Genomic DNA, 274,284 nt, shown 5'->3' with positions numbered 1-274,284 from the left:
GGACAGATACCAAGAAAAGTAGAAGTCCTCTGGAATTTTATGTGAGATCAGAACAGGGTTGATCATGATATTAGGGCTAGGAACATCTGTAGGAATCTGACTATTTCTGTAATAAAAGACCATAAAACTATAAACCATGCAATTATGAAGTTAGTTGTGAGCATTCTGACCCAGTAAGAGTAGAACAGAAGACAACCAGAACTGCAAAGTATTGTGGTAATATTAGATCAAGCTGCATGTAATGCAAATCACCAAAATAGTTTGGGGATGAGTACACCAACATTATCAAATTGGAACGTTCCATACTGTCTGCAATGTCCTACCCATTGTAGACAAATGATTTCCGGATACTAATCTTAAGGACATATGTATGTCAGGTGTTTTTGTCGAAGGATGTATCAGCCCTTGATAGGAAGACCTGTAACTATAGCTGCAGAATACATAACTACATTAAAAACATACAGACTCTGGTGTGGACTGAATTCATTTCTGTGGCACAAGAAAAGTCACATTGACACAGTTTTGAAGGAAGTGGGCAGCATGGCTGAACATGCCACAGCAACTCTGGCAGCCTAATAGCAGCCAAAAACTTTTTTTGACTGGGCATGTCTATATAGAGAATTCATCCAAAGAAATGGCAAGCTGCCAGAATTTGACAGTGTATGTTAACACAGAAAATGTTCTGCATATTTCTTCTGAAGGAACCTGGGCATGCCTATGGGGTCTTTAGTCCCATGGTAATATGCCTATCACAAAATGAATTATGGAAGATATCTGCTACCAAACTATGCACATAGACTCCAGGAGACATTTCAAATCTCATGTAATAAGACTACACTAAACAAACTGACCTGGATGGCCCAGGGTAGCCTGATCTTGCAGGTTAAACAGGGTCAGTCCTGGTTAGTATTTAGATGGGAGACCACCAAGGTTGTTGTGACACAGAGGCAGGCAACAGCAAACCAATTCTACGTCCCTTGCCTTGAAAACTGGTGACTTAACATCACTTTCCACCAGCACCACCAGGACATAATGCTTTTATAGGGTCCATAAGGACATAAGAAGAACCCTGCTGAATTGTACCAGTGACCCATCTAGTTCAGAAACCTGTTTCACCCAATAGCTGAGCAGCTGCCCTGGTGGCCAAGAAATACAATCTGAAGGCCAAGGTCGTCTCCTGATGTTCCCTCCTTGTACTGGGTTTTCAGAGGCTTATTGTCTTTGGATATGGAATTTTCATTTAGTCATCGTGGCTAGTATCTATGGATAGACCCTATCTATGAATCTGTCTAATTCCACAATTTACTCATTAAGAAAGGAACAGAAAAGCATTTCCTTTTGTCTGCGCTAAATCTATTACCCATCAACTTAATTTTATTCTAATCCTAGTTTTACAGGAGTTTCTAATTCTGTGAGAGGGAGAAAAAGTTCATTCCATCAGTTGTCTTCACCATCCATAATTTATACACCTGAATCACATCTCTTAGTTTAAAAAAAACAAAAACGGAAAAGCTCCAGACTCTTTAGCCTTTTCTCATAGGAAAGGTGCTCCAATCCCCTTTATCTGTCTGGGTTGCCCTCCTCTGTACTTTTTCCAGCTCTGCAATCTCTCTCTCTTTTTGCCTATGAGGATGCACCATAGATCTGTACAGGGGCTTTTTAAATTCCTATTGATTTCCTGGTCTGGTGAGCATGTTTTGCTGTCTGGACAGGTGTGAGAAAAGCAGGACAATTCTCCCCATGCATCTGTGGCTGCGGCTTCCCTTTGTAGGTAGGTAAAAGGACATCTGTTGTGCTGGGCTCCATCCCTGCCTGGGCCCATAAAACGGGTTTGCTGTGAGACCCTTGGTGGTGGGGAGGAGAATGCTGGGCTCTGCCCATGAGCTCCACCCAAGTACCAGAATGCTTGATTTCACAAGTTGGCAACTTTAGTAGATTTTCCTGAATAAAGCTTATGAGTGCACTGCACTTAATCACTTGACTACTTCACCACAAGCAGAAAGAAAGACTTAAATCTTACCTTCAAACTATTAACCCTCCAGATGACCCAGTTATATTAGTCCCCAGTGGGCCCCCACCCATTAATACAGGACTGTGCAACACCAGCTCCTATTCACTGTACAGTTTCAATCTGCCAGCATGCAGTAGTGGTTGAAAGTGTCCGTCTAGTATCTAGAAGACCCAGGTTCAGATCCCCACTCACACCATAGATGCTTGCTGGGTGACCTTGGCCAGTCATATTCTCTCAGCCTAACCTAACTCGCAGTGTTCTCTGTGAGGATAAAATGGAGGAGAGGAGAATGATGTAAGTAGCTTTGTGTCTCCACTGGGGTGAAAGGCAGGATATAAATGAATAAAGTAAATCCGCTATTTTCCATCTCAGGCGGGTGAGGCAGTTGGTTCCCTTCTTCGAGCACTGTGACCTAGCAACTGTGATCCATGCAACTGTCACCTCGAGATTGGACTACTGTAATGTCCTCTACATGGGGCTGCCCTTGTCTCGAATCTGGAAACTGCAGCTATTGCAGAATGTGGCGGCTAGGCTGCTATTGGGGCTCCCCAAGTGGGAGCACATGCAGCCAAGGCTGCAGGAACTGCACTGGCTGCCAATAGTATACCGGATTCGCTACAAGGTGCTGCCTTTAAAACCCTATATGGCCGAGGACCTGCTTACCTTAGGGACCGTCTCACCCCACATGTTCCCCAGAGGGTACTTTGATCTGGGACACAACATCTATTAGTGATCCCCAGGCCGAGGGAGGCAAGATTAAAGTCAACTCTAGAGAGAGCCTTCTCGATCGCTGCCCCTTTCTGGTGGAATCAGTTGCTGGAAGAAGTTAGGGCCTTGTGGTACCTCACCCAGTTCCACAAGGCCTGTAAAATGACACTATTCTGGCTGGCCTTTAATCTGGAATGACTGATATGGGAGTAGGGAATGATATATCCTGAATGCCATTTGAAATGTAATAGTGTCAACCGATATTTGCACCAGAATATTTTTAACTGTTTTAATGTTTTTAATAATGTAATGTCATCTGTTCTGTTTTACATGTTGTGAGCTGTCCTGAGCCTGCTCTGGTGGGGAGGGTGGGATATAAATCCAATTAATCTAAATTTAAATAACTTTCTGCAATTATATGCACACTAGTTTAGGAGTAAAACTGCAAGCAGTATTATTCACTTCTGAATTAGCATGCTTGGTAATGGGCTGCTAATTGACAAACTGCAAGAGCCTTGTAGACTCTAACACTTACATTTAATTGTTTACTTCAGTTACAGTCTGGCTTTGTCTGGTGTGCTCTGGATGGATTGGCCATTAGACACAGAAAAGTCCCAGCAGGGTGGGAATGATATAAAATAACCAGGCAATGTATGTCACTGTCTTTATCCCTTCATTGCGGATTGCAAAAGGGATCAAACCCATTACACTTCATGATCTCCAGCCGTCATATGGGAGCTGAGACTGACAGCAGCTCCTTAATAGAGGCTACTAAACTGCCACAATGTTTATCTTTATTGGCAATGTACATCACAGTTCTGCATCAGCATAATTGCAGAAATAAATTGTACTTCATGACAGGTCAAGCAATTAACTACATACTTGTCAACAGTATTGATTTTGACAGGAGCTTTCACTGTTAATCTGTTTTGTGCATTTCTGTAGTATACATCAGTGGCCCCGTGGCGCAGAGTGGTAAAGCAGCAGTACTGCAGTAGTGGTCTGAACTCTCTGCTCACGACCTGAGTTTGATTCTGGTGGAAGCTGGATTCAAGTAGCTGGCCCAAGGTTGACTCAACCTTCCATTCTCCCGAGGTTGGTAAAATGAGTGTCCAGCTTGCTGGGGGGGAAGTGTAAAAGCCTGCGGAAGGCAATGGCAAACCACCCTGTAAAAAGTCTGCCGTGAAAACGTTGTGAAACCAACGTCACCCCAGAGTCAGAAACGACTGGTGCTTGCACAGGGGACCTTTCCTTTTCCCTTCATAGTATACATCAGGAAATATAATAGTACCTAACTTACTGTGCCAGTTACATAGTGTATTTGTTTGTTTACCAGTCTCAGTGAAATAATATGTGGCACATATTTTCATTTGTTTTGGCCACTAAGCAAGAAGTAGGTCACTAAAGATCAATGTGGATATCATCTATATTTACATTTGTAATATCAGATCTCCCTCCTGTTGACAATCTGCTATGACTCATATAGTATTTCCTTCATTACATCGCTCGAGGAAACAGCGGCACACCACCTAGGTTATGATCAATGAAGACTGTAAAACAAGACGAGAACAATTAGGGTTGCCAATCCCCAGGTGGGGGCAGGGGATCCCCTGGTTTGGAGGCCCTCCCCCCGCTTCAGGGTCATCAGAAAGCGGGGGGAGGGTAGGGAAATGTCTGCTGGGAACTCTTATTCCCTATGGAGATTTATTCCCATAGAAAATAATGGAGAATTGATCCACGGGTATCTGGGGCTCTGGGGGGGCTGTTTTTGGGGGTAGAGGCACCAGATTTTCATTTCAGCATCTAGTGCCTCTCCACAAAACATCCCTCAAGTTTCAAAACGATTGGACCAGGGGGTCCAATTCTGTGAGCCCCAAAAGGTGCCCCTATCCTTCATTATTTCCTATGGAAGGAAGGCATTGAAAAGGTGTGATGTCCCTTTATATGTGATGGCCAGAACTCCCTTTGGAGTTCCATTATGCTTGTCACCCCCTTGATCTTGGTTCCACCCCCAAAGTCTCCTGGCTCCACCCCCAAAGTCCCCAAATATTTCTTAAATTGGACTTGGCAACCCTAAGAACAATGGAAGCCTGCAAATATCTGGCTTAAGAAAATGCAATGCAGGTTACTAATGAACTTCTAATAGAATTCAGCCGCTATCATTTTGTAAAACAACCCGAGTTTTTAACAAAAGTTTAAAACGCTGCCTCTTTGTTTTAGGCTTCCAGTAAGAGAAACCACACAAAGACAGCTCAGTTTGCAACAATCATATGTCAAACTCCTCTCCGTCATAATTTTACTTCATTCTTTTCCAGAGCATACACGCTTACCCCTCTAAACAGAATAAAATGGAGATTCCCAAATCAAAGCTGAAGACAGGAAGTGTGTGCGCGTCGCGCTACTCTATTTCTCTCTATGGTTAAGAGGTCGCACGTGCTTGTTACAGGAAAAAAGCCGCAGGAGTGCTGCCTTCTTTTCTCCGCCGTCTCATTTCCTCCGCGGGAAAAGGAAAGGCTGGTTTTTGCATAATGTTGCGCCTAATTTCCTATGTGAGCTGTAGGGGGCGCTGTTCGAAAACCTTTATCGCTTGATTCTCGCCGGCGCCGCTCTCTGTACGCAAGCGTGTAGTTGGGTGCGCGTTTGGCGCGCAGTGGCGGCCACCGTAGCCCGCTTAGTGCCGCCTTTCCGCCCCACCCTCCACTCCGCTTCTCTTTTGGGTTCGCTGGCAGACTCCTTCGGTTTCCCCCCTTTCCGTCCCAGTCGGCGCGACACTGACTAGAGGGCTAGGCGGGATGTCGGGAGCGGGGCCGGGCCCCGTGGCTCAGGGGCTGAAGGAGGCGCTGGTGGAGACCCTGAACGGGATTCTGTGCCCGGTGCAGGGGGTGCGTGCCGCCGCTGAGGAGCAGGTGAAGGTGCTGGAGGTGACTGAGGGTGAGTGTGGGAGAGCCTCTGCTGGAGTCTTTTGTGCCCTGGATATTGGCCTCCTGCATTTCAAGTCTCTCTAGATGAGGCAAAAAAGCCGGGTTGGAGTTATTCTTCATCGCCCAGCCCCTTCTCGGTAAGGGAGATGTGGATTTAAACGAGCAGGACGCCGGCTCCGTATTCCTTTCAGAGGTTCAGGACGGGTTCCACCCCCATCCCCCCTGCCAATGATCCCCAGGCTAACTTTCCTTTCCAGGTCGTGCTGGCCTCTCAAGAGATACTGGCACAAACTGGATCCTTGTCCATAACTGCAGTTCTTGTTCTTCCACCCACCTTGTACGGTTTGACACTTGGACTGTGCAGTTCCTGATTCCTTGAGTTGAGGGTTCCTTTTGGTGATACAGGATGCTGAGCCTTTGCTGTCCTGCTGATAGCTTCCTGGTAAAATGCCACAAAGAGTTTCCAAGTGAGAAAAGAAGAATAGCACAGTTGAAATGGGAGAAGGGCAGTGTTTGAGCTCACCGTAGAAAATTTGTTAATTCTGGGTGGGTTGTGTATCCCTGTAAGTTAATAGGAAAAGTTGATAAGGGTGGTCTCTAGTAAGATGGTAAAATACAAATAATGGAACCAAATGAAATTTAGCGTTTAAGTTTATATTGCAGTGTTTTCAAATGGTGGATCTTGCTCCTTACTTGTTAAAGTGAGCTTCCTGTTGAATCAGAAATCTAAAGTTCTGTTCAGCGCTTGTATTAGAATTGAATGTATACATGCTCATGAAGAATATTCCTTTACATATTACAAATGGGGAGGACCTACCTGTTTACGTACTTTTAAGTTAATATGTTGCATAGTTTAAGTTAATATGTTGAAGAGTGGTGATGTCAGTAAATCCAAATTTTTAAATCAGACCTGAAAATGCAGGCTTTTCCCTACATAAGCAGGGAGTATAGATTTCTTATGATCTCACAATGATAGTTTATGAGTAGTTCTGCCCACACGACACCATGATGCAATTGTGTAATGCAAGTAGAAGGGCTATGTCAAAAAGGTTGATCTGTCCAGTACGTTTTTATTCCATGCTTCCTCCAAGGCACTTGGATCTCTGATTCTCCCTTCCCTATTTTATTCTAACAGCAACATACAGTCTTCAGCTACCATGTATGTCTTCAGTCTGCTGATCTGTACCATTAGTTGCCTACTCTGGCTGACTCTGGGTCACGGTCTTTCATGTTACCAACTACCTGATCCTTTTAACTGAAGATGCCAGGGATTGAACCTGGGATCTTCTGCATGCAAAACAGATACTGTACTACTGAGAATGACTGACTGACTCAAGGTCACCTAGGAAGCTTCATGGAAAAGTGGAAATTTAAACCAGGATCGCCCAAATCTTTGTCCAGCTTTCACTTTGCCGCTACACTGTTCTGTCATAGCCTTCACCTCACTTCATGTCATGACTAGCATAGCGTTTCTGTGATGCTGTGGTACTTATTTCAGGGGAAGGCCCAATATTTCTTTTTATGTGTTGTACTTTTTCTGTCTTTGGTTAGTTTTTAGCACATTAAGGGGACTTTTCTTTTGACATCTAGCCATCTGCTTTGAGGCCTCTGCTCAGATGCCTTTTCTTATGGGACTGTTGTCTCTTGCTCATTTTCTCTGGAAATACAAAGATACAGCTTCACTAAGGATTTGCTCAGAAAGGCAGAAGTGTTAATCTTTTTGTGTTTGGTTGGCTGCTTTTTTGAGAATTCCAGCAGCTATGCATAAAGAAACCACATGGACTCCTGGGAAGGGCTCATTGACTTTGTGAAAAGGTTATTTAAGGATAACATTAGGCCCTTCACATAGGAATAAGCAGGGCCTTTTTTGAACAGGAACTCACAGGAATGCAGTTCCGGCTGGCTTGGCATTGGGGGTGTGGCATTATATGCAAATGAGTCCCTGCTGGGCTTTCTCTACAACAAAACCCTATGTGAAACAATGGTGCCATCGGGGGTGTGGCCTAACAAGCAAATGAGTTCCTGCTGGGGTTTTTCCTACCAAAAAAGCCCTGGGAATAAGTGTTTAAGGACTCTAAAGTAATATAAATAAATAATGTAATAAAGTAATCTTAATAATTTAAATAAGTAATTTAAATAATGAAAAGCAATATATGTTTTCTTTGTAACTTAAATTACTTCAAATGTTATTCTCACTGTGTTTTTTGCCTAGGAAAGCATTTCAAGCTTTCTGAAGAAATCTGTAATTAAGATAGACCTCCCTCTCAAACCTTTTTCTGATAGTGGTGCTTTCAGCCTACAAGATGTTAGAATGGAAATGGGTCTGTCTGTCTGTCTGCAAGGGCCTCTGTTTTAAAGCCTGGTTATACTCAGAACTGATTTAATTCTAGTACCAAGCTCTCTTAGAAGAGCCTTGGGAATATATCCAACCAGGGAAGAATGTTCAACCATCGTTTGTTTTATTTCTTCCTCTTGCAGTAGGGGAGAGTCCTGCACATTAATCAGGTAGCTCAATCAGGTATTGTTCTGGCATGCTAGTCACTAGACCAGAGGTGTCGAACTCATTTGTCATGAGGGCTAGACCTGATGCAAATGAGACCTTGTTGGGCCAGGCGATGTGTGTAATAAAATGTCATGCCAGGTAGCAGAGGTATAAATTTTATAAAGGACACAAACACAATTAAATATTTTTTAAAAACTTAAAATAAAACATGCTTACAACATTAGCACTTGTTGGTCTTAATGGTGCTTTCTTTGTATCTCTCCCATGCAATCGAGGGAACTGGGTGAAGGAAACTTAAGGCTCTTTCCTTCCTTCTCCAGGGGACCAGGAGGGGGAGGATCCTCAGCCAACAGGAGGAAGAGAGGCTTGGCTCAATAGCTCTGCTGTGCGATTGAGCAAGCCTGGCAAAGCAAGCTGATGCAGAAGGAAGCAAGAGAGAGGGAGAAGGAAGCAGGCAGTGCCAGTTGCTTGGGGGCCTGATAGGAGCCCTCTGGGGGCCTGATTTGGCCCTCAGGCCACACGTTTGATACCGCTGCACTAGACCTTCTGTGTCCTAAAACATAATCAGCTTCATTTGTGTGTAACATCAGTAACTCAGTAGAGGAATATTGTATAATGTCTACATGGGCTTCAACCTGTGCATTACAAAAAAATTGCATTACCACAGTCAATCTAACCTTTGTCTGGAGTGTATTGCTGCAGATAGTACAATCAGACTAGACATCAGCCTTCCAACCCAACTTGGGAAATTCTACTTTTGAACATTCCATACTAAACTGCCCTGCCTCTCAGAGTGAGAAAAGAGAATGAAAGTTCCTTCTAGGCTGAGGAAGGGAAGACACTGTTTAAAGGCCAATAATTTCTGGAGGTCTGCAGTAGAAGAGAGAGATTTTAGTCCAGTAGCGCCACAGAGACCAATGAGATTTCCAGTCAAAGCTCCGTTCATCAGATGTGAGCATAAATAAAGATCCCTTTGCCCTTATATCCCAGTCAGAAGGTGGAAGGGGTGTTGGAAAGAAAGGAGTCACTTTAATCTTCCAGGACATTCCATTGCCAACCTAAGTGTGGCAGTCCTCAAACAGAGAGGCTTTACAGGGAGATTATGAATTGAGATTGCTGAGTTAATTCACGAAAGCAAAACAATGAAACCCACCTTTCCCCCACACACACACTGAATAGGGGCATAGGATTATTATCTCACTACAGATGCTGATTTTCTGCCCCTAAGCACTTCTTGCCTGCTGTATGTACTTGCATTGTACTTTTGCATCCTGATTCTCTTTTTCAGCACCCCTCTCATCTTCTGAGATAGTAGAACTCAGGGATTTCCATTCCTACGAATCTAATGAAAGGAGCTTTGACTCTCAAAAGGTTATACTGTGGAAAACTTATCAATCTCTGAGGTGCTGCTGGACTTAAAATTTCCCTATCTTAAGGGGGAGAATCCTTAATTGGTTGATTTCTTAAGGTTTTATTAATTAATTTCTTATATGTTGTTACTTGCAGCTTCCTTCACTGTTCATTCTTCAAATAGCGATTGTTTTCTGGTACAGTCAGGAGGTAGATAATTTTTAATCCATGGCTTTGGGAAGTACTAAACTCAGGGACAGGGTATTTCCCACTGGTGAAGACAGGAGACTGATAATCATGTCCTGCCTCCTTGACTAAATGGTGGGAATCACCCATTCTAAGATGTCTTCTTTTCTTCAGAGTAGAAGGAATATCCAACTCCTCTTTCTCCTGATGGTATTATCTCTTAGTATAGTTCATATGGCAACAGTGAGCTTTTTCTGTTGTAGGTCCTTCTGGGATGGCCTACCAGGATGATTGTGGAGGGATCCTTTGGCTGCTGCATTTAGGACGAAGTGTAAGACAGTTTTATTCCAGAGGGCATTTGGTGGAAGTAAACAATTTTGGCAGTTTGGCTTGTTATTAACTGTATATAGATGTTAATGATGCTTTTATGTCCTTGCTGCTGTTGCTGCTTTGTTAGTCATCTAGAGTCTGAGCAGATAAGGCGGGATATAAATATTCCAAATAAAATAAAATTAGGATAAATTTGTTATACACATAGCACAAACACCCTCAACTACAGAAGCAACATTTCTGACTGATCCAGTGTGGCTAAGCCATGTAGATTCTCCAAGCTTCAGGGTGAACTGTTCAGACCATAAGAAGCTGATTGCTGCTCAGAGGATCAGAGAGCAGTACTCCTGTTAAATAATAACTGAGGTTTGCTCATTGTAGGAGTGGCTACTTGAGGAGCTTGGGGACACATCACCTTTCCAGTTTTAGTAGCAAGGCCAAGCTGTGTTCCATGAGGTAATGTTCCATGAGGTCACTATGAAGTACTCTGATCAAACTAGCTTTTACTTTGCTGCTCAAAGCTCTGTGATCTGATTTTTGTTGTGGGTTGTATATTATTTGTATTCTTTGGTTGACTGTACAAAGTTGTGTTATACTGAAACTGAAAATGCAGGTGGATTGACACTAGTTTACCCCTGAAGATAACCACATTTTTTTCCTAATCTAAGGCTCATAGTTACACTGTAATCATCATCAAGTATAATTCTCCTGGCGTGGTGGCAAATCTGACCATCCTGATTCATTGGGGCTCAGTGGGACTGTACAGTACAAGCCTTTGGTCTGTCAAATTATCAATCAAAGAGTACTTGTGTGCCACTGGTTGAGTCCACTCCTCCCTCCCGCCTGAGTGGCTGTTGCCAGCCAGCAAAGCTGATTCTGTCAGTAAAACAACCAACCTTAGTTCTGGCAGTTACTGTGGGAACACATTATTGGCCCATCACACATCGGTCACCATCTCTGCCCTTCCTTTGGCTGACCCTTGCCCCTGCCTCCTGCAGGCCCAGGAATGTTGAATACACTATCACAAGCAGTCTTACCTCAGAGACAGCCACATCTTTAGCTCTTCTCTGTCAGCTGCCCTCAGAAAGGGCTGCAGAGCTCCTGCGGTCTCACAAAAGGCCCACAGACGGCCTCTCAGTGCACGCAGCCTGCGAAGGCCGCTGTAATAGCCAGGGAGTTAGGCACTGCTTCATAGGGCATGACTGTCTCACCTTTACTGTCTTTCATTCCCTCCTCCCTTCAGCCTTGCCCAGGATGGTTGCCTGAGAAGGAGATAGGGAAGCCTCACAGGGTAGTTGTTCAGATCAAAAGCGAGGAGAGGAATGAGGTGAATGATGTAAGCTGCTTTGCCCTGTCTTGTGAAGAAAGACTGTCCCTTTCCTATTTAGTGACTGCAGGGTTGCCAATTTCAGGTTAGGAAATTCCAGATGGCAGAGATCACTTCTCCTTGAGGTGGTGGTGTGGGAATTAATGCCTTCACATGGATGGGTGGGAAGACAGCAAAGCTGGGGGGGGGGGGCTCGCCCAGAGGCTATTTGTGGTACCTTTTCAGGTTGGTGAGAAATTCCTAAATTTCAGGCCTCTGAGGGAGAAACCACTGTTGCCAATCTCCAGGTGAGGGCTGGAGGTCACTCAGAATTACAACTGCTATCCAGATAGCAGATATCAGCTCCCCTTGAGGTGGGGGGAGGAATGAATGTCTTCACTTGGGTGGGCTGAAAGACAGCAAGGGTGAGGAAGCACTCATCCAGAGGCCTTTAGTGGTACCTTTCCAGGTTGGTAGGAAATTCTTGGAGATTCTGTGGTGGAATTTGAGGAGGGCATAAAAGTTAGGGCTTCAGAGTAGAGTCTGCCAGACACAGGTTCTTGCTGTGGAAGCTGACTGGGTGATTTTGGACCAGTCACAGACTTCAAGCCTAATCTGCCTCACAGGGTTGTTGTTCAGATCACATGGGTGGAGAGAAGAATTATGTGAACTGCTTTGGTCTCCCCCCTACTGTGAAAAAGAGTGTCATTTTCCTATGTACAGGCTGCAGGGAGGGGGAAGAATGGAAACCTTAAGTCAGAGGGGCAGATACAGGGAAGGAGGTTGCCTGAAGTCAGAGGAGCAGATAAAGGGTTAGGAAATTCCTGGAGATTTAAGGAGTGGGGCCTAGAGAAGGTGGGGTGTGAGGTGGGATAGGACCTCAGACAAGAACAATGCCATTTCCTCCTGGGGAACCACTGGAGATCACTCAGATTTACAATTGCTCTCCAGATGGCAGAGATAGCTCTCCTTGAGGTGGGGGGGGAGTCAGTGCCTTCACTTGGGTGGGTGGGTGGGTGGTGGGCACTCGCCCAGAGCCTCTTTCTAGAGCCCACTGTATTTTTCTTCGCAATGGGCCTTACTCCTAGTAGTTGAATAAAATAGGAGTCCAGAGACATTTTTAAGCTTTTGCGACTCAGAGCTCAACCCATCAGATGCACAAGAGTGTAATTCCATTAAGGTGAAGGGAAGGGTCTCAGAGAAAGAGGCTGCTTCAAAACAGGATCCTGTTCAAAGAATAATCAATTAGGGTGTGAGACACACCCAGCTGTTAGACAAAATTTTAAACTAGGTTGGGGGATAAAATGAGATAAGAAGATACAATATGAATTTACAGAGATATAACTGAAGTGACTAACGTATGTAAGGGATGAAATATACCTGTCCTGAGGTAAGTATTTGAGATCCCTGTTAGTTTCTGGAGGGGCTTGAATTGTCTTAAATTTTGTTCCCCTTCATCTTGAATTTATAATACTCTATAGGTGCTAATATCTGCATATCCTACCCCTTACATATGCTAACTTCAGTTGTGCATCTGTATATCCCTACTGTAACTTCATCCTCCACAAGGTTCTACATTTGCCTATCTAACAAGAGTCCGGAGAAGGGTGGATTTGATTTAAATCAAATTGATTTAAATCACGTTTTAAATCACCAGTCAGCAAGACTCGATTTAAATCATGGTTTTCTACATAAAGGCTCATTCTTGCTGACCTTAATATTTACGACCCAGATGAAGGTTTCATTTTAGCTTAATAACTTTTCAGGTTAGTTTTAGATATGTCAAAAAATTAATGATTGATTATTTACTGCTTGAAATCCATAATTATGAAATCAGTTCAAGGTGAGCTATCTCCAGTTGCATCTCCCCTTTTCCTGCTCTATCCCCAGATCTTAGAAATTTCCTAACCTGGTTTTGTGAACCTTTCTCCTTCCCACCTAACAACCAACCTACCTTTATCTGACCCTCTGTCTTCAGCTTTCCCTCCTCCCCTGCAGCAGTCTGTACCCAGAAAAACTGTGGCCAGTTGTGTGATGCCAGCCATTGGAACAGGCCCACTTCCATTGTGGGGAACAGGGATGGGCACAAACTGGGAAAATAGAGGTTTGTTTTGGCTTGCGGTTTGTGACCCCACCAGCCTCCCCAGTTACTGAACTGATTCTTTTAATGGGGTTCTTGACTAGGTGAACTCATCGTTTGGACCTCACTTTCACACAATGCACCTTGCCCAAGCCTTTTAAAGGGACCATATAAATATAGTTTGCTATTCCTGTTTAGTCTTTGCATCTGTTAAAACATCTTGATTATGTTATATATTAATTTGCTGTTCATCATCATCATCATCATCACATTTTATTTGTATCCCGCCCTCCCCGCCGAAGCAGGCTCAGGGCGGCTAACAGCAAAAATTCAATACATACATTGTATAATATAACATTTTAATTTACAATTAATTAAAATCCATTAAAATTCTAAAAACAATAAAATTAATATTTTTGTGCTATTACCCGGATGGCAAGTTTTATTCAGCAGTTCTACTCAGTGAAGGCCATTCAAAACAGGATGGTCTCGCAGGCCCTGCGGAACTGTTCAAAGTCCCGCAGGGCCCGCATCTCTTCTGGAAGCTGATTCCACAGCTGTGGAGCCATGACAGAGAAAGCCCGAGTACGAGTACTCTGGAGTTTTGCCTCTTTTGGCCCGGGGATAGTCAGCAGGTCATACTGCAAGCGTTTTAAGCATTTAAAAAGATAGTGTTTGTCTGCGTCCTTTATAAAGTTTATATCTCTGCTACCTCACATTACATTTTATGACATACATGACCTGACCCCACAAAGTCTCATTTGTGTCAGATCTGGCCCTCTCTGTCTATATGTATGGACTGTTAACTTCCATTTCAATGTATCTGAGGAAGTGTGCATGCACACAAAAGCTCATACCTTGGATAAAACTTTGTTGGTCTTAAAGGTACTACTGGACTCAAACTTTGTTCTTCAGACCAACACAGTTGCCCACCTGGACACACTTTCTTTATTGTAGAACAGGGGTGGCCAAACTTGTTTAACATAAGAGCCACATAGAATAAACGTCAGATGTTTGAGAGCCGCAAGACATGAAGTCAGATGTTTGAGGGGAGGGAGGAAAATAGATGCAGGAGGGGGAAGTAAAAAAAAAGCAACTTTAACTTTAAATTCATTTTCCAAGCCTGCTGGCAGGGTGATTGGAGCTTCAAGAGCCACACAATATGTGTGAAACAACCGGGCAAATGTCCCCATCTTCAAGAAGGGGAAAAAAGACGATCCGGGTAACTACCGACCCATCAGCTTGACATCTATACCTGGAAACGCTTTAAAACAAATCATCAAACAGTCAGTCCTGGAACATTTAGAAAGAATGGATGTGATTACTAAGAGCCAGCATGGTTTTCTCAAGAACAAGTCATGTCAGACTAACCTGATCTCTTTTTTTGAGAAAGTGACTACCTTGCTGGATCAGGGGAATGCTGTAGACATCGTTTATCTTGATTTCAGTAAGGCTTTTGATAAAGTTCCACATACTATCCTTGTTGACAAGTTGGTAAAATGTGGTTTGGATCCTGTTACCGTTAGGTAGATCTGTAACTGGTTGTCAGATCGCACCCAAAGAGTGCTTGTGAATGTTTCCTTATCCTCTTGGAGAGGAGTGACAAGTGGAGCGCCTCAAGGATCTGTCCTGGGACTTGTTTTGTTCAACATCTTTATCAATGATTTGGATGAAGGAATAGAGGGAATGCTTATTAAATTTGCAGATGATACTAAATTGGGAGGGGTTGCAAACACAGAAGAAGACAGAAACAGGACAGGCTGGAAATCTGGGCTAAAACCAATAAAATGAATTTTAATGGATAAATGTAAAGTTCTGCATTTAGGTAGGAAAAATCCAATGCATGGTTATAGGATGGGGGAGACTTGTCTTAGCAGTAGTATGTGCGAAAAGGATCTAGGGGTCTTAGTGGATCATACGCTGAACATGAGTCAACAGTGTGATGAGGTGGCTAAAAAAGGCAAATGCAATTTTGGGCTGTATCAACAGAAGTATAGTGTCCAGATCACGTGATGTGATGGTATCACTTTACTCTGCTCTGGTAAGACCTCACCTGGAGTATTGTGTTCAGTTTTGGGCACCACATTTTAAGAAGGATATAGACAAGCTAGAACGAATCCAGAGGAGGGTGATGAAGATGGTGAGGGGTCTGGAGACCAAGTCCTATGAGGAAAGGTTGAAGGAGCTGGGAATGTTTAGTCTGGAGAGGAGGTGGCTGAGAGGTGATATGATCACCATCTTCAAGTACTTGAAGGGCTGTCATATAGAGGATGGTGTGGAGTTGTTTTCTGTGGCCCCAGAAGGTAGGAGCAGAACCATTGGGTTGAAATTAAATCAAGAGTTTCCGGCTTAACATTAGGAAAAACTTCCTGACAGAGCGATTCCTCAGTGGAACAGGCTTCCTCGGGAAGTGGTGGGGTCTGCTTCCTTGGAGGTTTTTAAACAGAGGCTAGATGGCCATCTGACAGCAATGAAGATCCTGTGAATTTAGCGGGAAGTGTTTGTAAATTTCCTGCATTGTGCAGGGGGTTGAACTAGATGACCCTAGAGGTCCCTTCCAACTCTATGATTCTATGACTCTATGATTCTAACCACATGTGGCTCCCAAGCTGCAGTATGGCCACCACTGTTGTAGAAGTTCATTGCTTTTACTATGATAACACGATTGTTTGACCTTAGCAGTAAATTATTTTATTAGAGTCATTTTGTATATAATATATATTTAGATGTGTACCTAAGACAGTTTAAGTATAGGTTAAGATGTCTTAACAGTGACTGTCAAATTTGTATCATACCAGTGTGGATGTGGCTGCTGTTTTCTGTTCAAAAGCACCTGTAGCATCCAACCCAATGCACATGCAATGGCAAGCCCAAAGTGCCTACCATATAATCTGTGACACTTTTATTTTTATTGTTGTTGGAAAGGAAAGAAGTTCAAGGATACTGTTGGTTTGTTTAAAGAGGCCCAAGGTATAGAAGGTTGTTCTTAATGTCATAGCTATGCAGTTATTATGGGCTGTATCCTATACCAGGTACAGTGAAAGCTGGTGTGGTCCATTAGTTAAATGCTGTCCTTATCTATGCATGGTGGTAAGATACTATGATATAACTTGGGAAAGAGAAAGTCACAAGTAATTTCATGCTCTACTTCTTTGTGAAGATAGTGGCATTCATTGATTAAATATATTTGTTTTATGTTGCTTTTGATTATTAATGGTGTCTTGTTTTGTTTTTGTTTTTTGTAAAGATTTTGGTGGTTATTTTCCAACAAGTCACTAATATAACCATATATAATGAATATTGGTTTTGGATATATTTTTTGCATTTTATAACTACCTTAAGTATTTTTTATTCAGAATATATAGTGACCTGTCATCAGTGCTGGAAATATTGTTGAATATCATGTTTTACTTGCTTCCTACTATAAAGCTTACTTAGGACATCATAATCCTCTACTAGACTTGTGTGCATATGCTGAATAAGTGTGTTTCAAAGTAAAGATTGGCTTGTAGACTAGCTAATATGACAGTCTGCTTGCAGGAGGAGATGGTCAAGGGAGATAGATTTATCTGTTATTAAGAACTGTGAACTGTACTGCCCTCATAGGTATCTATTATTTCATAATCTAGGGTTATATCTACTGTCACATAATAATTCCATTAAATTGGAAGCTGACAAAGAGATATTGCTTTCTTATTCTTACCTGAGGTTTTCTGGATCTTTTCCAGTATAACCTAGACATTGTTCTTCTGCGAAGGGGGAGCCCTCGGGGGATCAAGACTCAGCCCTGAGCATGTGGTGTTTACTGAGCCTTGCTGATGGAGCCTGCATTCAAATAAAGGCCAGTTGTGCAGTTTGTTCAGATTTTTTAACTAATGGTCTTGGCTATGATTCCACAAATGGCTTGTGTTTTTTAAACTAATGGTCTTGACTTTGATTCCACGAGTAGCTTGAGATAACTAAACTATGTGCCAGTTTTAACTTTCTAGATATTTTATAATGAGCGGAACTTTAATGTTGCTTGGTATGATCCTGCTCCTGCAAGGAATATTGTCACATCATACATCAGAAGCATTTGAAGAAAGAAAATCAAAACTTTTAAGTTGTATTCTTTATATTGTACATTAGTAGCTTTTTATACTGTGTGCTCCATTTATTGTATTTCTAATGAAATGAAGTAGACAGGTTCATGAGAAGAATATAAATATGGGTTTAGCTGGCAAGACGATTCACATTTTTACTGATTGCACTAGCTGACTGTTCAGTTCCATTATTGAGACAAATGGGTAAATGTATAAGATTTTTGAATAATAATTTGAAATTTGGCTCATATTTTTGAGCTAAAATTATTCAGTTATACCACCTATTGAATTAAAGCTATATATGTATTTAGTATATAAAATAATATCAGCCTGATTAACAGATAACTCCTATGAATTATGTGTAATTACTATATAGATTAAATTGAAAATGCTTGAAAAATTAGTCATTTCCAGCTCCACTGAGCTATCTGTGAACTGCTAATGGTGTGTATGAATCCCCAGCTGTTCCTGTAAGATGTCTTGTAAGTTACACTTTATTCCTGTGACATCTGCTACATCATGTGGCTTTAGTAAAGGGCAACCCCCAAAAGTCAGTTGTCTCACTGAGCTCACTGAGTTTAAAATTTTTTTGGTTATCTCCACATTTTATAGCACATTTGGTTGCTGCATGTACATATGACTGGGAACTCTGATTGGAGTTCCAGAGACATATGTAGATGGTTCAGGTGACATGTGATTGTTTACATCTTACACATTTGCTGAGGTTTCATGTAGCATCAATGTAGCTGTCAGATTTGCTGAATAAAGTGTGGTGCTTCTCTTGGTCCTGATAAGGGCACATAGCTGTTTATGGAGCACCATAGTCTACCTGTTGCAGCTTCGTTTCACCCTGAATGAGAATCAGAAACCTAATTTATTTGCACAGAACTGGAATTATATACCAGTTTCTTCTTGTTCTCTTGTAACTTTTAGTGAACTGTTGGAGAAAAGATGGGAACAGAGAGTCATAATTCCTTAGAGAATTCCTTCAACTGTGTGTGGTGTTCACATGATTGGACTATATATATTGAGCAAGCAACTAATACTCGGCAGCTCCAGACTGATAAAACTACAGTTCTTGTTTCTTCTTTATCTCCCATGTCTTAGAATGGGCAGTAAAATATTGTGTTAAAGCTATTTTTTCAAATAAGATTTAAAGAACTGTTGAAAAGTACCCTTCATCCCTACCCAATTTATGTTTGGCTTAGCAATACCCAAAAAAAGGCTTGAATTGTTTTTGCGCCTTTGTAAGAAGATTGCTACTTCTTTGCTTTAGAACTCCCAATAATGCCTCTACATTCAACATTACTATATGGTCAAGTATGAGAGGACAGCACTGTCAAGAAGTTAGTCTTGTCTGATTGTAGATTGCCTTGTGGCATAAGGATGAGAACTCTCTCCAAAATATGAAGGACCCAAATCATTGGGCTTTAAATTGGCAGTTTGAATTATGTTGAACACTCTACAAAACTAATGTGAACACTGGAACATTAGTATGTGCTTGCAATAGCTTGTAAAGTGGGCTACACGTTCTGTGCTTCAGAACTGTTTTCAGAGCAACTCTGCATAGATGTTGTAAAATAATCAAGCCTCAATGCTATGAAGTCATGAACAACAGTTGTTAGTTCTGAATTGTATGGTAATATAGGACCTTGCTTCTCTGGGTATGCATTTGGGACAGTAGGGAAAGGTGAACTGTTAACACTGAGGGAATGGAAACGTTTAACAGACCATGTCGGCTATCGTTATATCAGCATAGTTTTGAGATATCTTACCTGATTCTGTTCTCTTGCTGTAAGAAAGCACTAAGTGCGAACAAATAACTCAAAGCCTGGATCAAATGAAAAGGATTGTTTAGGGCATTAGTGCACTGGTAGCATACCATTCTAGACTTTGCCCAGTGAATTCAGGTGCAAATTAAACAGAGAGTTACCAAGACAGACTTGTGGGACTTCAAAAGGTATGTTAAGTTGTATCTTCATTTTGCAGAACTGAGTACAATTTTAAGGACACAGAGGTGTTTTTACTAATTTAGGAGGCTGTGAACCATGAGAAAGCATTTTCCATTCAAATTTAACTGTGTATTCCTTTTAACACATTCTGTTCACCTCTTTGTAGCTTGTTGCATGCTCCCTTCCGTCTCTGCACTGCCCTGGCTTTTTTGGCATTCCTTTCTTTTATACTCCCTTTTGCTCTATCCCTGGTCTACAAATTTATCTGCACCTCATCTTTACCCCCTTTTTCTCCCTATGCCCAAAAGCAATTTTTCTCTCTCTACTTCCATCTTGAGTAGAGAGATGACGAAACTAACATCTTATTTGAGAGACAGATCAGTTATGAAATTTGAGGAGAGATGGAATGTGTATTTGTGTGAAAAGAAGCAAGAGATAAATTAGAATGAGAAGTAGTTTAAAATTTTGTATATAAATGTACTTCAATGAAGAATGAGAAATAGTTTTAAATATTCAGTGTTGAATATGAAACCTATCCTAACAAAATTATTTTATTTATGTAATAAAGGGGGTGTTGAGGAGAAAACATTTTCCATTTTTTGTTTATGATGTATATAAAACTATTACCTACCAATATATAATTGCTTTTTACTTTCTGTATCTGTCTTTTAAAAACTATATTTAAAAAAGAAGAGCCCTGCTAGATCAGACCAGTGGTCCATCTAGTCCAGCAGGATGGACAAAAGAAAATACTCCTTTATACAGCAATGTGGAATTTGCTACCAGAGGACATAGTGATGGGTACAAGCATCACTATAAAAGGGAATCAGGCAGATTCATGGAGGATAGATCTGTCAGTGGCTACGAGTTGTGATGACTTAAGGGAACTTCCACATTCAGAGGCAGTCCACCTCTGAAGACCAGAGCCAGGATGCAACATCAAGGGAAGGCCTCTGCCTCTATGCCCTGTTGTTGGGCCTCCAGAGGACCTGGTTGTCCACAGTATGCGACAGGATACTGGACTAGATGGACCACTGGTCTGACCAAGCAGGGCTCTTAAATTCTTATGCTTAGCCTGCCATTGACAGTCCCAGTTCTTACAATTTGCAAATGGTTGCACATATGCCACAGTCATGTGGTATGGATAATATAATTTGCAATTCATCAATGAAAAATGACTAGGATAAATCATATATTATTGAAAATAATATACTTTGCCCACATTTTTCACATTTTACAAAGTTGCAACTTCTCTAGGCTTATTAAGTCTCTTGTAACACAATTGTAATACTTCTTTTTTTTTAATCCAAAAACTTTTTATTGAGCTTAATAAAAACATACAAATAAAGCAATCAATGACTGTATCTGCAATCATTCTTTGTGTATAAGCATAGCATACCAGCAGAAAAAAATATATATATACACAAAATACAGACAAAACAACAAAAACACAATATATATATACACACACACACACACATATATATTCACACACACATACATAATTGGCAGCTGAATTAAAAAATAAGTACTCTGTCCATATATTAAAATTGTAATACTTCTTGAGGAGTAATGAATTTCTTTGGCTCAATACTTGTTGATTTGTTATAATACAGGTTAGAATCGAATATAATATAATACACTAAGCCATATAATCCTGTGAATCTTAGCTTCAGAAGGCTTGTAGTTGTTAAAGCACTTTACAAGTTAAGTTGTTAGTATATTACAATTAGTTGGCCCTTGACAAATAGCTATTATGTGTTTGATTACAAACCTTGACGTGAACCAGCTTTCAACGGAAACTTGATATCTGTCTTTGTAACATGAATTGCTGTTGTTAATGGTTTTTGCACTTGGTGCTGTTGATCACACTTCCTCATTTGCCACTATTATAGGTTTCATGCCACTGACAACACTTAAATATAAAAGTTGCCATGGCAAACTTTCTAAATCTGATAAGCATGTAGTAAGCACTGCAGAAAATACTATCTACCCATTTACTCAGTGCTAATTTAAAATGGAAGAGCCTCATGGCGCAAAGCGGTAAGCTTGCAGTATTGCAGACCAAACTCTGCTCACAACCTGAGTCCAATTCCAGAGGAAGCTGGGTTTAGGTAGCTGGCTCAAGGTTGACTCAGCCTTCCATCTTTCTGTGGTCAGTAAAATGAGTACCCAGCTTGCTGTGGGTAACATGAAGATGACTGGGGAAAGCAATGGCAAACCACCCGTAAAAAAAAGTCTGCTGTGAAAACATTATGATGTGACGTCACCCCAGAGTCGGAAACGACTGGTGCTTGCACAGGGGACTACTTTTCCCTTTTTTATTTAAAATGCAGGAAGTTAGAGATATAACATTTCTGGATTTTTTTGTGCATGGAGGGGACAGAAATGTTGGGCAGGACTGAAATATATGCAATGGTTATTGTTTTATCCAACCTAAACTAATTTTACTGCTTTTAACAGGTTGACTCAGCCTTCCATCCTTCCGAGGTTGGTAAAATGAGTACCCAGCTTGCTGGGGGGAAACTGTAGATGACTGGGGAAGGCAACGGCAACCCACCTCGTAAAAAGTCTGCCGTGAAAACATTGTGAAAGCAACGTCACCCCAGAGTCGAAAATGACTGGTGCTTGCACAGGGGACTACTTTTTTTTTAACAACATAAAATTCATCACTCACAACTTACTTAGCATATAAAATTGCAATATTTGACATATTTATGGAATTTAAAAGTTAAAAATGCCCTAATTTTATTCAAGCAAAATAGCAAACATACCCAGTACTTGAGAGGAAACTGCAAGCTGATACACCCTATGTTGTCTTAGTTCATGTACCTTAATTTTTGCTATCTGGTTAGAGAGAGCTAAGTTCTCAGTGAAACTTCCAGTTTTCGTCTGTGGCTTTGTTGCAGTTTCAGCCTCACCTTCTACTGATCTCCTCCCGCCCCTTTTGCATTGTGAGTTACTCCACTCCTCTCTAAGTTTGTACCACTGAAGTATTGTATGAAGCTTAGGTCTGAAGTACTCTGGAAATATCTCTTAGAAGATATGCAGAAACCTGCGTCTTATGCAGTAGCAAAATTTTGTACCATAGTTATTAGAAAGTGGAAATGTTTGGAATTATTGAATAGCTTTTTAGTGTTCTGAGTTTTATGGATGTAAGATGGCCTTTAAGAGATGTTTTAACCTTATGTTGGACTTTGACCGTAATAAATACTGACTGACTGACTTCCCCCCCTGCAAGGTAGGGCAATAAACTACTTTTTACCCAATCTGTGGGCAAATGTTTCACAGTGGTTTGAGGGAGAAGTGATTAGGTCAACCACATCAGACCAAAGAGACAACAGAATGCATGCAACTGTTGAGAAGCACTGAAAGCCCTGCATACTCGCCCCTATCTTTCTAGGACAAGGGTGGCCAAACGGAGGCTCGAGAGCCACATGTGGCTCTTTCACACACATTGTGTGGCTCTTGAAGCCCCCACTGCCCTGTCAGTTACTGAAGGAGGATAGGGAAATGGCTGAGAAGCTAAATGAATTTTTTGCCTCCGTCTTCACTGTGGAAGACGAGAACATTTTGCCCGCCCCAGAACCACTAATTTTGGAAGGGGTGTTGAAAGACCTGAGTCATATTGAGGTGACAAAAGAGGAGGTCCTACAACTGATAGACAAATTAAAAACTAATAAGTCACCGGGTCCGGATGGCATACATCCGAGAGTTCTGAAAGAACTCAAAGTTGAACTTGTGGATCTTCTAACAAAAACCTGTAATCTTTCATTGAAATCTGCCTCCGTTCCTGAGGACTGGAAGGTAGCAAATGTCACCCCCATCTTTAAAAAGGGTTCCAGAGGAGATCCGGGAAATTACAGGCCAGTCAGTCTGACTTCAATACCGGGAAAGTTGGTAGAAACCATTATCAAGGACAGAATGAGTAGGCACATTGATGAACACGGGTTATTGAGGAAGACTCAGCATGGGTTCTGCAAGGGAAGATCTTGCCTCACTAACCTGTTACATTTCTTTGAGGGAGTGAACAAACATGTGGACAAAGGAGACCCGATAGATGTTGTTTACCTTGACTTCCAGAAAGCTTTTGATAAAGTTCCTCATCAAAGGCTCCTTAGAAAGCTTGAGAGTCATGGAGTAAAAGGACAGGTCCTCTTGTGGATCAAAAACTGGCTGAGTAATAGGAAGCAGAGAGTGAGTATAAATGGGCAGTCTTCGCAGTGGAGGACGGTAAGCAGTGGGGTGCCGCAGGGCTCGGTACTGGGTCCCATGCTCTTTAACTTGTTCATAAATGATTTAGAGTTGGGAGTGAGCAGTGAAGTGGCCAAGTTTGCGGATGACACTAAATTGTTCAGGGTGGTGTGAGAACCAGAGAGGATTGTGAGGAACTCCAAAGGGATCTGTTGAGGCTGGGTGAGTGGGCGTCAACGTGGCAGATGCGGTTCAATGTGGCCAAGTGCAAAGTAATGCACATTGGGGCCAAGAATCCCAGCTACAAATACAAGTTGATGGGGTGTGAACTGGCAGAGACTGACCAAGAGAGAGATCTTGGGGTCGTGGTAGATAACTCACTGAAAATGTCAAGACAGTGTGCTTTTGCAATAAAAAAGGCCAACGCCATGCTGGGAATTATTAGGAAGGGAATTGAAAACAAATCAGCCAGTATCATAATGCCCCTGTATAAATCGATGGTGCGGTCTCATTTGGAGTACTGTGTGCAGTTCTGGTCGCCGCACCTCAAAAAGGATATTATAGCATTGGAGAAAGTCCAGAGCAGGGCAACTAGAATGATTAAAGGGCTGGAGCACTTTCCCTATGAAGAAAGGTTGAAACGCTTGGGACTCTTTAGCTTGGAGAAACGTCAACTGCGGGGTGACATGATAGAGGTTTACAAGATAATGCATGGGATGGAGAAAGTAGAGAAAGAAGTACTTTTCTTCCTTTCTCACAATACAAGAACTCATGGGCATTCGATGAAATTGCTGAGCAGACAGGTTAAAACGGATAAAAGGAAGTATTTCTTCACCCAAAGGGTGATTAACATGTGGAATTCACTGCCACAGGAGGTGGCGGTGGCCACAAGTATAGCCACCTTCAAGAGGGGTTTAGATAAAAATATGGAGCACAGGTCCATCAGTGGCTATTAGCCACAGTGTGTGTGTATGTATAAAATTTTTTGCCACTGTGTGACACAGAGTGTTGGACTGGATGGGCCGTTGGCCTGATCCAACATGGCTTCTCTTATGTTCTTATGTCAGCTGACTTGGAGAAAGCATTTGTCTCTTTAAATCAATTCGCCAAGCCAGATAGTGACTTGGAGAATGCATTTAAAGTTAAAGTTGCTTTCTTTCCACCTCTCCCTCCCCTTCCTTCCTTCCTTCCTTCCTTCCTTCCTTCCTTCCTTCCTTCCTTCCTTCCTTCCTTCCTTCCTTCCTTCCTTCCTTCCTTCCTTCCTTCCTTCCTTCCTTCCTTCCTTCCTTCCTTCCTCCCTCCCTCCCTCCCTCCCTCCCTCCCTCCCTCCCTCCTAGCTCTTGAACATCCGATGTTCATGTTTTGTGGCTCTCAAATGTCTGACATTCATGTGTTGTGACTCTCAAACATCTGATGTTTATTCTATGTGGCTCTTATGTTAAGCAAGTTTGGCCATCCCTGGCCTACACAGTGAAAGTCTGTTTGTGCCTGAAAGTATTAAAGAAAATTCAAACCACACCCTGAAGTTATAACTAGCTTAAATTTATGTGCCTTAGCCAGGTTTCTCCTTTGATTAACTGGAGATCTGTGCTGCTGATCTGTTCGTTGAAACCAGCCTGTAAATAAATAAATCTGTGTTTATGTACAAATCCTGCCTCGATCTCCATATTCTACATGTGCTCTACAAAATGTACCTCACTACAGCAAAGCCATTTCTGTATACTTGCTACCTTAAGAATACCCAGTAACTGAGGAGAAGGTTTATCATCTAAAACAAACCTGGTTCCCCAGAATCAAAGGAGGGCTGCATGAGTCCCCTAGGTTGCTATAAAAGGCCTATCACAGTGACCATTTTGGTCAATCTTCAGAAGCCCTGCTTCAGGTGGCTCATCCATTTGAGGTTAGATAGGTGGCAACTTGACAGGGTATGCTCATTACCAGAGAAAGCCCTAACAATCGGGTCAAAGGGTCTTCTTAGTCATGACACTATGGAACTCTTCCGCAGGAAGATTCATTTGTCTTCCTCTATCTCTCTGTTCTGCCAGTGGGTAAAGACTATTTTTGTTTTGTTTGGCATTCTCTCACTCAGTAGCCCTCCTCCCTGTTTGTGTGTGTTCTGTGCAGGACTTTTTTTTTACAGAAATTCCTTTGCATGTTACACCCCCTACTGTAGCCATTCCTCCAAGAGCTTACAGGGCTCTTCTTACAGGGCCTATTGTAAGCTCCTGGAAGATTGGCTACATCAGGGGGGTGTAGCCTAATATGCAAAGGAGTTCCTGCTACAAAAAAAGCCCTGGTTTTGTGTGTTTATATTTTATGTTTGTATTGTTTTATTTAATTGTTTTAAATATTTATATATATATATTAAATACCCTTAAATGTCTTAAATGTTTTAATGCTTGCTACCTTAGAGGATCCTGAACAGGGTGGAAAGGTGGTATAGAAATTTTTTTTGGGGGGGGGGATTGGGAATTACTAGCACTGGAAGGATGAGCAGTAGAATCTGATATTTTCATCCTATGTGCACTTTCATTTAGTAGTATCTTCAAAATATTTTATAATTGCATCCATGATGTCTAAGTGTATCAATTGCTAAATTTGTTAATTTCTTGCCTTCCCAATTGTTTTGTTGAAATATCTAACACTTTAAATATATTAATAGCTTTTATTTAACTCTCCTTATGCGTTATTTCTTCTGTCATCTTGATGAACTGAACATATAGCTGGAGCTGACTGATTTGATCCATTTCAGTTTACTGATTCCCAAGATGTCGATGTTCAGTCTTGCCATCTCTTATTTGACCACATTCAGTTTACCTTGATTCATAGATCCTGCATTTCATGTTCTAATGCAATATTGTTCTTTGCAGCATCAGACTGTTCCTTCACTATCAAACACATCCACAGCTGAGCGTCCTTTCAGCTTTGGCCCAGCCGCTTCATTCTTTCTGTGGTTACTTGTACTTGCCCTCTGCTCTTCTCCAGTAGCATATGGGGCACCTTCTGATCTGAGGAGCTCATCTTTTAGCCTTTTGTTACTGTCCATGGGGTTTTCTTGGCAAGTTCCTTCTCCAGTGGATTGCATTTTGTCTGGGATCTCAGCTGTGGTCTGTCCATCTTGGGTGGCAGCAATCCATGGGAGAGATTGGGAATACACTGTGCACTAAATTGTCACTTTTTGTCTGTGTTCATTGTGATCTTTTATACTGGTTTCCGTATTATCGGTTTGTTGTCTTTTTTTTCTTTCAGAATTTGGTGTTCACTTGGCAGAACTGACTGTAGATCCTCAAGGAGCACTAGCCATTCGTCAGGTGACTCTTTTTCAACTGAAGTGACAGGAGGAGTTAATATAATGCTTGAGTTACAATGTAGTCTCCTTACAAAGGCTAGTAAGTGACTTTAGTGGAGAGACTGTACACTCTTGAAATACAAGCTTTCCCTCCCTCCTTTCATAATTTTAATGAGGCTAGGTTGTTGCTACAAGCCAGCAGATATCCCGGCACTGTAAAACTTAAGATACTCTTCAGTCATTTGCTGTAGTACAGTAGAACAAATCTTTGTTGTTTTTTATTCCTATAATTAAAGCATTTGACAGCAACATGACAATAATGGAAGCTATTAGTGACACTTCTTAACTCAATGGTAAGCTTCTGTTTTTGAGAAGATGGTAAAAGCTTAACTCAGTAGACTGGTTTTGGTTTGTTTAGGCAAGAAAAGCAAGAAACTCCTAGCCCCCCTCCATGCTAGAGATAACATCCATTAAATTTTCAGAAGTTGCTTCTGCGTTTGCATGTTTCAATAACTTTAAGAGTTTTGTTCATCATATAGTCCAGTGATCTCCACACTTTTTCAGCCTTCAGGCACCTTTAGAATTCTGACACAGTATGGTGGGTGCAGCCACAAAATGCCTGTCATACAAGGCAGAGCCAGCCACAAAATGGCTGCTGCAGCTTACCTCAGTCACACAGTGAAGATCCTGGTGCTATGTGGGCAGTTACTGCTAAAGCAGCATGTTTAAAAATCTGCACAGCCAGTCAGAAGTCTTGCTGGACAAAAGCCCTCTGGCCCTGCCAACTTTCTAAAAATACTTGGTGACCACCAGGAAGGGTGTCAGCAGGGGCTATGGCACCCACAGGTGCACATTGGGGACCTCTGATATAACCTATTAAGAACTAAAACTAAATGGATGCTTGGAATTAATCATGAATTTGAGCACCATTTACATCTTTCTTATTTCTGTCCACAGCTGTCATCTGTGATTTTGAAACAATATGTAGAAACCCACTGGTGTTCCCAGTCAGACAAGTTTAGACCTCCTGAGACTACAGAAAGGGTAAATCTTTTAATACTTGATTTCATGCTGTCTCAGTTTAGAAGCCTCTTTTTATATGCTTGTTTTTCCAGGTAAACTGTATTCAAATGAACAGGCTTGGATCCAGACTTTGTTTTCTGATCATGGAAATGCTTTCCATCAGTGGAGGAATGAGTGGCAATTTTTGCTGATTTCCCCCTCCTATGTCAGACCCTAACATTCCTCTGAGTGCTTTTCTTGGAAATCCCCTGACATCTGGGTAGGTGGATTTGTGCATTGGGCAAAGGATGGCAAAGCTCTGCTTCTCTAAATTCTGTTTGCGCAATATTGGATCCAAGCCGTAGTATTTTCTATGTTTGGGCCGTCGGGGGCCGGGGGGGGAAATCCCCCTGCCAGCTTTTGGCGGTGTCCCGCTGAGGCCGGCGGACAGGGTCAAAAGCCTGGGGGTGCTGCTGGAGCCGTCCCTAAATATGGAGGCCCAGATAGCGACCACTGCCAAGTCCGCGTTTTTTCATCTTAGACGGGCAAGGCAGTTGGCCCGACGACCTAGCAACAGTGATCCATGCTACGGTCACCTCAAGGTTGGATTACTGCAATGCCCTCTACATGGGGCTGCCCCTGTGCCAGACCCGGAAACTGCAGCTGGTGCAGAATGCCGCGGCCTGGCTGTTATTGGGCCTCCCAAGATGGGGGCACATTCGGCCGGGTCTTCGGGCTCTGCACTGGCTTCCAATAATATACCGAGTCCGGTACAAGGTGCTGGTCATTACCTTTAAAGCCCTATATGGCCTGGGACCTGCCTACCTGAGGGACCGTCTCTCCCCACACGTTCCCCAGAGAGTACTGAGGTCTGGGACTCAAAATCTTCTCACCATCCCCGGGCCCAAGGAAGTGCGCCTTAAAATAACTAGGGACAGGGCCTTTTCCACAACGGCCCCTATGTGGTGGAACCAGCTACTGGAAGAGGTGAGGGCCCTGCGGGATCTTACTCAGTTCCGCAGGGCCTGTAAGACGACCCTCTTCCGGTTAGCCTACGCCTGACTAGACAAATGTAGCTTTCTAGATCTTAGATCTTTGTGATTATACTGCACAGTTTTAATGTAAAATGTAAAATTTTAAGGTTTTTAGGTTTTAAAGGTTTGAATTTAAATGTATTAATTTGTTCCGATTTTATTGTTTTATTATTTGTTGTAAGCCGCCCTGAGCCACTTGTGGGAAGGGCGGGATATAAGTTACGGAATAAATAAAAATAAATAAAATAAATAAATAGGTTTTTGCTTTTTGGCATTTACAAGTATACAGCTAGAGATGCCAGCATTTGCAAATAGAGTAATGTAATAATATTCAGAAGTGTTTCTTACTAAAAATGTCTTTATCCGCAGGCAAAAGCTGCTATTAGGGAACTGCTTCCCAATGGATTGAGAGAATCAATTAGCAAAGTGCGCTCAAGTGTTGCCTATGCAGTTTCAGCAATAGCTCATTGGGATTGGCCTGAAGCTTGGCCTGAACTCTTCAATCTGTTGATGGAAATGTTGGTTAGTGGGGATCTAAATGCAGTGCATGGAGCTATGCGAGTCCTTACAGGTGTGTATATAGTACAGTCTTTACTAATCAGTTTTGATTTAACATGAGCTTGACTATGGGCTTCCATTTGCGGGGGGGGGGGGGAGGATTTGACACTCACTGCTTGTTCTTTTCTCTCCCTTAAAAGCTCATGGTGAAGTTTCCAATGTAGAAATAATTTCAGGGTCTTCATTCCTACACTTATACAAGATTATGGAATCTTCACAGTGGTGTAATAATTTGGATATAGCGATGAATGAGGTCACAGTTCATTTTAATAAATCTGCCACAAGTGGTTTACTTTAACCATTTCCATTTCAGATGTTATAACCTAAGATTATTGTGTGTTTTAATCATGGGTTTGTTTTTGACAGTGGGTGTGCAGATATATGACTGTTGTGTTCATAATGCTAAATAAAATATGTTTAGCTGAGACAGAAATGAGCCTGAATTTTATTCTGGAAAATTTTTGCCTTCATAGGACCAGATACTAGTCTGATTTGTTCAGATAATTTAAAAACAAGATCAGATTGACTAGGAAAGCAATCCTAAACAGGTCTACTCAGAATCTACGCAGGTCTATTCCATGGGACTTACTCCCTGGAAAGTGTTGTTAGGGTTGTCCTGTAAATTCCTGCAGGGTTAGAATCTCAAATGAAACATTGCTGTCTACAGTACCTCTTTCCTGAAAACTCCCTTGATTTCTTGTGCCTCTTTGGGGTGAGATGAGGGCATTAACCATACTGGACACTTTTGAGGTGGGAGTAGTATATGCTGGTAAGAGACAGTGTAGAAGGTAACTAGCAACTGATGACTGTGTTCATATTCTCCACATTAATAGATTTTGTGTTATTCACCATGATATCTACAATATTGTTAGTTTGTCAAGTCTCAACCAGGTAAACAGAGTTTGGGGTGTTGATTAAAGTGATGATTTCACTGCTGACATACATAGCTGGGCCAGTCATTGCCTTTGAATGACTTCTGTATTAGATATAGGCCCAGATTTTCACTGAAGATGCAAGCTTGTATTTGGGTTGTATCACCAGTATGCAAGTAAAGATGCACTTGACTGAATTTTCCTTGCACATAAAAAAACTAGATGTCAGGGAAAAGGGTTCTCTGCATACTTGGAATTACTTTATACAGAAGATTTAATCTTGAGAGGCTCTGTCTGTAAGCTGAAGTGGTACAATTTATATACAAGTTTGTCTGCTTTGAGAGGACTGGACTTTTTGATGCATATAATTCTGAGGGAAAATTGAATTTTTCTCTGTGTCCATTTGTAAATGTGTGTGCGCCATCTGAATGTGGGGAACAGTGTGGAATTTAGGTGCTACCCATGAATTATCTCCACAAAATATGTTATAATTCTGTGGTCATAACAGAGTTATTTAGACTGTTGTTGTTTCCTAGAGTTCACTCGGGAGGTGACAGACACACAGATGCCCCTTGTTGCTCCTGTTATTCTTCCTGAAATGTACAAGATTTTTACGATGGCAGAGGTATGGGGGGCAGCAGGGATTGCATTCAGTTTGTCAGTAATAAAATAAATCTGCGTTGGAGGAACCTGTCCTACCAGATATCAGTATAATTAAGTACTACTGTGCTCTTGCATTGCTTTTAGTTTATATTCGTCACTGAAAACAATGGGGAGCAGATACAATGAAACATGTTTTTCAGTAACTTTGCAAATGTTAGAACATTTCAAGTAGAATTAAGAATGTGCTTTGAGAATCCATTATGAAAGTATGTGCCTAGACTAGGAGCACCATTATGAAAATATATCAAGGTCTGTCTTTTGATGACATTGTTTACCATTTTCCTCTGTGCCTGCTAGTTCAGGACACACTTCATGTTTATGGAATTTGCTGCATGGGCAGCTCAATCCAGACATAAGTGGCGGCTGGCTGTGGCGTAGCTACCGTGCTGCTAGTAGACTTCCTGAGGACTTTGGCACATTGGAGCATGGGGAGGGGAGAGGCGTAGCTTGCCCTGAGGGAGACGGTCGCCATGGCAACGCCGCTGGCGTATGCATACAAGGGAGGCGGAGGCAGCCGGAGGGGAGGGCCAGCCCACCCCCCCATTAGCCAGTCCTGGCGCATGTGCCATGGCTCATGAAAGGGATGGGGAAAGGTGACCCCAGAGAGGCTGATAGCCATCCCCAACCTGCCCCCCAACAGAGAACGGAGCCAATGATGGGCAGACCATCAAAGGCAAAGGAGAGATGTCCCACCAACACGGGGAGGGAACAGGAGTGAGGCTGGCAATGCGCGCATGAGAAGCCTAGCTTGGTGGCAAGGCAGGGATGGGGATGGGGGTGAGACAGGCCTGCACGGGACCATGGAGAAGCTGTCAATCCCCTCACACCGTCCCGCTGTTTCCCAGGGAACATGTAGCAGATGCCAAGCAGGAGAGACAACTGAGGGCACAGCTCAGACTTTATTTTTCTGGAACAGAGTGCAACAGTCTCCCTGATATGTGCTGGAAAGTCTTGCTGTAGGCAGGGCTCCATTCAGAGTGGCGGGCAGAAACAGCTGAGGGAGTGGGGGGAGGCAGTGGAGCGAAACACACGGAAGCCTCTGTGTTGGAGTCCCATCTGCGGAACGGAGACAGAGATCAAGAGCACCTGCGGGGGCAGCGGCTGGAAGAGTCAAAGATACTATCAAAGCAACTGCATAGTGCAAAACCCGTCACCAAAGTGCCTGCCTGTCCCTGACTCTAAGTCTGTATGGCCGGGAGCTCACCGGCAGAACTTCCCGCCATGCGAACCTATCCCTAACAACTGAGTTGTGCAAGGCAGAGCAGAAGTATTTCTGGGGGGGGGGGGCGCAATTGGGCTCCGGGGAGGGGGCTCACCAGGCAGAGGCATGAGGGGATTGGTGAGACAATCACACTACTCCTTAAGGGGTTTGCGAGCTTCCGCAGCGGCGGAAGCAACCTTTATTTTTGGTTTCAACAAGTGCCTATGGGACACGCTGCTATTTTTGCCGGCATGACGTTGCGTCACTCGGGGGGGGACGTGTCATGGGCCAAACTGCTCAGAAAGCTGCCTAAGCCTGGCCACGCCCCCAACTCCACCCCCTCCTCCACCTGAACACCGCGCTCCGCCTCACTTCTCCCCGTACTTGGGCACAGCCCTCAGACTCTGCTGCTCTTGGGCGGAGTGGCGCTCAGGCAGCCCCCCGCCCATGTAACCCCTCCACTGTGGCGGCGCCGGTCAACGGAGGTGCACACCCTTCCTGCGCCCACATAGCGGCTCGTCTGCTCCCAAAAGACTTTTCGCCTCCCCTCTCCGGATTGTGCTGTAAATCAGATTGTAAGGTGCAATAAAGCTCCTTTTTTGGTTGGCTAACATGATTACTTCTCTGGAATCCATACATTTCTTTTGTGTTCTATGTCTTAAACATTAAAATACTGGTATCCTGAAACAGAAGTAATTGGGTTGATTTAGATTATCTATGCAGAGGAAAACTTGGCTTTCCTTTTTACACAGACTTGTGGAATCATTGCGCAGGGGAAAGTAGTAATGGAGGTGGCAGCTGTTGAGAACAGAAGAACAAATACCAACCTTTGTCATCTTTTAACAAGATATCTCTTACTAGGTCTATGGTATTCGTACGAGGTCACGTGCTGTGGAAATCTTTACAACGTGTGCCCATATGATCTGTAACATGGAGGAGCTGGAAAAGGTATATTGTACCATAGATTTTCTATCTGTAAGTTGCGATTGTTGTGCTGGTATCTTACTATGAGTTATACTTACTTTTGATTTATAGCAATTGACAAGGAAACAGTCTGAGCTGGCCCTGTTTTCCATGCTGATCATAGTTCTCTTAGAATCCTGCTTGAGAGCATTGGTACCCGGGGAGGCTGACTAAAACACACCAACTGATACATCATTAGAGGGCTGTGTCTGTGGGAGGGGGAAGCCAGTTCACTAAAGGGGTTGTAGAAACCAGCTGATTCCCTTTAAGGTGCAGGTGAGAAAATTGATCTGAATTAGCAGATGCATGGCTTCTTAGACATTTCTACTAATGTTTACAAGTTGCTACATCTGCAGCTCCAAGTACAATCTTTTTTTTTATTCTGGTAGGGAGCAGCTAAAGTTCTGATTTTCCCCGTGGTGCAACAGTTTACTGAAGCCTTTGTTCAGGCCTTGCAGATGCCTGATGGCCCTACATCAGACAGTGGACTTAAAATGGAGGTTTTAAAGGTAAGTATAAGAGTACAACACCATATTAGTATGTAAAGATATGTTGTTTTCTGGTAGGTAGCAAAAAGAGAGATCTTAATCATAATATTTGTCTACATGTCTCACATTTCCCCCCATAGCAGCTACTCATTCTGATATTACAGTATCTTCCAGGGAGAGAACTGCTGGTAATAACATGCAGATACCTTTGATTTGGCTGAAACAGAATACAGCCCCAGAGACTTTGAAGAAAGTATCTTCTTTCAGAGCCCATTAATAAAAGAAAAAAAACCCTCTTTGGGGATCAAAAATAGTCCTTTCACAAAATTATATTAGTCTGGAAATGGTATGTATGCTTTGTAACAGATTACTCAGGGACATTTTATTGCATGGTAAATGATCTATGATGAATTCAGAGAGTTCAAGGCTAGAAGACCAAGTGCGAACCTAAAAGAGCTTTTGTATATCCTTCAAGATCAAACTCTCATGAATTAAAGGTTTTTTAAATTTAAATATCAGTCTTTTCAGTATAGTTCTCAAAGGTAAATGATGTTTCAGCTTCTAGTTGTAGTATAAATAAGTGTATAGATCATGTGTTTGTGCAGATGCCTTTAATCAGCAATATTGTCTTTGATACTCACTGGGTACTGTGGTAGTCTTCCATTTTGCAGAAGAAAAAATATTAATGTATCAGTACTTAAGTGAAAATGATGCATTTTGTGAAAACGTTAAATAACCCTAAAGGTATATGTATTTTCCCTTTCCAGGCAGTGACAGCCTTAGTGAAGAATTACCCAAGACACATGATTTCTTCCATGCAGCAGATTCTTCCCATTGTTTGGAATACCCTCACAGAAAGTGCAGCATTATATCCTTTTTTAAAACATCTGAAATTTTAATTAATGTTAACATTTTTAACAATACATGTCAATGTTAACATCAAAAATAATAATTTTGCACTTTTTTGTTAATGACAAAAAACAAAAAATCCTTAGAACACAAAGTCCAAGTACTTTTTTGGTACCTTACAATAATCATTTGGATTTGACGTAATATATTCAAAGAATGGGAACCATTTTTCAACAAAATCAACCTTTCTTGTTGAAGTTTCAGCACTTATAATTTGCATTGCTAATTTGTCCATTACAGCAATGTCCTAAACATTTAAAAACAACTGATGTAAAGTGGGTATTTTTGCATTATTTCCTTTTTATAGCATTTGAATAACAGTTCTCTCCTACAAAGAACTATTACTGTGGAGTAGCTATTACTCCATGGCACTGATAATCCCACTGAATCATTATAATTGAATCAAGAACATCAGAATAATCAGGAACGCAGATCTTGGTTTTAATGATTGTAAACTGTATGATTGATCTTATTGTGTAATTTGTTTTTAATGTTTTATGTGGTTTAATTTGCTGTTGCTAGCCACCCTGAGCCTGTCAAGGTAGGCCGGGATATACATCTGATAAAATAAATAAATACTTACAGCAGGAAAAAGCAAAAGCAATAGAAGTGCAGTTTCTAACACCTTAAAACAGATATTGGAGAGGGACAGTGGCTCAGTGGTAGAGCATCTGCTTGGTAAGCAGAAGGTCCCAGGTTCCCAGCATCACCAATTTATTTTATTTATTTATTATTTATTACTTTACATTTATATCCCACCCTCTCCGCAAGCGGACTCAGGGCGGCTTACAATATCATAAAAACAATCAATTCCATAAAACATATAAAACCATAATACACTTATCAGTTTAAAACTATTTGCGCTGTCTCAATCCAGTCTGGCGGTATTGGGTTCTGACTATGATCGCCAGCTTCTGTAGGATGTCCGGTGGCAGCCCATTTTCAATCAACCAGAAAAGCCTGTCTAAACAGTTTGGTCTTACAGGCCCTGCGGAACGCCGCCAAATCCCGCAGGACCCTTATAGCTTCTGGGAGGGTGTTCCAAAGTTCTGGTGCTGCCACTGAAAAAGCCCTAGATCTTGTTGCGCATAGCCTGGCTTCTTTTGGGCCAGGGGCAGACAACCAACTAAAAAGGATCCAGGCAAGTAGGTGTGAAAGACCTCAGCTTGAGACTAGGGGTGTGGAAAAAAAAATTGAAAATAATCGGATTCGGAAATATACAGGGCCAAAATATTCGGAATACTGTATACCGTATTTCCGAATACCAGTAATCAGAATAGCCATATATACTGGAGATATATGGCTATTTCCGAATATATGGCCCCATTATACCCTATGGGCCATTGAAATCAATGGCAAAGTAGGGTATATTGGAAGCCGCTTGGAGGGGAGGGGGTTTGAGGGAGAGCCCCAAATTTACAGGGGACCTGCAGGGGTCTCCCCTACGAACCCCCCAAGTCCCAAAAAGATTGGGCCAGGGGTTCCTATTCCAGAGGCACCCTAAGAGGGTGCCCCTATCCCACCATTATACCCCATGGGCCATTGAAATCAATGGCAACATAGGGCATAATCAGAGGCTACTGGGGGGTAGGGGTTTTGAGAGAGAGCCCCCAAAACTGCAGAGAACCCGCAGGGGACTCTACAAAACCCCCAAGTCCCAAAAAGATTGGGCCAGGGGGTCCCTGTCTTTGGGCTCCCCAAGAGGCCCATTGCCACCAATGCCGGGGAAAGCCCAATTAGCCACTACCTCCACTATAATTGCTGTGGGGAAAGTGGCTCTGGCCAGAGGGGGGTTTGAGGGAGAAGCCCCAAAACTGCAGGGCAGCTTCAGGGGACTCCCCCACATGCAACCCCCTGGCCCACGAAGACTGTACCCAACTGTGGGCACCCCAAAAGGAACACTGTTCCCAATGGTGAGAAAAAACCAATTAGAGCCACTTCCCCCACTGTAAAGTCAAAGTTTATTAAAAACAGTCATAAGACCAGCATACAAAATAATATAAGATAATACAGTATAAGAACATGACAATAGACAGTTACAGCCATAATTCCTAAAATTCTGGACCGAACTAATCCTTCACTAATAACTTACAGTACGATCTACGCTTTTTAATTACCAGATAACAATACCTAGCAACCTTGCATGAGACTGATTTATAATTGTCAGCCAATAAAAACTTCATCACTTGTTCCTTGGCATATTTACAATAATTTGCCAGTGGTTTAAAATGTGAGAGAAGGGGTATCAGCAGCTGCTGTCTCTCTTCGTCATACATAGGACAATGAAGAAATATATGGGCAGCTGACTCCACCTGATTCAACGCACAAAAACAAAACCTCTGATGCATGGGAGTCCGGGTATATCTACCAAAAAGGACTGCTGATGGGAGCGCATCGAAACGGGCTCTAGTAAATGCCCATCTATAATTAGGATTTTTTATAAATCCAAAATAAGATGCAGATCTTAGGCTTGGTCCCAGTTTCAGTTTCTTGTAATAACAAGGTAGGGCTGCATAATCGTTTTGTGCTTCAATATCCTTAAATCTTTGAGAAATCAAACTCCTTGCATACTTCTGCCCTCCCTCTAATAAATTTTCGGGATCTAACCTAATTGTGTTTATCAACTACTCGGGATCTAACCTAATTGTGTTTATCAACTACTCTGAGACCATTGGGGATAAGGAGCTGATGTCAAAAAATCAGAGCTAAGCCCCAACGGATTCAGATGAGTTCTAAACAAATAGTTACACCTCTGAATCCAGACACGGTACCTTTCTAGAAACAGAAAATATACCAGGTAGGTGGAAAATCAACTGGTGTTCCAAGCTGAATGATAAATTTCTATTATGGACAAAGTCTGATATAGGGAGAGTTATTCATAGAAATTTATCTTCACTGATGGTGGAGGAGGGCTCTAACCATGAGGACTCTATTCTTCCCCCTCTATTGTGGGAAAAGTGGCCCTGGGGAGCAGGGGGTTTTGAGGAGAGCCCCCCAAACTGCTGTGCAGCTTCAGGGCCCTGTCCCACACAAAACCCACAAGGCCAAAAAAAAAATTGAACCAGGGGGTCCAATTCCTGGGGCACCCAAAGCCAAACTTAACTTCACACTAGAGAATCTCTATAGGACCCAAATGCACTACATCTGTCTATCTACTCTATGAACCCTGCTGGCCTGGAACTAATATAAACCCAGTTGCCAACGTCACTGCTACACAAAACACTGGCTGCAGCAAACCCAGATGCCAGCTCTCCAGCCCTGCCCCAAACAACGCGGGGAGAGCTGGCCAAGCACAACAGGCATGCTGGTTCGGGGTCTCTCACCCAGATGCCAGCTTCCCTGCCACAGAACGCGCAATCTACAGATGCCAGCTCTCCAGCCCTGCCCCAAACAACACAACTCTCAAACAAGAGAAGTGGTGGATCACACCTAGCTCCACATCATTCTGTATCTGACACAAAGCAAGAAGCATTTAGACGTATCTTGTGTGATGGATGGTTGGCTGGTCCAGGCTCTTTTGCGTTACGCAGGGTGCACCACGAGGAGGCGAACCAGAGTTGCACCCCAAATGAGGAAGATCACTGGGAGGGTCTCAGATTGTGTGAGAGGAAGGGAACCATTCCTTCTCTCTCAGCTCAGCAGCAACACACCAGCTATCACTGTCCCATTAGAGGGATCTCAGCATTGGTATGGCTGCTGGCTGCTGTCATCATCACTGGCACCTCCCTCTTCCTTCTTCCTTCCCCTGAAAAAAAAACTGGGTTATCCTGGCTGGGCCTGTGGGTGCTGTCGGTTACAGTTGGGGGCTGCAATGGCCCTTTCAGTATTATTAGGCATGTATGGATGGGGACTGAGAAAATTTGGATTGCTTTGCAGATTTTAAATCAGCATTCACTTTTGGTTTGGGGATGGATGAGGGGTGGGGGGGAGGGTGCACTGCCAATCAATTTGTGAGTGAGTTTTTGGGCTGTCTTTGGACTCTAGTCTATGTTTAATGAGAAAGCGTTTTACAACCACCTTCCAAGCGCGGGCCAAGAGAGGATGCAGGGACAAGTAGGTGCTCCATTCACTCTCAAAGTCTACTTTCGGGGAGTCAAACAGAGGCAAGTTGACCTTCAGGAAGACCAACGGCTCAACTGTCCAGGGTTGCAGGCGCTTGCAATGTGGGCAATGTTGCCCATATGCAAAAAGATGCACTCGCTCTGCACATTCGTCAGTGGGCATGAGAGGAACGCCTTGGCCACGGAGGAGAGGGCCAACCAGACCCCCTCCTTTGCGACCCAGTAGTCCAAAGGAGACGTTTCCTGCGACTTGTTGGGCTCCAGAAGATAGTCCCTCACCATCGCAGCACCCGTCTCCGCTCTCAGGGGCCTACTGCTCCCAGAGGGGCCAACGAGCCGCCCGATGAGTGTCATCTCGGCACTCTTCTTGGTGTGAGTCTGGTTGGAAACACTGCCTAGCTGGGGAGGTTGGGGATGAACAGCAATGGAAGTGGCAGATGAGCTACTTCCACCCCCCTCCTCCTCAGCTACCGGCACTGAGCCCGCCCTGACTCTGCAGCGCTCGACCTTCTGGGAGAGCTCGATCGCTGGCGAGACGTGGCCTGCTTGGCGATCGTGCCCTTAAGGCATGGGTCTAACATGGTCACCATCATGTAGACCTTATCCTGAGTGAAAGTCTGAAAGCAGGCCTCAAGCCCTTCCTGCAGCCTAACAACCAGGGCGTGCACCGCTGGAAGAACATCTGCACAGCCTTGAGCTGGCACTAGAAATGAGGCTAGGTCCTCACGGGCCATGTGGACCATGGGGACGACCAGTGCAATGCTTGCCGTGTCAGACAAGAACATTTTTGTGTGGGTCTTGAAGGGCCCAAGAACTTCCACAGTCTGAGAAATGACCACCCAATCCTCTTGGGTGAGACGGTTCTCTTCAGAGACAAAGGCATCCAGGGCTGCTCTCTGCTCCACCATGCGCTCCAGCGTGTGCTGACATCACCAATCAGGCGGTGCCCTGGCACGCCTGTCAGTGTCTGTTTCTTACGCAGCAGATACGAGTCCATATTGCTGTGTGAGAAGTGACCCGTGATGTGCCGACACTTCTGGAGCAGAAGTCGGTACTCATGGTTCGCGGCTAGATACCGATGATCCTGGCTTTTCGTCTGGCCCAATGCGTCCTTAACCACAAGGTGGAGAAGGTGGGCCATGCAAGGAAGGCATTTTAGGCCCTGACGCTGGACAGCCGCCGTGCTGTTGGAGCCACCGTCAGTCACCACAAAGCCTGTGGCGACGTCCCTGCTGCCTACCCAGCCCTCTAACTGCTGTGAGAGGATGGCTCCAAGAGTGTCCGCCGTGTGTGGTGCATCAACTTCTTCGGTGTACAGCAGGGCCCAGTGATAGCCGGCCTGGTGGCTCTGACCCTGCCTGTCGCTACTGCCACCCCCACCCTGCAGCTCACTGGGTTGCCACCAATGCGCAGTCAGGGAGAGATACCCCTCGAACGCATGTTGGGAGCTCCAGATATCTGAGGTGAAATGAACAGTCCCCCCGGCAGCATGGGACAAATGCTCCTTCACCAAAGATCTGGTCGCCCTGAAAACAAATGGCACAGTGGTCCTGCTAATGGTGGTTCTAGCAGGAACTTTGTACCAGGGCGCCAGGTACTCGAGCAACCCTAGTACCCCAGGATTCTCAACCACTGAAAATGGAAGCCCATGGGCGACTGACCTGGCAAGGTTCCAGGCGATCACCCTCCTGCCATACCTGATTCCCCCTCTTGGCACACAGGTGCCACCCCCACCAGACATCTCAGGCAGAGATGCCTGGCGTCCCTGCCCTGTCACGGAAGTCTCCTGGAGAGCTCTGGAGGTAGTTGCAGTGGGACGGACCTCCTGGCTGGGTGGTGTTGGCCGCTTGGGCACTTCAGCACCAGCCTGCTTTTTCCCCTTAAGAAGCACCGCCTGGTGGTGCTTCCACAGGTGGTTCTGCATCCCTCCCGGAGTCAGGTGGGCAGGGTCCCGCCCACGACTGATCTGGGCCCTGCACAGCTGGCACTACGCATAGCATGGATCCTCTGTAAGTCAGAAATGCTTCCAGACTTCAGAGGTGTACAGATGCCCAAGCTGACTGGCAGCTTGGGTGTCTGGAGCCACCTCCTTTGAGGTGCTCGGGGCAGACACATTGTGTCTCGGTGGCAGGAGGGGCTGGCCGCCGGGGGGAAGTGGGCAGAGAGGGAGGCACCTTATGTGTCTCCATTTCTTTCCCCTCCACCCCATGCGGCCTCCCCTCCTGGCCATCCCCTGAAGGACTGCTGGTGCCCAAAGGAACTGAAGAAGGGGGCTGGTCCTCCTCAACCAGCTTCTCCTCCAGCTCCTGCACAACACTCTGCATCCTCCTCGGTGTGATTGTTTTGGACAGAAAACTGACCCCAAAGCTCATCTCCAAGGAAGGCTGCTCTTGCTGCCCCTCCTACGGCTGCTGAGGCCGAGCGACATCAGCTGGAGGAGAGACTGCCCGAGCAGCAAACCCCTGCTCAGTGCCAGCACCTAATGGCACCTCTGCTGGGGGCGCCCCAGCAGCAGCCTCGATAATTTTAATAAAAATTTCTTCAAATATATTAGAAGCAGGAAACCAGCCAAGGAGGCAGTGGGGCCCTTGGATGACCAAGGGGTAAAAGGATTACTGAAGGAGGATAGGGAAATGGCTGAGAAGCTGAATGCATTTTTTGCCTCCATCTTCACTGTGGAAGATGAGAAGTGTTTGCCCGCTCCAGAACCACTAATTTTGGAAGGGGTGTTGAAAGGCCTGAGTCAGATTGAGGTGACAAGAGAGGAGGTCCTACAACTGGTAGATGAATTAAAAACTAATAAGTCACCAGGTCCGGATGGCATACATCCACTTGTGGATGTTCTGACAAAAATCTCTTTGCCACCTATTGACCATTTAATTGGTTTCCAAGATTTGGAAAATACAACAATTTTAGATTTGTCATAGTTCAAAAGGAGCTTATTGTGGTTAAGGAAAGTGATACAACGGGCAAGCAAGCGTTTTAATCCAATTCTGGAACTATATAGTAAAACTGTATCGTCCGCATATAAAAGTAAGGGAACAAATCTGGCACCGAGTTTGGGACTATGATGATCGATATCTGACAAAAAGGGAGCAAGGTCATTAAGAAAGAGGTTAAACAGAAAAGGGGCCAACACACAGCCTTGTTTAACCCCTTTGTTTAACGTGATTTTTGACGTAAAATTGCCTGATGAAGAGCATTTGACCTGACAAAAGTTAGTATATAATTATTTAATAAGTATGAGAAGTCTTTTATCAATACTTGTTTGTTCAAGTTTAGCCCAAAGCAGGTCCCTGTCAATTGAATCAAATGCTCCCTTTAAGTCTAAAAAGGCTACATACAATTTCATCTTTTTCCTAATAGTGTATTTGGAAATTAGATGAGACAAGGTATTACAATGATCAAGAGTAGTTTTGCCTTTACAAAATCCCAGTTGTTCCGGACCAAGAATTTTTTCTCGTGTCATCCCCTCTTAAAGCTGGCTATGCTTGTAACTGCCACCACCTCCTGTGGCAGTGAATGCCACATGTTAATCACCCTTTGGGTGAAGAAGTACTTCCTTTTATCTGTTTTAACCTGACTGCTCAGCAATTTCATTGAATGCCCACGAGTTCTTGTATTGTAAGAAAGGGAGAAAAGGACTTATTTCTCTACTTTCTCCATCCCATTCATAATCTTGTAAACCTCTATCATGTCACCCCGCAGGCGACGTTTCTCCAAGCTAAAGAGCCCCAAGTGTTTTAACCTTTTTTTATAGGGAAAGTATTCCAAACCTTTAATCATTCTAGTTGCCCTTTTCTGCACTTTTTCCAATGCCTTTTTGAGGTGCGGTGACCAGAATTGTGCACAGTATTCCAAATGAGACGACACCATCGATTTATACAGGGGCATTATGATACTGTCTGATTTGTTTTCATTTCCCTTCCTAATAATTCCCAGCATGGCGTTGGCCTTTTTTATTGCAATCTCACACTGTCTTGACATTTTCAATGAGTTTTCTACCACGACCTCAAGATCTCTCTCTTGGTCAGTCTCTGCCAGTTCACAACCCATCAACTTGTATTTGTAGCTGGGATTCTTGGCCCCAATGTGCATTACTTTGCACTTGGCCACATTGAACCACATCTGCCACGTTGACGCCCACTCACCCAGCCTCAACAGATCCCTTTGGAGTGCCTCACAATCCTCTCTGGTTCTCACCACCCTGAACAATTTAGCGTCATCTGCAAACTTGGCCACTTCACTGCTTACTCCCAACTCCAGATCATTAATGAACAAGTTAAAGAGCATGGGACCCAGTACTGAGCCCTGCGGCACCCCACTGCTTACGGTCCTTCACTGTGAAGACTGCCCATTTATACTCACTCTCTGCTTCCTATTCATTAGCCAGTTTTTGATCCACAAGAGGACCTGTCCTTTTACTCCATCACTCTCGAGTTTACTAAGGAGCCTTTGATGAGGAACTTTATCAAAAGCTTTCTGGAAGTCAAGATAAACAACAGAAGAGAAAAGGAACAACAGCAGCACAACACAGCATCAACAAATCAAACACAGAATCCTTTTAAAACAGTAAAAAACAGATACCCAAGTAAACAAAAGAACAACCATGTTACTGATGGCTGGGGGGTTAGCCCAGCTATCAGCTACACAACAGCCCTGCAAAGCATGTATTTGCAATGCATTTTGCAAATGCATGCTTTGGATTGGCTGCTGGGGCTCCTCTTCCCCTCCCCCTTCCTCCCTGATCCCAAGGAGGCTATGGGAGAGGCGGGAAAAGGCTTCCAAAGGCGGGAAAGGAGGCAAGCAGCTTCCCTGAGGCTGCAGCAGCTCCTTTCCTGCCTTTTCTATGGACTTCCGAATACTTCCAAATATTGATTTGAAAGTATACGGGAGCTGTATACAGCTCCCGTATAATGCCTGTAAATTGAATTTGAAAGTATACGACGCCGTATACTTCCGAATCAAGGGGTATTCGGAGGTCTATTCGGTTCGGCTGAACCGAATGCACACCCCTACTTGAGACCCTGGAGAGCTGCTGCCAGTCTGAGTAGACAATACTGACTTTGATGGACTGAGGGTCTGATTCAATATAAGGCAGCTTCATATGTTCATATTCCTCTCAGCTAAAATATTTGAGGCTGGGGGGAAAAATGTTGTATGGCTTTTCTGCATAATACAGACTGTAGTCAGAATGCAGGTAACACTGTAGACATGCACAAAGTATTTCCACATGGTCAGTGTTTGCTAACTTTCTTTGCTGGCTGCAGCCCCTCATGTATTATGAATGCTACCCTGAAGGTTCCCTTAACTTTGAGAGATTGGTGTCAGGAGAGGAAGCATGTGTGTGTTCAGTATCCATGCATTTAAATAGCAATGACTGCATCAACTAATTTGTTTCTGAAACAAACTGCAGTTAGCCAGGTGCCTGTATCTTGACATCTTGGCAAACTAGAACTTGTTTTAAGGTTTCCCCAAATTAGGAAGCCTTAGATTTTACTTCACATGTGAGGGAGGGAGAGTCTGGAGAGAGCACATGAGCCTGCCAACAACCTTCATTCACATGCATCAGTCAAATAGAGGTTGAAGCCAGTCTGTGTATTTCATTGGAAGAAGAAGAATTGCAGATTTATACCCCGCCCTTCTCTCTGAATCAGAGACTCAGAGTGGCTTACAATCTCCCATGTCTTCTCCCCTCACAACAGACACCCTGTGAGATGGGTGGGGCTGAGAGGACTCTCACAGCAGCTGCCCTTTCAAGGACAACCTCTGCCAGTGCTATGGCTGACCCAAGGCCATTCCAGCAGATGCAAGTGGAGGAGTGGGGAATCAAATCTGGTTCTCCCAGATAAGAGTCCGCAAACTTAACCACTACACCAAACTGGCTCTCTCTGGACCAACATAATTACAAAAATGATAGACAAGTTTGAAAACTATACATTCTTCAGGCATAGGTATTCCAAGAATATAATGAAAGTACAAGAATATAATGGAAGTTCTTATAAGTTTAAGTATTTGATTGCAGGGATAAAATTTCAGTTATTTGAGCAAAGGCAACAAGATGATGGTGCGATGTAAAGAATGTAGAGTTACAAACTCATCTACCTTTTTTGTGAATAGACCTAGTCACTGTTTACCCTGGTATCCAAGTATAATGTATTCCGAAATGGAAATGGCATTATCTTCTTCGTGGTCTCTGTGCATCACACTGATGGGAGTAAGCGCCAGCGCCGATCTCGATCGGTAAACTTCAAAGCTGCGGATTTCCACGCCACCGCCCCAGTGCGCATGCCCAGCAGCTCCCACTGCGCATGCCCACTGGGACGGCAGCGGACATCCCGCCAGTTCTCTTCTGACCGCCGCGCTGATCGGTTGATCGCTATGGTCGGTGAACTTCGTTATTTCCTTTTCGGATATAGCTAGTGTAGTATAGTTAGTTGTATATAGTTATTATGGTTGTTAGTATAGTTAGTGTTAGTTTTTCGTAGCTGCGAGAGAGCGGGATTGTTTTTTCCGCCCTTCGGGGGGGACCCTCTCTCTCTCTTCTTTGCGCCCGCCATTCTGATTTCCTCGCATGGAAAGACGGTGGGGGTTTTTTCGTCACTGCTCCTCATGTGGGAGTAAAATTGCCCCACCAGACGGACACTCGCTGTGCCTACTGTGTTTGGGAGAGTGGCACTGGCCTGATTCCTGCGCGCATTGTGCCAAGTTCTCGCGGCAGACAAGAAAGAACAGGGCGGCATGACTTGCAGCGGTGCTGATGGAACGCGCACTTTCCCCGTGCGCCGAACAGGCCGAATCCTCGACAGGTCAGGCGGACTAGTCGACACCGAAGCCGATCAATACTGATCACCCTACTACCGACGTCGATCACCCTCGGAAGTGTTCGGGCTCGGCGGTGGCTTCGGAATCCTCATTGCCAGCTAAGAGGCATAAGGAGGATAAAGGGGTGCCTTCGGAGAAGGGGAAGAAGCACAAGAAGTCTGAGAAGCTGAGACGCAGTCAGTCGGCAACTCAGTCATCCCCTGCATCCCCGTCGGATCTGTCCGCGCCGGTCGTCCCGCCACTGAAGCTCTTCGCCTCGCCAGCCCTCAGGCAGAGCCCTCAACTGGCATCGATGTCGACCCATTTAGTCATTTCCGACTCGGACTCGGAGATCGAGCCAGCACAATGCATCGGCACCGAAGCAAGCCCGCGGGATCAGATGACTCCATGGGCTCGAAGCCCCTCCATTCGGCGCCGAGACCAGCATCGGGATCGATCCTCCAGCAGCCGTTCTCCTCGTTACCGGGAGGGCGATCACTCGCCTCGCCTCTCTGCTGCACAGATCCCCTGGGACCAGAGGCAGTGGCAATATTTATATGGGGCCTACCCAATGCAACCTTCCTTCCCGTGGCTCCCGCAACGGCAGAAGGACTGGGATCAGGCCTCCGAAACATCCTATCGGACGCAACGACGTGCTCCGTCAGCTTCGGTATCTAAGCCTCCAGAGGAAGAACGGGCGACTCGCCAGAGGGAGCCCGAACAACACACCCCTTTGGTGAAGGCTGCCGCTGCGTCGCAGAGGTCTCCAGGATTACGGCATCCGTCGGAGTTGTCTGATTCCCCGGGGTCATCACCAAGGTCGTTTGACAGTTCCTCGCCAGATAGAGAGGCGTCTTCCCGTGGTGAACCTTCTCCCCCGGTGAAGACCTCGGAGGAGCAGCATATCTCACCCTCGGAAGACCTCAAGTCTTACGGAGACCTTATTAAAAGGATGGCCCAGACACTCTCACTACCCACAGTCCAACCTCAACCAGTAGTGACAGATACAGTTTTTGATATCGTCCAACAGGACACGTCCACAGCTGTAGCCCTGCCCCTCACGAATGTGATGCTGCAGACTGCCAAGTCCTCCTGGGACAAGCCAGTGTCCACGCCTGTCTCCTCCCACAGGCTGGACCATATGTACAGGATTCAAGAAGCCTCGGCGGAGTTCCTGTACGTTCATCCCAAACCTAACTCTGTAGTAGTATCGTCTTCTTCTAAGGCGAAGAAAACGCACTCCACACCACCTGATAAGGAGGGCAGAAAGCTGGATGCCATGCGCAGGAGGCTGTATTCTGCTGGTTCCCTGGGCGTTAAGATAGCGAACTATGCAGCTTGCTATGGCAGGTACCAGTACGCGCTCTGGGACCAAGTATTGACCATCTTGGGGTCCCTTCCGGAGCAAAGCCGGGCTGCCCTAAAGAAACTCCAAAGGGAGGGTATGACTTTGGCAAAACAGCAGTTGAATTCTGCAAAGCACTCCAGAGACACGTGTGCGAAGGCTTTGACAACTGCCATATCTTTGAGGAGACACTCCTGGCTGAGATCTACGGCGCTTCAACCGGACACGCAGGCGTACGTGGAGGATCTCCCGTTTGACGGCATGGGCCTGTTCAGTTCAACCACGGACTCGGTCCTCCAGGAGCTAGATAAAAGCATTAAGACCTCGAGAAACTTGGGGGTCTCCGGGCCGCGCACTCAGACCAAGCGACAGTGGCCCAAAACTTGGCAGAAGAAGCCCTTCTTTAAGTCTCCAGACAGACAGTGGCATGCAAAGCCGGCATCGTTCACCAGGCCTCCTTACCAAGCCAAGCCGAAATATTCCCCGCCTTCCACCCAGACTCCTCGTCAGAAGGATGTGAAGCAGCACAAGCAGGGCCTTTGACTTCCTTCTAGCAAGCAGCCCAGGGGACCCGGAACTTATCCGCCTCTCCAAGTTCTTCCCTGCCTGGTCCCGTATTACTTCGGACCTCTGGGTTTTATCCATAATCTGGCTGGGTTATGGCATAGAATTTTGCCACCCCCCTCCTATCCCAAGGTTTGTCTCCACCGCACCATCGCAGACCCTCCGGGATGAGGTTCAGTCACTCCTTCTCAAGCAGGCTATCGAACCGGTTCCCAGGAACCATAGGGCCCTGGGTTTTTATTCCCGTTATTTTGCGGTCCCCAAGCGGGATGGGGGCCTGCGGCCCATTATGGACCTGAGGGCCTTGAACGTCTTCGTGAGGTGCGACAAGTTCAGAATGACCTCGCTCCCCTACATTCTTCCTCTTCTAGGGCGAGGGGATTGGATGGCGACACTAGATCTGAAAGACGCTTACTTTCACATCTCCATCCATCCCCAACATCGGAAGTTCCTGCGTTTCACAGTGGGAGACGACCACTTCCAATACTGTGCCCTGCCGTTTGGGTTATGCACAGCCCCGAGGGTATTCACCAAGACCATGGTGGTCATTGCCGCCCACCTGCGGCTGCAAGGAATAACACTCTTCCCGTACATAGACAATTGGCTGCTGGTGGCAGAGTCGAGGGAGGAGCTGTTGCGGCACATCACCATCACCTTGGCTTTGGTGAAAGAATTGGGGCTTCAGATCAACGAGAAAAAGTCCCATCTTCATCCCTCCCAGCGGGTACAGCTTATCGGGGCGATCATAGATACGCAAGTCTGCAGGGCATTTCTTCCTCCAGACCGGGCAGACACCATAGTCCAGATGGTTTCTTCCCTCCAGCGGAACCCGAACGTTCCCGCCCGATGGCTGCAGCGTCTTCTGGGGCTCATGGCGGCGACGACCTCCGTTCTCACCTTTGCGAGGCTGCACATGTGACCCCTGCAGCTCTGGTTTCTCAGGAGCTTCAGGTGCAACATCAAGCCGCCTTCCCGGCTACTGATGGTGCCGGCGGAGGTGCTGTCGTCCCTCGCTTGGTGGGGGCAGAAGCATTGCCTGGTAGAGGGAGCACCTTCCACAGACCGGAGCCGGATCTCACGCTCACCACGGACGCTTCCCTTTGGGGCTGGGGGGCCCATATGGGGGGCCTGTGTGTGGGAGACGGCTGGCCCAGTCATCATGCACACCAGCATATAAACTTTCTAGAGTTACTGGCCATCTTCCATGCCATCCGCTCGTTCCAACCCCTGTTGGAAGGCAGGTCAGTCACAGTGCTGACGGACAATACCACTGCAATGGCGTACATCAACAGGCAGGGGGGGACGGTGTCCCGCAGACTTTGTCACCTAGCCATATTGATTTGGGAGATATGCAGGTCTCTGGGAGTTTTCCTGCTGGCAACCCACCTGCCGGGGGACTGGAATGTGCAGGCAGACTTCCTCAGTTGAGGGGGTGCCCTACTCCACGAGTGGGAGCTCAGTTGGGAGTTCCTGCGGCCGGTCTTCCTGAGCTGGGGGACCCCGGAACTGGACATTTTTGCCACAAGGCACAACGCGAAGTGCACTCTGTTCTGCGGCAGGGGGGGCTCGGATCCCTTGGCCCTGGGGGACGGTCTCCTGGTACCATGGAGGTACCACTCGGTGTATCTTTTTCCCCCCATACCACTCCTTACCAAGATGGTGCAGAAGCTCCTGAGGGAACGACCGCGGGAAGTTCTGGTGACGCCGTGGTGGCCGCGGCAACACTGGTTCCCCCTGGTCTTGCGCCTGTCCAACGGGATTTACCACCAGTTTCCTCAGGTCCCGAACCTCCTGTTCTCCCATCAAGGGCGGGTCTTGCACCACGACGTCCCTCACCTACGCCTAACTGCGTGGCGCCTGGGGCTTCCCGAATCTCGGATAGGGCCCAGTTAGTTATGCTGAACTGTAGGAAGTCCTCTAGGAGGAGGTCATATGCATCCAAGTGGGCCAAATTTGCCGAATTTGCAGCGGATCGTTCTGCAGAGCCCAAAACAGCGGGCTTGTCCGTAATATTTGACTTTATGCTTGCCTTGTTGGACAAGGGCCTGGCACCGTCTTCGGTGCGGGTTTTCTTAGCCGCCATTTCATCAGAACACGTGCAGATAGATGGCCACTCACCCTTCACTCACCCTAACATTAAGAGGTTCCTCGAGGGTATGGCACGGCTGTACCCGGCGGTACGGGCGCCTGCTCCAGCTTGGGATCTCCCGTTGGTCCTGAAGGCATTGTCGGGTAGGCCGTTTGAGCCAATGGCTACTTTCTCGGCTCAGCTCCTGGCGTGGAAGACGGCCTTCCTAGTGGCGATCACCTCTGCCAGATGGGTGGGGGAGCTGGCAGCGCTTAGGTGCGATTCCCCTTACCTAATTTTCTCCGCTGAGGGGGTGATGCTACGACCTGACATCACTTTTTTGCCCAAGGTGGTCTCACCGTTTCACCTCAACACAGACATATATCTGCCAGTCTATTTTCCCTCTCCGGCTAATTACTCTGAACACCGCCTTCATGCCCTGGATGTAAAGAGGGCGCTCTCCTTTTACTTGCATCGTACTGGTCCTTTGAGGAAGGACTCGAGACTATTTGTGTCGTTTGCTGCGTCCTCTCTGGGGCAGCGCATCACTTCGCAACGCTTGTCGAAATGGATTACAGGGACTATCCGCCTGTGCTACCTCCTTCGGAAGACGCCTCTCCCCGGTCCGCTGCAGGCCCACTCGACAAGGGCGGTGGCGACCTCAGAGACGTTCATGAAGGGAGTTCCCCTGCAGGACATCTGTAGGGCTGCCACGTGGTCCTCAGCACACACCTTCGTGGCGCACTATGCGCTGGACCTGCGGCGCAGACAAGCTTCTTCTGTGGGCCGGGCCGTGTTGCAGTCGGTTTCTTCTTGATGGACCGTCGCACCCTCCGCCAGGTAGGCCTTGAGCTTGTTAATCTCCCATCAGTGTGATGCACAGAGACCACGAAGAAGATAAACAGGTTTCCTACCTGTAACTGATGATCTTCAAGTGGTCATCTGTGCATTCACACTCCCCGCCTGCCTTCCCTGCTGCGAATGGTCCCTCTAAGGGGCTACCGCGGCGGCCAGAAGGAACTGGCGGGATGTTTGCTGCCGTCCCAGTGGGCATGCGCAGTGGGGGCTGCTGGGCATGCGCACTGGGGCGGTGGCGCGGAAATCCACAGCTTTGAAGTTTACCGATCGAGATCGGCGCTGGCGCCTACTCCCATCAGTGTGAATGCACAGATGACCACTCGAAGATCATCAGTTACAGGTAGGAAACCTGTTTTTTTTTTCAGTGTTGAAGAATAAAAATGTAATTACCTTTCGTTTGAATTGCTGCATTTAGATGTTTAATTAAATAAAAAAGTGCAGGGGCCTGGCTTATGACAGGGTTGCTTGTGTAGCTGGCTCCTCCTTCCCTCTCACTTTACACAGAGTGTCATTCAAGAATGGTGGTTGAAGGCTGCGATCAGCATGATGTAGCCAGGGTTACTTTTCTATCCACTAAGTGGGGTCCTAAGTCAAGATGAAACCCTGGTTAAGAACCTTGACTCGTGTTTGGAAAATTAACCCTGGTTAATCAGTTTGCCTGCATTGGTATGTTAGTGGGTAAAGAGAGTTAATCTCAAACTACTATCCTTTCATCACAATAAAGGAAGAGGGAATAACTAGGCTTGCACCTGGGCCTAGCATTTGTACACGTCTTATTTAACCATTGTTCAAATTTGATGTCTTAGTGCAACCTAATATCACCTTTAGAGTCTGCACTGCCTGTTGATATACAAAGACCTCCGTGTCATATTTTGATATGTTAGTGGGTCCTTGTAACTTATTTACAGAACATGGAGTATGTTTGCAAGCAGCAAAATCAAATGTACATATCCTTGTAAGATGAGTAATTAGACAGTCTTGAGAATTTATAGCACTTGTGGATTGGTTGTTCCTATGGGTATTACTGCACTATTAGTTTTGTCTCTTAGTTCAGAGGCCTTCTTTATGATTTAACTGGATTCTGGTAGTGTCTTTTCTGTTAAATGGTTTGTGATTTTCTTCTTATCTTCACTGAAATGTTTAAATTAAATCTCTGTGATCTGTGAGTATGTTGATAAAATGTATTTCCTTAACTTGTTTTTATACCTACGTGAGAACAGAAGTAAATTACACAGAAGAAGTAGAGGACCCAGTGGATTCTGATGGTAGGAAACAATCCTGTTGTTTTTTAGTCACTGCTGTAGGTGGGACTGAAAATTTATGTACACAAGCGCTTGAAAACTAATAGCATATGGCTCACTAAAGAGAGTCCTATTGTTTTTAGTTATTGCTTATAGGTGTGACCGAAAATATATGTAAGCAAGAAAACTAATATCATATGGCTCACTATGGGGGAAATAACATGGAAAGCATGGAATGAGACTATTACAGGATTCAGTGTTATTTTTTGAAATAAGGGAACCATTTGACAAATTCAAGGATTTTCCCTTTAACCAAATTATATGTTCCTTTTAAAGGAACATATAAGTTCCTTTTCATTTAAATGTTGTGGTTAAAACAGCAACAAAAATCTTCTTGTTATAGAATACTTTGCAAAATTTGAAATCTGCTTTTTTCATGTGGGGGACTAGTTTTTGCTTTCAATTTCACTTGCATAAGAAAAATAACAGAGCAGTTGTCATTCAGTACTCGAAAATAACTATTTTAAGACTTTGATTTTCTTTTTTTCTAAATTTAGGTGAAGTGTTGGGCTTTGAAAACCTAGTATTCAGCATATTTGAGTTTGTTCATGCACTGTTAGAAAACCCCAGGTTTAAAAGCACAGTAAAAAAAGCTTTGCCAGAGCTAATATATTACATCATTCTCTATATGCAGATCACAGAGGAGCAGGTAAGTGAATTTTTTATGTGCACATTTGCATTTTTTAAACTTCAACTATACATATTGAGTTTAGAAGTTGTTCTTGAAAACTTCAGCTCCATGATGACTTAATCAGTTCTTTTGATTGTCTCCTGTGATTTTATAGCACGTATGGTGACTATCTAGATAAAGAGAGCATGCAGAAAATTGACGTTAAAATACATGTCTTTCTAAGAAATATTTCTAATTGGAATGGTATGCGATACTATGAGAGGAGGGTCGCTAGCTCTGGCTGTCACCTTTCAACCTTCTATTTGATATACATTTGTGGTCCATATCATCTGCATCACCAAAGGATAACAATTCAGTTAATATTTCAGTAATTCAGAACAGCTTGATGGGTGAAAAAATGTGTTCTGTGCATGCAATCCTAAGGACAAATCCCCTCACTGTTTGTACTCAGAACAAAAAAAATACCCTGGTTTCATATAGAATTGGTAAATTCTGTCACAAAGGAAAACAAAATGGGACAAGATTATAGAATAGAACAAGTGATGAAAGATGAATCTACTATAAGCAATATTAATCAAAATAGCCTCAAATACCAGTGGGATTTCACCTGAAATATGATTGTTTAATTCTGTGTAGCAGTAGAATACTGCATTGTAGACTAGCTGGCAAGCAGGGCTGTCTTTAAAAGCTGTTTTTAAAACAATAGTTTTGTGAATCAGGAATACATAGGTTGATCTTAGTATCTGTGTCCTTGATCAGCAGCTGTTTTTCTGTGGGCCATATTGAGATTTTAGAAATCCAGGTTCCTGCACCTCAAAGAGATATATTGTTCCTACATTACCCATAAACAGAAGCATGGACATTAGTAATGATGGGGAAACCACTGGCAAGTGGGAAATCTTCCAGCCAGCATTGTCTGGTTTTACAGTGGGCTGGGACAAATTTTGACAACAGTGGAGAAGCAGAATTTTCCTTTCTCTAGATCACTCTGTATTTTCCAGAAATTATTCAGATGACAATGCACACATTGGGTTCAAACAGCAGTCTGGGGGATCTGGCATGATTGTTTTTTTAATAGCAAATCTCCCTTCTGAAAATTCTTACACCAGCAGCTCCCTGAGTGCTTTTGAATTAGGTTTGTATAATGGGGAAACAGAAGCTTCTAGGAAGAACATAAGCTGTGTATACACCCTTCGTATACAGTAATATATAAACATTTTCTCCTATTGAAATATATTGTGGGAAAAACAAAATTGGAACTCTTCTGTACTTGGCTGTTCTTTGGTTTAGTTTCCTTTAGTAGTCCAGGCTGGATAGAGGATTTCTTACAAGTTATTGATCTATTGTGATTTCATTACTTTTCAGATAAAAGTCTGGAGTGCAAACCCACAACAATTTGTTGAGGACGAAGATGATGATACATTTTCTTATACTGTTAGAATTGCTGCACAGGATTTATTGTTGGTAAGGGAAAATGCAGTGTTTGAATCTAAATTTAAATCAGTATTTGAATCTAATACTAAATCAGTGTTTGAATCTAAGTTTAAATCAGTATTTTAGCACCTATTTTATCTATTTTAAATAATTTATTATGTAATTGATTATATTTAAAACTGTTTACATTGTTTTACTTGAATCATGGAATTCCATGTCTGTGAGCCGCCCTGAGCCTGCCTTTGGCGGGAGAGGGCGGGATACAAAAATAAATTTATTATTATTATTATTATTTTTATTATTATTATTATTATTATTAAATACTAATAGTGAAAGGTATCTGTCTTTTACACATAGCTTGCCCAAATTACAGTACTTTCAGTCATTGTATATGTATTTTCCTCTTGAGAACCAGTGTAACATAGTGGTTAGAATGTCAGACTGAAATCGCATCCATGTAGAGGTGCAAAAGCGTGCCTTACAGCAAGTGGGTATGTGAGTGAGAAGGAATGGCTTTTGCACGCCCTTTCTCTCTCAGTGCTGCCATCCATTCCTTCTGTGTCTGCACAAAAGCATACATATAACAATGATTATGCTGAGCCTGCTTTAGCCCAGCACACCCCCATGTACACTTTCACTTTTACTTTCCTTGCCAAGCCACACTGGAATGCTTAGCTGGGAAAGGGGGGGAAAGTTCTTTAAAAGGCCTGGGTGGGAGGCAGTGATGCAAGGCACCACTCTCTCACTTTGAAAGCAGAGCTTAGCACTGCCCCCTCCATGTAGTGACTGCAGGTGAAATGTCCAGATAGATGCTCCATCCCAGCAGGCGCAGGGTTCATATCCTCACTTTGACATGGAACTTACTGGAAAAAACAGAAATTTAGGGGGAAATTGAAATATATGCAGTATTTAATTTTAATTTTCTGCGTAACCTAAACTGATTTAACATCATAGATTGCATAATTTATGAATTAGTTACCATATAAAATAGTCCTATTTGGCATGTTTATGGAAATTAAAAGGTAAAGGTAGTGCAAGCACCAGTCGTTTCTGACTCTGGGGTGACGCGTTCACAACGTTTTCATAGCAGACTTTTTACGGAGTGGTTTGCCATTGCTTTCCCCAGTCATCTACACTTTCCCCCAGCAAGCTGGGTACTCATTTTACCAACCTCGGAAGGATGGAAGGCTGAGTCAGCCTTGAGCCAGCTACCTGAACCCAGCTTCCGCAGGGATCAAACTCAGGTCATGAGCAGAGAGTTTGGACTGCAGTACTGCAGCTTTACCACTCTGTGCTGCAGGGCTGCTTTATGGAAATTAGTATAAAAGTCTTCATTTTCCTTAAGAAAATTGCAAATCTTAAGACTGGGCATTAAGACTTGTTGAGTTGCAGGGGAATATTAGGTACTTTGGAGGTTTTTAAAGGAATGGTGTCAGGGCAGGAATGTTGCAGATTTTACCATGAATGTGTTCAACAGCCAAACTTAGCATGTTCAAAGGTGTAACTGAGATGTGAGCTGATCACACAGCCTCTTCTGTTCATTCTGAACAGCTGTGAATGCTTGCTGAAAAGGTTTGCATCAAGTTTTTGCAAAATTGTGCATGTGCAAAGCTGTTACTGATTCAAACTGATCAGTAGCAATTAGCATCACTGAGAAGAAGTTACTAACATTGAAGGGTAGGACTTTATCAAAACACATTTATGATTAATTTATATGACTTGTTACTGATTAATTTATATGACTTTAACCAATTGCCTGCTGAGTGAGCAGTTGCACACAAAGGAATAGGAGGGTAGTAGAACTCAATTGGGCTTTTGAGAATGTGCATGTGAAAAAATCCAGCTGTTTTCTACTGCATGGTTAGGAAGGAATACAAGGAAGCAGCTTGCTGAACAGCCATGATGAGGTCAACAAGCAGCTGAGCAATTTTAAAGAAATCAGCTCCCATTTATGACTGGCAAATCAGGATTTAAGTGAAACAAAACATGTGTTAGAGTATCCCTATTAAGGGATCATGAAGGCATGGGGAGGAGAAATCAGCAGGTCCAGCCCACCCAATAGGCAGACGTAGGTGATTGCCTAGCTTGGTGTTGGATGGCAAGTTGATAACCCTGAACAATCCCTCTGGCCCTGCTGTCCCCCATGAAGGAGGGATGGAGGACAGAGAAACTGCCACCATCAGACTCCCCACCTCAGTTCCTAGGGTAAAGACTGGCAATGGCTGCTTTTCCCTGCCTTGGTCCAGTCACACTGGCTTACAGTAAAGCTGGGTCCAGACTAGCATGGGCACAAACTGAACCATGAATTGCAATTTTTGTACAAATCAGGCCAATTTGTGGATTGTTTTAAACTGCTTTTGAACATGGTGCTTCGTTTGTTTCATCTTTGTAGTTTGTTTTCCCAGACAGCCTGGCACTGATTCAGTCAATTGCTAGGTAGGCAGTGCTGGGGGTGGACTTCCGGGAGCCCTCGAAATACCTATAGCAGTTGTCCATAGCTTGATTGGCAACGCCAGTTCTCATCATTTTACTGTTCTCTTGCAAGCAACAGCCACTAAATTGGGATGGGGAGACTCTGAGTGTAATGTTGTACATTTGTTTTACTAGGCATTACTGAAAGGATGTGGGTCAGCTGTGGCAGCCATATGTGCCCTGCAGTGTCTAAGTAGCCCTTATCTGAAATGCAATGGAAGACTTCTATGATTCTCTTCTGATTTATGGCCAGATTTTCTGTGCTCTGGAGTTGGATGTTATGTAATTTCTAACCTGAATTATTTGTAATATAGGATTATATGAAGGGTTTTTTTGTCTTGTCTGAAAATTCCAGCTATTGTTATACTTCTATCTAGGCTGTGGCAGCTGATTTTCAGAATGAGAGTGCAACAGCTTTGGCTGCAGCAGCTACAAGACACTTGCAGGAAGCTGAGCAAGCTAAAAACAGTGGCAGTGAGCATTGGTAAGACATTTACAACAAAAATAACAACAATGTATACCATGAATAATACCTTAGCAGGTATCAGTTTCTTTCTACTGCTGATCTATCAGATTAGAAATGACATGTAGAATTATTCATGTAGTGATTGCACCCCTTACTTCAAGTGATCAAGAATAGCTAAAGAAACTTCCCATTCTGCAGCCTGTAATAAATAGTTTATTTTTTGAACGTCTTGTGCTTAAGTATTTGTTTATTTAGTCATTTTGCCCTTTGTTTATTTAGTCATTATTTAGTCATTTTGCCCTTTCCCAAGAATGGGCTCAGGGCAGATAACATTTTAAAATAATTTAAAAGTTAAAAGCAAATAAAACAAACAGTATAATACACAATAACTTGTATAATACACAAGTTATAAACCACATTGTAGATGGTGGCATGGTTAAATATGCTTACAACAAGCTAAGGTATGTGACTATAGTTAAATAAATGATGGTAATGCAGCAGAGATGGTGTCGTAGCATAGAGGCCAGTTGATGGAGTATATATAGCAATTATGAGCGATATGCGGTCAGAAATTAAAATTACCTACTAATTTCTATTACCATTTTTTATACTTTAGATTAGGAGTGTCAAACATGCGGCCTGGGGGCCAAATCAGGCCCCCGGAGGGCTTCTATCAGGCTCCCAAGCAACTGGCAAAGCTTCCTTTGCCCAGTTCCCTGGATCCCATAGGAGAGATACAAAGAAAGCCCCTTTAAGACCACAAGAGTGGTAATATTTTAAGCATGTTTTAAGTTTAAAAAAAAACTTTGTGTTTGTCCGTGTTCTTTATAAAGTTTTTATCTCTGCTACCTGGCATTACATTTTATGACATACATAGCCCAGCCCAACAAGGCCTCAGTTGTGACAGATGCAGCCCTCAGAACAAATCCATTTGACACCCATGCTGTAGAGCCTAGCCTCCTTGTCCTCTGAAAGCCAGAAAAGAGTGTTATTGGAAGGTGGTGATAAAGCATCTGGGTAGATGAACAAGCTGTTGATAACATTAGTTATGTTAAAGAGTTTCATAATAGATTGTATTCAGATGTCAGAAAAAAGCACACTTTGTGATGTGAATGATCCTAGGACCTTTGGATTTTATGAAATCTTCATACTAAACAATCACACCTGAGTTTGGGCATATTAAGAAATTGAGCTTTCTTTCTTGCTGACAAACTGTGATCCTAATCCAGTGTTTCATCTTAAATCTGTTGCTAAAATAGAGAATGGTATATGTAAGACAGGACAGAGTACTTCATTTGCATAAAAATCATTTGTTTTCAGATATTACATGTAGCTAAAAATTGCCTTGTCTACATATTTATTGCATCATAGCATTAGATTATATTTGCAGAAGTGAGAGACTAATGCTGTTTGGGATGGGGTCAAAGAACAGTTTCATTTAGAAAAACACACGGTGCTCTACAAATCTCTCCAGAGAACTTCTGTACCCTTTCTTATCAGTTAAGCCATAGAACTTAAATTTTACTCTCTGCATGGTATAAATATAATCATGTGTCTTTTAAGAGGAACACAGGCTATAGAAAGGAAGCAGTCCTCATAGTGGCATAGGCCACAAATGTCCGGGAGTCAAGACTGCCATAAAATCAGAACTTTCACACAAACTGAATAGTGCACTTCCAATGTATTTTGCAACTGGATTTTACTGTGTGAAATGGCAAAATCCACTTGCAGACCATTGGTAGAATGCATTGGAAGTGGATTGAAAGTGCAGTATCCGGCATGGTCTCGAGACCAAGTCCTATGAGGAAAGGTTGAAGGAGTTGGGTATGTTTAGCCTGGAGAGGAGACGACTGAGAGGTGATATGATCATGGTCTTCAAGTACTTGAAGGGCTGTCATATAGGGGTGGTGCAGAGTTGTTTTCTGTTGCCCCAGGAGATTGAACTAGAACCAGCAGGTTGAAATTAAGTCAAAAGAGTTTCTGGCTAAACATTAGGGAGAACTTCCTGACAGCAGGCTTCCTTAGGAAGTGATGGGCTCTCCTTCTTCAGAGGATTTTAAACAAAAGCTAGATGGCCATCTGACAGCAATGCTGATTTTGTGATCTTAGGCAGATCATGAGAAGGAGAGGAGGGGGAGGTACTTGCGATTTTCCTGAATTGTGCAAGGGGTTGGATTACATAACTAGATGATGCTTCTAGAGAGAGTATAGTGCGGTGAGGTAAGGAGTAGGGGTGTGCATTCGGTTCAGCCGAATCGAATAGACCCCTGAAAAACAGCTGATTTGGCTGTTTTAAAGCAGTATGGGGCCTAATCAGATTCTCTGATCTGATTTGGGAGCCGTATACTGCAGTTATGAATTGCCGCCAGCCATTCGGTCCCATTATACTCTATGAGCCATTGAAATCAATGGCAAAATAGGGTATAATTAAGTGCAGCTGGGGGGCAGAAGGTTTGAGATAGAGGCTCCATGTTTTCTGGGAAGCTTCAGTGGACTCTCTCCTACAGAACCCCCAAGTTTCAAAAAGATTGGACCAAGGGGTCCAATTCTGTGGGCACCCAAAGAGGGTGCCCCTATCTTTCCATTATTCCCTATGGGCCATTGAAGTCAATGGCAAAATAGGGTATAATGAAGTGTGACTGGGGGGGGCAGGGGTTTGAAGTAGAGGCCTCAATTTTGCAGGGAATCTGCAAGGGCCTCTCCCCTACATAGCCCCCAAGTTTCAAAAAGATTGGACCAGGGGTTCCCATTCTAGGGGCACCCAGAAAGGCCCATTTCCCCCAATGGTGTGGAGGGGGCGGGAAGCAGTCAGTTTTCCCACTAATAACAGTGGGAAAACTGATTCTGGGGAGCAGAGGGTTTGAGGGAGAGCCCCCAGATCTGCAGAGGCCTCTCCCCCACAGGCAGTGCCATGTCCCTGAGCAGAACCAGTGCCACCATGCTACTGCCATTGGCACAAACAGCACATTAGATCAAACTAGAGAATCCCTCTCATTAAAAAATTGGGGTGCAGCTCTCTGCAAGGACTGCTGCACAGAACCACTGCAGTGAATGCACTACCACCATCCAGCAAAGATGGAGCATGAACTTCCTGCATGTCAAACATCTGTCCACTGAACCACAGCCCCACAGAAGAAATGCCTGTGTTATTCCAGTGTTTGGTTGAGATGACATTCACTAGAGATATATTTGCCACATGCAGTGGCTTTCCAAACCCCAGTCTTTAATTTCCTATGTTAGCATAGTCATTTTCCCCATAGGGCTGTCACTGGGAAGGATGGGGCAGGGTAAACAGCAAACTCCTGAATAGGGGTGTGCAAAAGAAAAAAATTCGGAAAAATTTGGATTTGGGGCTAAAAAATACGGGAGGCCCTATATCTTATAATAGTAGATTCAGCAGCCAAATCTAATTCGGGAGATATGCGGCTATTCCCGAATATACGGCCCCATTATACTCTACGGGCCATTGAAATCTTAAGCTTGTAAGCGGTAAGATGCCAGAAGTACGGCTTTTCGTAAGTTCTCTCTCCTGCTTTAATTTGAAGCATACAATACTTCATATTTGCAGATATTTATCTTTTGTGTTAACGCAACTGGAAGTGAATGAAATAAGTAAATTTTGAAACCAGACCTTTTGCTGATTTATTGCAGGTGGAAGATACATGAAGCTTGCATGCTGGCTTTAGGTTCTGTCAAATCCCTTATCACAGATAGTGTGAAGAATGGCAGCATACACTTTGACATGCATGGATTCCTAACAAATGTTGTTCTTGCAGACCTCAACTTGTCAGGTACCTAATTTCCTGCTTTACTGATCAGTGCCCAGGAAATAAATAACAGAAATTCAAGAGCTTTCCAGAGGTGGGGAGGGGACCATATAGGAATCTTTATTTATACTCATGACCATATAGTGGTTGAGCATTTTCTGAATGTATGGAATAAAATATGCAGTAAACATTTAGTACCTGCATTAAGAACTGTAATAAATGTCAGTTGTTGGGAAGAAAGCTGGTTGGTTAAATATAAACACTTTTAAGGGAAGATAAAGTAATAGCTTTTGAAGAGGTTGAAATTTGTAGTAAGCCATGGCTCTGTGGTAGGGCATCTGTTTTGCATGCAGGAAGTCCCAAGTTCAATCCTTGGCATCTCCAGCTCTCAATAATCAGGTAGTAGGTGACATGAAAGACCTCAGGTTAAGACTCTGGAGAGCTGCTGCCAGTCTGGATAGATAATACTGACGTTGATGGACCAATGGCTTGATTCAGTGAAAGGCAGCTTCATGTATTCAAATCACAATCTTGCAGTATTTACAACTTAAAATCTTCTTGGTATCTACCTTACAGAAGAGTAGGTTACTCAAAGAACTTATAAATTTGGAAAGGGTTTTGGTTAAAGATGGAAGTTATTTGCTTTTATTATGTTTTATTAGATATAGAATAATAAAATGGTAACAGTTTTGTCAAAAAACACTGGTTGCATGTATTCCAGAGGTTTGTGCTTTTTCATCCATGTGACAAATGGTTGTTTTGTATATGAAAACTACTGGTAGATTGTTTTTTTCAATTGGTTTACCCCACCTCCCCCAAGACAGAATGGTTAACCAAAATAAAAGATTTTTATATTTTATTTAAACTCTTGGAATTATGGCAGTTAGCACCTTCAGAGAGGGAGATACAGTGGCTTGCATCCCTCCCTTCATTCCCCCCCCCCCCAATTTTCCTGTATCTCACAACTCCTTGTGTTCTTCACATAGAAGCTATTGCCACTTCTGGAAGTATTAGACCTCTCCTCCCTTCTGAGCCAGTTGAGAAACAAAGAAGGCCTATAAAAGCTATAGAAGAATACTAGCTACCAAGCTGTCTTATGCAACCATTGTTCCCTTCCCTCTCCCTGCCCAGAGGGAAGAGACTTTCAAAGTACAGTCCATAATTAGTCTTTTACCTGCCATGGATGGTTTCAAGGGAGCAGTCTGCAAATCCAAATGCCTAAATAGTGAAGCAGCTTTCATGTTCTCTGTATCTCTTTCAATTTTATGTTGGGCCATATAGTTTAATAGTATTTCTGAGACAGGAACTGCAGTAATAGCAGCTCATTTTCCCCCTCAGTGTCACCTTTTCTGCTTGGTCGTGCTCTTTGGGCTGCCAGTCGTTTTACAGTTGCAATGTCTCCAGAGCTCATCCAGCAGTTTCTGCAAGCCACAGTTAGTGGTCTTCATGAAACCCAGCCCCCTTCTGTGCGGATTTCTGCTGTAAGGGCTATTTGGGGGTAAGTACACTGGAAAATAGATTGTGAGCCAATATGAAGGAATGTGTAATCATCAGACAGTTCTCTGGTAAAACAGAAAAAGTAAAGTTTGAGTTGAATAAATATTGAATGCTTACTATCTTACTGACTGTTGAAATTTCCTTTTTTTCTAGTTACTGTGACCAGCTAAAGATCTCTGAGAGCACGCATGTCTTGCAGCCGTTCCTTCCCAGTATCCTAGATGGACTAATCCACTTAGCAGCTCAGTTCAGTTCAGAGGTCCTCAACCTTGTGATGGAAACACTTTGCATTGTCTGTACAGTAGATCCAGCTTTTACAGCAAGTGTAGAAAACAAGATTTGTCCCTTCACCATTGCCATCTTCCTCAAGTATAGTAATGGTATGTGCACAAATACAGATATTCATTTGATAATTACAAAATAATTTTGCATTTGGGTTTTTCCATATTCTCTTGGGAAAGACAATAATGATGCCCATTTTGGATGGGCAAATTCAGTGTATTGAATAACCACACGATTTCTTAATCCCCCGAGTTAAGGTGCAACCAAAGTAAAATGAGCTCTTAATCATAGGAAGTGTAGTGTGACTGAAAACAAATCTTTAAATGACTGTCTATTAATGGGACTGTGAAGTATGCTACTATGTGTAGTATATATTATATATTGTTGACTCTATTGTCTTGGCCTCACTGTATTGTATTTCTATTTATGTGATACTATTTTCGATTTTTTTTCATGCCATGCCTAGTAGAGATGGGCCATAGCTGGGAGAAAGAAGGACCTGAACTGGTCAGTTTGGTTTGGGCATTTTTGGCTCAGTTTGGGAACTGCTCAAACCCTGAACCAGAATTTTCATGCCCATCCCTAATACCTGTGCTTTGTTTCTATTTTCTGCAATCCTAGTCCTATTACATTGTCTATTAGATGTCTTGTCTTACTGATTGCATTGGTTTACATTGTGTAATCTACTTTGAATCTCAGCCAGAAGAGTGGACTATATAAATAACACAAATAAATAATAAATGTCTGTTCAGGAAGCATTCTGGACAGATTTTCTGTGTTCACATTCACTCTTTCTAGATGGCTCAGTGATTGCATCATATTAGCTTAAAGTGTACTGGAAAAACAGCATTTTTAGGAAAATACAACCTATTTTTTCAGCAGCATGTTCTTAGAGCAGCCTTTGAGGGCACTTTTCCATTAAAAGAAATCTCTAGAGCATGTGGGACACCCCTGCCATGTTTTAGGTCTAGAGGAACTGTAGGTCCCATTCTGTTTTCTGCCTATCTGAAGAAGGTGGTTGTTGGCCCCACAACTTCTTGTTGGAGAGATAAACAAGGAAGTGAGTTGCCCCCCCTTCCGCCATCCTGCAGGTGCAGCTGTTCAGGCTTATAGCTCACTGATCACCCTCTTTTTTTTCCTTAGTGTGGTGGAAGCCCTTCCTGTTGGTGAGAGTGCTAGCATTTGTTTGGCACTGAAGCTTACATTGAACCCTGAGTTGTGAAATCTGTCACAAGCTGGGACATATCTCAAAGAAGGGGATGGGGAGAGAGAAAAAGGGGAGGAATTAAGTATGAAGTCTCTGGAACTCAGCTGAAACCTAGGCAGGGCATAGCTGGAAGTAGAAAGGAACCCTTCGTTCTTAAGGCAAGTTAAGGATAACCCTTGCTGTGAGGAAAAGGGGTCTTCCTGCAGGTAATGTCAGTCTCCGTGAATATGAGCCCAGCCTACTCTGATTCTTATTTTTGTACTATTTCTGATTGTTGCAACAGAACCAGCCATAAATTTTTCAGCATAATTTATGTCTCCAGCTTCCCCTTTCTGGCACTCGCAGTTTTTTTCCACGACTTTCCAGCTTTTCAAAGTGAAGCATAGATATCACATTTAAACAAACACATTGAATATAAATGTACTTTCCCCACCATTTGGTTGTTATTTATAAAACTATGTACTTTAAACCAACCCTCTGGATCTGGAATGCTGCAGATTACTTAAACATTTTGTGGGTTCTTTCCTGTCTTCACAAGAGATGAAGTATATTTCAGACAGGAATTTTGAGGGTCTAATCATAAGAGCATGTTTTGTCCAACACGGAACACTAAGGAAGGGTCTTTGGAGTTGTTTCTTCTTCTTAATCCTTTAAACTTAATTTCATTATACTGACATGGAAAGGAGACATTGTAAAAGAGTATTCTTTTCAATCCAGTTTAAAATCAAACTAATGAATTGTATTATTATTATTGAAATGGTGCAACTTTGATCTGGATAGCTTCAATAATTGTTGCTTTTCTTGCACTAGATCCTGTAGTTGCCTCTCTTGCCCAAGACATATTCAAGGAATTAGCACAGATAGAAACATGCCAGCATGCAATGCAGATGAGATTAATCCCAACTCTTGTCAGCATTATGCAGGCTCCTGCAGATAAGATTCCAGCAGGACTTTGTGCCGTAAGTATGAGGTCCCCTTCTCAAATTGGGAAATCATCCGTATAGTTTCCTATTTCTTTGTGTAAAGAACAAAAACATTTATTCACAGATTATTGAGAAACATATACTAAATTCTGAAAGGTGATTATGTTTTGAGTGAAGTTTGTATGCCTAGTCTTTAATGCCTCGTGGCAAGCCTCCTTTCTGTAGCTCTTTCCTAGTTGAATTGAGCCTGTGCATCAGAGTTTGCTTCCAGGTTAAGAAGCTTATAGAGCCAGAACATACATTTTTCTTGGTAGTACTGAAGTGACCATCTTGAGCAGTCCTGCATTGGTATTTTGAGGCTAATCAGTTCCTTATCTCTTCTGAAGAACTGATTCTGTTACATGAAAAGGTTTAGATATAATCTTTCAATTATGTTGACTTTCACTTGATTAACACAGGAATAATACTCTCAGTGGGGAAATAAAACCCTTACTCTTTCCATGCTTGTTTTTTTTATATATGGGATACATTCACACTAGATTAGTATGGCTTCAGTGGAGCATCTGCTTTGCATTAAGAACATCCCAGATTCAATCCCTGGCATCTCCAGTTAAAGGCATCTGCTAGTAGGTGATATGAGAGACCATTGCCTAAAACCTTGGAGAGTTGCTGTGAGTCAGAGTAGACAGTGCTCACTTTGATATATCAAGTCTTTTTACTTAGTGTATGGCAGCTTCATGTGTTCATGTGGATTAGATAGAATGCTAAACCATGGTTAAGAATTGATTGTGTAATCTGTTCTCCCCTTAATTGTTGAATGCTAATTAGCTACTTTCATGACAAACAATAACTGACATAAATCAAGATTGCAAATTTGGAAGAAAAAGCAACTCTTTGGAATTCTTATCTTCATGACAAACACTAACCATAGTTTGCCAGCTACGATAGAGCAGAAAACTTTGATTTACAATACAAATAGTGACATGTGAGGAGAAGGAAGAGCTTTTACACAGACCAAGTTTCTCAAGGGCTTATTCTCATTGTGCTAAACTACTCTTTGGTGTTGTACCTGAACCAAGCCACTGTTGTTGTTCTGTGCCTTTGCTCCAAACTTCTCACTTCCTGTCTCTGTGTTTTACCTTTTCAGACTTCAATAGATATATTAACAACTGTTGTGAGACATACAAAACCCCCACTTTCAGAGCTCTTAATCTGCCAAGCTTTTCCTGCTGTGGCTCAGTGTAGCCTGCATACAGATGACCATGCTACCATGCAGGTAATCTTTCCTGGGAATAGGAGAGGGTGGTTAAAGGTGGAATGCTGCTTGCAACTATTAAATTTACCTCAATCCCAGAGATCAGTAGAACTGTGAAGTACAGTGTGTGAGAGATTTTTTGATGATTTTTTCTGCTTTATGTATAATAGATAAAACAGGGACAAAAGTAAAAGAGAGAATATGTTAAAGAGAGACTGTTTGGAGACAGATTACTACTTCACTGATCTAGGAAAGGTGGTTTATATTCACATAAAAAGAACTCCCCATAAAGCTACATAAATAGACAAATAATTCATATGGAATCCTTTAAAACATGTTTTTTTTCCTTCTAGTTGGTATTCATACTGCCATGCAGTTATTTTATGGTAGCTCAGTGTTTAAGTAAAATTTCCTCAATTGACTCCTTGGCTGGCTAGCTTATTTATCTATCACACCCATATCATGTCCTTCCTCTAGAGCAGGGGTATCAAATGTCCAGTCTGTGGGCCTGATCTGGCCTCCAGAGGGTTTCTATGAGGCCCGCTTCCCTCTCTCCTACTTCTGTTGTCACCATTTTTGTTTTTCTGCATGAGATTGAGGTGGCAAAGCACAGCGGTCTCTCCTCACTCTTTCCCTCCTGCCCTTTCCTCTTCCTAAGGGAGGAGGAGGAGTCTCAGCCAATGAAGGAGCTTGGTTCTGTAATTCTGCTGTGTGATTGAAAGACCTGGCGGAGGTAGAACTCTATCAATCAAAACTAGAACTGTGCCAGGCTCTTTCAATCACACAGCAGAGCTACAAAGCCAAATTCCTCTTTTGGCTGAGGCTCCTCCTCCCTCCCCCTCCCTTGGGGAAGAGAAAGATGCTGCTTTGCTCTGCTGCCTCAGTCCCAGGAGAGAAATACAAAAAACACCTTTAAAACCAACACAGTTTTATTCAAGGTTAAAAAATGCTTTTTGTCTTGCTTCTCTCTCTGAATTAAGCTGGTTTTGCTAGGGCTTTCCTGGGTGCAACTAGGTTCCCTCCTCTTTTTCACTGTATTCATGCTCTCATCCAATCTTTCTCAGTAGGAAAGCAATGTGAACTGTTTAGATGAGGAATAATAAGAAGCCAGTGAGGTGGAGACTGGGGGTTTTGAATTTAGGCTTTCCAGATAGTAGGCTGATACTGACTACTATACATTGCTGTCTCTCTATTCTTGCACTGCCTCATAGGAACTGCAGTTATTTTTCTGGGGAAGACTACAGCTTTGTAGGTAAACACAAAACCCTCAGTCTGTGTCATGGTGCTTTCACATGTTCTTGACCAGCACACAAAGCAACTTATGTTCAAAAACTCACAATGCCCAGCCATTTCATGGTTTCCCCTGGGTCCTAGGGCACAGAGCATTGACCATTAGATTTCTGTAATGAATGGCAGTAATTCAGAAGTAGGTTTGCATCCTACCTAAACAATACCTGAACAGCATACTCGATTGCTACAGTACAGACACTGTCTCCAGATTTGATGCAGTAATTCAGATCAAGTGGTGTCAGTTATCAGGGACTGTTAAATAAACAAAATATTGCAAGAGTGGTAATGTTTTAAGCATGTTTTATTTTATGTTTTTAAAAAATCTTTTTGGAGTTTGTTGACCACTTCTACAGTCTCACCAATTTAATTTTTCCCATATGCTGTCTGAATGTCTGAAAGGTACAGAACTCTCAGTAGATTAAAGGAGAGTTTTTTCCTTTGTTTGTTCAGAATGGTGGTGAATGTCTGCGTGCATACATCTCGGTAGCACTGGAACAAATTGCACAGTGGCATGATGAGCAAGGCCACAATGGACTGTGGTACGTGATGCAGGTGGTGAGCCAGCTCCTAGATCCACGCACTTCAGAATTCACAGCTGCCTTTGTAGGCAGATTAGTTTCCACATTGATTTCCAAAGCAGGGAGTGAATTGGGAGAAAATCTGGATCAGATTCTGAGAGCAATTCTTAGTAAAATGCAGCAAGCAGAAACGCTTACAGTAATGCAGGTAAGGAAGCTGGAAACTAAGAAGCCATATGCTTGTCACTTTGTGTTTTTCTGTACTATTACACATGGAATAGGCCATATAATTAAGTCAAAGCTGGCCTGTTTGGTAGTGATTCCATTCATTAAATACAGAGTAAGATAGCATTCTGGTTGTAAGTGGATGAGCTCTCTGGGTTGAATCCATTAAACCGTTTATCCATAACTTTTGTGTAATACTTCCTGTGTTTCCTAGGGACATTAGCATGTGGAACAATTTGCCCTTTAAAACTTAGAAATGCCCTTAACACAATTGAGAATTTATAAAATTTGTTCATTATTAGTTTTACTGAATAATTGGAAAATACCTGAGCAGCACATCTGCTAAAACTAATTGGGATGCACTGTAGGAGGTGGCTAGCATACTTGCTCAATTACTCAGCAGAAAGTTGATCTTTAGAACAATGTGGTATAAGGAGACTGGATACTACATAATGAGGATATAATTTCCCATTTGTTTTTTGTGTATTAAGTCCTGCACTCACTTAGTTATTTAATTTTTTATCAAACAATACTGTGTATTTTATAGAATACTGTGTATTTAATTCAGTTTTATGCATTGGTAAAGATGTTGAGCCACCCCAAAAAGAGACATACATAAAAGTATCTCCATTATTTTGTCCCTCTTGCAGTCTTTGATCATGGTGTTTGCTCATCTAGTTCATTCTCAGCTGGAACCACTCCTAGAATTTCTTTGTAGTCTCCCTGGTCCAACAGGCAAACCTGCTCTGGAGTTTGTAATGTCGGAGTGGATGAGTCGACAACATTTGTTCTATGGACAATATGAAGGCAAGGTCAGGTAAGGAATTCCTTGATCACAATATGTTCCTTAGAGATACAAGCATGCATATTCCTTTCTTCTTAAAAATAATTGTGTGTTGGTGTAGAGCAGGGGTCGTCAAACTTGCTTAACATAAGAGCCATATAGAATAAATGTCAGATGTTTGAGAGCCACAAGACGTAAGCATCAAATGTTTAAAAGCTGCAAGATGAAAGTGAAGGAAGGAAGGAAGGAAAATGGGGGAGGGTGTGGTGGAAAGAAAGCAATTTTAACTCTAAATGCATTCTCCAAGTCACCGGCTTACTCGACTTGGAGAAGTGATTTAAAGAGATAAGTGCTTTCTCCAAGTTGGCTGATGGGGTGGGTGTGGGGGGCTTCAAGAGCCACACAGTAAGTGTGAAAGAGCCACATGTGGCTCTCGAGCCGCAGTTTGTCCATTCCTGGTGTAGAGAAACAAACTGGAATGCATATGGATTTATCATTGGTATTCCACAAGACTTTTACATTTTAACTTTGTTATCAGTTTGAAAATATCTCTTGTGCTTTATTTGTTATGGTATAAAATAGAGTCAGTCAACTGGTGGTCTCAGGTAAAACCAAGTTCTTTGTAGGTTTCTGATACTTCCCTTGCCTCATTGTCAGCCTAGAAACAAAAAGGGTATGGGAGACAGTGACATTTGAGGCAACAGAACCTGCCAGCAAGTCACTTTAGGATGTGATGGACAGTGGCCCAACACTTCTCTCTTGCTTTTCAAAGTGACTATCCACAAAAATGAGTTACTGAACAGAGGTTTATGCCGGGGATGTTTTATGAGGAAAAGTGGATTAAGTAACCATTAAGATCTAGAACTTAGATAACATCTTAAGCTCTTTGAACATCATCTTCCTGATGATTTTCGCATTTACAAAGCTTAACCCTTGAAGTTTGGTAGAAAGCTGACAGAATTAGTATTGTGTTTCAACTACACAGACTTAAAACTCATGGAAGAAAGACCCTTTATATCATGCTTTTCTCCACAATGAGGACCCAACGCAGCTTACATCATTCTCCATTCCACAATTTTATCCTCACAACAACCCTGTGAGGTAAGCAAGGTTGAGAATGTGCAACTGGTCCAAGGTCACAGAGTGAGTTTCCAGGGCAGAATAGGTATTTGAGGTCCCAATCTGAAACTTAAATGACAACACTGTATTGGCTTTTGTGGGGTGGCTGCTGTTGAACAGTAGCAAGTGGCCAGGCCTGGGTGAGTCTTACTAGTCAGGTGAAACAAGTTGCCCAGTCATTGCTGCCAGACCTGACCCCTATGGAACCTCCCTCAAAGGTCTAAACAGCCCCCAAACGGCCCTGCACTCCCCCTGCCCTTTATTGGTAGAAATCAAGCAAAAACCAGGCCTGGAATGCTGGCCAAACTGTTGTTGTTGCCTAAGAACAGCTCAAAGGGCATCCATTTCTTAAAGCTATAGACCTTTCTTTTGTCATTTTAGGGTTTTAACCCACCCCCCATGTGTTTAATTAGATTTCAGATTTTTCTGCAAACCTGGGGTAATTTTTCAGGTATTTTTGAAAGATCGGTTTAGCGCATTCACAGCTCCAGCGTCCAGACTTTAAGTATCCTCAGATTTGGTTGTGTTGATTATTAATGGGGGACCCACAAGAAATTACAAGAGGGAATCTCATGTCCCTGTTTGTATCCCACCTTTCTCCACAATGGACTGAAGCAGTTAACATCATTCTCCTCCTTTAACTTCAAAACAACCCTGTGGGGTAGGTTAGGCTGAGTGTATGTGTGACTGGCTGAAAGTTATCTAGTGAGCTTTTACAGCAAAGGGAGGATTCAAGACTGCATCTCCTAGATCTTAGTCTGAAACTCTAATCACTACACAACAGTGGCTTTTGTGCGGTGGCTGATGTTGAATGGTAGCAAGTAGCTGGACCTGGATAAGTCCTGGACCTGGTTGCAAATCACCCATTGGTTGCTGTCCTGCTTGGAGCGAATGATTCCTCCCTCAAAGGAAGGCCAGAACAGTCCCAGAAAGGGCCATGCCCCTCCCTCTGTTTTTTTCTACTGACAGAAATCAAGACTGGAAATGGCTATCAATACAATTGTTGCATAGACAACACTCTTATTTGGAGGGGGACCTCCCCTCCATATTAAAAAAAAATAATTCAGATTTTTCTGCAAACCTGGGAAATCCCCCGTTTGCAAGACTATATATATATATATATATATAATAGTCTTGCAAACTTGGGGGATTTTCCAGGTTTGCAGAAAAATCTGAATTTACCAAAGATATATGTATCTTACTAAAACTCCCTGTGCAGCTAAGCCCTGCTTCATTTTTCTGTTAAAATTCCATTTCTTTGAAAAATCCTAAAGAGAGCTGAAATAATTTAATTAATGGTTGTTGCTCTTGGCTTTTGCATGATTCTTAAGTATTTGTATAATCAACTTTTAGCCTTTTAAGCTTGGCCAGTTACATTACTTGTCTGCTGTACATGGTGAGGACTATCTAGCTCAGGGATGTCAAACATATAGCCCATGGGGTGGATCCCGCCCCACAGGGCTCAGATCTGGCCCACAGCTTGCTTTCTTCCTGGCTCCCTCAATAGCTCTTTCTTTTCTGTTTCCTGACACTCCCCCCCCCACAACTCCTTCAGTGGCTGCTTCATGCCAGAGAGATAGAAAGACAAGCCTCTCTCTCCTTCCCCCCTCTCGCTTCCTTCTCCAGGGCTGCTTTGGGGAAGAGGGGAGGGGGAGGAGAGAAAAACAAAGTTGGAGTCCCATGGCAGCTTTAAGACCAACAACATTTTATTCCAGGTATAAGCTTTTCTGTGTAAGCAGACTTCTTCAGAGGGTGAGTGGATAGATGGATGGATGGATTCTTCTGACAAACACAATTTACATTGAGGAAATTGTTTTGGCTTATTCTGAAAAGTAGTTGTTGTTTTTTTTAAGATTGAATTTCTCTGTTCCTGTCTGAATTTTATTTTCTTTCAAAAAGACCCCAATTAGGAATTAGAACACTTGAATGGGTCCTTCTATCTTGGAGAGTGTAGTGATTTCAGATGCCAAATGCTAATAGCACACATTGGTAAGGAGACAGGAAAACTAGCTCCCAGTTCAGTCCTGGAGGATGCACTGATTTGATCATTATCAATTGCAATTCAGCAGTCTCTCTTTCTAATCTCCCTGTGAAATTCCTTTGTGAGAGCACTGCTTCTCTTAGGTCAACAACTGAATGTTGTAGTTCTAATGTCAGACTTATGTCCATTGATTCTTTACATCCTCCTGGTCTGAATTCTCCTGGATGGAATTGAGACCTAGGTTTCCTGTCTCATTACCAATGCTGGTACCTCCACACCTACTACCCCTCTGCATATCACACCTAATCCAGTCAAGTCTGCTATTGTCATTCATCTGCTATTGCCATTTGGCATCTGAAATCACCTTTATAAAGTTTATATCTCCAGTACCTCACGTTTGTCAGACCAGCACACATGGCCCAGCCCAACAAAGTGACATTTATGTCAGATCCGGCCCTTGTATCAAATGAGTTCAACACCTCTGATTAATGGTTCATACCAAAAGATGGATTTGAATTTAGAACTTCTTGGAACAAAGCTCTTTCTCTTAAATTTCATTCTGTTTGAAAGTTAGTGTTGGATCCAGTGGTAGAATCACCTATTTCTTCTGCTCTCCCCTACTTCTCCTCATGCTGTTCCTGGGGATCCCTTGTACTTCAGGAGTAGCATTTCAGGGAGAGTTTAGAAATGCAAACTGGATAGAAGGTACACAAAAATTCTGTTCTACTGGCAGAATGGATTTTTGTCAGTGGAAATCTCCACCCAATCCAACTAATGACTTAGTTCCATTGTTTTCAGCCAAGAATGTCTTTAAAGAGAATGATGTTCCAAAAACCCCATTCCATCTTGATGGAATTGCACTTGGAGACAGCACAATCACAGGAGTGAAATAAATCATATTGAAAGCAACAATATCAGCCCTTGTTAAATATCTCAGGGGTGGTTTGTGTAGGTCCTAATGAACACTGTTGGGACAAGTTCTCACAGCTCTGTGTATATGCACCATAGATTGGACTTGTAGGCTAAAAATTAAAATGATTTTCAAGTAAACTTATTTTCCCCCAGCTCTGTTGCCCTCTGCAAACTCCTTCAGTATGGCATCAATACAGAAGACAAGCGACTCCAGGATATCAGGGTAAAAGGAGAAGAAATATTTAATATGGAAGAAGGAATACGTACGCGATCAAAAGCTGCCAAAAGTAAGTAATCAAGACAGAATCAGCCAGATGCAAGAGATCCAAAATATCCTTTAAATATATTTTGTAGGTTGTAATCATGTGCATACAAGCCAAAGCAGTGGTACTTCGTATACATGTAATTTTGTAGAGAACTAAGTTGCGGTGTACTATGTACATGTTCATAATGCTCCCTGATCCATTTGGCTCAGTTCAGGCTAATGGACAATAAGAATAGCAATGGCCAATTAAAATATTATACATAAAAATTGAGATTTTAGTAACTGAATATGGCCAGTTTGGTGTAGTGGTTAAGTGCACGGACTCTTATCTGGGAGAACCGGGTTTGATTCCCCACTCCTCCACATGTACCTGCTGATGTGACCTTGAGTCAGAAACAGGTTCTCACAGAGCTATTTTGCTCAAGAGCAGATCTGGGAGAGCTCTCTCAGCTCCACCTATCTCACAGGGTGTCTGTTGTGAGGAGGGGAAGGGAAAGGAAATTGTAAGCTGCTCTGAAACTCCTTTGGATAGTAAAGGGCAGGGTATAAATCCAATCTCCTTCCCCTCCTCCCTCTCATTTCCCATATATACGTATAGCTGCCTCTCAACAAGAACATAAGATCCTTGCTGGGTCAGACCAGTGGTCCGTGTAGTCCAGCTTCCAGTTTTGCACAGCAGCCAACCAGTTGTCCTGGAAAGCCAACAACAGGGCACAGAGGCTAAGGCTTTCCCCGATGTTGCCTCCCAACTTTCAGAGGTTTATTGCTTCTGAATGTGGAGGTTCAGAATATGAGTAGTGGCCATTGATGCACCTATCCTCCATGAACCTGTCAGATCTCATTTTAAAGCTATCTGTGCTTGTGGCCATCACTTCCTGCACTGTAAGTGAATTTGTCAATTTAATTACTTGTTAAGTAAAGAAGCGTTTCCTTTTATCTGTCCTATATCTGTAGCCTGTCAGTGTCACTGGATGCTCCCTAATTCTAGTATTATGGGAATGGGAGAAAAAGCTCTTTGTATCCACTTTCTCCACATGCATAATTTCCTAAGCCTCTATCATGTCCTCCCCCCCTTGATTTCTTTTTACTAAACTCTTTAGCCTTTCCTAATAGAAAATCATAAATACACACAGATAGTACGAAGCTATTGCCTCATAACAAGACACAATAAAGAATGTATACAGAATCCACATAGTCTAGTTGCCCTACTAATGCAAGTGAGAGGCTTCAAGATGTCTTAGTCATAAGCCCAGAAAGTAGAAATATTGTAGTGTCTCCTGCTGTCTCTGTGTCTGTCACCTTTCAGATATTTGGAATGCGTCTTCAAATCAGCCATGGGAGTATTTTTTTTAACAATTAAAAAAATGTTTTATACCTTACAGATCCTGAGCGCTGGACAAACATTCCTTTGTTAATTAAAATTTTGAAATTGATAATAAATGAACTTTCTAATGCAATGGAAGCAAATGCTTCCCGCCAAACTACTACAGACTGGAGCCAAGGTATTATGTTGGTTTCACTTTCTACTTTTGATGGTGGTAACCTATTGATAATGTATGATTCTTGCTAAAAACAGAATACAACTCTTGTCAAATTGAAATATTTTTAATGTACCTTTCTGGTAAGAAAACAAAGATAAAATATTTGTGGTGAACATTAGAGCAAAAAATTGTTGTAGTCCTTATGACATAAACTGTTTCTCTATTTTAATTAACAGATGAATCTAATGATATGTGGGAAGATCAGGAAGATGAGGATGAAGAAGAGGATGAAGGTTTAACAGGACAGCTATTGTCAGATATTCTTGCCACAAACAAATATGGTGAGCAAAGCAATTCTAATATAGAATTCCTTTTCTGGGAAGATTTGTCTGTCCCCTTATATCATTGTCTTCCACCAGCAGGTGGAGACTTTTCCATTTTGGCTGGAATTCTTCAGAGATTCACTTTGACTTTTCCTCCCCTTTATGTGCTCTGCTTTAGTTTTTTTAAATGTGTTTTTAATCTTGTTGTAATATTTTCACTGCCTTGAAGACCCTAAATTAGGTGGAAAGGCAGCTTTAAAATGTTTAAAAAAAGGATGGCCAAACTTGCTTAATATAAAAGCCACATAGACTAAACATTGGATGTTTGAGAGCTGGAAGGAAGGAAGGTAAGGTAGGCAGGCAAATAGATGGGGGGAGGGAGAAGTGGAAAGAAAGCAACTTTAATGTTAAATGCATTCTCCAGGCTGGCTGATGGGGTGGTGAGGGCTTCAAGAGCCACACAATATATGTGAAAGGGCCATATGTGGCTCCCAAAACACAGTTTAGCCACCCCTGGCTTAAAATAAAAATAAATAAATAATTGAGCATGTGAAGCTTATCTCAAAGGGTACTTATATCGCAATACTTTATGAGTCACCGAGTAGATGGATTCTCAGGAAAGTTCAAACTTAATTGCAAACCATGGTTTCCAGCTATATGAATAAAATGGCAGCAAGGGGTGGGGTCTCAGACCTGTGCACTGCTTCTGCCTTGCCCTTGTTTATGCATTCCTGGCTTGCAGTTTGCCACTTCAAACTTAATAGCAAATTTTGTCATGATGTGAATGTGAAAATATTCTAGTTATGTGTCTGCACATTAGAGGAGGAAGTTGAGGTTACATAGCTTTTAGACTTAAAACTTAAGGAGTTGGCTGAAACTTACACATAATCATAATAAAATCAGGAATGGATGTACATTATGAACACAAGAAACTACAAACATGCATTTTCATCATAACATTTTTAAAAGCTGGAATATACCAATATTTGGCATTTCATTTTTGTTGTTGTCTACTGGTCTCTTTCAAGTGAAAATAAAAATATGGCACTTCATTTCAGTGTACAAACAGCTGCCAAAAAGACACCTTACATTTGTTTGGTTAACAGATGATGATTACTATGAAGATGATGATGAGGATGATCCTGATGCACTGAAGGACCCCCTCTACCAGATAGACCTACAGGTAATGTTGAGGTTTTCTCTGTGTTGGAGCATGTGTTGTAACCTACATCCTATTGCATATTGTCTTGGTTTTTACTAATTTTATTTTCTTTACTGTCTAAAATAGTACTATTTTTCTCAGTTTTCCTCTTTTTTTTTAAACCCCTCTTATAACATCATTTATTTATTTATAAATTAAATTTATGAATCACCCTGCCCTTGAGTTCACAGAGCTCTGGGTGATATAAAACAGTGAATAAAATACAATATAAACATACAGTCTTAAAAACAGTTCTCAGATGGCATTCATGAACCAGATTTTAAGCCAGCTACTGACTGTGTTGCTGCCTCACAGGCAGTGTTGGGAGGAGGCAAAGAGAAAAGATGGAAGAAAGGAGGGGAGTGTCCGCCCTGATAAAACCTGTTGCTGTCCTCAACCAAAAGCCTGGCAGGACATCTCTGCCTTGCAGGCTCTGCGGCCCTGATGTTATCTGGCAGAGAGTTCCACTAGGTCAGAGCCAGGGCTGAAAAAGCCCTAGCTCTGGTTGAGGACAGCTGGATGCCTTTGAAATTGAAAATAATTTTAATTATTACAGATAAAACTGAATAAATTACATAAAGATTCAGATGTGTTGCTGTGATGCAGCATAGATAAAGAAGTAATCAATAAATAAGAGCATCTGGATGGAAAGATTCTTTAATAATATACAGCTGGATGATTGCAAAATAGTTTATTCCCTGATTTGTATTCTGAATAATGCCAGTTCTCCTGTCGGGAGAGGAAATGTACTTCTACAAGAAGAAACATGACTGACTAGGTGTTGCACATTAATGCATACAGCATGTTGGATTTTCAGGCAGTATGGCCGCTTGAGACTATGAATTCCAGATATGTGTAGCTTTTATCATTCTGCTTCTGGATCTTCAGAGTGGAATTGCTGAGGACTGAAATGTGGGGACATTGGTAATTTTAAGCAGGAAAAAATTCAGAGAGGAGAGAAAAGAAAATATTATAGAAGACCAGAAGTAACAGCAAGAGAACTAAGCTACTGAATTTGTTTTCATTGAAAGTTTAAGAACATTAAGGGTAGCTAAAAAAAGTAATGCTGAAATAGATTAAAAATTGAATATGTACAAAAAAGACATTATAATCATTTAAATGAAGTTCTTTGAATCCTGCATCATGCAGACTTTAAGCATAATACTCATGACTAACATGGTTGTCAACTATTAATCTTTTAAATGTTATGACTGTATTTATAAAGAAATCTTGTGGAAGTAAAAATAACCATTTTTTCCCTTTTGCCTTAGGCTTATCTTACAGACTTCTTGTGTCAATTTGCTCAGCAGCCTTGCTATGCAGTGTTCTCAGACCACCTCAATGAGAATGAAAGAAGAGTGCTTCAAGCCATTGGCATATAAATCAAGAACATTGTGATCATATCTAGACAACATTTTTCTGGTTTGCTTCATGTTTTGTGACTTAACATGAAACATCTTCCATTGTTCACCAGATATTATAGATGTGATCATCTTTATTTTGAAGTTCGTCTCCTTATCACGATATGGGTTAACAGAAGGATTGTTCAGAAGGCAACAAAAGGTGTGCATTAAGTTTTGCACATTGGATTCGCACAAGGGGAACATTTTATTCTTCAGATCAACTTTCCAGTAAACCATTAAAATAATGTGCCCTATCACCAAGTTTCTCTCCACTTTTGAAAAGGCACTCTGCTGACTTTTCATAGCACAGCCTAGTGGAATGAGGAAGGAATTATGGTTCTCAGTAGTTTGGATGTGTATAAAGTGTGTGTGTGTGTGGGGGGGGGGAGTTGTCCCACTTCGCACTTGTGTAACACAGGGTAAATTATCTGTCTTACCATATCACATCTTTTTATAGAACTAGGGATCTTTTTGACAAAGAGACACTTGAATGAAATGGACTCCACTTACAAAACGAGTTTGGACTATAACCTGAAAAAATAAAAGTTTTTCCCAGTCATAAATGGAAGTAAATGACTTCACCTGGGTTCTATCACGTCACCAGTTTTTCACTAAATCTGTCATTGCAGAACTTGCTACTTAAAACTCAGTTCCTGTGGTTACTGATGACTTTGGTTTTGCAGCCAAACAGACTTTTTTATATGGGATCCTCCTGGTATTTAACATGTCTGTTTACTTCATGAATACAGTTTGAATACTTTTGTTTCCTTCTCACACAGGAATTATTCAAAACAGCTAAACTCATAAATTAGTATGTGTATTTTTATAGGCGAGTAAAATTAACATTTACTGACTAATCTGCAGGTAATGTTTGATGCATCTCACAACACCTCTTTGCCTTTTTCTCCCCTTTTGGGAAAAGCTAAAATAAAATTGTTCAAATATTTGTTATCCTTCTGGACTGAAGGGAGTGTCTGCATCCTTCATTTGTTGTTTTTAGGCAGGACAAGGACCACTCTAAGTTTATAGTGACTTCTGTTCTTTGCATTACATGCTTTAAAATATAAACCTTTTTTCCCCCTTATCCTTCAAGTGTGTGGAAATGAAAGTTTTATTAATCAAGTTGTACTTCAGTATGATGGCTTTTTATAATCTTGCATTGATGCATATGGTGGCTTGGGAGCATGTTAAGCCCATTCCTTCCTCTCTGATTAATCTAAGCAACTCTTTGCATTTTTTTTATCTCAGGGAAGTAAATAATATTATATAATTCCTATTTCTCTGTGTTCTGTGTGAGAAAGCATTATATTGGTGTCTTGCAAAAACAGATAGAAGCTTAGGCTTCATGAGCCACCAAATTGAAATTGGTGTCTTGCAAAAACAGACAGAAGCTTAGACTTCATGAGTTATCTAACAGTCACCTATTGTCTTCCTAGCACATTAATTATTTTCTGAAGGTTTTCCCTATTGTAGAGTGAGTTCAACCAGCTCTGAATCAACCAAGAACACTTTACTGCAAGAAGAAACACACAAACAGCTCAGGCACTTCATTCATTATATACACTCTGGCAATGGTTACTACGCCCCCTATCAGGCAACAATTACTCCTGTTGGTTCACTCCAGAATCCTTCATTTGCATCTCTGTTACAAGTTGTTACATGCTTAGCATCCTGATTGGCTTACTCCAGGCTTCAGGATCCTGGTTTGCAAGGAATGCCTGCCTCAAGCTCAGGCAACAGAACCCAGTAACATGCAATACATAACCCAGCAAATACATAACATTCCCTACAGCTAGATCTGAGTCCAGTACAATTTTAGAGGCCTACAAGATTTTGGAGAGTCAAAGCTCGCTTCAACAGATCCCATAGCATTGCAATGATCTCATGTACCTCCCACATTTCCTACTGTGATTTCAACAAAGGGTTACTGCCAGGTGTAGGTTGGGATCCTCTGGGTTCCTCCTACATTGGCACAGTTTTCTGTGCCCCAGATCTTCTTCGTGGTCTCTGTGCATCACACCCATGGGAGAAAGCGCGCCTGCGCTGATCTGATCGGTACTTAACAAGCCAAGGATTTTCGCGCTCAGCTCCAGTGGGCATGTGCAAGAACCCCACCATGCATGCTCACAGAGTGGGCGCGGACATCCCGTCAGTTCTCTTCTGACCGCCGCGCTGATCAGTTGATCTCGCTCCGGCTGGTACTTTTATTTACTTCCCCTTTCAAATAGCCACTTCTAATCCTATTTCTGCCTCTCATGTTATCTCAAAAGCAAATAATAACAAACCTAGTGAGATGGAGAAAAGTCGAAAACTTTACTCTCCTCAGCCCTTCAGATTCCCCCCCCCCCTTTTTTCCCCCCTTCCCTTTTACGGAAAAGCAATGGAGGCGGGCTCGCTTGCCAAATCAAATGCTGGAGTCAAATTTCCCCTCCTGATTCGTTTCCTACGCTCTCCCTGCCCAGAGGGACTCGCAGCATAGATCTTCACCAATTCTCCTGACTAACGAAAAAGCCAGCAATGTGCCTGTTCAAACTGCTTGAGTCGTCTCCCTAACTGATTCAATGGACTTCGATGTCTTCCAGCCTGGACAACACACAGCCCAACTCACTATGTTGGTGCTGGAGCCCACTGAGAGCAAGACAAACTTTCATGGCTCTTCTCTTTCCAACGCTGACCGCTCTGACCTACAAGCATTCTCGGCATCGAAGTCGGAGTCCTAGCTACCTGTCAGCAACTGCTGTGGGGAGGACAAGGGATTTGAGGTGGAAGCAGGCATGGGAAACATGACTTCTATCGTTATACGCCACTTGCCCACTGAAGGATCGGCATTGGAAGGATCAGCGATGATGCTGACCCCCCCCCCTTTTTTTTACCTTTCTCCACCGTCATCCTCATTTTCACATGGGTTCTTTCTAGTCTTATAAAGACAGACTGCAGGGGGCACACACTGTGTCCCAGCAGCTTTTTGTTGCTCTTGTTCTAAGGACCTTCCATCTTGGCCCAACAATATGCAACCTCCCTTAGGTACTGGATGCTTTACCATCCATCATACTACTGTTGGCAACAACGACCTGGCTGCTCTATTATTGGATCAATGCTAGAAGAAGCATCCGCACAATCCTCCAGAGCAGATTCACATGGCTCTGCCATCGGCACCGAATATCAGCATCTCTATCCATCCCCTGGCTGTTTTGATGCAGATCAAGCCTTGCCTACCTCCACGCTGTTTCTTTACCCTGAGCTTTATGGTCTCTACCTTTACCATCAGATGACCCTAATTCCTATGGTGAATGCATGAAAGCATTAGACTATACCCTGGCGCTTTCTCCTATCAGCTTCAACCCTCGACCACTGCAATGGTGTTTAACATCATTTCACTTGGCATTTGCTGTTTTAGCACCCACCCCCACCCCCCTTTCTAGCAGAGGTGCCATAAAGGACTAAGAAGTTCAAACTACACCGATCCTTCCTCCAAGTTCCTCTCCTTGGCCGGATCATACGTGTATGATACATGAACTGGGGACTGAACTCTCTCTTTCTAGCACCCCTTTTTTTTGGGGGGGGGAGGGAAATTGACACCTTGGGCAAGACATTTTATTCAGTTGGTACCCTGGCATTTAGACCCTCCGCTGCTTCACTCACACCAGCTACTGGCAGTTTATGTTAGAGCAACAACTCTCAGAAGCACTGCCTCCCCCAGTATGTTCAGCATTCTGCTGTCAGACTAATTCAAAGGGGGCATGCTCTTGTCCTCACAACTCATCATTTGTAGTTGTTATTCCTGGATGCCAATCATGTCTTCGCTCTGCTGCCTCAGTCGGGCACTAGAACATATACTAAAGTTTTCCTGCTCAAGACAGTTGTCCACTCGACTGCAGATACTATTTGGCATGAGATGCTCAGGAGTATCACAATGCTCTGCAATCTGGGTCTGCCTCCAGGTTCTATGCCATCCGGAACACAGCCTAGAACAAACGACAATCCTAGCACCAACCATCTGAACTCTCCTAGAAGCAGGGTTCTGCCTCAGTACTAACCAACACCTTTTCTCTCTTATCTGAGAGAATGTAGAAGAAGACGACGATATTGGATTTATATCCCGCCCTCCACTCCGAAGAGTCTCAGAGCAGCTCACAATCTCCTTTACCTTCCTCCCCCACAACAGACACCCTGTGAGGTGCGTGGGGCTGGAGAGGGCTCTCACAGCAGCTGCCCTTTCAAGGACAACCTCTGCCAGAGCTATGGCTGACCCAAGGCCATGCTAGCAGGTGCATGTGGAGGAGTGGGGAATCAAACCCGGTTCTCCCAGATAAGAGTCCGCATACTTAACCTAATACCAACTGTCCTCCTGGCAGAAGTCCCGTTATTCCTGTTCAGGGACTAAGCTCTTCTACCCTTCCAAGTTTCCACCTTCCCTTTCAGCACTTCATGGTATCAAGAACAGGACTGGGAGGCCTCTGCCTCATCAGGATCCACAGAGCACTAGATGAAGATGATATTGGATTTATATCCCGCCCTCCACTGTATTGTTTTATGAAGTGAAATGTTACTGGTTTTAATGTTTAAATGTTAATTATTTAATTGTTTTATATTTAAAATTGTTAAATTTATGTTGATTAGTTGTTGGAAGCCGCCCTGAGCCACTTGTGGGAAGGGCGGGATACAAATCCCAAATAAATAAATAAATAAATAAATACTCCGAAGAGACTCAGAGCAGCTCACAATTTTGGCTGACCCAAGGCCATGCTAGCAGGTGCAAGTGGAGGAGTGGGGAATCAAACCTGGTTCTTCCAGATAAGAGTCTGTGCACTTAACCACTACATCAAACTGGCTCTCCAATTGACACTAGTACTAGTCCCTCTAGTACAATTTTAGCAGGACTGCCCTGCATGATATGCTCCTGCCAACTAATGTGAAGTAGGGATAGGCATCCCTAATTTACTGAGTGTGTATTCCCGCTACATTTCAGTTGGACCACTTCACTTCCATTGGGCACTTGAAATCATCATGCATCCCTCTCAAACTATAACTCTCAGCCTGCTCTGCTTCCTAGGTTTAACCACACTCCTGAAACTGTTGGTTGCTAACTCCAAATAGATCTTCATTTACAATGCTCAGTCCACTTTGACCTATTCCAACACAAAGAGAAAGAGAGAGAGAGAAAGAAAGAGAGAAAGAAATCTAAAATCCTTTAAACATGGCTCAGTCCACAGGGACAACCATGAATGCTAGCCTGTGGGGTCCACACACGTGCACACATCATACGGGGAGTGCAGAACTTTCTCTTTTGCGCATGTCCTCCAAACATGGTAAGAACAAGCAGTTTTCCATGTCGATCCTCACTGGGCCTTATGGCCTCAACCACCTCGGTCCGGGTGCTTACCAACCTCCTCATGCATGTCCTACATTTCTGGAGTTCAGGTGCTTCAGATCTTTCTGACTCTTCAGAGACCCCCTGTTGCTCCACCTCTCCCTACTGCCCAAACCATGGGATTGGTGCATAATGGGAGCTCTTTCTGTTTTTCGGGACATCTCTCCAACTCCCTATCCTTCCTTTTGGATCATTACAAACCAGTCTCTGATTCTGGAAGATGCACATGAATGATCCCGTGTCAAGAGCTTACCAGCCCTGACCTGGATAGCCCAGGCAAACCTGATTTCATTGGATCTTGGAAGCTAAGCAGGGCCAACCCTGTCAAGTGCTTGGATGGGAGACTTCCTTGGAATACCGGGAACAGGAGGCAGGGACAGGCTGTATCAAGTCACTTCCCGACCATGCCAACTAACACATCATTTTCTGGGAACACTTGCGATAAGATCCACTACACACTTCCCTCAGCTATCACTTGCAGAGAGGTCTGTGTTCACCCTTGCATAAATGCCTCATCTTATAGCTGTCACAGATGGGCTATTGCCAGGATGCTTGTACCCTAGTACTGGGAATGTGGACAGACGGTATGGACTTCCACTCTTCCCACAGGTCATCTGCCCACTTGCGGACCTGAACATACAGGCGATTTCTTGAACCTGCAGGGCGTCATCCCCTCATGTTGAGAAGTTTTTTTCTCCACCCTCTGTTATGCCTCTGGGGTCACTCGCCAATCGACAGCATCTGAGTAAGATAGGAAACATCAGCAATTCTACCCCAGAGCAGGAGTGGATACCAGATCTTGTCTCCTTTCCTGCGACGCAGCCAATACCTCTACGTGTTCCCATGTGCACCTTGAAATTCCAGGATAGCTAACAAAATCCTAAGCCATGCCCTCACTGCTCTAGGACATAACTATGATGGCTTTGCCATCACTACTTTCCTCTTCTGCATCATCTCGTCCCAGAGACTCCCCCTACTTTTCTTCCAAATATGGAACATCCTATTAGCATAATTGTGGGCTGCAGCCTCAACTCCTCTTCGGTTGAACAGCCTCCTGGCCGTCTTGACACACTGTACCTCCATTGATGGGTACCGGTCATGCTCACACTCTTCTATTACTCACTTCCTAAAGGCCACCTCGGCTTTCATCTTTATGCCAAATGACCACTCTGCCTTGGCATCTGCCTTTCTCTTATCAATCCTGCCAGGGAACCTCTCCAAACCCCTGGCTACTGGTTCAATTCATTTCTTGTCATGGGGAGCAGCGTTATTGATGGCTGTCTCTCTCACTGGTTGGATAGCTGGACTACTGGCTCTATGTTATGTGATACCCTTTGTTTTCATGATGAGAATATACTTCTTCCCCACTCTCCAGCGGTATTCTTTCTCTTGGAAATAGAGTCTGAATTCCCTTTGTAACTCTGACATCTCTTTTGCAAACATTCTTTTTGTAGGTTGGCAAATAAAGAAAGTCTCCTTTCTTTGGATATCAAAAGGGTCCTCCTTTTGTGTTCTTCATTCAACTCTAGAAACAATACTAACTTGTTCTTCTCCACAGTTTCTTCCAAGCTAAACTGTAAGATCTCAGAGACTTCCTGGAGGCCTAGCAGGACATCCTGAGCCCTACTGTCCCTTACCATGAGTTGCCTCTTTACCTGCCTTGAGGTCACTCAACTAGGGCCTTAGCCATGTCTCTGCTGCACCAGGTGATCCACAGAGGTCTATACAACAGATCTACAGAGCTACGATCTAGGCCAGTCAGCATGCTGCTATGCCTCTACTGTCTATCTACACTTGTGTTTTTTTCTAGTGTGCAATGTGCTTCTGCTGTCTGCTGTGTCTGAATGACCTCCAGCACCCTCCTCCAGACATAGGCCTAGCTTGCTAATCTCCCATGGGTGTGATGCATAGAGACCACGAAGAAGATAAACAGGTTGCTTACCTGTAACTGATGATCTTCGAGTGGTCATCTGTGCATTCACACCACCCACCCTCCTTCCCCACTACTGTTGGTCCTTTGGCACTCTAGGGTCATACAGCGGTCAGAAGGAACTGACGGGATGTCCGCACCCACTCTGTGAGCATGCGTGGTGGGGTTCTTGTGCATGCCTACTGGAGCTGAGCGCGAAAATCCTTGGCTTGTTAAGTACCGATCGGATCAGCGCAGGCGCGCTTTCTTCCATGGGTGTGAATGCACAGATGACCACTCGAAGATCATCAGTTACAGATAAGCAACCTGTTTTTCCTGTGGCTGCCATTCCCTATCCCACTGGGGACCTCTGAGGGTTTTTTAAAAAGCAAAGTTTGTAATTTATGTATTGATAACATGTTTCTATATCAGTTTTCAGTCATTAAAAGGCCCACAGGGGGGAGGGGGAATTTAAAAATGGTAGCAGAGAGGAGGACTACAGCATGGGAAACTACTGAAAATCAGGAACGTGCATGACGGGCCTTGGTTCCTTTCTGTAAAACTGATTAATTTATGGTTGGTGTATTCTGAAGTCCCTATAAACCACATATCCAAATCTGGCCCAGAAAACTGATTTGATTGGACATCGTTGTGTAGTCCTATTAGGAATTTGAGATCTAATTATATCACTTCAAAATCTTAAATTTTCTTCAGGGTGGTCAAAACAGGAACTCTTCTATGCGGTATCTCTGAACTAACAGATGGCCTGCACTGTAAAGAGACAAGTAACGTTACATAACTACTAGCCAGACAACCTACTACAACTTTCGTCTTAAATTCAGCGGCCGTGGCAAAAACCTCCGGAGCGAGGCATGCCGGGATTTGTAGTCTGAGCTCGTTGCCTGAAGCGTCAGTTCCTCAGAGTCAAAAGGGAATGCTGGGAAGTGTAGTTTGTATTTAACGTTGGCGTCGGCTTCTCCCTCGCTTCCACTCCAGCCTGGACCATGGCGGTTGTGGCCAGTTCAGGCGGGCGCTCCAAGGTGGCACCCAGCGTGGATTTCGACCACAGCTGCTCCGATAGCGTCGAATACCTGACTCTGAACTTCGGGCCCTTCGAGACGGTGCATCGGTGGCGCCGCCTCCCGCCCTGCGACGAGTTCGTCGGGGCTCGGTGAGGAGACTGGAGAGGCTGAGGAGGGGGCGAGGAAGGAGGCGGCTTGTAAGGTGTGCTGATGATGAAGAGGGGTGACTCAGTCTGTTTTCTCTTCCCAGCCGCAGCAAACACACCGTTGTCGCTTATAGAGATGCTATCTACGTCTTCGGTGGAGATAATGGGTGAGTGCCGAGTTGCTTTAGACTCGACCCGGCGTCGCCTACGCAGAACAAAGTTGACACTTTACACAGAGAAAAGTAACGTTACTCTTTCCCCCCACCCTTCCCTTCCCTTCCCTTCCCTTCGTCTCACTCCTGAACAGTTCTTTAACAGAGCTCTAAGCAGATATTTCAACAACTGAAGGTTTCCCAGTATTGGATGGAGAGTGATGGAAAGAGCTTCACTTGTAGAATTTTTGCCCGTCATGCTGCTGTTAATAGGCACAAGAGCCCAGGTGGTGGTGGTGGAGGAGGAGGAAAGTGCCTTCAAGTCGCAACCGACTTATGGCGATTCTGTAGCCTTTTCAAGACAAGAGATGTTCAGAGGTGGTTTCCCAGTGCCTGCCTCCGCATAATGAGATTGGGCTAGCCTGGGCCCTGCTGAGGTGGAAATGGGTGGCAACTCTAAACACAAGTGTATTCTGTTCTTCTTCTGAGGAGCCACTATCTCACTCTTGCATCGATCACAAACCCGCAAGTTGACAAAAAGTAGTCAGAGAGGACAAGACTCCTTTAAAAGCTATATCCCAAAATAACATTTTCTGTATGCATGTGTGAATGGATGTAATATGATTTAAAAGGGAGTTGGGGGTGGGAATGGGTCTTGGATCCTATTGTTTTAGATCTCGGCCTCTATCAACAGAAGACTTATGGGTTGAAAGGACCTGTTGAGGATTCCTTGGGAGATGTTTAAATGAGGTCGTTATTTTGGAATAGGGTTTTACAAATTAGTAACTGATGTCAGCATCTAGTAACAGTCTTGTTCAGGATCTTCAATAATCTTAAGAGTGGTAAGAGCACAAGTGTGTACAGGTAAGTGTTTATAGCAAGGGTAGCTCAAGCCCCTCAATTTATTTATTTATTTCGATTTATATCCCACTCTCCTCGCCAAAGCTGACTCAGTTTGATCCTCTGCACTGGCAATTTGGGGAAGAGCCAGTTCGGTGTAGTGGTTAAGTGTGCAGACTCTTATCTGGGAGAACCGGGTTTGATTCCCCACTCCTCCACTTGCACCTGCTGGAATGGCCTTGGGTCAGCCATAGCTCTGGCAGAGGTTGTCCTTGAAAGGGCAGCTGCTGTGAGAGCCCTCTCCAGCCCCACCCACCTCACAGGGTGTCTGTTGTGGGGGAGGAAGATAAAGGAGATTGTGAGCTGCTCTGAGACTCTTCGGAATGTAGGGCGGGATATAAATCCAATATCATCATCATCTTCTTCTTCTAAAGTGCTATTGCGCATCCAGCTTTTTTTCCAGCCTCATAACTTCTTTACTACATTCTAAAATATGGGTTATTACCATTAAGCTACATTACACTCATGTTGCCTCAGTCCCCCTATCCTAAAAAACTGGCATAATGTTGATCAACCTTGTACCCTTACTAGTCTGCAATACAGAGTTAGTGATATTGGATATTTTATTTCTTCTTTACTAGCTTGCAGACTGCTTGCAAGGCTTTTTCTTTAAATCAAACTACATTTTTTCAAAGAGGTTTTTTGAATCTGACAGAGAAAGGACTTGTATACTTGTTTCTCTACAGTGCAGAGGGGGATTTTTTATTTTTGCCATCAAGTCATAGTTGACATATGGTGACCCACAGGGTTTTCAAGGCAAGAGATGTTCAAAGGTGGTTTGCCATTGCCTGCCTCTACGTCACAACTCTGGTATTCCTTGGAGGTCTCCCATCTAAATACTAGCCAGGGCTAGCCCTGCTTAACTTCTGAGACTTAATGAGATTAGCCTAGCCTAGGTTGTTGAGGTCAGGGTGGAGAGGGGATACAACACTGTCAAATCATTACATTGATAACTCCTAGATTTCCAAATGGTCTCATGTCATTGCTACTTCTATAAGAAAGGATTTTTAAAACCCCAGGAAATGAGGTCTGTAAACAAAACAACTGTCACTTGCACCCATTGCTGTGAAACTCAGATGCTGAAGGAGAATGTGCTGACAGAAAATGTTAATAAATTATCAGACCTGCTTGATAGACTTGAAGGAAATGATGGTGTTACTAGTAGGTTTTTTAATTGAATCTGTGCAGAGAGATGTAGATATTTGTTTACTAATACTGACAAACAGCATGAGTCCAGTTAGTAATAATATTGTTTCAATTAAGGTAAGTCTTGGAACAAACAGACATATTAATCTGTGTATAAAGTATGTTTATTAAGACATACACATATGCAAATACTCTAGTCAATATGAATTAAAGTTTTAACTGTCTTTTATTTTGGTTTCAGAACATTTTCTTTCACTCTGCCACTTGTCTTTATTAATGGCAAAAATATATATACTTAGTGCCTGTAACAAACTTTTAAATAAATCTGCATTCATGTTGTAGCTGAATACATCTTCATTCCTTTCTCCTACAGAAAAACAATGTTGAATGACCTGTTGAGGTTTGATGTGAAGGACTGTTCTTGGTGCAGGTAAAACAGTGTTTTCAGTATCTGTATAATATATGCTGAGTTGAGATTTGCTGGAAAAAAAGAATAACAGTACTGTATGGTTGGAAGGCAACCAGACTATATATATATGTCTCTCTCTGTTTAAACATTGGTACATAAGCCAATGGAAAAGAATTTTCGTCTGTTAAGCTCCGGAGCTAGGAGCAGTCAGTCACTTTGCTGATTAGCAGAAAGGCAGAGTGTGAAGTTTCTCTATTGGCCTGGCTGTCCTGACTGCCACCAAACTCCTCCTTCACTGAGTAGCTGCTCTGCAGGACAGAGAAACAGTGAAGCCCTTTCTGCTGGCCTGATATTTGTATCCTATATTTTCTTGTTAGTTCCTTTGATTTGTTTTTAGAAATACTGATGCATTTTGCATGTCTTAATACTGCAACACATGCTCATACAAAAGATTCAAGATGCCTGTAGGCTCTATATGCCTCAAATAATGCATAACCTAACTCCTTAGACAAGTAGAGTATGGCCAGCAGAATAGTGAAAAATTCAGCTTTCAGAATCTCACCAGAATACCAGTATTTATCTTCATACAAATAAAATGTAACTCCTGCACAGGGCTTTTACCACAGGAACCCCTCCAGCACCCAGGTATCATCATTCAGCAGTGGTCTATGGAAGCAGCATGTTTGTATTTGGTAAGTTATCAGAAAGCTACCTCATTTTCAAAGAATGTCTTCAGTGTCCTACAAGACATTGTAAGAGTCCCCATCAATCATAACCAAAACAGTATAAGATTTATCACCTTTAGAGTCAAAATGGTTCCAACTGGAGAAAAATATCATTGTAATTTAGTATTATTTTATTATTGTTCCGTCTGATGGCAAATTTGATGGGCGTGTGCCTGTCAGTAGAGCAGAACAGTTCTGCTCATAGACAACATAGTTTCTGTTTATTTGTGGGGATCCCCAGATGCAGAAAATATCACATCGTAATTAAGATCAACAACATTATATTTCCCACCTTGCACAACGTACCACACGTTCATATGGCAACTGTGCATGCAGTCATGATATTCAGAGCCTAGAATACTGAGGCCACGAGCATTGGTTAAAAGTGTGGGGGGCTGCTGAGAAAGAGAGATGGAGAAATTGGCCTTAATCATTTGAAATATTATGGCCTGCTGAGAAGAAATTTTGGATCAGGGCAAATCTGATGTGGAGTGAGTATGCTCATTTCTTTCAGAAAGGTGAGAGCAAGAGTCAATTGAGAGAATCAGAGAGATATGGAGAAAGTGGCCTGCTTTGTATCCTATGGTGGGATTTCCTAAATGTTTAGGAATTCCATTACTTCTTGCAGACCTCCAACTTGCTTGCATATGAATAATCTATATAGGAAATGGTGTTGTTCAAAACCCTGAGTCAATTCAGTTTGGGGTACCAAAGAATTGCCTATAGTAAAATGTATGATTTGCCTAGGAAGTCTTACATGAGATTGCATCTTACCCACTCAGTAGGGTTTTAAGCAGTCATGATATTCAGAGTTGGACTATCTACACAGTTTCTAGTTCCCACCCCTCAGCTTGATCAATCCATGGTTGAGCTGGGTGACTAGCAAAAAACGCTTGCTTTGATTCCTGTCCAGTGGCTGCTGCCATGTTGGCTTGTCTAGGTGAGCTGCTCTCTGTGAACACTGAAAGTGAGGCGATTCATCATGGCTGCAGTTTGAGGTGCCAGGTGGAGAGTTTGGTCAGTGGCTCTTCTACCTGTGTCATTTCATTTGGGGTGGGGAGCCTATCAACAGCTGACCTTTCCTTTCCCTTTGAATTCTGTCAAATGTCCCATGTGCTGCTGCACTGTTGTTGTTATCCAGGTGGCTACACTGGAGACATTTATTCCAATTCCAATTTGAAGAATAAAAATGATCTGTTTGAATATAAGCTTGCAACTGGTCAATGGACTGAGTGGAAGATTGAAGGAAGGTAAGAACATCAATCTTTTTAAAGAACAGAGATGGATTCGTACAGCATTAGTTATTCTAGTAGTAACTGGATATATGATTGTTCAGGCTTTTTGCCATATCCTGTCCTGAGCTTCTGAACCTGTAGCTATTAAATGTTGATGATGATGCTTTCTCAGTGAAGTGGCTTGATGAGGACTGAGTGTGCTCCAGAAAGTACAGAATGTTGAGTTGTTAAAGACAGAAAACTGTATGGTTGGAAGGCAACCAGACTATATATATGACAAGCAGGAACCCACAAGGACTTGGAGGAGGCATCTCATTTCTCCCTCCTCCAGTATTTCCTCTTTCCTTTTCCTGAAACCCCTATATCGTCTCTGCTTTTCCTGCTTCCTTCTGTCTTTCTAGGGTTGCCAACCTAGAGATCTCTTGGAATTATAATGGCTCTTCCATTTACAAAGATCAGTTACGGTTGCCAGCTTCCATGTTGGGAAATTCCTGGAGATTTGTGGATGGAGACTTGGACAGGCAAGGTTTGGGAAAGGAAACAACCTTAGCAGGGTATCATATCATAGACTCCTTCCTCCAAAGCAGCCATTTTCTCCAGGAGAACTGATTTCTGTCCTGGAGAGTAGTTGTAATTCTGGGTGATTTCCAGCCCCCACCTGGAGGTTGCCAACCCTAGTCCCCCTGGAGGAAATGGCTGCTTTGGAGGAAGGAGTCTGTGGTATTATACCCTTCTGCATTCCCTTTCCTTCTCAAACCCCACAATCTCCAGGTTCTGCAGCTCAAGCTCCCAGGAATTTTCTAACCTGGAATAGTAACCCTATCTCCTTTTCAACAGCCAAACTTTTATGTGCTCCTCTGTCTAAAACTTTCCCTTTTCTCTCCCACCCCAACATCCTCTACTTAGGAAAATTATGGCTCATGTGTGTGGTGTCAGCCACTGGGCCAGACCCATTTGTATGGTAGGGAATCCTCAAAGACTTGTGAGCGGTGCCTCACTTTCCCATGTATTCCTCTCCCCACACTATTTCCTCTTTTCGTCTTCCAGCAACCCGCATAGCCATTCCCCTTTCTCTGCCTCATCCTCACCTTCTCAGCCATTCACCAGCCTACTTTTTATCTATCTCCCATCTTCAGCTATATCTATTATTTATTCACTTCATTTATACCTCACCTTTCTCCACTGTGAGAACCAAAGCAGCTTACATTATTCTCATCTTCTTTTTATCCACACAAAAACCCTGTGAGATAGATTAGGCTGAAAGTATTTAACTCATCTAAGATTACCCAGTGAGCTTTCTCAGCAAGATGGTGATTTGAACCTGGGTCTCCCAGACCCTACTCTGAAGCTCTGACTGCTACACCACACTAGCTTTCATTGGGTGGCTGCTGTTGAACAGTAGCAAGCAGGAAGATCTAGTTGAGTCATGCATGTCAGGTGTTATCAAGTTACCCCAAGGCTGCTGCCAGATCTAGGATTGCCAACATCCAGGTGAGACCTGGCAATCTCCCAGAATTACAGCTGAACTCCAGATGGCAGAGATCTGTCCCCCTGAAGAAAATAGCTGCTTTGGATGGTAGATTCTATGGCATTATATCCAGCTAAGGCCTCTCAATCTTTTAAAAGCCTGCCCTCCTCAGACCCCAAGTATTTCACAACTTGGAGTTGGCAACTGTAGCCAGGCCTGGCCTCAGCATGCCCTTCCTCAAAGGTCTTGCTCATTCACAACTCTAGTCACCAGATTTAAGTATCCAAGGATTTGGCTGACTTTGCTATTAGTATATAGACAAATGGGGACCCATAAGAAGCTTGGGGACCCCAACCTTTTATTGCTTTCTTTTCCCCCTTCTCAAATAATCTTCCATCTTCTCTTTTCCTCCTCCCCTTCTCTAACAATTGTACCCACTTCTCTTTCTGTCAATCTGCCCCATATTTCTTCCCCTTCCCCTTCTCTATCAATAGTTCTTCCCATCCTTACCTTGACCTCTTCAGCTGCAGACTGACTATTTAGGGGTTTTTTTCTTTAAAGAATAACTGAGCTGGCAACTATAGAAGGATAAGTAAATGGAAAAGGAAGCTCATTCTCATCCACATTTCTATAGCTGCTGGCTTAGTTGCCCTTTTAAAACTTTCTACGGATTCTAATCAGTCAGACTTCAGGGAGAAGCAGCACAGGAGCTGGCTGGGAGAAGGAAGCAATGTGTCCTCCTCATCTCTTCCCCCCCCCCCCAGCTGCTTTTCCCTGAAGTCGGACAGACGAGACGTGGGAGAAAGTTTTAACAGGGCAGCTAGGCCAGCAGCTACAGAGACAGGAATGAAGTAGCCTACTCTCCTACCTGCACCCCTCTATCACTGCTGCCCGGCACTTCTTCCTCTCCCCTCCATAGCAGCAACTGTGGCGGGGGCTCTCCCAGCCCTCTGCCCACTTCCTCTCCCATCACAGTGGCGGCAGCAGGGCCCCTAGTAGCTGCCAAGGCTCCCTAGTGCTGTTGTGACAGCAGCTGTGACAGAGCCCTCTTCAGGGAAGTGCTCTGTACATACTCAAATGTTTCTACAAACTCCCTCCAGTATATTTGTTATGTTTTTAGATTTTTCTCAGTGTGGGCTCAGTCCATAAATTCATGTTTCTGCAGATCTTTCCACAGTTGAGAAATAGATATATAGATGGGGAGTGACTTTACTAAAGTTAAATAGATACTGATCTGGTTGTACTTGGATGAAAGAATCCCTGAGAATTGCCTGTGCATCGTCTTGAGTTTCATGATGGATGAAAGGTTGGCTATAAATGTAATAAACCAGTAAAGAAATTTGTGTCATCAAGTGAGGTGATCGGTAGGTCTTTTGTTGTTCCAGACTACCAGTTGCCCGGTCAGCCCATGGTGCAACGGTGTACAGTGATAAACTGTGGATCTTTGCAGGATATGATGGAAATGCACGGTAGGTAGCTTTCATATGGCTGTTATCCTGATTGCTTTACTGTTGTCAAAATTCAAATTTAAATTTTGATAAATACAACATAGTTGTTTTTCTTAGAGAGGAAAATATAAGTTTTTGTAATACCCACTCCCATTCTATCAATACATCATGTGTTGAGTCATATAAATAGTTTTGGTAACAGAGATTACATTTCTCCCAATTATCTTAGTCAATTTTTTTTACTTCAATATCAGGCTATGATGACATTTAGAAACTCAATAATTATTTAATCTGAAATGTTTATGATTTACTAGAAAGCTGAAATGAATATAAGGAAGCACAAAATCAATCCAGGTGTCAAAGATTTCTCCACTGGGAAGATGGGAAGAAGATGCACAGATGTAATACTCCAGCATGCATTGAGGGAGCAGCTCTAACAAGTGTTAGGACACAAATCTTAGCCACTAATTTTGCTCTGTTTGGGCAGTTACAAGAAATTTTAACATGGGCCCATCAGATAGATAACTCTAAAAGCTGACAATTTTATCTTGTAAACACCAAATATGGAGTTGACACTAGAGAGAGCTGTTTTCCAGCAGTTCACTTTTGAACTAGATTGCAGTGGGAGATTCTGATTGCCTTGCACATCTGTCTTACACGGGTGGGGTGTTGTCAGGGGGATTTGGGGGGGAGCAGACAGGGACTTTTCCTGTTGCATTTGCAACTTGTTTTGTTACTATGGAAAGCAGAAATGAGTGGGTTATCTCATCTGCTTTCTTGGAGAAGGGTGTAGGGCACTATTTTCTTGGAGAGGATTTAGAAGCGCTTCTCATTGGCAAGAAGACAGAAATCAAATAGCACAAAAGAGTGCTGCAGTCAAAAACTGTAGAGCTGTTTTAGGAATATTTATTGGCTGACTAGATACATGATGGAAACAAATATGTAAGAACTTACTACAGTCATCTTAGCTTGTACAGCAGTCTCTTTTACATAGCTTGCTTGGTGCATTTGTGGGTATAATGTGTTTGGAATCTCATGGGGAGGAAGCAGTGGGGGGCAGCATTATCTGGGAAGGAGAAGTGACAGGCAGGAAAAAAATTAAATATTTTCCTTCCTGTTCCTTGTGGAAGGGGAAAGGGGGTTTATTGAATGCAGATGTGTATAATCTCAAGTTCAGCATTCATTTAGTTATCAGTGGGAAGAAATCTTCTTGCATAAACAAAGGGATTGCAGTGTGATTCCTGGTTAGATCTTGGCTGTTAGAAAAATTCAAAATATTTTTAATATGTTGTCCTTTTTCCATTATAGGTTAAATGACATGTGGACCATTAGTTTACAAGACAGGGAGTTAGCTTCCTGGGAAGAGGTAAGAGTAGTCTGATTATATTTTTTAAAAATTGCAGCCTTTCTATAGCATGTATTGGTATTTGATCTAGATATATAGTCAAATAAAATTTCATGTTTCTCACAGTGGCTATTGTCTAGTTTTTACTTGATAAAGAAATATTGGGATAATTTTTTTCCAAACAAAAAGTTTCAGAGAAGCTTCTTACCAGTGAAATATATTATCATGACCCAAATTCTTGTTTGCTCACTTTGACTCAAGTCAGAGCGTAGTTGTTGTTTTTCCAGAAAGATGAAAACTGCTTAAAAGAGGTTACTGTTTATGGTATTTACACTTATCCCACTTGCATGTCTGATAAATAGACTACAGGTTTTTGTATTATTTCAGAAAGCTGAAAGAACCTGTTAGATTACTGATAGGAGTGGGAGAAAATAAATGTGCATGAACTTCTCAGGAATAAGTGCCTTTTTCATGCAACTGAACTCTCCTAGAAACTACTGTCTGTCCAAATACCTCATATCGACTTGTCTTCAATCTTGGTACATTGGGGGAGAAACTCGTCAGAAAAACACTGGAGTCAAGGGGTGCGCTCTCAATATAAACTGTGCCAACCCCCCTCCCCCCCGATAAATACCAATAACATATTTATCAGGTGTTTTCTTAGCCAGTTACCGAGTGAGCTACTGATTTGGCTGTCCAAAAATGGTGCCTTGAAAAATCCCATAAATATATGATTTTTTGGGACTTCTGGATAGTCACATTTAAAGGGCTCCCAGATTCATTAAATGCCTTTGGAGTGAACTCTCCTGGGCAGGCTCTGTTTGGTAGTCTGGTCTAAACCAGACTGCCCAGCAGAGTCTGCTGGGAGAATTGTCCCAACAGGATTGGCTCTTTGGCAGGCTCTGTTGGGCAGTTCAGTTTAAGAGCTGCAGGGCTCCTGCTACTCTAGCTGATCCTCTCGTTTTTTTCCTTCCTGGGTTCACTGGATCCAAAAAAATTCAGGAATCCTGAATATTTCCCAAATTGGAATCCCATACCAGTATTGGGATTCAGGAAATACCAATATTTTGGGGGTTCAGTATACCTGAACCTGAAAAATACTGGAGGGGGGGTTACACAGCCCTAGTTGTCAGGCATTGATATAGATTCCTGATGAAGTCCTCAGTACTTTCTTTAGTAAAACAAACTTATACAAAGCAGGGCTCTGTGCTTTTCAAATTTTAATGCTTACTTAAGTTTTGAGTCTCAGGATCCACAAAAGTTTGGCTTGTCTGTCTGGTGAAGCCATAATATGGTCTCCACTGACACCTTCCCACCATTAAGGCTTTTGCATTTATTCAGAATTTGGAGCATGCGGAAGTGCTTCTTTTTGCTTTAAAGTTCAGCTGATTGACATGGTGAATCTTTCCTAGTGGACCCTGACTAAAGAAAGGGGAGGAAGGATGTCCCTCATGGCATTCAGCAGTGGTTTGCCCCAAAAGGCTGAGTGTAATTGTTCATGGTGATCAAATTTGAGGAGGCCCACTTGGATCATCACTATTCTCAAAACAAATATTGCCCACATGCTTTCAAACTTTCCTCACAAGTGTGAACATTGTTAAAGCAGAAAACTTTTTAGAGTGTCAGGAAGCTGAATTCTACTCTGTAATAATTTTAAGTAATCGAAGTTTCAGTACAAGTACATTAACATCTGTGCTGCTACCCTTTTCTGCCTAGATTCTTGTTACCTACAGGCCTCAGATTCAGTGGGAGCTCATAGGACTGCAGCTCCTGAACCTTTCTGAGAGTTCCTCCTCCTCCTTCTGAGAGTTCCACCTCCTTGTCATTTGAATAGTATGTGCAGCTGCATAACAATCCCTGGATGAGCTCCACCACCTATTTTTCTACTAAACGACCCCTGGTTACCTAGCCCAGTAATGTAACATAAGGACTTACATTATTTTATTTGCTGGAAGTAGCAATAGGAAAGCGGCTGAAATTTCCCAAACATATTCTTGATATCTAAACTGTTATTGTAAAGCAAAGCTCATCATCAACAGTGTGTAGCACAAAGAACTGTTGATTGATAAAATCTTTACTACTTGGAGAGCTCTTCTTGCATAATGATTATTTCCTTCATATTTGTACCATAGGTCAGAATTCCAAGAGTTTCTTCAGCCATGCTTATGCATGCTGTAGGATTTGGGGAGCTTTTTAATTTCAGTGGCAGCCCCCCCCCCCCGCCAAGCTATATCACAGGATGCTTTCGAAATCCTCTTGTTTCAGAAGTAATATGCTGCATTTAAGAAATACAAACCTAAAATTTTGCATCTAGGGGAACAGCAAGTGGGCCTCTGCTGGCAAAATGAATCTTTCCCACTTCCCATCTTCAGCCACCTGTGTCACTAGAAAAGCTATTCTTGACCTTAGGGAACAATGTGGGTTGCAGCATGATAGGGCTGCAACTCAGTTAAAAATCCCTGAACCATGCAAACTGCAGATCCCTCCTTCTGTGAGTAGTGGTTGGAGTAGGAATGGAGAGGCACGTTTTAAATCCCCCCTTTGCCATTGAACTTTGATCTTGAGCCAGTCCTATACCCTCAGTCTAACCTACATCACAGGGCTGTTGTATGGATAAAATGGAGGACAGGAGAATGATTTAAGCTGCTTTGGTTCCCCACTGGGGAGAAAAGTGGCATATTAATAAAGTAAATTAAATAAACCCACTGTTTGGCCAGTTTGGTGTAGTGGTTAAGTGTGGGAACTCTTATCTGGGAGAACCGGGTTTGATTCCCCACTCCTCCACTTGCACCTGCTGGAATGGCCTTGGGTCAGCCATAGTTCTGTCAGAGGTTGTCCTTGAAAGGGCAGCTGCTGTGAGAGCCCTCTCCAGCCCCACCCACCTCACAGGGTGTCTGTTGTGGGGGAGAAAGGTAAAGGAGATTGTGAGCCTCTCTGAGACTCTTCGGAGTGGAGGGCGGGATATAAATCCAATATCTTCTCCTTATTCCAGCTGGGTTGTGCCATAAATAAAAGAAGATATTGGGAAGATGAGCATTTGGGCACATTTCTATTTGTGTGTTTTGCTAAGTGTGTGGTCTTTGTATACATTTGGACAATATGGAGAGAATGCAATGGATTTCAGACATGAGACTGAAATTAGCAATTATTTATCCTTCTGCAAGTACATGTCTAGGCTTTTTGCATTTCAAAGTGAAATTTTTATTATTGCTGCTTTTCAGATTAAGCAGAGTGGCGAGATTCCTCCTTCATGCTGTAATTTTCCTGTCGCTGTTTGCAAAGAGAAGATGTTTGTCTTTTCTGGCCAGAGTGGAGCAAAGATCACCAATAATCTCTTTCAGTTTGAATTCAAGGAAAAAATGTGCGTGCCAAAAACAACAGAAAAGTAATATTGTTGCTAAAATAAAGAAAAAAACTATCCCCAAAATAGTTTTAAATACTTAATATGATTTTCATTAGGTGCCCAGAAACAGTTTTTAAGTTCAGTGGAGAAAACACTGAAAATACTAATAAAATGTGAAAAGGGGGGAAGGCAGAGATCACAACAGTGAATATTAGTATTTTTGTTGTTTATGCATGAGGCTGCAGTAGATACCAGGTCTCTCATACACATCTACTACAATCAGCAGACTAGTCCAGAAAAGGTCTTGCAGTTGTTTCTCATATACTGAAATATCTACTTGCATTGTTTACAAAATCTGTCTGTATCAATGCATCCAACGTAGAAGAGGCAGAAAATATTGTATGAAAATTATAGTTTTAGTAAGAGAAACAATTTTAAAGTACTTTTTATGCCCAAATCATAGAGATGATAAGGAGTATTTATACATTTAGGTACATTCTGGTTTGTACTTTTGTGTTAGTTGAGTTACTGAAAACTCATTTGTAGCTACTAATTTTCTGTGTTAGTTGGACACGAATTCCTACTGAGCACCTACTACGAGGCTCACCTCCTCCTCCACAGCGGAGATATGGTCACACAATGGTTGCCTTTGATCGCCACCTTTATGTGTTCGGTGGGGCTGCAGACAATACATTGCCTAATGAACTTCACTGCTACGATGTGGACTCTCAGACCTGGGAAGTTATCCACCCCAGTCCAGATAGTGAGGTAAAGAGTGTTGACTTTGACTAATTCTTTATTTCCTTTTAAATATCACTTATCTGATATGAATGAAGCCAAAACAGCCAGTTTCATGTATTGTACATAGATGGAAAAATCTGTGTGGGTAGTGTTTCATAGTCATCCGTAATTATTGCTTTTCCACTTGGTGGTCAGAAGAAACGAGTGGATTGTGTCTTGATCGGGAGCCGCTCTGACACTTTTGTAGCATACTATCCTTAGGCAAAGAAAGGGGACAACCAAAGGCTTCTTTACCTTTGATAGATGTGCTCAAGAGAGCATTTGAAGGGACTACCCTTGTTTACATTTGGGTCACCTGTTTTTTCCTCTGCCTTTTTCCTTTTAAAATTACTATCTGAAGTGATGGTTATGCTTCTGCGCGTGGGTAAAATTATTCTTTCTATCATTTTCCAGTTGCAGAGTACTAGAGTCTTTTTTCCCCTAAGGACAAAGTTTTCTGTGACAGTGTTAACAATCACTAGAGGAGGAAAGAAGAGAACACAGCATACTTTCCAGCAAACTTTATTTGATGCATGCAGTCTTCATTTTAGTGTTCTTTCCTTTTGATTTCTAGTTGCCAATTGGAAGGCTTTTCCATGCTGCAGCTGTCATCTGTGATGCAATGTACATCTTTGGTGGGACAGTGGACAATAACATTAGAAGTGGAGAAATGTATAGATTTCAGGTAACAAACTAAACATTTTGGTATTTTTAGACTAATTGTAGATCTAAATAATTTTATTTACTTATTCATTGAAAATATTTGTGCCCCACTCTGTCTCCTCTGACCGAAGGCAGCTAGCAAAGCAGTTAAATGCCTCAGGGACACAGGCACCGTAAACATCCAGCAACAAGTTAAAAACCAATTCATACAATTAAAAACTGCTAGTTATATGATAAAACTTAGTTGCTAAAACTTGAACAGTTGCCTTTTTAAAGTTCTGCCACATGCTAAATTACAGTGAAAAGGGTTAATTAAATTAAGTTCAGAGATAGCAGAAATATTTTGAACACTGTTCTTAAAAAACTTTTTGGAAGCATTGTCATGTGGAAAGCCTCACAGATTAAAGTGTTAGAACTTGGTATGTAAGGCTGGAATGAGCTTGTCCTACATGATTGTACCTTCCACGGGTGACAAAGATGCTAACATCATCAGTACAAACTGCCTGTTCTTATGTGTAATAGGAACTTCATGTTCACTTCTGCTGTACCTAGTTGAGTCACTTGAATATCATTAGCATGCATCTGACCTTCTACCTAAGCATGTGGCATCTCATCATGGAACCCTGAGTGGAATGGAAGTGCTTCCTCATCTGCTTAGCTAGCAGAGGCCTGATTCAGTTACCAGAAGTGCTGTGGGTGACTGAACAGAACTGTTTTAAGGCAGCTAGGTGTGTCAAACTGTTTCCGTAAAATGCCTCTGCTCCGTTTCATCTGTTATCGCAGTGGTATTACTCCTGTTTTGTGTGCAAGGAAAATTACCAGCATTATATGTACATCACAGAAACATTTAATCTCCTGTAGAGTTGTTCCATTCAGCTGTGTTTCAAACAGCCATCCAGATCTCTACTGGTATGGATCAGCATGGCTGTTTACAACTTTTTTCCATGTATGAATTGGTGATAGTGGAAAGTGCTGTCAAGTCACAGCTGATTTATAGCAAGCATGTAGCGTTTTCTAAGCAAGAGACATTCAAAGGTAGTTTGCCGTAGCCTGCCTCCGCATCACAATGCTGGTATTCCTTGGAGGTCTCCCATCCAAATTCTAGCCAGGGCTGACCCTACTTAGTTTCCAGGATCTGAAAAGATCGGGCTAGCGTAGGCTATCCAGGTCAGAGCACTTATGAATTAGGCCTGAATATTTCATACCATTCCTGCAGATGTTATATTGCAGAGGGGGTCTTTCTATTGGCAGTAAAGAGTTACAGTTGACAACAGTCTTAATTTTTGTTTCAGTTTTCCTGTTATCCAAAATGCACTTTACATGATGACTATGGAAGACTGTGGGAAAACAGACAGTTCAGTGACCTGGAGTTTATTCTTGGTGAGGTGGGTAGATAAATTAAAATAGCAAACAGAAAATGTCGTTCTTTGCTGAAAAGATGTGGTTCTGTTAGTACAAACCTTCCTTTAAAAAAGATGATCTCTTGATGTCTGGATGCTCATATTTCAAAATTAGGTGGGTGGCAGTGCATGAGAGTGCTTTGTGATGTGTCAATTATGGAACAGCCTCCCAGAAATAATTTTATTTATTTTATTCAATTTATATTCCACCCTCCCCACAAGTGAGCTCAGGGCAGGTTACAGGTCACATAGATTGTGACATAAAACAATATCACAATTATTACACAAATTAGAATGATTAAAAGTTAGGATGTTATAAGACTAGTATAAGACATTGCCTTGGTAGCGATGCTGTGATGGACACTTCTGAGTGGTGCTAATAACCCCAAATAATAACCCCAAATGATTTGGGGCCCTCAGTCAGTCAGTCAGTCAGTCAGTTTATTGCGGCTCTAGGCCAATCGACAGCAACAACACAACTCATCAATAACAGTACAACACAACACCAAGTTGAAATATAACGTAACAATATAAAACTTGTACATCCATCAAAGTGGTAATAAAATTAGCTGACGTAGGCAACACTTAACTAAAAGCATCTTCTTTCAAATACAGACAGCATTAAATTTCTTCCTGTCGAGGTCGGTAACATATAGAAACTTAGCAAGATCCAAAGAAAGTTGATCACTCCCATCCCCTAAGAGGAAGTAAATGGTTTGGGCCTGATTTAAAGATTCAGCTAGCATTAGATGGTTCCGCAAAAGTCTGTACCTTGCCTCTGTATGGAAAAGACAGTTCAGAATAAGGTGGGAAACCGTATCGACCTCCTCCAGGCCGCACGGACAGATCCTGTCTTCTAACGGGATCTTGTGGAAACGGCCCCTCAGTACTGCTGTGTCCAGAATGTTCAGGCGTGCCAAGGACAGCATCCGCCTGATCTTAATTGGCTGTATCTTTTCTAGATACCTGGCACATTTAAGGTCACTTGTAAAAAAGGTTGGGATATACATCCCCCCAACTTTGGCCAGAGATTGTTTTAACTCCAATTCCAGTAATCGGTCTCTGATCATTTCTTTTGCCCCGTTCTTGAACATGAGGGCTAGGGAATCAATATTCAGATCACATTCCTCTAATTTGGAATTTAATTTCCTCAACCAATTGCTGACAAATGAGTCGTAGAAGATTTGGTGTACAATGTCATCCGGATTGGCCAGCACTCTTAAAAGGAGACTCAAACCTCTATTCCACATTACTGTGGAGAGGCTTGGAAGCCCCGTTTCCAGCCTGTTTGCAATAGATGAGGCATATTTTGGCACCTGAAGGATACATCGTACAAACTTCGATTGAACCATCTCCAATTTGGTTATTTTGTTATACAGGAAAATCTCAGCTCCGTACATTAATTGGGGTATAACCTTAGCGTTATAAACCTTAATCGCCGCTAAGGCGTTATAAGCGCCCTTGGAGGTGTAAAACTCCTGCAGAGCGAGCGCCGTGCGTTGGGCGTTACAGTGTACGTTTTCAATGTGCCCTTGGTAAGATCCTGTGTGATGAAAAACAACCCCCAGATATTTGTATGTTTTAACTTGTTTCAGTTTTTCATCATTAAAACGCCAATTCATTTCTCTAAATCTTTTGGTGAAGACTATAATTTTAGACTTGTCCCTGTTAACGACTAGATCTGTGTCCAGACAAAAGAGGGAAAGCATCTTAAGCGACCTGCGTAAACCGACTTGGGTTCTTGACAGTAGTAACACGTCGTCTGCATACATCAAGATGGGCACAGCAATCTTCCCGATCTTAGGGGGATGCAGACCGGGGTCAGTAAAATACCCTACAATGCTATTAATATATAAATTAAAAAGTTGCGGGGCTAGTATACAACCTTGTTTGACACCTTTACTTGTTTGAATTGGATGTGTCAGATGACCTTGAGGTGTGCATTTTACCTGCATACTAGAATTTTCGTACAGTTTCATCATGAGGAATAAAAGTCTACGGTCAATTGATGTACTGTACAGTTGGCGCCACAGCTTGTCCCTTGGAACAGAATCAAAGGCTGCTTTAAAATCTATAAACGCTGCATATAAACGAGAACCCTTTACTGCAGCCTGCTTATCGACTAGGAATTTCAGTATTAGCACGTTGTTCAAGTGAGAACGATTACTTCTAAAGGCTGCTTGTACATTTGCCAGGATGTGATTTTCTTCCATCCAAGTTGTTAATTTCTCCCGTAGGTGCAAGGCATATAGTTTTCCCATAATATTTAAAAGGCTGATTGGCCTATAATTTTCAGGCTTCTCTCTCCCGCCTTTCTTATATATAGGAGACACTATGGCCTTGCTCCATTCCTCTGGCAATTTACCTGTTTCGTCTATAAAGGTAAATAGGGAAGCTAGAACAGGCGTCCACCAGTCCTGGTATGATTTTATCAGTTCTATCCGGACACCATCCGACCCTGGGGCTTTCCCACTTCTAATTTTCGATGAGAGCCCGTGGCGCAGAGTGTTAAAGCTGCAGTACTGCAGTCCTAAGCTCTGCTCACGACCTGAGTTCGATCCCTGGTGGAAGCTGGGTTTTCAGGTAGCTGGCTCCAGGTTGACTCAGCCTTCCATCCTTCCGAGGTCGGTAAAATGAGTACCCAGCTTGCTGGGGGAAAAGTGTAGATGATTGGGGAAGACAATGGCAAACCACCCCGTATAAAGTCTGCTGTGAAAATGTGTGAACGCAACGTCACCCCAGAGTCGGAAATGACTGGTGCTTGCACAGGGGAACTTTCCTTTCCTTTCCATTTTCCATGAAGCTGACAAATAGATACATTATTTTCAGTTCCATAGCCTTTTCTGAGTGTTCATGTATTTTACTACCGCTGCTTGTCTGTTTCAATTTAACTTTTTAAGTGTATAGGTTTTTAAAATTGTTTCTGTGTTGTTATTTTATATTGCAAACTGCCTTGCAGCCTGTGGTAGAGGAAGGTGGAAAGCAGACTTTCAGATACATACCTCAACAGATATTTAGCTCAAACGACTTGCTTAAGTATTGTCTAATTTGATGAGAAGGATGATAAGAAGCTACAAACTGGCTTTTTGTTTGTTGATACAATTTAAGCTACTAATAATATCAGTTGTTGAATGCAGTTTTTGCTTTTAAAATTATAACTGCTAAAACACTGCTTTTGTCAAAGTATGTTGTTCTGAATTCTTCATCTCAATAGATATTGGGGTTGGCGTTGGTAAGGAGAAGATCTGTTGCTCCTACTCTGTACAAGCAAAAGGTAGAACCCCAAAGGAAGCCCAGTCTTTACTGGAGAGTAGAATCCAGAGGGTGGTGCCAGTACATTGCTTTATCTTATGGCCTTTTCACCTGTGGGTTTGTGCAAGATTCTGTCTTCTTTCCTGTGTTGTGAAACTTCAGGATGAGGAGGTCCTGGGTATTGGACTACAGTGTCATCAATAAGTGGATGATTCCCAGCTCTTTTCTTGGGGATACAGCTGAGACATTGAACCTTCCAAAATACATACATGTGGTTAAAGTTTCTTTTCATCACAGTAGCCTACTCAACTGTGTGTCATGAGCCCTGATGAGGAGGAGCTGGAAGGGTTAACAGACCTGGAAGAGTTGCCAGCCAGTTCCTCAGCTGAACAAACAGCAGCTGGCCCATCAATCACTCTCCAGGCACCAGTGTCAGCTGTTGATGATCAATCTCCCCCAAGCTCTCCTCCTCCCATCTCAAGAGTTCAAAGCAGGCTCCGGAAAGAACTTTCAGAGCGAAGGCATGAGGCACGCCGATGCTTCAGATCTCTCAGCCCTGAGTTCTAGCAGAGTCACTGCCACCCAGGGAGCAGGCTGATTGAGACTCCCATATAGCTCCCACCCAGGACCTGGTAACCTTGTGGAAGCAACAAGTCTATTCTCTGGCTTGCATCCACGCTCCTTCCTGATCCTGACCTGTTTGATTTCCTTGGCACCCTGACCTTTTGGCTTTTGGACATTGACTTCTGATTCTGGTTTGTGATTCTGCATTGGTGACCTGGCTTCTGCTTGACTTCCTGGACTTTGACCTTGGACTGACTTTGGACTCCTGCCTGCCTGCACCCTGAGAACGTGACACTGTGATTTTAAAAGACTTAGAGTAGAGAAATATATTTTATCTGGTGTCATGTCATCACTTTTCATTTTTTCCTATCTCTAGTTTCACAAGATTATATTTTAGTCAGGCTTGTAAATTGTTAACATTGCTAGTACAATAGTATTAATGGTGTATTAATACAGTACTGTTAATTACTTAATTAAGGGCATGCTGAAATTATACTGGCCATTTCATGTAAGCTATATTGTCCACCCAGAACAGCAAAACTGGCCACTGGTATCGTAATTTAAACTAGTTTAATGTTCAGGTATTTAATAAAGCCTATTAAAAGGTTGGATCCCATGCAGGGCTTCTACAGATAGAAGGGATTTCTGTCCAAAGCGTGTGACCTTTGAACATTCTGTCTCAGTTTGGTGTAGTGGTTAAGTGTGCAGACTCTTGTCTGGGAGAGCTGGGTTTGATTCTCCACTCCTCCACTTGCAGGTGCTGGAATGGCCTTGGGTCAGCCATAGCTCTCGCAGAGCTGTCCTTGAAAGGGCAGCTTCTGTGAGAACTCTCTCAGTCCCACCTACCTCACAGGGTGTCTGTTGTGGGGGAGGAAGGTAAAGGAGATTGTAAGCTGCTCTGAGACATTGAGATTTAGAGTGAAGGGTGGGGTATAAATCCAGTATCATCATCTTCTCTGCAACCCAAAATACCCCCTGAAATCCTGCTCCTGCAACAGAAAGAATCCTCAGCAGCAGCATGAGAGTTGACATGAAGTATGTGGTTAGTGCTTTGGACTATGATCTGAAATAATGGAAGCTCTGCAATGGAGGTTTGTTGGCTGGCCTTAGGTATGTCAGACTGTAGCCGGAGAGTCAGCGAGATGCAGTGGTTAAGAGCAGCTGACTATAATCTGGGTTTGATTCTCCAATCTGGGTTTGAATTGGGTTTGATTCCTCACTCCTGCACATGAAGCCTGCTGTGTGACCTTGGACCAGTTACAGTGCTCTCAGAAAACTCTCAGCCCCACCTGCCTCACAAGTTGCTTGTTGTCAGGAGAGGAAGGGAAGGCAATTATAAACCACTTTGAGACTCCTTAGGGTAGACAAAAGTGGAGTACAAAAACCAACTCTTCTTCAGCCTAACCTGCCTCACAAGGTGGAGAATGTAAAGATAAGATGGGGGAGTGGAGAAGTGGGTGATAAAATGGAGAAGAATATAAACCAGTTTGGGTCTCCAGTGGATAAAAAGACAAAGATGAAGTAAATTAATAACTTTTGGTCCTGATTAAGAAGAAAAAGAGAATATAAATAAAAATATATATATTTAAATATGAGTGGGGGGACTAACAAAAAGAGCCAGTTTAATGTAGTGATTAAGTGCGCAGACTCTTATCTGGGAGAACCCATTTTGATTCCCCACACTTCCACATGCACCTGCTTATGTGACCATGAGTCAGTCACAAGTTCTTTCAGAGCTGTTCCTCTCAAGAGCAGTTTCTGTCAGAACTCTCCCAGCTCTACCTATCTCACAGGGTGTCTGTTGTGGGGAGGGGAAGTGAAAGGAGATAGTAAGCCACTTTGAGACTCCTTTGGGTAGTGAAGGGCGGGGTATAAATCCAGTCTCTTCCTCCTCCTCTTCTTTTGTCTGTGGAAATTCTTTGCTGGATGCAACCCAAGGAATGTCTAATGAACTTTCACTTAAAGAACTGTGCTCTGTATTTCTGCAGAAAGAAGAAAGGGTTCAAGGGCATATAGCCATTGTCACAGCTCGCTGTAAGTGGCTCAGGAAGAAAATTACACAGGCAAGAGAGAGGTTGAAACAGGTATGGTTTGTGGAAACAGCTTTTAGACTGTTCTGCCAGTTTCCTTTGTGGAATAATTAGTAGTGGTCATCATTATTGCTCACATGCACATTAAAGAATGTTTCTGGGAGACTGAAGTTGGAAATGATCCACAGAATAATTCACATTGCATGACTACTTCTATCTGAAAGACAGTTTATTTCTAAGTACCTAGTTAGAGGCTCTTCATATCCAATAGTTGAATTTAGTTAACCTCCATGAATACCTAAATCACCAATATTATTTTGGTTTGGGGATATCCTTTGGTTTAATAGCAGACATATGCCAAATAAAAACAAGTTAACTTGCCTAGGTAAATGGACATCATATGTATGTGGTTTGGTGTGTGAATTAATGGAGTTTGTGAGGAGGTACAGCTGTATGCAGATCAGACTCTTTCTTCTGTCCTGTTTAGAAACCTAAGCAAGATATTGATGAGGAAGGACAAGAATCACCCCAGAAAGAGATGTCTGGCAGCAACATTAAGCTGTGCCGCCTGCAGCCACCGCTGGAGGTAACCATCCGAGAAGCTGAAGCTCAGCCCTTTGAGGTGCTCATGCAGTTCTTGTACACAGACAAAATCAAATACCCACGCAAAGGTAGGACAGCAGATTTCTGTAGTAACATGTTCTGTATATATGAGCCTCTTCCAGAGTATGGTTACTTTCATTTGTATTTTTTAAAATTTTGACTATACTCTCCACTTAAAAACCTTCAAGGCAGCTAATAAAAACTTAAAACCATAAGCTACAATTTAAAATGATCACACTGCTGAAATGCTAACTAAGCAGTGAAACAACAGGTCAGTAAACCACATTAAATCAATCCAGTGCTTGAGACATAAAAGCTAGTAAGCTAGACGCCTTGTGAATGTTTCTAGAGAGAGAATCACGTAGCCGAGTGTCAAAAGATGCTAGTGCTGGTCTCCGGTTTTCTAACCTCTGAAGGTGGGAAGACAAATAGCAGGACTAGACTTGCAGAGATCATCTCAGATGATGGGCAGGCATATTGTGCTTGAAATCTACAAGCACATTGATAATTTGTTTATCTGTCTGCTCGCAATATTCAAAAGCAGCTATACTGAAGTCTGGCCTATACCAGATGCTCGCAATTCTGAAGCCAAATATAGATTGAAATCCATTCATGCCTGTGTTACAAGTAACCAGCATATTGGGCAATGATTCATTTTCCCCTAACATTTTTGAAACATTAAACACAACAGATATTGCTTCAGAAATCCATAGCCATCTGCTGAGATAGCTGCCTACGAAGAGAGATCCTGCCCTCATGTCATAGGAAGTGTTTTTAGTAAAGTATACAGAGATTCCTCCAAGAGCAGCCCATTCAAGAGGCAACCACCACAAACATATTATGGCTACTATGAACAAATGGCAAGTTGTTGCCTGCTGTTAAATTTATTTTTAAAAATAGACACGTGAGTCTATTTTTATGCTTCTCTGTTGCTTCTAAAATGACAACATTCCTCCTCAGTATGGTCATACCCAGCAGCTATACAATACTCTGTTTCTCTGATGTTGCTTTTTACAGTATCATTCATCCTTGCTTTGGATTGAGGTGCTTGAAGGACTTTGTGCCTTAACACTACATGCAGTGAGGGAGGGAGGTCAGTGTCACAATAAATATTAATGGAGGGGGAAAGAGGAGAAAAAGTATGAGACAACCTTCTCAAAAGAGTACAGCTGGATTAGCCTGGCTGTGCCCTGTTATTCATGACTGTATTGTTCATCTTCTTGTAGGACGGGAAATGGATTGGTTTTACCAAGTAGCAATATTTTTAAAGGCTATACTACTAAAGGGGGTGTTGACTTTTAGCATCTTGAGTGACTATTATGGTCTGTGCCTGGTAATTCACCAGAAAGTTTAGGCCTTGCTGGTCATGTGGTAACTAGTACTTTCTCTTCTCTTCAATGGAATGTTATTACACTCCATGGTGTTAACATATATAGGAAGTGCCATTATGGAATCAGACTTCCCTTTAGAGAATATCAGTACTATTTAGTAGAACCCTCCACCCACAAGCGATCAGTGATAGGATCAGGGACTATAACTTCTTTCTCTGCATGCTGAGATGACTGTCAGTCTCATAGCAATATGAAGAATGAATTGATTTACTTTTGTTGTTCAGGACATGTGCAAGATGTACTGCTAATTATGGATGTGTATAAATTGGCCCTTCACTTCAAGCTCTCAAGACTTGAACAGTTGTGCCTCCAGTACATTGAGGCATCAGTAGATCTTCAGAATGTGCTGGTTGTATGTGAAAATGCAAACAAACTTCAACTGGATCAGCTAAAGGTAAGCATCATGCAAGACAATAAATGCTGGTTAAAAATGCCAATCCAGATAGATCCAGCCTAATTAATATCATATATGTGCAGCCACAATCATAATCATCAGGAGCAAACAGAGCTATCCTATCTCCATTTTTGTTTCGTTTAGCTACCTTTGACTTCATAAATGCCAGAAAATTGTGTTGAACAGAATATCAGGAGAGCCCCCAGTGCTTAGTTGGAATGAAAAAACATTAATGGTGATAAATCTGGCTCCAGCAATTGGAGCAGTTTTACTTAGCCATAGTGAAATAAAAGACAGAGATGCAGCAACTGAAGCATGAAACTGAAAGCAAGTGTGGAGTAATGGTTAGAGTGTCAGTCTAGGTTCTGGGAGACCCGGGTTCCAGTCCCTATCTGCCACAAAAGCTTGCTGGGTAACATTGGGCCAGTCACACACTAGCCTAAGCTGCTTTACAGGGTTAACGTAAGGATAAAATGGAGAAGGGAAGCCATGGTTGCTCCTTATTGGGGAGAAAGGCTAGGGATAATTAAGTAAATAAATGCAAAATGTATGTTTAGGTTGTGCCTCTATAAATGGAGCTAATGGCACTGATGCACAGGAAAGAGGTCAGGAAACTCACATGTAGTTATCACCAAATGTTTACCTATAATGTCAGTCAAATGTTTACCTATAATGTAGAGCCTTCTCATCAGAGAAAGTGCTAGGAATATTTTGTTCTTAATTATATTTTCAAACAGCCACTCTAAAGATAGTGTAATTTGTTACCGCCAAAAAAAAAATTCTTGGCAGTATGTGTATAATTATGCAAAGTAATACAAGAATTTATCTTTGAACATTAGCATAAGAAATAATTACATATCATTTGGTTACATGGTGATGAAATCTTTCTTTAAAAGCAGCTGCCTTCAGATAAAAGTAATGGTTTGTTTCTTTTAGGAACACTGCCTGAATTTTGTGGTGAAAGAATCCCATTTTAATCAGGTAATAATGATGAAAGAGTTTGAACACCTTTCCTCATCTTTGATAGTAGAGATAGTACGACGGAAGCAGCAGCCACCTATTCGAACACATTCCGATCAGCCTCTTGATATTGGTAATGTACCATTCTTCTTTAATCAAAGTTGATTGAGACTCTTGCAGGATCCAAGTCCTGTGAGAATATCTCTGTGTTTCTTTGATTAGTTCTGCATGATTCATTGTTTGTTCAACTTTTACAAGGGCCTTAGATGTAGAATGACATTTTTCAAAACTGACTTTTGAAATAGCAGAAATCCATCCCAGATCTTATGGCTGTTACCATAGTCATCTTTTGGGAGATGGAAAGGGAGATATGATAGTTGGCTAGCTCTTACTAATTATTTGAGGAAGGATAAGTTAAGTTTTGCAAGATGACCATGTGTGGGGGGGTGGAATGTAGATCCGGCCTTTTGGCAGGTCTTAATAGATGGTTTGGATGATGGTGTAACTCAGGGGTGGGGAACCTCCGTCCTGAGGGCCATATACGGTCCTCAAGGTCACTTGGTGTGGCCCTCAGGGATTGCTGGGCTGAACTGAGCCATGTGGCAGCCTCTCTGGGGCCTGGCTGGCCATCGAGGATTGTGGGGCCCAGCCGTGCTGTGCAGCAGCCTCCCCAGGGCCAGGCAGGGATCACAGGACCAGATGTACTGTGTGGCAGCCTCCCTGGGGCTTGGCTGACCGGCCAGAATTGCTTCAGGGCCTGGAAAAGTTACTGTCACAGTTCAGTTTGCACTTGATTATCCCAGATGGTGTGGCCTAATATGCTAATATTAGGGGATGTGGTGTAATATGCTAATGAGTTCCTGCTGGGCTTTTTCTACAAGGCATTTGTTTAGGGCGGCAAGCCAGGTGTGTGTGTGTGCCAGATTAGGCTCTCCCCACATGACTTCAAATAGAAAAACAATTATATGCATTAATTTTGCTGGCCTGAATCATTCTCCCTTGGCAGAGCACTGTTTTTAAGTTGATAATTTTTTATGACCCGCGAATGATGTTATAAGCATCCAGATGGCCCTTGGCAGAAAAAAGGTTCCCTGCCCCTGGTGTAACAGTTAAACAAATTATGTGGGTTGAAACACCTATAACTGTATGCTTAATAAATACAGTATTCTTAGGTACTCCCATATTCATTGCTTAATGCTGGTAAAGTGCCCTGGTGGTGGAAGGTAGTGTGGATGTTTTTGTTTCCTGTCACCTGCTTTAGGAAAGATGCTCCACCCCAGGTTCTTCCTATGCTGCAAGAACATAGAGGGGTTAGGGTTAGGGTTCAGCTATTATAAGGAAATTAGCTCTGTCTTTCCTTACCTGAATTAGCTCAGGCAGGGCAAGAAAAGGACTTTATTTAGGATGCCAATACATTCTTATGCTAGACATGCAACTTGTGCAAAGTTTTGTAGAGGACATTAGAGGAATGTGATATGCAGTCCAGCTATTAGAAAGGAAAAAGAGACAAATGCAACAAAAACTGATTCACCAAGGAGCAGAAAGAGGCATCTTCTCTTGCCTAGTGAGGCTTAGCATTTGGTAGAGTCATGGAAGGATATAGCCATCCCAGTAATTAATCTGCAAATTAGGCTGAACTTGGAGTGAGTGGCTGTTGTGACCTGAAACCTCTGAGGTTCATGAGGGCTGTGAGGCAATAGGGACAATTCAGATTTGGACGTTCCCTCTCACAACGACCTGAATGAAGCTCTGATATCTAGGAGTATCTTCTTCTGTATTAGAAGCTTCTACCATTTGGGACTTGCAAAGCCTTCTTAGAAAAAGCCGCTGGAGAAAAATGGCAGGTTCCTCAATCCCTGTATGTCCCCTAGTTGAAAAGTTGTGCCATTATTTATAGGCTTCTATTTTTTTATCTGAGTGGGTTGAAAGGACCTCACAGGGAGAAGGAAAGCAAAAGAGAAGGTATCTGATATGAGTTTCCCAATCTTCCTTTGGCTCCCCTGCCAACTCTAGAAGAAAAATTAAGCATTTTATTGCTGAAAGAAAGACACATAAATCACACAACCTTGGTCCTTAGGTAACCCTAGGGGAAATTCTTCAGATCCCTGCGCAGACAGAAGGGGAGTTGGAGGCACAATCTCTAACCGTTGTCGCTTGCAAGCTGCCAGAGTCTTGAGCTCAAGAGGAGGCCCTCAGAAAAGGGGCCCTCTGATTTTATGCCTTTGGTGCAAATTGTGTAAAACAGGAAAAGGCCCCCCTATACTATTTGTGAATACTCTTTACAAATTTGTGTGGTTTTGGTCCTGTGTTTGGGATTAAGGGAATCTTATTCTTGGAGATGTAATTTAGTATGTTGCCTGTTAACCTTTTCTCCTAGACATGAACTATCTGTTTCAGCCTCATGTTAATGATACAGTAATCCATATCTGCATGGTGCTTATTTATCTAAATTTATTTATCTAAATATCTTATTCAGGAACATCATTGATTCAGGATATGAAAGCTTGTCTAGAAGGTGCTGGACTTGAGTTCTGCGATATAATATTACTCTTAGATGGTCAGCCAAGGGCTGCTCATAAAGCTATTCTTGCAGCTCGCTCCAGGTATATCTAAAATTAGTAATTCACTGATTCACTGATACAGCATGATGCTAAGGGTTGTTGGAGCACTTTCCCCCCTCTGACTGGTGTGAATGAATGTTTTATACAGTTCATCTTTGCACACATCCACACACCAATGACCTGTAATTACATGGAGAGGTGAAGACCCAAACTGAGGAAGTTTGCTGTGGTTTAAATGCAAAATATAAATAAATAAATAAATAAAATATCCTTTGACTCTGGGCAGTTGAAAATGCAGCTGGAGGAAGTTTCAGTATCCAAGCTCAAGAGACATCCTGTGCTGAAATAAGGACTGAATCTTCCAATGTCATTGTTCATTTTTGTACATAGTGAACAGCTAGAGAAAAACTGTATGAACCCAGACAGCTTTTGATCTCATCAGGCAGAGAAGGGGTAGGGGGCAGCAAGAAATAATTTCAATCAATCCTGGAGAAAGGACTCTGTATACAATAATAGGTTAGACTACTTTTATTGATTTAGTTTAAATGTGACATTTGGATGTGATCCCAGCTGCCTTTGTTGCTTACTCTTGCCAAATTATCTTTCTTCATCCCATGTGGCTTTTGTCAATGCATGTCTCATGGATCCCCAACATAGCCTTTTTTGGGTGGTCAAAGGAGACCCCTCACCAGCACAAAAGTTGGCTGCATTCAAGGCAGTGTACTTATGAAATAATGGCAATTTAAACAAACAAGACCTGATTACTACAATGATGCTAAAGTTGACAGTTTATTGTACTAGATGCAATATACTAAATCGGTGGGTTTCAGCCCCAGGGTTGTGATCTTCAGGCTGTTTGTGGAGGTTCACTAGCTGGATAGGCAGGCCTCTATAGAAATACAATTCGTTTGCTGTGTTTTTGGAGGACCTGCTTGCTAGTTCATGTGATTAGAGAGGAAGGGTAGCACGCCTGCCCCTCTGCCTACATACTAGTAGCTGAATGGTAAATGAGGTCAGTCAGCAATAGACACTTTTTAGCACAGGCAGATTCAGGCTTTCCCTCTTGCAAAAGTTCTACTTTGCTATTTCTCTTCCTCCTGTCTGGCTCGGTCACTCCACTCTCATGCCCACCAGTCAGTCCTCCAGTGCTCCATGTGGATTTGCTGCATGGTGCCCTCCAATAGTGAGGTCACCGTCTTACCTCTTTTCTGTCACAGGACTGTAATGTCATTTGCTTGCAGATTCACCTGGGGATTAAAAGTTAATAGAATAGTGTTAAAATTACATTTTGCTCCAAAAATATTTATTAAAACATTGCTGTTGAGAAATCTGCCTTTTGGCTGACTCATTTATGACTTTAAAAAAATGTATTTAGAAATGTCGTAGTAGCTGTACAGTGCTACTCTGCCCACTCTTTGGTTGCTGGATAACAAATTTGTGATGCAGTTATGTGAGAACTAGACTTAGGTTGAGAATCCAATCGATTTTCCTTCTTGTTCACAATGTTTCCTTTACAAATCTTTACATTTGTGTTTTCCCAGTTACTTTGAAGCCATGTTCCGTTCTTTTATGCCAGAAGATGGGCAGGTTAATATTTCTATAGGAGAAATGGTTCCAAGCAAACAAGCATTTGAATCTATGCTAAGATATATTTATTATGGTGAAGTGAATATGCCTCCTGAAGATTCACTGTATCCTTTATGTAGTTAGTATAAAAATACACTTAGCAAGTGGTAGCATTTCCACTTTGATTTTCTCAGGTATATGTGTACAAAAATCACCTGCTATTTAGGTGAGTTAAGAGTTTTGGGGAATTAATCCATAGTGCATCCAGTGTCATGGCCTGATGAGTGTAAAAGAGTTTGGGGATAAGGGGTATATCTGCGTATTGGAGAAATAATATTGTACATCATTAAGAGGCCTTTTTGTGAATTCATAAAGCTCCCATGCATTTTTTTGCTTTACTTTCAGCTTGTACAATTTAAGACTGGAGACTTGTGTGTTGCTTGGTTTATTAGTTCTCCCTTTAAGAAAATACTCAAAGGAGCTTCTATTTCCCAAGATAATTTGCCTACCTCTTTGTATAGCTTCTTGTTTTCCGCTTTGGGCCAAAGCTACTTCAGGCAGATGAAGGGAGGGTTTGGTCCTTTCCATCAACGCAAAGAAGCAGTCTAACAGTTTTTTCTTACTGCAGTAACTTGGTTTTTCTTCCCCTCCCCATGTGGGTCACTCAACCACTATCATTGCTCAAAGATGGCTGCTGGGCAAGTTTCTGCAGTGTCTTCCACTGTTGGAACAAAGGATCCCACCTGTACTCCTTAGGAATCGACGTGTTGCTAATTTACCCAAAGAATAGATAATCTCCAAAGACATAGGTTGGTTTTGGGGTTTTTTTGCTTACAGTGTCTTTTTCAGAATGTTTGAGTTCACAGAAAATTAGGCAACAGCTGCTGCACATATAACATGGTTGAAGCAGCAGCGGTGTGCATGGCCCAAATCCAAAGAAAACTTTAAAGGAGGCAGCCAGCTGCAATTATAATGAGAATACATTAGAGAGAAAGCAGACAGAGGTCAAATCTCTGTTCATCCTTATTGCCATTCCATTTATGTTTATGGTACCTTTGTTCCTCACAACTTGAAACATGAATTCTCTTTAACTGGCTTTTTTTTAAGCTATCTCTTTGCTGCCCCTTATTATTATGGATTCTACAATAACCGTCTGCAAGCATATTGTAAGCAGAACCTGGAAATGAATGTTACTGTGGAAAATGTACTCCAGGTAATTGTTACCACCGAATCAGTTTGGAACGAATTGTAATAAATCCCCTAATTTTTTTTTGCTATGAGAAATTGTCAATTAAAAAGCCCATAAATTTTTGCCTAGAAGGTTTATAAGATTAGTTCACATTCCCAGATAAAACATTATGGCTTGAGGAAGTCAGTTCACTCCTGCCTATAAAAATAGTGTCTATGTCCTTGTGAATTCGTTTGTATCTAAGGAAACATACTTTGCTATGAAGATAAAAGTATGCTACAAAACAACTATAGCTGTTAGTTTTGGGGGGGTGGGGTGGAATGTTGTTTCTTTTAAAGATATAGCACAATGTTTAAATTAAGAACAGATACTTATCGCATGAAATGTTATATTGGAACCTCAGAAAAATCATAAGGGTGCTCTCAAAAATGTTGGTCCTCCCCCTGTACCACAAAAGACAAAGGAAAGGAGTGATGTTGTGAATTCAGAAGAACAAACTATTTAATTTTCCTTCTTTATGGTGATTCTACATTCACACCACTGGGCTTCATGTCTGCTCAAAGTCTTCAGAACATTCTAGACATTATTTTAGGCGTGTAATCTTGCTATTTGCATCCATGTTCCAACGCACATGCGCAGAGGGAAATTGCAGTTTTATAGTCGGCTCTCTTTTGTCTACCACAGTAGCAGCATCAATTGGGAACATTCTCAGAGATTCTGCTATGAGTTAGCAAACTTCTTTCTTTTCTCCCCTTTGAAGTGGGAATTTTACTTTTTGTTGGGTCATGCCCTTTGGACCATAGAGGACCACCTTCAAAAGATGTTGACAGTGTTGTAGAAAATTATCCTTCACCAGCAGCCATGATTGGTGTCTCCTCTGGCTTGGTGAAGAACATGGAGATGAGATTTGCATCCATTGCAGGAAGTTCACTAAACAGGCAATACTATGACAGACGCTGGCAGTATCTTCAGCCAAACTTACCTGCTCATTGTTGGCACTGAAGTCATGCATCCTGACCACTGGAAGTTCAGACTTGACTAGGCCACTGAAATGGGAGTATTGAACCCAATCCCATTTGACATGGAAGAGGAAGAAAGTCAAGGGGACACATCAATCTAAAAATGGTTGGTGGTCTGTCTCAGTCCCATCCCTGTTGGATGCTTCTTTGTGCATTTCTTCAGACTGAAACACTTGAATCACAAGAGCCAGTACTGGGCAAGCTGCAGGAATTCATTTCAGTCCTTCACCTGCCATCAGTCAATCAAGATTAATCCCAGGATGCTCAACTGATTTATCCATTTTCAGAAGAACAAGTGGATAGAGCCATATAGGACCCCTTTCTAGATCTTCTTGATCAAATCCATCCTGTGAGTAGCTGTGCCTGCTAGGTCTTCCAGGGACAGCTACTTGATCACCTCATCTACTTAGGAGTGCTTGCTTTTTAGCATCAGTGAATCTGTTATATCACCTCTACCACTGCAGTATGGTGCTGATGCTTGAAACCATGTCAGTTCCATCTGCTATTGTTTCTGATCCTGTTCAATACCAGTGTTCCCTTCAATACTGATCCCATCTTCAACTCCTTCAGCTCTGTATGTGCTATTGTCGAATAAGTTGAATACCCCAGAACTGCTTTCTCCTTGTTGTCAGGATGGTTCCTGCTGCTGTGATAGATCAAAGTATGAAGTTGGTGGTTCTCTGGATTCAAAGAAGTTAAACAAAGTATTGGACTCTTCATCCAGCCCCATGGTATTTGATATGAAGACTCCATCCTCTTCTCTCTCTCTCTCTCTCTCGGCTTGGCTTCGCGAACGAAGATTTAAGAAGGGTGCAATAGTCCACGTTTGCTGCAGGCTCGCTGGTGGCTGACAAGACCAATGTGGGACAGGCAGGTCCGGCCACAGCGGCTGCAGGGAAAAGTCTGATTTAGGGTTGGTCCTGTAGCAGTGCGATTCTTCCTCAATCTCCTTTTGTCCTCAAGACCAGCTATGCGTGTGTTCTCAAAGGAAGAGACAGCCTGGTGGATGGTGTGCCTCCATGCTTTGCGATCTGAGGCTAGGTCAGACCACTGGTGATGGTTGATGTGACAGGTGCTAAGGGATTTCTTCAAGGAGTCCTTGTACCTCTTCTTTGGTGCCCCTCTATTTCGATGGCCGGTGGAGAGTTCGCCATACAGGGCAATCTTGGGAAGGCGGTGGTTTTCCATCCTAGAAATATGCCCTGCCCAGCGCAGCTGCGTCTTCAACAGCAGTGCCTCGATGCTGGTAACCTCTGCCTGCTTGAGGACTTCAGTGTTGGTCACAAAGTCACTCCAGTGGATGTTGAGGATGGTGCGAAGGCAGCACTGATGAAAGCGCTCAAGGAGTCGCAGGTGATGACGGTATAAAACCCACGATTCGGAGCCATAGATGAGGGTTGTCATCACAACCGCTTTGTAAACATTGATCTTTGTGCCTTTTTTCAGATGCTTGTTGCTCCACACTCTTTTGTGCAGTCGGCCAAATGCACGGTTTGCCTTTGCCAGCCTGTTGTCAATCTCCTTGTCGATCTTGGCATCTGAGGAGATGATGCACCCCAGGTAGCTGAACTGCTGGACTGTCTTCAGAACTGATTCACCCACAGTGATGCAGGGAGGGTGATAATCTTCCTGGGGTGCAGGCTGGTGGAGAACTTCTGTCTTCTTCAGACTAACTTCTAGGCCGAATAGCTTGGCAGCCTCTGCAAAGCAGGACGTCATATGCTGCAGAGCTGATACCGAGTGGGAGACGAGTGCAGCATCATCAGCAAACAGTAGCTCTCAGATGAGTTTTTCCATTGTCTTGGAGTGTGCCTTTAGTCGCCTCAGGTTGAACAGGCTGCCATCGGTGCGATAGCGGATGTAGACACCATCGTCCTCATCTAGATCTACTGCGGCTCTTTGAAGCATCATGCTAAAGAAGATCGTAAAGAGAGTTGGCGCGAGAACGCAGCCTTGCTTTACACCTGTGCCTATTGGGAAGGGCTCCGAGAGGTCGTTGCAGTGTCTGACTTGGCCTCGCTGGTCTTCGTGTAGCTGGATGATCATGCTGAGGAACCTTGGGGGACATCCTAAACATTCCAAGATTTGCCACAGGCCTTTCCTGCTAACGGTATCGAAAGCTTTGGTTCTTCTACTAGAGATATAAAAATAATGCATCCAGACAGCATAATGAACAATTCATCAAAGTACAGAATTAGAAAACAATGCACCAACAAAGTAAGACAAGATATACAATAAACAGTGCAGAAAGTGTATTATAAAGGTAGAATACAGTAAAAGCAAGATAATAACTAGAATAAGCATCACAAAAAGCTACAATCCCATTCCTTTATAAAAGTGTGCTTCTGTTCCCTTCTACTAAATTCTAATCCCTTTATGAAAATGCCTTACTGAACATTTCTGTTTTGCACTTTCTATGAAATGATGAAGGTATGGGAGCCTTCCTGACCTCCTCAGGCAAACCATTCCACACGGCTGGAGCTTCCACAAAGAATGCATGCAAACAGACAGTTGCAGGTCTTATCCATTTCCAGGGTGACACCTTCAGAAGGCTTTAGTTGGATTAACAGCGCTGTCACCACAGAACATAGGAGGAGAGGCAGTTCTGCAGGTATATGGGTCCAAGGCAGTTAAGGACTTTTTAGCTGATAAGCAGAACACTAAATTGAACCTGATAACTGATCTGTACCCAGTGGGCTGTATGCAGAAAGAGTGTGTCATGCATGTTTCACCTGCTATTCAGTAGTAACTTGTCTGCTGCGTTCTGTACCAACTGGAGTTTGCAAGGTCTTCTTTTCAAAAGAAGGTTGATAGAAATATGAAGAGCTACTCAGTGCAGTTATATGTCCTTCTGCAGATGTATACAACCTTGCATACACCCAAAAGACTACTTGATTCCTTTAATTATACTTGAAGAGCATAAAGAGAACCCTGATGGATCAGGCCACCCTGTTTCCAGTACTATTCCACAAGCAGGGTATAAAGGTCCCTTTCCAGTGCAATTCCTGCATTGTTGTCCCTAGGTTTACTTGTATTCAGGAGTCTACCGCATCTGAACATTAATATTGCATATAACTGTTATGATTAATCATTGTTGAAAAGCCCAAGAATTTGTCTGGTCATCATTCAAAGCTACCCAAGCCAGTCAGCAGCATCATATCTTGTGCCAGTTATGCTCTTACTTTGATTTTTAATATATGTAGGTAGTACTTTCTTTCTTCTGACCCAGGTCCTTAACTTGCCTGACGCCCATATCTTTTTCTTGAACCATCATTGTGGAAGCTATCTTATGGTCACAGAATTATGATGCTTTCACAAAATATCTCTAAATATATAGCTTTGGCTAGTCCCCACCACTCTAGTTTCCTGTATTGATTTCCTTACAAGAAATTCACTTTTATGTAGTGAACTGTGCAGTGTATGATGTAAATTATAATATGATGACCACACAAGTAAATCATTATATGGATAGTACATAAAAGCAGAGAAAGCATAGCCAATCTCTAAGGGATGTTTCATACATCTTTCATGATAAATTCAGGTTTGCCAATGGGTATAGGTAAACGTTTTATGGAAACACACGCATAAACATACAATGGCCTAGGAGTGGGTCTCTTTTTTTAGCTTTTAGTCTCTTATTTCTGGGTTAGTTTCTTAAAGTCTCTTTTTTTCAGAATAAGCCTTTTTTCTCTCCTTTTTTGTGCCTTCAAGTGCTCAAGAAATTAAAATTGTGGAACAGGATTCTTTATCATTTTGTAGTTACACAAAATGTGTATTCTTACACATTTGTTTCTGGTCTCAACTGGCTGTCCGAGTTCAGACTCTTCGGCCCCCAGGGAAGATGGGAGTTAACTCCCATCTTCAAGCAAGGAGGCCACCATCAAGTGAGAGAAGAGCTGGGGAGATGGGGTGGTGGTGGTGGAAGACGAGGGATACAGCAGACAAGAAGACCAGGAAGTATTCAACAAAGAGGACTAGACTGACCGAGCTTTGAGAACTGGAGATGCTCTGAAGCACAAAAGAAGCAAGATGAAGAGAGATTGAGCCCCGCAGAAACAAAGATGCAACCTCGACAAGATCCACCTGGGCAGAAAGGCAGAAACATACCCAGAGCAAGTTCTCAATTAGTGGGTAAGGGGAGGGGAAGCCTAGGAATTGATTATTTAAGAGGGAAGTCAAGGGAGAGCCGGGGAGGATGCATCCACTGGAGTCTGCGTGCAGAAACTTGGAGGGTCAAATGGGAGAAAGTGGAAGACAGGGAGGAAGGGGATAAAGGTCAGGAATAACCTCCCCCCTTCCTTTGTCACGACTGAGGCTCATCCTGTGACTAGAATCCTCAGAGAATGATCGTCCTGGAGTGACTGTGCTCTCCACATACAGCACAACAAAACCCAGGTACTGACAATGGCCTTTTTTTGGTTGGGGATTATTGAAAAATACATAAATTTTATTTATCAAATGTTTGATGTGAGCATCAAACATTTGAACCATATGGAGCATTTGGTGACTTGGTCTCTTTAGTCTCTTTTCAGTACATTTTCCTACAATTTTAGTCTCTCTTCTCACTTTTTTGGGGGTGGTCTACCAGTTCTAGCTCTGAATGCTTGAAGGAACTTGTTGAAGGGTCAGGCCCTTTGAATACATTTGATCTAGAGCTATTTTTAACATCCTAAAAGACTAGGAGTTTCCTCAAATATTTTCTAACAAGAACCGTAAAAGTTTTTTTTTTATATAAAGATGCCTAATCCATGTTTCCAGTTCAGCACAATAGTCTTTAGAGCCTGTTCTTATTGATGTTTTTACTCAGTATAAACATGTACCTTTTGTTGTGTTTCAGATTTTAGAGGCAGCTGACAAGACCCAAGCTCTGGATATGAAGAGACATTGCCTGCATATCATTGTTCACCAGTTCACCAAGGTTGGTTGGATGTTTTCTGGGGTTCTGGGCATCTGCTGTCCCCTTTCACTGCCATGGCTGAAAACAGCTTAAGGTAGCCCTCCATTTCATTCTTGTTCCACCCTTTGGGCTGTATGCTATGCTATGTAACCTACCTTTAATAGTAATAGAATTTATGAGACCTTTTTTAATATCATTACTGCCTTTCAAACAGTTTCTTCAGTGGCCATTACCTGTTCTGTGATTTTCTTTTCAATATTGACTGTTCTGTGTACCATGATAAGGTCATGTTTTTGTGTGTGATATTTATTAGTCATGTACCATATAACATTTTTCCTATCACTGGATATAAATAAAGCATAGCTTTCTGTTCTGATGGTGAATTTGGTAATACCATTATTGGCTAGAATCCAGAGAACAGTATAAGTCCAAGTAAAACAAATCTAAAGCATCCTTAAACACCAGCTCTCCTCTGTAGTCCATTGTACAGTGAAGACTCATGTGATCATTGAAAAAATGAAGAATTTTATTATGCTTTCTCCAAGTTTATTTTGCAAAAACAGCTAGGTAAAGAAAGATGTAACACCATTGCAACAGAAAGGACAGTTTAGGAGTGCCTCTTCTGCATTCAGTCCATAGCTTGGTTCTGCACGGATTGGCTGGCCCATATGATGTCACCAAGAAAACTCTTCCTATCCACAAAGCAGTTTTGCACTTAAAACAAATAAACTTTCTGACCAATTATCTGCTAAAAGCACCTGTGGTGTTTGAAAAGTAAAAAGTGGGTCAGACAGCCTGCTTTGCCATGGAAGGGAACGACTGAGTGAACCAATGATTGTTTTGTTGACACAGTTCTAATTTCAGTTACAAAGCTGAGAGGAATCAGCATTTTGCACAGTTGCTGAGTCACACACTGAGAGTTGTTTTTTAAAATATTAAGTCTACTGTGCAATGTTGCCATATTCAGACCAGCTAGCTCAGTATTGTCTTTTCCAATGGGCAGCAGCTGTCCAGGGTGTCCAGCAGAGAAAAGTATTTATCTGCTGTAGTTACTGATCAATTGAAGATTCCAGGGACTGAACCTAGAGTCTTTTTCAGGCAAAGAGTGTGCTCTGCCGCTAAAGCACTGCACATCAACATCTAACTCTTCAAATCCTGACCATTGCCTTTGAGTTGTCTACATTTTTACGGTATTACAAAGAACAATTAAAACTAGCTAAAACAATTAGAAGTATCTTTTCGTTTGCCTTGTTTTTCTGTTGACATTTGATGAATATTATAAAGTGACTTCCAAAGCTACATTTGATTAGTTGCAATGTAATAAGAACCAGACAGGTGAATAGTAGTGGTAATTTTCATCATGATTACTAAAACTGTAACAAGTTATCAACATTCTAGTTAAGAAAAACTAATGTATGCTAAATAAATAAAAACCTAACAGAACATAACTTTTTTCAGAACCGAAATGTAGATTGAATGTTTCCAGTCTGTGGGCCATATTAAGATTCTGATGGATTCTGTTGCTTGAAATAGAGAGAATGGAGCTTTTTGGTTTGATTAGATCTATGAGTTGCTCTCCTGCTTTATTCTGTGCTCCTAGCCCAAATTTCCCAACAATATTTGGTTGTACTATTTTCTGTTCCTGTCACCTATGATTATCAGTACATTTTGTTTAGGTGTGTGATCAATTTCCTCCTGTTCATTTGCATAAAAACTTTCAATTTATTCCTCTGCAGTATCTCTAGCTAGGGTGTCAACTTAAATGATGGTTAGATTTATAGGCTATTATTCAGTCAGAATTCTTATTTTAGGCCCTGATTTGTGCTACATCTCACCTCACTATTAGAGCAACTCTGTTTCTTCTGGGTTTGTCATTTCCCAAGTAAAACACATCATAATTTTCTGATTGAAAATGTCCTAATCCACTTTAATTCATTCACTCTCAGAATTGCAATTTGTAAATGTTCCATTTCTCATTTTATGATTTCAAGGTTACCTTAATTCATACTTCTCATGTTCCGTGTTCCTGTTACATGTATTGAGCAGTTCTGGAGTTTCCTTTTATGTCCTTTCACTTCAACAACTGAACATCTTTTTGGCTTTAATCCCATTGCATCATTAAGAATAGTGCTACTCATACTTATCTTCTGTTCTTCTATGGTATCTGATGAGTACTATCTGACCTGGGGGTCCTGTCTTCCAGCACTGTTTTTTTTCTCATTTTGGATTGTCTCAGTACAGGGTATTCAGGGTATGAGATGAGATGCTCAGTTGCTGATCAGGATTAGATAAAATGCCACTACCATTGTCTGTGGATAGATCTTCCATCTGTGTCACTTTCCACTATTGCTGCACTTCAAGGATTCTTGTGCCCTCATCACCGTTGGAACTGTCTGTTCTCTTTTGCTGATATGGCCATTGAATTATGAAGTGTGAGATGCATCTTAGTCTGGTATCTCAGCTGTGACCATTCCACCTTGAGTGACTCTGCTTGAATCTTAGCCTCTCGACAGAGTCTAAACTCCTTCCAGTATTGCTGTCAGCTTCTCTGACACACACAACGCCCCCCACCACCACTATGTTAAGGTGTGCATCCAAGAGTGGAAACTGGGACAACTCCACAATAATAATCTTTTGCTGCCTCCTTTCATGTCAGAATTCTGCTAATGTTAACCACTCTCTTCTAACCTCTGTAACTACTGTTGCCTCCTTTAGGCAAATGTATGTACTGAGGACATAATAGATTTCTGAATTAGAAATTTTATATAAATTTTATATAGGAGTAAGTAAACTTGCTGAATGTATGCATTGGTGAATGAAACTAGTGGTTCTTAGCAGTTAGAAGAAACCAGTTTCGGTATCAGGGCCAGATCTGGGGGAGGCAGAGGGGTGCTTGTCCCGGGCATCGATGGGGGAGGGGCGGGATGCCAAATTGGGTATGGAGTCCATTGTATTCTATGGGACCATAAGATAGAATGGCCTATAAGGGGGTGCCATTTTTTAATTTTGCCCCCCCTCAAAAAACAAAAACATGTAGATCTGGCCCTGTTCAGTATAGATGCAACCAGCTTCTTCCTATTGGTATTGGTATATGTTGTGTATGCATTTCCATTATTTCTTACAATAGGAATATTTCAGTTTCTTTTTAGTCCAGTTGTGGTTGCACAGCATAGTAGAAAAATTATAGGCTTGGCTCCAAAGTACCTGAAAGTGAGGCTTTAGTGAGAATGGGAATTGGCAACAGTCCTTTCCCAGCTTTGTTCTGTAGTTTGGATCTAAACCATTCCTTGGCTCAGAATTTCAGACTAAGAAAATTGGTCTTTCAGAAGACTTTAACTGTCTTTTACTGTGACTACAGTGCTCTATTACGAGCATGGTTGCAGAGATACAACTTCAGGGTTCTTTTAAAATTCGGGGGGGGGGGGGGTTGTTCATTTAAACTTCAAAGCATTTACTGTTTTAAATAGGACCTTTGTTTTTCAAGCAAAAACTCTGTGCTTCTTTGAAAACTATTACTGAAAAAGGACTGTCCCTGAATTTAAGATGTCCCATAATATGTAGTGGCATTACATGTACCTTTTTTATGAGTGAGTTAATCATTTTAAAATAAAGTGCTTGAGCTGGTTCTAGTAAAACTAAGCAAATAGCTTCTTTGCACAAAATAGAGTGCAGTGAAGCTGAAGGAGAAATGCATTACAAAGCTTGTTCAAGTGCCTTTACATGTATTTTAGGTATGACTGTATCTTTTGCCTCCAAATGGACCACTCTTCATCACTGAGGAGCACTAGTTCAGAGAGAATTTGTTTTAAAGGAACTGTGCAAATAGTCATTTACTCTGACTTTTTTCTTTAAAACTTTGCTCATTAGCTTATGCCTTTAAAATAATGCTTTATTATCTGTAAATTGATTTATGTAATGTCTTTTAGATGTGGGTTGGAGTGATAACTAGATTTTTTCCCCTTTTCTTTGAAGGTCTCCAAGTTGCCAAATCTTCGATCCCTTAGTCAGCCTCTACTTCTTGACATCATAGAATCATTAGCAAATCACATATCAGACAAGCAATGTGCAGAGCTTGGCTCAGATATCTGAGGATTCCTGTATTCTACGTATAGGTATTCAAGAGGTTGCACTCTTCCTTACATGTATTGTCACAGTCTATCTGACTTGTTACCATTCCATATTGACCTGATGGAAATGTCCTCATCAAACCGAAGATTCAGGGGTTTTTTTAAATGGCATGAAACTTTCAGAATGTGCTCTGAACCTGAATCTGATGTCTCAGATGTGAAGAAGAGAGATGACAGTTTCCATTTTTCTTTTACTATTCAGCAGGACAATGTGTACATTTTTTCAGTATTCATCAGGAATAAACACTTTTGTTACTGAAACTGTTTCCAAATCTGTACCACCAGGAGACGAGATCAACTTTCTTCTCTTTCTTATCAGTACTGTTCTGCTGCCTTGCATGGTCTCTGTTAACCATGAATGTTGGGGTGTAGAAAGCTAAGAGATAATCTCTGAGGCTGCTGGGGATAGTTTCAGGTAATAATGAATGCAGTGGAACAGCTAAAGCTGTGAGTAGTGTTAATAAAATCCATCCAGCATATATCCGATGATTAGTAACTGTTCTTCCTTTCTCAGCATCGAAGCCGATGTCACCAAAGACTGTCTTCAAAACACTAATTGTCATTCCTTTTGCTGTATGTGTGTATAAAAGATCAAATACATGCCCTGAAAAGTACTGTAGCAAATAAATGTAAATTTAAGGAATATGAAATAATATACATGACTCTTAGTAAACCTATGCTGCTTCACCTTTGCAATTATGAATGCAAATGAATGTCTGACATTTCATTTCATTAAGTTCAAAGTGTAGTTTTTACATGGGCCTAGAAATGGGTCCAATAAATGCTGGTTCTACTGCCATTGTAAAAACTTACCCCTGTACGGATAGTAATGTAAATTCCCACTCCTCCCCAAACTTAATTGAGCTGTACTCATGCTGTTTACTGACTGCCAGCTGCTTGATTTAATATGGTGTTACATTTTTTAAAAAATAACATTCAACTTCAGTAACACCTTAAAGACCAATTGCATTTTCCAGGACATAAGCTTTCATGAGTCAAAGTTCGCTTCATCAGATATGTTCAGGTGGGTATCCATGTTGGTCTGAAGCGGTAGAACAAAGCTTGAGTACAGTGGCATCTTTAAGACAAACAAAAGTTTAATTCTGGGTATAAGCTTTCATGCTCATGCATACTTCATCAAATATCTGATGAAATGTGCATGCACATAAAAGCTTATAACCCAAATTAAACTTCGTTGGTCATAATGGTGCCACCGGACTGAGACTTTGTTTCATTGGATGTACTTTGACTCATGGAAACTTATATCCTGAAAAATTTTGTTGGCTGTTAATGTGTTACTAGACTCAAATTCTACTATGACTACAGATACCCACCTGAATTATTATTTTTTTAAAAAAAAATCTGGACTTTTCTGTTAACAAAGAGAGCATACTTTGGGAATGAATAAAAAAACTTCACCTTAGGTCTTAGCAACAGTGGCATATCTACGTATGTTAGGATAGGTTGGGGAGAACCTTAGAACACTGAAATCTAACTTCCAGACCAAGGTGGCTTTCTGTGGTGGACTGCTTGCTGATGTAGTGCTTTATGAAATTGTCCTTGCGACCAAGATTCTACACATCGGAGATTCCATTTTTAGTAGTTGTTTCCCTTTCACACCCACTATACATTGAAGATCCGCCGCACTGTGTTCTCACATGACCTCTGCATTCTCTCCACCCTGTTTTAATATTGTTTTTATTTTGAAGAGCATAGATAATGCAGCACTGCACAGAAATAATGCGCTATCTTTCATAAGCACCTTCACATAATTTGCAGACACCTCCAATTATCTCTTACCCCCTTCCTAAAAGGCAGACTGAGCCATGGGTGATTCTCTTCCGCCTTCAGAAAAATTGAGCATAAGTTATGCAAGATTGGAATAACATAATGAGAGCCTTTTTAAAAATCCTCACATTTGTAGAGCCTCTGGCAGTCCCTTTTCTTATCTCTAAAAGATAGGCAATTGTCTTCTGATATGCTAATTTTTGCTCCTTGAGGTAATCAACAAATTAAAAGCTAATGACTAGCTCTTCACTGAAGTATTTCAGTTGTACTTAATGATAATAATATTATCATATGGCATTGTGTGTAGTATAGCCAGGAGATCCTAAGATTGTCTGGCAGCCAGAAGGCCTAACACTTTATTGTTATGCACCACTAGGTGGTCAGCTAGACTTGTTTTTAAGGCAAGAAACATTTCAGAGGTGGTTTGCCATTGCCTGCCTCTGCATCATGACCCTGGTATCCCTTGGAGGTTACCTTTCCAAATACTAACCAAGCCTGCCCCTGCTTAGCTTCCAAGATCTGACATGATTGGGCTAACCTGGACTATCCAGGTCAGGGCTAATTGTACTGTTCCCCTTCAGACACCAGAAACTGCTGATAGTGTCCTGCCTTAGAAATCCAGTAGCACCTTTAAAACCAACAAAGTTTTATTCAGAATGTAAGGTTTCGTATGCATGCACACTTCTTCAGACAATGGAATGGGGTACAATGAGCAGAACTACATATAGTTCTACATATTGCTTCAGACCAACACAGCTGCTCACTGGATCTGCCTTAAAAATATTGGTTTGGTTTAGTACTGGTTTAAAATAAAGCAGGGCTTCTTTGATGGTGTTGTGTATAAAGTACATGCTGTTAATGGTCTGTGCACAAATACAGGATGACAAAATGTGAAAATAAGGGAAAAAAAACATGTCAGTTGTGTGGTTGAAATGTGGAAAGTGCTTAGTATGGCCTTTGTTAAGATGGGAATATAAATGGAATAAAAATATACTAGATTGGCACTAGAAAGATAAAAGGAATCAAACATTTCTGCATATGTACCACTTACTACTACTGCATTTGGGACAAGGTTTGCATAGCTGTTATGTTGGTGTCACAGAATAAGAGAAACAAAATGAGATACAATTTTCTTGTAAAGAAGTATGCCAGTTTGAATTGCAGGTAATTTTTATTTTCTTTTGACTACATTGTTCAACATTTTTGCTCCAATTAAAAGTCACATGCATTAGATTTCAGAAATGTAAGTAAATAAAACCAAAAGTAGAAGTGTCATAGCTCTTGCAAAGACTGAGTTGGAGTATCTCAAATTAATCTTTTCTTGTAAGAAATTGCGCTGCTTGGAATGTTTTCTGTTCCTCCAAATTGTCCTTGCTTTAGAAATGGTGAAATGTCCCACTGTGAAGAACTGTGTGCCAGAAATCATGCTGTGCAAGTCTGAGGGTGAAAGACCACATGCTTCTTAATGGGGTTTTAGTATTTCTTGAAATTCTCCCCGTAGGCTTAATATTGCGCTTCTGTTTGAAGCTTTAATCTATTTGCATGTGTTGGAACACTGATTGTAGAGACACTTGCATGATTATTGGTAGCCAAGATTTATGTAGTACATATTTTGAGAATGAGTACCTCTAAATGAATGAAATGTATCTTGAGCCTGTATAGACTGGTTTTCATTCTGTGTATTCATATTGGGAGAAAAGTGCAGATCAGAGTAGCTTGTATGATAAACCTTTTGGTTTATACAAGAAGGGCGGATTATAAATGAGGCCAATAAAAATGGATTTTTAAGAGTGATCACCCTGATTACTAATGAATGACACTGCCAGTAGTCAAATGGTTTCCCTGCCAAATCTAACAAGGAGCTCCCCTGATTGTTCAGCTGCATGCCCACCTCTCTTAGCTCCTCAGCTGATCTCAGTTTTGCAGGTCACTTTGAAGGTTACAGTCAACTATTAAAAATGTTTTCTTTGAGATGTTCCTTTCTGCTTGAAAAAGAAATGTAGACCTCTGTGGCAATGACATACCTTTATCACAATACTTTCTGGATTTTTATCCCACTGGTTGCTTTCATTTCCCCATCTCTAATCTTTAACTATTATACTACCGCCTCTCTGCTAATGTTTTAAGGAACAGCAGTGTCACTCTTCAGATGTATTTTACTCATGGATTGTGTCCTAGCAATTGGCTTGCTTTATTCAGCTGAATGTTATGTAAAAATGAGGGTTAACCTCACTGACATCCAGGGTCAGTACATTAGTAGTTACAGATTTAGTTGAAATTTGAAGCCATTGCAAACGGACTTCTAATTAAAAGTGGAGTGACTGTAAAATGGCTAATTACATTTTCCAATTATCATTTAGTTCACCAGTTCTACTTACAATTCAAATGGAATGCATGAATAGAAATATTTTGCAATGTAACCATGCTCAATTGATGCCTTGCTGGCTGGTTTTTTGTAAACTAATATATTTTGCACATTATCCAGCTAAAACCATTACTTCAGCAAATTGATTTATTTAATATATAAGTGAATAACTGACTTCTTGATACATGCAAGGATGCAGAATTTTTCTAAAATACTGCAGTGTCCCCATGTAATAGAGACAACAAGCTTTCCCTTGTACCTGTTTTTCTTGAGTCTCAAAGTGAGTAAGCGATGATTAAGTCATATGATACATGTAGTGTTGATTTTATAATGGGAACTCATAAATATACATAAATTTATCTGCATAGGGCTAGTTCTTAGGAGTGGACTGGAAAAGGAAAGTGGCCTTGCAGTGCTACAAACCAGTACTGCAGGGACCTCTCAGCTGTACCAATACTGAGCATTAGCTCACCCATTGCTGCCTCCTGAAAACTGCTGCAGGAGGTGATTGTTGATGAGTTGGTTTCAGTGTTGCTGAATGGTGTGTGTGAAGTAGCCTCTGGATCATTGCTAGAATTGTAAGGACTTGGTTCTTCTTGTTCCTGGCAGTGGCCCACCAGGAAGTTTCCCTTAAGTCAAATGGCCTGTTCACCCCTGCTAACCCCTGCAATTAGCCTGAATGTGGTTTCTTGAAATTTACCAAGAAAGATAGGGTCCAAGAAAATCGAGTAGAATTGTCTTTTCTGTACCTCGGTTTGAGGCATCTTGTTTATGCCTCGTCTAGATAAACTGGCCAAGAGTTGATCTGTAGAATATGCAGCCTTCCATGGGATTTGTTGCTGGACTTAATCGTCTGAGCCATTCTTGATTTGCGAGTTCAATACTCCAATTCTGTGCATTTATACTGAGAAGTTAATTTTAGAAAATTCTGCTTCCAAATAATAGTGTTCAGGATCTGTGCATAAAGCTCTTTGTATGTGCATCTGTCTAAGTGTTCTTGTTGTAAGGGTCCCTTTTATTAACAGATAAGAAATGAAATTATATTGTTTCTGGGGGGGCTAACAAATTTTTGTACCCAGTTTTTTAAATAATAAAAAATGAAGAGTTTAGAATCATTCAGTAATCATAGCAAATCCTTAACATGCCGCATAAATCTCAAGATAGAGGAGGATTTATGTTTATTAATTACTGACAAGATTAATAAAATAGGGAAGGATTTACAAGATAAATTATTAACAAGGTAGAGAATGTGATCCTTTGATATATTTTCTGTTCGCCCTGGTCTAGATAGCCCAGGCAGGCCTGATCTCACCAGATCTCAGAAGCGAAGCAGGGTCAACCAGCGGCGTCACTAGGTCGGGGTCGGCCCTCCCCCAGAGCATTCTCATTGGCCCCAGGCACTGACCCATGACCCCCCCCAACAGGAAGGGGCTGGCCCTGGGACTAGAATGCTGCTGCTGTGTGTGGGCTGGCCGGGATTCTGAAACCGGGGCCGTGCTGCCGCCGGCTCAGCTAAAAGCGTGTGGGTGAGTGGGGGAAACTTAAATGCTGCAAAACTGGTATCTTGGATTACAGGGGCTGGTCATGTGACCAGAGGGTGGATGAGGGAGGGGCCATGTGAAGTGGGCGGGGTTGTGTGCGGAGGGGGTGACGCAGCCCTCCAAAAGGGGTGATGCCCAATGGGGGGGGTGACTTGAATTAGTTACACCCCAGGGTGCAACCCACCCTAGTGACGCCTCTGGGGTCAACTCTGGCAAGTACTTGGGATACCCACCCTGAGCCTATTCTATGGAAAGGGCAGACTATAAATCACATGAAATTAATAAATACTTTATTCAGCCACCTCTCTTTTTGCACCTCCCCCTCCTGTGGCAGCCTGCAGTACCCCCTGAAATCATCTTCCTGGGTGTTCCCACACACCCTCAGAGCAACATTTTAGAGGGCATTTCAGGCTGCCACGGAAATGGGGAGCTACAAAAACTCTATAGGCCAGGAGTGGCCAAATTTGCTTAACGTTAGAGCCACGTAGAATAAATGTCCGATTTTTGAGTGTCGCATGACATGAATGTTAGATGTTTGAGAGCTAGGAGGAAGGGAGGGATAAGCAGGGAGAGGGTAGGAAGGAAAGGAAAAGGTGGAATCAATTCCAAGCTGTTTGCTGGCTTGGCTTTGAGAAGATATGCTTTCTCCAAGCTGGCCAATAGGGTGCGAGGGGGCTTCGTGAGCCACGTAATATGTGTGAAAGAGCCACATGTGGTTCCTGAGCTGCAGTTTGGCCACCCCTGATATAAGTAAAACTTGTGCCCACAAAAATGCTGAGCTGGATCCAGTGCACTATGTTGTATTTTCCATTTCCAATATTTTATAGAATTTATCAGCCCTTTCAGGGGTTTTTTTTTCCTGGTCAGAGCTTAGTGAAGTATGTACTTTGAAGAATTAACACAATAAATCGGCTTCTGCCCTCATCATTAAACCCAACTTCAACAAATCCATATTTTTAATCACAATTGTACTCCATCCTTCATCTAAAAAATCTCAAGGATCAAATGGCATAACTCACACAAACTGCCTGAACAGCCCTTGTTCTACAGGAAGGGCAGGCTGTAGTCATGATCTCTGTGGAAGAGTTGGGACTTGAACCCAGATCTCCCCAGGGCAGGCCAAGTTGGACAGAGTCTCTGTTACGCTACACTGGTTCAGAATCTGTTGAATGTATACAGCTTGTACAGAGGAACAAAGGTGCTATTTGGAATTTTTCCACACACACTTTAAATATAGGGTCTTGGAAGCAGCATGATGAAGTGCACAAAACTTGTCATTTTGGTGATCTTTTATGTTCTGTGATCTGTTGCCTGATTTATTAATTATAAAATTATATTTGTACTGCCATCTGAAGTCATTGTGGATTATACAGAAATATTAAATAGTAGTGGATATCTGATCAGCTGAAGATAGAGGACCTTCTACCAAATAGTGGCAGCACTGAGGAAACATTCCTTAATAGGAAAACATGCAGCACTCATTTCATTTCACTCAAATTAATTATTAGATGTCCATCAGAAACCTTAAACTTTCTTCTCTTTGTTCATGCTTTATCATAGCAGTGATGTCTAGGGATCGCCAAGTACTGTGATAGTATTAATTAACATAGACCTGAAAAAGGGGACCAAATCTTTGGAACTCCCTCCCCAGAGAGATTCATCTGTCTTCCTTCATTGGTGTCTTCTTCCCTCAAGTGAAAGCTTTTTTGTTTTATTTGGCATACACACACCCCGCCAATAATGGTTGTTGGCCCTCTTCCCTGGTCATAGTGTTTTTATGTGTTTATTAAATTGTGTTATAATTTTAATGTTTGTAATTGTTCTGATGTCTTATGTGTGTTGCCTTGGGAACCCTGATCAGGTAGAAAAGTGGCATAAAATGTTTTAAATAAATAAAAGATACTACACAATATATAGATTCTACACAAAATAGGTCCTGCCAAATTCTGTTGAGTAGGCAATTTCAACACATTTTGTGGCATGCTAATTTTATTTACATTATTTTGGTCTATCAAATGTAAAAAAATTATTGGTCAAGCTTGATAAATAGTTCAGTAATGATCTTGTCACCAACTTTATTTAGTCAACTTTATAAATGCAACATTCATTTTGATAAATGACTTTAGTGCTACTTGTATTTGAATGTGATTTGTACCTGATGGCATTGGGAGAGGGGGGGAGAAATAAGGGAGTAGTTTAGAGAGAAGCACAACCCACATGAATTGTAATTTATATATTTTGGTAGGTCAGATAAATCCAAACAAAAGAAACCCTACTTTGGCTGCTGGAAGAGCTTAGAAGGAAATAAAGTCATCAAATAACATAAATAGGTCCTATTGCCTGTGCAGAATTTCATTACAACTTCTGCTCTTGTTAGGAGGCCAGTCCCCCAGCTCTTCTCAAAAGGATCCCATTATACTTGCTGCATCCTCAAGAAGCTTTACTGTATGCTTCTTCCAAAGGTGATGTGCTTGGGATTCTCCATTTGTAGTTATACAGTTCTTTAAGGTCAAGCCAATGTTTGTTGGTGCCATGCACACAGTGGCAGAAAGCAGATTTACAGAGGAGAAAAGTATCCTGCTGAGCATCTAAAGCCTACATCCACTCAGCCTACATCCAATGTGTTGACAGAATAGACTTTTGTGTCACTTTATAGTGATGGTATGCATGTTGTCTGCCCCCCACTCTATCCATAGTGAGGAGAAATGTCATGACTTTTGTAAGGAAAACAACAGTATAGCTATGGGGGGCGGGGTATTCATACCATTCTGCTTGGGTTGGCTTTTAATGGCTTGGAATGAAATTTTAATTATGTTTGGATTTGATAGCTGTCTTTGTTCTATAATTGTGTGTGCTGCCTCATGTAAGGCAGCTCACAGTAAAACACCAAACAGCAGCACAATAATTTAAAAAATAATAGTATACTAACTACCACTACTGGAGACAAACACAGGGAGGAGGGATGGGGAAGCGGGATTAAGAACTCGAAATGTTAGCAGTACCCAAAATGACAAATGTGGCTCCAGGCAATAATTTCTACTGAGGGACTTCCACAAACTGGATGCACACAGCAAAGGCCCTCTTGCCAGGGACCTGAAAGTGAGGGTAGTTGAAATGATTTGTTCTGCAGCTATACAAATTCAGAGAGAATGACTGTAAAGTAGCCTAATCCCAGACTAAACGTGTTAATACCGAGCTGTATTTTAGTTTTGCGTTTTATTTTCAGACAGCCCCAGAAACAAAAAAATGAACATGTGTTAAGACTTTTGGTTAGCTGTATATTAACTCTTGATATTCTCAACAAATTTTATTTGCTTGGTTAGATTTTTTACATAGCAATCTAGCAGATTGAAGAAGAAAACACATATTTATTTCTTGTAACCATATGATACAAATTTACCGGTAAAGTCTGGTTCTACTTCCAATAAATGCACAGGCGGCGGGTGGGGTGGGGTAGGGTTGAGTGTATCAGCTGGTGATTATTTCCGATGCAAAACAAACCCTGCGCTTTTGTGTCTATGTTGTAGTTTTCTCAGAAACTTTGATTCAGTTTCTTGACCATCTGTATGGAAGACGCCTCTTTTTTCTCGCTCTGGTTATTTAAGCTCCGGTAAAGAGGGACTCGAACCAGCAATTAGAGGCGTGGTGCTTCTTTCTGCTTCGGGAGCTCTTCCTAAAACCTCTGAGAGCCTTTTTGTCTTCTGTTCACAGCCCCCGTTAGCCAAGGCTCCCCCCGCCTCCCCTCCAGGGGACACTATATTAGAACTGCACGACACGCACACGTCTTGAAATGAAAAGCTTAGCCGCAAGCTGCCGTGAAACGAAAAACCTCCCGGTCACACGGGAAGAGGCCAGGGCGGGTGGGCTCATGAGTGTTCCCTCAAGGAATTGAGCGGGGTTGGATTCCATCCCACCTCGCTGGCCACGGCGCATGCGCGGTCGGTCAGGCCCTGCTCTCCCTGCCTGAGCAGGTGCAGGGATGGGCCCCGCTATGGAGCGGAGGCAGCGGGGATGCCGCGGAGCCCCAGCCTGGGGGTGCCGCCGCCTGCTGCCCTTCCTTAGCGCCCTGCTCTACGCTTCTGGGGACACCCGCGTCGGCCCGGTAGGGATGGGGAGCGGCGAGCCGCCAGCCTTGGTGGGTCTTGCGAGGGACAAATGAGAGGAGCAGGGGACGCCTTCCGTCCTGAGGTGCAGCCGGGGCCGGGCGTCGCCCCGCCAGCCGCCCACCTACCTACCCACCCACCCCGGGTGTGGCAGCCTGGTTCGCATCCATTGCCCACTAGCCAAGGTGGCTCGGTGGAGGGGAGGAGGGCAGGTTGAGTCACCTCTAGTGAGGATGGGAGATGAAACCGAACGAATTCGCCTTCTCCAGGCAGGTTGGCAGGGAGGGGCTGGCTAGGATGTGTTTTCTTAAAGTGGGGCAGGAAGGGGCGCCGGGGGGCTGGTGTTATTGTTCTTTTGTAAGCCTGACAGTATCTTTAGCAAGGCTGATGGAGAGGGAGTGAGACAAATGCTCCTAAACAAGGATGTGCTGAGGTGTGGAAGATTTGTTTTGGGTACCACGAGCCTGGATGGATGCAGGATGGCTGGCGGAGAGTCTTCACAGCCTTGCTGGAGTGAAGCTGAATAGGAAGGGGATCAGCTACTGTCTCCCTGCAGGGAATATGGGGCCAAGGTGACTCAGTCGTGGACTGGATATTGGATTTTTCTGGGGGGGGGGGAGGTGTCACAGAGGAAACCCTGAGTGTTAGAAATTGAAAAAGTGTGGGATATGTTGATTTAAGGGAGGTAGACATATGCTCCCCTCTCTGTACAGCCAAAATGAACAGAGAATGTCCTGTATATCCCCCAAAGATGTTTTCAGAATGTTTGTTGTGGGATGATAAATAAATGTACAAACATATTACTAAAAAGCATATATTGCCTTTATGATGAGCATGAAACAAAGAGAATTATAGCAATGGCTTAAAGTGCTGTTTTTTGGTTATTGATCTCAGTGTGCAATTAAATTCCTTAACTGACCTTTTTGCTAGCTATTGTGTTGGATACTTTTCAGCAGTAACAGCTTTAAGTATTGTCTTGACATTTCCTTTCATTAAAGGATGGGATTTTCATTAATAAACATCAAACAAAACAATAAATAAAATAATATATTCAACTTTTCATTACTTGAAGATATGCAATTTTGGTAAGAATTTTTTCCAGATTCAGGATAGTAGAACGAAATAGTACTGGCCAGATAAGAGATATGCAAATTTATTTGCTAGGAGAACAAAATTGAACTTTACTGATTGTCCTAATTCTTTATATAGTGATTTTAAAGATTGCATTAATGTTGCTATGTGAATGGGCAGGAGATAAGAAAAGCTCATTTGAAGAGTACCAATAACTCTGCTGTACTCTTGCTTGGGCTCTCCCCACATAACAGCCTCACTATGCCATAGGGTTAACTCTGCAGCTATAAAATGTTCATGGAGCAGTGACAGCTGGGCCAACTAACCTACGCATAAAACTCTTGATGCATGGCCAGTCTGTTTCATAACACTGACTCATTAGCAGTGGTGGCTGATGACTTTTTAAGTTGGTGGGTATGCAGTTTTTAACCACCTTTTCTTAACAACATTAAGATTTGCACAGTATGTATAAAGGAAAGAGCACCTGTAAACATGTGCAGAGTAGCAAAACATGAGCCTCAACATAAATATGGTACAAGTTCGTAATATTTGCATTTTAAAGGAAACATATCACTGCCAAAATAACTGATCAAAGTTTTTTAAATATCAGAGAACACTTGAAAAATGCACTTTAAAAATAACCCTGACTTCTAAAACCCCCCACAAACTGCTTTTTATCCAAATATTGATACAATTAGGTATTTCAGTAAAATGGAAAATAAGGGTGTAATTTGAGACAGGACTCACTAGTTTAGTTTTAGAAAAACCGACTTTCTGTCCTTAGTTATGAATATGTAGTTGTTATTTCTGACCATGTGCAGAGTGCCTTTTCATCACTGATTCAGCACCAGCCTCTGATTTTTTCGGATAATTATAGTTTATTTTAGGCAGAACAAAGTTTGTGTTCAGTGGAACCTTTAGGACCAACAAAGTTTTATTCAACATATGAGCTTTCAAGTGCATGCACACTTCTTCAGATACAATGAAGTGTGCTTGCACACAAAATAGGGCTGAATCAGAAAATATCTGGGGACTCTGGGGGTGAAACCAGGACTGCACTCATTTTAAATGCCTTCTTTTGGGCCTCATAGAATTGGATCCCCAGTCCAATCTTTTTTAAACATGGGGGATTGTTTGAGTAGAGGCACCAGATGCTATGCTGAAAATCTGGTGTCTCACTCTCTACCTCAGAAAACAACTCCTCCAGAGCTCCAGATACCCACAGAATGAATGCCAGAATGCCCAGAGGACATTCCGCCCCCCCCCCCATTTTCTGCAAACCCTGAAGTGGGGGGTGAGGAGGGCTACCAAACCAGGTTTTCCCTGCCCCCATGTGGGGATTGGCAACCCTAACAAAAAAGCTTGTTTTAATAATTTATTGTGATTTTATTGTAACAATTTAATTTTATGTTGTTTTAATTGTTGTTAGCCAGCCTTAGCCTGTCAGGGGAGGGTGGGATATAAATATAATAACATAAATAAATAAATAAAATGAATAAAACTTTGTTGGTCTTAACGGTTCACAGGAGGTGGTGCCAGCTACATCTTCAGGAGGGGATTAGATAAACATATGGAGCAGAGGTCCATCAGTGGCCTTTAGCTACTAGGTATAGATGGAACTCTCTTCTGGGGCAAGTGATGCTCTTTATTCTTGGTGCTTGTGGGTCAGCTGTGGGAGGGCTTCTAGTGTCCTGGCCCCACTGGTGGATCTCCTGATGGCACCTGTTGTTGTTTTTTTCCCACTGTGTGACAGTGTTGGACTGGATGGGCCACTGGCCTAATCGAACATGGCTTCTCTTATGTTCTTAAAGTGACACTAGACTCAAACTTAGTTCTGCAGCTTCAGACCAGCATGGTTATCCACCTGATTTTGTCTTAATTTTCGGCAGATTGAATGACTAAAACACTATGAAGCAAGCTGCAAGGTCAGCCTTGTTATTCTGAATAAGATTTAGTAGTTGGGTTGAGCCACTATTCTTCTCATGCCAAGGGGAAAAAGGGTTTTCCCCCCAAAACCTTTTGGCCTAGTAAGACATCATACACTCTGACACAGACACGTATACGTGCACAAGAAACTGATATTGCCTTTTACTGAAACAATTATTTATATAACAACAAATGCTTGTTGGCTCTCGTCCAGGGCAACTAGGTAGCTATTGTGTGAAACAAGATGCTGAACTAGATGGATCACTGGTCTTATCCAACAGGTCTCTCCTTATGGGAGTGGGGTCTTGATTCTGTGATATGCAATATAAAGTAAGGAAGCAAAGTCCAAAACCTCAGCTGGTATGAGAAAAGTCCTAAAACATGATTCAAAAGTTGAAGAGAATAGAGAGGAATCTTTATGAGCCATATTCAGGCTGTCATCTCTCTTTGAGTTGCAGCTGGACAATAAGACCCTCCTACAGAGTCAACACCAACATCCTGACTGTGTGTGGTTGATTCTATGTTTACTTTTTCATGAAAGCTGGAAGAGCTAATAGCTAGCAAGCTTCCTGGATTTCTGCTATAAAATTAGGCTCAGCAAACCCATTATGTAGGAGGGGCTTGCTTAGGCGCCACCCAGGATGTGCAGAGGCAACCTGAGATTTGATGTGACATATACTCTACAGTAAACTTTCCTCCCTCTTGCTTGATGACTAGTTTGAGTCTGAGCTGAATATGCCCCAGAATTAATACATAAAGTGATGCAATTGTCTTTCATTGTATTTCTCACCAAGCCTCTTTGGTGGTTAGGGGAAGGCGAACACTGGGTTAGGTCATAATGAATTTAAGCATAATGTTAGACCCATGCCTTGTACTTAACTGTATTTTTATTGTGGATTTTATTTACTTAGATGTTGTGTTAAATTGTTTTGAATATTGCGAAAGCAGTATATAAATTTTGCAATTAAATACAAATGCAATACCTACTAATGATAGCCATTAGAATAATTGCATAGGGGTGCAAACAAGTTCTTTGGCCAAACTCCTGCTAATGCCAAAACATGCCATTTTATAAGTATTTTTTCCTAATATTTTATATAACTTGTAAAGAACATTGTGGAAGACTATGCCAGTACAGCCAGTGAAATGTGTTTTTTTTTTTAACAAATGTATGACAGGATGCCAAATAACTATACTACTAGTTCTGTATGCCAGAGGGCTTTTTCAGCTTGTGTTGCTTTCTCAGATTGCAGCTCCTCATGCCACATGGCAAATTATGTTTAAAACTAAAGAGATTTTCCAGAGCAGAATATGATCCAGCATAGGGGTCTGCTTTCCAACAACAGCAAAAAGTCAGAATCTCACCAGGTGTAGCCCTTGAGTGTGCCTTACGTAGTTATTTGGATCTCATCATTATTATGTATTCACTAACCAGTACAAATTTTGTTGTTGTTCAGTCGCACAATCGAGTCTGACTCCAAAACAAATACCTCTACTTTTAAAAAATTGGGGGCAAATAACAAAATTACCTTTTTGTGATCCAAATGATTTTTTTAAATTATGAAAGTATACAAATACCAAATAGCAGCAACACTTTTTTTACATTCTTGTATATTTACGAATGTACAGAATATTTGTGGAACATTTTTAAACTTCCTAAAATAGCTTTTTGCTAATTAAATAAAGCAACAGTGTTTACTTGTGTTCATAGTGGGATTTACACAGAATTATTTATAGAGATCTGGTGGATTGATTTTATCATGAAGTGCTGCCGACCTTTAATACACTTCAGCTTTCTATGGATTGGGGCTATAACCACCCCTCAGTACCATCAAAATCAATGGGAGAAGTTAACTTGAGTTATCCTACTAATATCAAGGGGAGGAATGCAACTTTCTCTGGCTCATGGTATGATTCTGTGTAAAAATAAAAAGTGTATTTAATTCCATGGTGTGAGTCAATGTGAAAACCTTAGATATAATGTTGCTACCAGCAGCTTTTTTGCTAAATTTTGCTTAATTCTCCTCCTTACTGTCACCTCCCATTGTTTTTATTCTTGCAGGTCCTATGATGCCCAGCATAGCCTTTTGGGTGGTCAAAGAAAAACTTGTTAGATCCAACTTATAATCATAGCACTATAACTAAGAAGCATAAGTGAGAGATGTTCAAATTCTGTATGTTCTGTGCTTTACAGTGCAATTCTCAGCCGAGTTCCTCACCTTACAAGTCCATTTAAGTTAATGGGTTTAGACTAGGCTTTCCAACCTCCTGGTGGCACTTGGAGATCTTCCACTATTACAGTTGATCAGCCAATCAAGAAAATGGCTTCTTTGGAGCGGGGAACTCTACAGCATTATACCTTGCTAAGCTTCCTCCCATCCCCACGTAAAATCTCCAGGTATTTCCCAAACCAGAGTTGGTAACCTTACTCATTTCATTTATTAGCTTCTATGACCAAAGGTCTTAAGCACAATCAGGATGTAACAATCGTCAAAACATGCATTGGTATACAACAGAACTAACCATATTCACAGAATTCAAATGTTACAGTCAAAATATTCAAATTTAAAAGTGAATAAAATGTTAAAACAGGAATTTCTAATAAAACCTATTGTACAGTTAAGTAAACCTAAAATTGTCATGTTTACCACATATATGCCAGATTCCATTACCATCAGATCAATCCAGATTTCTGTCGTTTTGCAGATAAGATTATCGTTAAAAATCTTGTAACAAAATAGGTGGTTTCAGGATTAGTATCTGCCAGCAAATAAGGGACCACCCAAAGTTTAGTTGGTAGTTGGTGTTTAATAAGAACAAGAGTTATCCAAATTGATCTAGGAATCAGAGCTGGTAACCTTACTTTAGACTGTCCTGCTTAGGACAGCTAGGGAGCAGTTCAGGGGAAGAACTAGCTCTATGGTGCAGCAACAGCTTGGCATGCAGAAGATCCCAGATTCTATCCCCCAGCATCTCCGGTTAAAGGATCTGACAGTGGGTGATGTGAACAACCTCTGCCTGAGACCCTGGAGAGCCACTGGCAGTCTGAGTAGACAATACTGACTTTGACCAAGAGTCTGATTCAGTATAAGGCAGCTTTGTGAGTTTCATTAGAATTCTAAGCAGGTGTGTTCAGAAGTAGCATCCATTTTATTCAATGAGGCTCACTCTGAAGAAAGTATTCTTACGATTGCACTGTTAGTCACAGTCTCTAAAAGCACCTACCATTCTTTAATTCAAGTGTTAGATAGTAACTTACCGTGCTTGCTATAAAACAACAGTATAACAGTATTTGGATGAGTAATGGAGCAAATGTTTTATTCTGTTCCTTATTGAGAGTATACCTAGAAATACGAAGACCCAGATTTCATCAAAATGAACAGTATGAACGATTTTATGTAAAAGCATCTACATCATTAGAGATTAATCATATTTATGCTGCATATGACGGAATTATTGATTGCTGTTTTCCTTCTTCCGGTGACCCTTTAAGACAAACATATATGTGCTCAGGTAGCATAGGCTGCCACAGTTTGTTATATACTCTGGTAATGGGAGTATTTTTGCATATTTGCAGGGGTTTTTTATTGAAAAATGAAGTCATTTATACTTTAAAATTTCATAAATACCCCAAATACTACAGTTCTATATGGCAGCTTATAAATTATGCATTTTATGTTATCGAAGCAGTAAAATGAGTTCAGGTTTGATATTAAAGTAAATCTTTCATAAATTTAAATTTCCCCTGACATTTCTGTGGTCTTGGGGAAAAAACAGGAAAAAGTTCTCCCTATGGTTTTTAAGCTTACAGAAAATTTACATCCTTTCTGTTCCCCAAACCCAATGTAAAATTGACTCATACTCTTGTAGAAGCAGCAAAACCTTATAAATAAGGCATAGAGGCAAAGAAATTAAAAGCAAGTGCCTCTCAGAGAATATTTCTCCCCAAGAGCTGCATAATGATGGGAAGAATAGGGGAGGCCATTACTTAGTTTTGTTTGGCATTAAAAAAAAAAAGTTCTATGTTGGAACATGCCAGTTTACGGTTTGAAACTTCTCTAGTAAATTGATAGATTATTAGTGACATGATAGGAAGCCCTGTATTCTCCATGCATTCTCCAGTAGTTTAGGTTGATATGTGTTAAAAAGAACATAATAAATTAGAGCAATGGCTTGAATCCACCAAAGATTTTTGCTGATGGATGAGATTTTAACTTGCTGAGCATGACTGCCTTGCCTCCTCCCTCCCACAGTAGTCCAAAATACTCCTGGGGGGGCATAGGAAGGGCAGAATGGAATCAGAGATCTACAGTAGGGAGGGCAGAGTTGGTGAAAAGTGCCCCCCTACATCTGTGGAAATTCTGCAACCCAGTGTTCTGCCAACTTTTCTTGTATTATGAGATATGGGTTGTTAATCTTCAGATACCATGGTAGAACAAGTACCAAACTAAAATATTCCATTTCACAAATGTTCATAGTTCTTCAATATTAGGCATGGGAATGTCAGAAATGGTTTAGATCCTATGCACTACAAAATGGTTTAGATCCTATGTACCACAAACACAGTTCGACTTGCAGAATGAAACTTTCCAATTCCCGTTACCTACTACAGCTTGCTGTGCACCCAGAAATTTTTCCAGGGGTTACAAGGCCCTCAGATACAGCACAGAGAGGGGTGTTCTGCATTGAGAGGGGAGAAACTGCAAAATTGTCATGTGCGTGGAAGTGCCGTCCAACCCATTGTAATTACATTTCAATAAATATTTTGTTTAGTGAATATTTCGCAAGGAAAATAGAGTTTTCTATTATTTGAGCAAGACATGCCTGTATAAAATTAAGCTAATTTCTTGTTAACGTTTTACTAGACAGAAGTTCATGTAAAATGTCAAAAAAAGACTCAATACTGAAAAGTCATATACAAACAACAAATTTAATATACTTATATTGCCATTTTAGTAGGAGATTCTGTTTTTGTTATCCGAGTATACAGTTTTTTACATTTATAGATATGATTCCTCCCTTAATTCCCGCCAAAATCTTTAGAGTGAGAGTAGCAAGGAAAACAAATCTTTGAATAAAATTGCACCATAATCCATCCTATAAACTAAATGAGGATTTGAACGGATGCCATTTTAGATAAATAGAAGTTTGTAGATGAGTTGATTATATTTACTGAAATATCTATCTGGAATTTAAGCATAATATCTTCTTTTGTGACATTATGCTGGCACAGCAGTCAGTATGTTCCATCCAAAATAATTGTTTGCTGGTGCAGCAGGTCTTACGACTGAGCTGTTAGTCATTTGAGGATCACCAGTGAAGCCTTTTTTGAGAGGTCTTGAGTATAGAACATTATTATGACCATAATATAAATTCTTCTGCAGGATATTTTAATTCATTATAATCCCAATTAAACTGAATTTACTGCAGAACAATAGTGGATTTCCAGCTAATCCTGCCAGCCTGTTTTGGTGTCATGTTACTGTGATCCCTGTATGGGACTAGAAGGGTTAAAAAAAAAAGTCACTCAGGTAGCTTGAGAACTTCTTTTAAATGATTGTTTTAATTTTTACATACATTTGCTGTGGTCTGCTTCTGAGCTCAGCCAGGAAATTCCTAGTTTGGTTTTAATGTCAAACACAAGTTTGTAAAATGTCCTTGGCTTGAGGAAGTCTGGTTTTTTTTTCAGTCTCATAATAATGCTAGCATACTTAACAGTGCTGTTGTAAGATTCCTAATATAATGTTTGTGGAAGCCCTTTGAACTCTTTGACACATACTATATGAATGCTAAATATTATCACCACTCAGTCTTAATAGTACCCCATGTGCTGAGCATTAAAGCAGCACAAAGGAGCCACCCACAGACAAGCCAGGGATTTGGGGAGGGACTTCAACAGGGTATAATGCCATAGAGTCCACCTTCCAAAGTGGCTGTTTTCACCAGGTGATCTGTGTTAGCTAGAAATCAATTGTAATCCCAGGAGATCTTCAGCAACTACCTGGGGATTGGCAACCCTAATGTTGGGGACATTTCCTAAGTATGCATTAAAATATGTATTAAGAAATTAACAATGGGAAAATTTTAAAAATTGCTCAAATTGTGTATTTTTTTTTTTAAATCCTATATTAAGGACCTGCGAATAAACAGTGACTTCTCAGGTGCTGAACCTTTTTGGGGGTGGGAGGTGGGAGTGGGACTGTTATCTCTGTTTGCCTAAGCAGCCTTAATGAAACCAACATTATCTTTTTGTAAAAGTGATGTTTCTGGAATAGTGATTGCTCTTGGTGTTCACAGCTATAAAGAGGTACTTTACATGTTAGAAATGCTTCTATAAATCATCCAAAATCTACTAACCAACTTAAACTAACATTTTAAAAAAGAGAGATTATATGACTTCTTATTTACTGCATTCAATTACCTACCAAGCTATATGTAATATTAGGAAAGGAAAGGTCCCCTGTGCAAGCACCAGTCGTTTCCGACTCTGGGGTGCTTCTGCTTTAACAGCGTTTTCACGGCATTGTTTTGTAAACCTGGGGTGCTTCTGCTTTAACAACGTTTCCTCTGTCATTACACTTTCCCCCCAGCAAGCTGGGTACTCATTTTACCGACCTCGGAAGGATGGAAGGCTGAGGCAACCTCGAGCCGGCTACCTGAACCAGCTTCTGCTGGAATCGAACTCAGGTCGTGAGCAGAGGGCTCCGACTGCAGTACTGCAGCTTTACCACTCTGCGCCACGGGGCATATAGGAAAGCATATAATAAAGTAGAAAAAGCTGTAAATACCTTCAGTGACTGGAAGTTAATGCTGGAAAATGTACACACATACACACACAACACCACTTCCCACTGATGGCAGGTGACTTTTTGGCCTAATTCCAAAGAGATATCTAAAATTCCATCTGTCTCAGTTTCCTTTATAGAGTCTAACTTTTATAAAATATGTTCTCTTTCTTAGCCATCATTAATAGTTATTGTGCAATTACAGGGCAGAATGCAGTGATCTGTTTCGCGTAGGCATTTGGATTATGCAATGGTGGACTGGAAAGTGAAAATGGCCCTGGAAAAAGGCTCACCCATGTTGACACATTACTTCTAGTCTACGTTCCATGGTATTTGACTTTCAGCCAAGTTTTGTAAACCTGCCAGGTTGATCATTTGTTCCTGAGTGAGGGCACAAGACAGCAGTTCCTGATCTGAGGCAGCCATTGTTTTTTGCCTTTACCTCACAAATACGGTGTTCAGGACAAAATACATGATACACCCAACAAGTGTCAAACTATAGGTGTGCTACCTGACTCACATTGTGGGAAATGTCCCTTAAAAAGCATTCTTTACTTTTCACTGTGAAAGGGCAGAGTGGCTCCTTCCTCTTTTCTCTGGCTCTACATGCCATAGGAGGGATACATAGAATCAGAGACAAGGAACATAAAGCATCCTTCCTGGCAAAAGCAGAGTGGGAAGGAAACAGGATGCTTCTTCTCCCTCACAGTGTGACCTTGCAGTGCCAAGTGAATGAGCGCTGCTTAAGGTGAGTTCCCCTGATGTACATCTGACTGCAAACTGGAGAGCATGCCTCTGATCTGATTGCCAGCTTCCATATGGCGCCCAAAGATCTCCCAGATTTACAACTGATCTCCAGACTAGTTCTTGGGACAAAAAGGCTAGTTTGGAAGGCAGACAGTATGGCATTATACCCTGCCGAGATCTCTCCTCTTTCTAAACCCTGCCCCCTCCCAGACCCCCTCCCCCAGATGCAAATGGATGCTGCTGTCTCCTTGAAAAAAGGCAAAGAAACAGTGGTTGTGCTTATGCCTGAACCACATTCCTCATGATGAGAACTGCCTTCTCACAAAGATGCTGCTCCAGGCGCCCCCACAACAGCTGTCTCCTTCTGGAGAGTCTGCACTGCCTCTGGATAGCTTTCCAGAACACCAGTCCATTGGGAAATCTGATATTTGAACAGCTAGTCTAGGATTATCAGTGATTTTCTCCTGTTTTAACATGTCCACTGAGTACATTCTCTGATCAGGTTTTAGCAACATCAGTAACAAAATACACGAATTTCAAAATTTCATGTCCTTGTTTATTAGAACTATATCCAGTTAGAAGTATCTGGAAGGGAAGGAAAAATTGCTTTTGATTCAAAAATTTGCTACGGTATGTCAAGTTTTTCTGCCTACAAATATCTTCAGTCCCACAATCTGTACTGTAAAACTCTTAGATATGGGGTTAAACATGAATAAATGTAATAACTTTTTGTGACTCGGAGAAAGAAGCAAGCTTTAGATAGCTAGGCAACACAAATGTAAGCTCATTTTCTTCAGCACTGTGGGAATTCTATATTGACCCTTTGAGAGTGAGTGAGAAATTATTTTACTGAAATAATGTAAGAAATCTTTAATCCACTGTTAGGTTCTGAATGTCAGCTCACAGAGGGGATCACTACAATTGCAGCCATTGTGTCTTTGTTCCACTAGCCTTTGGTGAAACATGAGATCTCTTTTTGCACCACCATGGTGACTCTAACCTAATTAACTTTGCATCACACCACTTCTGCTCCATCTTCATCCAGTATGCAGACTTTGCATCATGACTGACAACATCTCTTTCTCCCCCTGCTTTTTATGTTTGCTTGTTTGCTTGTTTGATGTGTTGTTTAAAATACAATCTGAAGAAGAATTCTGGGGAACTCTGAAGCTTGCTTATTATTTTGTGTCTTTTCTGTTGCCTTTTGGGACTAGACACTAAGCGAGATAAATAAGGAGTGTTTTAGTTTTGAGGACAAAACTGAAGAATAATGCATTCATATTTACTAACATAGTTATACAGAAGACGACCTTGCATTTAAATGACATAATCTGAAACCAGCAGATGACCCCAAATCAGGAGATATCCTGCCCAGGAATCTCTTTTAAAAACTTTAATAACATGGTCAGGAGATTTTGGGTCTGACCACACAGCATATACTTTGGGTTGATATTTTATTTAAGGAAACTTTAGGATCTCTTGATCAACTGAAAGTGAAAGGATGCCTGTAAGACTGCATACCAAGAAAATAGTGGAAGTTGTAGCCCAAAATAATCCAGTAACAACCATAGTTTCTACAACTGCACAGATCCAGAATGCATGATATCTTGGATGATCCTACCAAACTGCCATGTGAATCCTCTGGTATAGCTGCATGTTGCTGCTGTGACACACAGTGAATTGTTGTAAAAGGGTGAAGATGGAGACAAAGCCAGTGCTCACTGCCCTGGGGGAAAGCAGCTATGCAGAGTCAGCCTTAAAAATTCTGTCTGTGCTTTTGGTCAAAAGACTTGTTTCTAGGCAGGAAGAAAAAAATCAGGTAGTGCCAAACAGATGCTTGACAGGGACAGCAATTCGGATGTGGTAGGGTGGGCACATATGCCTTTTTTCAGATACTTTAAAGCAGGGGTAGAATTCTAGCAGGAGCTCCTTTGCATATTAGGCCACACACCCCTGATGTAGCCAATCCTCCAAGAGCTTTAAAAAAGAGCCTTGTAAGTTCTTAGAGGATTGGCTACATCAGGGATGTGTGGCCTAAAATGCAAAGGAGCTCCTGCTAGAATTTCACCCCTGCTTTAAAGGATGTGTGATGTGAGACCTTAATGTTTCATACATAACTCATGTATTTTTTAGAGTGCATACCTTGTCACCCCTGTCGCTGATAACATGAGCCACAGCGCAGTTGCTTTGCTGCCAGTTTTAAAGTTTGTATTGAGAATGCCATTTATGCATCCCTCAATATTCAAGTATTAGAGTTAATTCCTATTACCAGTGTGGGGTTTTCCCCCAAACAGAAATGAAACACCTTTCCAAAAATATACTTCAATTTGAATAGTTAGATAAGCAAATCATATAGTTAAGCTGATGGGCATCTAGTTATTTTGGCTTTTAAAATCTGGAAACTGGGTGTCCTGTCTTAGCCTCAGTCTTCCCACCTGCAGTCCAGGGATAATAATACCGACTGACATGGCTTTTGTAAGGATTACTGTGATAATATGTAAGAAGCTAAGTATTATTATAGTTATTATTTTAATCAGAAATGGCAAGTATTATAGGAGGAACAATGTGGTAGGGATGATAGGGTATAATCTTGGGTTGTGGAATATGGGTTATTTGGAATACAATATTTCATAACGTTTGAATAATGAGCCTATTTCTGTTGATGTCAGGGATTGTGTTTTCTACTGCACTGAACACTTGCATTTATTTAACTTGTTATTTCTTGCTCAATACTTGACAGGTTCACAAGCACCTTGCTGTCAGAATTTGCAGCCTCCATGTGCACTATGCTGACAAAGCCTATTGTGGGATGCATAGGTAGCAACCCTAGTTTAAGGTTGCTTTTTGACTTGAGGCAGAACTAACATTTTCTTCAATCTAATTGCAGTCTAAGCTGTATCTATTTAACTTGTAGCTATAACATTACATTTACAACATCTGTACTAATCATTATTAAAATGTTTCAAAATTTTCTAGGTACATATTCTTAAACTCTAAGGCTTGATTGCACATGACAGCAGCAAACCTCTTCATTTAAATCTTGGTCTGCCCCTAACTCACATAAAGTGAGCTGAGGGGGGGGGGGCACATTTAAGAGCAACTGGGATGCATCTGTAAGGGGAGTTGCACCCATTCCCTTCCACAGTTTTCATACCAGCCGTTCATCCCAAATTTATTTAGGTGATATATAATCTGCCTTTCCTGCTGAGACTCAAGGTAGATTACATAGTGCAAGTCAAGCACAATCAGTGGGATGGGACATCCTATGAACATTACAATGGGGTTTGGACTACAGAAATCTGAAAACAGACAGAAATCTAAAACCAAGTTGAAACAAACCTGAAATCACACATAAGCATTTAAACATGATATATTAAATGGTATAGAAACAACATAGGATAGAGAGCATACTTACAGTGATAAGTAGCAATGCAATAGTATAGGCAACAGTTGCTATCCCTTTACGGGTGCAACTTTCTGGATCATGTCATCTAGTTTGGTGTAGTGGTTAAGAGTGGCAGACTCTACTCTGGAGAACCAGGTTTGATTCCCTACCAATCCACATAATGCCAGCTGGGTGACCTTGGGTCAGTCACAGTTCTCTTAGAACTCTCTCAGCCCTACCTATCTCGCAGGGTGGCTGTTGTGGAGAGAGGAAGGGGAGCCGATTGTAAGCTGCTTTGAGACCCCTTCAGATAGTGAAGAGCAGGGTATAAAACCAACTCCTCCTCAACCCTCTCCTCCTCCTCTTCTTTTTCTCCTCCTCCTCCTTCTCTGTACAGTCCTATTTACCTGTGCAAAAAAACCCTCTTTAGTAATTCAGCTTTGCATAGTTTGTGGAAAAGTGAAGAAAGTGGGAGCATTCCTGATCTCCTCAGGCAGGCCATTCTGTAAGGTGGTTGCCACAACAGGCACATTTATCACTGAGTTCACTTGTGGACCACAAGTTGTGGTATCTGAGTCAGTGGCAAGGAAGAGGGAGTTCTGGAGGAAAGCAAGGCACAGGATGTTCTTTTAAAGATGGTCCCCATCCATTGCTGCTATCATGTGGTTTTAAGCCAGCTAAAATTCATTTGAATACATTTTCATAGCATTTAAAACATTAATATTTTTTCTTATACCTTAATTTGATTCTTTTCAGAATAGTACTTAGCCTGCTTCTCTTTCAATAGTGTGAAAAACATGTGGAATAATGCTCCCCTGAGCAGGGTTTAGACCAAAAAGAACGGTGTAGAACTGGTCATTCTTTTCACAAACTATGTGGCATATTCTTTTAAAAACAGAACATCAAGTGGAACTGAGATCCGTATATTAATGATCTGTGTGCAGACAGAAGAACTAAATTTTCACACAACAAGTAATTCAACTATCTTTGAGAAGTTAGCAGGCAAAGCACTGCTCACTGCAATCAGCTTTTGTACATGTTGTTATAGTGTTATCTCTCAAATGCTCTGCATTCAGACAAATCAAGTAAAACGAGTAAGCATTGAAATTACAGCAATCCGCTTTGGTTCAGAACTTACATTAAGCTAACAGCGTATACCATTCTTTAAATAAAAAACTAATGTTCTTATATGTGCTGTCAAACCATAAAGTGTGTAAGTTTAGCTTTGTTTTACCATATTTTTTCAGAGCTGGTTAAAAACCTACGGTTATCTACTTCCTTCTGACACACGAATGTCTGCTCTGCACTCAGGAAAAGTTATGCAGTCTGCAGTTTCCACTATGCAGCAGTTTTATGGCATCCCAGTAACAGGAGTGTTGGATCAAACTACTATTGAGTAAGAGTTTGTTTTGCAAATACTTGAAAGCATTGTCTTTCCTCAAATTATCCATGATTTACCTTCAGTTGGTGGATTGCTTAAAACTGATCACTTGAGAGAGACTTCTCACATCTGGAATACTTTGCAAGTGAGGCGTAAAGGGTTGGTAATGATTGGTTGGACAGGAAATCTGGTTTGGAATTGGGAATAGAGCTTCAAAAGTCCTCCCATTGCTGTGGTGGTCTGTTTAGGAACAGTCCTAAATTAGCCTGCATATATATAATTCCAGCATCCTGGAAAAGGACATGCACCTGAGATATGGGACAGTGAATAAAGAAAGTTAGCTAGAAACTGACTGATAAACTGAAATAATCCATGTTAAATCCAAAATAAGAGTAGTCATTCAGGGATTTGCACTGGTTTAACTAATATGGTTTAAACAAGCATAATGTTAGTGCATTGCAGAGACCTTCTATAGAAAGATGCACAGGCTTAGTATGCAGTACACAATATCACCATCTTGAGGGCTTTTAATGTTTTTTGTTCAATCTAAGATATTATCAGCATAGGGGAGTTGCCGTTTCATAGCTCTTAAACCATTCTGCATATTCCGAAGATTTGTTTTCAGCCCATATGTCTCATCCTGAGGGTAACCTTAGTCTAATTTTAATTGATTACTATATGGATTGAACTGAAACTGTTTTATGCTTATGTGTAAACAGTTCTTTAATTGCTTTAACTATGCCAGTGTAGAGTCCTTTCTGCCTCTAACCTACAATCCAGAATGTGAATATGCTGATTTTGTAAATGCATTGAAATGTTCAAGACCCACAGTTTTGGCAGGTATTTAGTAACCAAGTAATAAAGTATTGTCATATTCCCTATTTTACTGAGTGAGAAGGATGGCCAATGCAGTTGAGCAGGGAGGAGAAAAGCTGTTTACAAATTTACAGGATGAGCAGGTGAATTTTAGTGGTGTATTAATGCCATAGAGTCCACCTTCCAAAGCAGACATTTTCTTCGGGGGAACTGATCTCTGCAATTTGGATAGAAATTAATTCTGGGAGATTTCCAGGCCCCACCTGGTGGATGGCATGCCCATGTTCCAATCCTAAAACACCTTCAGTCCTTAAGAGCAACGCTGAATTCTACTTGCTAACTGGTTCTAAAAACACAAATCACTATGCTATGCATGCCTATCAGTAGAATAGACAGCTGAAGAATTCTACAACTAGGCTTTTAGGCACAAAATTGTTTCCCCTTTTGAGCCCACTTGCCTAGCCTAGGTTAGGAGTTACGACTTCCTACTCAGTTCTCTTTTGACTGATGCAGAAGCAGTATTGATTTGAAACATTCTGCTCAGAGAAGTCTTTGTGAGGTAGCATCTTCAACGTTTTTTTCCCCCTGTCATCTTTGTTCTTTGTCTTCAGTATTTTCCCCCTCCATTTATTTCTCTCTCTGACAACTTGGTTCCTCAATTTTGAAGGATTTTAAGAAATCTTTTTTTCTTCAGAGCTGATTCTGCACACAGATTTTTTCTGTTTCAGCAACTCTAGTTGTGTGTGCCCTTTAGTTGTTGTTTTCATGTTATGTCATCCTCCATTAGTATTGCTATTCCATTTTTCCAATTAAAAACCAGTCTTTTCCAGCATAATGTTGTAGGGACTTTTTCATGTGGGTTTTTTTCATGTATTCATAAGCAAAGGCACACCTTTTTCTTGATGGAAAGAAATGCCCTTTCCTCTGCATTTTCACAATGAACAGCCTTGATCTCAATGATACCAGCGGGGGGTGGGGAGGGGACGGGGACATAGGGGTGGTGCCCCCTATAGAATCTGCAGCATCCCCACACAGTCTTCCCTAACCTTATGCCTGCTGTTACTACACAACAGTACAAGTGGCAAATATTTGCTGTCTCATGATTTGAAAAGTTCCTGAAGTTTTCTCTCTCTTTCCCTTAAACAGCTGGGTAGGGGGGGCCTTTATTGGCATATATAAAAATATAAATTAGAGGGTCGGGCAGGTTACAGATTAGGAGAGTACAGAGTGCATACAGAATAAAATTAGGATTACAACATATAAACAAGGTAGCAACATAGTAAAACCTGATACATAGTACTACTTATCAGGTAACCATAGCTCTATAAAGAAACTTTGCTACTATTTCAGTTATTTCTGAATCAGAATTATCAAGCAGGAAAAAAACCTTAAAATCATCTGAAGTCTCTAAAATTTGGGCCAAATTTTTTTTGGGGGGGGGCAATTAGCCTTTCCAATGTAGATTACCACAATAGGACATCCAATAACATTACGGAAGGATCTGAGTATTGCGTTATTCTGGAGCAGCACTCCCTCCCGCCCTTGAGCAGCAATTTTCTGTGCAGTAAAAATGTTTTTTTAAAAGATGGCCCAAGAATTGTGATAGTGGCATAACAGCAGCAGGGGTGGAGGCAATCCAGATCTGGTATGAAAGGGAAACTACAGTTAACAAGGGTGAAAAACCGGATTACTGTGTGCCATGTGGACTGTGTTGAAAGAGCTAATTGAGCAACAGTTACGCTGGCAACATGACTTGTTTGGAATTAGCCCAGGTCTTTTGTGTATAGCTGAATGAACCTTTAAAAAAAGAGCTTTGTTGGCAGTGAAGAGGAAAGTTGCCTTCCACAGAGGGGCACAATGAGTGCCTTTTCTGCCTGGGAGAGGGATGGGACTAGGGTTGCCAACTCTGGCTACAGCAGTTCCTGGATATTTGGGGGTGGAGCCTGGAGAAAGCTTGGTTTGGGGAAGGCAGGAACTTTTGTGGAGTATTAATGTCATTGAGTCCACCCTCCAAAGTAACCATTTTCTCCAGGGAAACTCATCTCTGCAATCTGGAGAGCAGTTAGTTGTAATTCTGGAAGATCTCCAGGCTCTGCCTGGAGAATGGCAGCCCTAGGAAGAACATTGAGACTTGCACCCACTGTCAGATGTTTACAGAGCAAACCAGATGTAACTGTTTCTCCCATTTTTGAACCACACTGCGGGAACAAGCCCTTTCTTGGTGTTGGATGTCATCTTGTCAACCTCCAAGTGGTGGCTGGAGATCTCCTGGGATAACAACTGATCTCCAGGCAACATTTGGAGAAAATGGTTGCTTTGGTAGGTGAACAATTATATTCAAATACAGTAACACTTTACAGACGAACAAGAATTTCAGGGTTTAGAAGGCAGGCTCTATGGTATTATACCTCACTGAAGTCCTACCTTCCTCAGGCTCCTCCCCAAAAATGTATTTCCTAACCCAGAGTTGGCAACTCTGGATGTTATCATAGAACCTCCTTTGGTCTCAGTGATGGTTCCCACATCTTCAGCTCTGAGTAAGTTATTCTCAAAGTCATCAGCCTTAGTTCCGATGTCAACAATACTGAACTTGATGCCAGACACCTTTGCACAGGCTAATTCAAAGTCACTGAAACTGACTGAATGCAAGCTACAAAAGTGTTGGCCTGTATTTCCTTCCAAGAATTAGAAGGATAAGCACCAGCTCAAGTCCAGTGAACACAGGTCTTGTCCTTCAGTCACAATCTTGATTTCACCAAGGATAACTACCTTAATGTGCTTTTCTCCATATCCAGTGCCTAAGCTGCCAGATGACATCCTGGATAGAATTAAAAGGCTCACCTCTGACTTGTTCAGAGTATTGGAACCAGTTGCCCAAGGGAGACCTAAGGGAAAAACTGCTCCACACCGACCATTTGGAGCTCCTGGGTGGTCTCCAAAACACTCCATGCCTTTCTTCTACAGCTGCATGACAAAGTAGTGCAGATGGTCATCAACAGCATGACCACCAAATATATCAAGAAGCAAGGCAACATTGCTTCCATAATGCTCTCTTGCATGAAGCTTCTGGGAGAGAAACGTTAGGTGTCACATTTAATACTTGTAGAAATATCAATTGCCAGTAAAAGTGACTCACTTGTGGACTTCATCAGTCACAGAAGGATAACTGGCCTTGAGTGATTTCTTCAGAATTCTTATCTGGAACCCATTTTCCTCAGTGGGATCACAGCAGAGGTCAATCAGTGCCACAGATACTGCAAAGAGTAGGAGCAAAACAGCACTTCTTGGACAATACCTTACAGATAAATTCAAAGGAACTGAAAACAAATCAAACAGCATTATAATGCCACTATATAAATCAATGGTATGCCCTCATTTGAAATACTGTGTACAGTTCTGGTCATCACACCTCAAAAATATATTATAACACTGGAAAAAGTGCAGAAAAGAGCAACTAAAATGATGGGAGGAGGGATGGAACACTTTCCCTATGAAGAAAGGTTAGAGAGATAGGGCTCTTTAGCTTAGAGAAATGACAACTGAGAGGTGACATGACAGATTTACAAAAGTATGCATGGTATAGAGAAGGTAGGGAATTAAGTACTTTTCTCCTTTTCTTATAATCCAAGAACTCTTAGGCACTTAATAGGTTTAGAACAGACAAAAGCTAGGAGTAATTAACATGCGGAATTCACTTCCACAGGAAGTGGTGGTAACCAGTGTTCCCTCTAAGATGAGTTAGCATGAGCTAGCTCACAGATTTTTAGCCTCCAGCTCACACATTTTTGTCTTAGCTCGGGAAGGCTGATCCTAAAGCACACTAAATTATGCAGTAACTCACAACTTTAATGCCAGTAGCTCACAACTTTAATACCAGTAGCTCACAAAATAGAATTTTTGCTCATAAGACTCAGTAGGCTTTATTCACTTATTTTGTCCTCTGCTCCATCATAGGACTGCAGGGTTTACTTTATCAATTAATCAAAAATCCCTTTGAGTTTCTGACCATCTGCAACTTTATTTTCAATGAAGGTTACCACTTTGGCAGCCACATATTCAGGGCTGGCCCTACCAGTAGGCAAACTAGGCTATTACTAGGGTGCTAACCTTCTGGAGTTGTCAAATTGGGTGCCCCCATGTGACTCCTTAATTTTATTAGTTCAGAGAGGGCACCAGAAGTTAGTCTTGCCTAGGATGCCAGACAGTCTAGGGCTGGCCCTGCATATATTTTGATAATTGGTCCAGTGATCCTCACACACTTATATTTGCACAAGGCCTTGCTATGACCAGACATCTTCTCCATACCAACAAATGGTTTCTGGATTTCTTCTCAATGTGAAATTGGTTATGGCTACTCTCCCACCCCCATCCCATCATAGTTTGCTCAAGAATACTGGTTTTCTACGTAAACAAAATAGCATCTTTCAGGAAACTCCTGCCATTTTTCCCCAGTGACTTTAGCCCTGATTAGCCAATGTGTGTCAGCCTTCGTTAACCTGTACTATGTTGGCTCTCAAGTTGCCTCCAGAGACTGTATGAGCACATTCCAAGACAACCATAGTGACATTCCCAACCTTCATCAGAGGAATCCCTATCCCAGAACTCTGCAGGGTGGCTAGCTACCTAGTCTCAACATTCCAGCTTTGTGAAACACTCTTGGACATTACAGCATATGTGGCAGAGCCATGTTCTTTATGTCTTTGTATTACTGTACCTATCTCAGGTTAATCTTTCCCTACTGGTGTGTATGCACATGGACCATGAAGAACAGGTAGCTTACCTGTAATTTACAGTCTTTTGAGTTGTCATCTGTGGAGTCACACAGTCCTTTGCCGTAACATGCTCTCAACTTGCTGTAGCATTATTAAAGACCTGAGCTGGAAGCCACAGTTCCTTCCCCTTGAGCTGGCTTGAAATGGGAGGATTTTACACCTAGCTCATTCTAAACGGAAGGTCTGCACAAGTGTTAATGGTATTCCTGCAAAGATACCCAATTGAAAAACAGCCATTGGAGATAAATGATTCCCCCCCCCCTCTTGGCCAGATCTGAAGCTGCCTTTTTATTTCCTGCTTTGGCATATACCCTCCAAGCAAAACTATATTTTAATTAACTGATTATGATAATTTATGTCCTGCATTCTGCAGTCAATGCAGGTGCTCCTGAAGGCTTACAATCCTCAAGGAATTGTATCCAAGCTGTCCTCTCCATAGATAAACCAATAATATCTTCAAATTAGAACAAAAAGTACAAAGTCAACAAAATGTTTCGGTAAGCAAAGCCTTCACCTGTGCTGAAAGCTTAAGAAATTCTTTGTCAACCTGGTAGATGAGTGGAAGACATTTCATAACTGGAGTGTCACAACTGAAAAGGCATAGTTGAAAACAATAGTCTGTCATCATTAGTGACCAAGCAGGACAGCATAGGTTATTGTTTTCTGGACTCAGGAATATTTTGCTTTTCAGGTGGATGAAGAAGCCTCGCTGTGGTGTTCCTGATCATCCCCATTTAAGCCATAGACGGAGGAGTAAGCGATATGCGCTAACTGGACAAAAATGGAGACAGAAGCATATCACATACAGGTATAATCCACTATTTATATTTATTCAATTAATGCATATATGCATCACAACTTTCAATTAAAAATTCCCAAGGCAATTTCCAGCAACAATATTATGCCACTTCAGAGCACAATAAACCAGCTCTATAAAACACAGTAATAGCAGAATATAAAATGCAAACTATACCTACCAACCATAAAATAATTAGATGGTAAAATAATTAATAATAATGAACCAGCAGAAATGGTAAAACAGCAATAAAATACCAGATATAAAACAGAAGTGCCACCCTTGCCATTTTTAAGTATAATACATGGATATTAAATTGAACTTTGCCATGAAAAAAATGTTATCTACCAGGGTATCAACTCATATTCATTACCAACCAGCATCCCCAGTCAATTTGGGCATTTCTTTGATAGTCTCACCTTGCAGAGGCAGCCTCAGCTGTATCTCATAACTGGAGTGTCACAACTGAAAAGGCATAGTTGAAAACAATAGTCTGTCATCGTTAGTGTCTCAGTGACCAAGCAGGACAGCATAACTGGAATTGAGTAAAGAAGTCCACATTACCTTTACTTGTTCAGGTTTCATCATTTGTAAGTGGTAACATGAGGTTTCTGCCCCCTCCCCCACTAAGCAAAAAAGTGCCACATGTACTTTTATACATTCTGCATTGATTCCAACCTTGTTGTTCAATTGCAAATAAATATGTGATGTAGTCTTTTCTGAAATAATTTATTTCCAGTGTCCTTTATAAGTTTTTAATGCTTATATTAGCCATAACAGAAGCCTCTGGATATTTCAAGAAAAAATTCAACACTAGTGGAGTTTTCTATAGGAAGAACTGTATAGCAGGAGCTGCCTTGACACACACACCTAGATTTTGCTGTCCTGCTGGTTCAAAGACAGAAGCTTCCAGGAAAAAATTGATAACTGCCCTGCAATTGAGGCCAATTTGGCTAAAACTGCTACTGACACCAGCAAAGGAGGAAGGCACTTCATATCATCATCACAATTTCCTATCAGGCCTGCAGCTACTTCCTGTCAGGTGCCCCAACTTTCCCTCCCCCCTGCCACCTCTCCCATGATTTAAATTGCACAGGTGGGGCACTCAGGAGCAGCTGCTGCCCCTCCTTTAAATGAAGGGCCCACTGGGGGTCAAAGGGCCTCTCAGTTTTCACCCCTGTGGCCCCTCAAGCAGTGGTGGCAGGGTGGAAAGTCATACTGCCTGAGTCGGGCACCCTGAGTTATGGTGGTGGGATCCACCAGAGGGGAGCTCCTAAGTGCCTCCTGACTTTTTTACATGCCCCCCAACTTTTAAAATCCTGGCTTTAGGCCTGTTTCCTATCCCTTCAGCCATAGGTTGGTAGGATTCGAGGGTGGGGGAAGAGAGAGAGAAAATAGATATATTCTCAGAAGAACTGTGTGGCTCTGATCCTCTAGCCAATTATTGTTATCAGTTCTGGATTAGTCTGGGACAAACGCACATTTTGCATTTTGCCCTACTTGAGTCCAAGATAGCCAGAATCATCAGTGACATCAACAAGGGAAGTGTTCAGACCCATCTTACCCACTTCTGTGAAGATTTTAATTGCAATCAAGCCAGATTTCAGTGGGAAGAATTGAGCTGCCTTAATGGTAATATCTGGAGGGCAATGCTAGGAGATATTACCCTTCTGGTGTGTTTCTCCAGTGTTGACATTGGGCATAGTTCAAAAAGTGCTAGTGAACTAGGATGTGTTTGTGTTGGGGCGACTAATTATCTTATACTCTCAGCTCCCTGTATATGAAATGAAAATAACAGCCAACTTCACAAAATGGCTTTGGATGTTAATCAGGCTTTGGATTCAGTGGGAGCTCACAGGAGCACAGCTCCTGAAGCTTTCTGAGAGTTCCACCTCCTTGTCCATTGAATAGTAGGTGCAGCTGCATAACAATCCCTGGATGAGCTCCACCACCTATTTTTCTACAAAACGACCCCTGATGTTAATGAGAATAACCAGCAGGAACTTATTTGCATATTAGGCTACACCCCCTAATGCCCAGATGGAATTATGTTCCTGTGCATTCCAGCTTCCACCCCCCCCCCCCCAAAAAAAAGCCCCGAGAATAACTCATACTCAAAAGAGCCATTCACTTTTGACATCAGTTTCATTAATTTCACCTGCATTCCTCTCTTTTAGTCAGAACTGTGATGGCTGTTTGAGCAGTTGTTAAATTTTGTTTCTTCAGTTTTGAAAATTTCACAGAAGTTGAAAGAGAGGATAGAATAAAAATGTTTGGAAAATAATGGCAGATCTCTGTAGGATTTAATATATTTAAATCCTATGTTTTTTTAAATACAAAAACAAAGAGTAAGCTTATTTGCCTACTGCCTTTCCTCTTCCCAGACTCAAGATATGCCATGAATTTGTTACACATTACTTCCTGTATATTACTGATAACTTGTCTTTTTTGGTTACAACAACTCAAGCTGCCTGGGGTGTGTTGTACTGTAAAGGAGTTAGTTTGTAAAAGTAGAAGCAAAAGAGCCTTTCACCTTCCTTATTCAAAACAGGTGACCTCTTTTTTTTAAAGGCTCCTTTAGTCTCCTATTTTCGCTGTCTTTGATCTAACGTCTGACACTTTGCTCCTTCTAAATATAGATCCAATTAAGATTTCTATACTTATTTTGTCTCTTAATTTATTCCAAACTGGTAAAATAGAAATGATTACCAAACAGCCTTCAGGGACGATTCTGCTTTACTGTCTACCTAAACAAATGATGGAGTTCAAAGGTCATTTGGGTGTTTTTCTTGCAGTCTATACCACCATGTTGAACTCTTGCAATACTTAAAATATTAAAATGAAGTTTTAAACCAGGATTCCTCTGCATTTTCCAAACTTTCAAGAGACAGCTGGCCAGGGGAAAATTTCATCATACAGACATCATACAATAGGCCAAAACTGGGACCCATTACTATGAAAGGTGTTTTATGAGTAGGTAGTGCAGTCAAAAAACTCTCATGTCAACTTGTTTTATTTATTTTGAAGAATTATTATATGTTCTTTGGATTTATATGGAAACAAATATTTTTTAAATTCTCAGTATTCTTCCTTATTGACAATATCCTGTAAGATTCCATAATTTCACCATTGCAACTGAAATTTTGGTAGTTTCAAGTGTTAAATCTTAGGCCACGAAGTTTTTAATGTCTGGCCAAATATCCAGTCAAACATAATGTGTGGTAATTCTTCCCTCTCATGGTATTGCTAATGACAACCACCAGTTTTTAGATGTTGGACTTGATAGCATTTTCCACCAGTCCTTACTAGGATAGCCTAGTCTCATCAGATCTTGTAAGCTAAACAGGGTCAACCCTCATTAGTACTTTGATGGGAGACCACCAAGGAAACTTAGAGTCACTATGCAGAGGCAGGCAAGGGCAGACCACCTCTAAATATCTCTTGCCTTGAAAACCCTAGCAGGGGTGTCAAACATAAGGCCCAGGGAACAAACCTGGCCCATCCAGGGATCTTATGTGGCCCATGAGGGACTGATGCAAGGGAGGGAGTGCTGGGTGGAATGGGCAGATCCACTCCATTATGGCTTCAGCACAGCAGAACAACCTTGTCTGCAACAGTCAAGCATAATGGGAGCATCTTCCCAGTGCTGCATTCCTGCCTCTCCGGTCTGGCTATGAGGGTTTTCCTCTGCACCCTTCTCCTTGCAGTGAGGATACAACTTGGAGCTTACCAGCTGCTGTCCTTTATAAAGTTTATATCTCTGTACCTGGTATTACATTTTATGGCAGACATGACCCAGCCCAACAAAGTGACATTTATGTCAGATCTGGCCCTAATAACAAATGTATTTGACACCTCTGCCCTACTGGGTCATCATAAGTCAGCTGTGAATTGATGGCCAAAAAAAGAGCATGGTTTACTCCAGTTGTTAACCTAAAGAACTTCTTTTGAGTGTCTTCAAGAATAATTTACACATGGATTTGTTTCCTGAAATATTTCTGAATGTCTGTCTTGGGGACTACTGCATGTTACTGAAGAGTCTAAGGATGTGTACTGGGATGACATGGAATGTAATTTCCCCCTTTGGCTGTGGATTCCCAGGTTAGAGTACTCACTCAGGCACCTGATCTCAGGTCCATTCAAAAGAGACAAGCTGGCTCAAAATATCAACCATTTATTTGCAATCCACAATCAACAACTACAGTTTACATACAAAACTGAAAACTGAAACAAGAGCTCTATCCAATAGGTCTAAAAACTAAATCACACAGATAATAGGGGGGACCAGACTGTTTCATTACATATAGAAATAAAATTTTATAATTGAAATTCTCTGTAAATTTGCCATATTGTACCTTTTATTTTTATGCCAATAAATGTGATAGGATATGATTGGGTATATAAATATATAAAATAAATATACCACATGGAGAACATATGAAGAGAGAATGCTCTTAAGAACATGCCAAGTAGAGATCTGTTCAAGCATAAATAATAAAATATTTTAATTGGTGATCTAGAAGAAATATTGCAGATGAGTTAAATGGGTTAGTTTATGAGTTAATTTCACACTCATAAATCTACTCTTAATAATGTTGATCATATCATTAAGACAAGGGTTTCTATTCTGGCTATAAGTCACTGTCTGAAAAAGATGTTGTGGTTATGGAAAATATAATGGGCATGGTGCCAGAATCAAGAAGGGCTTGTTTACTTGAGGCAATCTGCATGAGTTTAATCCTCATACTGTGGTTTTCATATTGTGTCCAACTCTCATAATTAAGTGTACTTTACTTTAAATTTGAAGTAAGGTTGTGTTTAGAACATTTGTACCCAATTGCCTTTTTCTAGCTATGCATTATTTTGTTTTTATTGTAGTCCTTCATATGGATCTTTTAATAAACAAGACTGTTTTGATTGTGCAGTTCCCACCCACCCCCCACACCTACTGACGTTACTCTGATTCTGCAGTATCCTGTGTGTGGTTGAGTCACTCATTCTGATTACTCTGTTCCAGAAGAAGGCAGTTTCATTGATTTGTACAGTTGTATTCATATACTTCACTCCTCACTCATTAGCCATGACAACAAGCCATTTTTGACTAGATATAGAGGGTCATCTAAGGTTTCTGAGATAGTCATTCGTCCATCTGCATAAGGAACTAGTGGTGCTGCCAGATTCTGCACTAGATATATGTAGAGTTGAGGCTCTGGCATGATGAGAAATCCAGCCTTTATTCTTCAGAACACATGGCCATTAATCCCATCAAATGATCTTCTTGATTAGCCTTTTGGCATTGTATGGGTTTTGTCCCTTCCTTGTATGCAAGTATGATCTCCAGCTTGCTTCCATGTGCCCTTGTTATAGAAATATACGTTATCTAAAGGTGTTTAAAAATCTCCACAAAGAGATTCTATTCCTGATGTGAGGTAGACAGTGTGAGATAGTTGCAAGAATTGGACGCATTATTGTGTTGGTGCTTCTGTTGCCCAGAATTGTTGGTTGTGCCAAGTCCTGCCCATCTGAACGGTTAATGGGACCTCACTCTTCAGACTGACTACTTGAACCATTTTCTGTGCTTTTTGTTGTGTGCTTTAGCATCCAGCTGAGGGCAAAGCTTGAATTTTATTCCTTTTTTCCTTTTGTTTTGTTGTTTGGTCTGCCATCTGAAGTTCTAGGTTATATAGAACATACTATATTGTATTTATATTTCATAGTAAGGGATCTATCTTGAGGGAAAAAAAGACTTCTACTATTAGTGTGGGGGGTATGATCTAGTAGTGGAAAGTGATGTTCTCCTCCCCACAAATAAATAATTCTTGCAGAGCAAAGGTTTGTAAAGGTGATAATATGTAACGGAAAAATCTCTCAAAAATATAAAAGGGCCTAAAAAGACAATTCTGGTTTTACTAATCTGAAATATGCTTTTAAATATGAATCTCTGTATTGGAAAGTCCCTTTCAGTAAATTCCTTATCTTCTTTGTACAGTGTACACAACTACACCCCTAAAGTTGGAGAGCTTGACACCAGGAAGGCCATCCGACAAGCATTTGATGTTTGGCAGCGGGTGACTCCACTCACTTTTGAAGAAGTTCCTTATCATGAAATCAAAAGTGACAGGAAGGAGGCAGATATCATGATATTTTTTGCTTCTGGTTTCCATGGTGACAGTTCTCCTTTTGATGGAGAGGGTGGATTCCTAGCCCATGCTTATTTTCCTGGACCAGGAATAGGAGGTGATACTCATTTTGACTCGGATGAGCCGTGGACACTGGGAAATTCTAATCATGATGGTAAGATTTTAAAAGAATTTCTCATTTAACACTAATCTTTCAGAAGAGAGGAGGTGTTGGTTTCATGGAACTTTTTTGTATACAATGGTTGTTCAAATTTTGTAACAGAATAATTGTGTTTCACAAAGTCAGAAGCTGCACACCTATACATAAATGCATTTGTTGAGATCTCAGAGAGTGATCTAGACTAGTGAACTGAGAACTCTCTGAAGACAATCTTACTTTAAAGAAAAGCAAACCGGGGTTGCTTCCAAGTACTTGAAGCCATTGGTGTGCCAATCCAAGTCAATATCTTTGAGCTCACAGCAGAATTAAAAGGTAATGCTAAATGGCCCAGATGTTCAGTATCCAGTACATTTTTAATCCATCCTTCTTACAGTGATCTCAGGGTAGTATATATGGTACTTTCATCCCTATTTCATGTTCAGAATAATCTTGTGAGATAATTTAGGCCAGGGGTGGGGAACCTTTTTTCTGTCAAGGGCCATTTGGATATTTATAACATCAGTCAAGGGCGGCTCTGCGGTGCTGTTATTATTAGATCTGTCAGCCGCTTTTGACACGGTTGACCATCAGCTACTGACTAGCCGCCTTGCCGATGTGGGGATTCGGGGATCTGCCTTACAGTGGCTGACCTCCTTTCTCCAAGATCGGGGACAAAGGGTGGTGATAGGGGAGGAAGTATCCCAGAGGCAGTCTCTTAGTTGTGGGGTGCCGCAGGGAGTGGTCCTATCCCCGATGCTATTTAACATCTATATGCGCCCCCTTGCCCAGATTGTCAGGAGGTACGGACTGGGTTGCCATCAATATGCAGATGACACCCAGCTCTATCTATTGATGGGTGGCCAGTCTGACTGTACCCCGGAAAATCCAGACCTGGCGTTACAAGCCGTGGCTTCTTGGCTCAGGCTGAGTCGGCTGAAATTGAATCCGACGAAGACGAAGGTTCTCTACCTGGGTCGGGGCGGTCCGGGGAGAGAGATCCAGCTACCGGCTCTTGACGGGGTACCACTGATACCGGTCCCTAAGGTCAAGAGCTTAGGTTTGCTTCTTGAGTCCTCCCTTACAATGGAGGCTCAGGTGGCAGCCACTGTTAGATCTGCCTTCTTTCATCTTCGGCAAGCATGGCAGCTGGCTCCTTACCTGGAGCGCAACGACTTAGCGACGGTAATCCATGCTACGGTCACCTCAAGAATAGATCACTGTAATGCTCTCTACATGGGGCTACCCTCGACGCTAACCCGGAGACTACAACTAGTGCAGAACGCTGCGGCATGTCTGTTAATGGGGCTGCCGCAACGGGAGCACATTCAGCCAGTGCTGAGAGAGCTGCACTGGTTGCCTGTTGTGTTCCAAGTTCGCTTCAAGGTGTTGGTATTAACCTTTAAAGCCCTTTATGGTAAGGGACCTGCCTATCTACGGGACCGCCTTTCCCCATATATCCCCCAGAGAGCACTGTGATCAGGGACAAAAAATCTGTTGTCTGCCCCTGGCCCAAAAGAAGCCAGGCTATGTATAACGAGATCCAGGGCTTTTTCGGTGGCAGCACCAGAACTTTGGAACACCCTCCCAGAAGCTATAAGGGCCCTGCGGGATTTGTCTGCATTCCGCAGGGCCTGTAAGACCGAATTGTTCAAACAGGCTTTTGCGGTTTGATTGAAAAAAAAGGCTGCCACCGGACATCCTACAGAATGCTGGCGATCTTGGTCGAGAAGTCAATACCGCCATACTGGACTGAAATAGCGCTATAGAATGGTTTTAAAGTTAACATATGTAAATTATGGTTTATATGTTTTATTGGATTGATTGTTTTTATAATGTTGTAAGCCGCCCTGAGTCCGCTTGCGGAGAGGGCGGGATATAAATGGGAAGTAATAATAATAATAATAATAATAATTATTATTATTATTATTATTATTATTATTATTATTATTCACGGGCCATACAAAATCATCGACTTAAAAAACAGTGCTCCGCCGAGGAAGAATGATTCAGGCCGGCAAAATTAATGTAAATAACTGTTTTTCTATTTGAAGTCGTGGAGAGAGCCTAATTTGGTGCGTGCATACACACACTCCAGCCTGCCACCATAGGCAAATATCTAGGTCCAGGGCTTTTTTTTTTTAAGAAAAAGCCCAGCAGGAACTTATTAGCATATTAGACCACATCCCCTAATATTAGCATATTAGGTCACACACTCATTAGCATATTAGGTTATACCATCTGGGATAATCAAGAGCAAATTGAACTGGTGGTAGCTGGCTCCCACCCCCACCCCTGCCACCCCCCTCTCCCTCCCTTCATGCGGAAACTGCAGCTGTTCCCAGCAGACCTTTAAAGGCACCCACATACCCTTGCAGGAGTTCTTCACAATGGCCACCACTCAGGCTCCACAGAAAGAGAGAGAGAGAGGAAGGAAGAGAAAGAAAGGGAAATAAAGAAATAGGGAGAAGAAAAAGAAATGAAATGGAGGGAAGAAAGGGGAAGAAAGGAAAATGAAAAGTGGGGGGAAGAAAGAGGAATAAAGGGAATTAAAGAAATGAGGGGAGAAAGCAAAATAAAGGGAAAGAAAGAAAGGGGAGAAAAAAGGGGAATAAAGAAATGCGGGAAGAGATTAAAAGAAAGGGAAATAAAGAAAGGGGAATTAAGGGAAACAAAGAAATGGGGAGAAGAAATAGAAAGGGAAATAAAAAAATGAGGGGGAAACTTACCTGAACTGTGACAGTGACTTTTCCAGGCCCTGCAGTGATCCTGGCCAGCCAGCTAGGCCCCAGGGGGACCACCACGTGGCTCAGTTCGGCCCAGCAATCCCTAAGGGCCAGACCAAGTGATCTCAAGGGTCGTAAGCAGCCCTCAGGCTACACGCTCCCCACCCCTGCCTTACAGGTTCTCCACTGCATAACTGCCCAGCCTAGTGGCTGGAACCAGAGTTTTGCCAGGGAAATAAGGAAAAGCTGGAGATGGAAGGGGATGGATAAAGGCAGGTTTTCTGGTAGGTGGGAAACTCTGAAAGAAGAGGAAAAAGAGAGAAACTCTGAGGACTTACAGGAAATAGTGGGGAAGAGGCCCCCACTTATCAGTATATCTAATTTTCAACATAACTTCATCTGTGGATACTTAAACTTGGAGATTAGGGACATGTGTCATGAGCCCTGATGAGGAGGAGCTGGAAGGATTAACAGACCTGGAAGAGTTGCCAGCCAGTTCCTCAGCTAAACAAACAGCAGCTGGCCCATCAATCACTCTCCAGGCACCAGTGTCAGCTGTTGACGATCAATCTCCTCCAAGCTCTCCTCCTCCCATCTCAAGAGTTCGAAGCAGGCTCTGGAAAGAACTTTCAGAGCAAAGACATGAGGCACGCCGATGCTTTAGATCTCTCAGCCCTGAGTTCTAGCAGAGTCACTGCCACCCAGGGAGCAGGCTGATTGAGACTCCCATATAGTTCCCACCCGGGACCTGGTAACCTTGTGGAAGCAACAAGTTTATTCTCTGGCTTGCATCCACATTCCTTCCTGATCCTGACCTGCTTTATTTCCTTGGCACCCTGACCTTTTGGCTTTTGGACATTGACTTCTGATTCTGGTTTGTGATTCTGCATTGGTGACTTGGCTCCTGCTTGACTTCCTGGACTTTGACCTTGGACAGACTTTGGACTCCTGCCTGCCTCCACCCTAAGAATGTGACAACATGAGCAAGAAAAAGCCCAAAGGTTTGCAGAAAAATCTGAAATTTAAAAAAGGGGTGGGGTTAACCCCCCAAATAATAAAAGCAACACCTGTAGTTTTAAGAAACCAATGCCCTCTGTGGCTGTTGTAAGGCAACCACAAAAAGTATTGTCAGCATTCTAGGCTTGGTTTCTGTCAATCAGAGGCCAGGTGTGGAGGCAAAGCCCCTTTCCAGGTCTTTAAGGGAGAATTCACTGGGGCTAGGCCTAGCAGCAACCACCACCCACCCCATGAAAGCTAGTTTGGTGACATGTTTAGAGCTGCAGACTGAGACACCCAGTTTCAAATCCTCATTCCCCTGTGGAAGCTCACTAGATGACCTTGGGATAGTAGGGTTGCCAAGTCCAATTAAATAAATATCTGGGGACTTTGTAGGTGGAGTCAGGAGACATTGGGGTGGGGCCAGTAGCAAGGTTGTGGCAAGCATAATTGAACTCCAAAGGGAGTTCTGGCCATCACATTTAAAGGGACTGCATACCTTTTAAATGCCTTCCCTCCATTGGAAATAATGAAGGATAGAAGCACCTTCTTTTGGGGCTCATAGAAATGGACCCCCTGGTTCAATCTTTTTGAAGCTTGTAGGGTCTTTTGTGGAGGGGCACTGGATGCTATGCTGAAAATTTGGTGCTTCTGCCTCAAGGGAAGCCTCCCAGAGTCCCAGATACCCGCAGATCAATTCTCCATTATACCCTATGTGAATCCATCTCCATAGGGAATAATGGATTGTCCAGCGGACATCCCTCCCCACCCCCGCTTTCTGATGATCTAGAAGCAGGGCAAGGACATCCAAGCCAGGGGATCCTCTGCCCTTCCCCCCTTTCTGATGACCCTTTAATGTTGGTCTTAAAGGTATCCCCAGATTCAAACTCTGTTCTTTTGCTTAGGACTGTACTGTTAGTATTTTGGGGAAACTGTAAAACACATAGTTCCTAAAGTAATAAAAGGGTTCACAAATACTATGTAACAATATTTGGCCATCATACAAATCAGTAATTATCTGGACTGTAGGCATCTTGGGAAGACTTGCTCAAATGGAGAGAGGCTGGTTGTACATTGCCAACCTTCTACTTAGGCTGTTAAAACTTATTGTAACAGTTCTCTGAATTCAGGTGGGTGACCTACTTACTGAAGTTCAAAGGCTGCCAAAACTAAAAAGGAGAGTAATTAGTGACAAAATACCTTAGTTTCTGAAGTTAAGTTTGTATTAAGCGTGTTATCAGAAAACTTTTCAGTGGCTCTTCATTTCCTTAAGAATTATTGATTTATCAAGTTGCTTAAAATAAAGATAGATCAACATTATTCTCATTTAACTGAGGTTTTTTCTGTAGAGATGATTATTACAACAGAAAAATCAGCTAGACACAAATAAAATAATTTCCACTCTTGGTTTTCCTTTCTCTGTTTTGTACCTTCTGTCTCTTTGTAACTTGTTGTAACTTGTAGGGTTGCCAGGCCCCCCTGATCACTGTTAGGGGATGGGGAGGTAGGGTAGAGATTCACAGTGGGAAACTCCTGGAGATTTGCTAATGCAGTCAGAGGACATTAACTTCAATGGGATACAATGCCAAATTTTGGAGGGTGGACTCTATGGCATTGTATCCCATTGGAGTCCAAAGCATCCATTTTCTCCAGGGAAATTGCTCTCTGTAGTCTGGAGATCTGTAATTCCAGGGGATCTCCAGGTCTCACCTGGAGGCTGGCATCCATACTGCCATCCATTTGCTTTTTGTAAGTGATGTCTGTGCATGGTCTGTTAAGCCTGCCTTGTGCTGTTTTTGCTTTCTCTCATTTTTTAATTATCTCTGGCTTTCTGGCATAGTACCAAACAGCTAGGCTCTCCCTTCTCTTTTTTTCCATTTAGAAGGTTCAAATAATGGTATTTCTCTCTCATTATGTTTTTGCTTTGCTAGCAAAGTTTAATGTTGTGTAATAAAAAAGGTTAAAATTGGCTAGATTTTATTTTATGTTTGTTTTTGCTGCCACTGTTTCAAAGCACAAATGAGGTTAATTTTATACCCCACTGACTTTTTTGTTATTTTTTCTTTATTTTATTACTTTTGTTGTAACTGCTCACCATTTCACACACTTTCTAACACTTTTATCAAACTTGTTTCCAAGTTAACTCATTTGTCATTTATATTCATAACTTCTGGATTTAATTTATTTGCCCCAGTCCAGAGATTCTGTGCATATACAACTCTGACAAAGGGAGCTTTGTGAAATCTTGTTGGTCTTTAAGGTTCTGCTGGGCTTGACTCTTGAACTCCTCCCAAGGATGGTGTTTCCCATGAACACAGGGGTTTATTTGTAGCACATGTAGAAGTACACCAACTAGAAAATAACACAACTAGAAAATAACAAGCCACCTTCAAACACAAGCAAAGGTGGCTTATAAATGTTTTAATAAATAAAACAGGACAGTCATAAACAGATTTACACTGAAGTCAATAGGCTTAGAAGGGTGTGATTCTGATCAGGATTGCAGTGTAAATAAACTGATTTCCAAAATACAATAGAGGCAACTAGGAGAGATGTGCTGTTTTGCTGAACAATTTTGTTGCATGAAAGGAGCCTCTGGATTATTGCAAGGCATATAAAAACATTTCTCACATTATGCTAATTGGCTTCTTCAACTGATATGAACCTTGGGTTGCCAGCCTTCATGTAGATGTGAAGACCTCCCAGAATTAGAACTTATCCTCAGACTGCAGAGATCCATTCCCCTGGAGAAAATGGCTACTTTTGAGGGTGGACCCTATGGTGTTATACCCCACTAAGGTACCTCCCCTCCCCAAACCCCACCCTCCCCAGGATGAGGAGGCAGTCTGGGGTGTCAGACGTTGGAACTTCAAATGAAAACGAATCATTTTGTTTCAAAATTAATCCATTTATTTGAGAACAAGTGGTCTGGGATAGAAGCAGGTTGAGTTTGATACATTCCAAGGCTATGCTTGGTGTTTTGTAGAGTACATGAAAGCAAAACAATAAAACCATTCTCACACCTCGAGAGACAGTTGTCTGTTCCCATACTCTCTTATCTCTTTCCCAAGTAAGGAACCCCGCTGGTCACCTTGGGGCATACCAGCTTCAAAGACTCAAGGCGATTGCTAGTGCCAGTTGGATAGTTCCTCCCTTTGCGGTTAGCAACTGTCTCTTTCTGTTTGAAATGCAGATCTCTGTTCCCAGGGTTAGTAATAGCATACAAGATGGCGTTAGTTAGGGTAAGTGAACACATCTACTTAAGGCACAGCTAGGTCTAAGTTACAATGTCTGACATGGGGTAGTGAACCAGTCTGGTGTAGTAGTTAAGAGCGGTGGACTCTAATCTGGAAAACAGGTTTTGATTCCCTACTCCTCCACATACAGCAGCTGGGTGACCTTGAGTCAGTTACAGTTCTTTCAGAACTCTCTCAGCCGGACATGCCTCAGGGTTTCTGTTGTGGGGAGAGGAAGGTGAGGCAATTGTAAGCTGCTCTGAGACCCCTTCAGGCAGTGAAGGGCGGGGTATAAAACCCACTCTTCCTTCTCCACCTTCTTCTCCCTCCCCCCCAGGAAAACCCTGTTGCCAGGAATAGTGCTGGGTGCAGTGTTGCAACTTGCAGTGGGAGGAGGGAATCAATGAAAATCACCATATACTGTCAGAAAATAAGCATAAGCATTAGATAAACCTTGTAATAGCAATTCAATCTTACAAACACCATTGGAAGTACAGCACACTCTGTATTCACTACATAAACATCCTCAAACTTTTTAAGTTTCCAGAATTGTATAGATTTTCATTTAAAATACAAAATAACCATGAAGACAAAGGACTAAAATAAATTTTGCATTTTTCATACCTTAACCTGACTCTGCACCTTTTACCAAGCATACTAACACATAGGGCTGAGCCCTGAAAATGGAAGAATTCTCATAAAATATTTAGGCACAAGTAATGCTTTTAGGAGTAGAAGTCAAGGAGCATATAGCATAGTAAAGGAACAGAGTATGTAGAGCCAACAAACCTTCACACTTGAAATAACTTGTCAAGAATCTCTTTGCTTCTTAATTTTTAACAAATAACTGTGCTTAAGTTTTCAAGCTTTTCACCCACAATAGTAGCAACTACAATCTTATTTCTCCTGGAGTGAAAGCTGAAATTCATTATTTTTTTAAATTGGATTTTGAAATGCCATAGTTCTTAGATTGGAAAAAAAAAAGATTCCAAAACCTGTTAACTGTAAACATTTCCAGATCCTTTGTCATTGCCTTTGACTTGGTGTGCCTTACCAAGGCAGTGAAACTATTTTGGAACTTCCAAAGCCATATCTATAAAGTGGGTTAGCTGTTCTTGCTTCCATTGCATTGAATTACAGTGAACTGTGTTTCAGTTAATTTCAGCCCCAAGTCCCAAATCTGACAGCTTCTTCTTTTTCTTCTTCTTCATGAGGTGTGTATGCTTTTCAAGTGTTATTTTTATTTGAGTCATATTTCTGTGGACTTGGGTCTCATCCTTTTTTTCCCAAGCTTCTGAAACATATTATTCACTTTTTCTCAGAGTGATTCAGCCACCATCTCATTTGCATAGTTTAATCACACGTTGTCAGAAACGTCTTCCAGTTGTTATCATCATGAACCATATTATTTAAAAGCAACAAAGAGGCATTTGGTATCTTAAAGACTAATAATTTTATTGTAACGTGAGTTTTCATAGCTAGAACCTACTTCATCAGATCCATCATCTGTAAGATATTACTCTGGAAATCTATGATTAGGCTCTCCCACAGTTTTTTTAAAATATTTTTATTTTCTGCAAACAATACAAACATTGCAAAAATATAAGATAGAAATACTGCAATATTTTACTTATACATAAGCAGTGATATCTGATTGACAAGAGCATAAATATCAATGAGAAAAACCATCATTTCTAATCATCAGGATTGTCTAATTAATTGTAACTAACATCATTTTTCTATCTATAAAATTGCTGAACAAATCTTTGTTATGTACAAATTACTTACATGCTTTTGTTTTGGTCTGGCCTACATTCTATTACTTTTTCATTTCCAACATTAGATCATTGTAAACAAAAACATTATAGACATAACGTCTCTTAATTATTCCAGGCTTATTTTAATCTTTAAAGCTTTCCAACCCTGATTTTGGTCAATATATTCAAAAAATGCATTCCATGTTTCCTTGAAATACATGGTAATGGCAGCAGGAGTGGTATTTGCATCTAAATGGAAAATTGAAATATGCCCTGAATTGACTGACTGGAAAAATAAACTAACTGATTATATGACAATGGGAAAGCTAACACCTTACGTGCATAACAAACCAGATTCAGAACATCAAAAATCCCAGGTTAAGTTCTAATGGTTTGGGTTGAGGGGACTTAATACTTTTCCCTCTGCACAATTTTCTCTGTGTTGATTGCTGTTGCCCCCCTCTCCTGCTATTTGACTCAGGGATAACTATACACATCTGGGGGCATAACTGAGAACAGGAAAATGCTGTGATGGCAAAGGGGTAAGTACTACTCCTACCCAGCATCACAGTCCTGATCCAGACTGGGGGCCTCAAAAGTTGATTTTAAACATAACAAAAATTGAATCTTAATTATTTTCCCATGTTATTGGGCCCAGGTGATTCAATTAGGAATCCCATGGTTAAGATCTCACCCAATGGCTTTAGGCAAGGTGTCTCAGCTCTTCTTTCTCTAATGTGAAGACAGAAATTCTGATGTACTTTGCACAATATAAAGTCTAGTAAAGTCATATATATTTGATAGGTTTGCCAACTGCCTGGAGGGAAAAAATCCTGTCCCTTTTATGGAGGCTTATTTGTGTGAAAACAGGCAACTGAGGAGTTCCGTGTTATGCAGGTAAAGGACATCACCTGGTGAATAACATCCCATTAAGCCTATGTTAAAGGGCCATGGCATTCTTTCCTCCAGGCTGTTAGCAAACATTAAATGTGTTGAATGCCCCAAAAGTACTAGAGAAATGCTATGTATTATTATTGAAACAATATGTAAGTGTTGCAGTTTATGGGCAAATTAGAATCAGGTGTCTTTCACCAATTCAGCCTCTTTTTAAAGGTCTGGCCGCTGAGCCCCTCTGTAAGAGCTGGTTAAAGTGGTTCTTCAGCACATTCAGAGCCTGTGACAGGTACTTTTAGCATGATCTCATTATATTGTTATGCCTTTTCTTTCTAGGAAACGATCTCTTTCTTGTTGCGGTACATGAACTTGGGCATGCACTAGGCCTTGAACACTCCAATGAGCCCAGTGCTATCATGGCTCCTTTCTACCAATACATGGAAACGCACAACTTCAAGCTACCACTGGATGACCTTCAAGGAATTCAAAAGATTTATGGTGAGGCAGTGTCTATTTAAAATCTCTGTCCTACCCTTTAGGCTCAGGGCAGTGTAGGGTACTGATACAAGGTATTTGTAGGGAAAGGCTGTGATGGCATAAATGTGCATTAAAAATGAATGGTGCATAAAAAAAGTGCAAGTAACCTCATTTGTTTTTTACTACCAAACTTCTTGAGGAGCCCCATGGCACAGAGTGGTGAAGCTGCAGTACTGTAGTTCAAGCTCTGCTCAGGACCTGAGTTTGATCCCGGTGGAAGTTGGGTTAGGAAGCGGGCTCAAGGTTGACTCAGCCTGCCATCCTTCCAAGGTCGGTAAAGTGAGTACCCAGCTTGCTGGGGGTAAAGTGTAGGTGACTGGGGAAGGCAATGGCAAACCACCCCATTAAAAAGTCTGCCATGAAAACGTCATGATGCAATGTCACTCCAGAGTCGGAAATGACTGGTGCTTGCACAAGGGACTACCTTTACCCTTTAAAAAGGTAAAGGTAGTCCCCTGTGCAAGCACCAGTCGTTTCCGACTCTGGAGTGACATTGCTTTCACAACGTTTTCACAGCAGACTTTTTATGGGGTGGTTTGCCATTGCCTTCCCCAGTCATCTACACTTTACCCCCAGCAAGCTGGGTACTCATTTTACCAACCTCAGAAGGATGGAAGGCTGAGTCAACCTTGAGCCTGCTTCTTGAACCCAACTTCCACCGGGATCAAACTCAGGTCTTGAACAGAGGGCTCTGACTGCAGTACTGCAGCTTTACCACTCTGCGTCACGGGGCTCTTACCTTTACCTTTTACCTCTACCTTTACCAAACTTCTACTTAGATTTTTGAAAGACCTCTAAAATGCTCAGGCTTTATATTTGACATATTTCAATTTAAAAAGGCAACCAGGGCTGAAGAACAGCCACCAGGAATGCCTTTTTACATGCTGTCCATCTTAACATCTGAACAGAGGGCACTCTCCAGAAACTGCCCTCAGGGTGTCTTATGGTGTTTCCAAATGATGGTCCTTTATTTACTTTATTGAACCCTGCGTTTCTCCCCAGTAGGGACTCAAAACAGCTAATATTGTTCTCTTCTTCTCCATTTTATCCTCATAACTATCCTATGAGGGTAGGGTTAAGCTGAGAAGGTATGACTGGCCCAAGATCGCCCAGCAAGCTTCCATTGCAGAGTGGGGCTTAGTGGTCAATAAGCTGTTGTGCAGGGTACAGGCAATGTTGCTGCTGTAACTGCATCAGTTATGGGAATATTATGTTTTTCTAGTACTTAAAGCACTGTATTTTGTTGCTAGTAATGTGCAATGTCCATCCCCTCAGACAGCACAATCATTATATAGAATAATAAAGTGGCCTGAGAGCCAAACAACACATTGTGGGTGAGCACAGGACAACCTGTGGGCACTGCTGCCATCTCAGAGGAGAATTTTGCTGTTTAAAAATTGCCATGAGGGCCTGCAGCATGGTGGCACCGTACCATCCTGCTCCCCCTGCATCTTTTCCAAGGGCCAAAATTAAATTGAAATTAATTATTTTATATTGCTAAACCCCAACTCTTTCATAACAGCAGTGCATTGTTATTTCTTGATAGTTTTTCTCCATTTTCTGTTTCTGTTTCAATACTAGAACACACATCTTTACTGACATCTCCCCCTTCCCCAGAAAATAACAGCTTTGAAGAGAAGAGCAATAAAAAAAAGAAGAAAACAGTGAAAAGGAGACCTATTCCACTCAGCATGGTTATCCTACCCACAGCAAGAATCAAATACTGTTTACTAAAAATAGTATGAGAAACACTGGTCTACCGCCAAAGAGCTAGTGGGATTTGCGTTTCTGTAGGAAGTAGAGGATTGTGTTCAGTTCTAGGTAGGAAGTAAAGATCTCCAGAAAACCCTTGGGACTCTGTATTCTGGCTATTCATCGGTGCTTTTTCCCCTTCCTTTTTGTTTAGGTCCTCCTGCTGAGCCACTGGAACCCACCAGACCTTTACCAACCCTTCCCGTCCGTAGAATCCATTCCACTTCAGAAAGAAAGCATGACAGACATTCAAGACCTCCCAGACCCCCGTTAGGAGACAGGCCATCTGCTCCAGGCAGTAAACCCAATATATGTGATGGAAACTTCAATACAGTAGCTCTGTTTAGAGGAGAAATGTTTGTTTTTAAGGTAGTAAAATTGTTCCATTGGAATTGCCATATATATGTGAGAAGAATCTTTGAGTATTGCTTTCATCTGCTGATATGCAGCGCAACACTATAGTTCACACAACACCAAATCACAGTTGGGTGCTACATGAATGAGCCCTGTGCTTACACAGTTTCATCCTATACATTGTTAGCTACAGTGCAATCCTACAACATTTTTCTGAGACTGTGGTTTTTTATGCACCAGTGATTTCCCTCACTTTCATTGCACCTCTCAGTCACATTTTCTTTTTTGTTCTGCATGGATTTTCATCCCTTCAGCTCTCAGTTTGCTTTTCTGAAAATGGTTTTGTGGTATTTTCCCCCTTGCTTTGCTTCCAAGCCAAAAGTAATCGAAAAGCATACAGATTCCTTCTGATTTTTCCTCCCAGCCCCTTATAGGCCATTCCCACACTGACATTGTTCTGCCCAGTCTGTACTGTCTGCCATTCCCTCTATGTTTTACATTTGAAAATTTTTACAAGCAATCTGAATCTAGTGGGGAAATGCTACTATGGCTGGGGAAATAAAAGAAATTGCTCCTGGCTGGCACAGTCATTCTGGCTGAGCTTTCCTATGTTGGAAGAAGACCAGTAACAGGCAGGTGGGCAAGCAGTGGCTGGAGCTGGTGCCCTACTGCTGGAGGAGCCATGGAGGGCACTTCCTTCAGAGCTGGCCACACTGGCGGGGTGCCTGACCCTCTCACGTTCCTCTGGCATAGTTGCAAAAGGACAATTGTGTAATTTTTTTAAAAAATTGGACACTGCCTTCAACACAAATGCCATTCTTTATGCCAATAACACAAACTGCAGTTTTTTTGTTGCAGCTGCAGAATAAATACACAGGAAAACACTGGAGAAAAAAGAATGGTGCATATGGCAGGCACACAAATCCAAAGTCCAGCTTAAAGGCTTCACAACTTGGATTTTCCAGTATAAGCTTGTACATGCATAAAGGACCTGAGAGCCAATAAATAAACCTCAGTAGAATTCTGAGTAGACCTTTTTAGGATTGCTGTCTTAGTGAGTTGCGATATAGCACAAACCATGTATGCTGTTTCATTCTTGTGTAGAATATGCTGAGCAGGGCTGGATCAACCGTTATGCTGAGTAAGATCCTGAGTTTAATTGGGGAGCGCTTCCGGGCTTTAAGTTTGGATAATGAAACTGGCTGCTGCATCTTTAAAATTTCCTGTATCTCAGAATATAATAGCTGTTCTCACATTAAAAGGTGGCAAAGATGATTCCCCAGAAAGTGGAGCAGGAATTTAGAATACCAGTAGCAAAGCTAAGAGCTCGTCTACACATTATGCAGAGATGGTAAGATGATAAGCCTGTTGAATGTTGGACTTCACGGCTTCAAACTACAGATATATTTTGAACATCTCCTTTCATGTGTAGATCAGATTTGTCTGGGATCCATTATGAGTTATTCTTGCCCTGTGGTTGAATTTTATCAAAGCTGGAAGAATCTGTGAATGAGAAATGGTGTTTGGCCTGGAGAAACGACTTGGTGAAGGAAGAGCTGAATGTTAATGTTTTGATGTTTTTGGAGGAGATAGGTATTGATCATTAAGACTGCTCTTATGGCTGGTATCAAGGATAACATAATAAAGTGGAAGAAATGTTCTGCTGTGTCCTGGGCCAGCCCTTCCACTAGGCAAATTTGGCATTTGCCTAGGGTGCCAGCCATGGTTGGGGGACACCAAATTAGGCATCCCCTACCTAACTTTTTGTTTGAAAACATTCGCTGCTGAGCACTAGCTAGGAGTTCCTGCCAGCTCTGGATAGAGAAATACCTGGAGATGTGAGGGCTGGAGCTTGGAGAAGGTTGGCCTTGGTGGGGACTTCATGCAGGTACAATGCCATAGAGTCCCCCTCTAAAGCAGCCATTTTCTCCAGAGGAACTGATCTCTGGAGAGCAGTTATAATAGCTGGATATCTCCTGGTCCCACCTGGAGCTTGGCAACCCTAGTTGTACCAGGATGTAAGTGTCTCTCTGCTCATTTAAATGGTTGGTTTTTTGGAGTTTTGTATGTGTGCACGCACCTGGAAATTATGGTGACAATTCATCTATTCCTAGGGATGCCAATCCCCAGGTGGGTGTGGGGGATCTCCCGATTTGGAGGCCCCCCCCCCGCTTCAGGCTCATCAGAAAGCGGGGGGAGGGGAGGGAAATATGTGCTGGCCACTCTGTTATTCCCTATGAAGAAGGATTCCCATAATGGAGAATTGATCTGGGGCACCAGAGGGTTGAGGCACCAAATTTGCAGCATAGCATCCGACACCTCTCCTCAAAATTCCTTCCAAGTTTCAAAAGAATTGGAGCAGGGGGTCCAATTCTATGAGCCCCCAAAGAAGGGGCCTCTATCCTTTGTTATTTCCAATGGAAGGAATTTATTTATTTATTTACATTACACTTCTATCCCGCCCTCTCCACAAACGGACTCAGGGTGGCTCACAACATTCGTTTAAAACAGTAAGTCAATAAAATCTATAAAACATTAATTAAAATTTAAAACTATTCCACAGTGCTGTACCATTACTATGTTGGCGGTTCTGCTTTTCAGACGGTTGGACACCGGATACGCTAACTGATGTCAGGTGGCAGCTCTCTCTCGGTTTAAGCTTCGAAGGCCTGTCAAAACAGTTCAGTCTTACAGGCCCTGTGGAATGTGGGAAGGTCCCGCAGAACCCTTATGGCCTCCGGGAGAGCATTCCATAACTCTGTTGCTGCCACCGAGAAGGCCCTGGCTCGTGTCAAATGCAACCTGTCCTCCTTTGGTCCAAGGGTGGACAGCAGATTTTTTATCCCTGAACGCAGTTTTCTCTGGGGGATATATGGGGAATGGTGGTCCTGCATATAAACAGGTCCCTAACCATAAAGGGCTTTAAAGGTCAATACCAACACCTTGAAATGACTCGGAACACAATAGGTAGCCAGTGCAGCTCTTTCAGCACTGGCTGAATGTGCTCCCACCGGGGGAGCCTCATTAACAGCCGCTCCGCAGTGTTCTGCACTAGCTGTAGTTTCCAAGTCAACGTCAAGGGTAGCCCCATGTAGAGAGCATTACAATTACTTAGCATGGATCACCATTGCTAAGTCATTGTGCTCCAGAAAAGGAGCCAGCTGCTGCACCCACCAAAGATGAAAGAAGGCAGATCTAATTGTGGCTGCTACCTGGGCCTCCATTGTAAGGGAGGACTCAAGGAACACGCCCAAGCTCTTGACCTTAGGGGCTGGTATCAATGGCACCCCGTCAAGAGCTGGCAGTTGGACACCTCCCCTTGGATCACCCTGGCTCAGATAGAGAACCTCCGTCTTCATCGGATTCATCTTCAGCCGACTCAGCCTGAGCCAAGATGCTACGGCTTGAAGAGCCAGGTCCAGATTTTCCGAGGTACAGTTGGACTGGCCACCCATCAATAGATAGAGCTGGGTGTCGTCTGCATATTGGTGACAACCCAGTCCATACCTCCTGACAATCTGGGCAAGGGGGCGCATATAGATGTTAAATAACATCAGGGACAGAACCGCACCCTGAGGCACACCACATATGAGTGAGTGCCTCTGGGATAACTCACCCCTATCTCCACCCTTTGTCCCTGATCTTGGAGAAAGGAGGTCAACCACTGTAAGGCGGACCCCTGAATCCCCACATCGGCAAGGCGGCCAGTCAGTAACTGATGATCAACCGTATCAAAAGTGGCTGACAGGTCTAATAATAGCGGCACTGCTGAGCCGCCCCGATCCAGATATCGCAGGAAGTCATCCATGAGAGCAACCAGAACCGTCTCCGTCCCATGACTGGTCGAAAGCCAGACTGAAATGGATTCAGTGCGGAAGTGTCCTCCAGGAATCCCTGTAGCTGAATTGCCACCGCCCGCTCTATAACCTTACCCAAGGGAAGATTTGATACCAGCGGATAGTTCACCAATACGGCCGGATCTGCAGATGGTTTTTTCAAGATGGGACGGACCACAGCCTCTTTAAGGGGTGTGGGAAAGATCCCTTCTATCAGGGATCTGTTGATAATACCTTGTAGTGGTTCACATAGCATCGCCTGGCTAGCTTTTATAAGCCAGGACGGGCACGGATCCAACCTACAAGTCGTAGGGCGTACAGCTAAAAGGATCCTGTTGACTTCCTCCAAGCTGAGTGGACTGAAGAATCTAAAACTGGACCAGAAGACTCACTCGGTGCCCCAAGTTCTTTCACTGTATCAATTATGGCGGGAAGGTCACATCGGAGCGATGAGACTTTATCTGCGAAAAAACTCGCAAAAGCCTCACAGCCTATTTTCAATTCTCTAATATTTTGTTTACCATGCGGTAAAATTGTTAATGACCGAATTATACTAAACAATTGTGCTGGGCGCGAGGTCGCAGATGCAATCTGCGACACATAATAAGTCTTCTTTGTGGCCAGGACTGCCATCTCATAGGTCCACATAAATGACCTATAAGATGTTCTTGTAGCTTCGTCGCGAGCATGTCACCATTGTCTCTCTAGTCATCTTAATCGCCGTTTCATTGATCGCAGCTCCAGGGTATACCATGGAGCGGATCGTGAATGAGGATGAAGAGGACGTCTGGGAGCAATCTTGTTGATGGCCGTGGAGAGCTTGTTTTTCCAGTTCTCCACCAGTTCATCCAATGAGTCGCCAAAGGACCAGGGATCCCGCATAGCCGTTTGAAGCTGCAAAGTGTCCATCTGGCTACGCGGGTGAGCTAAAACTTGCTCACCACCTAACTGGGGTAGAGGTGGCGTATCCACACGAGGCTTCAGGGCATAGTGGTCGGACCATGGCACCGCCTCGGCAGAAATCTGATCCACTCCAACTCCCGCCGCAAAGATCAGGTCTAATGTATGCCCAGCCTGGTGCGTGGGTGCTGTTACACATTGGAACAGTCCCAGTGCTGCCATGGAAAGCACTAGGTCCATCGCCCGAGTGGAAGCTGCGTCCTTGGCATGGACATTGAAGTCACCCAAGACTATAAGCCGAGGGTGCTCCAATGCCCAGCCTGCTACAGCTTCCATCAGGGACGGTAGGGCACTGGCTGGTGAATTAGGCGGACATTACACCAGCCAGATTGCTAAACTCTCCCCTACGTCCCACACCAGGCCAACACATTCTATGCCTATGATATTTGGCGGCGGAAGCACCCTGAAGGAGCAATCCTCCCGTATGAAAAAAGCCACCCCTCCCTCCTGCCCGCTAGTCTGAACCTGGTGAAGACATTGAAAATGTCTTTGGATGGTTGTAGTGTACATTTTGACAGACCGCTGGTTTATATGTTTTATTAGCTTACTGTTTTAAATTGTTGTAAATTGATGTTTTAAAGCTAAACCTATGTTAGCTTTTATATGTTGTAAGCCGCCCTGAGCCACTTTGGTGGGAAGGGCGGGATATAAATTGAAATATAAATAAATAAAAGGTGTGCGGTCCCTTTAAATGTGATGGCCAGAACTCCTTTTGGAGTTCAATGATGCTTGTCACAGCCTTGCTCCTGGCTCCACCCCCAAAGTCCCCAGATATTTCTTGAATTGGATTTGGCAGCCCTGGTTCTTGAAAATTGTTTATCAGTGTGCGGCGGGGAGCAGAAGTTAGCCTTGCCTAGGGCACCAGATAGTCTAGAACCGGCCCTGGCTGTGTCACTGATAACAGTAAGAGAGAGAGGAATCTAAAGATAGAAGGAAAGATGGTGTCAGTAAATAGGAAGCTGCAAAAGGGCCAAACCTAGAAGTGGGAGATGGGAATTTGAAAAGTACTTTGATAAGAGGCCATAGCTCAGTGATGGAGTTCCTACTTTGCAAGCAGAAGGTCCCAGGTTCAGTTACTGGCATCTTGAGTCCAAAGAATTAAGTAGTAAGTGATGTGAAAGACTTCTTCTTGAAACCTTGGGAGACCCACTGACAGTCAGAGTACACAATACTGACCTTCAGGGCTTCTTTAATAGCAGGAACTCCTTTGCATATTAGGCCACACACCCCTGATGTAGCCAATCCCCCAAGAGTTTACAGTAGGCCTTGTACTAAGAGCCCTGTAAACTCTTGGAGGATTATCTACATCAGGGAGTGTGGTCTAATATGCACAGGAGTTCCTGCTACAAAAAAAGCCCTGATGACCTTAATGTTCTGACTCAGTTTGGGCAGCATCATGTGTGGAAAGCCACCATTCATAATGTAGGGCTAGACATGTATGAGACTTTATTCAGATGTGGTGATCATTGGAAGGAAGAAGTAATAATAATAAATAATTTTTATTTATATCCCGCCCTCCCCGCCGAGGCAGGCTCAGGGCGGCGGGGGAAATCATGTTGGATGATTTCATTGTGGAAATTAACATAACAAAGGAAATGGGGGGATGACTCACAACAACCAGGAATCAATATCTATTATATTATTATCCCACCCTTCCTCCAAAGGGTTTAATAAAAGAGTTGTAATTTGAACCCAAGTGTCCTCAGTTCTCTAACTACTGCATGACATTGGCATTAATGTCAATTTGACAGTTTTTGGCAGGGAGATTGAATGAGTTAATCTCTATGAGTTCTAGAGGGGAATGGACTACGACTGGCTGCTGAGAGAGTGACAAAGAATATTAACTGCCTGACAAGGTCTGGAAGCCATGGGAGGAAGGTTGCAGGCCTAATGTGTCTGGGGAATTATAAATATCTGTTCTGTACATTTCTGAACCTGCACCTACCCGCTGTCATTTCCCCAGAAAGCATTTTCCTGGGGGTGCCTTCTTTGAGTGGCTGTAACTCGAATTCCATAAACCCAGTCCTCACCAAACATGGAGGGCAGGTAAAGGAGAGTCAGGCAGAGATCCTCAGCAAATTTGGTGTCTCTAACACAATGGGGAGCAATGTTCCCTCTAAGCTATGAAGTACTATGAGCCAAAATTCTTTCTGAGCTACCAGCATTAAAGTTGTGAGCAGGTGGGCCTACAATTGACTATCATGTAAATCAGGGATTGTTTGTTTTTAAGATTATTACTTTCCCTCCTCTTTTCAAATGGCCTCTGGTTTACTTGCCCCTTTCCACTATATTGGTAGATAGGGTTGCCAAGTCCAATTCAAGAAATATCTGGGGACTTTGGAGGTGGAGCCAGGAAACATTGGGGGTGGAGCCAGGAGCAAGGATGTGACAAGCATAATTGAACTCCAATGGAGTTCTAGCCATCACGTTTAAAGGGACAGCACACCTTTTAAAATGCCTTCCTTCCAAAGGAAATAATGAAGGATAGGAGAGCCAGTTTGGTGTAGTGGTTAAGTGTGCGGACTCTTATCTGGGAGAACCGGGTTTGATTCCCCACTCCTCCACTTGCACCTGCTAGCATGGTCTTGGGTCAGCCATAGCTATGGCAGAGGTTGTCCTTGAAAGGGCAGCTGCTGTGAGAGCCCTCTCAGCCCCACCCACCTCACAGGGTGTCTGTTGTGGGGGAGGAAGGTAAAGGAGATTGTGAGCCGCTCTGAGACTCTTCGGAGTGGAGGGCGGGATATAAATCCAATATCTTCTTCTTCTTCTTTTGGGGCTCATAGAATTGGACCTCCTGGTCCAATCTTTTTGAAACTTGGGGGGTATTTTGGGGAGAGGCACTGGATGCTATACTGAAAATTTGGTGCCTCTACCTCAGAAAACAGCCTCCCCCGAAAGCCCCAGATCAATTCTCCATTACTTCCTATGGGAATAACACTCCATACGGAATAATAGAGTTCCCAGCAGACATTTCCCTTGCCTCCCCCTGCTTTCTGATGACCCTGAAGGGGGGAAGGGCCTCCAAACCAGGGGATCCCCTGCCCCCACCTGGGGATTGGCAGCCCTAGCTACGCTGCTCTCTCTCTCTCTCTCTCTCTCACACACACACACACACTCATACCCACCCACTTACTTGCCCTAAAATGAAAGCAAAACAAACGGGCTGTGCTTTGAAGAGCTTCTGATACTGACCCTTCCCCATGAAGTGCTTCCTGCTCAACTTTAAAGGCGCACACACACACACACAGAGGCATTTTGAAAGGGGACCTGTTTGCAGGTTTCTAAACCTACCGGAGATCTTGAGGCAAGTGGTGGCTGTGGAGGCAGGGCTTCCCCCGCCAGCCAACTAGCTGGGGGCGGGGGGAAGCCTGTAATACCAGGGGATCCTCTGCTGTGACCTGGGGATTGGGAACCCTTTTGGTGGATCTGGTGGCTGGCAGCTACAAGAATAGACAGCTTCACAAGGGGACTAGATAAAGATATGGAGCAGAGATCCATGAGTGGCTATTAGCCCAAGGTACAGGTGAAATATAGGTGAGGTACAGATGTTTGGGGCAGTGATACTCTGTATTCTTGGTGCTTGAGGAGCAACAGTGGGAGGGCTTTTGGAGTTCTGGCCCCACTGGTGGCCCTCATGAAGACACCTGGATTTTGGCCACTGTCGGACACAGACTGGAAAGGCCATTGGCCTGATCCAATATGGCTTCTGTTATATTCATATGATTCAGGATAATGTAGAGGAGCAATTAAAAAAAAGAATAAAAATGGCAAGAAGGAAGAAATGGCTTTTGAAGTATAATGTGAAATAGGTATGACAGGAATGAGGGAGGGATAGCATGGTGTGTAGAAGAGCACAGAAGAGCTGCTTCAAACAATTTTAGTTTTAGAAAATCAATATGGCAAAGGAACAGATTTCAAAGTAATTGTATTATGAAGGGAACAGAGGCTCTTTGAGTCTCAGACTAATAATTGGAAAACTGAGGTTTTTAAAAGGTAACTGTAGATCTTGGTTTTTTCTTTGTATCATTTGTTCTGGAGTCAGATGAATGGTCTTAGGAAATCCTTTTTCCCCCCCTAGGATCGCTGGTTTTGGCGTCTCCGTAATAATCGTGTACAAGAAGGTTACCCCATGCAGATTGAACAGTTCTGGAAAGGGTTGCCTGCAAAGATTGATGCTGCCTATGAAAGATCTGATGGAAAATTTGTGTTCTTTAAGGGTAAACATTTTTATATTAATTTTGTATACATAATTCTGCTGTAATGTGCATTGACTGAGCAGCAAAGTTGGTTATTATGATCTTTTTATTTGGTCATAAGAATAAAAAGAAAGTTTTTCTGTTTGTTGCCTATTTCATTTTCTGGTCTATGATAAATGATATACATGGGATAATCATTACAAAATTAAATTTAAAACTTCATAAAGAAATTCATACTTATGTGTAATGTTATAATTTCATCTTCACAAGTTGACAATATTTCTGTGTTGGTTTTCATTCAGATTTCAAAACTGGGTGATTGCTTTATTGAGTTCTGTATCTTTTTTGTAATTGAACATCTTTTTGAACCTCAAGAATTCAAACTTGATAATTAGTAATTTAACTAGAAATAGAAAGGTGTTTTGCTTTTATTAAGCAGCTTCTTGGGGCTGTTGGCTTGCTCTCTGGCATCAAGCAGTGCCCAAAAACCTTCAGTTTGCCATGAGAGGGTTTTTTTATGGGTTAACTTGCCCCACTCTTTAAAGGTTTTTTGGTAACAGAGTTGCAAATAGCAAGATCACAGGGGAGAATTCATTCCTCTCCTGGTGAGGGTCAAACGATACATTATGAGACTGGATCTCCTGAAGTTTTCTTTTAGACTCGTATTGTTGTAGGGGCTCACGGATTCACTGTCAACAAGTTGCGGAGTGGGGGGGGGAACATCACTAAGGTCTGTGAACCACCTTTGAATCAGTTCTTGTTAGATATACCTTTCCCCCTCTCTTGCCTAGGAGACAAGTACTGGGTTTTTAAAGAGGTGACAGCAGAGCCAGGATACCCACACAGCCTAGTGGAGCTGGGCAACTGCCTTCCTCGTGAAGGGATTGACACAGCTTTGAGATGGGAACCTGTCGGCAAAACCTACTTCTTCAAAGGAGACCGATACTGGAGGTATAATGAGGACAAGAGAGCAACAGATCCGGGCTATCCCAAACCCATTACTGTATGGAAAGGGATCCCACAAGCCCCACAAGGAGCATTTGTTAGCAAAGAAGGCTGTGAGTATTAACCATGTTACATATCTGCTTAATTGCATTGAATGTATCCACGTCCCTGGTGGTTTTTGGTTTTTTTAGCTTTGCATTTGGATTGCCTGAATATCCACACCTGTGCAGATGTATATAGTTACAATTTCAGAGAATAGCTGTGTTGGTCTGCAGTAGGACAAGAAGATTTTTTTTGGGTATCAGCTCTTGAGAGTAAAAGCTGTCTTCATCAGATACAAGTAGGAATGGAGATCCACAAGTACTTATATCCCAAGTCTAGAGATGGTAGGGGTGTAGCAAAGAAAGGATTCAGGATGTTGAGGTACAATGCAAAATGTAATTAGTTTGATTAAATCAGGTAATTAGTATGATTAAATGGAATTAGTTTGATTAAATGCTAGGAGGCATATAATTAGCATCCATAGTGAGATAAGAATCCTATGTCGCTATTCAACCCTGGGAGGGGTTCATTGTTCTGAATTTCTAAATAAATTCAGGTTCAACAATCTCATGGTGCAATCACCTCTTGAGGATTCTCTGTTTGAGGACTGCCACCCCCATAGTTCAGACCTTTATTGGCATAAGAGCAATAATGATTCACAATCAAAAGTAGATACAAAGTCCTGAAATATAGTAAGAACAATACATAAACAATCAATTAAAATAGCAGCCAATAATACTAATTAAAAGTAGACACCCGGCAATTAAAATACAGTAGTATGCCTAGATTTAATTTTATAGGCTTCTACTAAGAAGTTCGCAACACCAGTAGTAATATGGGGATTAACATCTTCTGAAAGGTAGGATAGAATTTTCCTTTTAGTAAATACATTGTGTTAGAGATATTCAGCTAAAAATTGTCTACGTTGTGAGGCCAGGAGAGGACATTCTAAAATAATATGGGATATAGAATCAAGGACTCCTAATTCACATGGGCATAATCTATTTTGGAGAGGTATCTGTCAACCTACCATAGAGAACTGTTGATGGGAAGGCATTTAAACGCGCCAAAGTAAAAGTCCGACAATGGAATGGGGAGTCTAAAGTAAAAAAAATAATGGGGTATCATCCCATGTCTTTGGGGTATACCTAGATTGGCTGCAGAGCAAACAGGGGAATATGAGGGGAACACTTTTTGGTATTCGTCATCCATAAGCCTTAGTTGGATTGTTCTTAAGATATATAATTTGTCACATAAGAAAAGAGTATCCACCTTAATACCAAGTTTTTGTAGTTTGTGGGTAAATGTAGAGAGCTAAGTAATGCTATGCCTGTCTTTCATCAGGTGGTGTAATAAACTTTCTGAATCCGTTCTGAAATGAATTTTTAACTAGAACCTAAAAGCCATAATCCAGGCTCTGGTTTCTAGAAGGTGTAAACCTAGCTCTGCACAAGTGGATGAGTAGGGGACACATTTGGGAGCACCTAAAATCTGATGGCAGAATGATGATTGCACATTCTCCATGCAGGGACTAAAGGCTCCAATCCACAAAGGTATTCCATATAGCAACTGAGGGAAGATTTTAGCACTGTAAATTTTCAGAGTTGCTGGAACGAACTGGAAATAGAACTTTTTAATTTGTGCCAGAGAACATTTTACTAGACTTACAGCTCTATTACGATGCGTTGGCCATCTAAGATTGTAGTTAAAGGTAATTCCCAAATACTTGTAAGCCTTCACTTGTTCAATTTCTTCTGTACCAGTGCACCATTTACATAGGTGCCAGCTCTTTGAAAAAAACAGGATTTTTGATTTTTCATAATTAATTACCAGTCGATTCAATCTACAGTATTGATGAAAGGCTTTCAAGTATTTTTGGAGGCCAATTCTGGTCTGTGAAAGTATAACAGTGTCGTCAGTGTATAGCAGTAAGGTGGGTGGCCATTCACAATGGACATATGTTGGTTCAAATCATTCAGAAACAGATTAAAGAGATAAGGGGCAAGAACACAGCCCTGTTTTACTCCCTTAGTAATTGGGAAACTGGAAGAGAGTTGACCTTCAGGGGATACTTTAATAACATCTGAGGTAGCATCATGTAGTTCCTTGATTAAGAAAAGTAGGTGTGGTTCCATCCCCAGAGTTATAAATTTTTCCCATAGCAGATCTCTGGTGACTGAGTCGAAAGTGTCCTTTAAATCGATGAAGGCTGTATACAATTTCCCTCTTTTAGGCTTCATATATTTATTTGCCAAGAAGGCAAGGGTGGAGCAATTATCAATTGTAGATTTCCCTTTGAGGAAACCAATTTGTTCCGGCCAATGATCTTTTCTTTAGTTAACCAATTTAATAGGTGATGTTCAAGATGTTTAGAATACAGCTTACATGAGATGGAGAGTAGGCTGATTGGGCGATAGTTTCCAGGGGAAGCTGAATTACCTTTTTTATATATTGAGCATATTAATGATCTTAAGCAGAACTCAGGGATGTTTCTGTTCTGATTGATAAGAGTAAATAGGTTTGCCAGTGGAATGGCCCACCAGTCCACATACTCCTTAAAGAGTTCAGCTGGAATCCCACCTAAACCAGGGGCCTTGCCAGTCTTCAATTCAGAGATTAGATAAATTATTTCCTCAGGACTCACAGGAGGCCATTCTGGATTGGTTGAAAAGGTAAATTCTTCTCTGCACTCTATTGAAATATCTTGGTCATTAAATATTTCAAAATAATAATCAACCCATTTTTGTGGAGTAGATGTAATCACAGCTGGGGCTGAATTATTTTTCAAGTAACCAGAGACCGTTTGCCAGAATAGTTTACAGTCTTTGGTTTTAATTGTATTCAGCAAATGGTCCCATTTTTGTTTATAAAACTTTTTCCCCCTGGTGATAAGGCTATGATATATCTCCTTGTGTGCAGAGTAAATTTTTAGGTTTCAGGAATTATTGTCTTGCCTAAAAGTTCTAAATGAGTCCCTGAGAAGTTTTTTCATAATCCTGCATTCTGAGTCAAACCATTGATTACAGGTGGGATTAGGAGAACAAATTGGTTCGGCTACAGAATTACAGGAAGCAATTATCTGAGCATAGGCTAAATTGGCCTCCTCCATAGAACAGGTTTTAGCAATAATTGTTCTAAACTCCAACATTCTGTCTGATTGAAATAAGCAGAGTAACTCTTTGTCAGTTTGGGTAGTCCATTTGATTCTTTTAACAGAGCCGTGGGAAACACTATCAGGGATATAGATACTGGCATATGAGTTATAAGAGAGTTGCCATGAAGTATCAGCAGGAGGGGCAGATGGTCACTCTCAGTGCGGATTCTGATGGAGAAAGAGCTAACTAGTGGGCATAGATCTGAGGAACAAAGGCAATAATCGATAACACTACTACCTCTTGTTGAGGAGTAGGTAAATTCATTTGCATTTGGGAAACTGGGTGACCCATTTAGGATATTAAGATCATAAGTAATACAAAATTCCATAAGTTGTAAACCTGCCTTATTATATAATGTATCTTTAGAGATTCGTATGTCGGCAAGGGGTAGGGGTAATTGGTCAAATCATTCAAAGCCTAAAGGGGAAATAAGATTTTGGTTACTTGGTCCTATCCGTTCATTTATATCACCCATTATAAGGAGTGGGGTACAATGGAAATGTTTAAAATCAGATAGTTTGTTCCAGTTGCTCAAAAGCATTAAATCATCCTCGGGTGGAGGAAGCTAAACATTTACCAGAATCAGCATAGAATTAGTTAAGTGAATTAACAGAGTCTGTCCTAGGGGAGGGGAAGAGTCAAGTAAAGTTATGTCGGAGCATATATTTGCTTCAATCATAATTGTTAATCCAGTTTAAAATCTGCCCCTGGAAGCATTTCTATGAGCAGCAAGGTTGAATGGAAGAAATCCAGGGATATTGATTTCTAATTCTGACCAAGTTTCTTAAAGTAGAATACAATCATAATGGGTAAGGAAATCGATAAAGTCGGGGTCACATGATTTATTCAGCTAGCCAGCAATATTCCAAGATAAGAGGTGAAGATCTCTAGTTGAAGACTTTTGGGACAGTCAGTCCAGCTCTGTAATTTGGTCGTGTAGTTTTTGAAAATCTTGATATATACACCCATTGGTAGATGGAAAGCTGGATGGTGTAGAATTAGAAACCAAATTGTCAGAGTTAAAGCTGGTCTGAAGAGAATGGTTGGAGATTATAGGAGTAGGGGCTTCTTCTTGATGACCTTAGGTTAGCAATGGAATGTTCTCCCACTGGTTTTTGAATGTTGTGGTTTTTTATATAAGATCTATGTCCATTTATTCTTTTGTGTAGGGACTGACCAGTTTGTCTGATGTAGAGTGGAAGGGCATTGTTGACACTTTATAGTATATATAATGTTGGAAGATGAGTAAGTGGGTAAACCTGAGATGGTACGGCTGGTGTTGTTAGGCCTTGTTATTGTGCTGTCTAAATGAATATGGGGACAGAGTTGGCATCTTGGTTCCTTGCAGGCATTATTATGAGTGAAAAGTTGTTTAAGGTTAGGAGGCTGTCTGTGGGCAAGAAAATATTTACGTCCCGGTGCCTGTGAGAGAGGGGTATAATTGTCCAGCATAAGTTGCAAGTGATGCATTAAACTGGTTTCAGATCAGAGCTGTTATGTGACCACCAGTGGTGTTCTGTTGTTTTTTCATCTGGGCCTGTCTTGTAGGAGATTAACTGTTGGTATAATTCTGGCTTTGTTGTTCTGTTTCTTTACTACGTCAGGTAGGTATTGTAATCCCAGTTCTGTGCTGTAGCCGCATCTGTTCCAACCGCTGTGACAGAGATTCTCACCTGTGTGATCTACAGCAGACACTTCTGGAATTACAAAGGGAGCTTTGACTCTCAAAAGCTAATACCCTGCCCCCCAAATATAATTTGGGACAAATTCCTGGTAACACGAAATGGAGCCTATGTGTTTCGTTGTGTACAGCATTTGTCCTAATAGATTATTGATGGGTTCCAACTGCAATTTTTTTCTTACAACCATTCATTGTTTTTTATCCCAATTCTCCAGACTGATATTTATGCAGGCAGGGGAACAAAGCATAATTTCCTATGCATGGGAAGATGTCTCCTTTTCTGCCAGCCAACTTACTGAACCTGTTTCCAGTGTGGCCATCAGTGCTAACTAAGCAACTGTTCTAAGAATGCCTGTCTTTGTAAACTATGAATGGTACAGCATGGAGTAATATCTGCTTTCTCTTCCAGTTTATACCTACTTTTATAAAGGTAAGGAGTACTGGAAGTTCGATAACCAGAGGCTGACAGTGGAACCAGGATACCCCAGGTCAATCCTCAAGGACTGGATGGGTTGCAACCAAAAGGAAGTTGAACGGAGCAAAGACAGACGCCTCTCTCATGATGATGTGGATATCATGGTGACTATCAACGATGTGCCTAGCACTGTCAATGCAATTGCAGTTGTGATCCCCTGCATTTTATCTCTGTGTATCCTTGTCCTGGTATACACAATCTTCCAATTCAAGAACAAAGAGGTCCAACAAACTGTGACCTACTACAGACGACCTGTCCAAGAATGGGTATGACAGGCTTAGGAGTTCATTCAGACTTATGTGATGATGACAGGCTTCAGACAGTAAAAAGGGGAATGAAAGGATAGCCTGCCAAACACACACACAAATGAAAAAACTCTTGAAGAGGCTTGTATGAGTCAGACAGAATTCTGGGACTGAGAGAACAGAGGACAAAAATCAAATATACCCAGGTGGCCTTGCACGGTGGAGCCGCTTTCCTTCAGACTGCCTCAGTGCCGTGTGTGTCTCGGTGTGACATTTTTCACTGACCCACTCAGTGAGTGTCGGAGACCTCAAGAGGAGTTTGCTTCAACCTTTTTTCAACTCACCCAAGCAATCTTCTTCAGTGCCCTCTTTTAAACCCAGCATTTGCCAGTGTAGCCAACCACATCTCAACAGTCCTGTTTTTTCTACACTTGTCTCATAAAAAAGGTAATTAATTCTGTGAGATGCAAAGGTAACACTTCAGTACCTTCTAAAGAAGACATTCTGAGGCTGAGTCATTCTGAAATATTTTAATTTATTACAGGAACCAGGCAATTACCTGGATACTGTTTTTCCAATACCTGCTGGTCAGATGTTTTGTACATTCATGGTAATCAATTGATTCTCCCACTCTGCCAGAGCAGATACATACATATAAAGAGCTCTTAGGAGGTAATTCTGTGTAGACCACAACTTCAAACAGCTCTAAAGCCAGATCAACCCATAACAGCACTAGGAGCAGAAATTTCTTAATTCAAATATAGTCTGCAAGACTAAGCAATTGGGTTCAGCCATGAGTGATGTGAATGCAGCCCTCAATGCTCTTGTTTTTTAAGAACCTGTCATGTAATGAGTATTTAAATGTCATATTACCACTACTTTAAGTTGGCAACAATAAATTGTTACCATTATATGATTAACTATACATTCTGTGATATTTTCATCCCTTAATATCTAGGGAAGTAAGTGGCATGTGAATTAAGACTACAGATGTTTTTCACCAAGGATGTAATGAAAGGTTTGGTTGGAGGATATGAAATTTCTAATGCCAGGGAGAGCAGGAACAAGTCAAGAAGCTTGTGTTTGAAGTTATCCTGAACTTATAGTTTGGAAATTTAGTTTGGCATTAATGAAAAGTAACTTTCTTATTGCATCCAAGAATCTAATTGGACAGTAAACTGCAGGTCAAATCTAAGAATCTGTTTGGAAAGAAAAATATCCCAAAATGTGGAAGGTATATATCAATATTTTAGAAAATCAGTATTCCAGTGATTCATATATACCATAAAGTGAATACAGCACAAAATAATGTACATTTGCTTTTTAGAAAATTGCAGTAGATGACACTTGCCTGTTGTAATGCGGAGTAACTGTTCAACCAGGTTTTCAAGATATTTCCAAGTATCTCCAAGGATTACAAAAACTGGTAGTTTCTTTCCAGACTCATCTGTCATTCTTACTGGCCAGATACCCTCTTCTTTTATGCTTCTTTTACAGTTGTTGTACTTGCTGCTGTTCTACAGGTCCTTCAGTAAGGGAAAGGATTTAGAGACAAACAAGTTGGTACATAATTTTTAATTCCATAGCTTCCCCTGGGAGAATGTGCAAAATGGTTTTGTGAATGTCATGATGTGCATGTCCTTGTGTCCTTAAATCACGCTGGGAAGATTCTGCAGTTGTTTGGTGTAGTGGTTGAGCCAGTTTGGTGTAGTGGTTAGGGGTGTGGACTCTTATCTGGGACACCTGGGTTTGATTTCCCTCCCCTCCATGTGCACCTGTTGATATGACCTTAAATTAGTCACAAGTTCTCGCAGAGCTGTTCCTCTCAAGATCAATTTCTGTTAGAACTCTCTCAGGTTCACCTACCTCATAGGGTGTCTGTTGTGGAGAGGGGAAGGGAAAGGAGATTGTAAGCAGGTCTGAGACTTCTTCAGGTAGCAAAGGGTGGGATATCAATCCAATATGTTCCCTTCTTCTTCAGCAAGTTCACTCAAACCCTCATCCAGAATTTGGTAAGATACTGGGAAAGCAAGGATGGGAGCCATTTGCAGAGGAGGATCAGTTGTGTATGTGGGACAGTATGACTGAGCACATGCTGGCTTATTCTCCTTTGCAAATTCCATCCTCCATTGTACATTTTTCATGGTGGGCTCATTTTGTCCCTGGGGCCAGACTGCTGAAAAAAAGTTTAAAATAATTGATGTGATGGTGACATTTGAACAGGAATGAAATTAGCCAGGAGGAGGAAAAAGACGACGACTGCAGATTTATACTCCACCATTCTCTCTGAATCAGAGACTCAGAGCAGCTTACAGTCTCCTATATCTTCCCCTCCCCCCCCCACACCAGACATCCTGTGAGGTAGGTGGGGCTGAGAGGGCTCTCACAGCAGCTGCCCTTTCAAGGACAACTCCTGTGATAGCTATGGCTAACCCAAGGCCATTCCAGCAGGTGCAAGTGAAAGTGCAAATGGAAAGGTTTAAGCACCACACTGCCAGTTTTCTCCTGAAAGTGGTCCCATTCTCTGTATTGTTATGAAGGAAATAGGGTGCTTGGATTTCCCACATAATACCTAGCTCTGCCTCAGTTTCAGGATACAGTAGAGGAATTAGTAGAAACTTTCCATTTATAATCATATAGTTGGAAGGAATTGCCAGCATCATCTAGTCCAACTCCCTGCACAATGCAAGAAATTCACAAATACCTCCCCCTCCCTCAGTGACCCCTGCTCCATGCCCAGAAGATGGCAAAAAGCCTCTAGGATCCCTGTCCAAATTGGCTTGAAGAAAAAATGCTGCCTGACCCCAAAGTGGTGAACAGCATTTCCCTAGACATGCAAGAAAGGGCCACGAGAACTAAGCACTGATGGAACCCTTCTTTCTCATGATCTGCCTAAGGTCACAGAATCAGCATTGCTGTCAGATGGTCATCTAGCCTCTGTTTAAAACCTCCAAAGGAGGAGAGCCCACCACTTCCCAAGGAAGCCTGTTCCACTGAGGAACTGCTCTGTCAGGATGTTTAGCCTTGAGCATGCTTGTAGGGAGGGTGGGATATAAATACAAAGATAAATAAATAAAACTCTTTCGATTTAATTTCAACCCCTTGGTTCTGGTCTGCCCTTCTGGGGCAAAAGAAAACTCCGCACCATCCTCTATATGACAGCCCTACTTGAAGATGGTTATTGTATCATCACTGTTGTCCCCTCTCCAGGCTAAACATACCAAGCACCTTCAACCTTCCTCATAGCACTTGGTCTCCAGACCCCTCACCATCTTTGTTGCCCTCCTTTGGATGCATTCCAGCTTGTCTATATTTTTCTTAAATTATGGTACCCAAATCTGAACATAATAATCTAGGTAAGGTCTAACAAGAACACAGTAAAGCAATACCATCACTTTGCTTGATCTGGACACTATACTTATGTTGATACAATCCAAAATTGCATTTGTCTTTTTAGCTACTGCATAATAATAAATGTTATTTGTATCCTGCCCTCCCCGCCGAAGCAGGCTCAGGGCGGCTGACAGGACATGGTCTACACCATGATTTGTATAAAACAATTTTAAAATACAGTTAATAAATACATTTAAAAACAGTTACATAAAAATTTAAAACTACAATAAATTAGGTGCTATTTCCAATAGATGTATTCTGGCAGCTAGATATCGCTTTACTGCATCACACTGCTGACTCATGTTCAGTGTATGGTCCACTAAGACTCCTAGATCCTTTTTGCATAAACTACTGCCAAGATGAGTCTTCCCCATCCTATACTTACGCATTTGATTTCTCCTACCTAAATTCAAAACTTACATTTTTCCGTTAAAATTCCTTTTGTTTTAGCCCAGTTTTTCAGCCTGTCAAGATCATCCTGTAGCCTGTCTTCTACTGTATTTGCTATCCCTCCCTTAGTATCATCTGCAAATTTAATAAGCATTCCCTCTATTCCTTCATCCATATAATTTATAAAGATATTAAATAAAACTGGTCCCAGGACAGATCCTTGAAGCACTCCACTTGTCACTCCTCTGATGAGGAACCATTCTCAAGCACTTTTTGGATGTGATGTCAGCCAGTTACAGATCCCCCTAACAGTAGTAGGATCCAAACCACATTTTACCAACTTGTCAACAAGAATATTACGTGGAATCTTATCAAAACACTTACTGAAATCAAGATAAACAATGTCTACAGCATTCCCCTGATCCAGCAAGGTAGTCACTTTCTCAAAAAAAGAGGTTAGTCTGACATGACTTGTTTTTGAGAAACCCATGCTGGTCTTAGTAATCACAGCCCTTTTCACCATGTCTTGTAAGCCGCCCTGAGCCTGCCTCAGCGGGGTATAAATAAAATTTATTATTATTATTTTTAATGCTGAAGGACTGACTTTTTGATGCTTTGTTCTTAAAAATTTTGAGGTATAGACATGAAGCTAATGGATTGGTAGTTACCTGGATCTTCCTTTTCCTCCTTCTTGAAGATGGGGACAATAATCACCCACCTTCAGTCTTCCAGCACTTCACCTGTTCTCCAAGAATCCTCAAAAAGAATGGCCAGAGGCTCAGAAATTACATCAGTGAGTTCTTTTAGTACCCTTGGATGTAGTTCATCTGGCCCCAAGGACTTGGTTTCATTTAAAGAAACTGTGCATTACCCCTATGCCACAACTCCCTTCCCTCATCATGTGTTCTGCTTTTGCCATGTTTTACCATATTTGTACTATGTTCTTTGGCTGAAGACTGAAGTTTAGTTTATACAAGACAAGTGGGAATCTGCAATGACTTCTGGAAGGCATCTCATCCCCCCCACCCCACTATTTCCTCTTTCCCTTTCCTGAAAGCCCTCATAGCCTCTCCTTACCCGTGTCTCCCTTTCCCACCCAACAGCTAACTTACCTTCATCTGCTTCTCTGTTTTAAGGAGGATCCTGTTCCCTCCTTTTTTATTCAAATAAGTTAAAAATGCAGCTTGGAATACTATAGTTGCCTAGCAACAGCTGTTACCCCAAATGCTATTGGTTGCCCAAAAGGGCCACTATCTCCTGTTTTTGTTTGGGGAAATTAGCCAGGAGGCAGCAAGTTGCAAGAGGGAGGTAACTAGTGAGATTCTCAGTCTGTTGCTTAACCAAGAAAGGTTGTTTTATTGAAAGAAGGAAAATGGAATCAAAAATAACACACATACAGAAGATGAATGCAGGAATGAGAGGGAATATAGCAGGGGATTGAAAACTACCTGTCCAGGAGAGCAGCAATCCGTGGAGGAAGACTGAAACCAACCAGCATCTCACAGAAGGACCCAACTGGATTAGAGAATGAGTTGTCACTAGACGTCCAAGACAAGATACACTACAGTGGAGGAATGCTTGCCCAGATATAGGGCAAAATGCTACCTTAGGGCATAGTGATTTGTTTGCCCCTTGATACTGATGGGATTACCTGGAAATGGAACAATATGCTGGGGGAATGCTGAACCACATTCCCAAGAAGAAACAGAGACATTGTCATATTTGCATCTGTGTAAGTGAATGGGTTTCCTGGTGTATACAGAAACTGTTAATGTCTTTTGCTGCAATGTTGCCAAAAATGTAAGAATGCTAATGTTTGCTGATGATCCTTGGTTGACTGGGAGAAAAGTCTACTTGACTGCATGAATAGGCCATGCATTAAGGTGATTTGATAAGGAAGGGAGGAACCAGGTGCTAGGATTTTGCATTAGAGAATTCTTTCTTGTGGGATCCATTCTTTTATAAAAAGAAATATCTCCTTGTTTTGGATAGGGAGGGGGAACTATTAGTCTAACTGCCCTAGGTTCACTTCCAAAATATTTATTTCCGCAGATTTATAGGCCGCCCTTTCCCATAGTGGGCTCAGAGCGGCTTCCAACATAACAATCAAAAGTTTAAAACAATTAAAAGTTAAAACAATTTAAAATTAAAGCAATTAAGCCACCGCTGACATCAAGGCAGCATGGATGGTGTGGACACATCAGTGCAATCAGTGCAGGGGGGCCGGTTTAGATGGTAAGGATGTCCGCCGAGAGCCAGTTTGGTGTAGTGGTTAAGTGCGCGGACTCTTATCTGGGAGAACCGGGTTTGATTCCCCACTCCTCCACTTGCACCTGCTAGCATGGCCTTGGGTCAGCCATAGCCCTGGCAGAGGTTGTCCTTGAAAGGGCAGCTGCTGTGAGACCCCTCTCAGCCCCACCCACCTCACAGGGTGTCTGTTGTGGGGGAGGAAGGTAAAGGAGATTGTGAGCCGCTCTGAGACTCTTCGGAGTGGAGGGCGGGATATAAATCCAGTATCTTCTTCTTCTTCTTCGTCTGCCTCAGCCATAGGCCTGGTGGAACAGCTCCGTCTTACAGCCCCTCCAGAATGATAACAAATCCGGGAGGACACAAACCTCTGTAGGGAGTTGATTTCACCAGGTCAAACACAAGCTTGATCTTTGTGGCCAGGAACTATTTTGTTTGGCTTTACTCCATCTTGGTTTTAGTGTACCTTTCAAGGCCAAATTCTGATCTACTTCTAGGCCACTCAGGACAAGTATTCATACACAGAGGGTATTGGGGGTGACAGATGATGAGGGGCACCTCCTGCCAGTTGCTGCCTTTGCAAAGGTACATAGTGGGCCTTACACAGCCACTAAGGGAATTGTTGCTTAAAGCTATTGCTGCTCCTTTTATCATTTCTTTATCATACTTTAGAACAAAGCTAGGAAAAGACACACTGACAGGTAAGAATGAGGACCTGACTACTACTCCCTTGGAAAATTGGCCAGCCCTACACCAAGTGTCCTTGCCAGCAGTGCGAGTGAGAGGGAGCCATCTAGCAAAGACCCTCGAGAGACCTGGAGCCCCACAAGGGGAAGGAAGAACCTCCCAAACAAGGCCCATGGCTCCTCCATGTCACCCTTGAAATCAGAGAGTGGGAAAGGGATGGCTATTGAGCCACAGAACAATGATGAGGAAAACCTCACCTGCACCAACACCAAAAAAACATTGGTTAACCTGCAATCACCTGTAAGCGGGGAGGGGTGGAGGAGAAAGGCACTATGAAACTGCTTGAAAGGGAGACCTGGAGAGTGCTGGATGCAAAATGTCCTCTCCCCCGTCTTTCATCCACCAGCCAGCAAAAGAAGGAAGCAGTCCATCAGATGTGGAACTGACACTGAACAGTGCCCCTTGAAACTGGATTCACCCTGCACTATGGCCACCTTGCCAATGGTAAGACTGAAAGAGGATGACTATGGAGCAGCGCCATCCAACCAATGGGAAGGCCCCTGTAGCCTGGAACATGAGAAGGGGATAGGGAAAGAAGGAAGAACTCCTAAACAAGGCCCTTTTAGCCATGCCCAGGCATGCAGCCCACCATCTTGACAGCAGAGTGAATGAAAGGAGACACCTTGAGCCCTGGGATGATGAAAGCAATGATGTGGAAGACCTGCCAAGCCCTAAACGTGAACAAGGTGTAGGGGAAATGATTGGCCAACCTGCAGTCACCTCAACAGCGGAGCAAGTGAAGGCAACATTGGATCTGGAGCCCCCCTACAATGTCCAAAGAGATTGCTCCTATCCAGCTCCAAAACAAGGCCCTTGCCCCTGCCCAGGAAGCAGCACTTTCATGACCGAGTGTGAGTGAAGGGATGGCTGCAGTCACCATGCCAGTAGTGAGTGTGACAAGGGCTAGCCGGGGCCCAGGGAAAAAGGATTCAGTGCTGAACAAGGCAAGATCTTGTAAGGGAAGATCTTGCCTCACTAACCTGTTACGGTTCTTTGAGGGGGTGAACAAACATGTGGACAGAGGAGACCCGATAGATGTTGTTTACCTTGACTTCCAGAAAGCTTTTGATAAAGTTCCTCATCAAAGGCTCCTTAGTAAGCTCGAGAGTCATGGAGTAAAAGGACAGGTCCTCTTGTGGATCAAAAACTGGCTAACTAATAGGAAGCAGAGAGTGAGTATAAATGGGCAGTCTTCGCAGTGGAGGACGGTAAGCGGTGGGGTGCCGCAGGGCTCAGTACTGGGTCCCATGCTCTTTAACTTGTTCATTAATGTTCTGGAGTTGGGAGTAAGCAGTGAAGTGGCCAAGTTTGCAGATGACACTAAATTGTTCATGTGGTAAGAACCAGAGAGGATTGTGAGGCACTCCAAAGGGATCTGTTGAGGCTGGATGAGTGGGCGTCGTGGCAGATGCGGTTCAATGTGGCCAAGTGCAAAGTAATGCATGTTGGGGCCAAAAATCCCAGCTACAATTCAAGTTGATAGGTTGTGAACTGGCAGGGACTGATCAAGAGAGAGATCTTGGGGTCGTGGTAGATAACTCACTGAAAATGTCAAGACTGTGCGATTGCAATAAAAAAGGCCAATGCCATGCTGGGAATTATTAGGAAGGGAACTGAAAACAAATCAGCCAGTATCATAGTGCCCCTGTATAAATCGATGGTGCGGTCTCATTTGGAATACTGTGTACAATTCTGGTCACCGCCCCTCAAAAAGGCATTGGAAAAAGTGCAGAAAAGGGCAACTAGAATGATTAAAGGTTTGGAACACTTTCCCTATGAAGAATGGTTAAAACGCTTGGGGCTCTTTAGTTTGGAGAAACGTTGCCTGCGGGGTGACATGATAGAGGCTTACAAGATTATGCATGGGATGGAGAAAAAAGTACTTTTCTGCCTTTCTCACAATACAAGAACTTGTGGGCATTCAATGAAATTGCTGAGCAGTCAGGTTAAAATGGATAAAAGGAAGTACTTCTTCACCCAAAGGGTGATTAACGTGGAATTCACTGCCACGGGAGGTGGTGGCGGCTACAAGCATAGCCAGCTTTGAGAGGGGATTAGATAAAAATATGGAGCAGAGGTCCATCAGTGGCTATTAGCCACAGTGTGTGTGTGTATGTATGTATCTCTGTGTGTATACACACACACATATATTGGCCTCTGTGTGACACAGAGTGTTAAACTGGACGGGCCATTGGCCTGATCCAACATGGCTTCTCTTATGTTCTAAGGCACATGGCCACCAAATGCCAAAGCAAGCTACGTGTGTTGATGTGCTGCCTTGAGGAGTCTAGGCCATTATGGATAAGGATGGCATCACAGCACTCCACACCTGTGGATGTAGTCGCTTAGGCCAAAAAGTCTGGGCCTGGTAATTGTCCTGCCTGCAAAAGGTAAAAGCGGCTAGTAGTTGGGAGTCATAATACAAGTGGAGGTGGCTCAAAGTCAGCGCTCAATGGGACAAAGAAAAGGAAACTGAAAGACCACCCAAACTTCAGGACAAGTCCCTGGTGAAAATCCTGGCCATGTAGTCATGGCAATTACCTTGACAGGGGGAGAGCGAGTCAGGCCTTCTACCCTAGCACACTGCCACACCACAAACACCCAAAGCAAAATAAATGGAGAGAGGATGGATCACAGTTGGCTGGAACAATGAATCAAACACACATCCCCATTCTGTTCACAGGAACATGTAGGCAAGGGTGTGCCCTGCAATCCAGTCACTCTGCCCGCGTTGTGGGCAAAAGGGGATGGATGTGAGTGGAAAGTGTGGCATGGGTAGCAAAAGGAGTCATGGGAAGAAGACAAGTAGCCCTGGAAGTGGAACTCAGTCTGCCCCCAGAATCACCCTGCCAGCAGCTTGGGTAAAAGGGGATAGCTTTGCAACAAAAATCACTAGGCAGGAGAATTCTGGGCCTATATCCCCTCAACCACAGTACACCCCCCCGCCCCCAGGATGTCTTGATGAATGGAACCAATTGTCCACATCCCATTCCCAGAACTGCAACCCTTTCCGCCCCCTCTCATGGTGCTGAAGACCTAACCAAGCACCTGACTAGTCCAAAAGAGTTGATCAAGCGGGTGAGGGTCTTGACAAGTTGACAGAAACAGAAACAGGCAGGCTGGAAAGCATCCCAAGACCAGAAGCAGCTCAGCGGAGGGGGGGTCTGAATCAGCATGTATAGCTGCGGCAGTAACAACTGGTCCCTGCGACAGGAACAATTCTCCCAAGGCAGTGTGTGTATAGAAAAGCAGGCAGGCATTCAGGCATAGATCGCCCCAAAAGAAGCAGCAGCCAGGAGGGGGGAAGAGTTTGAATCAGTCTGGAGAGCTGGGGCAGTGCCAGTAAAGTCATTCCAGGCAGTCCCCAAGACTGGAACAATTCCCCCAAGGTAGGGTATGTAGAAAAGCAGGAAGGTGTACAGGAAGAAACCACCTCAAAAAGAAATGCAGCTGCTTGGGGGGGAAGGGGGTGTTGGATCAGCATGGAGAGCATACAGGCAGAAAACCCCAAAGGAGAAGCAGTTCAGTGGACGAGGAGGGGAGATTTGGATCAGTGTGGAGAGCTGGGGCAGTAAAGTCACCCCAGGATCTTCTTCGTGGTCTCTGTGCAGTCCCACACATGGGTCTTGCCGCAGGCAACGAATCCATACCTTGGAGTCTCCAACAGCTCACCTAGAGCGCTTTTTGGCGTGCTTTCCACTCGCTCTGGGGAGCAGGCATCAACTGCGCATGCCTGGAGCGAGCGGGAGGTGCCATTCCCACTCAGTTTCTTCCTTTCCGCCGCCTGGACAACACCTACCTTGCTGCGTTCCTCTCTCCTCAGCTCGTTTTCCCTCCATTCCTTATCTTCTGGTATCGTATTTCTCCCTTTTTCTCTCTATGTTTCGTCTACCTTTTTCGTCCTTATAAAATTAAAAAAAAAAAACGGTTTCTGCGCTTTTCTTTCCCTGTTTCTTTCCCTCCCTCCCCTCCCCCGTCCAGAGCATATGGAAGGGAAAATCACTTTTAAAAAGTGTAGGCGGTGTGGAGCAAAAATCCCCACTTCAGACGGTCACAGCTACTGTCTGTTCTGCCTCGGGGAAGCCCATCGCGTGGATACTTGCCCGCATTGCACCAACTTCGGCAAGCAGGCGTGAAAAAATCGAGCGGCGAGGCTTCAGAGTTTCCTGCTCAAAAAGTCTCTGCGGGCTATGCCCACCTCCGATTCGCCGCCTCCCCCACAGCGAGTGGGAAATTTGGCTTCGTCGGCTGCTCTTCAGTTGCAGAAGAAGCATAAGTCCGGCAAGAGACCATCGAAGCACTCCGACACCAGCCACAAGACTTCGAAGAAGTCTCATCATACCGAACGGCCAGATTCGGCACCGAAAAAATCTCACGACCCCACAAGGGCTTCGGCCTCAGCTTCAACTTCGATGGCGTCCGTTTTTCCTCAATCGGCCCCGACCCAACCAGTGCTTCCGCCAGAGCTGTCGGCGCCCTCTGGTGTCATCACTGAGATGCCCCAACTCACGCCTCACTCCCTAGTTGCTGTCGAGGTGATTCCGATTCGATTTCATTCGCCCTCGGTTCATAGTGTGGTGCCTTCGGACATCCTTGAACCAGACCCCTGTGCTTTGGATCCGACTTTCACTCAAACAAATCTCCGACCTTCTCTGCGGGCTGGATCCTTCCAAGACATTGGAGTTTCTCCGCTATTCAGAGAATCGGCAACACAGGTCTCCACTCAGCAGGTCCAATCCCATTCCCTACGCAGACATCGTGATACCCGCTCACGCTCTCCAACCTACTACGAACATCATGACTACTACGTCAGAGGTCGATATGACTATTCATCTTTCTCCAGGTCACCATCCCCTAGGCGCCAGCCCTACCACCGCTACTCACGCTCCCCCTCGGATGAGGGTGTCTGTCACTCCCGATACCACGAATTCGAATCCGCTTCACTTAGCCAGGATGTATCAACACCTCGCATCCGACAAGTAGATTCTCCTCGGTTCCGTGATTCTTCTCGAATCCGAGATCCGGAGTACTTCCCTTCTCGACACCGGGAATCCTTCCGAGTCCGCGAGCCCCTTCGGTACCGGGAGTCAGAGATGCCTCGCGCTGCCACCACCACCATCTCCGTTGCTCCAGCTACTATTACCACTTCGCCTAGAACTTCAACTGCCTCTCAGCGGGTCAAATCCTCTGACAGACGTGCGTCCATTTCAGTACCTGCCAAGCCTCCGATTTCTCCTCCTACTGAGGAATCCCACTCCGACAGGGACAGCTCAGCCTTCTCTGACTCTGAAGATCCTCCTGCCTCTCCTGCTTCGGATTCCACTCAGCCAGTCCGTCTCTCTCCATCTGATGGTTCGAAGGCTTACCTAAACCTCATTACCACTATAGCTGAAGCCTTAAAGGTCACTCTTCCCTCCGACTCACCCAAGGTGTCGGACATCGTCCACGACCTGGTCCAGGCAGACTTCCCGGCAGGTTCACTCCTCCCTATGTTACCTGTGCACCTGGAGGGGCTGCGTGAGGCCTGGGACAAGCCTGCTTCAATCCCACCCACTTCGAAGCGCTTCGACTCCCTCTACAAGGTACACACCCCTGACTCCAAGTTTTTAGCCTCTCATCCGGCTCCTAACTCCATCATAGTGCACTCAGCAACCAAGGCCAAGCCTTCCAGACATCCTACTCCTCCTGATCGTGATTAGACACTTAGCACGCAAGATCTTCAACCTTGCCTCTACCAATTCCAAGCTGAATAATTATTTGGCCTATTTTGCAGCATACATATTCAACCTGGCCAACCAATTCACTCCTCTTATTCCTTTTCTACCTGAGACTTCCCAGAAGACGGTAGTTTAGTTTCTGAAATGTCAAGAGTCTCAAAACAACAAATTAACACCATTCGCCATGCTGTCTCCTGCTCCTCAAGGGTATTTGCCTCTTCGGTGGCATTGCGTCGCCACACCTGGCTGAGGTTAAAACGCTTGGGGCTCTTTAGCTTGGAGAAACGTCACCTGCAGGGTGACATGATAGAGGTTTACAAGATTATGCATGGGATGAAGAAAGTAGAGAAAGAAGTACTTTTCTCCCTTTCTCACAATATAAGAACTTGTGGGCATTTAATGAAATTGCTGAGCAGTCAGGTTAAAACGGATAAAAGGAAGTACTTCTTCACCCAAAGGATGATTAACATGTGGCATTCACTGCCACAGGAGGTGGTGGTGGCTACAAACATAGCCAGCTTTGAGAGGGGATTGGATAAAAATATGGAGCAGAGGTCCGTCAGTGGCTATTAGCTACAGTATATATATATGTGTGTGTGTGTGTACACACATACCCACATATTGGCCACTGTGTGACACAGAGTGTTGGACTGGATGGACCACTGGCCTGATCCAACATGGCTTCTCTTACGTTCTTAGGATGGCTATTCAGGCTGTGTGCTGAGAAGTACAGGAGATAGATTGTCCTTTTATTTATACTGTTACTACATGTATTACAGTACCGACAGCTGCCTTTTCAGCACACTATCAAGAGCTGTAAAGATTTATCATCTCACAAATAAACTGAAAGCAACAGAACATAATTTACAGAAAAAAAGAAACAAAAGCAGCAAAAGAGGTATAAGAGATTTCTCATTCAGTATTGTTTGCCAGAGGGAATTTATAAAAAGAATGTACAATTTTGAAGCAGGGTTGTTCAGCCTCTCTGTTCCAGGTCTGCAGGAGTAACGCAGTATATAATTTAGTGAGCTGTCAAGATCATAACCGGGCATTTCACTCCTTCAGAGCTTCCACGATGGTCAGGGAACACATTATGTCAAGCTATAAAAGGGAACAGAAATGAAGGTTAGCCAAAAATACTTAAGGGCTCCACAAGGCTTCCTTATTTTCAGCTTTGTCCTCTAAAAATTAAGGTCCAACTGAAAACTCAAAGTTGGTCAAGTGAACTGAAATTAACACCAAAGGTTACCAGCTGCTTGCACACACAGTAACATCAGCCATAGCTGGAGCCAAAATAAAAGTGGGCAGCAGCATTCTGTTTACATCAACAGCAATTTTCAAGCTAAGCATTTCTCTACAAAAGATGTATAAAAATGAGGGTGGAATACACTGAATTGTTTTGCCTTTATGAATTACGAAAATGGTGCTACCACTTCCAGAAGATAGGCAGTTTCCAAGAAAGTGACATGTAAAGCACCAGAAGTGTTGTGAAACTGTGAAAAGCTTGCTATATATTAATACATTTTAAGTGATAACCTTCAAACAAGAAGCTGCAGGAAAAATGTATTTTGCAAAATAATAGTCCAACCTCTATCCCCTCTTGAGTTATTTCCTTGATTTGGAAGTGATGTTTTTACCCACCTGTCAACCAAAGAATCCCTCATACTAGTGGCAATAGTACTTGGCTGTGCTTCGTTGAGTTTGAAGACACTCTCAATAACTGATAACTCAGTGCTAGTTGTGTCCAGCCCACAAAAGGCACACCAGTCATTCACCACCATTCCAGCAGCAATCACCTCACTGCCACGGTTAACGGTTCCAGCCTAAGCAGGAAGAGACAGCCAGAAGCATTTATCATAAAAAGAGAAAAATTGTCACATGTTCTCCAAGTCTAACAGTCAGCATCATACTATTAAAATATACATGCATGTCATTCAGAATTACTGGATTTTTAGGAACAAAAATATTGTGAAGCATTTCTACTGCCTGGAACTGTTTGTGATAATCACTCAGCAGTACTTCAGAGTGGAAAGACAACACAAATGAAGTATTTAAACACACTAGATGAGCCATATCTTCCAGGAAAGGTAAGGCATTTTTCAGCCATGGAAATTCTTCAGCACATTAGGGGAAAGATAGTTGGAAGGAAGCTGCTTAAACTTTTCACTTCCAGTCCTTCTTAAGAATGTAGGAAGAACTTGCTGGATCAGACCACTGGCCTATGTAGCCCAGCAAATGGCCACTGCATAAAACAAAGCAATTGCCCTGAAGAGCCAAACAGGCCACAGGGGCCAAGGCCCTCCTGTCCTGCCTCTGGATATGGAGGCTCCCTTCAGTCACCATGGCTAGTAGGCACTGATGGACCATTTCCTCCATGAATCTGCCCCTTTGAAAGCTTTCTACCTTTATTAGTTTATCATCCTCCCTGCAAGTTGCATTTTTACCTGTATGGGGGAAATATGGGGTTCCCAGGTCTCATCCATGCTTTTTCCACTTGTAAATGAAAAAGCAGCCAGAGAGGGTTTCAAGCTACAAAAGGACTGGAAGGACAACAATTTATGTAGCCTGTCACCACCTATTCTGCATGGATGCAGCCCGGCAAAGGCTACTTGGGATTTTAAAAAAATGCATACAAGGGATCATGGAATGCCTTGGGTATAGAGCCCAATCTTAACTTCAGATGAGATTATAACCCTTTTGAATGCAATGTCATTGCACAATTTTTCCCATTACTTAACCACTGAAAAGATACGGACTTCAGGTTTAGGTCTAGTCAGCTGGGAAGGAAAGACTGGCAACCCAGTATGCTATCCTATAGGCTACCATATGGATTGTACTGTACTATTGTCTTTGAATCAGGCCTGCAGAACCACATTTAGCTGCAGCAACCTTTAAACTCATTAACTGAATAAAGAACTGTTGCACTAAGTCCACAAAACTAACTAGGCCACCTGCCAATGCACATCAAATTAAGTCATGCGTACCAAATCGATAGTATGAAGGCAAAGAAACTGATTTGACTAGGGTAGGGTTCTACTTGCAGCACCTCAATTTAAAAAAAAGAGAGACAAGAAATGTGACCAAACAGTTAAATAGAAGACTAACAGTCAAGATTCCCTACATAGGATTCCAGGACAATCAGAGAGAAAAGTTTTCATTGCTTAAGTAAAGCTACTAACGGAACATTTGCCTAGCCTTATGTCAGCTTCATTTCTCCTCTCAACCCACCCTTCTGAAATGAATCACTATCACCTGAATTGGGGAGGAGGGGGGGGGGAGAAATAACCACCAGAAAGTCTACCTGTAGCTCACTCATACCATTACCGAAAATGAATGAGACCAAAACATGTCAATACAGCCAAATATAATGCAAATTAACACACTTTGGATGGCATACCTTTGACACTCCCATCGTTCATTTAATGCTCAAGGTAAGACCACTGCTTCAGAGCACAACAGCAAGACTCCTCACCATCCCTGTGCCCTACGTTCTCTGACAAATGTGCCTTGTATGTCTCATGTACCATTAACTCCTTATGAACCCACCTTCTGCTGTGCATATCTACCCATTGCTCCTACTTTCTCATGTCATAGAATTTTATTACTTATTTTATACTTAAATGTTTTGTTTTAGTGCTGTTGTATTCTCCCAATGGCATACATGAGGCAGCAGAACCAAGAAGTAGTTTTATTAAGAAAATTGACAATTAGAAATGTAAGTTCCTGATACAAATCAGCTGAAGTGTGGTTATTATGACTGACATCAAGACACAGATGGGTGGTGAGTGATATGTATTGCCTGCTCATACAAACCCTAATGTCAGAACATACTTGAATCAACTTGTCATGTCCTTCACAGTATAAGAAAACTGAGAAATCTGAATGGAAAGAATACTAACCACAAGTGGGACTTGTAGCAATGAAGACAGCTCATCTTGGTCTTCAATAGAAGTCTTTGGATGCACCAATCCTCCTTGATTACTGAATGCACAATAACTTCCCACCAGCACTTGATCTGCTACAGTCTGTCTAAATACTTCTACTTTTAGTACATCTGCTAAAATCTCCTCTGTTTCCTGTAAAAACATCAGGAACATTTAAAATTAGATCTGTTGACAGCATGAAACTATGTTTACTTAATTTTTTGCTTTTAACTGAATTACACTTGAACAACCTTCATGTAATAAAACATTACTATAGGGGCTTTTTTGCTGCTTAAACTTGCCATTTAATAAGCAAAACCTACCACACAGAAGGAAGACCAAAATTTAGAAACACCTACGTTAGTTTCAACTAAGCACTATCAGCTTTAGTTACCTCTGATCATAGAATCACAGAAGAGAAGGAATCTATTGGATTTAAGCAGCTTGCAGCCCAAGAAGCTTCCTTTTGTTCTCTCTGAATGTGGATCTTAGGCAACAGAGTGCCTAAGAGAGTCAAAAATAGCACCTTGAATTGGATTGGACCTGGAAAAACTGGCAACCATGTAAATGTTCTAAATTTTTCTGACTATGTGACCAGTCCTACATGTACTAACTGAAGACTGAGCTGTCTTCATATCTTGCAGTAGTCAAGCCTCTATGTTACAAGATAAAAGATAAAGATGGCCAGATTGGCTAAAGCCAAGTAAGACTGCAACTCCCAAGCCAGCTGTAACTGAAAAGGCATTCCTAAAAGTAACACCAACTTGCTTCTGTAACCTCAAGGCCAAGTCCTGTGATACTCCTAGACTCGAGTCCAACCTCAAAGGTGCACCATTCAATATTTAAAAGTAATCTGCCCTTCAAAAAAGCATTCAAGAACTGATAGTAGCATCTCATGGCTTAGTTGAATATATATATAGCTGGATATATACTGCTGAAGATATATACATCAATATTCTGATGACATCCCATTTCAAAGCTACAGACTGTCTCACCAAGCGGTCTTATTTAAAAATTAACCAACACTAAAAACAGAACAGAAGCCCGAGGTGTCCCATGTCAACACTACAGGGGTCTGACACCAAATCCCCTGGTACTGAATACTTTGCTTAGGAAGAACTAAAACCACTGAAAAGCCACATTTCATATATCTGCCAGACATTCTAATCAGTGCAATCAGAGAGCATGATCAGTTGTGTCAAATGCTGCTGATAGATCAATCAAGAACAGCAACAACACATTTTCCCTACCATTTGCAAATATAGATTGGCTTCAGACTGGGTTTGGGGACTGAAATGGCATTAGTAGCTCTGGTAGACAGAATGAAACAGATGAAGGGCAGAAGTGCCATCCAGGAATACCTGCAGCTGCTTAGCTACAGCTCCATCCAATTGCATTCCCCAAAGAATGCAGGTTTTTCATTGACAGCTGTCTCATTTACCAGCAGAGAAAGCTTCTACAGAGGCTTAATAGCACCTTCTGCTAACAATTCAGAAAAACTATTTCTACCAAAAGCAAAACAAAATGCCAGAGGCACGCACCCTGGTCTTCTCAAAACAAGCTTGCCAACAGCCATGGACACAGATCCAATTTGCAGGAAGCTGCACTCATACCTCCTGTAGTTCTGCAGACATCCATCAAGGAAACCAATCCAAACTAACTGATACACATTTGACCAGACAGCGCTTCTGACACCTCTGTCTTGCTTACATATAAACTGAGATTCAGGTCAGATCCAATCAGAAAGATTTTATCCACAAATAATCTAGCAAGTATATCAAAACTTGTATCCTATGCCAATTAGTTAAATCTTTCCTAGGTCTCAACAAGCTCTGTGGAAGTTTAAAATGTTGAGCTGGATAAGATTCAATGGACATAATGAGAGCAGAGAAAAAAGATTTCTTCATCCTTATTATGACCACCTCATAGATTCTCAAATGAGTTGTATGTTGTGTGCTGATTAATCATCAAAGTTCTAGATTTCTCTGCAGCCTCTTCTATTCTCTCAACAACCCACGAAATTGAGGTCCTTTGAGCAGAAGGCACAGAATACTAAGATGTAACCTTAAACAAGGAGCCTGGAATTCCAGGCCCCATCCAAGGCTTCAACTGAGTTGTCAGTAGGGTTCTCAACATCCCTCTGAGCATTCTGAAAACCAGTAGGATCCAGAAGTCTCCAAGGACAACATTTATCTGTTGAAACTCGAAAGTAGTGTCATATTCTTGGGGGGGGGGGGGGGAGATCAAATAAAACAAGTCCTTTACTCTGTCAATGTCTGGATGAACAAGTGCTATGTAGTCATTGCATGTGGTGACATTGCCCAGAGCTGAGAGGCGCTCTTCCACTCGCTGTATCCGCACTGAATCTGGAAGACTGTTTCGGATATGCTGAAGCTCCTGGTCTGTCGTGTTGTTTGGGACTAACAATCCATGCCTGTTTCCTAGAGAAAAAGAAAGAGGCTACTCTTAAGATGAGGATAAAAGGGATTCAACTCCTGCTTTTAAGTCTTCCTTCCATAGACCCCCATGCTATCAAGAAACCAGGGAAAACAAATCATACAATCACAGAGCCAGAAGGATTGAACAGTGTATCTAGCTCAACCCTACCACTCAACCCATATAATCTACAGCACAGAGTATCACCATCAGTGTTCATAAATTACAGAAATTTATTCAAAGAACAAACTGATCTAACAAGAAGGCGATTGGCAACCCTCTATTTCCCCTCCCCTATAAAAGGATAAGACCAACCCATAACCACCATCAGACATAAAACTGAATGGAATAAATGCAGTATAGTTATATAACAACCTAGTGCCCAGAACACAAGTTTTAAAAGATTTTTCTTCCAACCCCAATGGTGTAAAACCCGTAGGAAATGCTTATGAATAAAATCTCATTAAACTCTACAATTAATGTATATCTGATGCATTCATTGTGCAACTGTTTACATCAGGAAGAAACTGTTTTAAGATACAAGTGTTTTTTATCCTCCTCCTTTGAGAAATCAGGAAATACCACAATGGGAGATGAGATAGTAAGGAAGATTAAAGGCATACTCTAGGAAACCTATTTTAAAGGACTCTGGAAATTATTAGTTTGAGGAGTTTACTTACCTACACACATTCTGCCAATAATCCGACATCCAGCAATAGAAGCATGGACTACAGGAATGGTATCAGAAAGCTCCCCTTCAAATACACTAAAATAAAAAAACAACAGAATAAAGTGGTAAATTAGCAATGTTGGTTTCTATGCCTCTGCCAACAGATTAAATTAGCATAGTAAACTGGTGAACAGATTTCAAATTCACAAATAGTGTTTTGAATAAGTCAACAGAAGAGGTTGTGGTTAAAGAAAAAGGAGTGGGACAAGAGCATAATCATCCAGACAAACATAAGCTTATATCAATTTCAGAAGGCACAGGACTTTTGTAAGAAAAAACAGAAAGGAATACTGGAAAGGAGTACTGGGAAACTACTGAAGCATAATGGTTATATAAGCTTAGTCACAAAGTTACCAAGCAGCCCTAACATTCTCTGAAAAGTGAACTTTGATTCATGAAACCTTATACCCCAAAAAGTGCAGTTACTCAGGGTGCTAATAGATTTCACTTTTATTCTACTGCTTCAAGCTAACTTGGCTACCCATCTAGAACTTCCCACAGTGCTAGACTTCCACCTGTAACAGGAAATTAACCATTTTGGCCTACTTTACATGGCAGTCCTTGCAAGAGTTATACACACACACACACAAGAAGCATTCCAAGTACTTAACGGTGAATGCTACACAAATGCTATCTAGTATAATGTGGATATACTGCAGGCTTGTGCAACTTCCTCATAAAAATTAGCATCAGCACAGTAACCTGGTTTGGAAGTTCACACACATTAATTACATCAACTACATCGCTAGGAACTGACTTCAGGAGACACACCTCATTGCATAGTATAGTGCATTTTTAAGTAAAACACACATTTTGATATTTCCTTTAAACTGTTTATTGTTAAAGCACACATATGTTGCTGATTCCAAATGTATTAATCTGCTACAACAAAACCAGTATTGTGGCTAAAAGGCTTAACAAAAAAATATTCCAGTATAAACTTCCATGAAATAGAGCCCGCTAAACGGATCATTGCTACATAGTCAATTTATATCATTGCACTAAAAAAACCCTCAGACAGCAAGGTAAAGGAAAATGGAAGTGCATTTACTAGCTATGCTAAGTTAGTTAACATCATAACCAAGTGGGAAGTTCTAGGTTTTGCTAAAAATTCAAGTTGGGGCAGGGGGAGGGAACCTCTTAACAAATTTCTCTTTAGCTTCCTTATTAAGTTATGTTGAAAAATGTTACGTTCAGCTAAAAAACATAGGCCAGTTCTGCAGTTCTTTAATCCTGGTTCAGCCCTGACCCCAAAATGACTTTTTACACTAGAATCATAAAATCATAGTTGGCTTCTATGATTCCATGATTCAAGTGAGAATGTCAGTTTGGGGACAAGGCTGAAGCAGGATTAAAGGTCTAGTGTGGAACTGACCATAAAGAGCAGCTACCCCGCTTATATTTAAGGGCCTGAAACACCCCCTGTTATAGGGGAGTGTGAAAATAGCTTGTCAAGGCAATGAATATGCGCTGAAGAGTAAAATTCTTATCAGGAACTGTCAAAAAAAGAGGCACTTTCCTGGATCTCGCCTTTGAAATCAACAGCCTTGAAATGACTGAAGGAAGCGGCTGCGGTGCCCAGGCGAAAACCGCTGCCGCTTCAGGATTTGGGCAAGCAACTCTTGGCTTCAAGTGGCTGATGGGCCAGCACCCTTCAGCGACATGAACATACAAAGAGCAGAGCTGAGTCTCCCAGTCACCTGTAGAAGCCCTCAGAGCCCCCGATGGCCACCAGGCAGTAGGCGTTGGTGAGCTTGGCGAAGCACCCGATTTCGTTGTTATTCTCGAAGCTGGCCCGTACCGCCATAGTCGGAAGAGAACAGGCACAAACAGCGGAAAAGAAATGGAAGTTCTCTTGCCTCTCTCCCAGACACGCCGACAGGCCACCACCCCTTGCCCGGAAACACAACTTCACTTCCGTTTCCGGAATCCCTAAATATAGACGGTCACACGGGCTACTGTTCTGGTAAACCTTGAAAGCGTCGTTGGCAGCCGATGATGTTCCTGAGGACCGAGAGCTGTGCCGCTCTAGGCTTTGACATTTTACGGTGAATGCCTTCCGCGTAGTGGAAGACCGATTCAACTGAAGACCGGAAATGGCGATCGTGGTGTTCTGGCTTCTTCCCGCGTTAACGTCGGTCGGAAATGACTTCCATCTTCCGGGGGGATACCAGAGAACTGGGCTGCGACGGAGCCTGACGCCCCATTATTTTTTTTATTTAGCGCCGCCTGGTGTTAGTATGTCTGTTTGATGAAGAGTTTTGACCAGCGGAGACGAGCGGGGAGGGGCTCGGCGGAAGTCGTCAGCGCCCCATTAAAGGGGGGAACTAATGAGCAGCTTACTAGTTTGTGCGCAACTATTTCTTAGAGTGTTTAAAATGTTTAGCCTTAAGAGACTTTTTAAATTCCAGCTTTAGCCCAAAGAAGCGGGCTCTCTAGTCCACAAAAGTTTATCTTGGAATAAAATCATGTTAGTCTTTAAAGCGTCACAAGGCTCTATCCTGTTTGCTCGATCCAGGTGGGCAGCCGTGTTGGTTTGAAGCACTTGAACAAATTTTGAGTCCAGTGGCACCTTTAAGACCAATCAAAGTTTATTAAAGGCACGAGCTTTCCTATGCAGGCGTATTTCCTCAAATACGTAGAAATGGAAGTTAACGTTTCATATGTGTAGGCAAATGCCTCTAAGTAGGTGAACAACAAATTAGCACACAACTTAATGAAGATGTTTTGACAATAACAACAGCAAAACAACATATTAGAAGGAAAGGCAGAAGATGACTACTGGAATTCCTTCTGAATGATGTAGGAGTTCATTGGTTTTCTGAGTAACTATTGCCAGAAATCCTGGAAGGGGTGATGATGACAACTTGCCATCTTGGTGTAGAGCAGGTGTCACTAGGGATTGGGAAGAGATATTTGTGAATTTCCTGCACTGTGCAGGGGGTTGGACTAGACCCTGGAGGTATCTTCCAACTCCATGATTGGCAAGTACTAAAGCATTGGTGATTTACAAGACTTTGTTGTAGGTAAAGTTTGTGTCCAGTGGCATCTTTAAGACCAACAAAGTTTTAACTATTATTGTAAGTTGCTTTGAGCTACAAGAAAAGGCGGATAGAAGTGTTTTAATAATAATAAAAATAGATTCTAGATACTGTCTCCAAATGGCAGAACATTATTCCACCTACGTTTATACAAATTCCATAAGGATAACACATGTACACAATACAAACCACAACCACCATTACAGAAATTGCAATAAATAAGGCTGTTGCAAAACTATATCATTCAAGTGATATTTTCTTATTTAATAGAAAAAAGGCAAGTTTCCAGACTATTTAAATAGCATATGGTGCTTCAGGGAATAAAATTAAAAAGCAGGTTTCTGCCCTGAGGCAATCTATGCTATTGTTCAGAATGTATGCCCTTGAAATAAAACAACAAAAGTATTATTTACTTATTTGGAAAACCCTCTATTAAAAAAACCAAAACATTTGAAGCAGTTTATAAAAATACTAGTCCATGAAAAGGAATATGACCTAAACAAAATACCAACAATATAAAAACAGCAATACACAATAAAGACTTTAAAAAAAATAGAAGCAGCAGCAATTAAACAAGCTCCAGAATCATCTACATTTTGCAGTATTTGCATACAACCATAAAATAAGCAAATAATTCCAAAAGCAATTAAGCTCTGGTGGAAAGCCAAGAGAGAAGCCAACCTCCAGTGAGAGGATGTTCCTGAGACTTGGGGCAGCAACATAAAAGGATCTGTTGCAAGTACCTGTCACCCTTACATTTCTCAGTATTGGCTCCTTCTGCAGGGCCCTTTCTGTGGACCTCGGGACCTAGATAGGTTCACATGGGTGGAGACAATCCTTTGGGGGTTTGGACCAGGCTGTTTTGGGACACTATAAATCAAACCTACATTTTCAATTGGGCCTGGGCATAAATTATGCCTTGGTATAAATTGGAAGCCAGCAAAGTTGATGAAGCAGTCGGCTTATGAGCCCATCATTGCAAATTCCAGTTGACATCCTAGCTGCCATATTGTGTACCAGCTGAGGTTTCCAGGGAGCCTTCAAATGCAGCCTCATATAGAGTAAATTGCAGTAGGTGATCCTTGATGTTACCTAGATATGTGTGACAGTTTTATAATCTGCTTTCTCCAGGAATGGCTGCTGCTAGCAGGGTACCTTAGGTTGGTTAAAAATGCTTCTTTGCTACCTCCACCACCTAAACAACAAGGAGCTCAGGAGTAGGGACAACACCGAAAAGGTAAACTTAATCTTTCAGGGGGAAGTACAACCTGCTCCAGTTTATATGCTTTCCCTGCAACTGCCCACACCAACATGCATGGATTAAGTTTCAATAAGATCAGCAACATCCTGCCTGTCACTGATTCTAGACTCTAAATTAGAGTCTAAATTAGACTTTGGATGGAAAGGAGAAAAAGTTGGACATCGTAAACATCCTGATGAGAACTCACCTGACTTAATGACATCTTCCACTAGTTTTATATTAAACAATATAGGAGACAAAGTGGTCCCTTTCAGAATTTCACAAACCAATGCCCATTAGTTACAGCAGTAGTTTCTCAACATCACCTTCTCTGACTTTCCTTCCAGGAAGGAATAGAACTACTCTGTGTCCCACCCCCTCTCTACTTATCATGGCAGTCACCAAGAATGACATCCTGCTCCTCCTGTTAAGCAGACAATAGTTTCAAAAGTTAATTCTAAGTCCCACTGATTTAAGTGGCATTTATTTACTCATATGCTTTACTCCCTGAAACCAGTGGGACTTCAAAGAGCCTAACTTGGGCTCAGCTATGTCCTAGTTCTTTTTTCAGTGATTCAAGTTATGATTGTGAGCTATGATTGTGAAAATCCATTATTCAAATCTGGTTGATCATCTGTTTTGGATAAATATATGTCCACATAATTAAAGAGTACATCATATTGTGTGAAGAACTAAGGGCAGAATTCAGGTTGCACAGGCTGCTGATTTTCAGACATCTGCATCCACCCTTCGAATTAGTTCGCATACCTGACATCAATGGGCCCAGAGATCTTCCTAATTGAGTGTTTATTGTGTAACTGGAATAGTTTCTTAAACATGAAAACAAGACTCAACTCTTTTGGCCCTACCAGTGCAATGTTCCACTACAGGATTCACAAGCTATTTAAAGAGATATAACTAACCAAACCAATATGTTCTTGCCTTTCTTTTTAAAGAAAAGTTTTATAGCAGGAACAGAGGCTGTGATTGACATGGCACAGGAATTTAAATAGTGGTTTCACATAATTTCATATTCCAGCACCCACAGCAGTATCACAAATTAATTTATATATATATATATATATTCTATATATATCTTTAGATATATCTTTAGATATATCTTTATATATCTTATATGTTGCGCATTAATAGTTGTGTGCTACACCAGGGAGAGAAGGGAAATGTGGAAGAAGTAGCACTGGTTAGGGAACATGCCTTTTTCATTTTTGCTATCTGTAGCCGCTCCAAATAGGAAGCCTTGCAGAATGGTCCTTAATGGGCAAAGTGAGAGGTTTGGACCTGCTAAAGAGCAGGGTTAAGTGCAACCTCTGTGCCTGTCCTTTAGTGTGTATGAATCATGTTCCTTATCTTCAAGATAACCAGGAAATAATGGTTGCCCTTCCATTGATTTCAAGAACAATTTGTTGATACCCATAAGACAGAACAATTCAAAGAAGTCCACTGACATATTTTTAAAGCTTTGATAATATATTACAGTTTAATTCATTATAGAAGCTTCCAATATCAGAGGACAATTCATTTTGTTTCTATCATAGAGCTGTTTTTTTTAAACTTGTTATGATGCCTTCTCGGCTTTTGTTCAGCCAAATCTGAAACCTAGACCAATTAAAAATGTGGGCCATTGAACTTCCATATTTTAATTAATACAGATTTAATGCCTGCACTTGTTACCCATTTGCTAAAACCCTAGAATACAGATTACAGCTCAAATCGACTGTGAATTTGCTTTGCTTTTGATTTATTATAGTTAGTAATCAGATCCAATTTACTATGACCAAGAGTCATCCTTTTGTCACTCCTGTGTATATGGCTTTTGTTTTCCATTGGCACATCATCACAGAGGCCGCAGGTATTGGGAATTGTATATCTCATCTCACTATTTAGTGATTTAAAAGGCTTGCTAAGAAGATCTAGTTTGGTGTATCTGTGAGTTATTGGTTCATCCTTCTGTATTTTGCTTTGGTCTTCCATAGGCTGAGCAGCATAGAAAAACTTGTTGTTTATTCCAATATCCTCATTAGTCCCAAGGTGCAAATCATGCCCATATCTTGTGTTGATGTCTATGATTGGTGATGATACTGACAGCAAAGATGTCTTAAATCTTAGAAGATTAGATGCATCATCAAATGGAGCATTAAATCTTGGTGATATGCTGTAACTAGAGTTTGGCTGCTCTCTGGGCTGGTGTTTCAAGTCACAAAGCCTCAGGAAGCCCAGTGTCTCTTTTCTTGTTTCACCAGCAGCCACTTCTTTCTTCTCACAGGGTACAGTGGAGGTCGCTTGGTTTTGATATGGTGATTTTTTAATGCTTACTATGCTAGAGTTGGAGGAGCTACTGGAAGGGCTTGAGGTATCACTCTCATTCATTTGAGTATGCTTTAAAATTGGCTCAGTTTTTTGCAAGTTTCTGTAAGGAGAGGGATTGTGTCTTTCAGCACTGGAGGCACTGAGTTTATTCACAGATCTAGATTCAGCATATATGCATCGGAACTCTTTGTCAAAGTCCTCAACAAGTTTCCCTCTGAATTGTATCACCAGACAGGTGTGGACTTGGCTGCACAGCCATGTAAAACTGAAAGAAAAAGATCAGAGATAATGAGTCTATATTACTTTATTTCCAAATATTTACTGGCTTTAGATACTATAAGAACTCACTGGGGGCAGGGAAATCACATCTCCTTTCTCCTTCATAGCCCTTGCAGCTTCCCACTTTCTTTTTTTGCTCCCACCTTTCTCCATTCTTCCACTCTCCTCCCCTCCTTTCTCTCTTGAAGCTTCTCCTCTTTTCATCCTCTATTCCCTTCAGTCCCCATTCCCCACTTTTTTGTCTTCTTCCTTCCACTGTAGTTTTGCTTCTTCCTGTTATCTTCCTTCTTGTCTTTTCTGCCTTTCAGTTCCCTCTTTCCTCCCATCACCTCTCCTTTGCAGCAGCCATTTTGGATCACCCAGGAAACCACAGTTGCCTAGGCAATCCAAAATAGGTAATGAAATTGCGTGGATTGATTTTGCACGATTTCAGCATTATAAAAATGTTGATTTTATTTTATCCTTGCATTTTTTAAAAATATTTTTTCTAGAGTCATGAAGATTCTCCCAAATTTATAGAATCATCTACTCCTTCTGCAGGGTTGCCAGTTTCTGGAATGTCAGGGAAATGGAAATTTGTGAGGGAAGGTCAGGGAAATTGGTCTGAGGTCAGGGGAAGTCAGGGAAATTGTGGTTAAAATATATTCAAACTGTGGATTTTTGACCTGCTGCTGCAAGAGTATGATCTGTTCTTCTGGCAACTGGAATAGAGAAGTAGCAGAATAAAAGTAAAACTTAATGATGCCCTTTCCCAGCGCCACCTTTTTCTTAGCTCCACCCCCAGCCTAATGTGTTTGTTGAGCTCTGTCCCCGCATGATTTCCAAGGTCTGCCTGTAGCATTTGCAAAGCAAGGCTAGTTTAAATGTTTAGCAGTATACCAACTTTAAACATCTAACTGTTTTCATCCCTACCAGCTAGTACTGCATTTAACTTACATATAAAGATAAGCATGTTTTGGGGTATGGAATGGACGTTTTGTCTCCTACTAAACACAGCACAGAGTTGCAAATGAGTTTTGCCACTGTTGCGTTTCACAGACAACTAGCACTTTCTACTCTGCACCATGCAAAGTAAATTTTGCAAATGTGATTGCTTGTTCATGCTGGAGTTTACAGAGTAACAATGCTCTCACCCTCTTTCCTGACTATTCCCATGCATAAAAGTTGCAAATGAGGGTTGTCTGCTTCTCTAGATTGCAGAAACTCCACCTCCTAGCATTCAGAGTTTACTTGAATTGAAGTTTGTATCTTGGTGTAATTGTTGGTGCAGTTGCAAAACAGATGTTGCTGCAGTTAATGTTGAAATAAGCTCATATTAATTTTTTTACTTTGACAAATATTTTTGCAGTTGAGACCTGGGTACTTGAAAAGTGGAACATTTCATTAAGCCTTGTATTAATGCAATATGACCTATTCATTTTTTAACGTGGTTATATTTGATGGTAGTCAGGAAAATTGACAAATGATGGTCAGGGAAATGAAAAATAAAATTTTAGTGGCAACCCTGTTCTGTACCTGGCTCCACTGTGCAAATTTTTGACCTGCATTCTAGGGGCAGAATTTCATATATACCAAGTGGAGTATTGATGCCAGTAATAAAACCAAAATGGAAGCTGCTTAGACATATCGGTCACACCATTGACAGCATTTTGCTGCATGTGCCACTGAGAATAATGCCATGGATCCAATTCCATTCTTAGGCTAGAGGAAGTTTTTCAAGCTTAAGAAGCCTGAGGCTTGAGGAAGGCTTCACACTTTCCTTAGCATTGTGGTAGGAGAATGATAGGATTAACACCAGTGAATGGATCTATGATTCAAAATGAGTTCACAGAAGCTATCTTCATTAGACTAGAACTGAAGCTAGAACTTGAGCCTGTGCATGAGCTAATATACATAAATCACTATAGAGCATTGCTTGGTAAAAAAGAGAGAGAGAGAACAAACTGAAAGGCAGCCAGTGCAGCCATTTGTGAATTTAATTAATATGTTTTCTGCGTTGGAAAATACCTCATCTCGTTCCAGCGACTCCAGGATTCACACAATCTGCTGTGAGTTTAAGTCATTGTAAATTTAAATTGCATAATCTATGGTGATAAGAGTTTTTAAAATGGAGATATTCCCTTATACTCAATCCTATTAAGGAACTGATAATGTAAAGACTTGCCCTAAAATCACATGACCAGGGTCCTAGAGACTGCAGTACAAGAGGTTTTAGTTGTTCTTCATATTAAAGTTGCTTTAAGCCATTCCTCATTCCTTTAACCTCTGTCTGTGGACTCAGAAACATTACCATTCCCTGACGAAGAATCGACAGGACCACTGAAACAGGTTGGCCTTGCCATTAAGTGCCTCCAAATGTAACAGCTGTTACATTTGACTGTTGTGTCAGATGCATTTGTTGACCACTTGCCAACTGCCTGTCCTTCTGTTTCCTCCCCTTCCACGCTCCTTTTAAAACAGTGTGTCTGAGATTATGGAGGTCTATTTGGTACAGAGAACCACTACCAGCAACAATAGTTATACAGTATTTATTAAAAAGAAAATGTTCACAAGCATACTTTTAGCACAGCACCAGATTGAGTGAGGGATTCGGGGAGGGACGGTGGCTCAGTGGTAGACCATCTGCTTGGGAAGCAGAAGGTCCCAGGTTCAATCCTTGGCATCTCCAAAAAAGGGTCCAGGCAAATAGGTGTGAAAAAACCTCAGCTTGAGACCCTGGAGAGCCGCTGCCAGTCTGAGAAGACAATACTGACTTTGATGGACCAAAGGTCTGATTCAGTATAAGGCAGCTTCATATGTTCATATATGTTCATTCCAAAAGAAATGGGCAAAACAGAAGTCCTCTGTCCCATTCTCTGTACATGTCCTGTCAGACATTAAAATAGGACAGGCTTTTTTTTTTTAGGATGTTACAGATCTCTATAGAGAATTAATTACCTAAAAGCTGTCTCCAACACTTGGTAAAAATGGCTGCCTTCTCAGTGGAGAGGTCTGCCTCCTCTCATGGACTGCACCCAAGGAAAAGAGACTTCCTTCCTGTTTTTATCATATCTGTTCCCCCCTCCCACTGACTTGATCAGTCCAGGTCAGAGAAGCGTTTCCTGAAAATTCTAAACATTTCCTTCCTGATGTCCCTCTATTTATTTATTTTGATATATAGACTGCCCTCCCCTGTCTGTCAAACTCAGGGTAGTAAACAACATATTCAATAAATACATTTATAGATATAACATTTCATTCTTCCAAACCTCTGTTCCCTGCTTGAAAGGGGGAGCTTGGCCATCCCATTGTCTCTAACTAGACCTATTAGCATTTTTAAGGGGTAGCTGAGTTGAGCCTGGAAAGCCACTGACTTACTTCCTCCTTCCCAGCTTGGTCTTTGCCCCAGGTAGGGGGGCATTAAAATGCAAAGTGGAGATTTCTCTCCTTTCAGACCTTCCAGAAAAAAATGCATTTCTTCACAATATGTAAAGAGCATTCCTTTAAAATAAGTTACCAAAGCCAACTTGCCCCCACCTCCCTTTAAAAGGTGGTACCCAAGGTCTGAGGGTTAGGCATCCAGCCATACTTGGTCTCCATGAGCAATTCTAGCTTAGAAATCAATCACATGCCTGATGCCACAGTAAGTTACAAGCATCTGCAGCAACCACTTGTGAATAGGGCTTACTGAGAAATGTGCAGAGGAGTGATTGAAGATCTCCACTAGGATGATCCCAACTGGAGGTCAGGGCTTCTGTGTCTTTCATATTTGTGTGCAGGTAAGATCAGATTTTCTCACCCTTGCATGGCTGTTGCACCTGCTAAAATTCTCTTTTGTACAGAAACATGCCAGAGCTTTGTCCTCCCCAGCATTGCTTTTGGAATGGGGTCAAAGGATTCCCCATCAGGGCGGGACCAGCTACAGGACTGGGTGGAGTAGGGAAGGCACTCAACCTGGAATGTTGGCATTGGGGGAGATGCCTTTGAATATTTCCTTGAGGGTGCTGAGTGCTGGCCTAATAAACTAACAATGCCATCACAAGCAGTTTTATACTTTTCTAAGACCACTGGAATCAGTAGGCTTTGGAGGGTGTAACTTTGCTTAGGGTGGCACTATAATTCTAGTTATAATTGGTCTTGACAGTAGCAAATCTGACTGCCGAGTCTTTATCTGAGGTCATGTCTAAAAAACGTTCTATTACAAGTTATACAAAAATGCGTTGGACTAGATGACCCTGGAGGTCACTTCCAATTCTATGATTCTACAAATGCAACTCTGGCAGGCATTGAGATGGTTTTATAAGCTGAGAAAATTCCATGGGGTAGGCAGGATTCCTGTAAGTAAAGGTAAGGCCACTATTGAAGGTTTCAGGATTTCACACACACTGCGAAATCAGATATGAGAACAGGTGAGCCACATGCATAGAGTATAGCTGTATCGATCAAGGAAGTGGGGTTGGTTGAAATTAAAATAAAGTAGGGCAGTTTCCACAAAGGAGAGCCAGGGAATTGCTGGGCAGAGGGCATGTGGATATAAAGAGGAAGCTAACACTGTAATTACTGATGATGCAATTAAGTTGGAAAGCAACATGGTAACTACAGAAAGCAGGCAGGAAGTGAAAAATTGTGCAGCAGTCTTTGTGCTATTTAGAAGGGTTTTTTAAAAACCTTAAATGTTTTGGGCATTTTATGCATTTATCGTAAACAGGAACAACAGAGTTGTCAGATTTACTCCTAGGAATGTGCCTCTAAGACTGCAGCTTTTCAAAAAGACACTTAAACAAATGTTTGTATTTTCTAAATTGTATTTTCTATCATGCCAACTCACATTTTGAGTTTTTACATTTTAACACTGTTACGCAGTTAGAAATTCAACAGCACCATCTCTTTGTTCAAAAGAGGCCACGTATTACAACAGGAGAACCCAGATACTACATTTTTCTGTTGATAATGGATATCTTTTAACCCTTCTTTGAACAAAATGGACAACACTCAAATCACTTGAATTATATAGTCACACAGAATATCATTCATATTTTAAATAACTGCTTCCTGAAATATGTGGTGCAATAATAATTTTCTCAGGCTCAAAGAAAGCCACATTACACGCTAAAGAGCATTCCTAGAATTATGTGTGAAAATGACTTAATTGTTAATAGTTCTTACCTGTAGGTCCCAGCAAGGACTTGTTCACAGTCTATCATCATGAATTTATCAACAGCTTGTCCTGCAAGCTTCTTGCCAGCCTTACTGTAGTATGTGTCTCCACTCACACAGCGTATGCGCATGTTCTGGAATGGGGGCAGGGGGGAGAAGAAGGCACATTAGAAATGAAACACAGTCAAGACATCTCCCTTTTTCATTCAGTGTGGACCTTATGGGGGAAAAGTACAAAATAAGTGAGTGTTGGTCATTATAGGCACTGATCTGAATGGAATGGGGGTGGGTGGGTCATTTTTTGTATTTTAAAATATAATATAATTTTGAGGTAAGTTAGTCTCTGGCTAAATAGCAGAGGCTGCTTTCAAACATATATGTTTTTGCATGTCAGTTGTTGGAATGCAGAAGGTTCATGTTGATCCATGCCTGTTCAGATAGCAAACTTGATATTTACAGGATCAGCAGAGGCAGCATACCTCAAAGAGCAACCATTTCCAAAGATCTGTTTCCTTTGGTACTTTTCTTCCTACATCCAGTGGTGTTTGCTATACAGCCTAATTATATTGACCAGGCTGCATTTACATCAAATTAATTATTTGCTGGTTTGGCAAGCAAAACAATACTTATCATTTAGTTCACGAAACATCAGCAGATGCATTTTAATCTTCAACAAGATCCTAACATTTCTGTTTTTTATTTTGTTAAAAATTAAATCTTAATTTCTACATTTTCCAACTACAAGAAGCTGCAACTGATGGGTGCTCAGTCTCTGCTATCATAAGACACATCAGCAAGAATTCTTTTTCTGTTCCCAGTTCATGTGCATGTGAGAAGTTTTCTTTCTGGGGGGGAGCAAGCGTGAAACATACACAGGCGAAATTTGTGTGTTGAGACTTCACCTGGTATCCTAGTAATGTTAAGGTTCTGCTCGGGGGCAGGTAACCAACCCATCTGGGTTCAGTTTAGGAAATGTGGTACAGGAAGAGTGGAATTCACCAGTTCAGTGCTTTTATGAGAGGCTTTACATTTGGGTGAGGAAGATTACTAAAGGAGAGGAGTTTATAAATTATGAACTGTATGGAGACAGTATATAGACCTTTTTCACACCCTCACCTAATATGCGGTATTCAAAGAAGCTGATTTGTGAAATGTTTAGGACAGACAAAAATTTTATTTACTTCATTTGTACCCTGCCTTTCTTCCTAATGGGGACTCGAAGTGAGTAGGACAATACTGTCTCACAAGTGCAGCATTGACTTGTGGAGTTCATTTTTTGAGATGTGATGATAACCATTAGCTTAGATGGCTTTTCAGCGCATCACTAGCTTTTCACATAGGTGATGGGAAGAAGAAGGGTAAGAAAATATGTATAAACATTTTTCCCTCCCTCCCTTGATTTTCTTATATTTCATCCCAGGTTCTTTTAATATTGCCTTCAGTTAAACTAAATGGGAATATACTGGGAAGTCATCCATGGTGAGATCCATTTTACTGCACATCTCTGCGAAGTGATCCAAGTTCTTTTCATCAAGAATCAAGTAAACAGGAACATGTCGTTTGCTTGACGCCTCCATCAGGTCACTCAGTAACTCCATATCTGTGAAGAGGTCCATCACAATTGCAATCACCTGCATGGAGTGGGTGAAAAAATACAAGAGACATTTTTAAAGGACAGGTAGTAGATTGTTATAACACAATTTTCAAAACAGAGCAATTGAGTTAAGTACATTGCTTAGGTGAAATGACAGAAAAGTGCTTTAGCAAATTAAAGTAAAACTCGGATTGCTTTTTTCCCATTTTAAGCCTTCTTACTTATCACAGGTACATGGGAACAGGCTGTGAGGAAAAAAACTCTGCATATGCTCAGCATCCTTCATTTCATAATTCTTCATCACATATTTCAGAACTTGGTCTTGGCACATAGTTGCAGGGGTTAACCAACAGAAGGAACTCAAGCTCAATAATAAAATATCTAAATTCAAATCTCAGGATACATGGGAGACCCAACAATAGATCTTCCTTTGCCTGGATTGTGCCTTATAATTATAGTTCTAAAGAAAGTGAATAGAGTGGCTTTGTTGTATTATTGCTAGGGTCTTTTTTGTGTGAGTAGTATTTCAGATTTAAGAAGGTTTTAAAGCTAACACAGAATAATCATTAATAGATTGATGAAGTTGAATGAAAGCAGAAATAGTACTACACTGGATAACTTTCTGCATCGTCTGTCAAACAGTGATCTGACTATCTTATTTATTATATTATTATTAGACTTTAGTAACGCTCCCCCAATCTCTTTTTAATGACAACAGACAATCATTAAGAGAAAATGTAAGTTTGTAAACTGAACCACTGTGCCTTTTGCAATGAAGTGACAGTTCCCCCGAGATCTCTATATAAAAATTTACAGCTCTGTACTGTGAATGTTAAATTTGTACTCTGTGAATGCTTGGAGGCTAAGCCAAGTCTACTGTCAGGTAGTCAAAAGGTTGAAGAACCTGTTTCTTCCCCATGGCAAATTCCTTTCAACTTCCAGTCTGCCAAGGTAGGAGGATTGCAATTCATACATTCATAGAGGTAAACAGAAGACAATGGACTTGTTCCTTCCCTGGGGGCATTTCCAGAACTCTTTATCATCATAGGAGTAAGTTCTAGATAAAGACAGCATTTATTGCCTATTTTATTTTCCTCTGCTCAGATGTTGTTACTCAGTTGTTGCTCACTTGTCTGCTTTTTCTTTTTGTAGCTAATGACTGTTTATACTAGAGATAATGTTACCTCCCCACCCCCCGCCGAAATTGGTATTATGATTGGTCTCTGTGCCAACATATCAAAGCCCAGCTTTTGACTCACACTAATCAGAATACCAAGAAAAGATAGCGAGATGCCTGCCTGGGTGTGAATAACTCTAACAAGTGAGAACTCCAAGATTTTTGCTATCTGCATGGTGATTTCAAATAGGAGAGTGACCTTATTTGTAGAGGAGTCTCTTAAAAGGATCTGGTGCCCAGATTATGAGGGAAATGCACATTTAACTCATAACCTGGTGGTGCTAGTAAAAGTGCCATGTTCCTGCTTTCAGCAGGCAAACCCCTACTAAAGCATCCCCATTTTCCACTAGTGCTGAAATGAGCAGCAGGAGAAAACAGAGTGTGTGTTGTCGATGCATTGACATCACTTGCAGCTGAAACATGGACGTGACATCAAAGATGCTTTAGGATTTTGCCAATCTCAGTGGTTTTTGCTACAGATGCTGGTGAAATTCTAAAGCATCTGTGATGTTTACTTCTGGGATTTAGCTGCAAGTGATGTCAACAAACTGACATCCCTTTTCCTATGCCTTGCCTTTCCAAGTCTTCTGGGGGCAACAAGAAGGAATCCTAAATGTGCTGGGAGGTGGTGGGAAGGTGAACTCATAGAATTCTAGCAGCTTGAGACATGGGCTGGCAGAGTAATATCTACATCCCAATGATAGCATAAGGAGCCGATGAGACCCATTCTACCACGCCTTTCACAGCAGGTTAATTTGCAGCCATTAGCAATAAATAATAATGCAGATCCCCATGGCATGAAAAATTCACCTGCTGATGTCTGCACATCAATCTAATATTAAAGCACAAAAGGTAGTCAGGTTATAGGTGTGATAGTGTGTGTGCATGCACAGTCATTTGGAAGCCCAAAAAAAAGTGACAGCTCTTCTGCTGGAGGTCTTGTATCTTGGATTGGATGGAAAGACACAGCTGTTGACAGTTATTCTTCATCTTTTGTGTGATCAGTCTGTAAATAGACACTAATCTTGTTGCAATGCGTGGTTTTCAGATTTCCCATAACAAAATGATTTTAAAATCCTGCTTAACTGAATAATAATTGACTGACATAGGTTATCTGGTAAATAAAAACGTTATCACCAGATTTACTTTTTTGGCCCACCAAATCTGTGGACAATACTGAGTTCTATTTTTCTTGGACTTGACTCAGACTGGTTGCCTTTTATTTCCACTATTCAAATACACATGCAGTGACTAACTGGACACATCCACTTGCCCAAGTCCCAAAATCCACCTAAGTGGCTGCAACTCCCCATTCCCCACTCCATAGCAATTTGTATTTGTATGCACTGTGTAGATGTGTGTAATCAAGCATCACCACATGCTGATTCAAAACTGGGCTGAGAGAAAAATGGTGAACAAGGCTTACAGGTGGGAGGGAAGAGTCCTTCTAAAACAGTTGATTGAGTCAATCCAGAGTTTAATGTTTGAGAAAGTTTTTGGCCTTCTTCAAAGCTGAACCTCTGAGCAATACCCCCCACCCCACCTACCACAAGGTTTCTGGAATCAAACTGCTGTAAAAAACCCCCCCAGGATCATGAGAGATATGAGTAATTCTGCAGACAACTCTAATCTGTTGGTTGAGTTGTCTGAAGGCAAGCTTTCTGAATCATTACACCATATTTCTGTTCAGAGTGTACTTGTTGCTGTATGCTAAAAAATAACTGGGGATATAAAGAAGGTACAAATCACAGATTATGGATTTCAGAACAAGTGCATCCTCCTTAACTTATACCAAAATGCTTGCATGGGAAATATTTAATAGAACAATTAATGCGAAATCTTTATGTAGCAAGTAATGTATGTGCTGCTCAAATGTCTGGTTTCTCCCAATACACCTAGGGCTTTACATTAATTGCAACACTTTTGTGTATGAATTTTATATTGTGTAAAACTTAGCAATGTCCACATTAAATTCTTAAGTAATAATTTACTGTTATAGGATTGGATCCACACAGTTTTTTCATCCAATTTTACTGAATTATCCTTACTACAGCTGCCATATGGCTTTTGTTAATGCAGTTCCCATGACCCCCATCATAACTTTTTTTGGGTGGCCAAAGAAGTCTCCTCCCCTTTTAACCAGAAGAAAAGCTGGTTGTATGAAACCCATAGTTTTCCAGTTCTTCTTTCTCACAAATGAATAGGTTCTCCCAGAAGGTGGGGAAAAATTACTAGCTAACAAAGAAGCATGTAAACCATCTTGTTCCTTTTATAAATTGTCCTGGAGGGTTATCCATGTTAGTCTGTGGCAGCAAAATAAAACAGAAGTCAAGTGGCACCGTGAAGACTACCAGGTGGACTGACTATTATGCCACCAGGGAAAATCCTGGTAGACCAATGGCCAGTTGGGCATATCTCCCCTTGCACGTGGCAGCCCCATCTGAGTTGCACATGCAGCAGCTTTGGGCTCTTGAAGATGTAATGTAATGTAAAATTTTATTTGTATCCCGCCCTCCCCCGCCGAAGCAGGCTCAGGGCGGCTACTTCTACCACCACAGCCAGATATCCCTCCATGGGGTGGTGGTGGTGGTGGCAGCATTGGAGTAGGGTTGCCAGGTCTGTGTTGGAAAATACCTGGAGACTTTGGGGATGGATCTGGGAGAGGACGGGGTTTGGGGAGGGGAGGGACCTCAGCATGGTCCAATGCCATAGAGCCAAAGCAGCCATTTTCTCCAGGGGAGCTGATCTCTGCCAGCTAGAGATAAATTGTAAATGTGGGAAATCTCTAGGCCCCACCTGGAGGCTGGCAACCCTACAAGAGGTAGCAAGGAAGGGGAAGGATTTTTTTTTCCAAGGTCATTTTGGCTTCCCTGTATGCCCCCTGCAGACTAACTAGGGTTGCCTGAGACCTGGCAACCTGAAGACTAACAAGGCTTTAACTGTAAGATAACCTTTACATGCACCTAGATAATGAAAAATGGGGAGGAAAAGGGGAGTTGTGGCAGTGAGATATCTGAGATCATGTGTAGTTGAATTGACACATAATGAATGATGAAAAAGGTTAGAGCTTCCAGACCTCTTGGGCTGCAGATATATAAAGATATAAAAGTCTAATAGTGAGGAAAAGCCCTTTATAGCTGTAGAAGATAGCCTATCCAAGGAAGATACAGTGCAAAGCATAATAATCCTTTGTGTTTCTTACTATAATGTTTTAATCATATTACCATGTTGCATCATACTGTAATCCTTTACGTATGGTAATTTTTTAAATGCATCACACTTCACCTTCTGTTTAGTTTAACAGTCTGTTTCCGAGGTGATTCAATAATTTCAACATTCCTGAAAGCAATCAAGTTACTGATCTCAATTATAAATTTCAATTAGTGCTGATGAACCTTTGTACAAGACTTTGAATCGCCCTTCACATTTCCTTCTCAGGCAATTTTTACTATTGCCCTATAGACTGCCATATCTTACATAGGAACACAAGAATGCTCTCTTCTTCCCTCCCAATAAGGGAGGCTACACTCAGACACTTAAACAGAAAGTAGGCTCTCTTTGCAAAATTCTTGTTTTAGCTCCAACTAATACAGTTTTGAGCAGGTAAATTCATTAATTTCAATATTGCCAACTATTCTGATAGGTTTATATATCAGCTTAACAGTTGTTAGGAAGGAACTAGAGTATCATAGCAAATACTGTTTCCAAATCAGCTTGGTGAGGGGAGAAGGTGCTTAATCACTGCTGAGCCTACTGATTCTTCCCTGGAATAATTCCTCCAGTTTTTTCCCCCCATCCAAGCTTACTTCTGGATTTATAGCACCGATGGAGAAAAAGAACACTTAACAGCAAGGGTCTTTTGCAGGGAATAACTGAGATGCATAGAAAGGATACACTTGCCTTCCAAGGGAAAAAAAAGGGTTTGCCACATAATTGATAATTCCACCTTTAGATGGCATTCTTACAATGTGCACAGTAAAGATCCCAGTTAGATTACCCTTCACGACCAAATATTTGGCAATATGTTAGGGTGAGGAGCTAGCTTCTCTCCCTTCTGAGTATTCCATTATTAAATGGATAATCATTGAATCAGTTATTTTAAAATCTATTTTGGATCCAGAACTATTAACTGAGTCAGAAGATACAAGAGACCTGTGGCCATCTTTTGACTTTTTTCTTCAGTAGAGAGCACATTGGAATTGTTACAATAGAGTGGAAAATCTACATGGACTTCAGAGAAAATAGCTCAAAACAGGAACTAGCAGAAATTATGCATCATCTTAATAGTGGATCTTTTCTGCAAATGCCACGTGGATGTTCACATTTTTCGCATATGTTTCTTCACTGACTCATCCCAAAATGCTGTAGTGTCTAGAGCCACAATTGTCTCAAGGATGGCCAGAAATGGCTTCTGAAGGAAATTTATCTGCTTCCAGAGGCCATGCCAAATTTTAATTATGATAACATTTTGCCCTGTTTCATACATTTTTTAAAAATCTGTTTTCTGATTTATATGAGGCATGTTCACCTTTGTCTCTTCCTTAAAGTTTTGAATTTAATGCCCAGGACATATTCAAGAATCTTCTCCATAAATCTGACATTCACAGTAGTAAGTTACACTGGTTTTTTAATAGAGCCTACTATATGTGAAGGAGTTAGGCTGTACAGCAAAATATATTTCTGGTCTCTAGCCATCTTTCTGGATAGTCCAGTGGCCCTCCAAAAGTGCAGATACTGGTCTTCTTGTGATGTAAATATGGCCTTCATAACACTGAGCTATCAAAGTCTGCAAAGTAACACTCTACTTTCTTTTTTCCCCCCTAGTACAAAACAATTAATGAGGAACTAAAAATAAAAATAACACACACAAAAATGGTATAGAAAGTAAAACAAGACTCCCACTGATATTAGAATCTAACCCATTTAGATTTTAGACAAATGCTGTACTTACTCTCTTGGCCTTGCTTATTAGAGATCGAAATAATTCCTTAATGTTGTTTGCTTTGTCTCTTTGAAAATACAAACTGACTTCTGTTTTCTCAAACCAGGAGATGGGGGGCACTGATGGCCAACCCAACTCCAATTCTGGAGGATCAATGTCTGACATACATGGAAAGTAGGTCCCAGATGTAACTCCAGAAAGAAGAGAAGCCCTGTCTACACTATCTTCTTTTGTGAGCCCTGCCTCGTGTCCGTTAATGGGAGAACCTGTGATGCTTTGGCTGTGTTGGTTCATGTAATCCATGTCTAATGTGGAAAGAAATGGCAGTTCCTTTTCTTGAACAATGGCTTGCAGATAGCCAGATTCACCCTGCTCCAGAAAGGCATCTACAGCCAGTCTAGCAGTCTCACTGTGCTGTAATGTTGAAGGAGTGACTTCTGTCCGCCATGGCTTTTTCAGATCCTCCAGACGACTCTTCAGCTGCCCTGTGGCCCCTTGAGGATTCCCATAGCCTCTGTGGAGCCAGCTCTTTGCTTCTGCTGATGGGTAGCCAAACATGATAACAGTTGCTGTTGCTTCTGCTGAGGGTAATACTCAGTCCTTGTTCTCTCTCTTTTTCTCTCTCCTTTTCTTTGGTGAAAGACTGTACTTTTTGCTGCGACTTTTATCCAAGCTCTCTCACAGTTAAGATCCCCAGGAGACAGTGTTTTGAGCTGTTTGTCTGATGTTTCCTCGGCCTTCAGTTTCTTCTAAACATTTGAGCATTCCAGGGCAAAACTGGTTTTTGGAAAAGTCTCTGTTCTCAATTTCCCAGTTGAAATAGGAACTGTTGCTGAAAATTCTGGGTTTCAGGGCCTATCTCGATGTTTCCTTCCTCATGGAAATGAGGAGAAGGTTTTTCTGTAGCTGCTTTTAGAAACACTTCCTTCAGCAATGCGACCCAGTTAAGTTCCCGCCCTAACTAACCCTAAACTAATTTCTCTCTCGTACAGTCAAAGTTCTGGAACCTGTTCTGTCAGTTCTTGTGCCTGGAGAGGAAATATGAATGCTGAAACCTGTTCTAAGGTCAATGTAGATTTATGTCATAATTACAACTATACACAAATGATACAACAATGTAATAACACCAAGCTAGTTGGAAATGAGGAGGGAGACTACCAGTAATTCATACATTAGTTATTTCTCAGGTGTTCTTAAAAAATCTGAGCACCCGTGCTACAGATTGTTTAAATTAGGGGAAAGCAGTAGATATTCATGCTCTCCAGTGCACATATTTTATTTGAGCTGCAAGAGAAACACTAAATACTGGGCAACTTATTTTCTGTAAGTGCTTAAATTAACTTGGATATTTAGCTTTCAGACAATATAGTCAATATTTGGCCATGTCTACATTGTGTTAAGGAGAGGAAAGCTTTAAAAGTTGCTGCTTTCCCTTTGTATTTGCTCATGGGGCAGTTATCCTACTGTGGTAACTACACAAATGGAATATAAGTAGAATCTATCTATACAAAAATAGTTATTTTATTAAATTAGATTTCTTAGTTGCCCTTCCCTGCCAGGCAGGGCCCAGAGCAACTTACATAGTTTATATGCAGGAACAGTCTTAGTCAATGGACATTTGGGGCAGCTTCCCTGGGCCCCATACTCATAGCCCCTCCCACCCTGCAGCCAGCTGCCCCAGGAGCTGCTCTGAAGCCCCTGCTGCAACTGAACCCCTGCATGGCATAAGGGGAGGAAATCCTACTATAGGACAGTTGAGGGGGGGGCACCTGAGTGCATGACAGCTGATTCTCCTTTCCCCAGGTAAGTGATTCTGAAGTTTCAGAAGGACTAAGACCACCCTGTAAATCAATGATCCCCATCATGACAGCTGAGGTAACCACAGAGCCTGTCAATGCATTTCCTGGTGCTGTGTCTTTTTCTCCCTCAAAGCAAAGAGTGATTCCTGGTTTTCTCCACCTTGTTGGAGTGGAAAATGTTTCAGAAAAGCCCAAGAGACATTGCCTTTGTTTCTACAAAGAGCATAAATTCAGAAGCAGCTAGGCTTCCCAACCCTCCCGTCCTGGCGGGGACCCCCGAATTTGCAGCCTCCTCCCCCGCTCTCAAAAAATCTGGAAGCGGAAGGGGGGGCGGGGGGGGAGAGAGAACATACCTGTAGGCATTATGTTGTTGTAGAGCTTCTGATCCGTTTTTAAAATGTGTGCCCCTTTAAGGCTGCACAGGAAACAGGAAGGGCTTCATGGGAAAGGGTCAGTAACTGTTTCCATGGAGAACGGCCCCTCCCTTTCTTTTCCTATGCAGCCTTGCTTTCATTTTCACAGTAAGCAAAGTTCTGCTGGAAGAAGACCAAGTAAGTATTTGTGTGTGTAAGAGAGGGAGGGGGCAGGGAGGGGGGATTCCCTGGTATGGAGGCCCTCCCCCCCTTTAGAAAGCATGGGGGTGAGGGAAATTTCTACTAGGCACTCTATTATTCCCTATGGAGAACGATTCCCATAGGGAATAATAGGGAATTGATCCATGGGTATTGGGGGCTCTGGGGGAGCTATTTTTTGAGGTAGAGGCACCAGATTTTTAGTATAGCATCTAGTGCCTCTCCCCAAAATACCTCCCAAGTTTCAAAACGATTGGACCAGAGGGTCCAATTCTATGAGCCCCAAAAGATGGTGCCCCTATCCTTAATTATTTCCTATGGAAGAAAGGCATTTAAAAAGGCGTGCAGTCCCTTTAAATGTGATGGCCAGAACTCCCTTGGAGTTCAATTATGCTTGTCACATCCTTGTTCCTGGCTCCACCCCCAAAGTCTCCTGGCTCCGCCCCCAAAGTCCCCAAATTTTTCTTTAATTGGACTTGGCAACCCTAGAAGCAGCTGGTTTCATTTTTAAAATATATATTTTATTCATTATATAATTAAGGTTTACAGAAACAAAAAGGGGGAAAGAAATAAAAAGTCATTAAGCATTATGCATCAGAAGCTTTTATATTTTCAATTTCCTGATGACATGATTCAAATATATATAATGTGTAATTGATACATGGATCAGGAGATAGAATATAATCTCAACCTACATAAATTTCTCAAAATATCAACATACTTTTAAAAACACACCAATTTTAAGCAATTTAAACAATTTACTACAGTAATTTTGAAATAGTATTTATTACTCTTTCCAGGAAAAATTCTACATATTGCTTAGTTAATCTTGTTTTAAATCTTTTTGATAAAACATACATTACATTACTGAGTATCAAAATGGAATAATATACATTAATTACTATAATTTCTCCTTGGCCGATTTCGCACTAGAGCTTTAATCCTGATTTAACTTTGTCCCCAAACTGACTTTCTACACTAAAACCATAGAATCATAGAGTCATAAAGTTGGTTTCTCTGACTCTATGATTCTAGTGTAGAAAGTCAGTTTGGGGATAGAGTTAAACCAGGATTAAAGCTCTAGTGCGAAATCGGCCCTTGACTTTCAGGATATACCTGCTTTTTATCTCAAGTATTAGAAACATATCATCAGTTAAAAGCCATTGCCATAATATAAATAATATGCTTTCAATTTCTTCTGAAATTCTTTAATTGATCTTTTATTTACCACAGCTACTTTCATTGTGGGATAGTTTGTGACTTTCCAGCATGTTATGATTTGTGCCCTAGCCCACCCCCAGGGCAACTGTTTGTTGTAGGCCCCATACTAGGGTTGCCAAGTCCAATTCAAGAAATATCTGGGGACTTTGGGGGTGGAATCAGGAGACTTTGGGGTGGAGCCAGGAGACATTGGGGTGGAGCCATAAGCAAAGTTGTGACAAGCACTACTGAACTCCAAAGGGAGTTCTGGCCATCACATTTAAAGGAAGTGCACACCTTTTAAATGCCTTCCCTACATTACAAATAATGAAGGATAGGGGCACCTTCTTTCGGGGTTCATAAAATTGGATCCCCTGGTCCAATCTTTTTGAAACTTGGAGAGCATTTTGAGGCGAGTCATCAGATGCTATGCTGAAACATTGGTGCCTCTATCTCAATAAACAGCCCCTCCAGAGCCCCAGATACCCCCAGATCAATTCTCCATTATACCTTATTAGAATCAGTCTCCATAGGGAATAATGAAGTGACCAGCAGACATTCCCCCCCCCCCCCATTTCTGATGATTCTGAAGCAGGGGATTGGCATCTCTATTCACGAGCTGCTGAACTTCCAACTTTTTCAAAGTAACACAGAACGACCAAATGTTCAAGTTTACTTTTCCTATGCAAACGACCTCTGAAAAGATTGTGCAACCAACAAAGGGTCAGGGCTGGTTTCACAGCCACTGGGAGAAGCCATGTTCTTCTGCCTACTCCCCCCCCCCGTCCCCATTCAGCCTTAAAGACACAGACACACCATCCCAAGAGGAAGCCTTTCCAAGCGGAGTCTGAAGCCTCTGGAGGTGGAAAGGCACATGGTGGCTGTGGGGGCGGGGCTTCCCCCCACTGGCCAGCTGACTGGGAGTGGGAAGGAGCCTGGGAAAGCAGGAGAACCCCCGCTGGGACCTGGGGATTGGCAAACCTACCCCATACTCATGACAGTAATTTTTGATTTCCAATTCTTGATTTCCAACCAATTCTTGATTTCCATCAGCACCCTCAGGCTCAACGAGAGAGCCCTATAATAGTGTCTATAAATTTGGAGTCACTGCCACTGGAAGTGGAGCAAGGATAGCTTTCATGTAAATGTTAGATCACCATCCAGGCAAATAAGCATTCTTTAAAGTCCCACTGATTTCATCCTAGATTGGATTCAGCTATCTGTTTCACTCAGTCTTACCTAATTCCTCTCCTTACCCCTGCCCTTGTCACACATGACTGTTATCCATGCAGGAGCCATGAGTTCCAACACATCTTCTTTGGTCATCAAAGGAAACTCTTCTTTCTTCATCAGTGGCTAGATCTCTATGGCACAGTGTGTATTTGAACCAAGACCTTCCTGATCTCAGTCTAACAACTATACCATATTGGTACCCTGTTGGTAAATAGACATGTATTAATTCATTTCAGAATTTACATTCATTTTATTCAATATTTCTATATGTGTTACTAATTTACAGAGCTTATGAAAAACATTGCACTGGGCTATTTTGCCCCTTTTTACAGTTTTTTCAGGGCGAGATTTGGGGTGGGGGGAGAGGGGGTGCCTGCCTCCAGCACCATCCGTGTGTGTGTGTGCCAAATTGGCCATCCCACCCACGCTTTTCTCCTCCCCAGGTCTGTGAGCACAGACCCTGGGAGGAGAAAGTGAGGGTGTCCCAGTTATGTTTGCATTGTCCTCAGAGCTGAGGAGGGTGCAAATGCTGCTCTGCCTCTTTCTCCTCTCCCTCTGTGTGCACAGACCCAGGGAGGAGAAAGCGAGGGCATTCCTGTGGCATTTGCAAACACCACTCCCCCCTTTCTTCTCCTTGGGTCTGTGAGCACAGACCCCAGGAGGAGAAAGCGAGGGCATCCCGCTGGTGTTTACACCTTCCTTGAAGCTGTGGGTGGCATAAATACTGCCACTCCTTCTCATCTCTGGGTCTGTGTGCACAGACGCAGGGAGGAGAAAGTGACAGCGTCCTGGAGGCGTTTGTGCTGCCCACCCCTCCTTCCTTTGGGTCTGTGCACAGACCTGGGAAAGAAAAAAGGGGTGGGTGCCTAGGGGATGAAAGACTGGGGTTGCTTTGTGGGGGTGTCTTGCCTGGGGTGGCAGGCACCCCCCCATCTTTTGAGTGGGGGGTGCCATTTTTTAGTTTTGCCCCCCCTCAAAAATGGGTAGATCTGGCCCTGTTTTTTATTGTAATTATTGCATACATTATACTATATTTTAACTTAATATTGCAGAGGAAGGCAATGGCAAACTACCTCAGCTTATTCACTTTACTTGAAAACCCTATGGGTTGCCATAAATTAGTTGTGACTTGACAGCACTTTACATACATGAATGCATGCACACATACACAGCTTACTATAATAAAAATGGGGGGTAAAAAGAAAAGGCTTTTTATTACATTTCATAAAAAGCAAAAGGGTATGTTTTAAAAGGGTATAATGAAGTGCCCAGTAGACGTTTCTGATAACCTTGAAGTAGGTGGGGATCCCTGCCCCCAACTGGGGATTATGTTACAAAGAATGGATACTCAGTACAGATTAGAAAAAATAACAAAAAACCGAGTAGCACAGCATGCTTATATTCTTAAAGATACATTACCAATATATAGTCAACATAACAAAAGTCAATAAAGTGAAAAGTCTTGTAGATTAAGTCCTCAATATCCGTTGATCCTTGACATGAATCTAGGGAAAGAGACCATCAACGTGGCAATGTAGCAGAGCAATAGTCCACAATACTGGTTTCGGATACACCTTTCTCAATTGAAGACTTTAACAGCACTATGTGTCACAGCTTCCCAGTATCACAAATTATTCACAAGTGGGGACACCAGTACAAATAATTGTTTAATTGTAACGTCCTGTCGGGGACATTACCAGTAATGTGAATGTAAGAAGGCATGACTCTAAACAATTATTTGTACTGGTGTCCCCACTTGTGAATAATAATCTGTGATATTGGGAAGCTGTGATGCATTGACTGCTGTTAAAGTCTACAACTGAGAAAGGTGTATCCGAAACCGGCATTGTGGACTATTGCTCTGCTACATTGCCACGTTGATGGTCTCTTTGCCCCCCAAGTCAGAATAAAGAGGCGGACACAAATAAATTGGTAAAAACTATGGGCCACTTTATTAAATAACACAGCAGCGGCAAGGGCAACCAAACTGTGGCAGGTCAGGGCTAGGGGTCTCCTCAGACCGTTCCCTTGCCTTTTCCAGCGGGCGAGAGACCCGGCCCCCCAGCCGGAGCTGTGTGTCACAGCTCCTGTCAGGCAGGCCCAGCAGGCAGGCTCACACTGGAGGGCCCAGACACCAGATGCGCGTCTCAGCGAAAGGCACCCATCCAATCGAGTCTCCAGGACAGTCTGCATTCACACACCTCGGGTCACCAATACCCAAAAGTTGATCCTGCCAGACCCCTAACTCCCCAAAAGGGGGAGGCTAACCGGTCCTCCCCAGGCCACATGGCGCCATAAACCCAGTAAAACCTGCCACAACTAAGGCCAAGTCTCTACGTAGGGCTTAACACCCACCGAAAGGCCCAAAGCCAACACCAGCCCTTGCTGAAGATCCCTCAGGAAAAGCATATTACCCTTTTCCGAGAGATGCACTCCATCCCCTCTAAAGAGGTCAAGATATTCCGTAGAAATATCTGGATGGGGCAAATAGTGGCCCAAACCACCCTCCAACGCCTTACGAATCTCCTTATTCGCTCTGTAATGAGCTTTCTCTGTCCCAGCTGGATTCCAAGCACTGCGCCACACCAAGCGCGGAATCATGGCTGGCCAAACTATAATGGTACCAGGCCATCTCTTCCTAATGTACTTGAAATCATCTCGAGCTTGCAAGATCAAAGCCTTGCCTTTAATCAGCCCGAGATCATTCTCCCCCAGGTGAATAATTAAAACCTGAGGAGGAGGGCCCACACACCCATGAAATAAAAGCGGGAGCAAGCCAGGCTACTGAAGACCCCGGCGCCCCCACCATTCAACCGTAACATATTTGCTGAGCCCAAGCTGAGAGCCAACAGCAGTTCTCCAAGCTTGATGTGCCGCCCAAAACACATAACTGTGCCTGCAGGTGAGAACTCGGCTCCTCCGGGCAGGAACAACAGCATCTAAAAAGAGAAACAGACAAGTTATAAAACACAAACCTTAAACTACCCCAGCTCCTAATAACAAAGCTAAGAGTGGAGCAAAGGGCGAATATAACCTTTATAAGCCTGAGACCGCCAACGGCCGAGCCGCTGGATGGACAAAGAAGAATAACCCAAGGCCGCGGCCGTAGAGGCCACCCCAATTCTAAAGGAGTGAGTACCAAACCTCATTCCAGACAACCCCAACAAAGCTAAAGCCCTAGACGTCACTGCCCAAAGCTGATGTTTTGTCAGAGGGCTGCCTCCAAAATGACAAAGCAACAACCCTTCGCAGCCTCCCCGCACAGCCAGACAATCGGCCAATGAGGAAACTGGGCAAAGCTCCACCTCTGAACACGGACCCAACTCCACCACAGTTCCAATGCCCTGTTGATCTGTCTTGGATCAGCGGATGGTACAAGCCACCTTACCCCCCGTTAACCTAATATCCCTCAGTGACAAGGCCCTGCCAGAAACATCATTCCTGGAGCTTGCCACCAATTCGCTAATCCTCAGCGCCCCAAAGAAGGCCACCAAAGAGGCTGCATGAAACAAAACAGCCTCAAAATGAGATGCACAAACTGCTCTTCACACCCCTTTCAAACCCCTAAGAATCTCAGGAGACATAGGGTTCCTGGTATGAGGCTTAGGCCCAACCTCTCTGGACCACCCCTCCAGCATCTTTCGAATACGAAAATCTGCTGTTTCCTCCTTATACCTCAACGCCTTGCTAGCAAAGGCCAGCGCAGACATGCGTCCCCTAATTGATCGCATGGCTAATCCCTTACCTTTTAAGGAAACACAATAATGGAGCAATTGCTCCACCGGGAGGGGCCAAACAATGCAATACCCTACCTCGGCCCTAAAGTCTTCAAACTGCCACACAGCACGTTCATAAGACTTCCTGGTGCTAGGTGCAATGGCTAGGCCTATCACTCTGCAGGCCTCGACTCTCCAATCAGCCATAGCTCCTGGGGCATTGGCGCCACCTCCAGATTGGTGTCCAGGGTCAACTGACAAAACCTGTCCATCTGTTTACGAGAGAGAGCGTCAGCCACCCAGTTATTCACCCCCGGAACGTGCCTGGCCAAAAACAAAATGTTAAGCTGCAGGCAACGCAGAGTGAAGGCCCTCACCAACCTCATAACCCATTGCAATTTGGACGAAAGGGAATTAATAACATGAACAACAGCCATGTTATCGCACCAAAAATGAACAGTGCAATCAACCTTATCGCTCCCCTACAACCAAACCGCAACCAAAATGGGAAAAAATTCCAAAAACGTGAGATCCCGGCTCAAGCCGGCCTGCACCCATGAATCAGGCCACACCTCTATGCACCAGTGTCCATGGAAGTAGACCCCAAAACCTAATGACCCAGCAGCATCGGACATGACCTGAAGCTCCGCCTCAAGCCTCATGTCCTCTCTCCAAAAAGAAATCCCATTAAAGGATTCCAAAAACTCCTGCCACACCCGCAGGTCCTCCCTCATGCTGCTAGTAACCCTGGTCCTGTGCTGGAGGCAAGCGAAGGCCCGCCATAGTGTCACAGAACCTACGAAGAAAAGCCCTACCAGGGGCAACCACTTTGCAAGCAAAGTTAAGATGCCCAACTAACTGCTGAAGCTCAAGAAGCGTAACCTTCTTTTTGAGGAAAATGATAATCCTATCCCTCAAATCCTCCAGCTTCTGGCAAGGAATCCTGGATGATTGCGCTAAAGTGTCCAGCTCAATCCCCAAAAACACAAGGCAATGGGCCGGGCCCCTTGTTTTTTCCTCAGCCAATGGCACACCCAACTCAGCGGCCAGCTCAATAAAGCTGTGCAACTGAGCTCAGCGTCCAGAACCCACAGGGCCCACAAACAGTAGTCATCCAAATAATGAACACCATCCTGTAAACCCACTTTCTCACGCACAGCCCATTCGAGAAATGTGCTGAAACACTTGAAAGCAGCACATGATACAGAGCAGTCCATAGGGAACACCCTGTCCATGTAAAATTGCCCTGCAAAAGAGAAACCCAAAAGCTCAAAATCATCTGGATGGACAGGGAGAAGGCGAAATGCAGATTTGCTATTGCATTTAGCCAACTCAGCCCCCTGAGCACAGTGTCGAACGACGGCCACAGCTTGATCAAAGGTAGTATACCTAACTGAGCATAGTTCCTCTGGTATCCCATCATTAATGGAAGAACCCTTGGGGTAAGAAAGGTGGTGAATCAAACAGAATTCACCAGGCGCCTTCTTTGGTACCACCCCTAAAGGGGAAACCCTAAGGTTAATCACTGGAGGACTAGCAAATGGGCCTAAAATCCTGCCCGCCGCCAGCTCCTTGGCAATCTTAGCCTCCACTACGTGCTCTAAACCCTTAACTGAACTGAGGTTCTGAGGCCAAGTTGGTACCCGAAAACCCTGAAAAGGAATTCTAAAACCTGACTTAAAACCGTTCAACAAATATAAACTGTTAGCCCTACGTGGGTACCTACAAAGCCATTGCTCAAGAGGACCCAGCTTTATCGGGCTGGGGCCCTTTTCCAGCTTGGGAAAGACCCCCACCCTGTATTTTCTGACCCTTACGTGGCTGAACTCTTGGACAGTTGTTAAACGAGTGTGGGCCAGCACACAGGGGGCATTCATGCTTGAACTGGCAAGCTTTCCAACTGCACGCCTCCTGAGACCCGAACTCCCAGCAAAGCAAGCAGGGTTGAACCGCCTGCCCTGCAGAGCTGTGGGAAGATGATGATGAAATGAAAGGAGAAGAGGAACCCTTAGTGACTAAGTGACCACTGTCAGAGCGGTCCCCCAGATTGGGCTGCGCAGGTGACATCACCTGCAGCCACAACTGTTGGTGAATCCGATCCCAAGGGAGGGAAGGGTACAAAGCGGCCCTCATCCTGAATTCCTGGTCGTATTGAATCCAGGCTGGGTTGCTGAACATCGTATACCCTTTATATATGATGTCCATGTATTGGATCAGCACTAACGCCCGCCAGGGCTGAGCACGCGCTATCATTCCTGCATATATAAAAAACCCTGGAAGCCAATTGGCCAAGGCCCGATCAACCTTCCTCTTCTTAAGCTTCTCCTTCTCTTTATCATCAAGTTCCTCCTTGTCCTTCTTTTCTAATTCCCTAAATAAAAGGGAGAATATGTCAACATATTCTCCCTTAAGGATTTTGTCTCTTGTGGCAGGCAGCAGGTGATCGCCCAAAGGTAAGGCAACCTCGCCAAAAGGCATAGCGCCAAAAGGGACCGCCCCGTAAGAAGATGGGAAACCCCATCCGCCAGTCAAAGCCGCAGCTGCCCCCTGCTGCCCCGCCCCAGGCCAATTACCAAATGGGCCAAACTAACCCTGCGGCCACATCCAATTATTCTGCTGTCCTACGCCCAAAGTTGAAGGTCCCAGAACTACCTGAAGCAGCACCAGCCCCATTAGGTGCGGCAGATCCCCAAGACCCCCAGGGCCACACAGGCCCAGTATAGGGCAAAGAACCATCCCCCGACTTACCAGGAGGTACAGCAGGCACCAATGCTGTTCCCGCACCAACCACACCGGACGACGGGCCCGATCCAGCATCCGAGCCGCCCAGCCCAACAGCTCCTCCATTAGCAGTCGCAGCAGACCCGCCCTCCAAAATAGACAAACGGGTCAGTATATCCGCCTGCAAAGCCAGCTTAGGAACCCGCCCTTTCCTTGGCGTCTGAGAAGGTGGAAACCCAGATGCCCGTTCCAGGGCCTGCAGCCTCTGAAAAATGACTGCGTTCACCTCATCCTCTCCCTCCTCATCAGAAGATGAGGGGGGCAGAGGACACTTCTGGGGTGGCTTAGGAGCCTTACATGCAGGCTGCTTACCCTTTGATTTTCCACCACCTTTACGCCCCGACATGCTCGCCACCCTAAGGGATCACGGCACGAGACAAAAATTAAAGAGAGTATGAACTGCAGTAAAGCAGCTTTACCACTCTGTGCCAGGGACCAAGTCTCAACCCCCCCGCCAAAACCACTCAATTTTCTCACCCGAAAAAAGGCCAAAGCCCACAGCTAAAATGGCTGCCGCCTCACTAGCACTTAAAATGGCCACCAAGGACAAGAGGTGAGGAGAAAGAACCAAGCATAAAGTGGCTGCCAAGAACCAGAGGTGAGGAGGAGGAACAAACCACCCCAGTGTCTCACAAAATGGCTGAACCTCACCACCCCCTGACTGCCGCCTCAGCCCCACTTAAAATGGCCGCCAAGGCCATAAGAGAGAGGTTCACTAAGTCAAAAAGGAGGTGTTGGAAAAATGATGCCTTCAAAACGAGGCAGCCCCCCGCCGCCCCCATAAAGCGCCCCTGCAATCCCCCCCAACAATGAGGAGAAGATCACAGGACATAAAAAAGGGGCCGCTAGTAAGGAGGGAAGGAGAATGCCTAGCCAGAAACCAGTCCCACGATGTGCTCTGAAATCCCTGACGCTGTGACCCGCTCCGCACGGAACGGCCTCTAGAGGCCTAATCCCCCCCCCCCCCCGGTGCCAGCCAAGAGCGTGAGAGCACGCTCCTTCCTACCTGACTGAGCACCGCAGGAGGACTGCCGAGAGGGGAGTGGAGGCTTCAGAAGGCACGCTGAAGCCCCACCCCCTAAAGATGTGCCTAAAGCGTGCTAGATCGCCCGCTCTTTCCTCCGGGGGGGGGGAGAATCTCCCTGGCAGCCACACCGCGATGCGGCGGGCTGCCGGAGGTTCCATTCCCTTCCAACCCTTCAATTATACACACAACCAGTCAACCCAGATTCTATAAGCTTTCAGAGTCTGGGGCAGGCAAATTCCCCTTCATGTTCTCCCTTTGATTCAAATGCTCAAATGTCATACTTCAATATTCACTCATCATGAAGTCCCTTAGGCCCCAGAAGGGTCTTTTTACTGTGGTGAATATATAAAGGTGAATCCAGGGTGTATTTTTCTATATACCCAGGACTTCCATGAGCATGCAGAGACACCCAGAAAGTTTGGTGTAGTGGTTAAGTGCACAGGCTCTAATTCGGAGAATCCAGTTTGATTCCCCACTTCTCCACATGCAGCAACTGGGTGACCTTGGGTCAGCCACAATTCTCACAAAGACTTTTCACTTTATTGACTTTTGTTATGTTGACTATATATTGGATCACAGTGTTGGTGCACATGAGGAAGGGGCTTCAGCTTTTCCCACTGCACCATTATTCTGACCTGAAATGGTCTGGAGGAGGCACTGTGTGTCCCACTGGAGAAACCCACAAGAAACTGGGTCCTGCCTGTATCATTGCTTCAAGCAATGATGGAGTCAGAAAAGGTGAGGGCAGAAGGAGGGAGCTAGTATTCCGCCCCCCCCCCCCAAAAAAAACCCAACTTTTTGGGAGTTTTCCTCTCTCGGACTATTTATGTATCTCCATTCTTAAATACTGGAAAATGCAGAAGAATGGAATTTGTTGCAAAGAGACAAGAATTCCATCCAGGAAGGAGATGTACATTATACAGTTATTAGACATTACCACAAACAGCTGGGAGTGTATATCTGTTTCCCTTGCTGCACTATAGACAATAGTAATATTTATAATAATGGCAATTAGCAATTATGTGTGTCATCCAAATAACTGTAGTGTCATGTAACTCTCTGGGTGGTTTTTAACAAAGTCATTCATCTTAATTTACTTATTAGGCAGATTATTTATATAGGTAAACTATCCTTTTTCCTGTTAGTCAGTCCTTTAAGATTACAATAAATTAAATGCTCTACAGGAATATATTACAAAGAATGCAACAGAGAACACCCATAAGACCAAGCCCTATGAGGAAAGGCTGAGGGACCTGGGAATGTTCAGTCTTGTGGCGAGACGGTTGAGGGGGGGCATGATTGCTAGTATTTGAAGGTCTGTCACTTAGAGGAGGGCAGGGAGCTATTCCTGTTGGCAACACAGAAAGGATTCACAATAATGGGTTTAAATTATGGATGGAAAAATAGCAGCTGGATGTTAGGATTTTTTGTTTTTTACAATAAGAATAGTTCATCAGTAGAATCAGTTGCCTAGGGAGGTGGTGAGCTTCCTTTCACTGGCATTCTTCAAGCAGCAACTGGAAGAACACTTGTCAGAGATGCTTTAGGCTGATCCTGCATTGAACAGAGGTTTGGATTAGATGGCCTGTACAGCCCCTTCCAACCCTTCAATTATACACACAACCAGTCAACCCAGATTCTATAAGCTTTCAGAGTCTGGGGCAGGCAAATTCCCCTTCATGTTCTCCCTTTGATTCAAATGCTCAAATGTCATACTTCAATATTCACTCATCATGAAGTCCCTTAGGCCCCAGAAGGGTCTTTTTACTGTGGTGAATATATAAAGGTGTATTTTTCTATATACCCAGGACTTCCATGAGCATGCAGAGACACCCAGAAAGTTTGGTGTAGTGTTTAAGTGCACAGGCTCTAATTCAGAGAATCCAGTTTGATTCCCCACTTCTCTACATGCAGCAACTGGGTGACCTTGGGTCAGCCACAATTCTCACAAAGATGTTCTCTCAAGAGCAGTTCTCTACCTCACAGGGTGTCTGTTGTGGGGAGATGTAGGGAAGGAGATTGTAAGCTGCTCTGGGACTCTGAGTGAAGGGTGGAGTATAAACCCAGTCTCCTCCTCCTTCCCTACAGGTGCCCTAATTTTTGCTGCTTGCATGTTTAAGCCACTATTTAGTATAGTGAGAAGTTGTAGGACTTCTCAGCTTTCCCCATCTGCCACATCCAGCCCTTTTCCTCTTGCTTGTAGCTTCTCCCCTTTCCCTGCTTGCCTTCCTTTCAGTCAGTTTCTCCCCCCCCCACCTCCATTCTAGCTTCACTCCTCCTTTCTTGGTTTTCCTTCTTGCCAAGTCACCTCAATTAACTAATCTTATAGAAATCTACAGAAGTCATAATGTCTATTTGCAGAAAATAAAGATGCCCCTTTCCCCCAATTTATTCAGAGTGCGAAAGCAAAAGTTGTACTCTACAACTATTAGAGGTCTGATAATGCAAGACTGTTAAAACTGCTTCACTGAACACTGTTCTGACTGAGGAAAGGATTATTTGTGCAAAACAAAGTGAGATTTTCCATTTCCTGTATGACTAGAATTATTATTTGTAAAAACTGTTCAGATGCATTTCCTCCAAAAGCTAGCTCTGAAACTGCTTTTTGAATACCAAACATCGTGTTTCTTTTAGTTATGCATTGTTTTCCAAATTTAGCTAGTCTCTGTTTGTTTCTGCTAGCTTCATATACATGTTACTGATATATATTGAGTAAATATGTAACTTCAAAAAATTGATCTAAATTAACATTTATAGTTTGCAGTTTATAGAGATGTGAGCCTTTGTCCTAACAACCCTCTTTCAACCAACATGAAATTCTGGCTCTGTTAACTGAAGTCTTCATACTTTATGATCCACCAGGCTGAATATAATCCAGCAGCCACATGTTGTAGCCTAGCAGGGGCTCAGTGAACCTTCTGCATTTGCTGCCTTTTTAGTCCTGTAAAAATAGGAAGGTTGCCAAATACCCAGAAGGCTACACGGTGTACCCATAGGGACTAAAGAGTGCTCAGTTTGACGGGTAATAAATTGAGAGGGCCAGATCTACATGTACCAGTATGCATCCAACAGTAATTTCCAGATTATTTTAGAACAGCATAGAAAATTAGCAGGACATTGAAGTGCACAGTGATTTGGTCATCCACTACAGAAAAAAACTTCCTTTTTAAAGGCCTGTTTGCTTCTGAAGTTCTTGATGGTATAGCAACAAATGTTCTTGTGCAGATGAAGGCTGAGACTGAGCTCTGCTAAATTGATCATCATATCAGACTTCTAATATCTCGTGCAGGTCAAACGGTGAATGCAGCTCACTGCTATTCTATGTATCTCCAAAAAAGCTTAACATAAAGGATAACATTGTCCACCCTCAGTCACACCCTCTGATTCACTGTGAAAAGTGCTGTTTGGAATTCTACTTGCTATTTTGGTAAATATGCTACAAATACATAACTTCTGACAAAAAATATTCTCTGTTTCTCTCACAACAGCAAGGAATTTCCTTCTAGTTAATTGTGACATGTAAGTTTTCCTCACCCAGGTCTAGTTCACATTTCAGGAAGTATTGAGACTGTATGATCCCAGGAAGAAATGCTTTATGCAAAAGCTGTTTGTTCAGTTTTCTCGTATCTGTTTAGTTTATCAGGAACATACTTCTACAGTGATCAGAACAGGAGGTACTGTTGAACTTACTTCCTCCTCAACATTACAGTTAACACACCATGTTTACTTTGAAGACATGTTTCAACAGATATCTTTTCATAATAGATCATAACTGTTGTGCAGAAGGCAGCAAGTTGATTATCACTTATAACACATATAGCACTTTGAATATATATTAATTGCTTATGACTATTTTTACTTGCCTTCTGTGAACTCTTCCCATTGTTTTATTCTACTGAGCCTGTTCTATTCTTTATTCAAATAAGGCTTGCCCAAACAAATTTATAGCTGAAATTAGACTATCTATAAACACAATGGAATATCTCCTGTTGATAAAGACTTTGAAACAGGTATAGCAGAAGTCGACCTATTCAGAGAATTCCAAGGAATGTCTGTTCTTTGTTTATGCTAAAGAAATTCATCACATCAAGAAGAAAATGTCTCATTGAGTTCTTCAGGAACTAATTCACATGGACTTTCATTGGGGACTTGTTTCTCCTTATTGTTTGTTCTTTGTTACAATATATTAGTAATTGTGTCACTATAACCTTAGGGTTGTGTTTTTCTAAGAACCTCCATGTGGAAATTGGAAATCTCCTGGGATTACAACTGATCTCCAGATGACAGAAATCAGTTCCCCTAGAGAAACAGGCTGCTTTGGAAGGTGGATTCAATGACATTATACCCCATTGAAGTCCCTCCCCTCCCCAAACTCCATCCTCCTCAGACACCACCTCCAAAATCCCCAGGTATTTACCAGCCTGCAGCTGGCAACCCTAGCTGGATCCAACCCACATTGTCTCCCATACTGTATCATATACAATTCTGGAAGATTCTCTGAAGCTCTGGAGAGGCTATGGGCAGTGATGCAGTGGGGGATCAAAAGCTGCAGCTAGTCAGAGGATATGACAGGCATCATTATGTACATCTTGGATCTAAGGTATGGACCTTGGCATGTCTGGGTTCTGTGGAAATATGACCGGGTAACACATCCATTGGGTGTTCTCATCATGTACCATGCACTGGGTGTGTGTGTGTGTGTGTGTGTGAATCCAGTTTTCTTTAATATTATTTTTATTAAATTTCTCAAACGTAAGAATAAAAATAAAAGAAAAAATGGCAAAGAGAAAAAAGAAGAAAAAAGATATATAAAAGAGAAAAAAGATAAAATAGACATCTCTTTAAGGCTTTCCAATTCCCCGCCCCCCCCAACAGCACATATACTAAAATTGGAATGATACAGAGAAGATTAGCATGGCCCCAAAAATCCAGTTTTCCACATGCAGAACAAACCAAATAAGGCCAAAAAACATCAGAGCATCATGCTAAACCACTCAGGAAGTAGGAACAGAATGTCACGGAGCTTAAAAGATGTGGCAGAATGGGCCTGCTCTGGCCTGCAAACCCTGTTCCACCCTGCTCTCCAAGATTTTCCCAACACCTGGAGGGGCTTTTCTTTCTCTCTTGGGTAACCACTACCACTTCTATTGAACCTTTTAACTATTCCCTAGTTCTTCAATTGGGATCCATTGTTACAACTTGACTATTTTCAGCCATCTCTAAGCAGCTGTTCTACAGTTTCACTCAACCAGACATACTCCTTTCCCTCTCAGCTTCCCATCTGCCCTCTTAACTGCTGTTTTTCAGCTCTCTCCCTAACAGCTCTCATCAGTCACTCTTAGGGAAAGGCAGAACCTATTCTGTCTGTCACAGCGACTTATAATTAAAACTATGTCACTATATTAAAAACAAGCCGTTGGACATAAGCAGCAGAAAAACTATGCACAAAGCAGCAGTCCATTAAGAAGGTAATAAGATAAACCCCCTAATTAAAAGGCTGGGTAAAAAGATGTGTTTTGGCCTGGTGCCTGAAAAAAAGTAAAGTAGGTGCCTGCCAAGACTCAAGGGGGAAGACGTTCCAAAGGTGAGGTGCTACCACAGAAAAAGCCCTGTTTTTAATCACAATCCATCTCACCCTTGAAGGAAGGGGGGCAGAAAGTAAGGCTTGAGAAGCAGATCTTAACTAGTGGAATGGAGAGTATGGGAGGAGACAGCCCGACAGGTCCCTGGCACCAAGCCACTTAGGACCTTAAAGGTGAGAACGCTTTGAATTATACCTTGAAACAAATGGGTAACCAGTATAGGCCTTTTAGTACAGAAGTGATATGAGCCCTGTCATCATTCCCTGACATTAGCCTGGCTGTTATATTTTGGACAAACTGAAATTTCTTAACTGTTTTCAAAAGGCAGCCCCACCTGGTGCATAATAATAATCTAAATGGGATGTGATCACAGCATGGATCATTGTGACCAGATAACACTTTTTAAAGAATGGCTGTAGTTGGCAAACCAAGTAGAGCTGATAAAAGGCATAATGTGCCACAGAGGAGATCAAAGCCTCCAGTCATAGGCCAGGATTCTGTAGCACCCCCAAGCTATGAACCTGCTACTTTGGAGGAGTGTAATTCCTCTAGGACAGACTGAGTCTGCTGTCCTCAAACAGCTTTTCCATTGACCAACAGTACCTCAGTCTTGTCTGGATTGATTTGCCCTTATCCATCCTATCACCTTTAACAGGTATCTGTTCAAGACATCCACAGTCCCTCCTGGCTTAGCAGCTAAGGAGAAATAGAGTTGAGTGTTATCCGCATATAGTGTGACTTCACTCCAAATCCCCTGTTGACTTCTCCCAGTGGTTTCATGAAATAGCATGGGAGACAAGAAGGAGCCATATGGATTAAATGCCATAGAAGTGAGCTCCAGCCCCACCCCACCCCCCATATCTGGAATGGGTTGGTCAGTGGCCCACCAGCCTCTCCAGAGGGATACAATGGTCAATGGTATCAAATGCTGCTGAGAGGTCCCGGAGAATCAACAGTGATGCACTCTTCCTATCACCTTCCTGGAGAAGATGCTCAGTCAGGGTGACCAAAGTTGTCTCTGTCCCAAAGCCAGACCTGAATATGGATTGAAATGAGTCTAGATCAGGAGCGTCAAACTCATTTGTTAGGAGGGCTGGATTTGACACAAATGGGACTTTGTGTGTCATAAAATGTAAAGTGAAGTAGTGGAGATATAACCTTTATAAAGGACACAGACAAACACAATTAAAGATATTGTGTTTTAACTTAAAATACAAACATGCTTAAAACTCTTGGAATCTCTTTTTTAAAATGGAAAGATGGGGGAATAGTGGGATTTGGCAATGCAATTTTTAATTAAAATGGGGGTTGGAAAAAAGCACAAATATCAAAGCAGAAATTAAAAATATAAAATGCTCTAAGCCCGGGTAACCAATGAAATGGCATTGCAAGCTTCCCCCCACCCTGGGGTCCACTCAGATTGGCAATCGCTCTCCAGTGTAATATATCCCTTTGGCTATGGGTTCCCAGATTAAAGAAGTACTCACTAGGCACCAGTTCTCAGGTCACTGAGCAGAAACAAACTAGCTCAGCGCATCCACCCTTTATTTGCAAGGACACAATTCTAGGAAGCATGAACTTCAGCTTTCTGCCTTGTCTTTTCCAGCTGCAGCAGGAAGCAAAGCTGCAAAGAAAATGCGGAATGGATTTCCCATTAAGATCTCTGTGCCCAGATAGATAGGGCTCAGAGACCTTAATTCAACTCAATTCAATTCAATAACTTTTATTGGCATGATCGGAGACCTTAATGGAAAATCCATTCCACATTTTTCTTGCAACTTTGTGCTGCAATGTATTTCAATTGAGTGGATATCAGCATGGCTTTTTAAAAGCAGGAATGCACCGGAACGCAGTTCCAGCTGGCTTGGCATCAGGGGGTGTGGCCTAATATGCAGATAAGTTTCTGCTGGGCTTTTTCTACAAAAAAGCTCTGGATATCAGTATAACTTTTCAGCACTCCTATAACCAGAGCAGGGAACTTCAGCAGCCTTGAGCTTCAAAGGGGGAGGAGAGAAGGGGAAGGAGGGGGGGCAAAAAGAGCCCCACAGGCCTGATTAAAGTGTTGGGTGGGCTGGTTCTGTCCTGCAGGCCAGATATTTGACACCGCTGGTCTAGATAATCCATCTTGTCCAAGACTGCATGAAACTGTAGCCACTACCTGCTCAAGCACCCTGCCCAAGAATGCAGTATTAGTAATTGGATGGTATTTATGTCATCTGGGTTCAAGGATGTCTTTTTCAAAAGGGGTCTCACAATCATCTCTTTTAAAGTGGTCAAAACTACACCCTCTCATGAAGAGGAATTTATTTAACTTCTGGACCCAGTAAACCAACCCAGCACCACATGATATTATTAGCCGTGAAGTGTGGGGTCAAGATGGGACATGGTCTATCACACACTTTGAAGAACCCTGTCCATTTCATCAGACCTCGCCAACAGAAAGTCTGGTACAAGTAGTACCAGACCATGCTCCAGTAGCATCCTGAGCCAGTCCAACTGTAACACATAACTTGTGGTGCATGTGAGAAATTTTATTTGTAAATTGCATTGTAAAGGAATTACTGAGACGTATGTTTTCCAGGTCAACATTCTCTGGGGCTTGAAATAAAAGCCTCTTCACAACCCAGAAAAGCACTGCTGGATGCAATGGTAGCAGAAAAGTGATTTTGCTTTTTTGTCATCTTCTCCAGAGCAGGCATGATAATGTTCTGCTCTATTCAGTTACATTTGCTTTGAGCTTTTCTCCAGTTGCACTCCAACTCTCTGCCCAACCATTTTGTCACCTGAAGTTCCTCAGTAAACCAATGGGCATTCCATATTCCTTAGAAGGAGAGAGGGCACTCAGGGGCAATCATGGCCACAACCTGAGTCTTCTCTGTATCACAGATCAACCCGGATTGCAACAGAATGCCAACCTTGTTGACTGGAAAAGCCGCAAGAGACATCAGTAAGCCTTCTGGATCAATCACATTTAATCTTAATAGTCCCTCCACCATTGCAGAGGTTCCAAGTGGATAATGACACAGGCAGAATTGAAAATTCCCCCAGTAACACACCATGTACCTTATATCCTAAGAGAAAACTAAATGGCATATAAGGCCCCTTCCAATTCTAGGATTCACACACTGTTCACACATAAGGAGCCTTTTTGAAAGCCAAATCATGGTAGTAAAGGTGGACAATTTTAAGTGAACAAACCCCCCTTCTTCTTAGTACTTTCTCTTCTGTGTACTGCAACCTGTGCAGCCTATATCTTGTTTGTCCTGAATTCACCAGTAATTCCACTTGAAGACAGGAAGAAGCCAGTGGTTTTGTGGTAGAGCATCTGCTTGGCATGCAGAATGTTCCAGATTCAGTTCCTTCTATCTTTAGTGCAAAGGATCAGATGATGTGAAAGACCTCTACCTGTGACCACAAAGAGTCACTGCCGGTGTGAGTAAGCAATACTCATTGATGGACCAATAGTCTGATTTTAGGGTTGCCAGGTCCTAGGGCTGCCAAGTTCCTGCCAGGGGCGGAGGATCCCCCAGTTTGGCGACCCCAACCCACTGGCAGAGTCCCATCGTTGTGCAGCATATGCAGCACCCAGGCACGTTGTGTGGGAATTCTCTGGAAACTATGGTTTCGCATGGGAATGCTCTAGCAATTTTGGAGGGAAACTATGGTGCCATAGAGTTTCTTTCCCAAATTGCTAGAGAGTCCCTGTGCAAAGCCATAGAGTTTCTCACAAATTCATAGAGCATTCCCATGTGATGTGCCCAGCACGATTCATCATTTCCGGGTGATATCATCGTACTGTGCGTGATGTGGGGGCAACTGGGGGCAACCCTACCAGGTCTCCTCTGGCTACTGGTGGGGGTTAGGGGGGGTGGGCCTGCCAGCCCCAGGTTGAGAAACTCCTGAAGATTTGTGGGTGGAGCCTCGGGGAGGACAGGGACCTCAGTGGGGTATAATGCCATAGAGTCAGCTCTCCAAAGCATTTATTATCTCCAGAGGAACTGATCTCTGTAATCAGGAGATGTAATTCCAGGAAATCTCCTGGTCCTACCTGGAGGCTGGCATCCTTATCTGATACAGTAGAAGACAGCTTCTTGTGTGTTCATGTGTCATCTGACCACTGCTATGCAGTTTCTACACCAGGAAAATTCCAAGTGGTTGCAGTCCAGCAGGAGCTCTACATTGGTTAAAGTTTCACCTATTACAACAGTGAACTCACTCTTATTTCAGCCACAAGGTGCTATAAGGGACTAGTCAAGGCAGGGGCTTATTTTAGCATCCATGTTATTCTATTACAGGAGTGGCCAACGATAGCTCTCCAGATGTTTTTTGCCTACAATGCCCATCAGCCCCAACCAGCATGGCCAATGGCTGGGGCTGATGGGAGTTGTAGGCAAAAAACATCTGGAGAGCTACCGTTGGCCACCCCTGTTCTATTACCATTCTGATATCCAGTCTCGTTTTTTGATCCTAACTACACTGAGATAAAAGATATAATCCACTAAATAAGTCTCTTCTAGACTTTGTAATCAGGTTCATTCTGGACCAGGTAACTCTTTTAAAATGGATTCAGGGTCTCCTACTTTGTTCATTACAATTACTTTGTAATTTGTACAAACATTCAAAAACTGATAGTATTTAAAATGAACCAATCAGGGTCCTCTGGGCTCCACATGGTACCCTGGCATAGCAGACAGACTTCAAGGACTCTAGACTGCTAGGTTTTATGTATCTAATACATAGGACTCTAGGTTTTATGTAGCTAATACCTGGAGACTTTTCACATAGGCTCACCTCAGGCCTACACTTGGTTGATCAACAAAGCTGTACTTCCAGGTTCGTCTCCTTGACACTGCAAAGTGACAAGATAGTGTTTGTGGGGGTGGGGAGTTGTTAACATTTAAATGAGCATTTAGAATATGAATTAATGCAGGTAGATTTATGCCAAAATATCTACCATTACTTTTTCCATCTATTCCAAGAGTAGCAAGATACACAAAGTAAAGTTTATTTTGGTCCTGGGTATACTTCACTTCCATTAAAAATAAATTAATCAGCAAATTCCTACAGAGCTAAGCTTGCTTTTATGTAAATATAACACAGCTGTAATGAATTACAAGGTGTTATTATCTAACGCACACACACTGCATAATACTTCACACATAAGAGGTTTCTCTCTTTAGCCCAGCTTGCAACAAAAGCATCTTAAATAAACTGAGAAAAAATTGTTTGGTTTGTAATGTTTTCATAGAAGTGGAGTATACCGCACACATATAAGGTTTCTTTATATGACTCATTTTATAACAAGTTAAACTGAGGAAGTTTATTTTGGAAAACACTAACAAATTGGGGTTTTTTTACAAAGAAAATTGACTGGTAGCTGCTTCTAGAGCAAAGGCTAAGGGGGCACCCAACACAGGCTTGTCACATTTCATTTTGTTGTAGGTATGTCCTTCACTGTCTTTGTATTTTATACATTTCTGAGGCACACGTACTTCCCTATCTGGAGCAGCTGGGCTGTTTTTAATGGCTTTTATTGTCTTAGTTGTAAGCAGCCTTGAGCAGGTGCCTGGAGAGGCGGCATAAAACCTTCTACATAAAATTAATACATTTTGAATTACTGACTCAAGTTTTGTTTCTTAAGGTTGCACCTGCATGCCCATATATCCCTAGGTAATTTGGGGCAAAGAAAAGGTGGGGAAAATTGTCAGGGGAGAGTGGATTAGTCCAATGTCTATTAAAATATTAAATTACCCAAATGTCTACACGAACAGGTGTGCCAGTGCAAATTCTGCATTTTTTAAACACATGCACCAATAATGAAAGTGGAGGGTCTGTGATCAGGAAGAAGGCCAATGTGAGATTTCTATTGAAGCCAACCATCAAAAAGTATTTCTCTTATTTATTTAAATCATTTATTAGCTGTCTTCTCTGCTTGTAGAACTCAAGGTGGCTCAAAATATAAATAAAATATTATTAAAAACACAATAAAAATGCTATTATAAAACCCACAGTTTAAAAACTCCAGTGAGGACTGCCAATAATGAAAGCCAAATCAATCAAAGTGCAGTCCTAAATAAAACTGTCCTCAACTTATTCCTGGAGATTGACAATGCGGGGAAGTGGCGCACCTTCTTGGGGAGGTTGTTGCATAGCTATGGGGCTGCCATATAAAAGGCCCTCTCATCTTCAATTGGTGGGACAGTTAGGAGGGCATCTACCAACAATCTTAATTCCTGGGCAGCAACATATGGTAGAAAATGTTCCTTCAGATACCCCAGTCCCAAGCCATGTAGGGCTTTAAAGGTGAAAATCAACACTTTGAATTGGGCTTGGGAACAGACTGGTAGCCGGGATAGCTGTAGTATTTTGGGCATATGCTCCTCATAGCTGGCCCTGACCAGCAGTCTAACCACAGCATTCTGCACTAGCTGCAGCTACCAAACACTCTTTAAGGGGAGCTCCAAATAGAGTATAGTATAACTGTCCAGTCTAGATTTAATTTAAGGCATGGATCTCGGTAGCTAGATCTGACTGATCCAGGAATGAATGCAGTTGATGCACCAGCCAGAGCTGGGCAAATACACTCTAAGCCACCCATAGCAGCCACCTTGTTTTCAAAGGTGACCGCTGAGTCAAGCAGCACTCCCAAGTTGCTGATCCGGCATTTCAATGGGAATATAATCCCATCCAAGACACGGGAGATCTGAAGTCCCTAGTCTGCTTCTATTGGTTTAGTAGAGAACCTCTGTCTTGTCATGATCACATTTCAGCTCATTCAGCCAATAAATGACTCCAAGCACCCATTTAGAACATTAGCAGCATCCTTGGAATTAGGTGGAAAAGAAAGGTAGAGCTAGGTGTTATCCATAGGGCTTTTTTCTGGTGGAACACGCAGAATGGAATTCTAGAACCTCTTAGTGGAAACAAAATTATTAAAAATGTTTAAAAGTGCATGAAGGGCACCTGTATGTTTTTCCTTCATTCCCCTCTTGAGAGTTCCAACACCTCTTTTTCCAGAAAAAAAGCCCTGATCATCCACATATTGGCGAGGTGACATTATTGCCCATACTTCCTGAAGATCTCTCCCAGTGACTGCATATAGATATTAATAGCATGGGGAATAAGATGGAACCCTGCAGCCCCCATCATCTCAACAGCCACAGGGCAGAGCAGGAATCCACCAACACTATCTTCTGAGACTCTCTCCCCAGATAAGATTCAAACAATCATAATACAGTACCCCTTAGTCCCAGTGCTGAGAGATGGATCAGTAGGATACAATAGAATCAAAGGCTGCTGAGAGATCCAGCAGAAAACAGGGTTGAACTTAACGTGTAACTGCCATTCATTAAGTATCTTCTGTGCACATGACAAGGCCTGCCTTCAGAGAGGTTTTGCAGCTAGAAGCATTCAGGGGGCACTGTGCACCAAAACTAGTTCCCACCCAGGGACTGTGTGCTCGGGGCTGCAGCACCTCCATCCTCAGAACCTGTAGCACCACTGAAGCAAGACTATACAACAGGGGAGGAGGGAAGGTATGTGTGCCTGCACAGAAGATACTTGATGAACAGCGGTTACAGTTAAGTGCAATTCTGTTTTCATCATTGACCTTCCTACATGGGGATTCTAGCAAGATATTTAAGAGGCAATGGGGCATGCTCACCTCATTTAATCATAGACTGAAGAACCACCTTCCCTACTTGGGCCTCTCATCTCACCTGAAGATCCAAGGCATAGTGATAGAGGAAGGTGTCAGCAGATGATCAAGTAGCAGCTTGGCAAATCTCTGTCAGAGGCACACCATCAAAGAAGACTGTAGAAGAAGCTCCAGCTCCAGTGGAATGAGCATTAGGCTCTAAAGGACGTGGTAGGTCTGCCAACTCATACCACTTTCTTATAGTATAGACAATCCATCCAGGTCCGGCTCACCCACTAGGCAAACTAGGTGGTTGCCTAGGGCACCAGCAGGGTGGGGGTGCTGAATTGGACCTCCCCCCTAGGCAAACGCCTAGTTTGCCTGCTCCCCAGCCTCCTCCTCCTTCCCTCCCCCACCAGGTCTATTTGAATGCAGATCGCACCCAAAGAGTGCTTATGAATGGTTCCTCATCCTCTTGGAGAGGAGTGACAAGTGGAGTGCCTCAAGGATCTGTCCTGGGACCCTTTTTGTTCAACATCTTTATCAATGATTTGGATGAAGGAATTGAGGGAATGCTTATTAAATTTGCAGATGATACTAAATTGGGAGGGGTTGCAAACGCAGAAGAAGACAGAAAGAGGATACAGAATTACCTTGACAGGCTGGAAAACTGGGCTAAAATCAATAAAATGAATTTTAACAGGGATAAATGTAAAAGTTCTGCATTTAGGTAGGAAAATCCAATGCATGGTTTTAAGATTGGGGGAGACTTGTCTTAGCAGTAGTACGTGCAAAAAGGATATAAGGGTCTTAGTGGATCATACGCTGAACATGAGTCAACAGTGTGATGTGGTGGTTAAAAAGGCAAATTCAATTTTGGGCTGTATCAACAGAAGTATAGTGTCCAGATCACGTGATGTGATGGTATCACTTTACTCTGCTCTGGTAAGACCTCACCTGGAGTATTGTGTTCAGTTTTGGGTACCACATTTTAAGAAGGATATAGACAAGCTGGAACGGGTCCAGAGGAGGGTGATGAAGATGGCGAGGGGTCTGCAGACCAAGTCCTATGAGGAAAGATTGAAGGAGCTGGGGATGTTTAGCCTGGAGAGGAGGTGGCTGAGAGGTGGTATGATCACCATCTTCAAGTACTTGAAGGGCTGTCATATAGAGGATGGTGTGGAATTGTTTTCTGTGGCCCAGAAGGTAGGAGCAGAACCAATGGGTTGAAATTAAATCAAAAGAGGTTCTGGCTCAACATGATCATCATTATCATTTTATTTGTATTCCGCCCTCCCCGCCGAAGCAGGCTCAGGGCGGCTAACAACATTAAATCAGTACATTAAATTATACAATGATATTCGAAACAATAACTAATTTAGGGTTTGTAGAATCTTTTGGGATCAAGTGCCGTGTTCTACTGGAGAAAGTTTTCCTTCCAGACGTTTCGTTCTCAGCTGCGGAGAACATCCTCAGTTCTCCGCAGCTGAGTACGAAACGTCTGGAAGGAAAACTTTCTCCAGTAGAACACGGCACTTGATCCCGAAAGATTCTACAAACCCTAATGATGTTACCAGCCGTGAAAACCTGAAATCTTTGATAATAACTAATTTAACAATTTAATTAAAATTCTAAAATTAATAAAATTGACATCCTGGTGCTATTATAACAGATGGTAATTTTTTTTCTTAGCAGTCTCTCTCTCTTTAATCGGTGTAGGCCATCCTAAAAAGGATGGTCTTGCAGGCCCTGTGGAACTGTTCAAAATCCCGCAGGGCCCGCATTTCTTCTGGAAGCTGGTTCCATAGGTGTGGAGCCACTACAGAGAAAGCCCAGGTGCGGGTACTCTGTAGTTTTACTTCTTTCGGCCCGGGGATAGTCAGCAGGTTCTTCCCTGCTGACCTCAGTGCTCTCTGGGGTTTGTATGGGGAAAGACGGTCCCTCAGGTAGGCAGGTCCTCAGCCATATAGGGCTTTAAAGGTGATAACCAGCACTTTGTAAGGAATCCAGTATGCAACTGGCAGCCAGTGCAGTCCACGCAGCCCCGGCTGTATGTGCTCCCACTTTGGGAGCCCCAATAACAGTCTAGTAGCCGTGTTCTGCACCAGCTGCAGCTCCGGGTTCAGCACAGAGGTAGCCCCATGTAGAGGGCATTACAGTAATCTAGTCTCGAGGTGACCGTTGCATGGATCACTGTTGCTAGGTCCTGACGCTCTAGGAAGGGGGCCAACTGCTTTGCCCGCCTCAAATGGAAAAAGGCTGACTTAGCAGTGGCTGTTATCTGGGCCTCCATTGATAATGAAGGCTCCAGTAGAACTCCCAGGCTTTTGACCCGGCACGCCGCTTTCAGCGGCACCCCGTCAAAAACTGGGAGAGGTATTTTCCTTCCCAGAGTGCCCCGACCCAGGCAAAGGACCTCTGTTTTCACTGGATTCAGTTTCAGCCAACTCAGCCTCAACCAAGTTGCCATGGCCTGCAGTGCCGGGTCCAAATTCTCTGGGACGCAGTCAGGCCGGCCGTCCATCAGCAGATAGAGCTGGGTGTCATCCTCATACTGGTGACACCCAAGCCCATACCTCCGGGCAATCTTGGCAAGGGGGCGCATATAGATATTAAATAGCATCAGTGAGAGAACTGCTCCCTGAGGCACCCCACAGTGTAGTGTGTGCCTCTGGGACAGCTCACCCCCGATTACCGCCCTTTGTCCCCGATCCTCGAGGAAGGAGGAGAGCCATTGTAAAGCCAACCCCCTAACCCGAACATCGGCGAGGCGGCGGGTAGGTAGCTGATGGTCGACCGTGTCAAACGCAGCCAACAGATCTAACAATATCAGCACCGCCACACCACCTCGATCCAGATGCTGCTGGAGGTCATCCACCAAGGCGACCAGCACTGTCTCCGTCCCATGACCTGGACGAAAGCCGGACTAGCAAGGGTCTAGGATGGAAGCGTCATCCAGAAAACATGAGGAAGAACTTCCTGACCATTAGAGCAATTCCTCAGTGGAACAGGCTTCCTCTGGAGGTGGCGGGCTCTCCTTCCTTGGGGGTTTTTAAACAAAGGCTAGATGGCCATCTGACAGCAATGAAGATCCTGTGAATTTAGGGCATGTGTTTGTGAGTTTCCTGCATTGTGCAGGGGTTGGACTAGATGACCATGGAGGTCCCTTCCAACTCTATGATTCTATGAACGCCCGGGAACTGACGGTCGAGCATCACATCCCCAAGGCTATCTAATGGGGTTCCTCTGTTGATCAGCTGATCAGCGGGTAAAACCACTTGGTACACTCACTGTCAGTGCTGGGGCAGGCCAGCAGCAGTGGGAAGGACCACGAAGCCTGAAAGAGTGACTGTGGTGCTGCTGATGTCTCCTCCCCACTTCCTGGATGGGAAGGAAGTGGGGAGGGGGCAGTGGCGGTAGCTGCCCTTTCAGGGGAGACATTCCTCTCATTATACCATATCAAAGATTTTCTCAATTTCTAGAGGTAGGATTTCCTAGTATTGGGTTTGCATGAATTTAACAACACATCATTATAGGGTTGCCAAGTCCAATTTAAAAAATATCTGGAGACTTTGGGGGTGGAGCCAGGAGTCTTTGGGGGTGGAGCCAGGAGACATTGGGGGCGGAGCCGAGAGCAAGGGTGTGACAAGCATAATTGAACTTCAAGGGAGTTCTGGCCATCACATTTAAAGGGACTGCACAAATTTTTAAATGCCTTCCTTCCATAGGAAATAATGAAGGATAGGGGCACCTTTTTTGGGGCTCATAGAATTGGACCCCCTGGTCCAATCGTTTTGAAGCTTGGGAGGTATTTTTGGGAGAGGCACTAGATGCTATACTGAAAATTTGGTGCCTCTATCTCAAAAAACAGCCCCCCCCAGAGCACCCTATACCCGCGGATCAATTCCCCATCATTCCCTATGGGAATCGTTGGTAGAGGTGCATGATGGCTCTGGGGGCGGGGCTTCCCCCGCCGGCAAGCTGGCTGGGGGAAGCCTGTACAACCGGGGGATATCCCTCTGGGACCTGGGGATTGGGAAGCCTACATCATTAATCTCTTGAAAGAATATTAAATCCCAGCACTGGCTTCCAGTCAGGGGAAATGGCAGACTGATTCCTCTCACAGAGTGCTCAGTTGTGTAACCAGATGGGAGTGGGGGAGTAGTTACCAACATCCTCTGGAAAGTTCCCATGAAGAAGAGTCTTAATTGGACCTGAGAGACCATTTAACGCCAAAGGGCAAGAAGCTACAATAAAGGTATAGTCCACAGAGGATTATTGCTAACGCCATGTTCATGTGCTTAGATACGTTATGCTTTATCATGCAGTGTGTCTTGCATGATAATGTATAGCGCATATATATATATATATACACACACACACACACACGCAATGTATAAATTGCTTTTATGCTACAACAGATTGGCCATCTAATACTAAGGTACTCAAAGTATTAGAAAAGTTAGCTTCTTTGTTTTCTTGTTCCTAAACCATAAAGGCAAAACTGCATAATTAATTCTTTGAATAATTTAATAAACATATTTTTTTAAAAAAGAGAGAGAGAGAATATTAAATCCTCATTCCAAGCCTCCAGATAGAGAGACTGAGCTGATCCAAGTTGTGATGGAACACCTGGTCTATGCTGATTAGAGCCACTTGTTTGGGTAGGGGGGTGTATTGCCCCTTTGAAATCTCCATAAGGCTTGGGAACCAGATTTGGCAAGGCCAAAACAAGGCCATCAAAATCATTTTTATTTCTCTCTCCTGACCTTTTCTAGAGGAGGTGGGGGGAAAGTATAAAACAGGGTTGCAGTTGGAATACATCCCTTAGATCAGGGATGTCAAACATGCAGCCCAGAGGCCCAATCAGGCCCCTGGAGGACTCCTATCAGTCCCCTGAGCAACTGGCTGTTGTCTGCTTCCTTCTCCCTCTCTCTTGTTTTCTTTTGCATCACAACTTGCTTTGCCAGGCTTGCTCAATTGCACAGGAGCTACAGAGCAAAGCCTCCTGATTTCTCCATTGGCTGAGGCTCCTCCCTTGGGGTGGAAAGGTGGGGAGGGATAGCTTGCTTTGCCAGGCTCTCTCAATCACAAAGCAGAGCTCCTGATGGCACTAGGTGTTTTGGGCCACTGTGTGACACAGAGTGTTGGACTGGATGGGCCATTGGCCTGATCCAACATGGCTTCTCTTATGTTCTTATGAGCTACTGAGCCAAGCCTCTCTTCCTTCTGTTGTCTGAGGCTCTTCCCATCCTGGTCCCCTGCGGAAGGAAGGAAAGAGCCAGAGCTTTCTTCGCCTAGTTCCCTGGATTGCATGGGAGATATATAAAGAAAGTACCTTTAAGACCGAGTCCTAATGTTTTAAGCATTTTTAAAAGCTTTTTAAAAAATCTTTGTGTTTGTCTGTGTCCTTTGTAAAGCTTATATCTCTGCTACCTGGCATTACATTTTATGACACATATGGCCTGGCCAGACAAGGTCTCATTTATTTCAGAGCCGGCCCTCATAACAAATGAATTTGACACCTCTGCCCTGTTTCCAGTTTCCGAATAGGCCGTCTAGCCACCCTCCAGTATCCAGGACGCCTTTCCAGGTTTGGGCGGGCACGTGGGCCAGACTTCTGATCCTATCGGTAATTTGCTCTATTGCTTTTCTGTTATCATCTGTTTGCAGGCAACAGTTGGTTAGGTTAAACTTCCCACATACTCCTCCTCCTGCTGTTAATAGAAAATTCAAGGCCAGTCTATTTTGAAATATGGCGGTACGCAGCTGAATGTTAGTTTTGGCTTACAAGGCTAGGGCTAGAGATGTTTCATTGGTGATTATTTCCAACACAGCCTGATGGCGGATTATTCGATTCAGCATATAAATGGGGATCCTATATCCCCAAGACACATCTGCCGCCCATGTGGCCGGCCCATATGCTTGGATGATGCATTCTGGGGGCCACTCATTATCTTCCCAATGTCCGATGCTCATTGATCGCTTGGTTCTGCCCAATTCGTCATATATGGGGACCCCGAAATGTTCCCCTATCCCGATTGGAAGGAGGAAAAAGCTGGGTCAAATAGTTCCTAGGATGCATGCCCCTGTCCAATTGTTAGGGAGTGTGCTATATGCAGTTGCCCCACAAATCAAATAGAGGCTATCAGGAGCTTTCCATCCTATGGAACCGTTGCAAGGGGGCCCCCAATAGTGCAAAAGGGGGGCTTCCGTTATGTTAAAACCAACTCGGCTCATGTTAGTGAAATTCCTCCAACTTCCCTGGGTGATGTTACACCACTAGGCAGTTTCACAATCTAGACTTCCTACTGGATCCACAAATTGCCCCCCTTTTTCTCAAATGAAGCAGGTTCGTCCTGTCAAAGGATGTTTCAGCACCCATCTATTGGGCCTCTCACTTTCATGGTAGGTGATGTTAACGGCCTGTGTAAGATTCGCCCAAGGCACTTCCTGTGCTTCCCATGGCCATTGTTCTCCCATATTGGTGCCCCCACACACATAACAATTTTTCACCTGTAATTCATCCACCACCCGCTCAGCTAAATCAATAAACATATTTTTTTGTTACCGGGGGGATTTCTATAATTTTTCCCATTTCCTCCCAGAAAGTGAGATGGATTGTATGGTCTGTTTCTTGGGGGGCAGTGGTCACTATCTCAATCCAAACTTATGCATATGGGTCCTTACCAGGCCCATCAACATCTATTCCCCAGAGATTCATCATGGTCCCAGCTAGGTTATAAGTTTTTAATGACAAACACATTGGGGTACAATGCCCTTCAGGACAATCTATGGTACTGGTGCCGAGAGTTATATTAAATCCACTCTCACTTGTCTGATTTTGCTGCAGCTTCTGGCCTCACTATAAATTTTGATAAATCCCTTCTACATCCCATCTCTTTATCCTCTGCTTCTATCACCTTTATCAGAAAACACTATAGATACAAATGGGTCACAAAATCTTGGAAGCATCTCGGAGTTCACATCCCTCTAAATTTTGATACCCTTTCTTCCATCAACCAGACTGAAATCTCTGACTCTATCAACTCCCTTCTAACCCTCTCTGACAAAAAATTTTTCACTTTATTGGAACGCATTTATCTAGTATTGATCTTACCTAAGATAGTGTTTTATTTACGTGCTGTCCCTTTATGTATCCCGGCCCCTTTGCTACATAAATGGCAGGCTCAAGTGAACGGATTTGTATGGCAACACCGGAAACCAAGGCTCAACTTTGCGTCTTGCAGGCGATCTACGTCGATGGGGGGCTTAGCGGTCCCTGACATCTCCAGATATCACGATGCTATCATCCTCTCTACCTTGATAAAATATTACAGGCCTTCCTATGTGGCGGACTGGAAGCTGATTGAAAATTCTTATCTCAAGACCTCTTCTTTTCAGGAGGAGCTCTGGGGTGTCTCTAGACGAGTTAAATTTTCTCTTTCCTCGAATCCCTTTCTAGCTTCTCTCCTACAAGTTTGGCGCAAACACTGCAATCTGCTAGCCCCTCCAACTTCCCCCTTAGCCACATTTGTCGGCCAACCCTGGTTTACTCCAGGTTTGTATAAAAACTCTTTCTCAAAATGGAGACAATTGCGGCTGACTCGCTTTGTTGATGTCCTCTCCAAGGGGATACTGAAAGATAAAGTGACCTTAGAGGCAAACTCTGAAATTCGACTTCCTTGGTTTGAATACTTGCAACTCAGACATTTATTAGATACTCATCTCTTTAGCCCTCCCTTGCGGATTCATCTTGGTGATTTTGAAAAAATTTTGTTTAATGACTCAGCCCCTATTAAAGGTTTGATATCGAAAATTTACAAACTGCTACTTCACTCCATTGACACAAAACCACACTCCTATCAAGGGGCCTAGCACTGAGATCTGGGTACCGAGCTAACCAAAGAGCAGTGGCAGGCTATTTGGAGTTCTTCCATATATAAAACGAAGGCAATGAATGTGCAACTTCAAGCCATTAAAGTTCTCACGCGCTGGTATAAGACCCCGGTGCAATTATCACACTCCTTCTCTACTTTGCCCCTCTGTTTTAAGAACTGCGGCCAGAGAGGCACATTCTTTCACTCCTGGTGGCTCTGCCCCGTTATACAAAGCTTTTGGAGGCTAATTTACCAAGAAGTACATGCCCTCACCTCATACTCCCCACCTTTCACGCCGGAGTACGCTCTCCTGAACCTTGTAGGCACCTCACGCATTCCTGAGCACGCGGAGGAACTAATTTCACATATGTTCGTGGCAGCTGAATTTGCAATTGCCCTGGTTTGGAAGCAACAAACTCCTCCCTCGAGACAGGCATGGTGGCTGAAACTATGGGATTATTTTGTTTTAGATAAGCTCACCTATGACTTAGATCCTCGTTGCTCCTCCCAGACCGCTTCCTCGGACTTCGTGTGTAAATGGCATCCCTTTATTGATAAAGTCTCAAAAGACAGCAGAAACCCTAATGACTCACACCATGCTATATTAATGTCATGCCAACTACTGTTGTAATTAGTTTTTTAATGGTTAACATTGTATGTATCCACTTCCTCACTATATATTGGTATATGCTATGCATCTGCTGATGTACTACCACCTTTGTACCTTGAACTTTATACCAATAAAGCTTTTATATTTAAAAAAAAAAATGAAATGAAAGGCAATTTCAGCAGGCTGCCACCTGAGTGGAGGAAGGACAGATGGAGAGAGTCTGCTAAATGTTTTCCTCTATGGTCATATTTTAAAAACTTAAAAGCCCTCTTTCCCAGAAACTTGGTAAAATATGGACCATTGTATCTTTATCCTGTGAATACAAAAGCAGCTGGGAGAGCAGAGCATTGGCCAAAGGAGCAACTCTGCCTGCTCATCCACCATTTGGACTTGCAGCTTGTTACCTTGGATTTTTTTAAACGTGTGGGAAAGTAAACATGCCAGAGGTATGTAATGTCATAGCTAGGAATGTGGGTTTCTTGCTCCTTCTCTGAGTACAACCCATCAGAGAATACTGCTACCAATCTCTACAAATGTAGCATGTAAAGCAGGATATCATTAGCAGGATCAACCACATGCTCATGTGTGCAGAAGTGGTCCCTCAAGTTTCTTTATTCTAAGACATTTAGGACTTCAGCTCAAAAGCAACACTTGAAGCTGAGCCTGCTAACAAACAGTAGCCACTGCTTGACTAATATGTTTGCTATAGCAAATCCTTGTTAGAATTGACAAACCCAATTTGCCAGGGGAGAATTTGTGGCCCAGGCTGGGAGATAAGCTAGGAGGGTGCTCCTCTGGCTGCCACATGGCCACCTGTAAAGTGGCCCTGGCTTCATGTCCACTGGTAGTGGGCTGGCTGACCAGTACCATCTGCAGCAGCCAGTTTATGCGGAAAGGGCATTCCCGGTGGAGGAACACTGACATACAGGCCTTGTCTGTCCTCCCCTCAGCTCTTTAAACTGCTGCCACCAATCTGGCTCCTCCTGATTTTTTTTGGCTTTCTCCCACCCACCCACCCTCCGTCAAGTTATGTTAGGCTGGTTTTATGCCCTATATTTGTCATAGCTTCAGTGGATTGGGCATTGGAATGGATCTGTTCCAATATGGGCTGGGGGGATGGGTTAATCAGGTAACATGCGAGTTATCTGATCCTGAATCTGCCCCTGCATTGTGCCAATGCTCGTTGGCTTGTTGCTAATAAAGTTGTGGCCATTTTTCTCCAAAATATATATATATATATATATTAAATAGACCTCGGGGACCTGGGGACCACTTATTCTCCTTAGCATAAAAATAATGGTATGCATTTAACCCCCCTAGGGCATCATATATGTTTTCCCAAACATATTTTTGATTCTTTCTATAGGATCTTTCCCAAGAAAGACCTCCACATGACACTGCCATCCAATAATCCCCTTTGCTTATGGCTTGGCAAACATCAAAGCAGACTTGGAGGGGCTCCCAGGGCTGGGTGGTGACATTGGAAGCTACCAGGAGCCTAGCTCCGTGGTTTCTGGTATATACATTTACCCTCGCTCGGACTGTATTATGGTGGGGATTGAAACAAATAGTCACAGCCTTATTATGGCATATGTTATAGGTGGTATTATGAAATTGGCACTGGGTAACGCTATTAGTGCGGCAATCATAATTGGACTTGTATATCAAAGTCTGGGAAATCTTCCCTTCCCTGTAAGTCTTTGTTATACAGAGGGTGCAATCGGCATTTCCCTGTACAGTCATTAGGACCCATAGGGCGCCTAAGGTGCCCGAAATGCCTTTCATCTTTAGCCTTATGAGTCTTCTTCCGAAGAATCGTCTGTATCCCCGTGCAGTAGATTATTCAGGCTCTGGCACTTTACACAATAAATTCAGTGGAAATACTGGGGATAGTTAAGGTCTTTTAGGACACAAGAGGCTGACTCCGTTAATCCTCCACGATGATACTCCCAGATTCTTCCTAACTTTCCACCAGCACGTTTTTGAAAATAAAACCTAATTTTCCATTTCTGATATTTCCTGGGGTCCCCGTGCTGGAATTCTACTCGTCCCCAGAAAATTTGCCCATCCCCTTCTTCGTATTTCCAAATTCTTCCCTTATAAAACTGGCATAATTCTCCCTCCCATTTCAGACTAGGCCCATAGGAATATTGGAGCGGGTCCTCAAACTGCCACGCAAACCTTTGGAGTCTCTCCTGAGGGCTTCACTCCAAGTCGTCGTCCTGTTGGCAGTTCTCCAGGGGAAATTGAAACATCACCCGTTAGCTGTATTAGTTTTTCTCAGTGTCAGCTTCAAGGGGTTTTCAGGGTCTGGAATGCTGGCTTCATCAGGAGCTGGGACAACCTTCATACGGGAATGATGCACCCATCTGCCCTCGGCTGTTCGAACAGCCGTTTCTGTCACTAGGAGGACAAGGAATGGCCCCTCCCAGTTGGGTTGCAGCAGTTCGTCATTCCACTTCCTCAGAAGCATCCAATCTCCAGCAACATATGATGGACCGATACCTCCTATGGAGGGGTCTGGTGAATGAGACCCTGTCTCCTGCGTGTAGACAAGATAGAAAACAGTGACAACACATATTTTCGCAGAAAGGCATCTTTAATTTCATGGATTGTTTCCCCAGGTTGGCAGGGAGACACATCCCAAATAGAAAACCCATATAATAATTCAAATGGCGAGAGCCCTATCCCTGCTTGCAGCTTGGTCTGGATATTGAAGAGGGCCACGGGCAGGACCTTAGTGTTGATGCTCCTGTGTTTAGCGAGGGTGGTCTTAGGTGACGCAAAGAATGAAGGCTTGCACACAGCAGTGGTAAAACTACTATATACAATTTATTTACACCTCCACTCTCCAAATCAACAGAATGCTCCGCTGCAACTCCACCATACATAACCCACACACAGTAAAGTGTCTCTATACATTTATACAATTCATCTCCCCAGGTGACCAATCAGCTTGCTGCTAAGTCATGCTGACATTGTCCAGGCTGATGCAATCTGGCAAGTAGCCACCTCCTGTCACCTAGATGATCTATCTGACAGATCAGTTACTTTCACTTTCCCAGCATGTGCTTAGAAACTGCATTGTCTTTCCATAATACTGACACCCCTCCTCAGGTTCGTATAGCACATAGCTGTAACATATTTTAACATTGCACATCACACATGTTCCACAGTAACATCAATACACAGTTTATATTTATATATTGCTTTCACATTTTTCATTGCTTTCAGATGTACAATTATTACCATTCATATTATTACTTCCTTTTATTATACTGCCTCAGTGACTCTGTGTTAGCACACATGTTTAGTTCTGCACTTTAATTTTGTTCCAGTAGTTGCATTCTTATCAGTTTGGCAGTTTGCTTATGTAGCCTCCCCCAGCTCATCCTTTTTCCTCTGGACGCTCCATGGGAGCACATACCGTATAGTTTATAGTATAGAAGCACACTCTTTTTTTTTCCAGCTTTGAGCTTACCAGCACTCACATCATTCTTTGGTGCTTATACATTAGTTTGACACTCTGAATTTATTTATTGCAGTTATATTTCCTTAGTTTTCAGTCAGACATTACTCTTCTCCATAGTCCAAATCTAGCAAACTATTAAAGCATCTGGACTCTATGCTGAGCGCACGATTAACATCAGTGTCATAACCATACCATTTAGGTGGTATTCCTTTGTTTTCTCTAGCAGACACTCTGACCTCAGGCGTTTTGCACCTTACATTTTCAGAGCTTTCCTGCTTTATACTGTCTGAACTGCCAGCAATTTCCTCTCTGTCTCAGTGAGGGAGCTTCTCTGTTTGCATCATTTTGCCCCTCCTCACTTTGTAGAGATAGCTGTAACTCAACATTCTTAGGCATTTTATTGGCATGAATTCTAGACCAGTTTTCATCCTCACAGAACGAAGCTGCTCTACTCAGCCTTACCATATCATTTGAGTCCACAAACCGATATGCTTTCATGCCATTCTGATAGCCTACAAATAATAGCTTTCTGGCTCTGGCTCCCCCTTTCCTCCTCTTGTCTAGAGGAATATCCACCCATGCCTTAGACCCAAAGATTCTAAGGTAGTCCAGGTTTGGCTTTTTTCCATACAGTACTCTGTATGGTATATCATCCAGAGCCTGAGTCCATAATCTATTAGTAACAAAACAAGCTGTTTTCAATGCTTCTCCCCAATATGCCGATTTGAGTGCACTGTCTGCCAGTAGGACGTGACACATGGTTTGTAAAGTGCCTCCTTTTCGCTCCGCGACACCATTTTCGGCTGGAGAGGAGACATTGGCAACTCGGTGATTAATGCCTTCCTCTCTTAGCCAAGCTTCAAATTGCTTGCCAATAAATTCACCTCCCATATCACTTTGGAGAGCTGCTATTTTGCAGTTTAACTGCCTTTGTACTCTTTTTGCCCAGTACCAGAAGGTTGGAAACACATCACATTTTTGCTTAATTGCATACACCCATGCAAAGCGACTGTAGTCATCCACTATGATTAAACCATATCTATTCTTTGATACACTGGGTGCATACGGCCCCACCACATTTGCATGCACTAATTGGAGTGGCCTCCCTGAAACCCGGTCACTCTTTTTAGCTACTGGGAATGCTTTGGACTTTGCCTCTTTACATATATTGCAGTCTAGGAATACATTACATGCATCAACCTTTTTCCCTTGCAATATGGCTAGTGTCTTATTGATGGTATTATAGCTTGCGTAACCCAGACGTCTGTGCCATCTATGAATGCACCTACTGTGGGGTTGCTTATTCCACACTGTCTGTGCCCTTCCCGCTGTCTGGTCTAATACATAAACATTTTCCTTCAATATACCCTTTGCCAACAGTTTACCTTCTTTCAGTATCTTACAGCCATTGACATCAAAGGATACTGTGAAACCAGCTGCTGCTAACACTGAGACGCTTAACAAGCTTGTCTCCAAAGCTGGCACACACAGTACATTAGCAAAGGTATGCTTTAGTCCTGGAAAATTCACTGTGCCTTGGCAAAGCACGTCAGCCTCCCGGCCGTCTGCTAGGCTTACAGTTTTTAGACTTGCCGGCTTAGTGTCCTGCAACAGTTCCTCCTTGCAGCAAAACATCTGTGTTGCTCCAGAGTCTATAATCCACGGCACACTCTGTAGCTCTGAACCAGTTCTCACCAGAGTTGCTTGCTGCGTCCTTGAAGACGGCTGCCAGCCTCTCCTTTGCTGGGGACAACTCCTCCGCAAATGCCCAGCTTGCCAGCAGATGTGACATTTTTTCTTTTTAACTTGTAAAGCTCTCTCCTCCGGCTCTGCCTGCCAGCTGGAAACGACTCCCCCAGGCTTCTGCTTACACTCCGTTGGCTTCCCCCGCCGGTCGCAGCCAGTCTGCTCTTTGCATTCCAGCTGCCTCTGGTCTTCAGCCAGGAGCTTTCCCGTTATGTACAGCAAAGTCAGTTTATCTGCATCCTGGCCCTCAAACGCCATTATGAGCATGTCAAACCTCTCATGAAGAGAGCTGAGGATTAGGTAGACCTTGTCCTCATCAGGCATAGCTTCCCCCCGCTGCTCTAATTCCTGGAAACACACAGACATACCGTCGAGGTGGTCCCTCATCGACTCCCTGGCCAGCATTCGTTTCCTGTACAGCTTCCGAGTTAGAGATATCAACGAGCCTGCTGATTTCTGGATATACACGGCTTTGAGGGCTTCCCAAGCCTCCTTCGCATTCTGGTGCCCTCAAACATGCACCAGCTGGTCGTCAGACACACTCAAGATGATTGTGGCAAGAGCCTTCTGGTCCTGAATGATCTCTGTCGGTGTGGGATCCTCGGGAGGAGCAGACACACAGTCCCATAGCCCCTCTCTCTTCAGGAATTGCTCAAGCCTCAATGACCATACATTGTAGTTGGTGGTAGTTAGTTTATCCACCAGGACAGTAGCTGCTGCTGTAGCCATCCTGCTCAGCTGATGTTCAGCCACTGCTGGTCCTCTCCTGCAAGACAGCTTCTGGAGCACCTCAGCGTCCTTCTTCACCACCTCTCTCAGAGCTTATAGGCGCAGCGGAAGTGTGCTTGGCCCATAACCCTGTTGATGCGCCTATGTTTAGCGAGGGTGGTCTTAGGTGACACAAAGAATGAAGGCTTGCACACAGCAGTGGTAAAACTACTATATACAATTTATTTACACCTCCACTCTCCAAACCAACAGAATGCTCCGCTGCAACTCCACCATACATAACCCACACACAGTAAAGTGTCTCTGTACATTTATACAATTCATCTCCCCAGGTGACCAATCAGCTTGCTGCTGAGTCATGCTGACATTGTCCAGGCTGATGCAATCTGGCAAGCAGCCACCTCCTGTCACCTAGATGACACTTAATTCCCAACTGTTCTACTAGACAATTTATGAATTGTATTTTAATTGTTATTATTCTGATTTTATTGTTATATCATGGCATATGTACCATGTCTTGTGAGCCGCCCTGAGTCTGCCTTGGCGGGGAGGGCGGGGTATAAATAAAATTATTATTATTATTATTATTATTATTATTATTATTATTATTATTATTAGACTCTGAAGGATTTTGCCAGTAAAGTGGGTCCCCCTATCGGAGTCCATCCTTTCCGGGAACCCAAATCTAGGGACTATATATTCCAAAAGTATCTTTGTCACCACTAGGCCGTAGCTCGAGCCGTTGGAAAAGCTTCGACCCATCCCGTGAGAGAGTCAGTCATTACTAGGCAATGTTTGAGCCTACCAACCGGGGGCAGATCTATAAAATCTACCTGTAAGCTCTGAAAGGGCCTTACTGAAATCGACTAGCCCCCAACATGTACTATTTGCCCTCCCTTTTTATTCACCAACTGGCATGTTAAGCAATGTTGGGTCTTCCCTGATTGGCTATTGTCCACACCCGGCATCCTACAAATCTCTGAAGGTAGGCACCCACCAAGGCCTCAGTTCCCCAGTGTCTACCTTCATGGAAAGTCCTCCCGGGTCACTCCCTCTGGGACCCTGTAGCGCCCATCAGGGACTGCGAGTTTTCCTCCTTCCTCCCAACCCCCCTGGGCATGAGCCTTTTCTCTTTCCCTCTGAGTGTACACAAAAGGGGGTTCTGGATCCAGTCCCTGGGGGACGAGGGCAGCCAAAAAAGGCTGTTGCGGCCAGTGGCCCTAGGGCAGCCAACTTGGCATGCTCATATCCGCCCATCAATTTCCTTGTGCCTCATGGCTGGATCCCTTTTGGTGTCCTTTAATATGAATTACTGCCACCTGGGCCAGTCCCTGCAAGGCTCCTAAAAGCCTTTTGATAATGTCTACATGGGCCACAGATTTTCCTCGGGAGCTCAACAGCCCTCTTTCCTCCCAAATTTCCCCAAATACATGTACTACCCCACAAACATATTTAGAGTCTGAATATATGTTTACACTTTTCCCTTTGAATAGCTCTAAAGCTCTCTGGTCCACCACTAATTCGGCCGTTTGAGCCGACATGGATGGGGGAAGGGATCCCAATTCAATTTCTTGTCTTCCCCCTTCTACTATGGCATATCCACTGTATCGTTTCCCGTCAACCACCCTGGATGATCCATCTACGAATACGTCTGTCAAAATGTGGGTTTCCTCCAGGTCTTCCCTGATTTTGGTCTGCAATCCAACTATATCTATACAACAATGTTCCAGCCCCATTCCCTCATTTGTTCCTGGGGATAGTCCTAACACCAGACTAGATCCTTCCGAGGTTGCCAGAATTAGATTAGGGCGCTCCAAAAGGATCGCCTCTGATTGAAGAAGTTGGGCATCTGTCATCCATTGCCTGGTGGTGCGAGTTAAAATGCTTCGAATTTGGTGGGGGGAATGTACAATTAGGACCCCTTGCCATACAAACTTTCTGGCCATTTTCACTGCCTGGGCTGCGGCTGCACAGGCCCGCAGACAGTGGGGCCATCCCTGTACAACGGGATCTAGTGTGTGGGAAAAGTAGGCCACCGATTGCTCAACTCCCCCCTTTTTCTGGGTCATGGCTGCAATCACAAACTCCTTTTGGGTCATTACATGTAAGTGAAAAGACTTCTGCATGTTGGGGAGTCCCAAAGCAGGGGCGGAGAGGAGGTTAGATTTCAATTTCTGGAATGCCCCCTCCTCAGCCCTGGTCCATTCCAGTCTGTCAGGACACTCATCCCTTAATTTGCTGGTAAGGGGAGAGGTCATGGCTGCAAACCCCTCTATCAAGGTCCTACAAAAATTTACTGAACCTAAAAATCCTCGTAGCTGTCTTTTGGTGAGGGGCAGGGGTAGGGGGTAGGTCCTGGATACCCTGTACTCTTTCAGGATCCAGGAATTTCTTTCCCTCCTTTAATAAATGTCCCACATACGTCACCTGGTTCTGGCAGAACTGCACTTTCTTCTTCGTTACCCTCAACCCCTTTGGGGCTAGAAAATTCAGAAGACTCACCGAGCCCTCTCAGACCTCCTCCTCCTTTTCCCCATTTATCAAAAGATCGTCCACATATTGCATCAGGGCGACCCTTGAAGGGGGTTGCCATTCTTTTAATACTTGTGTTAGTATTTCTGCAAATACAGTGGGGGACTCTATGTATTCCTAGGGGAATACACACCATTGAAAGCGGGTTACAATTCCCGTATGGGGGTGTGGCCATTGGAAGGCAAACAGGGGCCTGGCGGCTTCTGCTAGGGGCACACAAAAGAAAGCCGATTTCAAATCTATTACTGTATATACTCTATGGTCTTCGGGGATACCATTGAGGATGGTGTAGGGATCAGGGCAACGGGGGCCTTTGGGGATACTATCTTATTAATTTCTCTTAAATCCTGGACCATTCTATAAGTTCCATCCACTTTCTTAACTGGCAGGATGGGAGTACTGTAGGAGGAAACCAATTCCTCAATCGGACCATCTTGTAATAATTCTGCAATCCCTGGTTTCAACCCTTCCTTGACCTCACATGATATTGGGTACTGCCAAACTTGCACTACCTTAGGGTTTTTTAGCATCACAGTGACTGGCGCAATATGTAGGAGTCCAAGATTTCCTGGAGCTGCCCAGACATGAGGGTCGATACCCTGAATGTCTTCTTCCCTTAACATCCCTTGAAACACTACACACCTGTCCCCTACCATCCCAGTCCACATTCCGAGTTTTCCCCATAAATCCCTTCCCAGTAAGCTAATTCCACTCTGGGGCATCCATAAAAAATCATGGAATAAATCACCTGACCACCGAGGCAGAGACACTTTTAGGGGCGCCAAGACAGGCACCTCTGGTTTAGGGCCCGTCACCCCAATGACCCTCACCTTTCCCTTTGTTTCCCTCATTCCCTTTATTTTGACTGATAATGTTGACCTCCCCACCCCTGAATCTACCAAGAAGGTTATCACTTCCCTTTCAGGCCCCACCTCCAAAGTTATCATGGGCTCTGTGGAGGTTGGACCATTAAACAGTAGCCCTTGACACCCCTATTCTGAATCCTCATATCGGAGGGCCTGGATATAGCCAGCCTCCTCTTCTGTTGGGGCATTCCCATTTCTCCTCCTCTTCTGTTGGGGAATTCCCATTTCCAATGTCCGGTCTGTCTATACAGAGCGCAGACATCTCTCGGGAGGGGGGTCTACTTGGGTCCTGCCCCTGGTTCCTTCTGTCTCTTGGTCGGTTTTCTCCAAATCCAATCTCTCTGCCTCTTTCCCTTCCCTTATACCCGTCTCTCCTTTCCTCGTTCCTACCATGCCTTTTTCCTTCGGCTCCTACCACTTCCTTCACAGTCTGTACCATAAGGCTAACTTTTTTCTTCTCTTTTTCCCAGCAGGACCCCGCCCCCGGTCCAAAAGGACACTATCCCACTTCTGACACCAAGTTGTTATGGATCATTTTCGTCTCACCAAGAAAATGCCAAGACATGGAGGTCAGCAGTAAGTTTTATTCGGAATACACGTCTGCAGGCATGGAGAGAAGGCACCCAGGGTGTGGTCTCTGAAGTCTGTGTCACAGCACAGCTCAATTTAAGGCTCGTGATGCTACACCCCTCTCTGTCCCTCTGGCCTATCCTGGCCCACACGGAAGGCTCACATTCTACCTATCACTGATGCCAATTGTTCACCATATCCTTATATGGGCATATCTTGACCCTGTCTTTGCACATGGCTAATAATTGTGGAAGAAGGAAATAAACTATATACAGCTTATCATGGTGCTTTTTCAGCCAGGTATTTTCCTTGGGGTGTGGTGCACAAAAGACCTAACTGTTCCCACAACAATTATTTGGCTTTTGGAGTCAGCAGCCCCCAGCCAATTATCCAAGTATGGAAAAATATGGCACCCTTGTA

At 42.7% G+C, this 274,284-nt stretch overlaps 4 protein-coding genes across 7 annotated transcripts; 2 read left to right on the top strand and 2 right to left on the bottom strand.

Annotated features, from left to right (window-relative positions):
• The first annotated feature begins 5,331 nt into the window (after window positions 1–5,331).
• IPO9 (importin 9) lies at window positions 5,332–78,005 on the top strand. The gene is made up of 24 exons (XM_060231076.1): window positions 5,332–5,650; window positions 26,873–26,934; window positions 27,870–27,956; window positions 29,318–29,519; window positions 30,915–31,003; window positions 33,104–33,190; window positions 33,595–33,714; window positions 34,461–34,561; window positions 51,509–51,567; window positions 52,101–52,252; window positions 53,600–53,698; window positions 56,518–56,624; window positions 60,258–60,397; window positions 61,712–61,871; window positions 62,024–62,250; window positions 64,170–64,318; window positions 65,430–65,558; window positions 67,278–67,553; window positions 68,221–68,387; window positions 72,520–72,653; window positions 74,014–74,133; window positions 74,349–74,453; window positions 75,542–75,618; window positions 76,908–78,005. The coding sequence occupies exons 1-24, from the start codon at window positions 5,512–5,514 to the stop codon at window positions 77,016–77,018; spliced, it is 3,099 nt and encodes a 1,032-aa protein (XP_060087059.1). The 5' UTR covers window positions 5,332–5,511; the 3' UTR covers window positions 77,019–78,005.
• Window positions 78,006–85,191: 7,186 nt separating this feature from the next.
• MMP24 (matrix metallopeptidase 24) lies at window positions 85,192–191,518 on the top strand. 4 transcript variants are annotated; one of them, XM_060231072.1, is made up of 27 exons: window positions 85,192–85,490; window positions 85,592–85,654; window positions 88,059–88,115; window positions 88,707–88,786; window positions 89,961–90,069; window positions 92,908–92,991; window positions 94,279–94,336; window positions 97,537–97,676; window positions 98,225–98,426; window positions 99,013–99,123; window positions 100,394–100,486; window positions 106,306–106,401; window positions 106,835–107,018; window positions 108,566–108,735; window positions 109,672–109,828; window positions 112,172–112,298; window positions 113,798–113,947; window positions 114,930–115,035; window positions 120,868–120,948; window positions 150,013–150,161; window positions 156,426–156,542; window positions 162,520–162,824; window positions 172,752–172,913; window positions 174,859–175,073; window positions 183,933–184,071; window positions 184,842–185,108; window positions 190,283–191,518. In XM_060231072.1, the coding sequence occupies exons 1-27, from the start codon at window positions 85,324–85,326 to the stop codon at window positions 190,618–190,620; spliced, it is 3,927 nt and encodes a 1,308-aa protein (XP_060087055.1). In that variant the 5' UTR covers window positions 85,192–85,323; the 3' UTR covers window positions 190,621–191,518. The 4 variants fall into 4 exon arrangements, with proteins under 4 accessions (XP_060087055.1, XP_060087056.1, XP_060087058.1 ...); XM_060231073.1 differs by lacking the exons at window positions 150,013–150,161; window positions 156,426–156,542; window positions 162,520–162,824; ... (3 more) ...; window positions 184,842–185,108; window positions 190,283–191,518 and adding an exon at window positions 124,900–125,786 and having other exon boundaries at window positions 85,205–85,490; XM_060231075.1 differs by lacking the exons at window positions 85,192–85,490; window positions 85,592–85,654; window positions 88,059–88,115; ... (14 more) ...; window positions 114,930–115,035; window positions 120,868–120,948 and adding an exon at window positions 134,650–134,850.
• Window positions 191,519–203,815: 12,297 nt separating this feature from the next.
• EIF6 (eukaryotic translation initiation factor 6) lies at window positions 203,816–212,658 on the bottom strand. The gene is made up of 6 exons (XM_060231071.1): window positions 211,877–212,658; window positions 210,127–210,212; window positions 209,276–209,451; window positions 206,987–207,163; window positions 204,729–204,910; window positions 203,816–204,188 (listed from the first exon to the last, which is right to left on the bottom strand). The coding sequence occupies exons 1-6, from the start codon at window positions 211,981–211,983 to the stop codon at window positions 204,179–204,181; spliced, it is 738 nt and encodes a 245-aa protein (XP_060087054.1). The 5' UTR covers window positions 211,984–212,658; the 3' UTR covers window positions 203,816–204,178.
• Window positions 212,659–215,811: 3,153 nt separating this feature from the next.
• FAM83C (family with sequence similarity 83 member C) lies at window positions 215,812–230,505 on the bottom strand. The gene is made up of 4 exons (XM_060231070.1): window positions 229,923–230,505; window positions 223,664–223,831; window positions 222,210–222,334; window positions 215,812–217,050 (listed from the first exon to the last, which is right to left on the bottom strand). The coding sequence occupies exons 1-4, from the start codon at window positions 230,469–230,471 to the stop codon at window positions 216,177–216,179; spliced, it is 1,716 nt and encodes a 571-aa protein (XP_060087053.1). The 5' UTR covers window positions 230,472–230,505; the 3' UTR covers window positions 215,812–216,176.
• Window positions 230,506–274,284: the final 43,779 nt, after the last annotated feature.

The sequence above is a fragment of the Heteronotia binoei genome, chromosome 2, assembly GCF_032191835.1.
Source record: "Heteronotia binoei isolate CCM8104 ecotype False Entrance Well chromosome 2, APGP_CSIRO_Hbin_v1, whole genome shotgun sequence".
Classification (NCBI taxonomy): Eukaryota; Metazoa; Chordata; class Lepidosauria; order Squamata; family Gekkonidae; genus Heteronotia; species Heteronotia binoei.
Note: the sequence above shows the minus strand (reverse complement) of the source record. Positions and strands in the feature narration are given on the sequence as shown.

Coding starts and splice junctions, on each gene's coding strand:
- MMP24 (XM_060231072.1), top strand. CDS start 85,324: ATGGCGGTTGTGGCCAGTTCAGGCGGGCGCTCCAAGGTGGCACCCAGC. Junction 107,019..108,565: donor AATCAAATACCCACGCAAAG/GTAGGACAGCAG, acceptor TTTGTTGTTCAG/GACATGTGCAAGATGTACTG. Junction 162,825..172,751: donor GGGAAATTCTAATCATGATG/GTAAGATTTTAA, acceptor TTTTCTTTCTAG/GAAACGATCTCTTTCTTGTT.
- IPO9 (XM_060231076.1), top strand. CDS start 5,512: ATGTCGGGAGCGGGGCCGGGCCCCGTGGCTCAGGGGCTGAAGGAGGCG. Junction 61,872..62,023: donor GCTGTAAGGGCTATTTGGGG/GTAAGTACACTG, acceptor CTTTTTTTCTAG/TTACTGTGACCAGCTAAAGA. Junction 65,559..67,277: donor ATGACCATGCTACCATGCAG/GTAATCTTTCCT, acceptor TTGTTTGTTCAG/AATGGTGGTGAATGTCTGCG.
- FAM83C (XM_060231070.1), bottom strand. CDS start 230,471: ATGTTTGGCTACCCATCAGCAGAAGCAAAGAGCTGGCTCCACAGAGGC. Junction 222,335..223,663: donor TCACCATGGATGACTTCCCA/GTATATTCCCAT, acceptor CCCCCATTCCAG/AACATGCGCATACGCTGTGT. Junction 217,051..222,209: donor GTCCTTGCTGGGACCTACAG/GTAAGAACTATT, acceptor TTTTTCTTTCAG/TTTTACATGGCTGTGCAGCC.
- EIF6 (XM_060231071.1), bottom strand. CDS start 211,983: ATGGCGGTACGGGCCAGCTTCGAGAATAACAACGAAATCGGGTGCTTC. Junction 209,452..210,126: donor TATTGGCAGAATGTGTGTAG/GTAAGTAAACTC, acceptor CTTTTTCTCTAG/GAAACAGGCATGGATTGTTA. Junction 207,164..209,275: donor TTCATCCAGACATTGACAGA/GTAAAGGACTTG, acceptor ATGTTTTTACAG/GAAACAGAGGAGATTTTAGC.